A 243,793-nucleotide genomic window follows, 5' to 3' on the forward strand; every position below is an offset into this window, starting at 1 on the left:
GTCTCCAAAAACTATAAGTGAAATAACTCTCCAGCTAACTGGCTGGTGATTAAAAATCAATCTTTTCCCCAAGTTTGGCACAGGATTATCTTATTTATAGGAGTACAAACAACCTCCCTGCTCCACAGCTTTACTCTCTAATATCCTAGGTTTACCCAGTTGGAAAGCTTAGTGGTAAAGGTTTATTAGCTTGAGTTGAAGAAATCCCATCAAAAATGCACTCAGTCGAGTTTGGCTCAAATATAATTTGCAGTATTGGGTGTGGCAAGCTTGAGGGGAAAGGCATTTCCTCTAAAATACATAAGGACATAGAAAGCTGGCAGAAGGTTGGCTCACCTAGGATCGTTCTAACACCTTAGGGGTTTGTTCTGATTTTACACCATAGACTAAAACACACTTGTAATTCTCCATTGTTTGTGAGTGATCCACCCCATAGAAGTGGTATTTTCAGATCCTAGTATTATTTGCTCTTCTTTCTTGCCAGACGTCCGATCCCTATCTCTCCCTTTCCTGTCTCTGTGTTACTACAGTTTAGAAGACCAAACTGGACAATGGACTTTGCTCACTATGATGACATGATCTCCATTGACCTCCATTGTATGTACTTTAATGCATGATGATATATTTTGTATGATGAGTTGTAGCTGATGGCTGGTTTGTGAGTTAACTGGGGTCTCAGGTTTTGGTGACTCTGGGTCTAGAAGATGTAGAGAGGTGGTATAGGAGCTAGTGATAGAGGAGCTAGAGGGAATCGGAAGAACTAATAGTAAATGATTTGGACTGAAAAGGGAAAAGACTTTGATGATAGCCAGAAGACTTGAGGGCATAAAAACTTTTCAGATCAAATGATGAAATTAGTAAGAATGCCAATCTGGATTCTGCATATGATCTTTGGACCCTAATTGCCCAACTTAAATTTTCTCTATATTATTCTCATTGCCTCTAGTAAAATAGTTACATAGCACTCAAAGTTACTAAATTTAGTGTGTGACCATTCTAGTTGAGGGGTTCTCTCCCTCCACTGCCCTCCTGGAGCAATCAAATTGTATCACTTATTTTTGTGCATATCACAAACTACCTATGTTATCTGGCTCTTTGAAAACAATACTATAACTTGTTCAACTTGTATTTTGCACAGTGTCTTAGAATGCCTTAGGGTGCTAGTCCTAAATACACTTGCTAAATATTCAATGAATGTATTGACTTATTCTGGGGAAAGGGATAAGAGAAGCCACCACAAGCACAAGAAAATGCACATAAGCCCTTATCTAAGTGGCTAGAAGCTAAGTCATATGCTGGCAAGCTGGAATCTGCCCCATTCATTCATTCATTTTGAAATGGGTTCTAACTAAAATAAAGTACATTTATTATTTTATGATCCATGTATTGCATCTCAGAACCAGAATTTTGTTTTGTTTTGTTTTGTTTTTGCCCTGGTAGCCTGATCTAAGTTACTGCCAACAGTATCCCAAGCTAAGTGTGCCCCTCTTTTCAGATTTATCTAAGATGCCCAAAAAATTTATGTTTTTTGCTTGTGATATAAAGTTGTTTTTTGTTGTTTTTTTTTTTTTGCTTGCGATATAAAGTATTTTTTAGTAAAGCTGCTGATTCAGTAGTACTTCACTTTGAGGAAATATGTTTTGAGGTCAGCCTATTGAGAAAGATTTCCTTGTGTCCCTCTCACGCGGGTTGCCCATCCTCGAGGTTTTCATAGGTTTCCAGCTTCCTGTTCTCCTTAGCTCAATTGTTCACTATGACTGTGTGCTGGCATCTCGTCAGAGTCTTGCACATTTAAAGGAAGAGGAACTGTCTATGTGTTGACACCATATAAAGGTCTGCTGTATGGCAAGTTATTGTTTTTGTCTCTCTTGGACTAGATTGCCGGTTACTTTCAACTGTGCTTGTGGGTTGAGCATAGCATGACTCATGACTGTTTAGAAGCTTGAGGATTGCCCTTACCTGATGTGTTATTAAGTGTTCTCCAGAAAGCACCAATAGGATACATACATATGGATAGAGATGGGATTTATTCGGGGAATTGGCTCATGAGATTATGGAGGCTAAGTCCCACAGTATGCCATCTCAAGCTAGACAATGAGGAAAGTCCGTAACTGGTTCAGTTTAAGGCTGAAGGCCTGAGAACCCAAGGGGCTATTGGTGCACGTCCCAGAATCCCAAGGCAGGAGAACCTGGAGTTTCTGATGTCCAAGGGCAGGAAAAGAAGGGTGTCCCGGCTCCAGGAGGGAAGGAGGGGGAGAGACAGAGAGAGTTAGGGAGTCAGAGAAAGATTTATAATCCCTGAGAAGGAATTGTGATTACTCTTAGATAAAAAAGAACTGACACAAGATATCAAAGATATTTGTATATAGTGAATAGCCATGGATGATATAGTGTCTCCCTCAGGAGCAAAGTTATGTTTACTGCCCAATATAAAAGACTGGGGCTCCCTAAGCTTAAGTTTCCTCTCCCGGAATGCAACCCACTCCATGTGCAGATGTTACCTGGCCCTCCCTGCATTGCAATGTGGTTATTTGGGTTTGGGTGGGGCTTGGGTAACCAATGCAAGAAAATGCTAATATTCTGGCTACTGCTATTGCTATAACTAATAAAGTCCTTTGTATGGGGGTAGAGGTGGGGAGAGAACTAATAATTTACAGCATAGTGGAAATCTTTGGAAACTTTCTCCCTCTTTCCCTCTTTTTTTATTTGCATTTCCCTGAGGCCTGATTAAAGACTACTGTGAAAATCCAACCCAGGAAAACCTAAAGTGTCTGAGATTTTTCCTAGAAAATGGAATTCTGGGTTTTTCTGATTTTGTGTGTGCCTGTCTCTAGTTTCTGAAATACTCATTTGAGTGGGGCTTAGATTATGGGTTGTGGTGGTTGAAACAAGTTATTGTGGAGCTGGTTATTAGGTATGTGTGTGGCAAAGGGTAAATTGGGGCTGCCTCCTTGTCTTCACCTTCCTGCTTCCAGGTAAGTTCTTGCTTGCTTGCAGGACAGATTGTGATGACAGCTTGTTATCCCAGGGTTGAACTCAGGCTATAATCCTATAATAGAATTAGTAGACTTCGCAGAGAAATTAACCACTAGGCATCTGTCCCACAACCAAGTTCCTTTTGTATGTATGACACATTTATCAGAGCATTTGTAGATAAGGTCTAACTGAGTTCAGTTGGCATTTAATTCATTTCTAAGCCTGGATGATCTTGCAGTAATTGCAGCCAGATGTTGGCTTTATATTTTTGTTCCTCGGTCTCAGAGCTAGGCCTTTCTTGGGCAGAGTGAGCTTTGGGAGTGGTAGATGAGATTCTTCTCACTAAATGGTTCCATACCTGTGGGAGGGAGTTGAGGGTGGGTAGCTGTTTTTCTATGGTGACAGTTTGGTGCAGTAACCATAGATCATATGAAAGCAAGCAACTAGGTGTTACATTTTCAGCCTTACCTATAAGATTAGTGAGGTTCTGGGTAAAGGTTGACATTAAAGAGGGAGGACAGGAATAGATTTCATTTAAGCAATTAACTGGCCTTTAGAATTGGAGACAGGATATGAGTTGATTAGCTTCTTATTCAGTATTAGAGTATAGAAATGAAACTGTAAGAGGAATAAATTGTCAATCCTTCATGTTTGTGTTTGCTTTTAGTGTCTACCATCAGAGGGAGATCTCTGCCCCCTGGGGCTGAGAGACCCCAACCTTTCCCCAAGCTGAAGCTGCAGGGTATTGAGGTACCAGCCAGATGTCTTCCCACAAAGGATCTGTGGTGGCACAGGGGAATGGGGCTCCTGCCAGTAACAGGGAAGCTGACACGGTGGAACTGGCTGAACTGGGACCCCTGCTAGAAGAGAAGGGCAAACGGGTAATCGCCAACCCACCCAAAGTAAGTCATCTTCCCAGGAGTCATCCCCTTGTTCAGTTTCTCTCCTTAGAACTCTGTCATTTTCTCTTTTTTAAGAGCTCACCGTCCAAAAGGAGGAACATTGCATCCTGGAAATGTCTCTATCCAAGTCCCTATGATACTGTTATAAACATCTTGTTGTCTGCTTTCCCCATTGTAAGCTTTTGGGAATGCACTCACCTTTGTAACACCAGTGCTTAGCACAAGGCCTGCAGTCCAATAAATAATCAGTAAATATCTGAATGAATGAAGGAAGCAGTCAATTAGGATTAGGTTTGACTTCATATAACACACAAAAATCCTTACAGTTTTGACAGGACAGAAGTCTCTCAAGCAAAAGAATTTCAGAAGTAACCAATCCAGGGCTGATATGGAGGATCCATCACTGTCAGGCACCTGTGTTGCTCTCCCATCACTCTTAATATGTGCCCATCATACCCACATTCTACCCACCATGAAAGGGAAACGAGAAGAAAGGCCCTCTCTTTCCGTTTTATTTTTATTGAGATAAGATCTTGCCATGTTGCCTAGGCTGATCTTAAACTCCTAGGCTCAAGTGATCCTCCTGCCTCAACCTCCCAAAGTGTTGGAATTACAGGTATGAGCCACTGTGCCCGGCCAACTCTTTGCCTTTTAAAGGGACTATCAGGGCCGGGCACGGTGGCTCACACCTGTAATCCCAACACTTTGAGAGGCCGAGGCAGGTGGATCACCTGAGATCAGGAGTTCGAGACCAGCCTGGCCAACATAGTGAAGCCCCCTCTCTACTAAAAACACAAAAATTAGCTGGGTGTGGTGGCAGTCGCCTGTAATCCCAGCTACTCGGGAGGCTGAGGCAGGAGAATCGCTTGAATCTGGGAGGCAGAGGTTGCAGTGAGCCAAGATCGTGCCATTGCACTCCAGCCTGGGCAACGAGTGAAACCCCCTCTCAGAAAAACAAAAATAAATAAAGGGACTATCAGGAAGTACCTCATAAGACTTCGGCCAGAACTTACTTACATAACTATATTCAGCTGCAGTGGAGGTTAGAAAGTGCAGCCTGAGTAAAATTGCAGTAACATTGCCACCCTGAACAAAACCGTGGGCTTTGTTACTTAGGAAGAGAGAGAATGGACGTTGGGGTAGACTGGCTGGAAGCTGTAGCACAAAATCTAAGATGGACCATGTGTTTACTAGTGACCATCAACAACAGGAGAGAAATAGCCCAGAAAAGGAGTTGAACTGCCAGGCTTTCTATAGCCATGATTCGGAGCCTTGGGATAGAGAGAGAGAAAGTTCTCTCCCTTTCACAGGCAAGTGCTCTCCTGGGTGTGCTTTTTTTTTTTTTTGGAGACAGAGTCTCGCTGTCGCCCTGGCTGGAGTGCAGTGGCGCGTTCTCGGCTCACTGCAGGCTCCGCCCTCCGGGGTTCATGCCATTCTCCTGCTTCAGCCTCCTGAGTAGCTGGGACTACAGGTGCCCGCCACCTCGCCCGGCTAATTTTTTGTGTTTTTAGTAGAGACGGGGTTTCACCGTGTTAGCCAGGATGGTCTCGATCTCCTGACCTCGTGATCCGCCCGCCTCAGCCTCCCAAAGTGCTGGTATTACAGGCGTGAGCCACCGCGCCCGGCCCTCTGGGTGCACTTTTTTAGGCCCTGGAATCAGTACCGCTGTTTTCCATGGAACCACTTCTGAGGCCCTGGTACTCCTGGGAGCTGCTGTAGATACAAAGTTTCAATCATGACAGCATCCCTAGAGTCAGTGAACAGGGAACTCTGAACAGAATTATTGTTAATGGAACTCTCTGAGACTCTGTGTCTTTTTCGTTGTTTTGAAAATGTAGGCTGGGCATGGTGGCTCAGCCTGTAATCCCAGCACTTTGGGAGGCCGAGGCAGGAGGATCACGTGAGGTCAGGAGATTGAGAACAGCCTGGCCAACATGGTGAAACCCCATCTCTACTAAAAATACAAAAATTAGTCAGGCATGGTGGTGGGCGCCTGTAATCCCAGCTACTTGGAGGCCGAGGCATGAGAATTGCTTGAACCCGGGAGGCGGAGGTTGCAGTGAACAGAGATCGCACCACTGTACTCCAGCCTGGGTGACAGAGGGATATTCCATCTCAAAAAAAGAAAGAAAGAAAGAAAATGTAATGGCCTAGAAAAGAGAACCCTTTGGGAAACTGAGGAAAGTTAAGAACCACTATCCTAAAGAAAAGGATGTCATTCAGTACCTAGAGCTGGTGTATTCCCCCAATGCTAGTCTCTGTAACAGTCCTTCTTTTACGCACTGCATAGAATGTTCACTCCAGCATTTACGAAGTATTAATAAATTTCTAACTAGTGTTGTAAACTCAGTATGTATGCTTTTGGAGAAGAGACCACAAGACCCTCTGTAGGAAAGAGGCTGGGCAGAAGGCATTAGGTTTGGGTTTTTCTGGGTCTCTCTGCTCTGGAATAGTACAATTTATGAGATGACTCCCTGGATTGTTGTGGGTTTTTTCCCCCATAGGCTGAAGAAGAGCAAACATGCCCAGTGCCCCAGGAAGAAGAGGAGGAGGTGCGGGTACTGACACTTCCCCTGCAAGCCCACCACGCCATGGAGAAGATGGAAGAGTTTGTGTACAAGGTATGGCCTATGAGCTTCTGTCCTGGAAGGGGAAGGGCAGCAGGCCTGTCTGGGATGTCCCCAGGCAGCAAGCTTGCACTGGGTCGAAGAGCTTTTACTCCTGGGAAGGAGTGGATTTGTTTTTTGGTTAAGATGAGGTAAATCAATGTGAAGACTGGCTAAATTTTTACTGCCTACTCTGTGAGGCATTGTTCAAAATATATTCTTAAAACGGATTCTTTTCTATGCAAGGGGCGCCTTTGGAAGTCATCAAAATATTTCAATATGACAGTAATATGAATGCCTTTGTTAACACATTAAATATACATGAATGATGAGCACTAATGTATTTTATCAAAATTTGTAATTTCTAAGTAATGATGAATAGAAACAGTATTTTGAGATACCTGCAGAACTAATGTGTGAGAGTATCTGATTTCTGTTGGTGACAAAGCCACAAGTTGTACTAATACTGTGGTTTGTTGCCTATGCTTATAATTGAGGAAAATGCTCAATTTACTTAGAGGTAAATGGAAATACAATTTTTTCCATCTATTTCCTGGATCCTGTCCATAGTGCATGGATCCCAGATTAAGAACCCCTACTCTAAAAAGACGTGGTAAGAACTTAGAATCTAATTGGGGGAGGGATGAGACATGAGATAGAGTCTCCTGGAGAGGGGCAAAGGAGGGATCTGTATGTTTTTTAAAACAACGTTTATAATTTTTTTGTTTTTATTCAGTATATCAATTTTGAAATTTCAAGTAGCCTAAAGGAGGTTGCACCATATATATATTTTTTTTTTTTGAGACAGAGTTTTGCTCTTGTCTCCCAGGTGCAATGGCACGATCTCAGCTCACTGCAACCTCCGCCTCCCAGGTTCAAGCACTTCTCCTGCCTCAGCCTCCCGAGTAGCTGGGATTACAGGCATGTGCCACCACGCCTGGCTTATTTTTGTATTTTTAGTGGATACGGGGTTTCTCCATGTTGGTCAGGCTAGTCTCAAACTCCCGACCTCAGGTGATCCGCCCACCTCAGCCTCCCAAAGTGCTGGGATTACAGGCGTGAACCACTGCGCCCAGCCTGGTTGGACCATATTTTCTTAAAAGGTTGAGAAACACTTACCTAAAACTTCTCCAGATAAACTAACATGAAACAAAGACAAAGAGATTTTTTGTTTGTTTGTTTTTGTTTTTGTTTTTTTGTTTGTTTGTTTTGAATACAGAGTCTTGCTCAGTCGCCCAGGCTGGAGTGCAGTGGTGCAATCTCGGCTCACTGCAACCCCCGCCTGCCAGGTTCAAACCATTCTCCTGCCTCAGCCTCCTGAGTAGCTGGGATTACAGGTGCCCGCCACCATGCCCGGCCAATTTTTTGTATTTTTAGTAGAGACAGGGTTTCACCATGTTAGTCAGGCAGGTCTTGAACTCCTGACCTCAGGTAATCCACCTGCCTCAGCCTCCCAAAGTGCTAGGATTACAGGCATGAGCCGCCACACGCAGCCAGGATTTTTTTTTTTTTTTAATGGTCAAAATATGAGTCAGGACTCTGCTAGCCCCATTCATGCCGTGTCTTGGATATCTCCCAGTCCAGGCTGGTTCTCCACTATTACCTAGGACCATTCAGAGCCTGACTGACATCTTCCTAGACTAGTTCTCCATCACTGCTTGCCCTTGGGGAAGGTACTATGTAGTGCCCTACCCAGAGAAAGTGTATATGTTCTAGGTCTGGGAGGGACGTTGGAGGGTCATCCCATATGATGTGCTCCCTGACTGGCTAAAGGACAACGACTATCTGCTACATGGTCATAGACCACCCATGCCCTCCTTTCGGGCTTGCTTCAAGAGCATCTTCCGCATCCATACAGAAACTGGCAACATCTGGACCCATCTGCTTGGTGAGTGATTTGGATGGGGAAAGGTGGAATTTGTTGTCTCCCTAACTGCGAAGGGTTTATAGAGCCCAACAAAGTTGTTCAGATCGATTGACAGCTGGGATTCTACCTTTAAACTACTAATGACTTTAAGGTAATAACCTTGGTTGACCCTTGATCACTGATCTTTAAGACTGAGAGTAAAAGGCCTAGAAACCAAAGAAATTGGGACTAGATATTTTTTTGTGATCCCTGGCAGAACTGTTCTAGGTGGAGACAATTCCTTGTACTTCGTAATTTCCGGCTGTAAAAGTAAAATGCCAACATTTCAAAAAATGGTCTTTTCATCTGGGTTTCTGTGACTGGTGCCACTTTCTTTGAAACATTGGACTGCAATTACACAGCTAAACCTCATAGCTTTCTGATTTTTTTTTCTTATTTCAATAGCTCTTGGGGTACAAAGGGGTGGGGGGGGTTGGTTACATGGATGAATTATATACTGGTGAATTCTGAGATTTTAATGCACCCATCACCTTAGTAGTGTACATTGTACCCAATATGTAGTTTTTCTGTCCCACACCCCTATCTCCCCCTCCCGCTTCTGAGTCTCCATAGTCCATTGTATCACTCTATATGCCTTTGCGTACTCATAGCTTAGCTCCCACTTATAAGTGAGAACACATACAGTATTTGATTTTTCATTCCTAAGTTATTTCACTTAGAACAGTGGCCTTCAGCTTCATCCAGGTTGCTGCAAAAGACATTATTGCATTCCTTTTTATGGCTGAGTAGTATTCCATGGTGTACATACACCACATTTTCTTTATTCACTCATTGGTCAATGGACACTTAGGTTGGTTCCATATCTTTAGAGTTGTGAATTGTGCTACAGTAAACATACATGTGCGTGTGTTTTTTTCATATGACTGCTTTTCCTTTGGGTAGATACCTGGTAGTGGGATTGGTGGATCAAATAGTAGCTCTACTTTTAGTTCTTTAAGGAATCTCTATACCCTTTTCCATAGAGGTTATACTAATTTATAATTTACATTCCCACAAGGAGTGTATAAGCATTCCCCTTTTACCATATCCATGCCAACATCTGTTGTTTTTTGGCTTTTTAATAATGGCCTTTCTTGCAGGAGTAAGGTGGTATTTCATTGTGCTTTTAATTTGTATTTCCCTGATGATTAGTGATGTTGCCTGTAGCTCTCTGATTCAAAAACATCAACCGTCAAAGTGTACACATTCCCTTTTTTCTTACAGGTTTTTTTTATTTTACCCTCCTGCAGGTTTCGTGCTGTTTCTCTTTTTGGGAATCTTGACCATGCTCAGACCAAATATGTACTTCATGGCCCCTCTACAGGAGAAGGTGGTTTTTGGGATGTTCTTTTTGGGTGCAGTGCTCTGCCTCAGCTTCTCCTGGCTCTTTCACACCGTCTATTGTCATTCAGAGAAAGTCTCTCGGACTTTTTCCAAGTGAGTTAAAAGAACACCATAGGAAAATACTGTGCACTGTTGTCACATCTTGAGATCCCAGTGCTTACTGGGTGATAGTAAGCGTATCACTCCTAAAGGTTTCTTGATATGCCAGAGGAAAGGCTCTCTGTTCTGTGGCGATAGTGGGGTGATGAAGCTTTTCTCTTAAACACTTCATGAACAGACTTACTGCATCCTCTTCAACAGATGGAGAGACCAATTGTGGAATATATTTTCTACCTGAAAAGTACTATATTTTGTGAGGCTTAGAGTGCCAGTGCACTGGCTGCTTTCTAAGACCTTGTACAAGCGTAACTTACTATTAGCCCAAGCCAAAGTAGGGTGTGGTAAATAGTCTATGCTTCATTCTGCTGGTGCTCCTACCCAGCAGTCAAGTAAAGCTTATCTTTGCAGCCCATGCATTGCTGGAAGCTCCAGATGTCCATCATCGTGTGCTTTCTCTCTTGCCCAGCCGTGAGCCTGAGGTTCTATTTGTTTGCTTGTTTTTGTTGTTATTGTTGGTTTTGGTGGCGACAGTCATGTATTATTTTGTTTTTCCTAACAACACCAGTAAGAAGGTACATTTTCCTCATTTAAAAAGTCAACTAAGATAGAAAAAGCTAGAGTATCCCTTAATACTACTCCCAATTTAAGAATTTTGTTTTTAAAACTCATTCTATCAGAATAGGAGAATTTTCAAAGCCTTTCCTGAGTGTGATGCTGGGAACCAGCTGGATTGTGATGGAATTTCTAAATTCAAGTGTCTACTACGGGAGATACGGCTGTTCACTAGTAAGGGAAAGGGATAGAGTTCTTTGAATGGGGATTCTTAGAGATTTTTCCATCGTAAAATAGAAGTGACCTTGTGGAATTTTAATCCAGAATACAGGATAGATTGTATGGGAATCTACAATACAGGATAGATTGAGGGAATGGTTAAATCTGGGAGCAGGTGGAGAACAGAAAGAGCTAGTTAAATGAGCCATACAAATTCATTTCCCCCACTGATTTGTTTCATTTTTGTGGTTCTTTTTAGACTGGACTATTCAGGGATTGCTCTTCTAATTATGGGGAGCTTTGTCCCCTGGCTCTATTATTCCTTCTACTGCTCCCCACAGCCACGGCTCATCTACCTCTCCATCGTCTGTGTCCTGGGCATTTCTGCCATCATTGTGGCGCAGTGGGACCGGTTTGCCACTCCTAAGCACCGGCAGACAAGAGCAGGTAGGTCGGAAGATGTACGTACACCTCAGAGGTATTTAGACCTTAGGCCTGATAGGTTCAAACCTATTTGAGCCTTAAGGTTTGCAGCTTGAGAACCCCACCCAAACCCTGATTTGTGTTTCAGAACTTTCAAAACAGCATCAATTTCAAAGCTCAGTTCTCAACCCCAAGTGTCATACTGTTTCAGTAGAATGCCAGTAGGACAGATCATTACCCAGCTGGTCAATTAACTGCAAGCACAGATGTAGCTACTCTTATACTTGGTTTGTGACAGTTGAAAAATGTAGCAAGCACAGTAATTTTAGTGACCCGAGTCCCAAGCTCAGACCAAGGGATTAAAATTAAAACACTCAGAGGCATTTTACTAAGGGAATGGAATACCTGGTTTGGTGAATGAAAATACCTTGAGCATAAACAGGTAACAAAGTAATAGCTACAAGCGTAAACATCTTTGTGTTGTCTCATCTCCTCTGGACTCTTATTTTAAGCTTTTATTACTTGCAGCAACACCACCAATTACCACTAGTCTTTAGTCCCTTTACAATTAATATCTGCTATGTTTTAACCTTCAGTTAAAATAATTAAATATTGTCCGGGAGCAGTGGCTCACGCCTGTAATCCCAGCACTTTGGGGGGCCGAGGCAGGCGGATCACTTGAAGTCAGGAGTTTGAGACCAGCCTGGCCGACATGGTAAAACCCTGTTTTTATTTAAAATATAAAAATTAGTCAGCATTGTGGCAGGTGCCTGTAATTGCAGCTACTTGAGAGGCTGAGGCGGGAGAATCACTTGAACCTGGTCGGGGGCAGAGGTTGTAGTGAGCCAAGATCACGCCACTGCACTCCAGCCTGGGCAACAAAGCAAGACTGTATCTCAAAAAAAAAAAAAAAGAAAAGAAAGAAAAGAAAAAAATAATAATAATTAAATATTTATCAAGCACCAGCCACATGCCTTGCACTGTGCTTAAACAAAGGTATTTACAAAGATGGAGAGGTGGTCCCTGCCCTTCAGTTATGTGTAGTGTAATGATGAGACACGTACCCATTCTTCCCTTGCTCTTGCCTTACTTGTGTGTCCCAGCAGCTACAGGATAACTGCTAATCTGGGTATATCTGTCTACTCAGGAGGTCAGAGTTCTGGTTATGTAAGACTTTTATGATCTTAACAGGAAGCCTATCCTATGCTTCGCTGACTTGGGAGGCAACTGAAGCCTTGACATCTAAGTTCTGTACCCAAGTTAGCCATCAGAGAGTCTTGACATACCATTTTTACCTAAATTCGTTAACAGATAATGAAGAATATGAGATCTTTGTTCTTGGTGCTTAAAAGGTAGTAAGCACTTACACAGCTTCTTCCCATTCAGGACATAGAAGAAATATCTGTTGAGTGTTATCCATCTTGTAGCTAAGTTTCCTAAACATGTACTATTCATCCAAAAATAGCTAATTATCATAAACATTGAAATTCCAGAGTAAGACAGCAGTGCCTTCCATGCGGTGGCTGTTTCCTTGTTTGACAGTCTTATGTCTGTTCTGTTCAGGCGTGTTCCTGGGACTTGGCTTGAGTGGTGTCGTGCCCACCATGCACTTTACTATCGCTGAGGGCTTTGTCAAGGCCACCACAGTGGGCCAGATGGGCTGGTTCTTCCTCATGGCTGTGATGTACATCACTGGAGCTGGCCTTTATGCTGCTCGAATTCCTGAGCGCTTCTTTCCTGGAAAATTTGACATATGGGTAAGAAATGAATCTTCCAGCAGGTCTTATGATGGTGAGTGAACAGCCCAAAGTTAAAGGGCTGAGGGAAAGGTGGTAAGAGACTGGGTTCATATAGTGTTTGGAGGTACATATATGTGCATTGAAGGAAAATCATCAATATTAACATTTTGGTGTATCTCTGACAAGGACTGTGTTTTTAAAACTTTCTAAATATACCACTTTAATGATATTAACAAATTTGTTTAATTAAGGAGAAACTAGAAGAAGCAAATGCTTTCTCCTACTTGTTTCTTATTCTTCCTTGCATTATCCTAAAGGCTCTTTTCTTTTTATTCCTACAGTTCCAATCTCATCAGATTTTCCATGTCCTGGTGGTGGCAGCAGCCTTTGTCCACTTCTATGGAGTCTCCAACCTTCAGGAATTCCGTTACGGCCTAGAAGGCGGCTGTACTGATGACACCCTTCTCTGAGCCTTCCCACCTGCGGGGTGGAGGAGGAACTTCCCAAGTGCTTTTAAAAATAACTTCTTTGCTGAAGTGAGAGGAAGAGTCTGAGTTGTCTGTTTCTAGAAGAAACCTCTTAGAGAATTCAGTACCAACCAAGCTTCAGCCCACTTTCACACCCACTGGGCAATAAACTTTCCATTTCCATTCTCCTAGCTGGGGATGGGGCATGGTCAAACTTAGCCATCCCCTCCTCAGCAGTTACCCTCCTCAGCAAGGCATCTACCGGCCCCTCACAGAGACAGTACTTTGAAACTCATGTTGAGATTTTACCCTCTCCTCCAACCATTTTGGGAAAATTATGGACTGGGACTCTTCAGAAATTCTGTCTTTTCTTCTGGAAGAAAATGTCCCTCCCTTACCCCCACCCTTAACTTTGTATCCTGGCTTATAACAGGCCATCCGTTTTTGTAGCACACTTTTCAAAAACAATTATATACCCTGGTCCCATCTTTCTAGGGCCTGGATCTGCTTATAGAGCAGGAAGAATAAAGCCACCAACTTTTACCTAGCCCGGCTAATCATGGAAGTGTGTCCAGGCTTCAAGTAACTTGAGTTTTAATTTTTTTTTTTTTTCTTGGCAGAGTAATGTAAAATTTAAATGGGGAAAGATATTTAATATTTAATACTAAGCTTTAAAAAGAAACCTGCTATCATTGCTATGTATCTTGATGCAAAGACTATGATGTTAATAAAAGAAAGTACAGAAGACACTTGGCATTCAAAGATTTCACATGTATGGTCTTGATTATTTGCACACAACTCCAAAACATTAAGTAAGACCTGTGATAATTTCAGATTCTCCTGAGGCACAAATTTGAATCATAGGCATTGACAGGCTGGCACATGCAGGCCAATAAATGGACCTAATTGAATTCCTAGCATCCATTCCCCAATACAGCTTTACTTTTTTATGTAATTGTTGTATGGATTATCTTTTTACATTTTTAAATTTTTTTTTTTTTTCATAGAGCCATTTGAAAAGAACAGACCATCTTGTTAGAGAAATCAGTATGCTATAGTAGTGTTCAATAATTAGGAGATTCTCAGGGCTGGATGCAGTGGCTCACGCCTGTAATCCCAACGCTTTGGGAGTCCGAGCGGGTGGATTGCTTGAGGCCAAGAGTTCGAGACCAGCCTGGCCAACATGGTGAAACCCCCATCTCTACTAAAAATACAAACATTAGCCTCGTGTGGTGGTGGGTGCCTGTAATCCCAGCTACTCGGGAGGGTAAGGCACGAGAATCACTTGAACCCGGGAGGTGGAGGTTGCAGTGAGCTGAGATCACACCACTGCACTCTGGCCTGGGCAACAGAGCAAGACTGTCTCAAAAAATAATAGACTGGATGCGGTGGCTCACGCCTTTAATCCAAGCACTTTGGGAGGCTGAGGTGGGTGGATTATGAGGTCAGGAGTTCAAGACCAGCCTGGCCAAGATGGTGAAACCCCATCTCTACTAAAAATACAAAAATTAGCCAGGCATGGTGGCGGGCACGTATAATCCCAGCTACTTGTTGCTTGAACCCGGGAGGCGGACGTTGCAATGAGCCAAGATCATGCCGCTGCATTCCAGCCTGGGTGACAGAGCGATACTCTATCTCAAAAAAAAAAAAAAAAGTATAGTAATAATAATTAGAAGATTATCAAAAGTGTTGGAATACATCCCAAAGTTTAGGGATATATCCCATGTTGCTTAAGGTTGTCTCATCCAGGGGTCATTCCATGCTTTTCAGTGCTATTGTGAATTGTACTCAACCTGACATGAGTTCTGTTCATTATATAGCGCAAGATATCAGTAATCACTTCTCAGCTAATGCAGGCAGTTTAAGGGCAGTCTTTCTGAGTTAAAGTTGGGTTCATGTCAAGAGTCAAGTTTCTACAATGGAAGAACAAATTATCCTTTTAAAAAAAAATCCACCTACACCAACAGGAAAAGTTTCTCTGCCTCAAGTAACCAAGGAAATGTAAATTAAAACCAAAATGATAACCTGTCTTACTCCAACCAGACTGAAACCAAATTAGAAGCCTAATATTGAGTGTTGGTGCAGATGTGGAGCAGACCAGATGCTGCTGGTGGAAGTATACATTGGCAGGACCACTTTACGTGGACACACAAAGAGTGTATACATGTTGACAACATTCAAACATTTCGTGAAACGACACTATATAATATGAAATGCATCTGATATCCAACCTAGGTTACTTCACTTAAAAACAGTGCTAGCTGACCCACTAAATTGTTCTCATGACTCAGTAATGGGTCACTACTCACGCTTTGAAACACACCGCTCTTGAAAAACCTGGCTTGTACCAAAGGGTTCATTGCAGCTGTTTGTAGTAGCAAAATATTGCAAACAAGCCAAATGTCCAAAACTTGAATGGAAAACTATATCTTGGTGTATTCATATAATGAAACACTACTGGTGAAAATGAATTACAGTGACAAGCAACAACATGGTTGAGCCTCAGAAATAAGATCGGCAGGAAGGGAGGGAAGCAACAGAATACATTTGCATAATTGCATGTATGTAAAATTAAGAAACTTGCTAAATTAATGATAGATTTAAGGATACAAACATGGTAAAAACTTTAAAGAGGGAATGTTAATTTAGAATAATGTTTACCTCTGAAGGACTAAGAATCTTTAAAGTTTATGTTATTTTAAGTTAGGTGGTGAGCACCTATGTGATCCTCTTTCCTAAGATCATGTGATACTCACTGCCTTTATGCAATGAGTGTTTTATATGTTTAATCCAAAACCATTTTAAGTCTTAAAAAATGCTTAAGGAACTGTTGGCAGAAGTCACAAACTGATGACCTGTACATCAAAAACATCTGTAGACATGTTTGGCCTTGCACAGTGAGAGCAATCAACTGCTGCTCAAAAGCAGCTATGTATGTCCTTTATAGAAGGCTGGTGCGCTCCAGTTCATCATGGTCCCTACCTAGAGTGATGGTCTCAGTGCAGTCATCTGCTGGCCTCTGCAGGCATCTCAGTTTGCAGCCACTAGTATAAGAAATGGAAGGAAACCTAGGGATCATATCTGATCCAACTCCATTTTCTAGATAAGGAAATGAGATCCACAGCTGTTGAGAAGGCCTAGTGTGTGGGGGAGGATTGCTTGAGTCCAGGAGTTGGAGGCTGCAGTGAGCTATGATCACACCACTGCACTCCAGTCTGGGTGATAGAGCAAGAGCCTATCTCTTAAAAAAATAAAATAAAATAAAAAACAACCTAATGTGTGTTTCTTCATTTCTCCGTACTAGACAAGATCAGGGAAAGACGATCTAAGAGATAACATTATTGGGCACCTATTTGGTACTTTTGGTATGTCATTTTATATCATTGACTCTGTGGAATACATAGTAAATGTAGTTAGAAAATAAGTTAGTCTTTCCCCTAGTTCTTCATTCACTAATAGGAAAGGGATAGAATCAGATTCTCAGTTTTCATTCTTGGCCTCCTTTTTTTTTTTTTTTTTTTAATTGAGACAGAATCTCACTCTGTTGCCCAGGCTGGAGTGCCATGGAGCAATCTCGGCTCACTGCAACCTCCGCCTCTGGGGTTCAAGCGATTCTCCTGCCTCAGCCTCCCAAGTAGCTGGGATTACAGGCACATGCCACCATGCCCAGCTAATTTTTGTATTTTTAGTAGAGATGGGGTTTCACCATGTTGGCCAGGGCTCGTCTTGAACTCCTGACCTCAAGTGATCTGCCCGCATCGGCCTTTCTTTAATCACAGTTCATCAGTGTTTGTCATTTACTTATTCCACAGTGCCTAGCACCTAACAGATTTGAGGACCAAACAGGATTTCAGCTGCTATGAATCTGCTTATTGCCTCATCTAGAAAATGGATGGAGTTACATCAGGTGTGATCTCTAGGTTTCCTTCCAGTTCAATACTAGTGGCTGCAAATTCAGATCCCTCCAGGAAACTAATAATTTTTCCTAAGGTGATGGACAGGTTCGGAGCCAGTATCTGAATCCAGGTCATTCTCATTTAAAGCTCGTGTTCTAAAGACTCAGATCACTTAAAGATTCCTTTTGCTCCTGTTTTCAATATCTTCCCTTGCTTTTGTCAGAACTGCTAACTAGCAGCAAGTAACTATTACCTTCTTTCTCTAATTGCATACTTCTGGTTCATTCACTTACTTTCTAAATACTTGAGGACCTGTTATGTGCTAGGCATTACAGAACAAATGACAAAAACACTGATGAGCTTGGATTAAAGAAAGGCGAAGAATAAAAGCTAAGAATCTGATTTTACCCCTTTTCCTATCAGTAAATCAAAAAATAGGGGAGAGCCTAACTTATCTCTATAAGCCATCCATTTTCTTTTTAAAAAATATTTTCACAAAGGGCTAATATCCAGAATCTACAACGAACTCAAATAAATTTACAAGAAAAAAACAACCCCATCAAAAAGTGGGCGAAGGATATGAACATACACTTCTCAAAAGAAGACATTTATGCAGCCAAAAAACACATGAAAAATGCTTATCATCACTAGCCATCAGAGAAATGCAAATCAAAACCACAATGAGATACCATCTCACACCAGTTAGAATGGCGATCATTAAAAAGTCAGGAAACAACAGGTGCTGGAGAGGATGTGGAGAAATAGGAACACTTTTACACTGTTGGTGGGACTGTAAACTAGTTCAACCATTGTGGAAGTCAGTGTGACGATTCTTCAGGGATCTAGAACTAGAAATACCATTTGACCCAGCCATCCCATTACTGGGTATATACCCAAAGGATTATAAATCATGCTGCTATAAAGACACATGCACACGTATGTTTATAGTGGCACTATTCACAATAGCAAAGACTTGGAACCAACCCAAATGTCCAACAATGATAGACTGGATTAAGAAAATGTGGCACATATACACCATGGAATACTATGCAGCCATAAAAAATGATGAGTTCATGTCCTTTGTAGGGACGTGGATGAAACTGGAAACCATCATTCTCAGCAAACTATCGCAAGGACAAAAAATCAAACACCACATGTTCTCACTCATAGGTGGGAATTGAACAATGAGAACACATGGACACAGGAAGGGGAACATCACACTTCGGGGACTGTTGTGGGGTGGGGGGAGGGAGGAGGGATAGCATTAGGAGATATGCCTAATGCTAAATGACGAGTTAATGGGTACAGCACACCAACATGGCACATGTATACATATGTAACGAACCTGCATATTGTGCACATGTACCCTAAAACTTAAAGTATAATAATAATAAAATTTAAAAATATATATTTTCCTATATTTTTAAATTTGGGGTGTGTGTGTGTGTCTGTGTGTGTGTTCTATAAGCCATCTGATATGGTTTGGCTGTGTCCTCACCCAAATCTCATCTTGAATTATAGTTCGCATAGTCCCCATGTGTCCTGGGATGGATCCAGCAGGAGGTAATTTAATCATGGGGGTGGTTACACTCATGCTGTTCTCATGTGAGTGAATTCTCATGAGAGCTGATGGTTTTATAAGGGGTTTCCCCCCTTTTACTTGGCATTTCTTGCCATGTGAAGAAGGACATGTTTGCTTCCCCTTCCACCATGATTGTAAGTTTCCCTAGGCCTCCCCAGGCATGCTGAAATGTGAGCCAATTAAACCTCTTTCCTGGCTGGGCATGGTGGCTTATGCCTATAATCCCAGCACTTTGGGAGGCCAAGGCAGGCAGATCACTTGAGGTCAGGAGTTCAGTACCAGCCTGGCCAACATGCTGAAACCCCCTCTCTACTAAAAATACAAAAATCAGCGAGGCTGGCGGGGGCAGTGGCTCATGCCTGTAATCCCAGCACTTTGGGAGGCCAAGGCGGGTGGATCACTTGAGGTCAGGAGTTCAAGACCAGCCTGGCCAACATGGTGAAACCCCATCTCTACTAAAAACACAAAAAAATTAGCCGGGTGTGGTGGCAGAGACCTGTAATCCCAGCTACTCAGGAGGGTGAGTCACAAGAATCACTTGAACCTGGGAGTCAGAGGTTGCAGTGAGCCAAGATTACACCACTGCACTCCAACCTGGGCGACAGAGTGAGACTCCGTCTCAAACAAACAAACAAAAACCAGCCAGGCATGGTGGCTCATGCCTGTAATCCCAACTACTTGGGAGGATGAAGCAGGAGAATTGCTTGAACCTGGGAGGTGGAGGTTGCAGCAAGCTGAGATTGCACTACTGCACTCCAGCCTGGTCAACAGAGTAAGATTCCATCTCAAAAAAAAAAAAAGAAAAAAAAAAACACCTTTTTCCTTTATAAATTATCCAGTCTGGGATATATCTTTGTTAGCAGTGAGAGAACAGACTAATACAACACCCATTTTCAATTTTTAAAAAATGCAACTTTGGGAACTTTAGTAAACTTGGATTATTGCAAATGAATAGGACCCAAAGAAATTCTCAGATGTCCTGTGTGTTAGTCTAGTTCTCAGGAAAGCACTTGCTAAGATGAAATTATATGTGCAAAGATTTTATTAGGGGAAATGCTTATATGTAAAGGAAAATAGATTTTAAGACAAAAACAAGAAGAGACAAAGAAGATCATTATATAGTGATAAACGGGACAATTCAGCAAGAGGATATAACGCTTGTAAACATATATGCATCTAACACTGAAGCACCCAGGTATATAAAGCAAATATTATTAGAGCTACAGACAGAGATAGGCCCCAACACAATAATACCTTTAGACTTCAACACTCCGCTTTCAGCACTGGACAGATCTCCCAGACAGAATATCAACTATCAACAAAGAAACATTGCACTTAATCTGCACTATAGAATAAATTAACCTAATAGATATTTACAGAACATTTCATCCAGTGGCTGCAGAATACACATTCTTATCCTCAGCATATGGATCATTTTCAAGGACAGACTATATGTTAGGTCACAAAACAAGTCTTAAAACATTCAAAAAAATTGAAATAATATGAAGCATCTTCTCTGACCACAATGGAATAAAACTAGAAATCAATAACAAGAGGAGTTTTGGAAACTATATAAACACATGGAAATCAAACAACATGCTCCTGAATGACCAGTGGGTCAATGAAGAAATCAAGAAGGAAATTGAAAAATTTCTTAAAACAAATGATAATGGAAGGACAACATGCCAAAACCTATAGGATATGGTGAAAGCAGTACTAAGAAGGAAATTTATAGCTAAAAGTGTCTACATCAAAAAAGAAAAACTTCAAATAAAAAACCTAATGATGCATCTTAAAGAATTAGAAAAGCAAGAGCAAACAGAGCCCAAAATTAGTAGAAGAAACGAAATAATAAAGATCAGAGCAGAAATAACTGAATTTGAAATGAAGGAAACAATACAAAAGATCAACAAAACAAAAAAAAATGGCTACTATGGGCAACTATATGCCAATAAATTGGAAAACCTAGAAGAAATGGATAAATTCCTAGACACATAAAACTTACCAAGATTGAACCATGAAGAAATCCAAAACCTGGACAGACCAGTAAGAAGTAACAAGATCAAATCTGTAATAAAAAATCTCTCAGTAAAGAAAAGCCTGGGACCTGATGGCTTCACTGCTGAATTCTACCAAACATTTATAATGAGAGTAATACCAAGCCTACTCAAACTGTTCCAAACAATAGAGGAGAAGGGAATACTTCCAAACTCATTGTACAAGGCCAGTATTACACTGATACCAAAACCAGACAAAGACACATCAAAAAAAAAAAAAAAAAAAAAGAAAGAAAGAAAGAAAGAAAGAAAGAAAACTACAGGCCAACATATCTGATGAATATTGATGCAAACATTCTTAACAAAATACTTTCAAACCTAATTCAACAATACATTAAAAAGATCATTCATCATGACCAAGTGGGATTTTCCAAGGGATGCAAGGATGATTCAACATATGCAAATCAGTCAATGTGATACATCATGTCAACAGAATGAAATCATATGATCCTTCCAATTAATGCTGAAAAAGCATTTGATAAAGTTCAACATCCCTTCATGATAAAAACTGTCAAAAGACTAAGGATAGAAGGAACATACCTCAATATAATAAAAGCTGTATATGACAGACCTACAGCTTGTATCGAACTGACAGCCTTTCCTCTTAGATCTGGAACCTGAAAAGATGCCCACTTTCACCACTGTTATTCAATATAGTACTGGAAGTCCTAGTTAGAGCAATCAGACAAGAAAAAGAAATAAAGCCATACAAATTGGAAAGGAAAAAGTCAAATTATCTTTGTGTGCAGATGACATGATCTTACATTTGGAAAAACCTAAAGACTCCACCAAAAAACTATTAGAACTGATAAATTCAGTAAAGTCGCAGGATACAAAATCAACATACAAAAATCAGTAGCATTTCTATACGCCAACAGCAAGCAATCTGAAAAATAAATAAAAAAAAGTAATCCCATTTGCAATAACCACAAATTAAATACCAAGGAATTAACCAAAGAAATAAAAAATCTTGGCCGGGCACAGTGGCTCATGCCTGTAATCCCAGAACTTTGGGAGGCCGAGGCAGGTGGATCACAAGGTCAGGAGATTGAGACCACCCTGGCTAACACGGTGGTGGGCACCTGTAGTCCCAGCTACTTGGGAGGCTGAAGCAGGAGAATGGTGTGAACCTGGGAGGCGGAGCTTGTAGTCCGAGATCATGCCACTGCACTCCAGCCTGGGCGATAGAGTAAGACTCCAAAAAGAAAGAAAAAATCTCTACAATGAAAACTATAAAACACTGATGGAAGAAATTGAAGAAAACATCAAAAAATAAAAAGATATTCCATGTTCATGGATTAGGAGAATCAATATTGTTAAAATGTCCATATTACCCAAAGCAATCTACAGATTCAATGCAATCTCTAAAATACCAATAACATTCTTCACAGAAACATAAACAATCCTCAAATGTATATGAAAGCACAAAAGACCTAGAGTAGCCAAATCTATCCTGAGCAAAAAGAATAAAATGGGATGAATCACATTACCTGACTTCAAATCATACTACAGAGCTATAGTAACCAAAACAGCATGGTACTGTCATAAAAACACACAGAGAGAACAATGGAACACAACAGAGAATCCAGAAACAAATCCGCATACCTATGGTGAATTCATTTTCGACAAAGCTGCCAAAGAACATACACTGGGAAAAAGAGTCTCTTCAATAAATGGTACTGGGGGAACTGGATATCCACATGCAAAAGAATGAAACTAGACCCCTATCTCTCACCATATGCCAAAAATCAAATCAACATGGATTAAAGACTTAAATCTAAGACTTCAAACTATGAAACCACTATAAGAAAACTTTGGGGAAAATCTCCAGGACATTGGTCTGGGCAAAAATTTCTTTATTTTTTTTTTAAAGATTCTTGTTTCCAGTGGGGTTGGAAAAAATTTCTTGAGTAATACTGCATGAATACAAGAAACCAAAGCAAAAATGGGCAAATGGGATCCCATCAAGTTAACAAGATTCTGCACAGCAAAGGAAACCATCAATAAAGTGAAGAGACAATCCACAGAATGGGAGAAAATATTTTCAAATTACCCATCTGACAAGGGATGAATAACTAGAATATATAAGGGGCTCAAACAACTCTATAGAAAAAAATCTAATAATCTGATTATATCTGGTTAAGGCCAGGTGCAGTGGCTCACACCTGTAATCCCAACTTTGGGAGGCTGAGGCAGGTGGATTGCTTAGTCCAGAGTTCCAGACCAGTCTGGGCAATATAGTGAGACCTCTTCTCATAAAAAATAATTTTTTTTTAATTAATAGAGCATGGTGGCATGCATCCGCAATACTAGCTACTCAGGAGACTGAGGTGGGAGGATCGCTAGAGCCCAGCATAGAGGGGTAGCAGTTGCAGTGAGCCGAGATCGTACCACTGCACTCCAGTCTGGGTGACAGAATAACACCCTGTCTCAAAATAAATAAATAAATATTTAAAAAATAAAAGTGGGCAAAATATTTAGACATTTCTCAAAAAAAGACATAAAAATGGCAAACAGGCATAAGAAGAGGTGCTCAACATAATTAATCAGAGACACGCAAATCAAAATTACATGAGATATCATCTCATCCCAGTTAAAATGGCTTTTATGCAGAAGTCAGGCAATAACAAATGCTGGCAACAATGTGGAGAAAAGGGAACCCTTGTACACTATTGGTGGAAATGCAAATTAGTGCAACCACTATGGAGAACAGTTTGGAGGCTCCTCAAAAAACTAAACCTAGAACTACCATACAATCCAGCAATCCAACTACTGTGTAAATACCCAAAAGAAAGTAAATCAACTGTGTGTGGTGGCTCATGCCTGTAATCCCAGCACTTTGGGAGGCTGAGGTGGGCAGATCATGAGGTCAGGAGTTCGAGACCAGCCTGGCCAATATGTGAAACCTTGTCTCTACTAAAAATACAAAAATTAGCCAGGCATGGTGGCCTGCACCTGTAGTCCCAGCTACTCGGGAGGCTGAGGCAGAAAAATTGCTTGAACCTGGGAGGCGGAGGTTACAGTGAGCCGAGATCACACCACTGCACTCCAGCATGGGCAACAGAGTGAGACTCTGTCTCAAAAAAAAAAAAAAGAAAGTAAATCAGTGTATCGTAGAGATATCTGCACTCCCATGTTTGTTGCAGCAGTGTTCACAATAGATAAGATTTGGAAGCAACCTAAGTGTCCATCAACAGATGAATGGATAAAGAAAATGTGGTACTTATTCATGATGGAGTACTATTCAGTCATTAAAAATAATGAGATTCTGGCCGGGCGCGGTGGCTCACGCCTGTAATCCCAGCACTTTGGGAGGCCGAGGCGGGCGGATCACGAGGTCAGGAGATCGAGACCATCCTGGCTAACATGGTGAAACCCCGTCTCTACTAAAAATACAAAAAATTAGCCGGGCGTGGTGGCGGGCGCCTGTAGTCCCAGCTACTCGGGAGGCTGAGGCAGGAGAATGGCGTGAACCCGGGAGGCGGAGCTTGCAGTGAGCTGAGATTGCGCCACTGCACTCCAGCCTGGGCGACAGAGCCACACTCCGTCTCAAAAAAAAAAAAAAAAAAAAAAAAAATGAGATTCTGTCATTTGCAGCAACATGAATCAAACTGAAGGTCATTATGTCATTATGTTTATGAAATAAACCAGGCACAGAAAGACAAACATCGCATGTTCTCACTTATTTGTGGGATCTAAAAACCAACCAATTGAACTCACGGAGATAGAGAGTAGAAGGATGATTACCAGAGGCTGGGAAGGACAGTGGGGGTTGGGGGAAGGTGGGGAGGGTAACGGGTACCGAAAAACTAGAAAGAATGAATAAGACCTAGTATTTGATAGAACAGGGTAAGTATAGTCAATAATAATTGAATTGTACATTTTAAAATAACTAAAAGTATACTTGGATTGTTTGTAACACAAAGGATAAACGCTTGAGGGGATGGATACCCAACTTTCTATGATGTGATTAGTACACATTACATGCCTGTATCAAAATCCCTCTGTACCCCCTAAATATATACACCTACTATGTACCCACAAATATTAACAAAAAAGAGGAAATAAAAGAAGAAAAAAGTCAGAAGTCTGAACTAGTTCCTTTGGTGTGATAATCTTGCTAACAACTTCTCCATCTTTTATTTTGTGAATAAAAGGAGTAGGCATACTCTAAACAAAGCCTCTTTTATTATTAAGTTCCTTCTCATATTTGGAAAAATCCTTAATTTAACAGTCAGGAATTAGGCAATATCATTAAAGTACTATTTTACATCCTGAAAACAAGGAATTATTTTTACTTTTTATTTAATTTAATTAATTAATTTATTTAGTTGAGATGGAGCCTTGCTCTGTTGCCCAGGCTGGAGTGCAGTGGCGTGATCTCAGCTCACTGCAACCTCTGCTCCTTGGGTTCAAGCGACTCTCCGGCCTCAGCCTCCTGAGTAGCTGGGATTTCAGGCGCACGCCACCATGACTGGCTAATTTTTTTATTTTTAGTAGTGACGGGGTTTTGCCATGTTGGCCAGGTCAGTCTGGAACTCCTGACCTCAGGTGATCTGCCCACCTCGGCCTGTCAAAGTGTTAGGATTACAGGCGTGAGCCACTGTGCCCAGCCTATTTTTACTTTTTAAAACATATAAATATATTTTGAGGCGTGCTCTTGCTACGTTGCCCAGGCTGGTCACGAACTTCGGGGCTCAAGCAATCTTCCTGCTTCAGTCTCCAAAGCAGATAGGACAACAGGTGTACACCACCGCACCAGGCTCTGAACATTATTTCTAATTCATATGATGCAAAATTCAAAAGGCAAAATAAATTACAAAGGGCAAAAATCTCCTTCCCACCCTGTCTCACAAACAAACAGTTCCTTTCCCCAAAGAAACCAAGGTTACCACTTTATTTTGTCTTTTCAAATACATGTTACACATACACAAGCAAATATGAATATATCTTCCACCTTTTTACACCAATAATAGAGTATATAAATTGTTCACAGCTTCATGGTATTGGATTTTATGGATGTACTATACCTTATTGAATCAGTCCCCTATTAATGGACATTTAAGGTTGTTGTCGATCTAATCTACAAACAATGCTGCAGTTAACAATCTTGTACATACATCGTTTTACATGTGCACGAGTATATGTGAAGGAAAATTTTATTCAAATCGACGAATATTTCCAAAATGCCCCCAATAATATACCAATCTTGCATTCTTCTCTACAATGTGTGAGTCAGGGACAGTTTTAGATCAGGAAGGTATGATATGGAAGATGGGGACACATTGTAAATTTAGAATGCTACCCACTTGGCTATGGTTTTAGTACCCTTAAGAATCAAAGGACTAGGCGCTGTGGCTGACGCCTGTAATCCCAGCACTTTGGGAGGCCAAGGCGGGCGGATCACGAGGTCAGGAATTCGAGACCAGCCCGGCCAAGACGGCGAAACACCTTCTCTATTAAAAACACAAAAATTAGTCGGGAGTGGTGGTGTGCACCTGTACTCCCAGCTACTCGGAGAGGCTGAGGCAGGAGAATTGCTTGAACCCGGGAGGCGGAGGTTGCAGTGAGCTGAGATCGCGCCAGTGCACTCCAGCCTGGGCGACAGAGCAAGAGTCCGTCTCAAAAAAAAAAAAAAAGAATCAAAGGGCTCACAGAGGATAATAGTATTACCAAACACAATTTGTCTAGACATTCAGATAAGCTGAACTAATTAAGCTTTTTGCCTTTTCAGTCACTAAGATAAGTGCACCAAAATAAATTAGAATTTCCTTAGAATCAATTCAGTGGTGATGACAGGGCCCATTATGATGCAGAGTATATACTGAGGTTTGTGGATCCTAAGGCTCGGAGGATTCTCGCCGCAGCGTTGTTCGGCCCGAAAAGGCCATTGTGGACAATGGACGTGAATAAATTTGAGGCCTCTGTGGGTTTTCTCGATGTCAAAAAGTTCCTCAGTACCTGGAAGGTAAAACATACTTGCTGCAATCAGATGCTTGGCATATTAAGCGTTGGAATTCTCTCTGCCTGCCCTGCCTAGTGAGCGGTAGGGAGGAACTCAGGCTCAGCCAATCGCCGAGCTGTAGATACATTCCTCAGGCTCCCTGCGGGACCCCACAACATCCAGCCTTTTTTTTGTTTTTTCTTTTCTTTTTTTTTTTTTGAGACGGAGTCTTGCTCTGTCACCCAGGCTGGAGTACAGTGGCGCGATCTCGGCTCACTGCAACCTCCGCCTCCCGGGTTACGCCATTCTCCTGCCTCAGCTTCCCGAGTAGCTGGGACTACTGGCGCCCGCCACTACGCCCAGCTAATTTTTTTGTATTTTTAGTGGAGACGGGGTTTCACTGTGTTAGCCAGAATCGATCTCCTGACCTCGTGATCCGCCCGTCTCGGCCTCCCAAAGTGCTGGGATTACAGGCGTGAGCCACCTCGCCCGGCATTTTTTTTTTTTTTTTTAAGAGACAGAGTCTCAGTCGGTCGCCCAGCCCGGAAGCCAATGGCGCGATCTCGGCTCAGCAACCTCCGCCTCCCAGGTTCTAGCGATTCTCCTGCATTAGCCTCCTGAGTAGTTGGGGTTACAGGCGCGTGCCACAACGCCCGGCTAATTTTTTTGTATTTTCAGTAGAGATAGGGTTTCACCATGTTGGCCAGGCTGGTCTCGAACTCCTGACCTCAAGTAATACACCCGCCTCGGCCTCCCAAAATGCCGGGATTACAGACGTGAGCCACCACGCCCGGACATTTTTTTTTTTTTTTTTTTTTACAGGGTCTCATTCTGTGGCCCAGGCTGGAGTGCAGTGGCGATCCTGGCTCACTGCAACCTCTGCTGCCTGGCTCAAGTGATCCTCCTGTCAGCCTCTCGAGTAGCTGGGACTACAGGCGCGGTGCGGGCTAATTTTTTTTTTTTTTTTTGTAGAAACGGGGTTTTGCCGTGATCCCCAGGCGGGTCTGGAACTCCGGAGCTCAGGTAATTCGCTCGCCTCGGCCTCCCAAAGTGCCGGGATTATAGGCGTGAGCCACCATTCCCTGCCCACCCGACCTTTTTGTAATTCGGCTTCCTAGCAGCGTACAGAAGCCCCGCGCTAGGGTACAGACCGGTCACGTGACACCACCTCCTCACGTGACGCAGACTCTGGAGCGGGAGGAGGGCGGTGCTCCAGCTGCATTGCGTCATCACGTCGCGCGGCCGCAGGGACCAGACCCGGACGGCTCCAGAGCCTCCAGAGCCTCCGGGTCTGGGCGGCGGCGGCGGCGCTTCGGCTCCTCCTGAGCCGCCTGCTGGCCCCGCGCCCCACTCCATCCCCACAGGCTGGGGACGGGCCCGGTGCGGCTGTGTGGGTTCGGGAGCGGAGGTGAGTTGCGCGGAAGTGATGGCAGTCAGCCCTTCCCTTCCTGTCCGTCAACTCCGGGTTATGGCCCTACCCCCTATCCTTGGTCTCCCTGCAAGGCGGAATGGGAGACAAGCCCGACAGAGGAGGAAGGCTGGCAGTGGGGTGGGGCATCTGGCCTCGGTCGCCCTCTCAACTCTCCCCCTGAACTGCCCCTCTCCGATACCTCCACCTGGCGGTGGCGGCCATATGCCTGGTGGTATTAGGAGGAAGGACTTCTTTTCCTTCTCTAGAATTTAGTCTTTACCGAGTTTACTACCCATTCCCTGCCCCGAATCTCCCGAAGTGGAATCCCTCTATTCAGATGTTAACGAAAGTTCTAGAAAATAGGTCACTTCAGAAGGGTGAGGATGAAGGATATGCTGAGACTTGGGAGTGCTGAGGCAGGAATCCCCTAGAAGGAAGACCACTCTGCACCGGGGTACTGTCATTTTGACACGGAAACGATAAAACACCCCCCGGGCTGTCTTCACAGTAAATGGACATTTGTTCCAGACCTTTTTACACCCCTAGAGTTGCAACTAAGTTGACTTAAGTCTTTTTGAAAAACATATGCTTTGATGAATCACCCGCTTTTCTGTAAAATGGGTCTTGCAGAGTTGTTGGAGGGATTATCTATAGTGCTTATAGAGTAAAATGCCAACTACAAACAGAAGTAGATGAGAATTTAGGATCTAATTTTTCCTGTTGAAAGATTAATTGTGACTTGTGGACTTTTGGAGACCACAGTTTGATTTCCGTCCCCCCGGATCATTTCAGAAAGTTTTGGATTCCAATATCGATTCTTTAACAGTAATGGACATTTACAGATGTAGAGTAGGAATACCCTCTTGTTGAAGAGCTTCAATATCTTAAGCAAGTGTAAGTCCATCGATAACTTGCGTGGTTTCCATTATTCAGTGTAGGTAATGGGTCCTCAATTGAAGTTTCTTTTTTTTTTTTTTTTTTGAGACAGAGTCTTGCTCTGTTGCCCAGGCTGGAGTGCAGTGGTGTGATCTCGGCTCACTGCAACCTCCACCTCCTGGGTTCAAGTGATTCTCGGGCCTCAGCCTTCTTGGTAGCTAGGATTATAGGCGCGCATCACCACGCCTGGCTATTTTTTGTATTTTTAGTAGAGACTAGGTTTCACCATGTTGGCCAGGCTGGTCTCAAACTCCTGACCTCAACTGATCACCCACCTCAGCCTCCTAAAGTGCTCGGATTACAGGAGTGAGCTGTTGGGCCCGGCCTGAAGTTTCATTTTAAGAAGAAATCCAGATATGTTTGGAAGTCATCAGACATATCATTTGGATACTTCTTTAGAAAAAAGTTTATTTTTACTGACTGGCCTTTCTTGCTCTAAGGTGAAGTTGAATACACACTTTTTCTTACATTAAATTCTAAACATTTATTGTGCAACTTCTAGGATAGAAAGCATACATATAAAGCAGGATCCTCTTTATATGTATGCTCTAAATACTTATCTACTTAAGGACCTTAAATAGTAATGATATAACACCTTTAAGAAATTTTATATTTTCAGTTTATCATTTGAGACAAGAACCTTGTCAAGATTTACAAGACATATATTGTTTACTTACATTTCAGCATTGATCATAATAAATGTCAAGTGGTAGGGACACTCCGTGATAGAGGAATTCAGAGGAAGAAGAGAGAGCTTTTACATGGACTAGACAGTGGCTAGATAGTGGTTGGTGGTGATGCCAGGCATAGGAGTGCCCTCAACTTGTGTATGTTTGGGTCTGAGGAAGCCTCTTAGGTTCTTAATTTGTAAAGCTAATTAAATATGTTCAGTTTCCCTAGTTCTTTGAATATGCTCATTGTTTTTTTTTTTCCTCTTGTAGTTGCAGAATCCAAGGACCCATTTTGTTCTTTCTCCGCACTGCTTTATGGGAGGCATTATGGCCCCCAAAGACATAATGACAAATACTCATGCTAAATCCATCCTCAATTCAATGAACTCCCTCAGGAAGAGCAATACCCTCTGTGATGTGACATTGAGAGTAGAGCAGAAAGACTTCCCTGCCCATCGGATTGTGCTGGCTGCCTGTAGTGATTACTTCTGTGCCATGTTCACTAGTGAGGTAAGTGGTAAATTAGCCCCACACAAATGAAACTCCCATGGAACTCTAGTTGTCTAATTTCACTGAATAAAATAGTGGAAGTTTGATATAATTTTGAATTTTTACAGTGTGATGTTTTGGCAGATTCTGGATAAGATCTACCACTTAGATGACTATGCCTTAGTTTCCTCATCTTTAAATTAGGGATAATAGTAATATGTAACACATGGTTATTAAGGTTGTTGTGAAGATTATTTTATGAAATAACATACGAAGTGCTTAGAATAGTGTAATATGTAGTAAAACACACAAATGTCAGCTATTGGATTTTACTGTTTCTTAAATTTGTCTTCCAATTTTTCTCCTTTTTTTGTTTTTAATTTTATTTATTTATTTGTAGAGACAGGGTCTCACTATGTTGCCCACGCTGGTCTTGAACTCCTGGGCTCAAGCAATCCTCCTGCCTTGGCCTCCCAGAGTGGCCACACCTGGCATTACAGGTGTGAGCCACTGCATCCAGCCTTTTCTCCTTCTAAAGTTTAAAAATTTTTAAGTGAATACCAGAGGAATAAGGAGGAAGGAAGGAGAGAGGAGTAGGATTCAAACCGCATCCCACTCCTCCTAACAATATGTGAAGAAAATCAGTGTAAATTTTAGGATAACTTCAAATGAAAGGAAGAAGAGTTTTTAATGAATAGCTGTACAGGCGTAGAGTGTATAACCTGAAAAAGGATGTTAACTCATAAGCACTTAACAAAGGGAATTAGGAAAAGGTTGGCTTGAGAGAATACAGGTAGTGCTCACAAAGTATTAAGAAACACTACTTAGTAATTGCCTGACAAAATACTTGAAATGTAGAGTAAGGCTGTTGAATATATTGTGTTGAATATTCTTAGAAAGCTGAACAGAAAATAACATTGCAAATCTTTGTTTTTCAAGATCCCAAGTCTCATTTTAAGAGCAGATTTAAATAAATTATCTTGATTTATTTTTTCAAAGCTCAGTTGTGGGTGCACCACTGTTAATTATATAATTTATACTTACATGTATGCCTGAAATATTTCATTATGAAAACACTGTTTTAAAAGTCTTTTTAAGCACAAGTTTTTTGTTTGTTTGTTTGTTTTTTGTTTTTTTTTTTAGTTAGTTCTATCGTCTTAGTGTAGATATTGCTGCTGGATCAGAATGGGAGAGGCGTATTCTATGATGGTAATAACTACCTTTTATGGGCCAGGTACTGTGCTAGTGATTGTTGTGCATATCTGACTCACCCTAGGGGTAGGTATTACCATCTCATTTTACAAATGAAGGAATAGGGTTTCAGATATTAAATCACTTGCCCAAAGTCCCATGGCTTGTAAGTGCTAGAGGTGGGATTTCATTTTATATTTTCCAACTCTAAAGCCCGAACAGTTTGTAACTCTTGTGCCGCCTTAGCCTCCGAAGTATGAATTTTATATACTACAATCTAATTTTAAAACTGGTATAGTTAAAAATACTATGAGCCAATGCTCAGTCGCATGGCTAGTAGGGAAAACAGGAACCTGACAGGTCATTCCAGCTAATTCAGGCTAATTTTTAAATAAACTTGTGTGATATACCAAGGCAGATCCCTGTCCTATACTGTTCTCCATGAGATATACCCAAGATCATCAGAAGCATTTGGAATTTAACTGGGTAAAGAGTGTCACCCAGCAGCTGCTGAGCAAGAAATGAACTAGAACTGCTGATTGCTAATTATATATTGTGCATCCTGTTTTTTGTCAGCTTGAAAATAGTGTCTTTACTCTTTTGTTATTTGGAAATTAATTCTTTTTTTCTCATCAGTGATGATTTCTTTCTTTAAAAACTGACGTCAGGCAAGGAAATGCTAGATGGTTTTGTCTTTATTTTTGAGAGTAATTGTTTAAAGGAGAGAGTCCAGAGACCTGGATTCTAGGCTTAGTTCTCTTAGCAATTCTGTATAAACCCTGGGAACCATCTAACTTCACTGGGTTGATCTGTAAAATAAAGTAGTTGAACTAGATGGTTTCCTTGTTCTCTTCAGCCATGAAATGATCCTCAAATGTCTTCTGATTGAAAGATCACAAGACTGAGGCAAGAGGACCTGGGTTTTGCCTCTCTCTCTCTTTTTTTTTTTTTTCCTGAAATACTTTAATAAGAATGATATCTGTCTCTTACTAGCTAAGTGACTGGTTAAGTCTTGGATCTTCAGCCGGGCGTGGTGGCTCACGCCTGTAATCCCAGCACTTTGGGAGGCCGAAGCAGGTGGATCACGAGGTCAGGAGATCAAGACCATCCTGGCTAACACGGTGAAACCCCGTCTCTACTAAAAATACAAAAAATTAGCCGTGCGTGGTGGCGGGCGCCTGTAGTCCCAGCCACTCGGGAGGCTGAGGCAGGAGAATGGCGTGAACCCGGGAGGCGGAGCTGGCAGTGAGCCCAGATCACGCCACTGCACTGCAGCCTGGGCGACAGAGCGAGACTCTGTCTCAAAAAAAAAAAAAAGTCTTGGATCTTCTTTGATCTTTAGACCCTTTATCTCTCTCTTTTTTTTTTTTTTTCTTGACGCCTGGCTAATTTTTTGTATTTTTAGTGGAGACGGGGTTTCACCGTGTTAGCCAGGATTGTCTCGATCTCCTGACCTTGTGATCCACCCACCTTGGCCTCCCAAAGTGCTGGGATTACAGGCTTGAGCCACGTGCCCGGCCCCCCTTTATCTCTTAAATGGTAATAATATCAGACCTAACTACCTTACCAGGTTGCTGTGAGAATCAGATGAAATAGTAGTAAATGAGAAGCATGCTGAAAAATTCTAAAGCAAAATATAAATGTAAAATGTATAATTGCTCTAAGTTCTTACATAGTGAAATTGTTTCCATACGTAAACTATTTGATGGAAATGTAGTTTATTGAATGAGAAATTTCTGGAATACATGTACTTACATATTTCAGTATCATAATTATTAAATGCATTTAATGTGTTGGGATAGTAATTGTTTATGAATATTAGTACTGTATTAAATGTTAATAAAACCTAATATGTTTTTTCAAAATAATGTGCTAGTGACTTTTTTAGTGTTAGGATTGATTTTGTTCTTGGCTTTGGTAGAGAGTGCTTTTTGGTTATTCTCTGGCTGATGGAGAAATAAAAAACGTTAAAGCCATTTAGTTAATAATGGAGATGCACCAGAGTTTTTTAAGTAAAATGAATTTCTAAACTAAGATTAAGATCTAGTAAAATTTTCATAAGGTATTTTCAGATAGTTTCCTGTAAAATTGAAGATTTCTTCTCTTAGCTAAACAGTTTTCTATGATTATCTGGCCTCATCAATACTCATAGCTTCAAGAAGATATACTACTAACAATTTAGACTAAATATACTGCTAACAATTCAGTTAGCCTAACCCAATATTTTGAAAAAGTAACAAATAGTTTATTTGTATTCAGATGATGTTACATAAGAAAGTCCCTTAGGATGACCTGCATGTTCTTTTTCATCATTACTAAATGCAGTCTAAGGGCCGGGCATGGTGGCTCACGCCTGTAATCCCAGCATTTTGAGAGGCTGAGGTGGGAGGATCACTTGAGGTCAGGAGTTCAAGACCAGCCTGGCCAACATGGTGAAACCCCATCTCTACTAAAAACACAAAAATTAGCCAGGCATGGTGGCATGTGCCTGTAGTCCCAGCTACTCAGGCGGCTGAGGCAGGAGAATCGCTTGAACCTGGGAGGTGGAGCTTGAAGTGAGCCAAGATTACGCCACTGCACTCCAGCCTGGGCAACAGAGCAAGACTGTGTCAAAAAAAAAAAAAAAAAAAATTAGCTGGTTGTGGTGGTGTACTCCTGTAATCCCAGCTACTTGGGAGGCTGAGGCACGAGAAACACTTGAACCTGGGAGGCAGAGGTTGCAGTGAGCCGAGATCACACCACTGCACTCCAGCCTGGGGAACAGAGCAAGACCCTATCTCAAAAAAGGGAAAAAAAAAGTAGTCTAAGGACAGATGATAGGAACTAGGTAGTCGTGGAGAGACTGGAGTTATAACCCACAGGGTCCTCTACAAACATGAAATTTATTTGAAATATTGTGTCTTATCTTAAAAGTTCACAGACCAGTGTTATGTTCATGGAACTTTTGCATTCTATTCTGTAAATACATCTGTATTTTAATATGAAATAGATTTTTAAAGTTATTCCCTGGCAAAATTATTCCAGGAAGGTGTTACCTATTACTTATTCCTGGTGTATAGATAACTACCCACTTCATTTGGAAAGCTACAGATAATGTGCCATATTTGCTTTATTAAAATCCAACAAAATTGGCCGGGCGCGGTGGCTCACGCCTGTAATCCCAGCACTTTGGGAGGCTGAGGCAGGCGGATCACGAGGTGAGGAGATCGAGACCATCCTGGCTAACACGGTGAAACCCCGTCTCTACTAAAAGTACAAAAAATTAGCCGGGCGTGGTGGCGGGCGCCTGTAGTCCAAACTACTTGGGAAGCTGAGCCAGGAGAATGGCATGAACCCAGGAGGCGGAGCTTGCAGTGAGCCGAGATGGCGCCACTGCACTCCAGCCTGGGAAACAGTGCAAGATTCCGTCTCAAAAAAAAAAAAAAAAAAAAAAAATCCAACAAAATAGAGCATAATTTTATTTTTTTATTTTTTTGAAATGGAGTCTCACTCTGGTGCCCAGGCTGGAGTGCAGTGGCACAATCTTGGCTCTCTGCAACCTCCGCCTCCTGGGTTGAAGCAATTCTCCTGCCTCAGCCTCCTGAGTAGCTGGGACTACAGGCATGTGCCTCCATGCCCGACTAATTTTTGTATTTCCAGTGGAGATGGGGTTTCACTCTGATGGCCAGGCTGGTCTTGAATTCCTGACCTCAGGTGATTTGCCTGCCTTGGCCTCTCAAAGTGCTGGGATTACAGGCATGAGCCACCACTCCTGGCCTGTAATTTTTAAAGATAAATGTTCAATTAATATTATTAACATCTCTAAGCTCTTAGATATGAGATTCTGCCTTTATCTTGTGGAATTATAACCATCATTCTTTTATACCTTTTGAATTTTCAGCTCTCAGAGAAGGGGAAACCTTATGTTGACATCCAAGGTTTGACTGCCTCTACCATGGAAATTTTATTGGACTTTGTGTACACAGAAACAGTACATGTGACAGTGGAGAATGTACAAGAACTGCTTCCTGCAGCCTGTCTGCTTCAGTTGAAAGGTACAGACATTAAAACTTGCTATTGTTTATGTCAAAATAGCCCTGGAAAGGTTGAAAATTAATAGTGTAAACTTAATCATGAATGTTTTGGAGACAAACTATGGATGTTCACGTTTACTGGCCATGGCTTTTGTCTCATTGAGCAATAAGAGATCAGATGTCAATAGCACTATAAAGGAACTTCTCCAGATATGAGTATTTGGCTCTATAAAAGAGAGCATTTGCACCTTTTCTGTTTTTAAAAAAAAATGGAGGAAGGAGAAATTATGTGTTTTCTTACATACATGTATGTAACACACCTATAAGGAAATATAAAAAAGTGATACCATACATAGCCTACATGGATACTCTTTATCTATCTGGCCATTAAGTGGTAGTATTTCATTAAGATAAATGAAATTTAAGTTGATGCACAAAATATTAAAGTATGATGTTTTCACAGGATTACAGGTGGTTTGTTTTCCCTTAGAATTCCCAGGTTTTTTGTTTTGTTTTTGAGACAGAGTCTCACTCTGTCACCCAGATTAGAGCACAGTGGTGCAATCACAGCTCACTGTATCCTTGAATTCTTGGGCTCAAGCAATTCTCACACCTCAGCCTCCTGAGTAGCTGGGGCCACAGGCACATGCCACCACACCCAGCTAATTAAAACAAAATTTTTTGTGTGTGGAGATGAGTTCTCTCTGTGTTGCTCAGGCTGGTCTCAAGCTCGTGGGCTCGAGTGATCCTCCCACCTTGCCTCCCAGAGTGCTGGAGTTATAGGCACGAGCCACCGTTCCTGGTCCCCAGTTTTTCTTTTTTAACATTCAGTTATGTTTTCAGTTTTTATATATACATAATTGACACACTTTTAGTTTTTAATACATGATTTAAACAGTGTGAAGCTTTTGCATTAGTGCATAGCCATAACATTAAAATACTCTGAACTTTTCAATTAGATAAATATGAGATTTGTTATTACTATCTTCTTCTTTTCTTTCACTCTAGTCTTTTAGTAAGTTTTCATGTAGAGTAGAAAATGGATACATTATGCTGAATTCGTAATTGGTTTTATAGTTTGATTCCCAAGAGTTTTATAGGGATTTTTGTTGAATTGTGCCAGGTCTCTGGATGTGATTCATCTTGCAATACTCATTTTAAAGATTAAGCAGAGACAGGTGTAAAGGTCTTGCTGAAAGTGGCACAGTACATAAGCCAGAAATAAAGTTCCTTAAGCATAGAATTTCTAATCTGTTTCTTAGGTGTTGAAACAAGGGTTCATCTGATAACATGTAGAGAAGATGCTGAGATACAAGAATATAGCCTAGATCACACCTGTCCAACTATTCTAAAGTGTTTGCTGCCTGTGTCTGTCCTAGGTGTGAAACAAGCCTGCTGTGAGTTCTTAGAAAGTCAATTGGACCCTTCTAATTGCCTGGGTATTAGGGATTTTGCTGAAACCCACAATTGTGTTGACCTGATGCAAGCAGCTGAGGTTTTTAGCCAGAAGCATTTTCCTGAAGTGGTACAGCATGAAGAGTTCATTCTTCTGAGTCAAGGAGAGGTGGAAAAGCTAATCAAGTGCGACGAAATTCAGGTACGGATTTGTCTTGATGTTATGGTTTCTTCAAGATTGGGCAATTACAAAACTTGCAAATAGGATGCAGTTACTTACCATCAGGGCTTCATAATCAAGTGTGCATTTTGGCTCAAAGATTTCATTAACCCCTCCTGTACCAAATTTATTTGCATTTTTATGGAGAGGGAGTTTGCCACTTTCTTCAATTAGATATATGATCCCAGTGGATAAGAATCACTATTAAACAGAGTATAGAATAAGCAGAAATTGGAAGTAAAGTAGGTATCTGTAGACCACTTCTCTATTACCCATTCACTCATTTCACAAACATTTATTGAGAATATCTACTATGTAGCACTTACTATGCCAGGTGCTACAGATCCCCAAGTGGGTAAATATAGTTCTTGCTTTCAGAAAATTCACAACCTGCTAGTAGAGACAGAGATATAGACAAAAAAAATGTTATAAAGAGGATAATGAGAATAGTGAGCCTATACAAAGTAAGGACATTACATAGAAGAAAGAAGAATAAACCTTTGCTCAGGAGTGGATCAGAAATGAAGAGACAAAAGTTTGGAAGTGAGGATCTACAGAAGCAGGAGCCAAATCATAACTGTCTTGTAAGGATGCAGCGGATGGAAGGGAGGGACACATGAACTGGATGTTAAAGGAATAGTAAGCCAGGTGCAGTGGCCTATGCCTGTAATCCCAGCACTTTGGGAGGCTGAGGCAGGAGAACTGCTTGTGTCCAGGAGTTTGATACTAGCCTGGGCAACATGGCAAAACCCTGTCTCTACAAAAAAATAAAATTAGCCTGGCATGGTGGTGAGCACCTATGGTCCCAGCTACTTGAGAGGCTGAGGTGGGAGGATCTCTGGAGCCTGGGAGTTTGAGGCTGCAGTGAGCCATGATCGCACCACTGCACTCTAGCCTAGGCAACAGAGGGAGACCCTGTCTCTTGCGGGGGAAGAAGGAATAATACTTCACCTACCAGGGGGATACTACCTGTGCCAGGCAGGCATTCAGTGACTTAACCTACACAGAAGAAAAGTCAATCCTAATTCTAAATCAGAGTACCAGTAGCAGAGTTTTTATTGCATATAGGTTTGTAGTTAGGCTAAGAATTGGAGTGAGAAGTCCCATATAGTTATTAGATGTCTTTGAAGCCATAGTATTGATCTCCAGTGGCCCAATTCTTTAATTTTTTTTTTTTCTTTTGAGACGGTCTCGTTCTGTCACCCAGGCTGGAGTGCAGTGGTGCAATTATGGCTCACTGCAGCCTGGATGTCTGAGCTCAAGCAGCTCTCCCACCTCATCCTCCTGTGTAGCTGGAACTGCACATCACCACACCGAGCTAATTTTTTAAAATTTTTGTTGAGATGGGGTCTCGCTGTGTTGCCCAGGCTGGTCTTGAACTGCTAGGCTCAAGCAATGCTAGGCTCAGGCAATACCATTTAAAGAAAGCCTCTAATATACTTCCATAAACTAAATGATTACTCTCTCCTGATTTATTTTGTTAAAACTAGGATATTTGTGTAATATAATAACAGGTCTTAAGTATACTTCTTCCAGGCTGGAGTGCAGTGGTGTGATCTTAGCTCACTGTAACCTTCACCTTCTGGGTTCAAGTGATTCTCCTGCCTCGGCCTCCCAAGTAGCTGGGACTACAGGCGCCCACCACTACACCAGCTAATTTTTGTATTTTTAGCAGAGACGGAGTTTCACTATTGTGGCCAGGCTGCTCTGGAACTCCTGACATCAGGTGATCCACCCACTTCGGCCTCCTAAAATGCTGAGATTATAAGTGTGAGCCACTGCTCCTGGCCTTAAGTATATTTCTTATCAAATTTTAGCCAAGTGTTTCTTTACACCTTTCTCTAGTGACTGTTCTGAGGGAAAATGGATTAGAGCACATTGGTCACATTGGTTCCAACTGTAGAGGAATTATTTTCCAGCCTGACATACTGGGATCTGTATCAGCCCAGAGAAGCTGCTGTTGCAAATGCTATTGAGTCAAGAATTTGCTAAAATCTTAGTTCTCAGCCTCTTAGTGTGGGACATTGTATCCTTGTGCTGAAGTGGCAGGCATAGCCAAAAAACATATTCATCAGACTTGGAAACTGGCAATTCACTAGAATATCTTGATTTTTCTTGATTTGTACACATATTGGAAAATACAATGAATAGAATGAGCACTACAGATTTGACGTTCATTACATATAATAGCTAATACTTATTCAGCATTTACTGTTGGTTCACTTACTAAATACTTGTTGAACACTTACTGTCTGCCCAGAACATTTCCATGTGCTGCAGATCAAATTATGAACAAAACAAAAATCCCTGTCCACTGGAGCTTCCATTCTAGTGGCACCATTCTTGGTATTTTTATCTCATTTAATTCTCACATCTTCATTTTTCACAGGAGGAAAGTGAAGATTGGAGTTTAACCATCATACCACCACTAGTAAGTGGTAGAGCCAGGTTTCAAATTCGAGTAGTCTGGCTCCAGAGTCTCTTCTCTTAATCACTCAACTATGAGCTCGTCATGTTTTCAGTTTGTTTCTAATTGTCCAAGTCAGGAAATAATCATAGAAGTCATTTCTTTTGGAACTATACAGGCTTTGGAATAAAACTGGATGGGGCAGAGAGAACAAATAACTAACCTTATTTAGAAGCTTAAATGAAAAACAGCTTGAGAACTCTTATGTATAGTTTTTTTTTAAGTGTGTGTCAAGACTGCCCTTTGCTTTTTTTCTGGAAGGAAAGCAAGTGACATATATTTTTCTGTTCCCTATACCAGCCAGAAATAGGAACCAGATGTCTGACTCCCAGTTGCTATTGCTCCCTGTTATTAAATAAAATAATAGTACTTAAAACAATGGGAAGCAGGATGTCATATTGGTTAAAACAGCATGGGTTTTAGAGTCCAACTGGGATTTAGTCTTGGCTGGGTGGCATGTGTTACCTAACCACTAATTTTCAGTTTCCTCTTCTATAAAATGTAGATATTAGTGCTGAGTACACAGGACTGTTCTGAGCATAAAATAAGAATGCCAGTACCTAATACTCAAGAGAATTCTTTGTGAAAATCTATTGTGGAGAAAATCTATTTTTCTCTGTAGTGAGGCATTAATGTTTGGGTTTTTTCTTCCCTATTAGCTGTTTTCCTGCAATTCTAATTTATTCTGTCTTCTGCTCATGATTGTCTGCTCATGGCTGGTCTGAGGGCAGTGGTATTTACAACTGTTGACCACAATCAGTTACAGATTTCTTTGTTCTTGCTCCACACCTGCTGCTTCATTTGATTAGTCTTTTTTTTTTTAGACGGAGTTTCACTCTTGTCGCCCAGGCTGGAGTGCAATGGCACGATCTCGGCTCACCGCAATCTCTGCCTCCTGGGTTCAAACGATTCTCCTGCCTCAGCCTCCCAAGTAGCTGGGACTACAGGCGTGCGCACCACACCCGGCTAATTTTTGTATTTTTAGTAGAGACTGGGTTTCACCATCTTGGCCAGGCTCGTCTCAAACTCCTGACCTCGTGATCCACCCACCTCGGCCTCCCAAAGTGCTAAGATTACAGGCGTGAGCCACCACGCCCAGCCCATTTGATTAGTCTTAAAAAAACAAACTAAAAAACCTCTGCTCATGATTGAAAAACTCCATCTTTAAATTGATATACGTAATTTAACCTAGAATGTGTCAGAGTCTAGCATGTATCTGCTTAAAACTATTTGCCAGTCATATAAAAGTTTTAAGTTAAGATCAAGGACATCTTCTATACCCTCCCCTGCATCTTATCCAACAATTGCCTGGGTTAGTTTAACTTCCCAAGTATTTCTCCAGTGGCTCACCACTGCCACAACTATAGTCCAGTAAGCACCGTCACCTTTTGCCTAATGTACCAGAGCAGCATCTAACCTCTTCTAGCTCTTGGCCCTTTAAACTGTTCTACCCACAGTAGCCAGGATAATCTTTACAAAACATCAATATGATCATATCACTAGCCTGCTTGAAACCTTCGGATGATTTCAAGTTGCTCTGAGAGTCAAATCCAGTATTCTAATGCTCTCTGTATCTGGCCCTTGCTCAACTCTCCAGCTTCATATTTTACTCCTCTATCACCCTCATTCACTCTGCTACACTAGCCTTCTAGTCATTTCCTCAAGCTGCCAGTTCTTTTTTGCTGTAGAACAGAGCTGTTCAATAGTACATTCTATGAAGATGGAAGTACTCTATATCTATAGTGTCTGGTTTGCTCCCGCTAGCCCCGTGTTGCTGTTGGGCACTTGAAATGTGGCTAATGCAACTGAGAAGCTGATTTTTAATTTAGTTTTAATTACGGTGAATGTAAATAGCCACGCGTGGGTAGTGTATTGGACAATGCATTTCTAGTGCTTTTGAGTGTGCTCTTCTGTCTGCCTCGGAGTACTCTCTTACTCCCCCTGGCTAACTGCTACTCATCCATCAGATTTCAATTTGTTGCTTCTTCAGGGAGGCCTTCCCTGCCTCACCAATCTAAACTAGGAAATTTCATGTTGTTCTGTCTCATAGCCCCAGTACCTTTCCTATGTAGTATGCAATAATAGTGAGATTGTTCATTTTTCTGATTTAGCAGTTTGACTCCCCATTTAAGAGCAAGGATCATATCTGATTTGTTCACCATATCTGATTTGTTCACCATTGTGTAATCAGTTTCCAGGACAGTGCCTGGCAGTTAAGAGTGGGGTTCAGTAAAGCCCTCAAATGAATGAACTTTGTGAAACATCTGTGTTTTTAGAGTATCACAGTTCTTAGGAAAAGTTTTTTTTATCTATTCACAGTGACACTCTGAAAAGTATCTCCCAGAATATGTACTCTGTAGGGGCTGGTAGAAGGGGCACAGGACCTGTATTCAGGTGTCTGTCTTTGGGAAGTCCTAGGTATTATTATATACCTAGGTCCTTCCAGTGATGTAGTGTAGGTTTTTTTAGAGTGTATCTCACATTATCTAATTGGTCATATGTATGCTTAGACCTAAGTTCCCCAGATGATTAATTAAATATATCTTCTCAAATAGCATAGTGCCTAATACACAGTAGTTCCTTGAAGGCTAATTGATAATGCTTTTCTTTCTTGTTTTTTTTTTAAGACATTTATTCAGCATCACCATCAGACTATTACATTTAGCAATCAACAGCATGGGTGCCAAAAAAAAAAAAAAATCTGCATTAAAACCCTTTGTTGGAATGCTTTACGTTTTCCACAGAACAGAAACTAAAATAACCTGTTACAGAATTAGTCACAAATACAGTCCTCGAGTTTTTTGCCCATACACATGAGTATTTGTCTAAAACATGTCTCCTTTGTAGCAGTTAGGCCCTGCCACCACTGTGCTTGGCTGAGTTCACAAATCTGTTGTAACCTGTAGCTTCCCTGTCACTTCTCTGGCTCTCCTCTCCAGCTAAGCTTTGTTTCCTAATTAAAATCTTCTGCCACTGCTATAGCTGCTGCTGCTACTGAAACCACCATAGCCGCCTTGGTTTCGTGGTTTGGCAGAGTATTGGCCTCCACCACCATAGGGGCCCAGAGCTTCTGCCTCCAAAGTTTCCTCCCTTCATGGGTCCAAAATTTGAAGACTGATTATTGTAGTTGCCAAAATCACTGTAGCTTCCACCACCTCCAAAATTGCTTCCATCATTACCAAATCCATTATCGCCATCCTCACTGCCGCCATATCTACCACCACCAGAGCTGTCATCCCAACCGAAACCACCTCCACGACCAAACCAAAGTTTCCAGAACCACTTCGACTTCTTTGGCTGGATGAAGCACTAGCCATCTCTTACTTTGACAGGGCTTTCCTAACTTCACAGTTATGGCCATTCGTAGGATGGTATTTCTGAATGGCAGTCTTATTCACAGAGTCATGGTCATCAAAGGTTACAAAGGCAAAGCCCCTTTTCTTGCCACTGCCTCAGTCAGTCATGATTTCAATCACTTCCATTTTTCCAAACTGTTCAAATTATCTCTTAGGTGATGTTCTTCAGTGTCTTCTTTAATGCTGCCAACAAGTATCTTTTTCACAGTTAAGTGGGCACTGGTCTTTGAGAATCTTCTCTTGAAACAGCTCTCTTTGGTTCTCCAACTCTTCCATCCACCTTGTGTGGCCTTGCATTCATGGCTGCATCCACCTCCTCCACAGTGGCATATGTGACAAACCCAAAGCCCCTAGAGCACTTGGTGTTTGGGTCTCTCATTACCACACAGTCCGTGAACATTCCCCATTGCTCAAAATAGCTCCTCAGGCTTTCATTGGTTATTTCAAAGCTCAACCCTCCAATGAAGAGCTTCCTCAGCTGTTTGGGCTCTTTAGGAGACTCTGACTTAGTCATGACGGCAGGGAGGAGAGAGACTTTAAAGATGCTTCTTCGGCGGCGTCCACGGGCAGAAAGGCGATAATGCTTTTGAAAACTGCAACATAGTGATGTTAGAGAAGCTCCTGCTTCAGAGGCTTGGGTGAACAATTTGAGGGGTGAGCCTGGAGATCATTAGATAACAATTATGACTTAAAATTATTTCAAGAGCTGATTTCGAATAAGGCAACAGATTCCCCCACCTACCTTCCTTAAAGTTATAGAGAAGACCAGAAGCAATTCAGGAATGGGAAAAATTCTGAAACAAAGGCCAATATGTGACTGGTGATTTATTAGGTACTATCTATCTTAGAGAGAGAGAGAGAGAGATACATATATATATATATATGTATGTGTATATATATATATATATATTTTTTTTAACCCAAATTGACTATAATTCTTTTCCTGGTCTGTTAGCTGTGTCTGAAAAAAATTGTTTTCCCAAGAGCCTAGCTATTTCTGGAAGATGGGAAATAATGGTGGTGGGCAATGGGAAGCAGGAAGGAGAAAGTGAACGTGGTTACGTTTTGAGATGGTGAGCTAATTGGAAAAGTAGGATCCACGGTGTGTAATTATACATTTACAGGTGGATTCTGAAGAGCCAGTCTTTGAGGCTGTCATCAACTGGGTGAAGCATGCCAAGAAAGAGCGGGAAGAATCCTTGCCTAACCTGCTACAGTATGTGCGGATGCCCCTACTAACCCCCAGATATATCACAGATGTAATAGATGCTGAGGTAAGTAGTGCAACACTCTCAGGATCCAAAACCTTGACGGACTCTTACCTTAGTGTTATGTATTCAAAATTGAGTATTTTAATGTAGGCACAGAGTCTCCTGTTTTGCCTCTCTAGGAATGCCAGTGAGAGTGGTGCTGGGTAGTCCCCAAGCATATTTCTAAGAAAAGCGAATTTCTTGGCAAGTCAGGCTCTTGACACAAATGAAAATCTGTGGTTCAATTTTGTGTTTTGCTGTCTTTTTGTTTTACATGCCTCTGAGTGTTTTATATAAACACCTGATAATAAACTTTGTCCCCTTCTCCATTAAACATAAATTGTTCCAAATTGCCCTTATGCCACACTTAGCAAGCCTCTTCATTTTTGACTTCTGGTAAAGCCAGCATGAAAGGAGTTTGATGCATTTTAGTGTCAACTTTAGTCATATCATGTTGAGTTTATTTATAAAAGTGTTTCTCCAACTTAAGTTCTCTGTGATACTTTTTCATAATTTTTACCATATATACCACCTGTGTTGCCTGGACCATACTTCGAGGGAGCATTGATTTATAATATGTAGGTAACCCAGCAAGAAGAGTTCCTCTTGCTGGCCCAGCCCTAGATCTCTTAGTTAACTACAAACAATTTTTCAGTTGTTCACATTAGAAAAGTTGCAGCATGGTCAGTGTCACATCTCAAACTCTTTTTCTCCTGTTTGCGATTTCTGTCTTTCTTACAACCAATTCACATATCCCTTATATCTAGTTCTTTACATTGTGTTTAGGAGCACAGACTCTGGAACCAGACTCGGGCCTGAAATCCCAAATTCACCACCACTCTGTGAACTTAATATGTCTTAATATATTTGTGCCTTAGCTTTCTTATGTGTAAAACAGGGATGATAATAGTACCTTCCTCATAGGTTCTTGTTAGCATTGAGTAAGTTACTATGTGAAAACTTTTAAAACCAAGTCTTTGTACACAAGTGTTTACTACTATTTATTGTTTGTTTTCCTTTCCAGTTCGACAAAGAACTTCTTGGGTCAGGTTAATAGAGGTGCCATTTAATTAGAGCTGTGTCCTTTAGGGTCCCAACAGGAAACAGATGCTATACTCAAAACAGGACAATTTTAGAAGAGTTTTTTTTTTAATAAAGAAGCTGTTTACAAAGGTGCAAGTTCAGAGAAACAACAAAAGACAGTGAAATAACCTGGATCTAGGACATAAGCTATTAACAGCCCCTAAGCCTGAAGGGACAGGGTTGAGGAGTGGTTACTAGAACCTTAAAGGAAAGAGAATCGTGTAGAGTCACTGCCTTGAGAGAAACCTTGACCTTTGGTTGGGCTGATCCCAACCAGAAGCTAGAAGGCATAGGAAGCCCTATTGACACAGTTCATATAGGCCAGTCTTCTGAGCCAGAGAGCAGAGTGGAAAAGGGTACAGAGTGAGTTGGGAGGCAAATGAAAGATGTCCAGTACAGAGCTGTCAGAAATAGACAATGGTAATTACAACAGGACTGTGAACCTTGGGAGAGATATTTCAGACAAAATATGATTCTTCCTGTCACCCAGAAAATAACAGAATCTTTTTGGTTTTCCCCTTAAAATTCTTATTAGTTATTATGTACTTGTGTTTGCATAATCCCTGGAAGGGCATCCAAACTATGTAAAAACAGTTAAATGTAAGCGCTGAGATAGATGGGAAATACTGCTCAACATATCTGTTTATATCATTTGATTTTTGATCCATCTAGTATGTTATCTATTTTTCAAGTAAATTTTAAAAATCATTTCTGGAAACCCAGAGCATGGTTACTACCAGCAATACTCCTGGAATCACAGGGCTTTGCAAACTGGTTTTCTGTAGTCAGAAGTTAATTATTTGCATGTGCCCTTTGTACTCTTATAGTATTACAGGTATCCCCAGTGCCTAACTCTACTGTCTGCTGTATTTCAGCCTTTCATCCGCTGTAGTTTACAATGCAGGGATCTGGTTGATGAAGCAAAGAAGTTTCATCTGAGGCCTGAACTTCGGAGTCAGATGCAGGGACCCAGGACAAGGGCTCGCCTAGGTAAGCTGGTATCTCGGCAGAATGAGGGGATGCTTTTCAACTACTTCTTGCAGGTGACAACGTAGTTGAAAATAACACTCTATAAGAAGTACAGACACCTCGTTTCAGACCTTTCTTCCATCATCTCAGACAAGTCACTCTACCACTCTTTCTTTCCTATAAATCAAGGATGTCTTCTCTATCTACTTCACATAATTATTTGGAAATTAAATGAGATAAAATATAAAAGCACTTCATACATTGTCAGGCATTACATAATATGTTACAATTTTTTGTCAATATTATTTAGATTCTGTGAATTAGAGATAATTTTAGTGCCACATAGTGGCATGTAAGTAGTATATGCTTCCATCCACCTCTTCACTTCCCCTTATGTGGTTTTTCCATTCCGGAATGAAGAGAGGAAGAAAAGGAGCCCAGTGTGGTAGAAAGTACATGGGTTTTGGCAGTTACTGTTGGTGCAGGTACCAGTTTACCTCATACTAGATACATTAACATGGGCAGGAACCTTAACCTCTGTGTGCTTCAGTTGCCTCATCTGTAAATGGAATCATCATAGCACCTGCCTGTGACATTGTTATGAAGAGTAAATAAAGTTATTTATGTAAAGCCTTAGAACACTTCTTGGCACATAATAACTATGTGTATTAGCTATTATCTTAGCAAATAGACCTAGGTTCAAATCCAAGCCCCAGCAATGACTGGTTGGGCAAGGTATCAATTTATCTGAGCCTATACGTCTACCACTAAGATGAGAGTTAGTGTCTTATCTCAGTGTTGGGAGGATTGAATGAGATAATGTATATAAGATACCTAACACTATAGCTGGCACACACTAAATACTCAGATATCACCATACTTTCCATTTCCTATTCTCTTTGCTTCACTGTCCAAAAGCCTAGGTGTATAGTGTATAAAAACATTTTATAAGTTATGAATTACTCTATATGTATGGGGTGGTATTTTGTTTTATTGTTTCTTTTTATCTGACTGAGGACTCATGATGCATGCTAAGGTGTTAGTTGATAATTAAGCTGCTCACTGATGGGTTTAGGTAGAATGGTGATTTATCCGCTATATTTTATTTTTTTTAATAGAAATGAGGTCTCACTATGTTGCCCAGGGTGGAATGCAGTGGCGTGATCTCGGTTCACTGCAGCGTTAGCCTCCTGGACTCAAGCAGTCTTCCCACCTCAGCCTCCCAAGTAGCTGGGACCGCAGGCACGTGCCACCATCCCTGGCTAATTTTTGTATTTTTTTGTAGAGACAGAGCCTTCCTTTGTTGCCCAGGCTGGGTCTTGAACTCCTGGACTCAAGCAGTTCATCTGCCTTGGCCTCCCAAAGTGCTGGGATTACAGGCCTCCCACATATATATATATATATATATATAATTTTTTTTCCTTTTTTTTTTTTTTAAGACAGAGTCTTGCTCTGTCACCCAGACTGGAGTGCAGTGGTGCAATCTTGGCTCACTACAGCCTCTCCCAGGTTCAAGCAATTCTTGTGCCTCAGACTCCCGAGTAGCTGGGACAACAGGCGACTGCCACCATCCCCGGCTAATTTTTGTATTTTTGGTAGAGACAGGGTTTCTCCATGTTGACCAGGCTGGTCTCTAACTCCTGGCTGCAATTGATCCACCCACCTTGGCCTCCCAAAGTGCTGGGATTACAGGCATGAGCCACCATGCCTGGCTACCTCTCCTATATTTTTTAATGGCATAAGTACTGTATGTTCAATGTAGAACTTTTAGAAATACAGAGAAGCAAAAAATAAATAAAAATCATCCATAATCTTACCGCTCAAAGATACTGCATTTTTTTAAAAAGAGAACTTTTAGATAGGGCATTGTAGATGGTATTTTCTATTACTGCAAGATGACAAAATGTGATCTGTGTTTCATATGCATTATACACAGATACATATCAACACAAGATAGATTGAAGGACTGAATGTTGAAAAACTATGAGAATATTAGAAGAAATTATAGGAAAATATTTGTATATCTTCTGGATGGAAGTCTTTTTTTTCTTTTTTGTGAAATATATGTAACAGGCCGGGCACAGTGTCTCACACCTGTAATCCCAGCACTTTGGGAGGCCAAGGTGGGCAGATCACTTGAGGTCAGTAGTTCGAGACCAGCCTGGCCAACATGGCGAAACCCCATCTCTACTAAAAATACAAAAATTAGCTGAGTGTGGTGGTGCACACCTGTAATCCCAGCTACTCTGGAGGCTGAGGCAGGAGAATCACTTGAACCCGGGAGGCGGAGGTTGCAGTGAGCCAAGATTGTGCCATTGTACTCCAGCCTGGGCGACAGAGTGAGACTCCATCTCAAAAATAAATAAATAAATTAAATTAAATATATTTAGCATAAAATTTACCATCTTAACCATTTTTACATGTACAGTTGACTCATGTTAAATACATTGTTATACAATCAATCTCTGTAACTCTTTTTGTCTTAACAAGACTGAAACTCTACTGTACCCATTAAACAATAAACTCCCAATTTTGCCTTTCCTCCCAGGGTAGGAACTTTTTTTTTTTTTTTTTTTTTTTTTGAGACAAAGGGTTGCTCTTGTTGCCCAGGCTGGAGTGCTGTGGCATAATCTTCGCTCACTGCAACCTCTGTCTCCTGGGTTCAAGTGATTCTCCTGCCTCAGCCTCCCAAGTAGCTGGGATTACAGGTGTGTGCCACCACGCCTGGCTAATTTTTTTGTATTTTTTAGAAGAGACGGGGTTTCACCACGTTGGCCAGGCTGGTCTCGGACTCCTGGCGTCAGGTGATCCGCCCACCTCAGCCTCCTAAAGTGCTGGGATTACGGGCATGAGCCACCGCGCCTGGCCATTACTTTTGTTTTTTAAAAAATAATTATTAGTTTTAAAAAATGGGGTTGGGTGGCCGGGCGCGGTGGCTCATGCCTGTAATCCCAGCACTTTGGGAGGCCGAGGCGGGTGGATCACGAGGTCAGGAGATCGAGACCATCCAGGCTAACACAGTGAAACCCTGTATCTACTAAAAATACAAAAAAAAAAAAAAAAAAAAAAGCCAGGTGTGGTGGCGGGCACCTGTAGTTCAAGCTACTCGGGAGGCTGAGGCAGGAGAATGGCGTGAACCCAGGAGATGGAGCCTGCAGTAAGCTGAGATCACGCCACTGCACTCCAGCCTGGGTGACAGAGTCAGACTCTGTCTAAAAAAAAATCGGGTTGGGTATCCCTAATCTGAAAATCTTGAAATTCAAAATGCTCCAAGATATAAAACTTTGAGTGCCAACATAATACTCAAAGGAAATGCTCATTGAAGCATTTTGGATTTGGGGTTTCTGAATTAGGGATGCACAAATAGTTGTGCAAAGAAATAATGCAGATATTACAAAAATCCAAAAGTGTCTGAAATCTGAAGCACTTCTTGTCGTAAGCATTTCAGATAAGGGTTACTCAACCTATACCATGAAAGCCAGTGACGTAGTGGAAAGAACCTGGCACTAGGAGATAAGACATTTTGCTTACTTTGATTTTTACTCCAGTTTCCGACACTCACTCTAGTAACTTGCTGTTTGGACAAGTCCTTTAACTTCTCTGGGTTACCAGTTATTTATATCAACAGAGTTAATGTTCAGTCACTAAGGTACTTTCCAACACAGAAAAATGTTTCCTTTTTGCATGATAGCACTCATTATTTGCTTATTAAATTGAACTAAAAGCTAATGAAAATTTTTGTGAATCAGTAAACCCAGAAGATTCTTTGGAGGTACATTTCTTGCATATCTCTGAACAGGCAGCAGAAGGGGCTCCTGCTTGGTTAGAGAACTTGCTTATTGCCCTGACCTTAAGGGATTAAACTATAAATCTATATATCTTCATAGTCTTGAGGTTATTTTTCAGAAGTTCTAGAAGGGAAATGCTGAAGCAGTTTCCAATTAGATTCTTAGTATCGCTTTGTCAGTGCCTTAGAAGGTAGATTGTTCTTACCATCATGTCCTCTGCATATTGGCTGCTAAACCAGCTACCAGGATAATGACTCTTCTGCATACAGCAGAAGGAAATTAAATTGACAGCCAAGTTAAAATAGCCTGCCAAATAAGGGATTTTTAGTTATTAACCTTACCCATTACTGTCTCAAAGAAGATATAATGGAAATTACTTTTCTAATTTGTGGCTGTCTCCTTTTTTGAACTAAAGATCAGTGCAAATGGAAATGTGAGTCTCTGAACCCTGTTATTTTAGCAGTCCTGCATCTGCCTTATTTCTCTAACAATGTATCACAGCACACACACACTCCCCTTCCCCTCCTTCTAAAAATAATGACCATGCCACTGCCCGGTTCTTCAGTTTTAGAAATGTGCTTTTTCACACTGTTCTTGTAAGATGTGCTAGACAAGCTTTTCTCATTAAAAAGATAAAAATCTCACTTAACAAGTACTCCATCATTGGCAGAGAACAAACAGGCTTCTTTCAGGTTGACTCTTTCACTAGCTTTTTTTTACACGAGTCAGATTATTTGAGTATTGGTCTCCAACTTAGGGTTAAAACATTAAAACCTTAGGAGTTCTTCTGGGGAAGAAGGACTTTCTAGGTACAAAATAGTGGAAGAAATGACAAAGAATAAAAACATATTTGAATAAATTAAAAAATCATATACAAAATTATGATAAATTAGGAACATAGGTTTGGAACAACCCTTTAAAGGGTTAAAGGGTTGGCCTGGCGGGGTGGCTTACGCCTGTTATCCCAGTGCTTTAGGAGGCTGAGGCAGGTGGATCACCTGAGGTCGGGAGTTTGAGACCAGCCTGACCAACATGGAGAAATCCTGTCTCTACTAAAAATACAAAATTAGCCGGGCGTGGTGGCACATGCCTGTAATCCCAGCTACTCGGGAAATTGCTTGAACCTGGGAGGTGGAGATTGTGGTGAACCAAGATCGTGCCATTGCACTCCAGCCTGGGCAACAAGAGCAAAAACTCCATCTCATAGACAGACAGACAGACAGACAGACAGACAGACAGATAGATAAAGGGTTAAAGGGTTAAAACCATTTGTGTGTAAAGAGCTTATAAGAATGCATGAGACAGGGCCAAAAGCAGTGGCTCACACCTGTAATCCCAGCACTTTGAGAGGCTGAGGCAGGTGATGGAGCCCAGGAATTCGAGACCAGCCTGGCCAACAGGATGAAACCCTGTCTCTACTAAAAGTATAAAAATTAGCCAGGCATGGTGACGCATGCCTGTAATCCCAGCTATTGGGGAGGTTGAGGCAGGAGAATCATTTTAGCCCAGGAGGCAGAGGTTGCAGTGAGCCAAGATCACACCACTGCACTCCAGCCTGGGCCACAGAGCAAGACGCCGTCTCAAAAAAAAAAAAAAAAAAAGAAAAGAAAAAAATTAGTGGTCCCAGCTACTAGGGAAGCTGAAGTGGGAGGCTAGGAGGATGCTTGAGCCCAGGAGGTCGAGGCTGAGGCTGCAGTGAACCATAATTGCACCAGTGCACTCTAGCCTGGGCAACAGAGCAAGACCTTGTCTCAAAAAAGAAAAAAAAAACAAGAATGCATGAGAGAAACAATAAAGATTTGAGTGTACAGTTCGCAGAAGGGCAAGTAAAGCTGGCTACTAGATACAAGGGAGGGAGTTCAACCTAATTAATAATAGGGTCTTATTAGTAATAAAGAATTAAACATAATTTTTTGCCTACCAGAGTGTCAGAGATTTAAAAACTATCCAGTGCCTCAGAAAGTAGAATGAGTTGGCACCTTTATAGTGTTGGTGGGAGTATAATTGGTAACAGCTTCAAAAAGTCACCTTATGTCTCAAAAGTAATTTTTTTTTTTTTTTTTTTTTTGAGACAGGGTCTCACTCTGGCTCCTAGGCTAGAGTGCAGTGGCATGATCTTGGTTCACTGAAACTTCACTTTCTGGGCTCAAGCAATCCTCCCACCTCAGCCTCCTCAGTAGCTGGGACTACAGGCGTATGCCACCACGGTCATCTATTTTTGTTTGTTTGTTTGTTTTGATACCAGGCCTCACTCTGTCACTATAGTGCAATGGCATGATTTTGGCTCACTGCAGCGTCCACTTCCTGGACTCAAGTGATCCTCCCACCTCAGCCTCCCAGGTAGCTGGGACTTGGGACTACAGGTGTGCACCACCAGACCTGGCTAATTTTTTGTATTTTTAGTAGAGACAGGGTTTTGCCATGCTGCTCAGGCTGGTCTTGATCTCCTGGGTTCATGTGATCTGCCTGCTTTGGCCTCCCAAAGTGCTAGGGTTACAGGTGTGAGCCACCATGCCTGGCTCAAAAAATTTTTTTCTAATTCAGGTTCATTACTCAGCATTCTTCCCATTTCTTTAAGAAAACAACCAGGAAAAGTTTCATATTCAGGATATTTATCACAGGGTTATTTATGTGATTGTTTATAACCCAAAATTATAAACCCTGAAATGCCTAAGAATATTATAACCATGTACTAAAAGAGTTATTCATATATTTGGAAAATGAAAAACATCAGGATACAATATAATATGGTCACATTTATAGGTTTTTTTGTTTGTTTGTTTTTGGTTTTTTTTTTTTTTTTTTTTGGACGGAGTCTTGCTCTGTTACCCAGGCTGGAGGGCAATGGTGTGATCTCGGCTCACTGCAGGCTCCGCTTCCCAAGTTCAAGCGATTCTCCTGCCTCAGCCTCCCGAGTAGCTGAGATTACAGGCGTGTGCTACCATGTCTGGCTGATTTTTGTATTTTCACTAGAGATGGGGTTTCACCATGTTGGCCAGGCTGGTCTCGAACTTCTGACCTCGTGATCCACTCACCTCAGCCTCCCAAAGTGCTGGGATTACAGGCGCTAGCCACTGTGCCCGGCCCCCATTTGTGTTTTATAAATGTGCAGAAACAAGGCTGGAAGAAAATTATGTTACATTTTGGTGTGTCTTTGTATTGTGGAACTATGGGTAATTTTTTTTTCATAATACCTGTCTGTATTTTCCAAGTTTTTTAGCAGTAAAAATGTATATGTTTTATAATCACAAGGAAAATACTTTTCAACTCTTTTCAACAGGGAGGGGTAATACGTGAGTGGGGATGGTGATTATACTAGTCCTTGAGTTATTTTTAAATTTTCTAAAAGAAAATCATTTTTGTGCTAGAAAAAGCTGAACAGGCTAAATAAAGACTTCAGATTTAACTAAAATTATATCCATTCAGTGTGAAACACTGTTGCTCTCATAGTTATCAAAAGCTCTGTTGGCAGTTGTGGGGAAGTTAATTACTTAAACTCACTTTGGTAGACAGTCTGTCAAAACACAGGATCTGTCGGGAAAAATAATGAAGAGAGTCCTTCACAGCAAAGAAGTTTGGGAATCAGTGATCGAAGGATCCCAGCCATTTAGAGCCATAAAACCCCTGAGTGGCTGGTACAGTGGCTCACATCTGTAATCCCAGCACTTTGGGAGGCCAAAGCAGAAGCATCGCTTGAGTTCAGGAGTTAGAGACCAGCCTGAGCAACATAGTGAGACCTCCTCTCTTTAAAAAATTAAAAAAAAAAAAAAAGTAGCTGGGTTTGGTGGCACACACTGTGCTCCCAGCTGCTCAGGAGGCTGAGGTAGGAGGATTGCTTGAGCCTGGGAGGTCGATGCTGTGGTGAGCTGAGATTGTGCCACTGCACTCCAGCCTAGGTGACAGAGGAAGGCCTTGTCTTTTAAACAGAACAAAACAAACTCCTTTATACATCACACCAACACCTCTTACGAAGTTCCACTGTAGACATATAGTTACCAGAATGTTTATTGGGAAAATTTCAGCCAACAGAAGTACTGTCAGTTCTCTGCATTTTTAATATAATCTATTTCCTTTCTACTTCTTTTCTCCCACCCTTCAAAAGCTGCCTGAATGAAATCATATCAAGAAAGAGAGGGGTTTTTTCTTTATTTTATTTTTGAGACAGTCTTGCTTTGTCACCCAGGCTGGAGTGTAGCGGCATGATCTCTGCTCACTGCAACCTCCGCCTCCCAGGTTCAGGTGATTCTCCTGCCTCAGCCTCCGGAGTAGCTGGGACTACAAACGCACACCACCACACCTGGCTACTTTTTGTGTTTGTATTTGTGTTTAATTTTTTTGAGACAGAGTCTTGCTCTGTCACCTAGGCTGGAGTGCAGTGGTGCGATCTCTGCTCACTGCAACCTGCATCTCCCAGGTTCAAGCGATTCTCGTGCCTCACCCTCCCAAGTAGCTGGGACTACAGGTGTGTACCACCACACCTAGCTAATTTTTGTATTTTTAGTAGAGATGGGGTTTCACCATGTTGGCCAGGCTGGCCTTGAACTCCTGACCTCAAGTGATCCACCCGCCTCGGCCTCCCAAAGTGCTGTGATTACAGGCGTGAGCCACCACGCCCAGCCTTCTTTATTTTATGTTACTTTATTTTTTGAGACAAGTTCTCACTCTGTTCCCCAGGCTGGAGTGCAGGAACACAACCTTGTTCACTGCAGCCTTAACCTCCTGGACTTAAGTGATCCTCCCATGTCAGCCTCAGGAGTAGCTGGGACTACAGGCATTTGCCATCACACCTGGCTATTTTTTTTTATTATTTTTTTCTAGATATGAGAGTCTCACCATGTTACCCAAAGTGGCCTCAAACCCCTGGGCGCAAGCAATCTGCCCACTTTGGCCTCCCAAAGTGCTAGGATTATAGTCATGAGCCACTGTGCCTGACTTCTTTAGATATATATATTTATTTTTGGGGAGTTGGGGGGTGGGGCAGGGAGTTATATAAAGCAACAAATAAGAGCTGAAAAATCAATAGAAAACTTTAAAATTTGCATAGCACAGGAAGTACCTCTTGGTTGGTGTGGGAATTTTTATTCATACATACATCATCTGCTGGCATATTCATCTACATGGGAAATGTGTTTGGATAGAAGGATCACACTTACCTTGTCTATTCAAGTCAGGAAGAAAAGAGGTGGAGTAAGAAAAAGGAATAGGTAGGGGAATAGTGTTCCCAAAGAAGAAACAAATAACTTGTGGTCCTAGCTTCTCCCAACTTGAAGTAATTTTAGGGCAGACATAAAATTAGTTCAATCACTAAAGAACCCTTCATTCTTATGCTTTTATTTATTTATTTGTTATTATTATTATTATTTGTTTGAGATGGAGTCTTACTCTGTTGCCTGGTCTGGAGTGCAGTGGTGCAATCTCGGCTCACTGCAACCTCTTCCTCAGTTCAAGTGATTCTCCTGCCTCAGCCTCCCAAGTAGCTGAGACTACAGGTGCGCATCACCGCACCCGGCTAATTTTTGTATTTTTAGTAGAGACGGGGTTTTGCCATGTTAGAGAGGCTGGTCTTGAATTCCTGACCTCAGATGATGTACCTGCTTTGGCCTCCCAAAGTGCTAGGATTACAGGCGTGAGCCACACCTGGCCATGCTTTGATTTTCGAAGGAGCTGACTCCTGAGACCTACTTGCTGGCTCACTTTGGAGAGGGTCCACTTTATTTGGCAAATACATAAGACAAGTGCCCCCTTGGAAAAACTCCATGGTTTATGTGTGAGTGTATATGTTTTATTAAGAAAAATCTCAAACATAAAAATAGTAATATAATGATCCCCCATACCCATCACTCAATTTTAACAATTATCAACACATAGCTTTTTCTTTGAGATGGAGTTTTGCCTTATTGCCCAGGCTGGAGTGTAGTGGCGCTATCTCAGCTCACTACAACCTCCACTTCCTGGGTTCAAGCATTCTCATGCCTGAGCCACCCGAGTAGTTGGGATTTCAGGTGTGCGCCACCACACTCAGCTAATTTTTGTATTTTTAGTAGAGACGGGGTTTTGCCTTGTTGGCTAGGCTGGTCTCGAACTCCTTACCTCAAGTGATCTGCCAGCCTTGGCCTCCCAAAGTGTTGGGATTACAGGCATGAGCCACTGCACCCAGGCTATTTTGAAGCAAATTCCAGACTGGATATTATTCCATCCCTATGTGTCATACTTCCACGTGTGTCTCTAAAAGATAAGGAAAAAAAATTCTGACACATCTAGAATGCCATTATCACTGTTTAAAATCACACAATTCCTTATTCTCACGTGTTTGTATAATTTTTTTCCATAATTTTTTGTTGTTTGTTTTTGAGTACTTACATTGTTCAAATCAGAATCCAGACAAAGTCCACACGTTGCTCGTGATTTCATGTCTCTTTTCAGTCTCGTTTTAATCCAAAAGTTTCCATCCTGTTTTGGTTTTTCCCAGCCAGTTTATTTCTTGAAGAAGCCAAGCTGTTCGACCTGTAGAATTTCCCACATTCTAGACTCTGCTGTTGCATCTTTGTAGTGTCATTTAACATGTTCTTCTCCCATGTATTGCCTGTAAACTAGTGGTTGGATTAGAGGCTTGTTAAGAGTCAGGCTCAGTTTTTTGGAAAAAAGACAAGGTGGTAGTGTGGTCCTTCCTATTCATCACCATTAGGAAGCACACAATGTCTCATAGTAATATATTGGCTTTTGAAATAATGATTCTAGCCCAGCAATTGATGATAATTGTCAAATCCATTACTTCATTAGGGGTTTATCTGTGTTTCCTGTCAGCTTCAAGGTACTACATTTGCTCTTTCAAGTCTAGGTTACTTATAAGATCACTTTGGTCTCCTAGATGCTTCCTAGTGATTGAATTTTCCAAAGCTCCAGCTAACTATTCTCTCCATGAGTTCTAATGGAGCACATGCACAGGGGATTTTCTCAAAGAGACTTTGCTCTTTGAAAAAAGCCGAGCCAGGTGCTGTGGCTCATACCTGTAATCCCAGCTACTTGGGAGGCTAAGGCAGGAGTATCGCTTGAAGCCGGAAGTTTGAGACCAGCCTGGGCAATATAGCAAGACCCTGTCTCCAAGAGCCAAGGTAGGAAATATTTTATCAGAGTAAGACGTTAGGGGAAGGGGAAGATATAAAGGCTGTCAGAATAGCTTCTTTGGGAAAATAGAGAAAAAGACTTTTCCTTTAAGACTCTAGTCTTTTGTTGCCTGGTGGTTTTGATGAATTGGCAGGGAATGTGATCATATAGTTGACTAAATTGGAGAAGGAAGTGTTCATGGAAAAGAGATTTTAGGCCAGGCACAGTGGCTCATTCCTGTAATCCCAGCACTTTGGGAGGCTGAGGCAGGAGAATCACTTTAGGCTAGGAGTTTGAGATCAGCCTGGGCCATATAGCGAGACCCTTTCTCAATTCAGAAAAAGAAAAAGAGATTTTAAATCCATCACTTGGATCCTAAGTTTCAACATGTAGCTTTTTTTGTGACAAGGTTAGGAGAGTTCTTGCCCCATTACAACAAAAAACCTCCCAATTTGAGTTTTTCAGGCTAAGTGCAGAGAGTGCCTTTAGCCTCTCACCTGCACTTAAGACCTCAAGGATTATGTCAGCCAGTCATCTCAATAGGTTGAAATGGTGCAGTGTTGCCGGGCACAGTGACTCACACCTGTAATCCCAGCACTTTGGGAGGTCGAGGCTGGCGGATCACTTGAGGTTGGGAGTTCGGGACCAGCCTGACCAACCCCATCTCTACTAAAAATACAAAATTAGCCGGGCGTGGTGGCACAGCCTATAATCCCAGCTACTCGGGAGGCTGAGGCAGGAGAATCACTTGAGCCCAGGAGGCAGAGGTTGTGGTGAGCCGAGATCATGCCATTGCACTCTAGCCTGGTCAACAAGAGCGAAACTCTGTCTCCAAAAAAAAAGAAATGGTGCAGTGTCATGTTGAAGTTTGCTTTCTAGAGTTTTAATGTCCAGAAATTTAAGTTTCAGAGACTCGAGAGCTACAGCCTCAAGGAAAAATAACTCCCCATTCAACAGCCTTATGATTATCTCCTATTTCGGATTGCATCCCTCAGCCACATAAAACAAGACATCCTAGAAGTGTTTCTGTTGACACTTCCCTGTGACTAGTTACCCATCCAGGGATGCTGAACTAACCCATCTTTTTTCTGCCTTTGTCTTCAGGAGCCAATGAAGTGCTTTTGGTGGTTGGGGGTTTCGGAAGCCAGCAGTCTCCCATTGATGTGGTAGAGAAATATGACCCCAAGACTCAGGAGTGGAGCTTTTTGCCAGTAAATAGTGGTGAAACCATTTGTTGGGAGGGATGTTAAATGTCCTCAGTCTCTGCCTCCAGATCATAGCTAATCCAGCCTTAAGAGTAGAAAAGCCTAGTAACAGGATGTTTCTTACAACAGTCTTGTGCATATAGTAGGTACTTACTTAACAGTTTTTGACTGTTTAGATTAGAAGATTATGCCTTAGAAATGTCAGTGGCCCTGTGTCAAGGTAAACTCAGATGGCCACCACTAGTTAGGTGCCTTTCTAAGCTGTCTGTATAATTCCTAGCACATTTCATTGGTCGTGCTATGTTAAACTGAACTGAATGTTAAATTGTGTTGAATTGAACCCAGTGTTCAGTTGAGCTCAGAAGTTTGGGCTGGGCGTGGTAGCTCACACCTATAATCCCAGCCCTTTGGGAGGCTGAGATGGGAGGATCTCTTGAGGCCAGGAGTTCAAGACCAGCCTGGGCAATATGGTGAGACTCTGTCTCAAAAAAAAGTAAACAAAAAAATTAGCCAGGCATGGTGGTGCATGCCTGTAGTCCTAGCTACTTGGGAGGCTGTGGCAGAAGATTGCTTGAGCCCAGGAGTTCGAGGTTGCAGTGAACTGTGATTGTGCCACTGCACTCCAGCCTGGGTGATAGTGAGATCCCAACTCAGAAAAAAAAAAGTTTATATCTGTCTCCCTCAGCATGTCTCTCGGTGCTGAATGAACAATAGTAATTTCTGAGAAAACATGGAAATCCAACCCTCCTACCTTTTAAGGTTCTTATAATAAATCCTCATCCTTTGATTAGCAATGTGGGAATACTTTTCTACTTTATTGAAGGATATCAGTCTCTTAGCCCAGTGCCTTATGGAAAAGAAAGGAGTCAGATACTGGATAACAGAAAGCTGTTAAATCTTTTGGAAGCCTTGGAAAGAGGCAGAGATGCAGAAAGCTTGTATCTTTAAGAGCACCACAACAGGCATTTCGTTCAGTAGGTAGCTATTTGGGAGCCACTTGAGGATGAACCACTTAAGGAGGGTTCATGATGACAGGTGAAGAAGCAGAGAGGTGTGCAGATACAACAGGGAAGATAGCAAAAGGTAAGGCCCAAAACTTGCCTAACTGAAATGCTCTGTACCTCTTCTCTCCAAATCCATAGAGCATCACTCGTAAGAGACGTTATGTGGCCTCAGTGTCCCTTCATGACCGGATCTACGTCATTGGTGGCTATGATGGCCGTTCCCGCCTTAGTTCAGTGGAATGTCTAGACTACACAGCAGATGAGGATGGGGTCTGGTATTCTGTGGCCCCTATGAATGTCCGACGAGGCCTTGCTGGAGCCACCACCCTGGGAGGTAGGCTGGATGTGCAGGGCAATTATTTCCATCTTACTGTGGCTGGACCAGGGTTTTTAACCTCTCCTGTTGTCTGGCAGGAGCATGAAATACGGAGAAAAAATTAAGGTCAAATGTTATTATTATTATTATTTGAGACAGGGTCTCTCTCTGTTGCCCAGGCTGGAGTGCAGTGGTGTGATCACGGCTCACTGCAGCCTCAACCTCCCCAAGCTCAAGCGATCCTCCCACCTCAGCTTCCTGAGTAGCTGGGACTACAGGCATGCACCACCATGCCCAGCTATATTTTTGTATTTTTAGTAGAGACAGGGTTTCGCCATGTTGCCCAGGCTGATCTCTAACTCCTGAGCTCAAGTGATTCACCCGCCTCGGCCTCCCAAGGTGCTGGGATTACAGGTGTGAGCCACTGTGCCCAGCCGACAAATACTCCTTTTTGCTTTCAGAAATATCAGTGTAATAGAAGCTATTCAATATTCATGGATGTTTCAGTATTGACTACAAAGTTGGCAAATCAAGTTCCAATGTGCTGGGTGGGGAACTGGCACTAGTTGTGTTTTTGCAAACTCCTAGGTGGTCTTTGAATGCTTTTAAGGATTTTATTTTACTCCATTCTTTTTAGATGTCTTCCTTGTCTATAAAACTTAATTGACTTATCTCATTAAAAAATACTTTGTTTTTGCTCTCAGACTTTTAAAGGACCCTTGGAAAATTTGTAGAGGAAAGAGTTCTTAGAAATCTCTCATTCTCTACTTTGTTCACTTGTTTATCTGCTGACCTTCCCTCCACTATTGTCCTGTGACCCTGCCAAATCCCCCTCTGCGAGAAACACCCAAGAATGATCAATAAAAAATAAAAAATAAAAAAAATAAAATAAAATAAAAAAAGAAATCTCTCATTCTCTTAATAGTCTGTAATTTGTTTATTCTGAGCAGATATGATCTATGTCTCTGGAGGCTTTGATGGAAGCAGGCGTCACACCAGTATGGAGCGGTATGATCCAAACATTGACCAGTGGAGCATGCTGGGAGATATGCAGACAGCCCGGGAAGGTGCCGGACTCGTAGTGGCCAGTGGAGTGATCTACTGTCTAGGTATTGAGTCTGGGATGCAGGAATGGGAGGGAACTCAATGGGTAATGGACTGTAGGTAAGGATTCCTTTTTACCAGAATGATGTTCATAGACTTCCCTTCAACTAAAACCCTGGTGTGTCTTAATATATTTTCCATTAATTGGGATTATCTTTTTCTTATAAGCGTAATGTCAGATTTCTCTTAGAGTTATTGGAACTCTTGTGGGAAAATTGAAACTAAAATAATTAGTTGAAGCACTCAGAAAAAAACCGACCAGGAATGGGCATGAGGATTTACCACTCTTTCTGGAATGGTCTCTGTCTTCCAGGAGGATATGACGGCTTGAATATCTTAAATTCAGTTGAGAAATACGACCCTCATACAGGACATTGGACTAATGTTACACCAATGGCCACCAAGCGTTCTGGTAAGACCAGATCTGAGGGAGGGGACAATAGGCGATGCTGTCAGACCTTTACATATATAATGGTGGTGCATGGGACAAACCGTAGATTAATGTAAAAATGAGATTCTGCTCTCCTCCTTGTCTCTGTTTTCTCTAAATATTAGGATAAAGACAGTTGATACTTACAACTAGATTATAAATTTGAAAGCAAAAGCCTTCATGTCTTTGTTCTCTCCCTACGTTTTAGAATATCTAGTACAATTTTGCGTGTGTAGTACATGTTAAATAAATGTCTGTTAAATAAAGTCTCTAATGCATAAGGACAAAAGAGTAGCTACTTACCTTCACCGAGAGCTTTTTGAAGTGGAGCAGGCTGGGATATAGAAAAGGAGAGAGCACTGTGCTGTTCTAGTTTACTTACTCTGGGTAAAAATTGCTTCAGAACCATAATCACAACTCCTTTCCCTCCATCTACCTTTATTGCCGCCTTTTTTTCACTTCCTCCCTTTCTCCTAATTAGAAGGGTTGGGCTCTGAGTTAATGAAAGTAAAGAAGAGAACCATTTTTATTATTTATCTTTTATCATTTCAAGTCCAAGCCAAAGGGTTTATAGATGGAATAACTTGTGCTGGACTAGATGATTCTAGGCCCGTGTGGGCCCAGTCCATATCCCTCATCTACTGTAGAACTCAGCTGGTCATTAGTGACCATAGTTTATTTCTATAATTCAGATTCTAGGCTTAGTACCATACATTTGCTAATGCCTTCATTTTCCCCAGGTGCAGGAGTAGCCCTGCTGAATGACCATATTTATGTGGTGGGGGGATTTGATGGTACAGCCCACCTTTCTTCCGTTGAAGCATACAACATTCGCACTGATTCCTGGACAACTGTCACCAGTATGACCACTCCACGATGCTATGTAGGGGCCACAGTGCTTCGGGGGAGACTCTATGCAATTGCAGGGTGAGGATTTAGAAACGAATCCAGACTCAATATGTAGCCAGAGCAAGAGTCTATGTGATCTGATCCTCATTTTTGGACGGAGACAAGACTTGGGTAGGGGTAGACATCTCTCCAGTGGCATCTTGATTTTTTTTTATTAGATTTTTTTTATTTTTTAGAGACAGAGTCTTGGGGTAGACATCTCCAGTGGCATCTTGATTTTTTTTTATTAGATTTTTTTTATTTTTTAGAGACAGAGTCTTGCTCTGTCACCCAGGCTGGAGTCTGAGTAGAGTAGCTGGGACCACAGGTGCACGCCACTGTGCCAGACTAGTTTTTTATGTTGCCTAGGCTGGTCTCCAACTCCTGGGCTCAAGCAATCCTTCCACCTCAGTCTCCCAAAGTGCTAGGATTACAGGTGAGAGTCACCATGCCTGGCCTCCAGTGGCAGCCTTAATGAAGGACTTGTGTGGAAAGGAATAGAAGGCGAATTTCTTTCTTTCTTTCTTTAAATTTTATTGAGACAGGGTCTCACCATGTTGCCCAGGCTGGTCTCAAATTCCCTCCTGAGCTTAAGCAATCCTCTTACCTCAGCCTCCTGCATAGTTGGGATTACAGGCACATGCCACTGCACGCAGCTGACTCATTTCTTTCTTTTGCTTCTTTCCCACTCAGATATGATGGTAATTCCCTGCTAAGTAGCATTGAATGTTATGACCCTATCATCGACAGCTGGGAAGTCGTGACATCCATGGGAACCCAGCGCTGTGATGCTGGTGTTTGTGTTCTCCGCGAGAAGTGACCATTGTTGGAGCACCATCAAGAGCTAGTGACCAGTCCAGTGGACAGTTAGTGGGAGAATCAAAAATCCTTTCCAGAATGTCTGTTTCTCAGTACGTGCACCGGGTGATTACAGGCACCAGTGCAGTGATGATTGTACTTATTTGACACATACTCCCCATCATCCTGGTTCTTGTTCCTGAGAAGGGTGGGTAACAGATATTCCAGGAAAAAGAATGCACATTGAATGGATGTGAGAGACCACATTGCCTCTCCCACTGCTTTGGGGAGCACTTTCCTGTCATTTCTAACTTACCACATGCTTGGTGTACTATATGTATGTTGTGCCTCATATGTTGCAAAGAACTAAGGTGAGTATAGCCTACTAGATATGGGCAATATCCAGCCTAGATGATTGGAAAGATACCAGTTTAAGTAAACTTGGTAAAATCCAAGTCTTTTTTTTTTTTTTTTTTCCAGGAACAACTACATTTTCTCATCTACAGGTAGCTAGGGGCAACACAGTTCCATTCTAGAGGGAAACAAAAGGGAGAGCCCCACAAAACTTTGGGGACAAGGGAGAGAGAGACTTATCTGACACTTCTTTTGGAGGTCAGGATTTGTATATCAGAATTGAAGTTAGAATTAAGTGAATTAAGCTGAATTTGATTGTGAGTGAACCTAGAACAGCACTGAAGTATTACATAACCTGGAAGACTGAGAAGGGTATATTATTTGAAGGATCTTTTTATTTCCCCGAGGTCTTTCGCACTGGAGACAGCATAAAAGAGTGAACAAATGTTGGGATGAGAGAAGATGACATCAATGTGGGAGTTCAGTATAACTGGGGATAAACTAGAAGTACCTGTGATTTTACAGTCATCTTATTACCTGCCAGGGCTCATCTAGCCATGGCAATGTTTGCCTTGAATGGGGGTGAAAGCCTTTCTTTGTTGGATGAAATACTACTACACTATTACACTTCCACACTATTTATTTGGGGATGGGCTGGGAGTGACAGTAGCCTAGTAGTTCAGCTACCTGATTACTGCCCCATTCTTTTAGAAGCACATGTCTGCCAAGGAGTGGTTTGTACTGCTGTGTTTGGTACATTTAGTCTTTTTTCTGCTATAAGTTTTCCTTACCTGTCATTTAGTGTAGATTTTATTCATCACAGGACAGAATAATCAAGGACAACCAAAATCCTTTTGTTAGTTTCAGTACCTCAGCTATCAACATTTCTGAGCTATCATACAATGTTCCTCTGTGTCATGGAGTGAAATTCTTGTTTTGTGGGTATTATGAGTGTGGGAATGTGATAACCTAAACAACCTTTGCTCTGAAATTCCATTTTTCCCTCTTTCCCTGAGTTGTATTGACCTACAGAGTTAATTTCCTTTGTATTTTTTTAAGAAAATATTAAAAATCAGCGGTCTCAAATGCCGAGAGTTTGTGGCTAACCAACATTGCCTTTAGTAGATATTTGGGAGGGAAAGATGTAGGGATCAGCCGTAGCTCCTGTCTCTTCAAGCTGTTCATCTTGTGTGTTTGCCAACTAGTTCCGCTATTTCTCTGTTAGACACGGGTAAGAGGTAGCCACTTTACACTTTGGAGATTCTCATCAGTAAAATATTTACCTGATTTGCCATATTCATTAGCCCCTCTGACGCTTGGAGTTACTTGAAAAAGGAATACAGAAAAGACATCTTGAATTCACTTAGCACCCACTTGAATTTTAGGGTTTCAGTCACACCAGTCCTTTTTTCCATTTGCTTTGAATTGTGGCATGTGATATAAACAGCTATGCAGAAGGCTTGCAAAACTGAAACAATCCTGATGCTTCCAGAGCAAAAGGAAGGAGGAGCCACATGAGGAAGTTATTTTCCTTAAAAGATGCCTGCCAACTTTGGCAGATGGATTGCGCCTGCTAATTAAACCAAAGCCTATAAAACGTGACTTTTCCTATCTCAGGAAGAGATCCAGGGGAGGGTGAAGGACTGATGGCTCCTATGCTGTCTTCAGTGCTGACTGAGTTTCAGACCAACTTCACAAATAGTTCATACACTGAAGCCACAATGGTATGTTCTACAGAAAAATCAACACGTAAAACAGCTCCTTTTTCACTCTTCACAATCGTACACACTTTCATGTGCTCACATACATACACAGAGATACCCCTAATTTGGTGGTTCATCTTATTTTTTTAAGCTCCCATAACTGGCAACCAGCTACTTAGTTATCTAACCTGGGAAAACCAGCAGTTGCTTTGTGTCACCCCCATCACAATACAGACATCCAGCTAGTTTCTAAGTTCTGTACAATTTTAATTGTTCCAAGTCCATTCCCATATCTTTGTTCCCTCTGCTAGCTTCAGGGCCTTTCTGAGCTAGACTGATGAGGTAATAGCTACCTGATACCTTACCTCTACTCTTTTTCCTCTCTTCAACCTAGCCCCTCTATTTATTCATAGGTTATCTTTCTGAAGCACAGGATCATTACAGTACTTAACATACAGCAGACAGTAAATATCGAACAGTTATTTCTGGCCTAAAATTCCACAGATTCCCACTGTTCATGTTATTAATGTTAAATTCCTTAGCATGACATTAAAGCCATGGAGCTCTGGGCCCACTCTGCCTTACCTACCTCTACTACCACTTCTCCCCACGTGTAATGTGGGTCAGCCACAGTGGTCTACTAACCATTCCTAAATTTGTTCTCACCCTTGTTCATATATAATGCTGTTCTGTCTGAAATAATCTTGCTTTCCTGACAATCCTAGTTAATTAAGAGCAGTGGCTTTAGAGTTGTGCTGCAACCTTTCTGATCTTTACCTTTCTCATTTTGTGCACAAGCGTGCCGACCCCGTAAGGAAACTGATGATTTAGTAAGTTTCTAAAGGCGCTTTGACACATTTTGCCGCATAGTAAATGGTCACAATGAGTAGAAGAGACCAGCAATTAAAGTTTCCACGCATCTTTTTCCAATACCGAAAAGATACATGCCCCTCTAAGTAGTTTCCTATAGAAGAAGCTAATGTGGCTAAAACTTGATGGGAAGTCCGACCCAGATTCCCTAAACATTGCCCCCAATAATGTCCCCATTTATTCAGGAGACTAAATTCAGATCTCAGAAAACTAAACAGTAAGGTCAACCTAATGATTTGTCTAGGTTTTAATATTAAGTGAAGCCCAGTGACCAGGTGGGTATGGAGATGTGTCACTGGTGCCAAGAGGTGTCCCTGTCACAAAGCCTGCCGACACCTAGCCACTTAAGCAATGAATGAAGGCGCTTGCGCAGTAGAGGCCAGAGCGGGGAAGCGGGCGCCTGCGCAGAGACATAGTGACCGTCCGCTCGCCGCCCCGCCTCTGCCAAGCCGCGCCAGCGCAGTGAAGAACGAGCCAGCAGAGACAGCGTCTGCGCAGCCGTGGCTGAGGAGCCTGTGGCGGCAGCGGCAATGGAACCAGCGGAGCAGCTGAGCGAGTTAGTGTCAGACGAGGGCCGAAACCGGAAGGCGGTGCTGTGCCAGCGTTGCGGCTCCCGGGTGCTGCAGCCAGGGACCGCTCTCTTCTCTCGCCGACAGGTAGGGAGGCAGGTTGGAGGCCGTTTACACCCACAGTCTCCCCGACGAGCCGCCGCAGTCAGAATCTGAACCCCGGCTCCTCAATTTCCGGCGACCGCGCCCTCCTCGCGCGGCCTTAAGCCCCGCCCCTCCGGCCTCAGCTCGGCGAGGCTCCGCCCCTGGGGCCGTTGAAGGCTAGGGAGGGAACCGGGTCCCGCCCCGGCATCTTTTGCCGCGGGAACCCTTCTCTGGGCCACCCGGCCCAGCCAGCCCGGCCCTCTGCCCCCGGGGCCGCTTCGAGCGCGGGCCGTGCGCCCCGCCGCCGTCCAGGGCGGGTGCTCCGCGGGCGCGTGGAAGGGAGGCGCCCCATTCCGGCTCTCGGAGCTCCCGCCAGCTTGCAGGACCCGGCAGGTGCCTCTCGGCCGCCGCTCACCGCGGGTGTTGCTGGGTTCCTGTCCCACTTTAGACCTCACCCGCCAGTCCTGAATTCACCGTCTCATTTATGACGGACACCTATCTGCTCCACAGAGGATCCTCAGGAACAACTGGTGTTGGGGACGCGGCAAAATAACCCTGGTAACCTACCCACTTTACCGAGGCACTGGAAGCCTCTGGTTTTCCAGATGAATCATATTTCAAGTGCAGTAGATCCCTGACGTCCTGGAAGTAAATTTCGAAGAAAAACTTTTTTCTTCCCTTCAGTTTAGGGATTTTAATACCCTTCCTACCACCATCATCGCAAGTGAGAAAATTGAAAAAAAAAATTTATTTCGGTAAACTGTGTTGAAGTGCAAATATAATGTCATTTCAACCATAGACACATCCTATCATTCAAAATTATTTCTAAAAATATGCAGATCATTTTATTATTTCACGTGCTTGAACAGATGGTGAAGTGTAATGTCTAGTAGAAGAGCAAGAGGCACCCATTCCTCCAAAACAGCCTTTCATCAAAGGAGGAAAAAAGGGAATCTGTGTCTGTTGTTTTGTAGGTATTTTGATGACTTTTGATCTAGAGATTGGTGGAGGTCCCGGGGTTCTTTTAAGACTTCAAGGTTTAGGAGTAGAGTTCTCAATTAATTTTACGAAGTTAGTGGCATTATGGAGTCAGTGGAAAGAACATGGATCTTGGAATTGAAACATACATGGAATTGAGTCCTGACTATCATTCATTAACATTAAAAGAGTTAGGCTGGGCGCGGTGGCTCATGCCTGTAATCTCAGCACTTTGGGAGGCCGAGGCGGGCGGAACACCTGAGGTCAGGAGTGTGAGACCAGCCTGGCCAACATGGCAAAACCCCATCTCTACTAAAAAAAAAAATACAAAAATTAGTTGGGCGTGGTGGCACAAGCCTGTAATCCCAGCTACTCGGGAGGCTGAGGCAGGAGAATCGCTGGAACCTGGGAAGCCGAGGTTGCAGTGAGCGGAGATTGAGTCACTGCACTCCAGTGTGGGCAACAGAGCGAGACTCCATCTCAAAAAAAAAAAAAAAAAAAAAGTTATTTAACCTCCATGAGATGCAGGTTGCTTATTGTGTAAAACAGGGGTGTCCAGTCTTTTGGCTTCCCTGGGCCGTATTGGAAGACTTGTCTTGGGCCACACAAAATACACTAATGATGGCTGATGAGCTTAAAAAAAAAAAATTGCAAAAAAAAAAAAATTTCGTAATGTTTTAAGAAAGTTTCCGAATTTGTGTTGGGCCGCATTCAAAGCCTTTCTGAGCCATATGCCGGCCGCGGGTTGGACAAGCTTGTTGTAAAATGAAGATGATGATAGAGGGAAGAATTTGTATAAAAGCACTTAGCACTGTGCTGAGTATATAGCCCATAATATAGGTTAGTTCCCATACTCCTTTTCCATGGCAAGGTTTTGTCTAATTTTATAAACTGACATAAATTAAGAGACTTCTAAATGGAGTTTATAGTTTGTTTTAAAATTCTTAATTGTTTTTTCTTAAAAAAAAAAAAAAAAATCATAGCCCACACCTGTAATCCCAGCTCTTTTGGGAAGCTGAGTTGGGCAGATCACTTGAGGTCAGGAGTTCAACAACTGCCTGGCCGACATGGTGAAATCCCATCTCTACTAAAAATACAAAAATTATCTGGGCGTGTTGGTGGGCACCTGTAATCCCAGCTACTTGGGAGGCTGAGGGGCAAGAATCGCTTGAACCCGGGAGGCAGAAGTTCAAGATTGCACCACTGCACTCCAGCCTGGATGACAGAGCGAGACTCCGTCTCAAAAAAAAAAAAAAAAAAAGAAAAAGAAAAAAAAAAGAACAGAACATAGACGCGCTCACTGTATTGCTCAGGCTGGTCTCCAGCTCCTGGGCTCAAGTGATTCATCCACCTTGGCCTCCCAAAGTGGTGGGATTACAGGTATGAGCCACCGTGCCTGGCCAGGATCTTTCTTTTGTTTTGTTTTGTTTTTGAGATGGAGTCTCACTCTATTGTCGAGGCTGGAGTGTAGTGGCATGATCTCGGCTCACTGCAACCTCCGCCTCCCGGGTTCAAGTGATTCTCCTACCTCAGCTTCCCAAGTAGCTGGGATTACAGGTGCACGCCACCATGCCCAGCTAATTTTTGTATTTTTAGTAGAGATGGGGTTTCAGCATGTTGGCCAGGTGAGCCGCTCCGCCCGGCAGGACCTACCTTCTGCCCTGCCCTGCCCTCCCCTCCCTTCCCTTCCCACTCCCCTCCCATTCCCTCCCCCTCCCCTCCCTTCCCCCCTTTCCTTTCCCCCCTTCCCTTCCCCCCTCCACTCCCCTCCCCGTTCCCCGTTCCCCCTTGTGCTCTGTCAAAAGCATGACTCACTGCAGCTTCCAACCAGTCAAAATTCTTAATTCTTGTTTGATACTATTTTAAGCTGATTTTGCCAAAAATTATGTGAGCAAGTTAAATTATATATGTTAACATTTCTTTTCGTTTCTCAACGAACACAGTGGCCCCTATTCTAGAAAGGGGCCTAAGAATTTTTTTAATGCATTTTATGTGTTTTAAAATGTTTTCCCTCTTTTAAAAAGGCAAAAAGGTGGGTTTTTTTTGGGGGGGGTTGTGTTTTTTAACAATGGCTTCAATATTTCTGGAAATTTCCCATTTCTTGAGAAAGAACTGTTGGAAGAATCCTATCCCTTTTTCTGGACTGGAGCAACTCAGCTGTAATCCAACCCAGTGTTCTCCTTACTCTCAGTCCTAATTGTTTGGTCCTTTGTTTTCTCAAATACTAATTTCAGCAAAAATATAACTTCTAGGACATGATGTAAATAGAAGGTAGAAAATTTCATGGAAGATTCTAACCAGTTATTTATTAGTCCTTTCCCTGCTCTGTGTCACACATTTTAAGGTGGGGAAAAACAGTTCCATCCTTAGAGAGAACAAGCAGCTTCTGAGATGCTGAGCTCCTTAACTAAAGCTTTGGGGTAAACCCCGTAAAGGTTCGGGGTAGCTCTTTTTTGTCGTAACTGTGACATATTGCAGATAAACCACCATTAGGGCAATTACAGCAGGGCTGTTACTCATCTCTGCAGGTGTTAAAGGAGCGCTCCCAGCCGTTAAGCCTGCAGAAAGGTGTAAGGAGTCTGGCTTGAGGTGGCCTACAGCTTTCTCTCTCGCTCCACCCGGTGGAATAGCCTAGTAGTCTGCAGATGGGAACAATTGGAGAACTAGACTGCCAATCCTACCTTTGAGGTGATCCAGGGCCTAGCACTTACTGTATCTTATATTCCAGAGTTCTTTAGTCTAAAGTAGTGTGTTTCTGGATTCCTCCCGCATCCCCAGACCTCCAAAGGACATGTAGCAATATCTAGAGACATTTTTAGTTGTCAGAATGAGGGAGGTGTGCTACTGGCTTCTAGTGGGTAGAAGCCAGGGTTGCTGTTAAGCATCTTTTTCTTTCTTTTCTTTTTTTTCTTTTTTTTTGAGATAGAGTCTCACTCTGTTGCCCAGGCTGGAGTGCAGTGGCACGATCTCTGCTCACCTAACCTCCGCCTCCTGAGTTCAAGAGATTCTCCAGTCTCAGCCTCCCGAGTAGCTGGGATTACAGGTGCCCCAACCATGCCCAGCTAATTTTTTGCATTTTTTTAGTAGAGATGGGGGTTTCGCCATGTTGGCCAGGCTGGTCTTGAACTCCTGACCTCAGGTGATCCGGCCACCTCAGCCTCCCAAAGTGCTGGGATTACAGGCATGAGCCACTGTGCCCGGCCCGAACAATGATGTATTTTGCTCAGGAATTTAGGGGTCGACTGGGTTTAGCGAGGCATTTCTCACTGGGGGTCTCTGATGTGATGGCAGTCAGAAAGGTCATTCCGTCATGCGTCTGCCTGTGGGCTGGGAGGGCTCACACACCTGAGCACTGGAACAGGATTTGGGGCCACCTCCGTCCCTACATGGACCCCCCAGCCTGGTCTCCACATGGCACCCTCAGGATAGCCGGACTTCTAACACAGTGGCTGAAGGCTCCCCGCGCAAGTGTCCCATGAGAAATGGCAAAAGTTGCATGCCATTTTCTAACCAGCCTGTCACTTCCACTGCATATATTCGTCAAGCAATCACCATGGCCTGCCCAGACCAAAGGAGAGGGGTATGGACTCCACTCTTGGTGGAAGGATTATCAGAGAATTTTCGGATGTGTTTTGAAAACAACACAAGTAACTCCCAGAAGGGAAAAAATTACGAAAAAGTTAACAGAAGTGTACTCTGTATTGTAACAGTTTTTATTCTCATCTGTATTATAGCATGCTTGCCAAGTTTTCTATAATGAAAATGTATTTTTATAATGAGAAAGGTAGTATTTTATTTTTAAAAGGGTGCTGTTAGTAGTATATCAGCAGAGTCTCACTGAGTTGTGGTGTTCTGTCTATTTCTGAAGAGGCTGTCCAGGATTCGCTGGGGTCCTGACAGAACAAAGGTAACCAACCCATCTGGTCAGGGATCTCACTGGCAACTTCGCACCAAGTTGAGTTTGCCTCAAATTACATACTAATTTTTTTGTTGCCATCCCCAGTAGTCTATCCAGAAAGCCTCATTACATTCCGGATGTTATAGCTAATCTCCTGGCCCTAGCAATGGTCCTTGGCATTGCAGTGAATAGGTTGAGATCCAGGCAGAGATGCACATACATATGCATATATATAAGTATAGTCTTGTGGGCCTGACTTAGATGATCTAAGTTAAAATGGGAATGTTGAGGAATAGAGCAAACAGGACCCAATATGATGCCTTGAAGGGACCATTAATTATAGTAGTACCTTTAAATCACAAATCAAAGGAGAGACAACTGGACAGGTGATGCTTTGTGCTACAAATGGGAACCGAGAGAGGGAAGGTGGTGATCTTTTGTTGGGCACCTCCTGAACACTAATGCTTTAGTCAGTTTTCTGTTTTGTTGGACACACCGAATTCTTGGTTGATTGGTTAGATGTCTTAACTAGTCCACTGAAGTTTACTCCATCTATGTGAAGATATGTGAGATTTCACACCTACAGTATAGGGGATAAGCCAGAAATACATTTAGGAAAATTGAGGCCCACAGAAAGTTACAGATGCGACTGGAATTCAGGTTTCCTGGTTCGTTAATTTTGATTCCTAACTCTCTTTGCCTCTACTTGTTGCTGTTTTTGTTTAAGGTAGAACAAAGTGTTAAGGACACCTTTAACATGAGGCGAAAAGAATGACTGGAGTAACAGTATTACACAATGGCTTGTACTGTAACCCCAGTTACTTGGGAGACTGAGGCTGGAGGATTGCTTGAGCCCAGGAGTTCAAACCCAGCCTGGGCAACGTAGAGAGACCCCATCTCTAATTACAAGTATATCGTGGGGTGGGAAATGGGAAATAAGTGATATTACAGCAGCCATATGAGGAGCAGAGGGGTAACAAACTTGGCTGGCATGATATTTTGCGGTAGTCTGGGATAGCTAAGAGTGTATACACTATCCATATTGAAGAAATTAAAGCAATTGTGTGTGTGCGTGCCAGAGGCCTTCTCCTAATGATTGAGAAGTCATATAGGTTGGAGGGTACAAGCATCCTAGAGCTAATAATTCCAAATTGTAGAACTAGATTTTTCTTTTTATAAGATAAATCCAGTATATCCCTAATAGTGATGGAATAGATCAAAGCCAGATATTCTATGTTCATTCTCTTAACAAATAGTTGAGATCCTGCTCTATACCAGTTGCTATTCTAAGCACTAGAGATCTAGTAATGAACAAAGTAAGCTCCTTGCTTTCCAGGAGCTGATATTCTAGTTGAGGTAGACACGTGGTAAATAAGTAAGCCAATAAATTAATACGATAATTTCAGAAAATAAGCAATAAGGAAACAGGAGTGGCATGAAGAGACTTCCAGGGGAAATGAATGTGTTCATTATCTTGATTATGATAATGGTTTCACCAGTATACATGTGCTAAAGTGAAATAAGCTGTGCATTTTATTTTATTACTTTTTGAGACGATCTCACTCTGTCATCCAGGTTGGAGTACAGTGGCATGATCTTGGCTCACTGTAGTCTCAATCTCCCTGGCTCAAGTGATCCTCTCACCTCAGCCTCCTGAGTAGCTGGGACTACAGACACTTGCCACCATGCCCAGCTAATTTTTTTTTTTTTTTTTTTTTTTGAGACAGAGTCTCACTCTGTCGCCCAGGCTGGAGAGCAGTGGTGTGATCTCAGCTCACTGCAGCCTCAACCACCTCCTGGGCTCAAGTGATCCTCTTACCTCAGCCCCATGAGTGGCTGGGACTACAGGTGTGCACTACCACAGCCTGCTAATTTTTGTGTTTTTTGTAGAGATGGGGGTCTCACTATGTTGCCTAGGCTGGTCTTGAACTCCTGAGCTCAGGCGACCCTCCTGCTTCAGCCTCCCAAGTGCTGGGATTACAGGTGTGTGCCACCACGCCTAGCCCTGGCTAATTTTTTCAAACTACTTTTTGTAGAGACTAGGTCTCATTATGTTGCCCAAGCTGATGTGCATTTAAATATGTGCAGTTCATATGTCAATTATACCTCAATAAAACTATTTAAACAAATACAGTGGGCAGTAAGTAAAGCTAATTCAGGTGGTTTGGTTAGAGAAGACCTCCTGAGAAGGCTACGTTTGAGCTGACTACTGAGGAGGAGCTAGCCATGCCAAGATCTGAGGGCAGAACAGACTAATGCTGTTGAGGAAGGCAAGAAAGCCAGTGTGCCTGAAGCATAATGAGCCGGGGAAACTAGGACCGTGTGGGGCCCATGTTGAGGACAGCAGTGAAACCAAGTTCCCAGACCACCCAGCTGGTGCCCCTCTTTCATTTCTCTTAAGAATCAGGCTCACGCCTGTAATCCCAGCACTTTGGGAGGCTGAGGCAGGCAGATCACGAGGTCAAGAGATCGAGATCATCCTGGCTAACACGGTGAAACCCCATCTTTACTAAAGAAAAAATACAAAAAATTAGCCAGGCGTGGTGGCGGGCACCTGTAGTCCCAGCTACTCGGGAGGCTGAGGCAGAAGAATGGCGTGAACCCAGGAGGTGGAGGTTGCAGTGAGCTGAGATCGCGCAACTGCACTCCAGCCTGGGCGACAGTGGGAGAATCTGTCTCACAAAAAAAAAAAAAAGAATCAGGGCAGAGACCAGAGGCAAAGAAGAGCCACCCAGCATCATCGTCTACAGCTTAACGAGAGGGCTTTTCTTTTTTTGTCATTCCTGCTAGGGAGCAATGTGAAGTGTACCTAGAACGGGGGTGTTGATGGAACTGGGCCAGTTCAACTTCTGCGTTCTTTATGTTCTCTCCCACTGCAGCTTTTCCTTCCCTCCATGAGAAAGAAGCCAGCTCTGTCTGACGGCAGCAATCCTGATGGCGATCTCCTCCAGGAACACTGGCTGGTTGAGGACATGTTCATTTTTGAGAATGTGGGCTTCACCAAGGACGTGGGCAACATCAAGTTTCTGGTCTGCGCAGACTGTGAAATTGGACCAATTGGCTGGCATTGCCTAGATGACAAGAACAGTTTCTATGTGGCCTTGGAACGAGTTTCCCATGAGTAACTGAGGGGAGGGGTACTCAGCTCCACCTCCAAAGATAAACCTACTCCCCACAGGAACTGGCCTTTAACGTGGTATAACTGTTCCGCTGCCTTCTTGTCTGTGCTAATATAAATACTGAGTACCAGCATGTCCACTTGAACATGCAGAGGGTTAATCCTGTTTCCTAAAGCCTCAAGTACATGCCTCCTGCTTAGTTCACTTTGTATCACATTTCCTAAGCTCCCTTTTCCCCCAGTTTTGGGACACTGTGCTTACCTCCAAAAATCTCATCTCTTCCCTGGCATTCTCCCTAGACTCTGTTTTGCCCAGGGGCTCCCTCTTTTTCTTGCTCTAGAAGAGCAGTATTCAACCTTTTAGCTATGATGACACATAACAAAAGATGCTTATGTACTAATAGTTGAAAGTCTGCCTTTTTCTCATTCAAGAAGGCATACAAATATCTGAGAGTGACTTTGTTGTATGGCTACCCTTGTGATCTACAGTAATTTATTCTTTCTAAAAGTAAAGCATTTTCAAAACTCAGTATTCAAACCACTAACCAGAAACATTACTTTGGATGCATCTCTAATACCATGTTTGAGCACCTCTGCTCTAGGTTGAGAATGACATTTTATTGTGAAGATGGGTGTGGTCCCTCTTCCCTTGAAATCTTGTAGTTTCTTTTTATATTAGCTCCTCACTGCTGCAGCCTAGAAGGTGCGAAGCAGATTTTAACCCCATCTGGCAGCCATTCAAGGAAAACCCAGCCCTGGCTGTTTACTCAGGCTCTCTTAGAATGAGAGTGGAGGGTGTAGGATATTGAGGGTTAGGCCTTTGCCACATTATACAAAAGTTTATAATTTGCCTCATCTGGACAAGTAACTTTCTTCCTTTGTTCGTAGGCAAGACTTCTTTAATGGATAGTATCATTTACTGAACCTACTGGGCGTGGTCCTCATGGAGTTTTGGTTCAACTGGAATCTCTGTGCCAACCCAGGATACAAACTTCCATCCAGATGCATGGATACAAATTTCCATAGCTCCGGGGCTGCTCTAACAGTTTGATATCAGCAGACTTGTTTAAGCCTTCAACTTGATTTCCAATTATTCCATCATTTCTATTCTGAAATGACTCACTGTCGTAGAAGGAAGTTTATTATATAACCAAGGTTTCAGGTATCCTCCTGTCACCACCTCTGCTATTCAGGAGGCCTACAATTGAAATAAGTACTAAACAGAAACCTTACCATCTGAAGTCCCTTCCATTGTTTTCTAGTTGCTTCCTCATTCCTTTACCCCCAAACTTTCTAAGGGCTCCCCGACTGCAGTGCAAGCTGGCCTTGGGCACAGTTTTGCAACCAACCTACTCCCCTGGAAAGATGGCTTCCTTCTCCAATTAGCCTGAATGAGCTTTAGTAAGCAATTGAGAGAACTGTGTTTTTCCGACAAACGGTCACATGTCCATCGTTATGGCATGTGCAGAAAAACAGAGTTATCCACTCAAGTCAGGAGCAAAACCCAAGTAGATGCCTCTAGGGGCACATGGCCCCTCACATCACAAGCCAGAACCTAAGCTAAGCATTTTTTAAATTGAGTTTGAGACTAGCCTGGGCAACATAGTGAGACCCCATCTCTATTTAAAAAATGAACAAAATTACCTGGGCATGGTGGTGTATACCTGTAGTCCCTGCTACTTGCGAGGCTCAGGTGGGAGGATCACTTGAGCCCCGAAGATGGTGGCTGCAGTAAGCCAAGATCACACCACTGGCACTCCAGCCTGGGCAACAGAGTGAGACCCTGTCTCAAACAAACAACAACAGTAACAACAAAAAAATATATAGCGACTTGAATAGGAAACCATAGTATTTCATTGTTTTAATTTGCATTTATTTTATTTCTAGTGAAACTTTTATATACGTATCGGTCATTTCTATTTCCTTTTTCAAGAACTGCCAAATGTTGCCCTAGTAGCCAAAAATATCAGGTTGCTATTCTGCCTTTTCAGTTTGATCTGAAAGAAATAAAGGCATTTAAGCAATGGAAATTAGATTTCTGCATGTCCTTGGGAAGAATATATAAATTGAAAAAACAAAGGAGAGCTGAAACCTGAACCTTGGGGTTTAGCTTAAGGTCAACCAACTGATTATCTAGTCAGCTATAAAATGCAAATGTCATTTCTTCATTTCCCTCACACATAATAGGCTCTCAGTACATACTTGTGAATCAGCTGCTATTTGCTGTGGGTAGATAGAGGCAACGTGTGCTTTCTGCTGCGAGTATAGAAACTTCCGTTTTCTATTGGGGAGAGCAGTTGATTTTGTGAAAGCCTGATTGTTTCCACATAATTGTCTGTTGTTTTACAAAAACATGGAATCAAAGATGGGCAGTGGTGTACTGACATTTCACAAATTGTCACCGTGTTGTATATGAGGCTACACAGGTAACTGAGTAACTATGAGGACTTCTGCTTCTGATAATGGTGGATAGGTCCTTTGGACTACCCGGCTCACTGGTTAACTAGAAAGGCTGGACAAAATACTTTAGAAATCTGTGTGAACACACCAAGAGAGCCGACATGACTTTGAAGAATTGCTAAACCAGGACAGCAGAGGAGATGGGAACCCTGGGAGGTGGGCTTGGTGTGAGGGCCACCGTTCTCCTGGGAGCATTTGCCAAACTTGGAGGCGATTCAGAGGCTTAGCAGTGATTTTAGCAGCCTTTCAGAAGTAGGGGATGGGGCCTGTGAAAGGGCGATGGACTTGGTGGTGTTACTCACTTTTGGTTGAAGCCCTCAGTCTTTTGCACCCCAGGAATAAGGGTGAGGCGGTGTAGGAAACAGGCTCTCGGGACTGCAGCCCAGCCTCCGATTACGGATCTTAATCCTTGAAATTAGATTAAGGTGATCCCAGAGTGGTAGTTTGCCCAAACTCTTTGGATAAGCAAACAAAACCCCTCTCTAGAGGATGTTATTATCCTAAACCCAGATTATTTCTACAATTTTGCTAATACAATATCCTGAGTACAACAAGATGTAACCAGGCACGTGAGACGATAGCAGGCCCACAGTGGCTGGAGACATCGGCGCTATCAGACTAAAAACTGCTTACCATGTTCAAGGAGAGACACTAGTTTGGGAATTCAGCAGCTACATGAACATGTTTTTTAAAAAAGTGAATTCTAGAATTTGTAAGAATCCAATAATCAAAATTAAGAATTCAGTGGAAACTTGGTTGGGCATGGTGGCTCATGCCCATAATCCCAGCACTTTGGGAGGCCGAGGCCGGCGGATCACGAGGTCAGGAGTTCAAGACCAGCCTGGCCAATGTGAAACCCTGTCTCTACTAAAAATGCAAAAATTAGCCAGGCATGGTGGTGCATGCCTGCAATCCCAGCTACTCCAAAGGCTGAGGCAGGAAAATCGCTTGAACCCAGGAGGCGGAGGTTGCAGTGAGCCGAGATCGTGCCACTGCACTCCAGCCTGGGACAGGGAGAGATTCCGTCTCAACTAAAGAAAAAATACAGTGGAACCAGCATGGGCAACATAGTGAGACCCTGTCTCTACAAAAAACAAATAAAATAGCTGGGTGTGGTGGCACCTGCTTGTAGTCCCAGCTACTTTTGAGGCTGAGGTGAGAGGATCACTTGAGCCCAGGAGTAAGAAGCTTCAGTGAGCTATGATGATGCCACTATACTCAAGCCTGGGCAACAGTGAGCCCCTGTCTCTAAATTTAAAGTTCACTGGAATGCTTTAACGGCAGCTTAGGCACAACTGAGGAGAGAATTAGAAAACTAGGGGTTAGACATAACTAACAGTAGATAGGTAAGACCACAACACAAAACCTTATATGACATTACTGAGAGAAAGTAAAAGAAAACAAATTCATGGGGCCAGGAAACTATAGCCCACAGGCCAAATTCATTCAGCCAGTACCTATTGAGGCTCAGAAACTTTCAAGCTAAAAATAGTTTTTACTTTTTTTTTTTATGAGACAGGATCTTAACTCTGTTACTTAGCCTGGAGTGCAGTGGCACAATCACAGCTCACTGCAGCCTCAACCTCCCAGGCTCAGGTGAGCCTCCCACCTCGGCCTCCTGAGTAGCTGGGAACACGGGCATGTGCCAGTGCGCCCGGCTAATTTGTATTTTTAGTAGAGACAGGGTTTTGCCATGTTGTCCCGGCTGGTCTCAAACTCTTAGGCTCAAGTGATCCTCCCACCATGGACTCCCACAAGTGCTGGAATTACAGGTGTGAGCCACCGCACCTGGCCGGTTTTTATGTTTTGTAAATGGTTATGTAAGTATATAATATCTCCAATTCTGCCTCAGCCCACAGAGCTTAGAATACTTATCTAACCCTTTAAGAAAAAAGTTTGTTAACTCCTAATACTGTTAACAATCTCAACTTCAAACTGATGTATAAATTCAGTAAATCCCAGTCAAAAACTCAAGTTTGTGTGTGTGAAATTCAACAAACTGATTGTAAAAGTTAAATGAAAATGCAGAGGACGAGGAGTAGCCGAGACAGTCAAGGAGAAAAACAAGGTGGGAGAATTTTTCTATTGGACAGACAGTGTAGCTTGTCACAAGGATAGACAGACTAATGGAACAAAAGAGCTCAGAAACAGACCCATGCATATAGGACACTTGATTTATGATAAAGGTAGGAGTAATGATTTGGAGGGGGCATGAGGAGAGCTTCTGCAATGCTGGTAATGTTCTACATTTAAAGATCTTGATAGTTGCTCTGTAATAAAGTGAGCTGTACATCTTCTGTATACTTTTCTGAACATGTATTTTCACAATAAGCTTTTTATTTTTCTTGGGACAGGGCCTCACTCTGTCACCGAGGCTGGAGTGCAATGGCACGATGGCGGCTCACTGCAACCTCGAACTCCCAGGCTCAAATGATCCTCCTGCCTCTTAGCCTCGTGAGTAGCTGGGACTACAGGTGCATGCTGACGTGCCTGGCTATTTTTTTTTTTTTTTTTTTTTTTTTTTTTTGGAGAGATGGGGTCTCACTGTGTTCCCCAGGCTGGTCTGGAACTCCTGGCCTCAAGTGATCCTCCTGCTTCAACCTCCCAAAATGCTGGGATTACAGGATTACAGGTGTGAGCCACCATGCCTGGTGACAGTAAGATTTTTAAAAGAATGTAAGTAGCGGTTCTATATAAAGCCCACTTTTCTAAACATCAGTTCTTCCCTTCAAAATCAGATAGCATTTCATTTCCATTATCTCCTAAATGTATACATATTTAAAAGTTAATAGCAGGGTGTGGTGGCTCACGCCTGTAATCCCAGCACTTTGGGAGGCTGAGGCAGGCGGATCATGAGGTCAGGAGATGGAGAACACGGTGAAACCCCCGTCTCTAACTAAAAATACAAAAAATTAGCCGGGCACAGTGGCGGGCGCCTGTAGTCCCAGCTACTCAGGAGGCTGAGGCAGGAGAATGGCGTGAACCCGGGAAGTGGAGCTTGCAGCGAGCCGAGATCCCGCCACTGCACTCCAGCCTGGCTGACAGAGTGAGACTCCGTCCCAAAAAAAAAAAAAAAAAAAAAAAAAAAAAGTTAGTTAAATGCCTGACTCTACTTCCTCACTTCTAAGGATGATAAATTTCATAAGCATAAGGACTCAGAATATCCTATTTGCTCTTGGTGCATGGCCTAGTGTCTGACAAATTTCTAATAGTTCGCTCTCCCTCTCCCTCTCCCTCTCCCTCTCCCCACGGTCTCCCTCTCCCTCTCCCTCTCCCTCTCCCTCTCCCTCTCCCTCTCCCTCTCCCTCTCCCTCTCCCTCTCCCTCTCCCTCTCCCTCTCCCTCTCCCTCTCCCTCTCCCTCTCCCTCTCCCTCTCCCTCTCCCTCTCCCTCTCCCTCTCCCTCTCCCTCTCCCTCTCCCTCTCCCTCTCCCCCTCCCTCTCCCTCTCCCCAAGGTCTCCTTCTCCCTCTCTTTCCACGGTCTCCCTCTGATGCCGAGCCGAAGCTGGACGGTACTGCTGCCATCTCAGCTCACTGCAACCTCCCTGCCTGATTCTCCTGCCTCAGCCTGCCGAGCGCCTGCGATTGCAGGCGCGCGCCGCCACGCCTGACTGGTTTTCGTATTTTTTTGGTGGAGACGGGGCTTCGCTGTGTCGGCCGGGCTGGTCTCCAGCTCCTAACCACGAGTGATCTGCCAGCCTCAGCCTCCCGAGGTGCCGGGATTGCAGACGGAGTCTCATTAACTCGGTGCTCAATGGCGCCCATGCTGGAGTGCAGTGGCGTGATCTCGGCTCGCTACAACCACCTCCCAGCCGCCTGCCTTGGCCTCCCAAAGAGCCGAGATTGCAGCCTCTGCCCGGCGGACCCCCCGTCTGGGAAGCGTGGAGCGTCTCCACCTGGCCGCCCATTGTCTGGGATGTGAGGAGCCCCTCTGCCTGGCTGCCCAGTCTGGAAAGTGAGGAGCGTCTCTGCCCGGCCGCCATCCCATCTAGGAAGTGAGGAACGTCTCTGCCCGGCCGCCCATCGTCTGAGATGTGAGGAGCGTCTCTGCCCGGCTGCCCCGTCTGAGAAGTGAGGAGACCCTCTGCCTGGCAACCGCCCCGTCTGAGAAGTGAGCAGCCCCTCCGCCCCGCAGCCGCCCCGTCTGAGAAGTGAGGAGCCCCTCCGCCCAGCAGCCACCCCGTCTGGGAAGTGAGGAGCGTCTCCGCCCGGCAGCCACCCCGTCCGGGAGGGAGGTGGGGGGATCAGCCCCCCGCCCGGCCAGCCGCCCTGTCCGGGAGGTGAGGGGCGCCTCTGCCCGGCCACCCCTACTGGGAAGTGAGGATCCCCTCTGCCCGGCCAGCCGCTCCGTCCGGGAGGGAGGTGGGGGGGTCAGCCCCCCGCCCGGCCAGCCGCCCTGTCCGGGAGGGAGGTGGGGGGGTCAGCCCCCTGCCCGGCCAGCCGCCCCGTCCGGGAGGGAGGTGGGGGGGTTAGCCCCCCGCCTGGCCAGCCGCCCCCGTTCGGGAGGTGAGGGGCGCCTCTGCCTGGCCGCCCCTAATGGGAAGTGAGGAGCCACTCTGCCCGGCCAGCCGCCCCGTCCGGGAGGGAGGTGGGGGGGTCAGCCCCCCACCCGGCCAGCCACCCCGTCCGGGAGGGAGGTGGGGGTGTCAGCCCCCCGCCCGGCCAGCCGCCCCGTCCGGGAGGGAGGTGGGGGGGTCAGCCCCCTGCCCGGCCAGCCGCCCCGTCCGGGAGGGAGGTGGGGGGGTTACCCCCCCGCCTGGCCAGCCGCCCCCGTTCGGGAGGTGAGGGGCGCCTCTGCCCGGCCGCCCCTACTGGGAAGTGAGGAGCCACTCTGCCCGGCCAGCCGCCCCGTCCAGGAGGGAGGTGGGGGGGTCAGCCCCCCACCCAGCCAGCCGCCCCGTCCGGGAGGGAGGTGGGGGGGTCAGCCCCCTGCCCGGCCAGCCGCCCCATCCGGGAGGGAGGTGGGGGGGTTATCCCCCCGCCTGGCCAGCCGCCCCCGTCCGGGAGGTGAGGGGCGCCTCTGCCCGGCTGCCCCTACTGGGAAGTGAGGAGCCCCTCTGCCCGGCCAGCCGCCCCGTCCAGGAGGGAGGTGGGGGGGTCAGCCCCCCACCCGGCCAGCCGCCCCGTCCGGGAGGGAGGTGGGGGTGTCAGCCCCCCACCCGGCCAGCTGCCCCATCTGGGAGGGAGGTGGGGGGGTTAGCCCCCCGCCTGGCCAGCCGCCCCGTCCAGGAGGTGAGGGGCGCCTCTGCCCGGCCGCCCCTACTGGGAAGTGAGGAGCCCCTCTGCCCGGCCAGCCGACCCGTCCGGGAGGGAGGTGGGGGGTCAGCCCCCCGCCTGGCCAGCCGCCCTGTCCGGGAGGGAGGTGGGGAGGGTCAGCCCCCCGCCCGGCCAGCCACCCCGTCCGGGAGGTGAGGGGCGCCTCTGCCCGGCCGCCCCTACTGGGAAGTGAGGAGCCCCTCTGCCCGGCCAGCTGTCCCGTCCGGGAGGGAGGTGGGGGGGTCAGCCCCCCGCCTGGCCAGCCGCCCCCGTTCGGGAGGTGAGGGGCGCCTCTGCCCGGCCACCCCTACTGGGAAGTGAGGAGCCCCTCTGCCCGGCCAGCCGCCCCGTCCGGGAGGGAGGTGGGGGGTCAGCCCCCCGCCCGGCCAGCCGCCCCGTCTGGGTGGGAGGTGGGGGGGTCAGCCCTCCGCCCGGCCAGCCGCCCCGTCCGGGAGGGAGGTGGGGGAGTCAGCCCCCCGCCTGGCCAGCCGCCCCCGTTCGGGAGGTGAGGGGCGCCTCTGCCCGGCCACCCCTACTGGGAAGTGAGGAGCCCCTCTGCCCGGCCAGCCGCCCCGTCCGGGAGGGAGGTGGGGGGTCAGCCCCCCACCCGGCCAGCCGCCCCGTCTGGGTGGGAGGTGGGGGGGTCAGCCCTCCCGCCGGGCCAGCCGCCCTGTCCGGGAGGGAGGTGGGGGGGTCAGCCCCCCGCCCGGCCAGCCAACCCGTCCAGGAGGGAGGTGGGGGGGGTCAGCCCCCCGCCCGGCCAGCCACCCCATCCGGGAGGTGAGGGGCGCCTCTGCCCGGCCGCCCCTACTGGGAAGGGAGGAGCCCCTCTGCCCGGCCACCACCCCGTCTGGGAGGTGTACCCAACAGCTCATTGAGAACGGGCCATGAAGACAATGGCAGTTTTGTGGAATAGAAAGGGGAGAAAGGTGGGGAAAAGATTGGGAAATCGGATGGTTGCCGTGTCTGTGTAGAAAGAGGTAGACATGGGAGACTTCATTTTGTTCTGTACTAAGAAAAATTCTTCTGCCTTGGGATCCTGTTGATCTGTGACCTTACCCCCAACCCTGTGCTCTCTGAAACATGTGCTGTATCCACTCAGGGTTGAACGGATTAAGGGCGGTGCAAGATGTGCTTTGTTAACCAGATGCTTAAAGGCAGCATGCTCGTTAAGAGTCATCACCACTCCCTAATCTCAAGTACCCAGGGACACAAACACTGCGGAAGGCCGCAAGGTCCTCTGCCTAGGAAAACCAGAGAACTTTGTTCACTTGTTTATCTGCTGACCTTCCCTCCACTATTGTCCTGTGACCCTGCCAAATCCCCCTCTGCAAGAAACACCTAAGAATGATCAATAAAAAATAAAAAATAAAAAAAAAATAAAAAAAAAAAAAAAAATTTCTAATAGTTCAGTAAATAGTTTTGAAGACAATTTAAAATAAACTCTGCTGAGTAGTGTTATCATTTTAATGGGACTAATTTAAAGAAGTTCATGCAGACTTTTGAAAATGGAGCTAGAGGTTAGAGCGAATTATATTTATTTTTTGGTTTACTGCAGCACTTTATTTTTCCTTATGTAAATAACAGTGGAAAACCAAAATTTGTGGTCATCTCTTTAAAAATTGAGAATTATGTACAAAAAACTTACATAAATTAAAAGAATGAATAAATTTACAGGTGTAAATGTAAACCGCTTCTAGCTCAAGACTTAACACTAATAGACCAGCAAGACAGAAATGAAACTGGTTCAGGAGCTCTTGCCAGGCTCTAGAAAAATTCTGGAATGGCTGGGCGCAGTGCATCACCTAAGGTCGGGAGTTTGAGACTAGCCTGACCAACATGGAGAAACCCTGTCTCTACTAAAAATACAAAATTAGCCGGGTGTGGTGGCGCATGCCCGTAATCCCAGCTACTTGGGAGGCTGAAGCAGGAGAATCACTTGGACCCAGGAGGCGGAGGTTGTAGTGAACCGAGGTTGCGCCATTGCACTCCAGCGTGGGCAACTAGAGCGAAACTCTGTCTCAAAAAAAAAAAAAAAAAAAAAATCCTGGAACACTGAGCTCTCTGACACCTTAGTACCTGCACAGATAAGGAGACTGCAGGTCACACAGACCCACCAAGCCACAGACTTCCCTCCCACAAGCATGTCCTCACCTCAGCCATGAAGTTACTGAGCCACATGTACTAAGGGTATAAATCAAAGATATGTACAGGGTATTAAACAAATACCAAGGGAACGGTTAACGAAGTCAAAATCAGCACCAAGTTCTACAATCCGGTGCTGATATACAAGCTGCAAGGACCAGTTCTTTTGAAAGGCTTATTCTGGTTTATTGAGGCTCGCTAGCATGAGGTGTATGCATTTGCCAGGGGCAAATTTATACTTCTGCATTAATCCATGAAGCACATGACATGCGTCTGCTTGCAGTCCATTTAGAAGCATTTGCAGTGGGTGATGGAGGGGCTTGATTTCATCCTACTCCTGCTTGATGATCCACATCTGCTGGAAGGCGGCCAGGATGGAGCTGCCACACAAGGACTTGCGCTCAGGGAAGGTGATGATCTTCTTGGAGCTGGGCAGCAGGGTCGTGATCTTCTGCATCATGTAGGTGATGCCCAGGTACACGGGGGTGTCACCAGACAGCACCACGTTGGCAAACAGGTCCTTGCAGATGTGCACATCACACTTTATGGAGTTGAAGGTGGCCTGGTGGATGCCACAAGATTCCATACCCAGGAAGGAGGGCTGGAACAGCGCCTCCAGACACTGGAACCACTTGGACAGCTCCTAGATCTTCTCCAGGGAGGAGGAGGACGCTGTGGTGGCCATTTCCACAGCTTCTCCTTGATGTTATGCAAGATCTCCCGTTTGGCTGTGGTGGTGAAGCAGTAGCTGGGCTCCCTGAAGATCTCCATGGGGTGGTTGGTCAGGTGCCAGTCATCCAGACGCAGGATGGCATGGGGGAAGGCATAGCCCTTGTAGACGGGCACCATGTGGGTCTCAGCTGTGTATGATAATACCAGTGGTGTAACCAGAGGTGTACAGGGACAGCACAGCCTGGATGGCCATGTACCTTGCTGGGGTGTTGAAGGTCTCAATCCGAGTCATCTTCTTTCTGTTGGCCCTGGGGTTCAGAGGGGCCTCAGGCAGCAGCACTGGGTGCTCCTTGGGAGCCACGTGCAGCTAATCGTAGAAGGTGTGGTGCCAGATCTTCTCCATGTCATCCCAGTTGGTGATGATGCCGTGGTCCACGGGGCACTTTCAGGCTCAGGATGCTGCACTTGCTCTGGGCCTCATCACCCAGGTAGGAGTCCTTCTGGCCTATGCCCACCATCATGCCCTGGTGCCAGGGATACCCAGTGATGGAGGGGAACATGGCTGGGGAACTATACCCAGCAAAGCTAGCTTTGCATGTGCTGGAGCCATTGTCAATGACAAGTGCCATGATCTCTTCTTCCATTGTGATCAGCCGAGGAGCAGGCAGTGGAGTGATGGGAGAACCCAGAGTGTGGGCTGGTGGTGAGTGGGTGAGTTACATTTCTGATACAGGAATAGTCGGGGGGCCAGGTGTGGCAGTTCACACCTGCAATCCCAGTGCTTTGGGAGGCCAAGGCAGGAGAATTGCTTGAGTTCAGGAGCTTGAGGTTACAGTGAGCCAAGATCACACCAGTGCACTCCAGCCTGAATACCAGAGACTCTGTTTCAAAAAAAAAAAAAATAGAATAGGTACTGTACTTTTTTTCAATGCTGTTTGAAAAAGACAGTGAAAACAGTTATACAGGTTAGTGAGAGAGTATTTCAATGTCGTGACCATGGCTAAGTCTTCAGAGGGTAAGGGAATAAAGATGTTAACCTCAGCAGGTGCTAACCTTTTTTTTTTTTTCTTTTCTTTTCTTTTTTTTTTAGAAAGAGTCTCCCTCTGACGCCTAGGCTGAGTGCAGTGGCGTGATCTCCACTCACTGCAACCTCCACCTCCCAGATTCAAGAGATTCTCGTGCCTCAGCCTCCTGAGTAGCTGGGACTACAGGCATGTGCTGCCACGCCCAGCTAATGTGCTAACCAACCATTCAATTAAGACCAAGATTTTCTTGTGTTTGGAAAATTAAATTCCTGGAATCTGTAGGTGTCAGAATTTAGAGTTAAGTGGCAGGAGTGTCCATCAAATTCACCTGAAGTCAGTTGAAACTTAGAATGCATTTTGCCTTGGAGAGAAACAATGGATGTTGAGTAGTTTTTAACCTATGACACAAGCCCATATGTGTACCGGAAGCACAGCACCATAACAAACAATGCTAATGTTGAATGCCAGGAGCAAGGCCTCTGCTGCTGTGAGGGCAGGGTCCCTTCACAATCCAAACCTGGTGACCCCAGACAGTCTATTTCAAGTTGGGGATCAGGATAAACTCTGACTTACATAATGATAGGGAAACTACTGAGGAGATAGAATGTGGGCTGGGAACACTTACTGCCTCAAGGAGGTAAGAGGAGAGTGAGCAACTCCATGGGTTTATACATCATCCCTTCTCCCCTGTGTCCTGAATGGGCCCTGAAATGAGATGTAAAATAGGGATTGGCTGGAAACTGGGGGTTCTGTCCTAGGGAGCAGTTGCCTGAGTCAAAGGGGAAATAAATTTCAAGCTAAGACAATAAGAAAAGAAAGCTCATATCGACACTCAGCTTGGGCAACTGTTCTAAGGTATTTGTAAGAAATTCCAGGCCAAGCGCGGTAGCTCACACCTATAATCCCAGCACTTTGGGAGGCTGAGGTGGATGGATCACCTGAGGTCAGGAGTTCAAGACCAGCCTGGCCAACATGGTGAAACCCCGTCTCTACTAAAAATACAAAAAAATTAGCTGGGCATGGTGGTGGGTGCCTGTAATCCCAGCTACTTGGGAGGATGAGGCAGGAGAATCGCTTGAACCTGGGAGGCGGAGGTTGCAGTGAGCCGAGATCGCGCCATTGCACTCCAGCCTGGGTGGCAGAGCGAGACTCAGTCTCAAAAAAATAAAATAAAATAAAATTTAAAAAGAAAGAAAGAAATTCCACCACTTGAAAGCCAGGTACTGCCCGTACAGTCTTGGCACTGGCTCAAGAATAAATCCTGAAACATAGTCCTGGTGTATCACTGTTTACCTTGATTCTTCACCACTAGGTTAACAGGATATTCTTGTTCCCATAAAAGCCTCTCCATCGAACTTCTTTTATCCTTCCCTTGCCCAGACTGACGGGTGTTACTTCAATTCACAGTGTCACTTCATTACTATGTGGTGGAGGAGGATGGGGAGGATATATAGAGAGAAAGGATGCAGGTTTATCAGGATACTTTGGATTGCTTGAAAACTAGAGTTGACCATGGGGTTAAGGAAACAGGAGCATGGAAAGCCAGGGCGACACCATTTTAAAATCAACTCCAGCTTAAAACCAGCAAGGCACATTCCTTGCCAGTCACGACCCATGGCCATAAGATGTTTTGAAGCTGTTTTAGTAATGCCTGCAAGAACAAACTCCTATGACAGCAGAACGTCCAGCTGTCCCAATATTGCATAACAATATATGTTTTAAAAATAGTTATGCTTTGATGTACTTACTCAAATGCCAAGGATAACTTTCTTTTCTTTTATTTTTTGAGACGGAGTTTGGCTCTTGTCACCCAGGCTGGAGTTCAGTGGTGTGATCTTAGCTCACTGCCACCTCTGCCTCCCGGGTACAAGCGATTCTCCTGCCTCAGCCTCCCAAATAGCTCGGAATACAGGCGCACAAACTGCTGGCATTACAGGCATGAGCCACTGCACCTGGCTGAGATTTTGTTTTTCTTATACAATTCAGTGAGTTCTAGATAAAATTAAAACATTAGAGACTAATTTGACACTGAGAAAAAAAATGTGAAAAAGGCTTCTTAAAAACCAAACTTCCAGCCGGGTGTGGTGGCTACCACCTGTAATTCCAGCACTTTGGGAGGTCAAAGTGGGTGGATCACTTGAAACCAGGAGTTTGAGACCAACCTGGCCAACATGGTGAAACCGCATCACTACTGAAAATACAAAAATTAGCCGGACATGGTGGTGCATGTCTGTAATCCCAGCTACTCGGGAGGCTGAGGCAGGAGAATTGCTTAAGCCTGGGAGATGGAGGTTGCAGTGAGCCATGATCACACCACTGCACTCCAGCCTGGGCCACAGAGTGAGACTCCATCTCAGAAACAACAACAACAACAACAACAAACAAACAAACACAAACCCTAAAAAATCCAAACTTCCATAAAAACTTTAACAAAAATTTTGGTCCATAGCTTTCCTTGGATTACTTGATGGATGTCTGAGTTATATCCAATTAAGAAAAGTTTATGATATGGAAAAACATGTTTCTAGGATTGTGGAATGGTTTTCTCTATAAAATGCTTCTTAAGTTTTCAGATTCACAGACAAGTGAGTGCCCTTTGCGTTCCTTCCCTTCCCTGTGTTGTTCCTTTTCCTGCTGAGCCTTCTGAGCCCCAGGAGTCATGGGATGCTCATGTTTCTTTATATTCACTAGGAACTGGGGGTTAGAGGCCCCTACCCAGGGCTGTTGGATAAATTGAGGTTCAGAGGCATATTTGCCAGCACCTACTGGTTCTCAGTCCCCCTTGTCCCCTTTCTCAGCTGCATATTTGCTGTCTATGCCTCGCTAGTGACACACGCGACCCTCGGCTTGTATGCCCTAAGCTTACGCCTGTCATTTTCCTTCTGGTCATGATGGTTTTCATTCTTTGGGTTGTTTAATTCAGCATCTCTCTGGGTGGCATTGGAGGGCAAAAGCCTCCTGAGAACTAGTCTTATTGAGAAAAAGAATAATGTTGTCTAATTCAGAAGCCATCTAAGGGTCAATTCAAATTATGGACTTGAAAATGGTTACTTGGGCTGGGCGCGGTGGCTCACGCCTGTAACCCAGCAATTTGGGAGGCTGAGGTGAGCGGATCACCTGAGGTTAGAAGTTCAAGACCAGCCTGACCAACATGGTGAAACCCTGTCTCTACTAAAAATACAAAATTAGCTGGGCATGGCAGCGCATGCCTGCAATCCCAGCTACTCGGGAGGCTGAGGCAGGAGAATTGCTTGAACCCGGGAGGCGGAGTTTGCAGTAAGCCGAGATGGCACCATTGCACTCCAGCCTGGGCAACAAGAGCAAAACTCCGTCTCAAAAAAAAAAAAAAGAAAGAAAAAGAAAAAAGAAGAAAATGGTTACTTGGCTGGGTGTGGTGGCTCACACCTGTAATCCCAGCACTTTGGGAGGCCAAGGCGGGCAGATCACCTGAGGTCAGGGTTCAAGACCAGCCTGACCAACATGGAGAAACCCCCTCTCTACTAAAAATACAAAATTAGCTGGGCATGGTGGCGCATGCCTGTAATCCCAGCTACTCAGGAGGCTGAGGCAGGACAGACACTTGAACCCAGGAGGCGGAGGTTGTGGTGAGCCGAGATCGCACCATTGCACTCCAACTTGGGCAACAAGAGCGAAACTCTGACTCAAAAAAAAAAAAGGTTACTTATGGCTGGGCACGGTGGCTCATGCCTGTAATCCCAATACTTTGGGAGTCCGAGGCAGGAGGATCACCTGAGGTCACAAGTTGGAGACCAGCCTGGCCAACATAGTGAAACGCTGTCTCTACTAAAAACACAAAACTTAGCCGAGCATGGTGGCAGGCGCCTGTAATCCCAGCTACTCAGGAGGCTGAGGCAGGAGAATCGCTTGAACCCGGGAGGCAGAGGTTGCAGTGAGCCGAGATCATGCCACTGCACTACAGCCTAGGCGACAGAGCAAGACTCCATCTCGGGGAAAAAAAAAAAAAAAAGCTGGGTGTGGTGGCTCATGCCTGTAATCCCAGCACTTTGGGAGGCCGAGGTGGACGGATCACCTGAGGTTGGGAGTTCAAGACCAGCCTGATCAACATGGAGAAACCCCATCTCTACTAAAAATATAAAATTAGCTGGGTGTGGTGACGCATGCCTATAATCCCAGCTACTTGGGAGGCTGAGGCAGGAGAATCACGTGAACCCGGGAGGTGGAGGTTGTGGTGAGCCAAGATTGTGCCATTGCACTCCAGCCTGGGCAACAAGAGTGAAACACCATCTCAAGAAAAGAAAATGGTTACTTATGAAAAAAGGTAGAAAGGAACCAGTAAACAGGGGAGAGAGATGAGGAAAGTTTTGGAAATGAAGATGTATTTTTGGTAAGGCAAGTTATAAAGAGGATAATTTTATATAAAAAAAGGTAGCCGGGCATGGTGGCTCACACCTGTAATCCCAGCACTTTGGGAAGCCGAGGCAGGCAGATCACCTGAGGTCAGGAGTTCAAGACCAGCCTGGCCAACATGGTGAAACCCCATCTGCACTAAAAATACAAAAATTAGCCAGGAGTGATGGCACGTGCCTGTAGTCCCAGCTACTCGGGAGGCTGAGGCAGGAGAATAGCTTGAATCCAGGAGGCAGAGGTTGCAGTGAGCCGAGATCGTGCCATTGCATTCCAGCCTGGGGGACAGAGTGAGAGACTCTGTCAAAAAAAAAAAAAAAAAAAAAGCTTTAACCCTTTAAATCTCAGTTTTTTTAGTAACCAAAATCCTAATAAACATAGCGTAGGAATTATCTTGATAAAATGTAAACTCTTGGGGTTTTATTTTCTTGTTTTTTTGTTTTGTTTTGTTTTTTGTTTTTTTTGAGATGGAGTTTTGTTCTTGTTACCCAGGCTAGAGTGCAATGGTGTGATCTTGGCTCACTGAAACCTCCGCCTCCTGGGTTCAAGTGATTCTCCTGCTTCAGCCTCCCTAGTAGCTGGGCTTACAGGCATGTGCCACCACACCCAGCTAATTTTGTATTTTTAGTAGAGACGGGGTTTCACCATGTTGGTCAGGCTGGTTTCAAACTCCTGACCTCAGGTAATCCACCCGCCTCGGCCTCCCAAAATGCTGAGATTAGAGGCATGAGCCACTGTGCCCAGCCTGGTTCATTTTTTAATACTGCCTCTGGCATACCTTGACAAAAAAGGAGGAATATAAACTAAAAAATAAAAAAAACCCTAAGCCCCCCAACAGAGCAGACCCCCCTCTTGGCCAAAGAGAATTTTAAAAATACCCTGAAAAAGGCCAGGTGTGGTGGCTCACACGTCTAATCCCAGCACTTTGGGAGGCCGAGGCAGGCGGATCACGAGGTCAGGAGATCGAGACCACCCTGGTTAACATGGTGAAACCCGGTCTCTACTAAAAATACAAAAAATTAGCCGGGCGTGGTGGCGGACGCCTGTAGTCCCAGCTGTTCAGGAGGCTGAGGCAGGAGAATGGCATGAACCCAGGAGGCGGAGCTTGCAGTGAGCCGAGATCACACCACTGCACTCCAGCCTGGGTAACAGAGCAAGACTCCACCTCAAAGAAAAAAAAAATACCCTGAAAAACTAGTTCAGATTATGATGGGAAGCTGGGGGTCAGACATACCTCACTACACATTTCCCCTCTTGGGATTCAGATATAACTGGCCAGCATTAACATTAAAATAGAGACCATAAAACTTACAGAACAGATTATTTATGGCAATAAGATATCAAACTATAAACAGGATCTATGACCAGGTGTGGGGTTAAGTCTTCACCGCAACGTAAACAGAGTCATATGTTACATGCATGTTTGTTCTATATACCTGTGTCAGGCAGGCCACTGCCATAAATATTCGTATTTATGTCTCCCTATTCAACCAGGAGACTTAGTCTTATTAAAAACTTGGAAAGAAGGCTGGGCACAGTGGCTCACGCCTGTAATCCCAGCACTTTGGGAGGCTGAGGTGGGTGCATCACCTGAGGTCAGGAGTTCAAGACCAGCCTGGCCAACATGGCAAAACCCCGTCTCTACTCAAAATACAAAAATTAGCCAGGTGTGGTGGTGGGTGCCTGTCATCCCAGCTACTCAGGAGGCTGAGGCAGGAGAATCATTTGCACTGGGAGATGGAGGTGGCAGTGAACCAAGATCATGCCACTGTACTCCAGCCTGGGCGACAGAGGAAGACTCTGTTAAAAAAAAAAAAAGAAAAAAAAAAACCTTGGAAAGGAGGATCACCCCAAAATCAACTACAACTAAAATGAAAGGGCCCTTACTGGGGAATATTGTTAAGCACAGCACCCCCACTGCTGTTAAGCGTCGGGGACTCACTAGCTGAGTACACCTGTCCAAGATTAAACCTGTTTTTTACAAGTCCCCACAGGCACCTGAGAAAGACACCACAACCTACACTTGTGAACCCCTAGAAGATCTAAAGCTGTTGTTTTGCAAAGAAAGAGATAAGTAACATCCTCAGTCCCTCCTACAGGTACTCAACCTTCTTAACAACTCCCATCCCATACAGGTTTGCACCCCCAACGGATTATACCTGTGGCTATGTGGTCATCCATTCAATCAGCCTATAAATAACTTGTCTCTCATTTGGGATCATGGAAACCCATGGATACACAGTGTATTGATAATGTTTGGTTTGGGGGTCAATGTATAATAGAACAAGCAAAGCTCTTTAATATATAATTACATAACATCACTCACCTGAGAGCTAAGCAGGCAGCTGGCATTATATTGGCTGGGGTTGGGGCTGCCAATGGTTTATTGGCCCCATAGGGAAAATTTGCCTATCCCAAGACAACTCTTCAAAACTTTACTTCATTCTACAGACTGTCTTATAAAATGGGGGAGGTTTAGATAAATCAAAACTCTTCCTTGATTCCTTAGCAAATATAGCAATGGATAATAGATTAGCACTAGAATACTTATTGGTTGAACAAGGGGGAGTATTTGCACTATAATCAATAAACCCTGCTGCACTCGTGTAAACGCCTCCAGTCAAATAGAAGAAGATCTACAGAAAATATATGAACAAACTGCCTGGTTGCATAAATATAACCAAGACATCAATCCCTAGTTCATTACTAGGTAGCTTTATTTTAATCATTGATATGCCCACCTTCAGTTGGATGCAACATTTGAGTTGTTTTGCTAGGGGTAGTGACAGGCAATGAATAGTGACAGGCCATGTCTTAACTGGTCAACCATTAAAAGTGCCCTTGCGGCGAGGCATGGTGGCCCACGCTTGTAATCCCAACATTTTGGGAGGCCAATGCAGGTGGATCACCTGAGATCAGGAGTTCAAGACCAGCCTGGCCAACATGGTGAAACCCTGTCTCTACTAAAAATACAAAAAATCGGCCACCTCGTATCTCCTCATTCCCGACATGTCCTGGGCTCCGAACGTCTCCTGGGGAGTGGCATGATTGAATCAGGGATTCCCTAGCCCCAGGTCCCCTTCTCCATCATGCTCAGGACGAGGCTGCCCAGTTCTCAGGTGCAGGACAATGGACAGAACTCAAAGTCATCCCTCTGCTCACCTGAGACAAATGAATGTCTGATTGCTTCTTCTGCCCTATTATTTATGCAAAAATGCAGATCCACTGAGCCAGACTAAGGCATCAGCGTGACTATTCCTTTATTCCCCACTCCATGTAAATTGTGTATTCAGTAAAAGGCTGATCAAAGACCCAAAAGAATGCAGCCTTTTGTCTCTTATCTACCTATGACCTGGAAGCCCCCATTTCGAGTTGTCCCGCCTTTCCAGACTGAACCAGTATACACCTTACACATATTGATTGATGTCTCATGTCTCCCCAAAATGTATAAAACCAAGCTGTGCCCCGACTACCTTTAGCACGTGTTGTCAGAACCTCCTGAGGCTGTGTCATGTCACGAGTGTGTGCTCAACCTTGGCAAAATAAACTTTCTAAATTGATTGAAAAAAAAAAAATCAGCCAGGTGTGGTGCAGGCACCTGTGATCCCAGCTACTTGGGAGGCTGAGGCAGAGAACTGCTTGAACCCAGGAGGTGGAAGTTGCAGTGAGCTGAGATCATGCCATTGCACTCCAGCCTGGGCGACAGAGCAAGACTCCATCTCAAAAAGATGCTCCCTCCTGAGTCTCACTGTTTTTTTGCCCTTCTTAGGACCTTTGATAGCTGTCTGGTTATTACCAATCTTAGCCCCTTACTTGTTTAACTCCTAGTGAAGTTTGTGTCTTCTAGATTACAATTCTACATAATGCTGGCACAAGGCTTCCAGCCAATCCCATTTTCTGACCCAGGAAATAAAGACATCCACCTTTGGGCCCATAGATGGGGCAAACAGATAATTTTTACTTCTCCAATCTTATGCCCATAAAATCAGCAAGAAGAAGTTACAGAAGAATGACCTTCACACCTCATCTCTCCTTAAGATTAAGAGATCTCTTATAAATCGAGGATTATGTTAGGGAAATAGGAGCACAGGAGAGCCAGGTTGATACCATTTTAAAAAATCAATTCCATCTAGGGGCCGGGCACGGTGGCTCACGCCTGTAATCCCAGCACTTTGGGAGGCTGAGGCGGGCGGATCACGAGGTCAGGAGATCGAGGCCATCCTGGCTAACACAGTGAAACCCCGTCCCCACTAAAAATACAAAAAATTCTCTGGGTGTGGTGGCGGGCACCTGTAGTCTCAGCTGCTCAGGAGGCTGAGGCAGGAGAATGGCGTGAACCCGGGAGGCAGAGGTTGCAGTGAGCAGAGATCGCACCACTGCACTCCAGCCTGGGTGACAGAGCGAGACTCTGTCTCAAAAAAAAAAAAAAAAAACAACTCCATCTAAAACCAGCAAGGCATATTCCTTGCCAGTCACCACCCGTGGCCATAAGATGTTTTGGCTAAGGAAGCAGTTTAGTAATGCCTGCGAGGACAAACTCCTATGACAGCAGAATGTCCAGATGTCCTGACATTGAGTAACAATATATGGTTTTAAGATAGTTATAATCATGCTTTGAGGTACTTACACACTCAAATGCCAAGGATAACTTTCTTTCAATCAACAAACTCCTAAATTGTCATGCTGTCAGCCCACCAACATGTAGACATAACTTAGCTTTAACATGGTTAAGACCCCTACATAAGAAGAGTTTAAAACAGGGATGGCACGTTCCTCCTCTTGCTTTCTAAGGACACCTTACTCTGTAACTGAGTAGCTTTCAATAAACTACCTCTTACTGTGCACTCTGTGACTTGCCTTGAATTCCTTCCTGCGTGAGATCCAAGAACCCTCTCTTGGGGTCTGGATTGGATCCCTTTTTCCAGCAACAATGAGACTCTTTGAATTTTGGAATATTTTAAATTCCTGAAGAGGTGTGTGAAAATGGTGTGCCTGTAACGGCAAAGGAGTTAAGTAGGGTGATATAGAGTAGAGGAGGAGGAAAAGTTAGAAATAAAACTCTAAGTTAGAAGGCAGTCTGGATAATAGAAATAACCCCAAACAGCTTATAAGAGGATTAGTTTTAATCAGTTTGATGTAAAGAAGTACACTGCCAATGGTGGGGATGGGGGATTGTGCAGCTTCCATAAATAACACTGAATGTCACTGTTTCAAATGTATTTATAATCCCTGGGTTAGAGTCAACTCAGGAATGGAAAGACATTTTTAACTGGCTGACTCTACCAGCAGGTGGAATCAGTGCTTCATGAGGTGAGGCAAGCAAGAGATGATAGTATTGAGTTTATGATGTTTTGAGTTTATTACTAGGTAGCTTTATTTTAATCATTGATAGGCCTGCCTTCAGTCGAAGGCAACAACTCAAATGCAACATTTGAGTTGTTTTGCTAGGGGTAGTGACAGCCAATGAATAGCCGTGTCTTAACTCTATATACATGAGGTTTCAAAGCACTTATTTGGATGTTTGCCCACATTCTCTCACCTTATCCCCTAACCAGAGGCATCTACTTTAGAGCTGGCAGCCTCATGAAGCCCATTAACAAGGATTGAGACCAAAGAATACTTTACAGACTTTGAAGTTAACCTCTGCACTCTGGACTTAAACCTTCTTGAGTCACCTGACCAAGCATTTCGTTTCAAAACATTTCAGGACAGTTTTGAATGACATGGCTAGAGTCTTGTGTAAAAATGGGTGCAGGCATCCAGGGGACAGCTGGTCTGATGTCACACTGGCCAGTGACAGGGTCTTCCTGAGTTCTATCAGCAGAAAGTCATATCAGCTGCAGATTTTCCTCAGGTAATTCAAGTCTCCAAGCCTGATTCTATACAAACTGAATGCAATCACCTGTCCACTGGGAAGTGGGGATGAATAGGAGATGGCGATGCTTTGGGTTCCTCCGGAATGTGCCTCACAAATACTAAGGGTAATCACTGGGCGGGGTGGCCAATCATTTGATAAACCAAACACCAATTAACCCTCCCAAAAAGAAAGGAGCTAATTTGTTACACTCAGATATTTCGAAGTAAAACGTCTCAGCTAAGGAAAAGTTTGGAAAAAGGGAAAAGTATGTGAATGCTCTTTAGCATGGAACAATATGAAACCACCACTGGAAAAAAATAATGCACAAGTAACATCGAAGTACTGCTCAGAATGCTGCAGTGATCACATCACTCCTCTGCCCAAAACCCCTCGATGGTTTGAAATTACATGCCAGGGAAATTATATGCAAGCTCTCCAGCCTAGCATTGAAGGCCCCACGCCTCCTTTTCACCTCCACCCTATAGGTCCTCCTCAGTCTGCTTTGGCCAGCCCGGACCCCTTGCTCTTGCAGGAACCCGAGTCACCTGAACCTGAGCAGTTGCTCCGGTCAAAATGGAAGTAAACGTCAACTACCGGCGCCTGCAATGTCCTTTCCCATGCCTGTTTGCCTATCCTACCCACCCCAGCCGCATTTTGTCCCGCTCTGGAAACTCCCAGCAGTCGGTTCTCATCACAGCATCTTTCCTTCTGTAGTGGTTGCTGAACTTAAGTATGCACCCTTCTCCAAGGCCGACACACTTTTCGAATCAGGTCAGCGGTGTCACTGGTGCAAAGTCCTAAAACTAAAACAGAATGAGGGTGTTTCCCCTAAAGATTCCACCTCGTAGACCCAGCACTCACCCCAATAGAGAAGACGGTCGAGCTGGCCCGGAGGACGCGGACGCCCGACTCTGCCTCCCTTTGGCTTTACAAACTGCCCAATGACCGCTGCGGCAGGGATGTTTCGTAAGCGGCTGGCCAATAGCGGAGAGAGGGGCGGGCCTCGGTGGGGGCCTGGCCCAGTGAGAGTCGCGCGGGGGACGATCTCTGTCCAGCTGCGACCCAATAGGAGTCCCCGCCAAGAGTCACAACCGGCGGCTCTCCGGGGATTTATAAGGCCCCGCCAGCAACCGCGCGTTGGGATTCGTGGTGTTGCTGGAGACCCGTATGGTGTCTGCAGTCAGCGACCCTCCAACTTCAACTACTGGATCAACCATGGTGAAGGATGCTGTGCGGGGGAGTGTGTCGCACGATGGGGAGGATGCCGGGGGCGCACGGGGGTTCGGTGGGAAGGGCCCGCAGCGCAAAAAGGAAGGGCGCCCCGGCAGTCCAGGGTGTGGGGTGGGCTGCGCGGGGATGCCAGGGGTGTTTGGGCGTTCAGGGCGAAGGTGGGCTCTGCAGAAAGCCCAGTGACGCCCGAGGAGTCCCGGCACCACTTTTCTACCCTGCTTCCCCTACGGGAGGCGGTGCGAGCTAGAAACGTTCTGAGCGCCCGAGAAGCGCTGAGGGACTAGGGAGGCTGGCGAGCGGTAAAGCGTGAGCGAGAACGTGGTGGGGTTGCTTGTGCGCTGCGCGCAAGGTCGGGCAGCGGAGTCGGCTCTGCGGCAGAGCGCGCTCTGGAGCCTGGAGGGGATCTAGGGCCCGCCCCGTATTTCTCCCGCTGCGGTCCTGGACAAAGAGGTGCCCGCTTGTAGCTGCGGTCCCCGCCTCCCTCTGAGATCACACTGCCGCGCAGGAGGCAAGGTCCAGGATGATTGGGAAGCTCTAACAGGTTTCTCCAGTTCAAAACCTGTTCCCCTGAATGTCTTTGTCTTGGGCACCCGACTCTGGCCAGAGGTAGAGGTCCTCGCCCTTTGGCCCCATACTTGACTAGGGATTCCTGTAAGCTCTTGGGGCCTTGAAAAGAATGTTCTTGACTCCACTTTTCTCCTGTTTGGTGCCCAAGGACTTGAGGTCCCTCTGTTAAAACTGAGAACTTGACTGGCCAGGCGCGGTGGCTCACGCCTATAATCTCAGCACTTTGGGAGGCCGAAGCGGGCGGACCACCTGAGGTTGGGAGTTCGAGACCAGCCTGACCAACATGGAGAAACCCGTCTCTACTAAAAATACAAAATTGGCCAGGCGTGGTGGCGCATGCCTGTAGTCCCAGCTACTCGGGAGGCTGAGGCAGGAGAATCGCTTGAACCTGGGAGGCTGAGGTTGCGTTGAGCGGAAGTCCCGCCATTGCACTCCAGCCTGGGCAACAAGAGCGAAACTCCGTCTCAAAAAAATCAAAGCAAAAAAAAAAAAAAAAAATGAGAACTTGGGGTGGGTACACAGAGGTCCCTGTACCCCCCGGAAACCTCTTGATCCCCGCCTGTGCTCTGAGCCCCCTTAAAGGCTCTGAGGCTGTCTTAGAGGGTAGTTCCTAAGACTGTTAAACTGTTGCCTACTGTCACCCTAGAAGATCCCTTCTACATCTGGGAGGTGCTCGGCCCTTTTAAATTGACCCCCTAGACTGTGGGTTGGGTGAAGGACCAGAAGAAGGGAGGGAGGGTTTATCCATCATAGGAGTTACCTGAGTGAAAAGAGTCGAAAGGTAGGGTGGGTCTTCTGGTCTCCGCTGCGACGCTTAATTTAGGAGTACTGACTTGGATTAGCTTGCCTGTACTGCAGTTGGCAGGGACAGGTGTCTGGAGTAGGTGCCTGTCCCCCCAAAAGGGGAGTTTGTGGGTGAGCTTTCAGAAGGCTAGCTCTAACTCCAAGGCTGCTTCCTCAGTTGATCCACAGGTCTGAACTTAGTCTTCTGCCCTTTTGGGATGTGGGGGAGACAGTTGCTGCCCATGGGAGACCTCCTCTTCTAGGCCCCAGTGCTTGAATCTAGAAGCTCTTGGTGGGCCTGTCTTGGAATACAGGACTCTGAGCTTTCCCAAGGCACCCCAAACAGCAGGGAGGACACTGTGCAGTGGGATTTGGCTATTTGGTTTTGGCTTTCTCTAGTTCCTGCCCCAGAGACCTAGGCATAACCACCTTCTCAAGCTCTGAGTGAATGAAGGAAAATGAGGGCCTGAAGGTGGTTTGGCTTAAAGTATGGGAAGGCTTGGAAAGAGAACTGAGTCTTCTGGACTTTGGTTCTTTGGTTTGTTTTTTGGTTTGTTTTTTGAGATGGAGTCTTGCTCTCTCACCTAGGCTGTAGTGCAGTGTTGTGATCTCGGCTCACTGCAACCTCTGCCTCCCGGGTTCAAGTGATTCTCCTGCCTCAGCCTCCTGAGTAGCTGGGACTACAGGTGCCCACCACCACACCTGGCTAATTTTGTATTTTTAGTAGAGACGGGGTTTCACTGTGTTGGCCAGGATGATCTCGAACTCCTGACCTCAGGTGATCTGCCTGCCTTGGCCTCCCAGAATGCTGGGATTATAGGCATGAGCCACTGCACCTGGCCAGTCGTCTGAACTTTGGACTAGGTAACACTAAGCTTCAGCCTTTAGGGAGGAAAGACAAGGGGTGCTCCCAGGGAAGGCTTTTCAAGTCCCCACCTTTCACTCCACACCACTCATGCCCTGGCATATTCCTCTGCTCACCCTCGCAGTGTGAGTGCATCTCCATCCATGTGAGCCAGGCCGGAGTGCAGACGGGCAATGCCTGCTGGGAGCTTAACTGCCTGGAGCACGACAGCCAGCCCAGTGGCACCATGCCCAGCCACAAGGCCCTGGGGAGCAGTGATAACTCCTTCAACACCTTCTTCAGGGAGACCCAGCCTGGCAGGCATGTGTCCTGGGCTGTCTGTGGACCTGGAGCCTGCTGTCATAGGTGAGTGGACGGAGGAGTGGGGGCTCCTTCCCCCAGGCCATAGTTTTTGCTAGCGCCAATGTCAGATGGGAGCTCTGCTTAAGGGGAAAATACTGGAGATGGAAGCAGTCGCCTGCCATGAACAGCATTGAAGTCTGAAGTCTATTGCTTTTGTCTAGACTCTGTCCTCAGAAGAGGTCCTGGGGGCTTCCTATATTGAGAGGAAGATCATTCGCACAACTCTGCCAGGAAACTGCCAGATAGGAGTCAGGGATCAGGCCTAGAATGCAGACTGCAGAAAGGAGCAGATGTAAAAGCAGAAATTTAAAACTTGCTTTTCCCTGTCCTCAGACTCTTGAGGGTGGCCCATTGCGTAAGAAGCAGGGAGCCAAGAACATTCATACTGGCCTCCTGCTTAGCCTTAACTGAAATAGGCCCCTACGTAGGATGTGGGCCTATGTGAACTTGGCTGTTGCTGGCTTCCGGAGGCTTTCTTGCTTCCTCCCTTCTGCATCTGGATCTCCTGTTTCCTAATCGTGACAATTCCACCCCTCCTCCATTTTTTAAAGCTGTTATTTTAGATGTTAAATGGTGCACTGGGTTCTTCATTAGTCTGTATTATTTTTTTTTTCTTTTCTTTTTCCATGGTGAAAATTTACATTAGTCTGTATTCTTACCCTATTCGAAAGTGAAGTGAGATTCTCCTTAACACCACTCTGATTCCACACCTAGCACAATGAAGTGGCTGTGATCAGAGGGAAGGGACCACTGAAGGTGCCACCTGCTCTCCCCGTCTCAAGCCCAGGCAGGACCCGGCCTTAGAAGTGGGTCTCTGGTCGGGAGGCTGAGGCAGGAAAATCGCTTGAACCCGGGAGACGGAGGCTGTGGTAAGCCAAGATCACGTGATTGCACTCCAGCCTAGGCAACAAGAGTGAAACTCCATCTCAAAAAAAAAGAAAAAGAAGATGCCGTGCATCATCACTCTGTTGAGCAGTTGTACCTGGGGAGGCTTAGCAGCAAAGGTTCTGGTGTCTGGCGTTCCCTTGGGGAATGAACCAGCTTGTCTTACCTTTGTCCTTTCTTCCCCTCAAGATGGGGTAAGAACTGACATTTATAGGCAGCTCTTCCACCCTGAACAGCTGATATCTGGCGTGGAAGATGCTGCCAACAACTGTGCCCATGGCCACTACACTGCGGGGAAGGAGATCATCGATTTGGTGCTGGAGTGAATCTGAAAACTGGTGAGCAGGCCTCTGGCACCTACAGGAGGTCATTGCATCCTTAACCCTCTTCCTGGCTGGGAGGCAACCACAGCCTGTGCTGGTACCTGATATCATTCCTCCAGCCTGTCAGTCCACTCAGCTTCTCCTAAGGGGATATGTGTTTTCTGTCCTGGGTACGGATCTAGGGTTGGAAGCCTGAATAAACTGCTCTGCCTTGAGTTTGTGGACTCAAGCTTCTGCCCTGATGGTTCCTCACTTTGCCAGGTCTGTCTGATCCAAGGCTTCTTTGACCTTTGATCCATCTCTACAGCAGCTCAGCTTGTTGTTCTTCTTAGACTCCTATGCAGATCTGTCCAGGTGGGAGGGGCTCCTGTTTAGCACTTAACCATTTCACCAGTTCACCCTTCCCCTATCCGAGGCGTTGAGAACCACGAGTGAGGCTGCCTGTGAGCCAGGACTTTGGCCCTGTTGCTGTAGGGGGATTGCCTAGACATACTCTCTGCTGCTCGGTAGAGACTGAGGACTTGGAAGTGACCTGAGGAGTAGGATTCTGTGCTCCCTTCCTCAAGAATGAAAATAAAATACCTCCTAGGGTTAGACTTCTTTTATACTGTCACTACCATGTGTCTGGTATAGACTGATGATTTTCTTACCCAAGAAACAGCTATATCAGAATCACATGGGGTACTTGTTAAAGCTGCAGGTTCCTGGGTTCCAGTCTGAGGTGAGGCCTGGTAATCTGTATGTTCAACAGGATGCCACCACCACTCCCACTCTGCTGTAACTAGGGGGCAGGGCAACAAAACAGAGAGGGCCTGGCTCTCTGACTGCAAATCCTCCGTCCTTCCTCATCCCTACCATTGTGTATATACAACACTGCCTTTCCAAGTCATCTTTTCCCTAGGAACTCCAAACCTCCTGTAGGTGATCTTTTTTTTTTTTTCTTTTTTGAGAGAGTTGCTCTGTCGCCTAGGCTGGAATGCCACTAGTGGTGCAGTCACAGCTCACTGCAACCTCTACCTCCTGGGTTCAAGCGGTCCTCCCGCCTCAGCCTCCTGAGTAGCTGGGACTACAGGTGCACACCACAACACCCAGATACTTTTTGTATTTTTTTGTAGAGATGGGGTGTTGCCATCCCAGCACTTTGGTACGCCAAAGTGCTGGGATTACAGGCATGAACCACCACACCTGGACAGGTGATCTTTTTTCACCTCTATGGAGGCGAAGCAAAAGGACACAAGGGAACTTTCTCGGGGTGATGGGAATTTCTGTATCTCTGTTGGTTTGGTTATATAGGTGTCTACGCATGTCAAATCATTCATTGTATGTCCAAAAGATGCACACACTTAAGTATAAACTATACTTCAAAGTCTTTCTAAAATACAGAAGTGAATGCAAGTATAGTTAGATAATAGTAGCTTTCAACACAAAAGTTTCCTCAGGAGAAGAGGGTTGGGACGGGTGACATGCCATCTACATCCTTAATGATGTTATTGCCTACTCCAGACAGACCAGTGCACCAGGCTTCAGGGCTTCCTGATCTTCCATAGTTTTGGGGATGGCACTGGCTCAAGTTGGAATTTGCCATCTACCCAGTGCCCCAAGTGTCCATGACAGTTGTAGAACCCTATAACTCTATCTTGGCCACCCACACCACCCTGGAGCACTCAGACTGCCTTCATGGTAGACAACGAGGCCATCTATGATCTCTGCTGCCACAACCTGCGCCCTACCTATACCAACCCGAACTGGCTCATCAGCCAGATTGTGTCCTCCATCACTGCTTCCTTGTGTTTTGATGGTGCCCTCAACGTGGACCTCACAGAGTTCCAGACCAATCTGGTGCCCTACCCTCGCATCCACTTTCCTCTGGTGACCTACTCACCCATTATCTCAGCTAAGAAGGCCTACCATGAACAGCTCTCAGTGGCAGAGATCACCAGTGTCTACTTTGAGCCCTCCAATCAGATGGCCAAGTGTGACCCTCGCCACAGCAAGTACATGGCCTGCTGCCTGCTCTACTGTGGAGAAGTGGTGCCCAAGGATGAGAATGCCACCATTGCCACCATTAAAACCAAGCAAATATTTGTTTTGCGGACTGGTGTCCCACAGGTTTCAAGGCAAGTGGGGGTAAAGGGCAGTTAGCACATGGCCTGTGTACCTGCTAAGACGGGAGCTTCCTGCAGAGTAGGTGTGAGGAACAAATGCACAGGATCTCACTGTCACCCAGGCTGGAGTACACTGGCGTCATCTTGGCTCACTGCAGTCTCGACCTCCTGCACTCAAGCAGTCCTCCTGCCTCAGCCTCCTCAGTAGCTGGGACCACAGGTTTCTGCCACCACACCCTGCTAACTTTGTATTTTTTTGGAGAGGTGGGGCTTCACCATATTGCCCAGGCTGGTCTCAGACTCCTGCGCATGGGTGATCCACCTACAATGGCCTCCCAAAGTGTTACAGGTGTGAGCCACTGTGCCCCGCTAGAGGATGCCTTTAACTGGATAGATCTCAGCTGGTCTAGAAGCCAGGCCTTTGGACTGTAAGCCAGGGTGGGTTCTACTTGAAAGATTGCCTTGATGAAAGGAAAAGTATCAATTTCATTTTACTTAGCCTGGTAAAAAGGCGTTCCCTAGGGCTGCCAGTCACATGGGGAGAATGGCCTCCTTGTCACTTGTGCTAGGGACATAACCACGTGCTATAGGCTCCTGCTCAGAAGGGAAGGCTTTCAGAAGCCAGAGAGGCCCATTATCAGATGATGGGGAAAGTGCGGATCAGAAGGTTAGAGGCTTCTTGTGTTCTGCGTCTGTGGATGCGTTCTCTTCCTTTTGCAGTAATGAGGAAGAAGCACGCATTTATGCCCCACCCTGTTATCAGTTGACCTTCCCAGGGTGCTGGGCATATGACCTAGTTTGTTTTATGGGTTTTGTTGTGGGATGAGACTCCAGAAAGATTAAAGGTGGCAGCTGTGGCATTAGAAAACATATATAGCGGCTGGGCGCGGTGGCTCACTTTGGGAGGCCGAGGTGTGCGGATCACAAGGTCAGGAGATGATCGAGACCATCCTGGCTAACACGGTGAAACCCTGTCTCTACTAAAAATACAAAAAAAATTAGCTGGGCATGGCGGCATGCCCCTGTAGTCCCAGCTATTGGGGAGGCTGAGGCAGGAGAATGGTGTGAACCCGGGAGGCGGAGCTTGCAGTGAGCCAAGATCGCACCACTGCACTCCAGCCTGGGCAACAGAGCAAGACTCCGTCTCAAAAAAATAGAAGAAGAAAAAATATATATATAGCTTTCCTGCCCCATGACACTGCTGTGGACATGACCACAACAGGAGGAGAGGCAGGAATAATAGCTGCTTGCTAGTGTGGAAGAGTTGTCCTGTAGCTCAGAAATGGAAATGAGGGGTAGGCTATCTGGGAAACAGACTGTTTCTGCCTCCATATTAGGAAGATCTTTAGCTGCTTAAGGGAAGAATAGGCTGCCTTTAGGACATGGTCAGCTTGTTGTCCCTAGAGACACTAATGGGAAGTTGACTTTTTTTTTTTTTTTTGAGGATGAGAAACACTAAAATGTATTATATATTCTGGGCTGGGTGCAGTGATTCAGGCCTATAATCCAGCACTTTGGGAGGCAGAGGTGGGAGGATGGCTTGAGCCCAGGAGTTTAAGACCAGCCTGGGCAATGTGAGACTCCATCTGTACAAAATATTTTTAAAAATTAGCCAGTCTTGCTAGTATGTACTTATAGTTCTAGCTACTCAGAAGGCTGAGGTGGGAGGATCACCTGGGTCCAGGAGGTTTAGGCTGCAGTGAGCTATGATTGCACCCCCCTCTCCAGCCTCAGCAACAGAGCGAGACCCTGTTTTTTGTTTTGTTTTGTTGTTGTTGTTGTTTTGAGATGGAGCTTCACTCTGTCACCCAGGCTGGCGTGCAGTAGTGCGATCTCAGCTCACTGCAACCTCTGCCTCCTGGGTTTAAGCAATTCTCCTGCCCCAGCCTCCCGAGTAGCTGGGACTATAGGCGCCCGCCACCACGCCCGGCTATTTTTTGTATTTTTAGTAGAGACAGGGTTTCACCATGTTGGCTAGGCTGGTCTTGAACTCATGACCTCAGGTGATCCACCCGCCTCGGCCTCCCAAAGTGCTGGGATTACAGGCGTGAGCCACCGCGCCCGGCCTGAGAGACCCTGTTTTTTAAAAAATAAAACAACATATTCTGGGTAGGCAAATGGTTAAAGTAGGTCTAACTGGAGATCTTCCCTAAGTTTAACGCTTTTTAAACTTAGTTTTCTAAGCTACAGGAAAGTAGGGATACTAGTTCGTTTAACACCTGTGTAGCCACTCCCTTGATTTAACATCTAGGTCTGTTTCCTTTATTTTTGCTTTACTGACCCATTTAAATACACTACTTTTTTGGGGGGGTGGCAGTGGGGGAAGATGGAGTCTTGCTCTGTTGCCCAGAATGGAGTGCAGTGGCGCCATCTCGGCTCACTGCAACCTCCACCTCCAGGGTTCAGACGATTCTCTTGTCTCAGCCTCCCAAGTCACTGGGATTACAAGCATGCGCCACCATGCCCAGCTAATTTGTTGTATTTTTAGTAGAGATGGGGTTTCGCCGTGTTGTCCAGGATGGTCTCGAACTCCTGACCTCAAAGTGATCTGCCCGCCTCGGCCTCCCAAAGTGTTGGGATTACAGGTGTGAGCCACTGTGCCCGGCCCACAATGTTTTTTATTGTCAGTTTTTCAGTCATGATCTAATCAAGGAGCAGGCATTATGCTTATTTGTCTCTTAGCATAAGAGTCCACCCTTTTTCTTTTTTTTTTTTGAGACGAAGTCTCACTCTTATCCCCCAGGCTGGAGTGCAATGGTGCGATCTCGGTTCACTGCAAGCTCTGCCTCCTGGGTTCAAGCGATTCTCCTGCTTCAGCTTCCCGAGTAGCTGGGATTACAGGCGTCTGCCACCAGGCCGGCTAATTTTTTTATATTTTTAGTAGAGTTGGGGTTTCGCCATGTTGGCCAGGCTGGTCTCGAACTTCTGACCTCAGGTGATCCGCCTCGGCCTGCCAAAGTGCTGGGATTACAAGCGTGAGCCACCGCATCCGGCCCCCTTTTTCTTGACTGACTTTGAAGGCACTAGTCGTGTCTTGCAGAAGCTCCCTCATTCTAGACTTGTTTGTTTCCTTGTGGTGGTGATCATCTTCCTCTATCTTTGTTTCTTACAAGTTGACAAATGCCCCTTCCCTAGTTCCAGGGATCCCCGTACAGACCCTTCCAGGAAACACAGAACCAGGCGCTTATACTTCTTTGTTTTTTCTTAGGTTGGCATCAACTACCAGTCCCCCACAGTGGTGCCCGGGGGTGCTGTAGCCAAGGTGCGGCGGGCAGTCTGCATGCTAAACAATACCACAGCCATCACTGAGGCCTGGGCCTGCCTCAACCAAAAGTTTGACCTGATGTATGCCAAGCGGGCATTTATGCACTGTTATGTGGACGAGGGCATGGAGGAAGGTGAGCTCTCTGGGCCTGAGAGGACCTGGCTGCCCCGGAGAAGGATTATGAAGTAGGCACAGAATCTTTGGACAGCGAGGATGAACATGAGGAGTTCTAGGGGTCCTGGCACCTGTAACACCTGGTCTCTCGCACCACAGTTGTGTGTGTATCTCATTCCACTGTTCCCTGACCCCCTACAAATACAATGGATATTGCAAGCGATGTGGAACTCTGTGGAATTCTGCCCAGGCAGTGAGCCATCTTTAAGCTTCTCAGCTTCCTTTAATGTCTTTCTAAGTTAAAGGGCAAGGTGGCCTCTGCTGCTAGGGCCTCCAGCCAGGGCATGTCTAGTGGAGGATTGGCACTGCTTCCCTCCTGTGTGAGCGGACCACCCTGACACGTCTTCGCCGGTTCAGCACCCAGGCTGTAGTACTTCGACTTCACAGGGGTCCCTATGTGTACCCCCTTGTCTCCAGCCCAGTTCGAGGAAGAGTAAGCTTTCTAGAGATTCTGATGAAAGCTGCCAAAAGTTTATCTGCCCCCAGCATTCTGGGACAGAAACTGCAGGACTTCAGTGCCACAAGGAATCAAGCATGTCTAACCACTCCTCCCGCCTGATGGCCAAGAGAGGGCAGTAGAGGTTGCCTTCACAGGCCTCTCCGCAGCAGCCATCTTAGACTTGAGGGCTCTGTCCTGATGCCTTACAAACACAGGGTCCAAGAAATAGGACTCCAAAAAAAACAGTGGTCTCCAGCCTGGGACTATGAAGATACGAAACAACTTACTTTAAGGGACAGGGTCTCGCTGTGTTGCACGCGCTGGAATGTAGTAGTTATTCTCACAGATGTGGTCACAGCATGCTATAGCCTTGGACTCCTGGGTTCAAGCCATCCTCCGGCCTCAGCCTCCCCACGTGGTGGCCTACAGGCACTACCTCATGCCTGGCTATGAAGTAAATCTTAAAAGTGCCTATGAGACTTTTAGGCAAGAAGATCCATATCTCTTATTCTCAACGGAGTTCCTAATGAGGAAATTAGGAACTGTCGTTTTAGAGGCTTAGCCATATCTGCTCACATGTGGTGTCAGAGATCAATTTATTAGTAAAAGGTTCTGGCAGTAGCTAATGACTAAACAAATGGCCCCTTCTGGAACAGTCCAGGTTCAAGGAGGCTGCTTTTATTATTATTTTATTATTATTTATTTTTTTATTTTTTTGGAGACGGAGTCTCGCTGTGTCGCCCAGGCTGGAGTGCAGTGGCACGATCTCAGCTCACTGCAACCTCCGCCTTCTGGGTTCAAGCGATTCTCCTACCTCAGCCTCCCAAGTAGCTGGGACTATGGGTACACACTGCCACTCCTGGCTAATTTTTTGTATTTTAGTGGAGACAGGGTTTCACCATGTTGCCCAGGCTGGTCTCGAACTCCTGAGCTCAGGCAATCTGCCCTCCTCACCCTCCCAAAGTGCTAGGATTACAGGCGTGAGCCACCGCGCCCAGCTATTTTTTTTTTTTTTTTGAGACAGAGTCTCACTCTCTCTCCTGGGCTGGCATGCAGTGGCGTGATCTCAGCTCACTGCAACCTCTGCCTTCCAGGTTCAAGCAATTCTTCTGCCTCAGCCTCCTGAATAGCTGGGATTACAGGCATGCGCCACCATCCCTGGCTAATTTTTGTATTTGTAGTAGAGATGAGGTTTCACTATGTTGGCCAGGCTGGTCTCACACCCCTGATCTCAGGTGATCCGCCCACCTCAGCCTCCCAAAGTGCAGGGATCACAGGCATGAACCACATCACCTGGCCAGGCTGCTTTTAAATAATGTGCTTAAAGTCCCCTCAGCCAGGAGAGGTTGCAAGCTTATGTATTCTTAAACCACAGAGAATCTCCATGGAGCCAGGCTTTGTTCCTGGCAAGGCCACTGAGCAGAACCTAACCCAGCCCCTGCCAGAAGGGTGAGGGCCACCCATACTCTTGGCCTGGAACTACCTACTCTGGTTTTTGGACACTTAATTCTAGCACGTGTTTGCTCTCTTAAGCACCAGTGAGCCTTGGGGCTGCCTAAATGTCATCTGTGGCCTTGCTTTGGCTTCAGGAAACTGGTTACTAGTGTTAATCTAGAGACTTATTCCCAGCATCTGTGAGCCTTGCTCCTTGATCCCTGGGAGGGTATTTGCCAAAAGGAGGGAATCCCAGAGCCTACAGCATAGTGCCCAGGGTCACAGACTGCCCCTACCATGGAACTGCATGCTTAGGTCCAGAGGGGCTGTGGCCTTGTGTGCTGGTTGGTCCCCACGTGTTGGGCCTCTTCCTTTTTTTAGCATCTTCTTCTGTATTTGCATTTCTGAGCAGAGAGGTCTGACAGTCTTCTGCTTGGCTGTATTCCCCCTTTCCCTCAGTCCCCATAGTCCCCAAAAGACAAGGGCCTCAACCTACTGTGTTCATTTGTCTTAATTCGCTAATAGCGTGGCTCTGACATGGGTGTGTATCCTTACTTGTGCCCCCTTTCTTTCGTGTAAGCAAGACAAGTCTCCCTTGCTATAGCGGTTGATTTTTTCTATTTTACTCCAGAGTCTTTCTCCAAAGCTGTTCCTAGGAGACTGCTAACCTATTGGTTCCTCTAGTACTGGGTAGAGGTGGAATAAGGGCACAGAAGGAAGGGAAAGAGGTTGGAGAAACCTGCTCTATTAAAGTGCCTGTTGCCAGGCCTGGTGGCTCACGCCTGTAATCCCAGCACTTTGGGAGGCCGAGGCGGATGGATCACCTGAGGTCAGGAGTTCGAGACCAGCCTGACCAACATGGTGAAACCCTATCTCTACTAAAAATATGAAACATTAGCTGGGCGTGGTGGCGCATGCCTGTAATCTCAGCTACTCAGGAGGCTGAGGCAGGAGAATTGCTTGAACCCAGGAGGTGGAGGTTGCAGTGAGCCGAGATTGCACCATTGCACTCCAGCTTGGGCAACAAGAGCAAAACCCCATCTCCAAAAAATAAATAAATAAATTAATTAATTAATTAAAGTGCCTATTAACGGATCTGGATCTGTTGATGTTTGGCAGGTGCCCCTGGTCTGCTCTGCCGGTATCTTCACCCAGAAACCAGTGAGCTGATGTTTTCTTTCCTTCTCTTCCTCTCACTGGGCCCATGGATTCGTACATATTAGCAATTCAATCCATCATGCAGAGAGACCACCCCTCCCCGAGCATATACCCCAGGCCACAGGAAGGTGAACATCCAGTGAGGGTTGGACTCCTAGCCCTGAGCACTCTCCTGTGATGAGATACCAGATAGAATGAGTCAGTTAAAGCTGGGGGTAGCAAGCTCGATGATTTATTTGGATAACCTAGCAGCTGCCATACCCCTTCTCCTGGCCCCCAGGTAGAATGGAAGGTAAGTCATGTTCTCATCTATGACCCATCCCTCTTTTTGTACTTTTGAAATAAACAGGAAGGGTTTTTGTTCAGTCTCTGCCTGACCTTAACTCCCACCTCCCCACCTCCAAGCCCCAGATAGGGCCCAGTCCCTTGGGAGAGCCTTGCCTGGGTTCCTTTCAAACTATGGAACCTCTGATAGGGTGAGGATGGAGAAGATAAATTCTTGCCTTGGGGTTGTGACCTGCAACTGAGAGACTCCTGGAGTCTTAACAAGCACAGTTGACCCTTGAACAACACAGGGGTTGGGGTGCTGACCCTGTGCAGTCAGAAATCCACGTATAACTTTTGTCTGCCCCAAAACTTAATAACCTACCATTCACTGGAAGCCTTACCAATAATATAAACAACCAATTAACACATTATTAATGGATTATATATCACATTCTTACAAGAAAGTAAGCTAGAGAAAAATCATATGGAAGAGAAAGTGTATTTACTGTTCATTAAGTGGAAATGGATCATTATAAAGGTCTTCATCCTCATCTTTACCTTGAGGAAGAGGAGGAGTTGTTGCTATCTCAGGGGTGGCAGAGGCAAAAGAGGGTTGAAGAGGTAAAAGGGAAGGCAGGCACACTCAGTGCAATTTTTATTGAAAAAGCCACTTCTAAGTGGACCCATGCCTCTCAAACCCATATTGTGCAATGGTCAACTCTATTCTACTTGAAGCATGAGCATGGGTAAGCATTGCCTTTCCTGGGCTGGCTTTCTCACGGATGTTGTTACTGGAGGATGCGACAGATAGACTCTAGTCCCAGTCTTGGTCATAACAAGATCTAAACCTAGATGACCTCCTGCAGGTCCCATTGGCTTCCATTTATAACTGCCCTAAAACCCAGGTCCCCATGCTCAGCTGGCTCCATGGAGTCCTTGGAGGAGAGGGTGGTTACTTTGGTGATGCAGAACTGAAAACTAAGGGGAAGTGGCCTAAGAGAAGACAGGGCACCTCCAAAGTACCCGGTCCCTATTAGAAATCCAACAGTTTCTGACCCCCAAGAACGCATAGATGGGACAGGAGACCTTGACTGTTTCTTTTTCTCTGTAGTGCAGACTCTCAGTAAGTTCTGCCCGGCTTTCAGTCTGGTTCCTCGCCTACAGTCTGCGCTGTACCTGAGGCCAGAGTTTTAGATTTGACTGTCCCAGGGTGTAAACTTGTTTTCTGTTGGATGTATTCTGCTTGTGTAAAGTGAAAGACAGGGTCTTGGGCCCTAACTTTTCCCTCATGAAGACTTGTGCTATTCTCAGCTCTACCCTGTATCCCCACCTTCAGAACTGAGATTCTGTGATGTGACTCATCTTGCTGCTTCTAGGCGTTCAGTGTCCTGCACTAGTACACCCACCTGCAGTGAGGAAGCTGCTCTTTTTCTGTCTTCCCTCTGCTTAAAGCTCAGTAGAGTGGGTGAGACATATGCACAGTGTCTGGAGGCCACAGGAAGCCTCAGGCAAGACGAGGGGAGCTTTCCAGGAGGACTGGCACTTGCACCAGATGCTGACAATGAGTTGGGGTACAGGGCAGGGTTCAAGACAGAGACTGTTACAGGAAAAAATATGGAAAACGCAAGCACGTTATGTTTGGGTGATCTCGACTAGCTTGTAGCTGGACTTTGGAACAGAGGAAGGAACTAGAGAAAAAGGTACAGGGGTGAATGACCTTGGTTTGGGTTTCTTTTTCAAATGTTTATTGAGCACCTACTATGAGCCATGGATTATTCTAGATGTTAGGGGGCCGTTGTGGGGAGCAAAGAAATTTGAACTTTCTCCTGTATAAAATGTTTAGTGGTATTCAGGTGCCTGCATTCAGAGATAACCCATCCTTAAAGCAGTGGTTCTCAACCTGGGACACTTGCCCTCCAGCGGACATTTGGCAATGTTTAGAGACGTTTTTGACTGTTGCAACTGCGGGTAGGGGTGATCTCGCATGTCACATATAGAGACCAGGGATGTGGCTCAGTCCTACAAAGCACAGAACAGACATGCCCACACCACAAAGAATTATCCTGCCAGAAATGTCAATACTGCTGAGATTAAGAAACCTTAGGCTGGGCGCGGTGACTCATGCCTGTAATCCCAGCACTTTGGGAGGCCGAGGTGGGCAGATCACCTGAGGTCGGGAGTTCGAGACTGGCCTGACCAACATGGAGAAACCTCGTCTCTACTAAAAATATAAAAAAATTAACTAGCCATCGCTGGGCACAGTGGCTCATGCCTGTAATCCCAGCACTTTGGGAGGCCAAGGCAGGTGGATCACGAGGTCAGGAGATCGAGACCATCCTGGCTAACATGGTGAAACCCCGTCTCTACTAAAAATACAAAAAATTAGCCGGGCGTGGTGGCGGGCACCTGTAGTTCCAGCTACTGGGGAGGCTGAGGCAGGAGAATGGTGTGAACCCGGGAGGCGGAGCTCGCAGTCAGCCGAGATCGCGCCACTGCACTCCAGCCTGGGCGAGACAGCGAGACTCTGTCTCAAAAAAAAAAAAAAAAAAAAATTAGCTGGCCCTGTTGGGACATGCCTGTAATCCCAGCTACTCAGGAGGCTGAGGCAGGAGAATCACTTGAACCCAGGAGGCGGAGGTTACAGTGAGCTGAGATCGCGCCATTGCACTCCAGCCTGGGGAACAAGAGCGAAACTCCGTCTCAAAAAAAAAAAAAAAGGAAATCTTGCCTTAAAGGATTGCTTGACAGTTGCAAGAAGGATAGATTTCTGGGCACAGTACAGTAGAGGGATAGTGGCTGTTGTAGTTATCAAGGTGAAAAACCAATGCTTGGACCACAGCAGTGAGATGGGGGAGGGAAGAGTAAAAGGGTTGGGTCACAGCGCTTAGTGACCAGTTGATATGGCACACAGGGAGAAGGGTCATGGGTGACTTGCTGCTTGGACAGCATGAGATGTTCTCCCTCCCATGTTTCCCATTTAGGCTTGGAGAAGAATTCAGTTTTAGATGTTGTATTAGTCTGCTGGGGTTGCCATAACAAAGCACCACAGACGAGGTGTCTTAAACAACAGAAATGTGCCTCACATTTGGGAGGCTAGAAGTCCAAGGTCAAGATGTGTTGGCAGGTTAGTTTCTTCTGAGGCCTCTCTCCGTGGCTTGCAGATGGCCATCTCTGGCCTCTGTCCTTATTGCCTCCTCTTATAAGGCCATCTGTCCTATTGGATTAGAATCTACCCTTATGACCTCATTTTACCTTTTTTTTTTTTCTTTTTTGAGACTGAGGCTTGCTCTGTTGCCCAGGCTGGAGTGCAATGGCACGATCTTAGCTTACTGCTGCCTCAGCCTCCCAGGTTCAAGCTATTCTCCTGCCTCAGCCTCCCAAGTAGCTGGGATTTTAGGCGCCTGCCACCATGCCCAGCTAATTTTTGTATTTTTAGTAGAGACAGGGTTTCGCCATGTTGGCCAGGCTGGTCTCGAACTCCTGACCTCAGGTGATCCACCCGCCTCGGCCTCCCAAAGTGCTGGGATTACGAGCCTGAGCCACTGCACCCAGCCAAAATAAGGTCTTCTAAAACAAGATCTTCCAAACACACTGAAGGCCTTTTCATTTCCCTGAAAAGACAATGTACCAATAAGTAGTAAGATAAAGCAGGTGAAGGCTAGCCCGCAGTTCCATCAGGAGCATGCACTTTCCCACCTGCTTCCGAGCCCTGATGGGGCCGAGAGTCCCCAGCACACGGAGCATGAAACCTACTTGCCCTCTGAGTCTAAGCTTGGAAGAGGGCAAAGTTAGGAAGGGGAAGCTCTAAATAAATCACAATATAACATGACAAATATGTGTAGAAATGTGACTAAAGTCCAGAAGCAGGGCAAACCTGCAGTAAATGGCAGTGGATTTTGGAGGCTGAGTTAGTTGGCCAGACAGACCAGGAAGGAACAAGGCGGGGGGAACAGCATACCATCTCAGAACTGTAACAGGCTCCCTAATGCTGGGGCTTAAGGTGAAAGGCAGAGTGGTGGAAAAGAGATGAAAACTCAACACGGGTAGGCTGTGTGTCCATGGAACAGGAATCTTCTGACCAAAGTGAAAAGTTCGTGCCAAAGAGTGAGAGGAAGGGACTCCCCCAGCGCGTAAGCCTTTGAGGGCAGGGTGTGTGTTCATCACATGCCGTGCAGTCCTGGTTCCCCATCCCATGCATACTTGGGTACTGAGCTAGGTTGAACCCAGTGGGAGGCAGGAAGATAGGAGTTGGAGCCCCAACTTATGGTGGGAGAAAGACGGTGACCACTTAAAGCCTTAGATGTCTGGGAATTAGAATCCAAGGGATGGTAATAAATGTAGATGATTCTCATATCCCTGGCATCTTCACAGTGAAGCTGGCTCATTGGCCAGGGAGAGAGGGAACAAAGTTAGAAACCAAATCCTAGTGAAAGTTCAGGGTGTCGAGCTGGGACTGTCTCTGCGTACTTCCTGGGGCACTCTGGGCAGCCTGAGGAGCAGGCTGGGGGGCTGTTGATGCTGGCTTCACCAGGGACTTGAACACCTGCTCAAAAGGAATGTGGCAGGACTCAGCTAAGGAGGCTGTATGGAATTCCCTTGCGGACAGGAGGAATGCGGAAGCTGACAGCACGTGCTTCCTTTCCCCACCCCTCCCCAGTCCTCAGTCTTCGGGAAGAAAGACAGTGTGGTCTATCAGCCCTGGGAAAAGAGATGACCCTCTCTCTCACTTGAGGGAGGGGTAGAGACCTTGTCAAGTAATTCTTCTGGATGCTGTCTTTGTCTATAAATTCAGGGACTTGGACTAAACCTCCAGTTAAGAACACCCTCGGCCAGGCACTGTGGCTCACGCCTGTAATCCCAGCACTTTGGGAGGCCGAGGTGGGCAGATCACCTGAGGTCGGGAGTTCGAGACCAGCCTGACCAACATGGAGGAACCCTGTCTCTACTGAAAATACAAAATTAGGCGTGGTGGTGGCACATGCCTGAAATCCCAGCTACTCAGGAGCCTGAGGCAGGAGAATTGCTTGAACCTGGGAGGCAGAGGTTGTGGGGAGCCGAGATCACGCCATTGCACTCCAGCCTGGGCAACAAGAATGAAACTCTGTCTCAAAAAAAAGAACACCCTCCACCCCCACCCCGACCACCACATGTCTCTATGTGGAACCCAGCAACTGGGAAGAAATGGAAAAAAGATAAGGGTGTCTTAGGTGTAGGCATCCCTCCCACACCCTATCCTGTCTTGCTGATCTGGAGCCTGATTTTTTTTTATCCCTCATCAAGTCTGGGCAGGTTCTTAAAGGGTTGTGAGTGACTATTCTGGGAGGAGCTGCATCCAGGCTGTCAGAAAAGTAGCGGACGGGCCCATGGAGGATTTTCTGCGGCAGCGCCTCGCGCGTGTGGTCATCTTGTTCCAGAGCATCACACTACAAAATAGTCGCCACCCCTGAGGGCTGGGCCCCTTGGAATGGATTTTACTAGCCCCAGCACAAGCCATGTCTAATTGCTGAGATTAAGGCTCTGTAGAGGTGTGATGAGACAGTGCTCTGGCCTTAGAAAGGACAGAGCAGGCCGGGCACGGTGGCTCACACCTGTAATCCCAGCACTTTGGGAGGCCGAGGTGGACAGATCACCTGAGGAGTTCGATACCAGCCTGGTCCAACATGGTGAAACCCCATCTCTACTAAAAATACAAAAATTAGCTGACATGGTGGCAGGCACCTGTAATCCCAGCTACCTGGGAGGCTGAGGCAGGAGAATCACTTGAACCCAGGAGATGGAGGTTGCAGTGAGCCAAGATCGTGCCACCTCACTCCAGCCTGGGTGACAGAGCAAGACTGTGTCTCAAAAAAAAAGAAAGAAAAAGAGCAGCACAGGTGATGAAGAACACAGACTCTGAAGCCAGAATACCTGGATTTGAATCCCAGCTTTGCCACCTCATAACTCTGTGGCCTTGGTCGTGTTACTGGCCTGTTTCCTGATCTATAAAATGAGACTAGAACAGTAGTACCTCCCTCAGGGTCATCTTGAGGATTAAATAGACAGTGCTTAGAATAGTACCTGGGACACAGTAAGTGGTCATCAGTGTTCGCTGTTATCAATATGATTGGGACCATAACCCATCATGGGGGAGGAAAAGGGGCTTTATGTATTTAAGCACTTTCTCTTCCATCTCTATTCTCCATATAATAATCCTCTGTTCCTATTCTAAGTAATCACTTCTTTGTGCTTCTCTTTAGCTCTTCATTTCCCCAAAATTAAGCTCTTTTGAAGACGCTCGTTCTCAATGGTTAATTATTCCAATTTTCCCCTAGCCAAGGCCTCTTGCTACTTGTATTCCTCCTCTTACCCCCCGAGGTTCCAGTGTCCTGGAGCCCACACAATTGGCTCTGTGCGCCCGAGCTCTGGCTGTAAGCCCACCCGCACAAAGCGCCCCTCAGTACCTCTCTGCTCCCTCCCCTGCTCACGCCAGGGGCCCAGCTTCTCACCCGCGCTCTCAGAAGCTTTTAGGTAGGTCAGAGGGTGCCATTCATTAAATACAAGCACAACTTTGTCCTCATTCCCAGCCACTCCGCTAGCAGTGAGACCCAAATATTTTATCTGAGTGATAGGCAGGCATTGGCCTCTGACAGAAGGGCTTCCAACAGAAGGAATCGAGCATAAATTACGAAGGCCCTGTGCTGTGTGAGGCGTGTCGCAGTTATGTCTTGCTATGTAACAGACTACCCCAAAACTTAGTGGCTTCAAACAACCGCCATTGATTCACTCACATTTCTGTAGTTTGTGGGAGGGCTTGGTGGCAGTGCACCCTCTCTGTGGAGTTGACTGGGGCCACTCAAGAACTCAATATGGCCACACTCGCACATCTTACGTCTCAGCCGGCACGGCCGGGGGCCTTCCTTGCTTTCTCCTTAGCCCTTATCCTGCAGGGCTTTTTTCTCCAGCAGTGTAGCTGGACTTCTTTACATGGCAGTTGGCTTCCAGAGAGAAGAAACAAGCTGTGAGGCCTCTTAAGATCTGAGCCTTGGCTAGAAGCAGCAGCTCACGACTGTAATCTCAGCACTTTTGGAGGCTGAGGCACGCGGATTGCTTGAGCTCAGGAGTTTGAGACCAGCCTGGCCAACATGGCGAAACATTGTCTCTACAAAACATTAGCCAGGTGTAGTGGTGCATGCCTGTAATCCCAGCTACTCGGGAGGCTGAGGTGGGAGGATCACTTGAGCCCGGGAGGCAGAGGTTGCAGTGAGCTGAGATCATGCCACTGCAGTCCAGCCCGGGTGACAAAATGAGACCCTGTCTCAAGAAAAAGACTTAGGCCTTAAGGTCCACATTCAATGGGAGACACAATATTGTGTCTTCTCAACACTGAATTTTGAACTCCTAACCCCCAATATCTCAGAATGTGACCTTAACTGGAAATAAAGTAATTGCAGATTTGATTAATGAAGATGAGGTCTTACTGGAGTAGGGTGGCCCCTCATCCAATATGACTGGGGTCCTTTATAATGGAGAAATTTCAACATATACACACACAGGCAGGCAGGAGGCTGTGTGAAGATTGGCATTATGCTGCCACAGCTAGCAGGTGCTAGGAAAGAAGCCCGGAACAGATCCTTCCCTAGTGCCTTTAGAGGAAACACAGCCCTGCCCACACCTTGATCTCAGACTTCTGGCCTCCAGAACCATGAGACAATACATTTTGGCTGTTTTTTTTGTTTTGTTTTGTTTTGAGACGGAGTCTCACTTTATGGCCCAGGCTGGAGTGCAGTGGCGCAATCTCGACTCACTGCAAGCTCCGCCTCCCGGGTTCACACTATTCTCCTGCCTCAGCCTCCCGAGTAGCTGGAACTACAGGCACCCGCCACCATGCCCGGCTAATTTTTGTATTTTTAGTAGAGACGGGGTTTCACTTTGTTAACCAGGATGGTCTCGATCTCCTGACTTCGTGATCTGCCTACCTTGGCCTCAAAGTGCTGGGATTACAGGCGTGAGCCACTGCTCCCGGCCCATTTTGGTTGTTTTAAGCTGCCCAGTCTGTGGCACTTTGCTGCAGCCACCCTAGTGAACTAACAGGGAGAAATCAAGTCTGCCTCTTGATGGGAAAGGTAACAGGCATGTACAGGGTGGTAGGAATTGTATCCTTTGTGGACTGTCTGACACAAGGCTGTGCAAGAGTGGACAGGACAACGGAGGAGGGGACTGCATGTGGGGAGCAAAACCCAGCCTCTAGGTCTGACTCTGCCAAGAACATGTTGGGAAGCTGTTTAACTCTCCCTCCTTTTCCCAGAGAACAAAAGGACAGACTTAGGTAAGACACCCTTTTTGATTATTTTCTGCTTTAAAATTGAGTGACTCCATAAGAGTTCTTTAGCCTATACTAGAACCCCCTAGAGGAGTTGTAAACTCAGATTACCGGTCCTACCCCTTGAGTTTCAGGAGATCTAGGGTGAGGCCTGATTATTTTCATTTCTAACAAGTTCCCAGGCAATGCTAATGCTGGCTGAGACCACACTGAGAATACTGGTTCTAGGTCAGCGCTTCTCCGTTCTGCCTGCATATTAGAATAACATGGGAAGCTCTTAACAAATACAATTGCTCCTCGACTTATGATGGGTTTGCATCCTAATAAACTGATCATAAGTCAATTTAATATACCCAGTGAACATTAGAGTTTAGCCTTCTTTAAACATGTTCAGAACATTTCCATTAGCCTAGGCTGGTGCAGTTGCTCACACCTGTAATCCCAACACTGAGAGGCCAAGGCGGGAGAATCACTTGGGCCCAGGAGTTCGAGACCAGCCTGGGCCACATAGTGAGATACCATCTCTACACAAAATAGAAAAAATTAGCTGGGCATGGTGATGCTTACCTGTAGTCCTAGGTACTCAAGAGGCTGAGGCGGGAGGATCGATTGAGGCTGGGAAGTTGAGGCTGCAGTGATCAGTGATCAGACCATTGCCCTCCAGCCTGGGTGACAGAGCGAGACTCTGTCTCAAAAAAAAAAATTAATTAATAAATAAGTAAGTAAAAATCTTCCTACGTGAGGCGAATGTGTGGCCAGAGTTGAGAACCACTGCCCTAGGAGCCTCAGACATTTAAGGAAACAAGAATGCAGTAAAACTGTGTTGGTGCATGTTTTAAGAAAGGTTCCTCAATCTGACATTCATGGCCCAAACAAAATATAGCTTTAAAAAAGGTTGCTTGGCTGGGCACAGTGGCTCATGCCTATAATCCCAGCACTTTGGGAAGCCGAGGCGGGTGGATTACCTGAGGTCAGGAGTTCGAGGCCAGCCTGACCAACACAGAGAAACCCCATCTCTACTGAAAATACCAAAATAGCCGGACGTGGTGGCACATGCCTGTAATCCCAGCCAGCTACTCGGGAGGCTGAGGCAAGAGAATCGCTTGAACCCGGGAGGCCGAGGTTGCAGTGAGCCGAGATCATGCCATTGCACTCCAGCCTGGGCAACAAGAGCGAAACTCCGTCTCAAAAAAAAAAAAAAAAAGGTTTCTCATTCTGACATTCATAGCCCAAACAAAATATAACTTTAAAAAATGAAGAAATGACCAGGCACAGTGGCTCACAGCTGTAATCCCAGCACTCTGGGAGGCCAAGGCAGGCAGATTATCAGAGGTCAGGAATTCGAAACCAGCCTGGCCAATATGGCAAAACCCCGTCTCTACTAAAAATAGAAAATTAGCTGGGCGTGGTGGCACATGCCTGTAACCCCAGCTACTTGGGAGGCTGAGGCAGGAGAGTAGCTTGAATCCGGGAGGTGGAGGTTGCAATGAGCCAAGATTGGGCCACTGCACTCCAGCCTGGGCGACAAGAGTGAAACTATGTCTCAAAAGAAAAAAAAAGAAAAAAATTGTTTGCTAACTTGCCGAGGTTAAGAAATTTGAAATCAGGCCAGGTGCGGTGGCTCACGCCTGTAATCCCTGCACTTTGGGAGGCCGAGGCGGGTGGATCATGAGGTCCGGAGATTGAGACCATCCTGGCTAACACAGTGAAACCCCGTCACTACTAAAAATACAAAAAATAGCTGGGCGTGGTGGCAGGCACCTGTAGTCCCAGCTACTCGGGAGGCTGAGGCAGGAGAATGGCGTGAACCCGGGAGGCGGAGCTTGCAGTGAGCGTAGATAGCGCCACTGCACTCCAGCCTGGGCGACAGAGCGAGACTCTGTCTCAAAAAGAAAAAAAAAGAAATTTGAAATAGTGAAATAGTGTTAGGGACTCAAGTTCCTTCACCTCTTTTGAACATAGTGATTTCTTCTTGTCTCATCATTACACTGTAATTTCTTGTCCTCCCTTGCAAGAACAAGGTGGGAGTTCATTTGTTTTATTTTATTTTATTATTATTATTTTTTAGGAGTCTCACTCTGTTACCCAGGCTGGAGTGCAGTGGTACGATCTCAGCTCACTGCAACCTCTACCTCCCGGGTTCAAGCGATTCTCCTGCCTCAGCCTCCCAAGTAGCTGGGATTACAGGTGCCCGCCACCACGCCCAGCTGATTTTCATATTTTTAGTAGAGACAGGGTTTCACCATATTGGCCAGGGTGGTCTTGAACTCCTGACCTTGTGATCCGCCTGCCTCGGCCACCCAAAGTGCTGGGATTACAGGCATGAGCCACTGCGCCCAGCTAGTTCACTTGTTAATACAGGAGGGAGAAGGGGAATCTCTAAAGTTTCTACATCCCTGTTAGTGACATCAGCACGTACTTCTACAAGCTCCAAGTGAGCTCCAGGAAACAAACCTCCCTAGCTGCCTTGGTGAATTTGTTTTTGTTTGTTTGTTTGTTTGTTTTTGAGACGGAGTCTCGCTCTGTCGCCCAGGCTGGAGTGCAGTGGTGCGATCTTGGCTCACTGCAAGCTCCGCCTCCCGGGTTCACGCCATTCTCCTGCCTCAGCCTCCTGAGTAGCCGGGACTACAGGCACCCGCCACCACGACCAGCTAATTTTTTGTATTTTTAGCAGAGGCGGGGTTTCATCTTGTTAGCCAGGATGGTCTCAATCTCCTGACCTTGTGATCCACCCACCTCTGCCTCCCAAAGTGCTGGGATTACAGGCATCAGCCACCACACCCTGCCAAATTTGAATCAAAATAACCTGAAATTACTGAGCACCTTTTCTGCCCCTGACTTTAAGGGAACAGAGCAAGTCTGGCAGTTAGGAAAGGGCTTGGGTCTCCTGGGGGAGCTTGCCCGAGTTGAGACTACTTTAATGGTGGTGTGAGCGAGCCGCGTGTGTAACCCCTCCATGCCTCAGTTACCCTACATGGAAAATGAAGTAGAGTCTATCACATTGAGCTGCACAGATAGAGTGCTTAGCAGTGTCGAACACCGTAATTTGTGTACCTCCTGATTTCCACCCTTCTGTGAAGTGGTATTCTATTTTACTGTTGAGGAAACTGGTTCAGTAATTGATCTGTCCAAAGCCTTAACAACTGGGACAGTGCTGGACTTGGACCTGTGCTCAAGCCTTTGGATTCGAGAGGCTCTGCTCTTTGCCTAACAGGGAGGGATGGGAGCCATCCTCAGGAGGTTTACTAATAGGCAAGTGATCCATCTACACAACAGCCCCAAACTAGAAACTGAGGTGACATGGTAAACAGGCCATGCGTTCTCTGGTCTCATGAAAGGGAGTCAAGAAGGAAGTTGCAAGTGACCAGAATTTTGAGTTTTGATAGGGAGGAGCAAGGAGGAAAGTCAACTCCTGATTCCTCTGCTGGACTAAGAGCAGTTGCTGAGTCGAGTGGAGTTGGGGAGGACTGTGAATGCCACAGACTTCAGGCTAAGGAGAGTGGATGAAGAGCCTGGGGGCGGAGCTGCCTCTGAGTCAGTAGCCTTTTTCTTTTTTTTTTTTTTCCTTTTTCTTTGAGACAGAGTCTTGCTCTGTCCCCCAGGCTGGAGTGCAGTGGCATGATCTCTGCTCACTGCAACCTCTGTCTTCCGGGTTCAAGCTATTCCCCTGCCTCAGCCTCCTGAGTAGCTGGGATTACAGGCGTGCCCCACCATGCCCGCTAATTTTTGTATTTTTAGTAGAGATGGGGTTTCACCATGTTGGTCAGGCTGGTCTCAAACTCCTGACCTCATGATCCACCCACCTCAACCTCCCAAAGTGCTGGGATTACAGGCATGAGCCACCGCGCCCGGCTGCTTTTTTCTTTCAACAAATAAAATGCCTACCGTGTGCTAAATGCCCTGCAAAGCCTGGAGATACTGTCGGCATGCTGCTCAGTACCTATCCTCAGGAAGCCCACATTCAGGGAACAGAGGTGGGCGGATGCAGACCTCGGACAGTCACACAACTCATGGTAAGTGTGCAAAAATGAAGGTCCGAAGAGGGCAAGTAACAAGCAGCCCTGGCCTTGTGTGAAGAGTCGGGGAAGGCTTCTCTGAGAAAGATTAAAAAGCTGATGACGAGTAGTTGGTTAGATGGAGGAAGTCCGGACCAGGAAGTAGCGCATGCAGGAGACCCAGAGCAGGCAGGAGCTCAGCTGCAAGAACCATGTGGGTCAGATGGTGAGAGATGAGGTTAGTGAGCTGGGTGGAGGCTGTGGTAAACATGTTTGTACCCCAAAAGCTATGGGGAAGCCATGGAAGGACTTTAAATTGGGCAATGTCCTGTGATGGATTTCTTGCCTTACAGTTCTGAACCCTCCCACACATTAGTCTCATTTGATTGCCACAGTAACCTTGTGAAGATATTACCTCCGTTTTACAGATAAAGACAGTTGGAATCCTTATTCCAATTGAAGGTCAGATGTCTGAAATTACATATCCAGACCACACCTCTGCCCCACCTCTTGCTCTTTCTCCTACCAGAGAGACACCACCACACCCAAGGGAGGTGATGATGCCTGTAGGGGACCCAGAGAGCCTGGATGGTCTCTCTGCCCCATTTCTTAGCCCTCATGGATAACAATATTGCTCCTTGCATGCACAGGGCTCCTAAAGTAGCCTAACCAGAAAAGGGAGAACTATGCCCTGAGGCCACTGGGTGGGAGAAATCTGCCCCTCCCCACCCACCTGGGGCAGGGCTGGCAACAGTGGAAATGTCCTGCCTGCCTGAGCCTGTCTGAAGCTTCCTAACAAAGAAGGAGCCCAGACCTGGTTGAGGGGCAGCCCAAAGACCAGGGCTGAGTGTGCAGTTACCCTGGAGCCCCTAGGGATACGTCGGCAGGAACAACAGAGGCCCTTGGAATGGGCTGAAGCCTGTGGTCCCCCATGGAAGGATGTGATGGGGTGAAAGAGGGTGCCAGGCTTGACAAATGCTGAAGGCTAGGCACCTCCATCTCCTGGAGAGGGAGAGTTGAGCTGATGCCCTCCAAGTGTCTCTCATTTGCCTTACATGGAGAACTCCCTTTAGCCCCAGTGCCAACCCTGTGTGCTAGCTGGAATCCCTGTTTCATAGGTGGGGAGACTGGCTCAGAGAGGTTAAACAACATAAAACCTCTCAGCTAGTAAATAGCGCTGGAATTAAAACCCAAGTTTGAGTGGCACCACCGTCTGTGCACCTTCCTTTGAACCATAATAACCAGAGAAGAGCTTACTTATTCCCAGGGAGAGCTCCAAAGCTTCGTGGAGGAGGTGACGCTGACACTGAGACCCTCCTCTCAGGGGCTTAGCACTCAGGAGCTCAGTAAATGTTTGGATGAATGAGAAACCTGGAGTAAAAAGGGTTGCTGCTGGGTCCTGGAGGTGGAGAGAGGGGAAGGGAGTGGAGGGGAGGGGAGGGGAGGGGAGGGGACGGGGTCTCAATTGCCCCAGTGGTGTGGGCTCCTCCCCAGCTCTCCAGGAGTGAAGGATTGCCTTGGCCTCTCCAGTCTCACCTGGGAAGCCAGAGCCTGTCCCACCTTACTCAGCAGGAACCAGCTACCGAGAAACACAAATGCCTTTCACCTAAAAGGCAATTCAGGAGAACCCAAAGCAGCTGCTTTTGATAAAGGAAGGATGTGGCCAGCACAGAGGGAGGAAAAGAGGTCAGTGGGGAAGACAGCTGCCAGACAGACCTGAGGGGAACCCCAGAGGCTGCAAAGAGGATGGGGGCGGGCTGTGCTCCCACTTCATTTCCTCCTCCCACACCCCCGTCAGAGCCCCACTCTTCACACTGGCCAAAGTCAAATTGCTGGTCACCAAGAAAGGAGGACACCCACGTCCCCCACAGCAGCCTGAGGCCCCCTCAGCCTTTTCCCTGGGTGAGGGAAAGCCACATCCCTGGAAGGGCAGGTCTGATGGGGTAAGAGGAGCAGGATGTTTGGGTTTCCCAGATTCATTGCATTGAGAGAGCTGGGACAGTCAGGGAAAGGCCTGGGCCCTGCTGGCAATTTGGTGGAGACTTCAGTGAGGTTGCTCAGAAGCCACCTCCCTGCGCTGCTGGGAACCTCCCCGAGACGCCCACCTTTGGCTGCGTGAGGTGACCCAGGAGCTGTACCTCAGGCAGGGTCTAGGTTGTCACAATCTGCATGAACCATGCAGACTCCAGGTAACCGGTCTCTCATATATGTATATTTTTAATCCATAAAACAGGATCTTCCCTGCAGTGTGCTTCTGAAGATTAAATCAGATAATGTATTCCTATGAGCTTTATGAACTGAAGTGACATACAAAAGCAAGGGATTATTCACTAATTCAACAAACATCCACTGAGCTCTAGCAGTGGATTTGGAGGTAAAACAGGAACCCAATGTCCAGACAAATCCAACTCAAGGTGCCCTGGGAGCTCAGAGGAGGGGCCGCTGAGCTGGCTCCTGCAGAGGAGGCAGGGATTACTAATGCAGACAAGGAGGGAGGAGGTTCCGGGCAGGGTGCGGAGAATGTGGGTGTCAGGGAGCCACCGAACACCTGCCAGGAACCACATCATCTTTTCTCCTTTTTTCTTTGGTAAAACTAGCGATGGCTAACATTTTTCAGTGCTAAGTACCAAGCAATGTTTTAAGTATTCATTGTACTTCTCACCTCTTAATCCTCAGAGCCTGTATTCGTAACCCGGTTTTACCAGATGAGAAAATGGGGTCCAGAAGTTAAAGTAACTTCCCAAAGTCACTCAGCTAGTAAATGACAGGTAAACTTTGAACCCTTTCAGACTCCAAAAGCCATGGTTTTAACCTCCTTGTTAGAAAGCCCCTTCACTTTTATTCAACTCTCCAAAAATCCTCTTAAGCAACATTTCCTTAACTTGAGGATGTCACCCTTCCTCTTTCCCAAAAACAGAATCTTAATTCCTTGAGCTTTTTGTAAGACGGTGTCCAGCTTGTGAGAGGCCAGAATGAGGTCGGCAGGGCATGGAAAGAAGATTTGGAGGAAAGTGTTTATGAAGGGACCAGGGCCTAGAGTGAACCAGAAATCAGACCGAAGCCCAAGGCCCCTTAACCTCCGCATCTCACCTGTCCCAAAAAATCCAAGCAAGGAGTTGGAGGAGGACAACAGCAGCATTTATGCTCAGAGAAGCATCTTGCTTTCTGGTAACCAAGGCTGATCTCCTTGTAGAGTTCACTTCCCCCAAGGAAAATTAAGCCATGTTGTGTTTTATTTTTGTTTATTTTTGTTTTTGTTTTTGCTTTTTTTGAGAGAGAGTTTTGCTCCTGTCACCCATGCTGGAGTGTAATGGCGTGATCTCAGCTCACTGCAACCTCCGCCTCCTGGGTTCAAGTGATTCTCCTGCCTCAGCCTCCCGAGTAGCTGGGATTACAGTTGCCCACCACCATGCCCAGCTAATTTATTTGGTATTTTTAGTAGAGATGGGGTTTCGCCCTGTTGGCCAGGCTGGTCTCAAACTCCTGACCTCAGGTGATCCACCCACCTCGGCCTCCCAAAGTGCTGGGATTACAGGCATGAGCCACCATGCCTGGCCAGCAAATTTTATCAAGCTGACTTTCTTGTCTTCCCCTGCCCTAACCCTCACCTGAAACAGAAGTCAAGGCCTCCACTTTAGGGAAAAAAGAATGTCCCAGAGAAGAAGGTTTGGGGGATGGGAGGCCAGTAAGGCTCAGTCAGGCAATAAATCCCCTCCCTTCCTGGCGTTACCTTTAAGGAGAAGAGGGCCCAGGAAGGGTGGCATTCTCAGAACTTATCACCAGAGCCCCTGGGACTATGCGGTGACCTATGTTCCTTTCTTTCCTAACTGCATTTCCCCTGCCAACCCCATAATAACTTCCCTCATTGTCTATGCTCACCATTCACCTTCTTCAAGGTGAAACCCACGACCCAGCGCACAAAAAGGAGGCCTATCTCAGGGACATGGCATGCCCACTTGGTTGTGTATGACTTGAACTCACATTGCCCTCATGTGAGGGCTTGGCCAGGACCTGGCCCGAACTCCACCCTAAACTCCAGGCCCCTCCAACCTTTGATACCTCACCCCAGTCTGTAGCAAATATAGGACTAGCTTTTGAATAATAACACTCATTGTAAATCATCTGCTGGCTCGTCCTAAACAATATTAAGCCTCAAATAGGGTGGGTGGGTCAGTACGAGGAAAATGCCAGCCTCTGAAATTGGAGTTAATAGAATCAACAACAGATCGATTCGGCCATCTGCAGAGTAATCCACGCTCAGAGGGGCTTAGTGTTACTGACAGAGATAGGGGTATGTCCCAGGAATCCGTTTAGGGGACCAGTGCTTCTGAAGCTAAAAATGATTTCCAGGAAGTTGTAACCCAATCAAGTACTGGTAACCTGAGGCAAAACTGTTAACTCGAGAAAGCCTCCCCGGAACAGAGCAAAACAGTGGCTCGTAGTGTTTTTTGTTGTTTTGTTGTTGATGATGATTCTGTTTTGTTTTTGTTTTTATTTTGTAGAGGTGGGGGCCTCACTCTGTTGCCCAGGCTACTCTTGAACTCCGGGCTCAAGCAATCCTCCCACCTCAGCCTCCCAAAGCACTGGGATTTAAAGGTGTGAGCCACTGCACCTGGCCATTGTGTTAAAACCATCTGTTGATAACATTCTGAATTAGTTGCCAGCATTCAGAAAATTGAGAGGTCTAACATAAAAATTGAAATTTCCAACTTCTCTTGACAAATGACCAGATCTGCAATGCTGGACCCACCTTCCCCCAGGGCACCTGTCCAGTAACGCTGAGCTTCAGAGACGGCATGCAGACCTGAGTTTGCCATGAGCCTACCACTCTCCACCATCCCCCAGACATGGAGGCTGAGCCTCAGCTGTCAGTTACAATGACACTTTTGCTACTGGATTCCTTTTTTTTTTTTTTTGAGACAGAATTTCACTCTCGTTGCCCAGGATGGAGTGCAAAGGCGTGATCTCGGCTTACTGCAACCTCCGCCTCCCGGGTTCAAGAGATTCTCCTGCCTTAGCCTCCCAAGTAGCTGGGATTACAGGCATGCACCACCATGCCTGACTAATTTTGTACTTTTAGTAGAGACAGGGTTTCTCTGTGTTCGTCAGGTTGGTCTCAAATTCCTGACCTCAGGTGATCCGCCTGCCTTGGCCTCCCAAAGTGCTGGGATTAGAGGCATGAGCCACCATGCCTGGCTGCTACTGGATTCTTACACCAGGCCTACTTTACCCAGCTATGTTGTCTTGCAGCCCCTGTAGACATGAGAATAAGGCCTCAGTCACTGTCTAAGGCAGAGTGCCCTGATATGATCTCAGTCCATGGAGAAAGAAAAGGAAGTGCCATTTATCAAATATCTATTATATGCCAGGCACTGAAATCGGCACCTTATACATATTTTCTTCTTCTTCTTCTTCTTTTTTTTTTTTTTTTAGGTATGGTCTGGCTCTATCACCCAGGCTGGAGTACAGTGGTGGGATCTCAGCTCACTGCAACCTCTGCCTCCTGGAGTGAAGCCATCCTCCCACCTCAACCTCCCAAGTAGCTGGGACTACAGGCATGTACCACCTCACCCAGCCGATTTTTGTATTTTTTTTGGAGAGACAGGGTTTCACTATGTTGGTCAAGCTGGTCTTGAACTCATGAGCTCAAGCTATCTGCCCGCCTTGGCCTCCCAAAGTGTTGGAATTACAGGCATGAGCCACCGTGCCTGGCCCATATTTTCTTCTTTAATTGTTTTCCTCATCATGACCTCTTTTCATCTAGTCCTCACATGATGCCCATAGTGATCTTTCCAAAGCACAACTCGGATCATTTTGTTGTCCTTCCGAAAACTGTTTGATGATTCCCTATTACCATCAAGATAGCCTAAACCCTTTCATTTGCTTCTACAGCCTTTTGTTTTTGTTTTTGAGACAGAGTCTCGCTCTGTTGCCCAGGCTGGAGTATAGTGGCGTGATTTTAGCTCACTGCAGCCTTGAACTCCTGGGCTCGAGTGATCCTCCCACCTCAGCCTCCTGAGTTGCTGAGACTACAAGTGTGAGGCACTGTTCCTGGCTGGTTTGTTTTTTTAAATAACTTTTTTTGAGATATAATTCACATACCACAAAATTCATTCTTTTCCAAGTTCAAATTTAGTGGTTTTTAGCATATTAACAGAGTAGTGCAACAATCACCACAGTCAATTTCAGAACATTATCATCATTCCAAAAAGAAACCCCACACCTGTTAGCAGTCATTTCCCATTCCCCTTTCCCCAGCCCCTGGCCACCAATCTACTTCCTGTTTCTATGGATTTGTGTATTCTGGATACTTCATATCAATGAATCATACAATATGTAGCCTATTGTGACTCACTTATTTCATGTAGCAGATATGTGTATGTATCTGTGCTTCATTCTTTTTTATTGCTGAATAATATTTCACTGTATGAAGGTACTACATTTTCCTTACCCATCCATCAGTTGGTGGACATGTTCATTGTTACCATGCTTTGTTTATAATAATGCTGGTATGAACATTCATGTATAAGCCTTTGTGTGAATATATGTTTTCATTCTCTTGAGTATGTACCTGGGAGTGGAATTGCTTGATAATATGGCAATTCTAATATTTTGAAGAACTGCTAAATGCTTTTCCAAAGTGGTTGTACCATTTTACAACCCCAGCAGCATGTATGAGGGTTCTAATTTCTCCACATCCTAGACAACATTTATTTTCCTTTAAAAAAAAAAGTATAGCCACCCAGGCATGGTGGCTCACACCTGTAATCCCAGCACTTTGGGATGCCAAGGTGGAAGGATTGCCTGAGCCCAGGAATTCGAGACCAGCCTGGGCAACATGACAAGACCTAGTCTCAAAAAAAAAAAAAAAAAGGAGGCCAGGCACGGTGGTTCACGGCTGTAATCCCAGCACTTTGGGAGGCCGAGGTGGGCGGATCACCTGAGGTCAGGAGTTCTAGACCAGCCTCAACATGGAGAAACCCCATCTCTACTGAAAATACAAAATTAGCCAGGCACAGTGGTGCATACTTGGGAGGCTGAGGCAGGAGAATAGCTTGAACCTAGGAGGCAGAGGTTGTGGTGAGCCGAGATCGCGCCATTGCACTCCAGCCTGGGCAACAAGAGCGAAACTCCGTCTCAAAAAAAAAAAAAAAAAAGGAAAAGAAAAATTAAATTAAAAAAAAAAAGAATGAATTTGGACCCCCAGCACTTTGGGAGACCAAGGCAGGTGGATCATGAGGTCAGGAGTTTGAGACCAGCCTGGCCAACATAGTGAAACCCCATCTCTACTAAAAATACAAAAAATTAGCTGGGCGTGGTGGCGAGTGCCTATATTCCCAGCTACTCAGGCAGCTGAGGCAGGAGAATTGCTTGAACCCGGGAGGCAGAGGTTGTAGTGAGCCAAGATCATGCCATTGCACTCCAGCCTGGGTGACAGAGCAAGACTCTGTCTCAAAAAGAAAAAAAAAAAAAATAGCCATCCTGGTGGGTGTGAAGTGGTATTTCATTTGTGGTTTTGATTTGCATTTCCCTAATGACTGATGATGAAATCTTTTCATGTGCTTATTGGCCACTGGTATGTTGTCTTTGGAGAAATCCCTTAGCCCATTTTTACAGTGGGTTATTTGTCTTTGTATCATTGAGTTGTAAGAATTCTTTCTGTGGCTGGACGCGGTGGCTCACACCTGTAATCCCAGCACTTTGGGAGGCCGAGGCGGGCGGATCACGAGGTCAAGAGATTGAGACCATCCTGGCCAACATGGTGAAACCCTGTTTCTACTAAAAATACAAAAATTAGCTGAGCGTAGTGGTGCGCGCCTGTAGTCCCAGCTACTCAGGAAGCTGAGGTAGGAGAATCGCTTGAAACTGGGAGGCAGAGGTTGCAGTGAGCAGAGATCGCGCGACTGCACTCCAGCCTGGCAACAGAGCAAGACTCTATCTCAAAAACAAACAAATAAATAAATAATTCTTTCTATATTCTGGATACCAGTCTCTTATCAGATATATGATTTGCAAATTTTTTTTCCATGCTGTTTGTTGTCTTTTCACTTTAATAGTTGCTTTGAAGCACACAAAAAATTTTAATTTGTTGAAGTTTAATTTATCTATTCTTTGAGTGCTTGTGTTCTCGTGTCATAACTAAGAAACTTGCCTAATCCAAGATCACGACTGATATTTTTGTTTTCATCTAAGAATTTTATAGTTTTAGTTCTTACATTTAGGTCTATAATGCTTTTTTATGTTAATTTTTTTGGGGGGGGGATGGAGTCTTGCTCTGTCTCCCAGGCTGGAGTGCAGTGGCCTGATCTCGGCGCACTTCAACCTCCACCTTCTGGGTTCAAGGGCTCCTCCTACCCCAGCCTCCTGAGTAGCTAGGATTACAGGCACATGCCACCATACCTGGCTAATTTTTGTATTTTTAGTAGAGACAGGGTTTTACCATGTTGGCCAGGCTGGTCTTGAACTCCTGACCTCAGGTGATCCACCCGCCTCAGCCTCCCAGAGTGCTGGGATTACAGGCGTGAGCCACCATGTCCAGCCTTATTTTTTATATGATGTGAGTTAGGGGTCCAAATTCATTCTTTTTTTTTTAATTTAATTTTTCTTTTTCTTTCTTTTTTTTTTTTTTAATTGATCATTCTTGGGTGTTTCTCGCAGAGGGGGATTTGGCAGGGTCATAGGACAATAGTGGAGGGAAGGTCGGCAGATAAACAAGTGAAAAAAGGTCTCTGGTTTTCCTAGGCAGAGGACCCTGTGGCCTTCCGCAGTGTTTGTGTCCCTGGGTACTTGAGATTAGGGAGTGGTGTTGACTCTTAAGGAGCATGCTGTCTTCAAGCATCTGTTTAACAAAGCACATCTTGCACCGCCCTTAATCCATTTAACCCTGAGTGGACACAGCACATGTTTCAGAGAGCACAGGGTTGGGGGTAAGGTCATAGATCAACGGGATCCCAAGGCAGAAGAATTTTTCTTAGTACAGAACAAAATGAAAAGTCTCCCATGTCTACTTCTTTCTACACAGACACAGCAACCATCCGATTTCTCAATCTTTTCCCCACCTTTCCCCCTTTTCTATTCCACAAAACCGCCATTGTCATCATGGCCCGTTCTCAATGAGCTGTTGGGTACACCTCCCAGACGGGGTGGTGGCCGGGCAGAGGGGCTCCTCACTTCCCAGAAGGGGGCGGCCGGGCAGAGGCGCCCCCCACCTCCCGGACGGGGCAGCTGGCCGGGCGGAGGCGCCCCCCACCTCCCTCCCGGACGGGGCGGCTGGCCGGGCGGGGGCTGACCCCCTGCCTCCCTCCCGGACGGGGCGGCTGGCCGGGCGGGGGCTGACCCCCACCTCCCTCCCAGACGGGGTGGCTGCTGGGAGGAGATGCTCCTCACTTCCCAGACGGGGTGGCTGCCGGGCGGAGGGGCTCCTCACTCCTCAGACTTGGCGGCCGGGCAGAGACGCTCCTCACCTCCCAGACGGGGTCGCGGCCGGGCAGAGGTGCTCCCCACATCCCAGACGGGGCGGTGGGGCAGAGGCACTCCCCACATCTCAGACGATGGGCTGCCGGGCAGAGACGCTCCTCACTTCCTAGATGGGATGGCGGCCGGGAAGAGGCGCTCCTCACTTCCCAGACTGGGCAGCCAGGCAGAGGGGCTCCTCACATCCCAGACGATGGGCGGCCAGGCAGAGACGCTCCTCACTTCCCAGACGGGGTGGCAGCCGGGCAGAGGCTGCAATCTCAGCACTTTGGGAGGCCAAGGCAGGCTGCTGGGAGGTGGAGGTTGTAGCGAGCCGAGATCACGCCAGTGCACTCCAGCCTGGGCACCATTGAGCACTCAGTGAACGAGACTCCGTCTGCAATCCCGGCACCTCGGGAGGCCGAGGCTGGCGGATCACTCACGGTTAGGAGCTGGAGACCAGCCTAGCCAACACAGCAAAACCCCGTCTCCACCAAAAAAATACGAAAACCAGTCAGGCGTGGCGGCGCACGCCTGCAATCGCAGGCACTCGGCAGGCTGAGGCAGGAGAATCAGGCAGGGAGGTTGCAGTGAGCCGAGATGGCAGCAGTACAGTCCAGCTTCGGCTTGGCATCAGAGGGAGACCGTGGAAAGAGAGGGAGAGGGAGACCGTGGGGAGAGGGAGAGGGAGAGGCTAATTTAATTTTTCTTTTTCTTTTTTTTTTTTTGAGATGGAGTTTCGCTCTTTTTGCCCAGGCTGGAGTGCAATGGCGAGATTTCGGCTCACCACAACCTCTGCCTCCCAGGTTCAAGCTATTCTCCTGCCTCAGCCTCCCAAGTATGCACCACCACGCCTGGCTAATTTTGTATTTTTAGTAGAGACGGGGTTTCTCCATGTTGAGGCTGGTCTAGAACTCCTGACCTCAGGTGATCCGCCTGCCTTGGCCTCCCAAAGTGCTGGGATTACAGGCGTGAGCCACCACGCCCGGCCTTTTTTTTTTTTTCCGAGACTAGGTCTTGTCATGTTGCCCAGGCTGGTCTCAAACTCCTGGGCTCAGGCAATCCTTCCACCTTGGCATCCCAAAGTGCTGGGATTACAGGTGTGAGCCACCAGGCCTAGCCCAACTTCATTCTTTTGCATGTAGATATTCAGTTGTTCCAACACCATTTGTTGAAAAGACAATTCTTTCCGCCACTTGATTATCTATGGCCCTTCTTTTTACTTATTTATTTTTTTAGACAGGGTCTCACTCTATCACCCAGGCTAGAGTACAGTGGCGCAATCTTGGCTCACAGCAAGATGTGGCCTTCTGCTTGTGATCAAAGGTGGTGTAGGAGACCCTGCGGTAGAAGAGGAAATGTCTGCAGAGGATTGGGCTCTGCAGACCTCCACCTCCCATGCTTAAGCGATTCTCCCGCCTCAGCCTCCTGAGTAGCGGGGATTACAGGTACATGACATCATGCCTGGCTAATTTTTTTTTTTTTTTTTTTTTTGTAGAGACAGGTTTTCACTATGTTGTCCAGGCTGGTCTTGAACTCCTGGACTCAAGCAATCCACCCACCTCGGCCTCCCAAGTGCTGGGATTACAGGCATGAGCTACTGCGCCTGACCTCCTTTGACCTTCTTAAGCTGGCCCTTTCTTAGTCCTGTGGCTTCATCTTCTGCGTTACCCTCACCCAGGCTTGCCCTCCATCTCCAGATTCACTAAATGATTTACTCTGTCTCACCTTTGGCCCACTTCACCGCATGCTGCTTCTTCTACTGGAAAGTCTCCCTGCCTCTCTTCCCATATCACTTGGCTATTTTCTCTAATGATCTGGCAGGTCTAGGCTTAGATGTTACATCTTCCAAAAAGCCTTTCCTAAATCCTCAAGAATGTTTTGGGAACAGCAATTCTGTGCTCCCAAGGACCCTGTACTTAACCTCAATGTGATGCTTAACACACCTGTGTATATCTTACTCCCATAAAAACCCTCTTCACAGATAGGAGCTTTTTTTTGTGCCTGGCATGTAGTAGGCACTCAATAAATATCTCATGAATCCCAGAAGTAAAGGAAAAGGACAATTTTGAGAAGGAAGACATAATTAGAACTGTGTATTGCTGCAGAAAGTTAGGGAGAATGAGATCTGAAAAAGCCACTGGGTTTTGACTATTCTCGTCATGACAAATAGGGAAGAGTTTCAGTAGCATTGTGGATGCAGAGGCCAGTGTGGACACAGAAACCAGAGTTAAGGAATGAATTGCTGATGAGTAAAGCTTTAGTTACAAACTTTTTTTTTTTTTTTTTTTTGGAGACAGGGTCTTACTCTGTTGCCCAGGCTGGAGTGTAATGGCATAATCATGGCTCACTGCAGCCTCAACCTCCTGGGCTCAAGTGATCCTCCTGCCTCAGCCTCCTGAGTAGCTAGGACCACAGGCGCATGCCACCACAACCTGGCTAACTTTTTAATTTTTTGTGGAGACAGGGTCTTGCCGTGTTGCCTAGGTTGGTCTTGAACTGCTGGCCTCAAGAGATCCTCCCACCTCAGCCTCCTAAGGGAGGCTGCAATTACTGGCATAAGCCACCATACCCAGCCTAGTTAAAACCTATTTGTGCCCAAGTTTGTTGGTGAGGAAAGGAGGGAACTAGATTGGCACTGTGAAACAGCTTCAATAATAGAGCTAAGGGATTCGTTTTATTGCTATTTGTCCATCTGCTACTTTCCTGCACTTCGGAGATTTTAACTTCTAATGAGAGCCCTTTCATGGCTTTTTATGATGTCAATTCTAGGGATTCAGCCGTGATTTTCCTGCCTGCCCTCCTATGACCACATACCTCATCCCCACCTCTGCCTCCGTGTGAACATAGAAGTGCATACATGCACACGCATGTATACACAGGGACACCTTGATTTGGGCTGATCTCAGCATCCCAGGTATCTAAAGATTTTGGGAGTGACCAAAACTCTCCCCAAATTCGGATAAGCTATATATGCCACAGCAAAAGATATCCTATGAGAGTTGTTTGGATAGAAAGGAAGCAACAAGTCTCCTGACATCTTGGCGGCACCAACAGACTGATAGTCTTCTCTGTCTGCCCTTCATTCCATTGTGTCTCCCCTATGTCACTCATATAGACTAGAATGAAATGGCTTGAAGATTTTAATTTTTCATACCCCTACTGATTTATCTTCAGCATTGATCCACTTGCTGCTATTTGTCATTTTTCTCCCAGAGGTAGATATGCCTGATCATGAGCCCCCCAGCCTGACCAGCTTTCACCACCAGCCTCACACAGCTCACGTGGTACCCCATACCTTTCAGAAGTATCTTCTGATCCATCTGCCCCTCCGAAAGATGTCCCAGCAAGGCGAAGCTGGTGCAGTGCTGCGGCACCCCCTCAGGTTGGTAGCCCAGCTCCACCTGCCCCTTCTCCAGGGCGTACCTCCCATCCACAATGGAGCCCGTCATCACTTGCACCCTGCTCAGGTTTGCTGGATGGTTCAGAATCACTATCAGGTGGTTTCCTATACTAATGTTGTGTGTCCAAAAGAATGACTCATCCAGAGTGTAGGCCTCCCAGGGGAAATGCACATCGGAAACCTGCATATCAGTGAAGACAGCTCCAGGCGGGTTGTTGGGACCATCGGCATTCTTTTTCTGAAGTGCTGTGGCCTTCTGCTTGTGATCAAAGGCAGTGTAGGAGACCCTGCGGTAGAATAGGAAAGGTCTGCAGAGGATTGGGCTTTCCTGGACCAGGAGCGTATGGAAATGAGAAATCAGGCTGTCAAGGGGTTTCTCCTTGTAGAAGAGGAGGAGGAAATGGGCCAGGAGTGGGAGGTCCCTGCTGTGGAAGAGTTTGCCAAGGAAGCCCATACTGGAGAACTCCAGTAGCACCCATGAGTTGGACTTCATGATGGTCACCCTTGAATGAATGTGGGTGACAAACTTGGGGGCAAAAAAGACATTGTCCTCTATTAACAGGAAGTAATCAGAGAGCTTTGTGGCAAAGCTCATGAGGAAGGCATGATCTACATTCTGCTTGGAGTAGAATTCGCCACGAAAGGCCTCATCCCTGATGCTCTCCACAGTGGGGTAGGCATCGGATGAAGCATGGATCAGTGGCAACTGCCCTTTCAAGATTTGTGGGCTGAAGAGGCTTGAAATATGGGCAAGAGTTTCTCTGAGCCAGGTGAGGTCAGAATCTGCCAGGTGGACCAGCACCGTGAGACGTTTCTGCTCAGCCTTAGAAGAAACATGGAACAGGGAGACCGATGTGTACAAGAGGCTGCTTCCATCCCCTTGCTGCACTGATGAGATCCCCACTGTCAGCCATGCTGAGGAGAGGTAAAAATAGGGACAACTGTCAGTGCACAGTAATAGTGACGGTTGTCAGAAGGGTTAGGGGTTGGGATCCTATGTGGGACCTTCACTCTTCCTTCCTCCCTCTTATTTCCCACCTGTTTTTCCCTTGGCGGAGGGGATGTTTACATCCTTGCTGCTCGAAGTGTGGTCCTTAGTCCAGCAACATCAGGCTGCTCTGTAAGCTCATTTCAAATACAGGATCTCGATCCCTACCTCAGATTTAATCAGAAGCTGCATTTTCACAGTATCACCAGGTAACTTGTATGCACAGTAAAGTTTGAGAAGTACTAAGCTAGGTGATGCTGAGTGTCTGTGGGTTCTGCTCAGTCTTCTTTGAGCCTAGAACTTTGTGGCGTATGGTTTAGGGGCTCAATAAATATTAGCTATTATAATAGTTATAATTGTTGTCAATTATATTATTATATTGTTGTCAATTGTTGTCATCTTCCCAAAGCTGCCCTTTGAAGGAGGTATATTAGGAAAAGGACTTCCCCTGGAAGTCAGGAGCCTGGAGTTTTTGTCCCAGTTCTGCCACTGATTGTGTGATCTTGAGCAAGTCCCTTCAGCCCTGAGTTTAGTTCCTGATCCATAAACTGGGGGAGTTGGACTATGCGACCCTAAGACCCCCTCTAATCCAAATGTTCTCTAATCTAGTGAGTCCACCTTCTTATAGCAATTAACTTTAGTAACTGGCCAAGAAGGGAAAAAAAGAAAAGTAGTAGCCAACTTTATCTTTTTCCTCCTTCCTCCTCATACTGCTGATATATAAATATTTGCCTTGGGGAAGGAGGAGAGAATTAACTGCCAGATTCTTTTTTTTTTTTTTTTTTTTGAGAAGGAGTCTCACTCTGTTGCCCAGGCTGGAGTGCAATGGTGTGATCTTGGCTTACTGCTACCACCGCCTCCCAGGTTCAAGCGATTCTCCTGCCTCAGCTTCCTGAGTAGCTGGGATTACAGGTGTCCCCCACTGTGCCCAGCTAATTTTTGTATTTTTAGTAGAGATGGGATTTCACCATCTTGGCCAGGCTGGTCTCGAACTCCTGACTTCGTGATCCACCCACCTAGGCCTCCCAAAGTGCTGGGATTACAGGCATGAGCCACCACACTTGGCCATTGTCTGCCGGATTCTAATATTCCTGGGCACAGTCTGTTTTTCTCCTTCCCTCTTCTGCTTTCCTTCCTATCTGCCTGATCTCTCTGGCTGTCCCTACTTCCCCTGGGATACTGAATTCCTCCCTCTTGTTGGTACTCACTCTTTCTTCTCTTCTGGATTTTTTCCATATATTTGAAGGTGAGGTTCTGCCAGTCTTCTAGTGATCTTGGGTCCTTCCGGCTGTTATAACTGGCCTCCGGGGGCATTGACAAGGGCAAACATATATATCCTTTCATAAAAAGAACAAATTTTACACCCCAGTGGCTTCCCATAAGCTTTTCTAGGGAAAGAGGTGGAGTGAACCATTCCTCCTAGAGTGAGCCTGGCACATTCTCAGGATGCCTGGCCATTGGCTAAAATATCCAGGGCTCAAGCAGTATTTGCTGTCTTCTTTACCTTAACGAATAAGGAAAATAAAAACAGCTTCTTCATGGACTAATAGGCCCAGGTCCATACCCCCATTCCCTTTGGAGCTTCCTGCTCTCAGGAGAAAAGGTCAGGAAGGAAGAAAGCCCAGGGGCTTTCCAGAATCTGCCTGTCCACACCATTTCCACCCTATATTCCCAGTTCCCAAACTGAGCAAGGCTCAAGGCTTGCTACTTGGCCTTTGACAGTCATCACATTTTGATCATCTTCAGTTTCCTTGGGGATTTTCAAAGTGATGAAGAACCACAGGAATACAATGCCCACTGAGAGTATGAAGCATTTCCTGATGGAACACCACATCACGTCTGCGTCAGGATACGGTTCCTATAGCAAGAAGTCAAAGTGTACAGCTGGAGGACTCTCTCCCTCCAGTCCATGCCTAGAACTTCCCTTCTGCCCTCTGGAAGGCTTCTCCACTTGTATTAACCACCCCATGTCTGCCCCCATATTCTGTCTTTCCTCATTGTTAACTTATTTCCAAGATCTCAGCTCCCTATGACCTCCGCCTCCTGGGTTCAAGCGATTCTCCTGCCTCAGCCTCCCGAGTAGCTGGGATTACAGGCACGCACCACTGCGCCTGGCTAATTTTTGTATTTTTAGTAGAGACGGGGTTTTACCATGTTGGCCAGGCTGGTCTCGAACTCCTGACCTCAAGTGATCTGCCCGCCTCAGCCTCCCAAAGTGCTGGGATTACAGGCATGAGCCACTGTGCCTGCCATCCAAGCACACCCTTTTATCTAATCTAGGAACCTGATACAATAGAGCCTTATTCCCTGCTAAAGAAGGAAGGTCACATGTCCCGTGATTATATTTGCTGCATTCATTTCATATGCTTGGAGATTCAACTTCCCCAAAGTCTCCCCTCCTCAAAATGATGAAGGTTGGCTGAAGCTTTAGTGATACAGTCAATTTTTTTTTTTTGAGACGGAATCTCACTCTGTTGCCCAGGCTGGAGTGCAGTGGCACAGCATCATCAGCTCACTGCAAGCTCCACCTCCCGGGTTCACGCCATTCTCCTGCCTCAGCCTCCCGAGTAGCTGGGACTACAGGTGCCCACCACCATGCCTGGCTAATTTTTGTATTTTCAGTAGAGACAGGGTTTCACCTTGTTAGCCAGGATGGTCTCGATCTCCTGACCTCATGATCCGCCCGCCTTGGCCTCCCAAAGTGCTGGGTTTACAGACGTGAGCCACCGTGCCTGGCCGATACAGTCAATTTATCTGAGTAAACAGATGGCCATTGTACTTTCCTTACCCCTGCTTTTTTACTTTATTTTTTGAGACAAGGCCTCGTTCTGTTGCTGAGAGTGGAGTGCAGTGGCGTGATCATGGCTCACGGCAGCCTTGACCTTTCGGGCTCAAACAATCCTCCCACCTCAGCCTCCCAAGTAGCGGGGACGACAGATGCACACCACCACCCCCAGCTAATTAAAAAAAAAAAATTTTTTTTTGTAGAGTTAGGCTCTCCCTTTGTTGCCCAGGGTCATCTTGAACTCCTGGGGTCACGTGATCTTCCTGTATCAGCCTCTGAAAGTGCTGGGATTACCGGCGTGAGCCACCACACCCTGCCTCCCACATTTTTAAAAACCAAATCAAACTATTAAAACAACTAAACCTGAAGTGTTGCCAAATGCTATGCCAAATTGGTGTCTTTGTCACTTTTTTTCATAAAGCGTATCCTTAATTTATTCCCATCTTTAATCTTATTCACAGACCTTGATTAGAACATGATTCTGTTAACTTAGAGTAAAAAAAAAAAAAATCCTTTCCTGCATGTTGGGTTATTGGAATTCAGGCTGGCTCAGCCTCAGAAGTGCTTGTATGCTGCTCTCTTCCTCTGTGAGTGTTTTTTCTCTAGTGAGATGTATTTCTCTGATTGCTTCAAGATTATCAGAGGAAAGGCTTTAATATGCCTTCTCACCCCTTCTTGATTCTTTCCCTGTGTGATCAGTACACAAAAGAAAAGCTGTAGTCAGTGATTTCTCTGCTCCTGAGGCCATACTGTTCTCTAATCTTCCCCATTCCAGGGATGCCTTCCAGTTTAGTATTTTGGTAGAGGTTAACATGCTTTTCTCCCTTAGCCACTTCGCTTTTTGATGAGTTATAAAAGTAGGCTGGGCACAGTGGCTCACGTCTGGAATCCCAGCTCTCTGGGAGGCTGAGGCAGGAGGATTGCTTGAGCCCAGTAGTACTGAGACCAGCCTGGGCAACATAGGGAGAGCTCCACCTCTGTTTAAGAAAAAAAAAAATAACGGTAATACTTATATCTCCAGGTAATCACAGGGATGAGGGAAAAAAAAATCTTATAGTAGTAAGGCTTTACAGATTAAACTTTTCTTACTTGGCTTCCTTTAGGAAAGACTTTTAGGCCCATAGGTGATTCACATACAAACCTCTTCATGTAAAAGAAATAGGCCTCTCTTCTCTAGACCATAAATGTGCTCTGTGTGTGTGTGTGTGTGTGTGTGTGTGTGTATGTATACACCGTTGGGCATGGGAGCTTATGCCTGTAATCCCAGCACTTTGGGAGGTCGAGGCGGGTGGATCACCTGAGGTCAGGAGTTCGAGACCAGCCTGGCCAACATCGCGAAACCCCTTCTCTACTAAAAATACAAGAATTAGCCAGGCATGGTGCCACGTGCCTGTAATCCCAGCTATTCAGGAGGCTGAGGCAGGAGAATCACTTGAACCTGGGAGGCGGAGGTTGCAGTGAGCCGAGATTGTGTTACTGTACTCCAGCCTGGGCAACAGAGCAAGACTCCACCTCAGGGGGAAAAAAAAAGGGGTGGGAGCTTTTGGGCCAGGCAAGGTGGGACTTGGATAAAGATCACCCAGTGAAAGTGTGTGGGCACTCAGGCCTTCAATCCCAGCATTTCAGGAGGCCAAAGCAGGAGGATCACTTGAGGCCAGGAGTTGGAGACCAGCCTGGGCAACATAGTGAGACCCCGTCTCTACAAAAAGTAAAATTAGCCAGGTGTAGTGGCACATGCCTGAAGTCCCAGCTACTCGGGAGGCTGAGGTGGGAGGATCGCCTTAGCCTAGTAGGTCGAGGCTGCAGTGAGCTGAGATTGTGCCACTGCACTCCATCCAACCTAGGGGAGAGTGAGACCCTCTCTGTCTCTCTCTCTCAAAAAAAAAAAAAAGGCTTTAGGCAGGGAATAAGGCTCTAATTGCAGTTAAAGGGTTTCACCACCACAGGCATAGCTCTGTTCCCCTTTGGTACCTCCCATGTAGTTTCCCAGTCATGGAGGGAAGACTGCTGTCATTCAGCCCTCTGAGTTCAACAGACTTCTGGAAAAGGCAGGAGACAGAAAAAAAAAAAGGAGCTGGGGTGATAAGGACCAGTCACTCTAGGAGTAATGAACAGAGGGTGAGGCCAGGCACAGCAAACAAAGGTCTCCCCAGTTTTCTATCCTTGAGTTAAGCTCCCTCTGTGATGTTACTGTTGTGTCCTAGCCACCTACTCCCCATTGTCAGAGGAATGCACATGTAGGACTTACATGTGACCTGTTTGTGCTTCATCACTGGGAGCTATGACTTTGCATTCACCCTAAAGACCAGCATCAGTATCTTTTTAGATACTGAGCACTCACCTCCCCACCCGCACCGTGTCCCCTACTTCCTTACGTATCTCCTACATTCTCTCCTTCCCTCCTGTTGGTTCCACTGACGCTTAGGCTCGGACTCCTACTCCCTCTCGCCTTCCCAAGTTCTTCACCCCTGCAGTTATCCTCTTTCTCTTCTGCATGATCCACTTCTCCCTTTCTACTGGACGATTCTCATCACTAGGAAAAGGAGGTTTATTATCTTCCAGCGGGAAGAAGGCAAAAAGCAAAATGCCTCCCTGAATTCGTGTTCTTTTCCAGTTCTGTGCCATTTCTGTACAACTGCACACAGCAAAGCCCCTTGAAAGTGTTGTCTTTGTTAATTAGCCCCACTTCATTTCACATTCTCCCTTCTCATCTTACTCAACCTTTCTGCAACTTTGACTCGGTTGACCGCTACTGCCTCCTTGAAAGACTTTCTGGGGGTGCAGCCTGGTGCGGCGGCTCACACCTGTAATCCCAGCACTTTGGGAGGCCGAGGCAGGCAGATCACGAGGTCAGGAGTTTCAGACCAGCCTGGCCAACATGGTGAAACCTCGTCTCGAAAAAAAATACAAAAATTAGCTGGGTGCAGTGGTGCGCGCCTGTAGTCCCAGCTACTGTAGAATCGTTTAAACCTGGGAAGTGGAGGTTGCAGTGAGCCGAGATTGCACCACTGCACTCCAGCCTGGGTGACAGATCGAGACTCCATCTTAAAAAAAAAAAAAAAGACTTTCTGCTCTGGCATCTCTCTTGCCACGCTGATTGGTCCCTCTCAGTTTCCTTTCTTGGCTCACTCTCCTCCCACCTTGTATATGTAGCAGTCTTATAGGGCTCTCTTCTCTTCCTACACAGTTTCCCTGGGTGATTTTATCCGAGTCCCATGGCTGTAAGTAATATAGATACACACACACACATATACATGAATGTGTGTATGTATGTTATCAGGTAACTCCCAAATCTTATCTCCAGCCCCGACTCTTATCTTTTTTTTTTTTTTTTTTTTTTTATTGATCATTCTTAGGTGTTTCTTGCAGAGGGGGATTTGGCAGGGTCACAGGACAATAGTGGAGGGAAGGTCAGCAGATAAACAAGTGAACAAAGTTCTCTGGTTTTCCTAGGCAGAGGACCTTGCGGCCTTCCGCAGTGTTTGTGTCCCTGGGTACTTGAGATTAGGGAGTGGTGATGACTCTTAACGAGCATGCTGCCTTTAAGCATCTGGTTAACAAAGCACATCTTGCACCGCCCTTAATCCGTTCAACCCTGAGTGGATACAGCACATGTTTCAGAGAGCACAGGGTTGGGGGTAAGGTCACAGATCAACAGGATCCCAAGGCAGAAGAATTTTTCTTAGTACAGAACAAAATGAAGTCTCCCATGTCTACCTCTTTCTACACAGACACGGCAACCATCCGATTTCCCAATCTTTTCCCCACCTTTCTCCCCTTTCTATTCCACAAAACTGCCATTGTCTTCATGGCCCGTTCTCAATGAGCTGTTGGGTACACCTCCCAGACGGGGTGGTGGCCGGGCAGAGGGGCTCCTCCCTTCCCAGTAGGGGCGGCCGGGCAGAGGCGCCCCTCACCTCCCGGACGGGGTGGCTGGCCGGGCGGGGGGCTGACCCCCCCCACCTCCCTCCTGGACGGGTTGGCTGGCCGGGCGGGGGGCTGACCCCCCCACCTCCCTCCCGGACAGGGCGGCTGGCCCGGCGGGAGGGCTGACCCCCCCACCTCCCACCCAGACGGGGCGGCTGGCCGGGTGGGGGGCTGACCCCCCACCTCCCTCCCGGACGGGGCGGCTGGCCGGGCAGAGGGGCTCCTCACTTCCCAGTAGGGGTGGCCGGGCAGAGGCGCCCCTCACCTCCCGAACGGGGGCGGCTGGCCAGGCGGGGGGCTGACTCCCCCACCTCCCTCCCGGACGGGGCGGCTGGCCGGGCGGAGGGCTGACCCCCCCACCTCCCACCCAGACGGGGCGGCTGGCCGGGCGGGGGGCTGACCCCCCACCTCCCTCCCGGACGGGGCGGCTGGCCGGGCAGAGGGGCTCCTCACTTCCCAGTAGGGGTGGCCGGGCAGAGGCGCCCCTCACCTCCCGAACGGGGGCGGCTGGCCAGGCGGGGGGCTGACCCCCCCACCTCCCTCCCGGACGGGACAGCTGGCCGGGCAGAGGGGCTCCTCACTTCCCAGTAGGGGCGGCCGGGCAGAGGCGCCCCTCACCTCCCGGACGGGGTGGCTGGCCGGGCGGGGGGCTGACCCTCCCCACCTCCCTCCCGGACAGGGCGGCTGGCCAGGCGGGGGGCTGACCCCCCACCTCCCTCCCGGACGGGTCGGCTGGCCGGGCAGAGGGGCTCCTCACTTCCCAGTAGGGGCGGCCGGGCAGAGGCGCCCCTCACCTCCTGGACGGGGCGGCTGGCCAGGCGGGGGGCTAACCCCCCCACCTCCCTCCCAGATGGGGCAGCTGGCCGGGTGGGGGGCTGACACCCCCACCTCCCTCCCGGACGGGGCGGCTGGCCGGGTGGGGGGCTGACCCCCCCACCTCCCTCCTGGACGGGGCGGCTGGCCGGGCAGAGGGGCTCCTCACTTCCCAGTAGGGGCGGCCGGGCAGAGGCGCCCCTCACCTCCCGGACGGGGCGGCTGGCCAGGCGGGGGGCTAACCCCCCCACCTCCCTCCCAGATGGGGCAGCTGGCCGGGCGGGGGGCTGACACCCCCACCTCCCTCCCGGACGGGGCGGCTGGCCGGGTGGGGGGCTGACCCCCCCACCTCCCTCCCGGACGGGGCGGCTGGCCGGGCAGAGGGGCTCCTCACTTCCCAGTAGGGGCGGCCGGGCAGAGGCGCCCCTCACCTCCCGGACGGGGGCGGCTGGCCAGGCGGGGGGGTAACCCCCCCACCTCCCTCCCGGATGCGGCGGCTGGCCGGGCAGGGGGCTGACCCCCCCACCTCCCTCCCGGACGGGGCGGCTGGCCGGGCGGGGGGCTGACCCCCCCCACCTCCCTCCCGGACGGGGCGGCTGGCCGGGTGGGGGGCTGACCCCCCCACCTCCCTCCCGGACGGGGCGGCTGGCCGGGCAGAGTGGCTCCTCACTTCCCAGTAGGGGCGGCCGGGCAGAGGCGCCCCTCACCTCCCGAATGGGGGCGGCTGGCCAGGCGGGGGGGTAACCCCCCCACCTACCTCCCGGACGGGGCGGCTGGCCGGGCAGGGGGCTGACCCCCCCACCTCCCTCCCGGACGGGGCGGCTGGCCGGGCGGGGGGCTGACCCCCCCACCTCCCTCCCGGACGGAGCGGCTGGCCGGGCAGAGGGGCTCCTCACTTCCCAGTAGGGGTGGCCGGGCAGAGGCGCCCCTCACCTCCCGGACAGGGCGGCTGGCCGGGCGGGGGGCTGATCCCCCCACCTCCCTCCCGGACGGGGTGGCTGCCGGGCGGAGACGCTCCTCACTTCCCAGACGGGGTGGCTGCTGGGCGGAGGGGCTCCTCACTTCTCAGACGGGGCGGCTGCGGGGCGGAGGGGCTGCTCACTTCTCAGACGGGGCGGTTGCCAGGCAGAGGGTCTCCTCACTTCTCAGACGGGGCGGCCGGGCAGAGAAGCTCCTCACATCTCAGACGATGGGCGGCCGGGCAGAGACGTTCCTCACTTCCTAGATGGGATGGCGGCCGGGAAGAGGCACTCCTCACTTCCCAGATGGGATGGCGGCCGGGCAGAGACGCTCCTCACTTTCCAGACTGGGCAGCCAGGCAGAGGGGCTCCTCACATCCCAGACAATGGGCGGCCAGGCGGAGACGCTCCACGCTTCCCAGACGGGGGGTCGGCCGGGCAGAGGCTGCAATCTCGGCTCTTTGGGAGGCCAAGGCAGGCGGCTGGGAGGTGGTTGCAGCGAGCCGAGATCACGCCACTGCACTCCAGCATGGGCGCCATTGAGCACCGAGTTAATGAGACTCCGTCTGCAATCCCGGCACCTCGGGAGGCCGAGGCTGGCAGATCACTCGTGGTTAGGAGCTGGAGACCAGCCCGGCCGACACAGCGAAGCCCCGTCTCCACCAAAAAAATACGAAAACCAGTCAGGCGTGGCGGCGCGCGCCTGCAATCGCAGGCACTCGGCAGGCTGAGGCAGGAGAATCAGGCAGGGAGGTTGCAGTGAGCTGAGATGGCAGCAGTACCGTCCAGCTTCGGCTCGGCATCAGAGGGAGACCGTGGAAAGAGAGGGAGAGGGAGACCGTGGGGAGAGGGAGAGGGAGAGGGAGAGGGAGAGGGAGAGGGAGAGGGAGAGGGAGAGGGAGCCCGACTCTTATCTTGATCCCTATCCTGAGCTCCAGATTACCTGACTATTCAACATCTTCAATTGGATGATAAGATATCTCAACTTTAACAGAACCAAAATAAAACTACGGATTCCTCCTACCTCCCAAATCATTTCCTCCCCAAGCTTTTTCTACCCCAGTATATAGCACCACCATTCACCCAGTTAGAGAAAAAAAAAAAAAATCAGGGAGTTATACTTGGTGCCTCTCCCCTTGTTTTTTCTTTTACTCTTGATTTTTATATAGAGACAGGGTCTCGCTATGTTGGACAGGCTTGTCTTGAACTCCTGGCCTCAAGTGATCCTCCTGCCTTGGCCCCCAAAGTGCTGGAATTATAGGTGTGAGCCACCACACCCAGCCTTCTTTCTCCTTAATACTCCACAGTCTATTTAATCCTGCTACCTTTTCCTCCAAAATTTACCCAGAATATGACCACTTTTCAAAATCACCTTCTGAACTACTGCAACCACCTCCTAATTGATCTCTCACCTCTACCTTGATTCTTCTGCAATCTGTTGTCCACATGGCAGTCAGACAGACCTTTTCAAATTGTAAATCAAGTGGTACCCACTCCCTGCCTATAATTCCCCAGTGCTTTCCCACTGCAAATAAGATGAAACCCAAATTCCTACCCATGGTGTGCAGGCTTTCACCTGATCTAGTGTTTGGTTTTTTTGCTGTTGTTTGTTTTTTTGTTGTTGCTTTTTTTTTTTTTTTTTTGAGAGAGAGTCTCGCTCTGTCTCCCAGGCTGGAGTGCAGTGGCATGATCTCCGCTCACTGCAAGCTCTGCCTCCCGGGTTCACGCCATTCTCCTGCCTCAGCCTCCTGAGTAGCTGGGACTACAGGTGCCCGCCACCACTCCCAGCTAATTTTTTTGTATTTTTAGTAGAGACGGGGTTTCTTTTTTTTTATTTTATTTTTTATTTTTTTATTGATCATTCTTGGGTGTTTCTCGCAGAGGGGGATTTGGCAGGGTCATAGGACAGTAGTGGAGGGAAGGTCAGCAGACAAACAAGTGAACAAAGGTCTCTGGTTTTCCTAGGTAGAGTGTTTGTGTCCCTGGGTACTTGAGATTAGGGAGTGGTGATGACTCTTAATGAGCATGCTGCCTTCAAGCATCTGTTTAACAAAGCACATCTTGCACCGCCCTTAATCCATTTAACCCTGAGTGGACACAGCACATGTTTCAGAGAGCACAGGGTTGGGGGTAAGGTCACAGATCAACAGGATCCCAAGGCAGAAGAATTTTTCTTAGTACAGAACAAAATGAAAAGTCTCCCATGTCTACTTCTTTCTACACAGACACAGCAACCCTCCGATTTCTCAATCTTTTCCCCACCTTGCCCACTTTTCTATTCCACAAAACCACCATTGTCATCATGGCCCGTTCTCAATGAGCTGTTGGGTACACCTCCCAGACCGGGTGGTGGCCGGGCAGAGGGGCTCCTCACTTCCCAGTGGGGGCGGCCGGGCAGAGGCGCCCCTCACCTCCCGGACGGGGCGGCTGGCCGAGCGGGGGGCTGACCCCCCACCTCCCTCCTGGACGGGGCGGCTGGCCTGGCGGGAGCTGACCCCCACCTCCCTCCCAGACGGGGTGGCTGCCGGGCGGAGGGGCTCCTCACTGCTCAGACGCGGTGGTTGCCAGGCGGAGGGTCTCCTCACTTCTCAGACGGGGCGGCCGGGCAGAGACGCTCCTCACCTCCCAGACGGGGTGGCGGCTGGGCCGAGGCGCTCCTCACATCCCAGACGGGGCGGCGGGGCAGAGGCGCTCCCCACATCCCAGACGGGGCGGCGGGGCAGAGGCGCTCCCCACATCTCAGACGATGGGCGGCCGGGCAGAGACGCTCCTCACCTCCTAGATGGGATGGCGGCCGGGCAGAGATGCTCCTCACTTTCCAGACTGGGCAGCCAGGCAGAGGGGCTCCTCACATCCCAGACGATGGGCAGCCAGGCGGAGACGCTCCTCACTGCCCAGACGGGGTGGCAGCCGGGCAGAGGCTGCAATCTCCGCACTTTGGGGGGCCAAGGCAGGCGGCTGGGAGGTGGAGGCTGTAGCCAGCCGAGATCACGCCACTGCACTCCAGCCTGGGCGCCATTGAGCACTGAGTTAACGAGAATCCGTCTGCAATCCCGGCACCTCGGGAGGCCGAGGCTGGCGGATCACTCGCAGTCAGGAGCTGGAGACCAGCCCGGCCAACACAGCGAAACCCCGTCTCCACCAAAAAAATTCGAAAACCAGTCAGGCGTGGCGGCGCGCGCCTGCAATCACAGGCACTCGGTAGGCTGAGGCAGGAGAATCAGGCAGGGAGGTTGCAGTGAGCCGAGATGGCAGCAGCACAGTCCAGCTTTGGCTCGGCGTGAGAGGGAGACCGTGGAAAGGGGAGAGGGAGAGGGAGACCGTGGAAAGGGGAGAGGGAGAGGGAGACCGTGGAAAGGGGAGAGGGAGAGGGAGACCATGGAAACAGAGAGGGAGAGGGAGAGGGAGAGGGAGAGGGAGAGGGAGAGGGAGGGGGAGAGATGGGGTTTCACCATGTTAGTCAGGGTGGTCTCGATTTCCTGACCTTGTGATCCGCCCGCCTCGGACTCCCAAAGTGCTGGAATTACAGGCGTGAGCCATCGCTCCCGGCCGCTGTTTGTTTGTTTTTTGAGACAGTCTCACTCTGTCGCCCAGCCTGGAGTGCAGTGGTGCGATCTCAGCTCACTGCAACCTCCAGCCTCCTGGATTCAAGTGATTCTTCTGTCTCAGTTTCCTGGGTAGCTGGGATTACAGGCCCCTGCCACCACACCCGGCTAATTTTTGTATTTTTAGTAGAAACGGAGTTTTGCCATGTTAGCCAGGCTGGTCTTGAACTCTTGACCTCAAGTGACCCATCCGCCTCAGCCTCCCAAAGTGCTGGGATTACAGGCGTAAGCCACCATGCCGACCTCTGATCTAGCATTTTGCCTGCTGCTTTGACCTCATCTCCCTCCCCACTCTCCAGACTCAGGGACTTTCTTTTTCTTTTGTTTTTCTTGGTATGTCCATTGGACATACCAAGCTGTTTCGTGACTCAGGGTCTTTGCACATGCTGTTCGTCTTTAAAATTTTTTTCTATTTTTTTTTTATTTTACAATATCTTCATGACATTCAATGTTCTTCTTAGAACTCTCTACTATAGATTTTCCAATAGCTGCTTTCTTCCTAACATTCAGATCTGAGCTCTGATGTTCTCTTTGCTGCCTTAGATCATTGTGGCTAACAGCGCTTGCCACCCCTCCCATTCCAGCCTCCCAGTACTTTTATCATGTATTCTGTTTTTCTTATCATTTATTTCATTGTTTTGTTTTGTTTTTGAGACAGAGCCTCGCTCTGTTGCCCAGGCTGGAGTGCAATGGCACGATCTTGGCTCACTGCAACCTCTGCCTCCAAGGTTCAAGAGATTCTCCTGCCCCAGCCTTCTGAGTAGCTGGGATTACAGGCATGCGCCACCACACCTGGCTAATTTGTGTATTTTTAGTAGAGACAGGGTTTTGCCATGTTGGCTGGGCTGGTCTCGAACTCCTGACCTCAAGTGATCCGCCCGCCTTGGCCTCCCAAAGTGCTGGAATTACAGGCGTGAGCCACTGCGCTTGGCCTCTCAGCATTTATTTCTACCAGAAGCTAACTTACTTCTTTGTGTGTGTGTTTATTGTCTGTCTCCATCCACTAGATTAGAAGATAAGCCCTTAAAGGGCAGGGACTTTGTTTGATTCAGTGCTGTATCCATAGCACTCTGCATAAAACCTGATCCAGAGAACATGCTAAACAAGTATTTATTAACTTGCCAATTATAGGGACTACATGATAATGGTGAATGGTCATCTTTCTTCAACAAACACTATGCTAGGTGCTAGGGGCACAGCGGTGTCAGGGGGACTGGGCAGTACTCCAGAGAAGGGCAGTATATGGGTGATGGTTAAGCGCTCAGATTCGGGACTCAGACAGCCAGAGCTGGAATCTGGTTCTGCAAGACTTGTTGTCCATGTGACCTTGGCCAAATGACTCAGCCTCTCTGAACCCCAGTTCCTCATCTATAAAATGGAGATAAAAACGATGACTACCCAGGACAGGGCTGGGCTAACAAAAAATAAATAAAAATAAAAATAAACGATGGCTACTTTCAAGAGTTCTTACGAGGATCAAAAGAGATCATCCTATATAAATAGTTATTATTTTAAAAAACAAATAAAAGAGAGTATCCACATAAACATTCTTGGCTTATAGCAAGCACTCAATAAATGTTAGCTCTTTTCTGTAAGGAATGATTACCATCTTCAACCATGGAGACCAGCACTGGTTGCTTTCCCATTATACCTGAGAGGTCCATCTTCCCTTATTCCTAAATCCTCATCCCAATTTTTTTTTTTTTAGATTTTCACACAGATGCACAACACTCTGAGAACCTTTCTATATCTTGCCATCTGATTCCCACTTTTCTAAGGGATTTAGAGGAGGCAAAAAATAGAGAAGGAGAAATAAATACTAAAAAGCCCTGACACCCCACCCAGGTTCCTCATCCACATTGCAGTTAGGGGTGGCCATCCATGACAGTGTGCCTGTTGCCAGTGTGTGTTCCAGGAGTGGGCTCTGCACTTTGCTGGAAGCCAGAGTTCTCCTTTAAGCCTAAGAGCATGAACTAGACCCATAGGGTAGGGATAGGCCAGGAGCTCACCTCCATTGAGCTCCATTCCACATTTATCTCTGGGTACCGTAGCTAATGCTCCCTTGGCAACCATTGTTTTTTCTGAAGGGCAAGAATCTCATCATCCCACTACTCTCTTCTGGCAGGTGGAGAAGGGGCGTGGCCACAGGCATGTGTGATTGGCCCACACACTGTTTCTTAAAAATCTGATGAAAGATTGAACATTTAAGAATTGGAGGCTGAGTGCAGTGGCTCACGCCTGTAATCCCAGCACTCTGGGAGGCCGAGGTGGGTGGATCACGAGGTCAGGAGTTCGAGACCAGCCTGGCCAATATGGTGAAACGCTGTCTCTAATAAAAATATAAAAAATTAGCTGGGTGCGGTGGCACGTGCCTGTAGTCCCAGTTACTCGGGAGGCTGAGGCAGGAGAATAGCTTGAACCTGGGAGGCAGAGGTCGCAGTGAGCTGAGATCGTGTCACCGCACTCCAGCCAAGGGGATAAAAAAAAAGAATTAGGAGAGCTGAACAGGAGTGGCTCACGCCTGTAATCCCAGCACTTTGGGAGGCCGAGGTGGTCGGATCACTTGAGGCCAGGAGTTTGAGACCAGCCTGGTCGACATGGCAAAACCCTGACTCTACTAAAAACGAAAAATTAGTCAGGTGTGGTAGCACATGCCTGTAATCCCATCTGCTTGGAAAGACAAGGCAGGAGAATTGTTTGAGCCCGGAAGGTGGAGTTTATAGTGACATGAGATCATGCCACTGCAATCCAGTCTGGGTGACAGAGGGAGACTCTGTCTCAAACAAAAATCAAACAAACAAACAAAAACTGGGAGAGCTTTTACATAAAAGCCTAAATAACTGGCTTCTCTTGAAAAATAGAAACGTGGTGCAACCCTGGTCTGAGTAGTGATGGCCCCCAGTAGCTGGACTTGCATTCTCACCTCTCCACAGACTTCACTTTGTTCACCTCCCCCATGTACCTGTCTGGCTTCTACACAGGCATTTGAGTTTTTAACTCTTGCTCTCACTCAGGTCTTGAGAGGTTCGAAGACTCTATGCTAGCTCTTGGTCTTAGATGTGGCACCTGTTTAGCATAGGGTGCTATAAAGATAAGGCACAAAGTGATCCCTGGGGTTGAAGGGCTGTGGGTAGAGATAGAAGGAAAATGTGGCTAGGCAGGGTGGCAGATTACACACCTGTGATCCCAGTACTTTGGGCGGCTGAGTCAGGCAGATCACCTGAGGTCAGGAGTTCAAGACCAGACTGGCCAATGTGGTGAAACCCCATCTCTACCAAAAATACAAAAATTAGCTGGGCGTTTTGGCCTGTGCTTGTAGTCCCAGTTACTCGGGAGGCTGATGCAGGAGGATCTCTTGAACCCAAGAAGTAGAGGTTGCAGTGAGATCGTGCCACTGCACTCCAGCCTGGGTGACAGAGGGAGACTCTGTCTCAAAAATAAATAAATAAATAAATGCAGACCAGTGAAAAAAATAAATGGTGAAAAATAAATGGAAGAGAAAAGATATAATTATTGATTTTGTATATGATGTAGACGATATTCTGGGAGAATTCCATTGTTCATGGGGAATATAGAGGGAGTGACTGAAATTAAGATTATTGGTTTTTTTAAAATTATTTTATTTTTGAGACAGAGTCTCTCTCTGTCACCCAGGCTGGAGTGCAGTGGCGCAATCTCGGCTCACTGTGAGATCCACCTCCCGGGTTCACGCCATTCTCCTGCCTCAGCCTCCACAGCAGCTGGGACTACAGGCACTGGCCACCATGGCCGGCTAATTTTTTGTATTTTTAGTAGAGACGGGGTTTCACTGTGTGAGCCAGGATGGTCTCAATCTCCTGACCTTGTGATCTGCCTGCCTCGGCCTCCCAAAGTGCTGGGATTACAGGCATGAGCCACGGTGCCGGCCGATTATTGTTACTTTTTAGAGACAGGGTCTTGCTTTGTCACCCAGGCTGGAGTGCAGTGGCACAATCATAGCTCACTGCAGCCTCAAACTCCTGGGCTCAAGGGATCCTCCCACCTCAGCCTCCCAAGTAGCTAGAACCACAGGTGTATGCCACCACACCTGGCTATTTTTTTTCTTTTGGAGACGGAGTCTTGCTCTGTTGCCCAGGTTGGAATGCAGTGGCGTGATCTCAGCTCACTGCAGCTCTGCCTCCTGGGTTCAAGCAATTCTCCTGCCTCAGCCTCCTGGGTAACTGGGACTCCAGGCACACGCCACCACACCAGGCTAATTTTTGTATTTTTTTTTTTTTTCATTTTAAACAAGAAGTTTATTTAAACAACAAAACGCTTGACTTGAAGGGAAAACTATCTAGGATTCTTTTTTGTTTTAGAGTAATTTATCCCTGCTTAAAGACAGATTGCCCTACATGTAACAGCTACGTACAAAAAAGTTATAAAATTGTCCTTGGTTTTACAATGATAAATGAAAAACATTAAAATCCTCCAATTGAACAAGGTATGCAAGGATTTTTATGTTGTTGTTTTTTTTTTGTTGTTAAAACAGTGAGAGCAAAATAACTTACTGGAATATAAAGATAAGAGCTGAATGAGCATGCCACTAATGGAGAAAGGGGGTATTTTCACAGAATCAGTATTTTTCCCCATCCCGTCTCCACTTGATGTCAATCAAAACATACCATTGGCTGTTTAGTTAAAAAAAAAATGCAATATGCTTGTGCACATATACCAGTTACTTTATGTACAATAAAGGAATGGGGAAGGGGGAAATGAAAGAATAGAGAAAACTATACGGTAGTAGTCAGGATGTGGTGGAACCAAATTGCAGTTTTCTAATTGAGAATGTAATCTTGGTCTTTAAAGAACAGAGTTCTGGAGTAAAGAAGCAGGTTCCCTTTTCAGTAGACACCTCCCGTCTGCTGTTGGAACACATCAATTGTATCTTCATCCTCCATTTCCAACTGTGCAGGTGTGTCTGTTTCATTGATTGGTTGCCCGTCGAATCGGAATCTGATCTGCCTCATTGACAATCCCTGTCGTTCACAATAGGCTTTCATGAGTTTACTAAGTGGTGTATGCCTCTTAATCTTAAACTGCACCACAGAACCATCCTGCCCCGCCACCTTCAAATTAATATGATCGTTGTTCTCAGTCTTGACTCCTTCCTTGGGCTTTTCGTCGGCCATGGCGAGCGCCGGAGTCTCCTCAGCTGCCGCTTCACAAAAGAGGTACCAGGTCCGCACCAAACGAGCACACAAGCAGCACCAGGAGCGGCAGAAGAAGGAGGCGGCAGCGGTGGACGAGGCTTTTTGTATTTTTAGTAGAGACGGGGTTTCACCATGTTGGCCAGGATGGTCTTGATCTCCTGACCTCATGATGTGCCCGCCTCGGCCTCCCAAAATGTTGGGATTACATGCATGAGCCACCGTGCCTGGCCATACAAAGGTAATATTGTTTTGTGAAACTTTTGTTGCTATTGCTATGTACAAAAAAATACTGGAGATAAGTCAAAGTTTGAAGCCACTGTAGTCTAGAGGGGAGAGAATGGTTCGATGTTGGCAGATTAAGGGGCAGCTGGTGGTGAGATCTGAGATGAAGCTTCTGTGTCCTCTTTCTTCAGCTTTAGAAGTCAGTTTGGTGTTTTGGGAAGATCAAAGGTAGGTACTAGGATGAACATTCTTTTCCTAGCTCTGCTATTACTGTCTCTGTGATTTTTGGCTAATTAACCTTTCTGAGTCTCAATTTCTCCATCTGAAAAATGGTAACACTAATACCACTCATTTCACAGGGCTGATGTTCTATGATTTACTCACGGCTAATGGCCTTGTTTTATTCATGTTATTACAGTATTTCTAGTGGTTCCCATATCCCCGCTTCCTGCCAGGAAAGAGGAAAAAGGGAATTCACCTGTAGCATTTAGTGTGTCAGACGCTGTGCTGGGCACTCAGCATGATTTGGTTGAACATGGAATTCCAAATTCCCAGTTTCAACTGGGAATTTACAGTGGTGGTCTGTGAAGTGCTGACACAGTGTTGCAGCAGTTTTCATTCTATTGTTAAGACTTCCATCCAAGATGCAGGCAATTCCAAACATTCCAGCTATCCAAGGCCATTGAGCATGCTGCCAGGGGCCCCTCAGCCCAGAGACCCAAATTAGGGGTGCTGGTGGTGCCACTGCGGGATGAACAGGGAACATGAGTTTCCCTCTAATCCTCACAGCTTCTCTAAGCAGCTCACAGGATTGCTCCTTGGGAGTCCATCCAGGGCTTCTCAAGTTGCCCAACTGGAATGGGAAGAAACACGCCCTGAAGCCCTGGTGTGGCTAAGTTTGCCCCTCCCAATCCCTGTGGGCAGGGCTGGCAGCACCGTGGGAATGTTCCACTTGTCAGCGCCTGACCCCCACAAGGGTCTAGCCCTTTGAGCCCCACACCCAGGTAAACCAAAGCCCAGGACTGAGGGTGCAGTTACCCTGGATCTCAGTTGGGCTGAGTCATCAGAGAGGGATTCCAGGACAGGAGAGGAAGAGCAGATGGGAGGAGGAAGAGGTATTTATTAGTTACCAGGTGGCTCCCAGGACCCAGACCCAGCTTCCCAAGAACAGAAACCCAGAAATGAGCGCCTGGTCAAGGTGTAAGCTGTTCCCCAAGGCCAGCCCCGACAGCTGGGGCTAAAGCAGAACAGTGAGCACAGAAGTCCACCATAAGGGACCAGCTCAGCAGTAGACGATAGCATAGGAGGGGTTGCTGGTTCCTGGGAATTAAGCAGGGCAGGGAATGGGGGAGGATGGGTTTATCTCACCTGTGGTGCCCACCCATTGTGGAGGCTCCCTCAACACCGTTCTGAGCCTCCTTCCTGCTTCATGTGGTCAACCAGATTCTTCTTTGTCCAGCCCAAAGCTCCATCCTCAGCCAATGGTAGCCACAGAAACTCAAGGCCATTTACCCTCCCTTTCAACAAATATTTGTGGAGCGTGTGCCACGTGCCTGGTGCCAAGGAGAGAGACATTACTCCTTCCCTCTAGAGGCTTACAATCTGGCAGGAGAGGAACATGTATGGGGAGAGTGCAGGGACACCGCGGAAAAAAGACAAATACTGAGGTATAAGTGTTGTAATGGGGGTAGTAACAAGACGTTGTAGGACTACACAAAATAAAACAAGAAGGCCAAATCGCAAGCGTTTGTGGGTTTCACAGGGGACATCTGACAGCAAACATTCCAGGGCACCGAGAGATGGTGAGGAGAGATGATGGCATTGAATTGGAGAGATGAGCTGAGATGGACTGCGCAGAGGACGAGGGAAAGCCGGTGCACTGGAGACTGGGGGAGACGAGAGGATCCACAGGGTTGGGAGGGGAAGGGTGGTGGTAGAAGCACGAGCAAGGCAGAGACCGGAGGCCAGGGCGGAAGGGAGGCTCACGGACGACACCGGGAGCCCTGGAAAGTTGTCAGAGGCGGCGAGGGGGTGGGGAGCGGGCCCTACACGTGCGCTACGTGCTGCGCCGGCCGCTGGGGAGCCCGGTCTGCCCCCCTCATCCCTGAACCCGGTCCCAGGGCAGTTGCACGGCGCCCAGGGGGAGGGGAGGGAGGAAGTCCCCCCAAGTTTGCAACCCGGCAGCGTGGTCTTCGCAACGCGGCTACCGGAAGGAACGCGAGGAGCGTCTCATCACCAGGCGGGTGTATCTAGGGGCGAAGGCTGCAGATCTGGGGCGCAGGCTGGAAAGTGGGGTGCAGCCGGTTGACGTGAGGTCTGGGAGTTGGATGGACCGAATGAGGATGGAGACACCTAAGGATGTGTCCGAAGGATCTGGCGCTGCACAAATGAGGGCGGTTTGGGGGACGGAGGCCCCGGCGGGGGCGGAGTGTTGTCCAAGAGTAAGGAGGGGGTTCCTGGAGACGTGGCACTCGGAGCGGGGCTGGGTTCCGCTCCGGTCGCCTGGGCTGCAGCTCCGCTATGGCCTAGGAACCCGAACCTGACCCCGCCTAGGCCTCGCACCCAGCCCTCTGGGAGCTCCGGCCCCGGCACCTCCAGGCTGGGGTTGCCCAGGTCCGGCCTCTGGGGTGTCCAGCCGGCCCTAGACGAGACAATGCGGCCCGGGCCCCGCCCCCGGAGGATGACGCGCCCGGCTGCCGGCCAATCAGCGCCCGTGGCTAGGCTCTTTAAAAAAAGAAGGGCCGGCGCGGTGTGGCTGTCAGCTGGGAGGGATCCCTCCGCCCATGTAAACATCATAAAGGGCAAGGGGAGCGTCTGTTGTGGGCGGGGGAGCGGCTGCCTTCCCGGAGAGTCCTCTCGGTCCCTAGGTTCCCCTCAAGACGCCGGCAACCGCCCCGTCCCTTAACGTCACACCGGGTCTGCTGGGAGCCAAACAGCTGCGGCCTGATCTGGGAGCGGTAGAATCTCATCACTTAGGGTCACTACCGGAAATGGAGGAAGCCGGACTGGGAGACCTTGAGAGTTGGGAGCGAGAGGGAATCGTAGGACGCAGCTGAGAATTGGGAAAGATTTTCTTAGGCTTGTTCTTCCTGTCCATCTCAGTTAAATAATAATCATAACTCATATAAGTCTAGAATTTGTCTCTAAGTTATGCCTACCTGGCTGGTAGGATGCCAACGTTAGGAGTGAAAATAGTCAACGCTCTCGTGAGAGAGCACATGACACTACATAATCTTCATCAAGACCCTCAGAGGCCCAGAATGCGCACCAAAGAGCCATCGACGATAATTCTTCTACCCAACTTTTATTTAGTATTATTAAATATTCAGTAAAGTTAAAAGAAATTTGCATCAAATTCCTCTATACTCACTACCTAGATTCTATTATAACTTGCCACATCGCATATCTATCTTGCACTGATAATTCTTTTAATAGTGTATTAGCTGTCCCCTGGGCTTGACTCTCCATTGCAGTAGGGATCAGGAAAAGGCTCCAGGTCCCAAAGCCCTGGAGAGCTAAGAAAAGGAATACGTTCTCCCAGGACCACTGTGAACTCTTTCCTGGGCCCGGTACCTCTGGGAAAAATTTGTTGAAGGGAAGGCGGTTTTCTTCTGCCCCCACGCCCATCCCCCTTTTTAATTGAAGACTTCTTAAGCATAAGAGATTTCCTTCCACTAGGTGAATCTGAAAGCGAACTAAGATCTTGACAAACATTCCTTGCATACGTTTGGCAGCTTTCTGGATGAAAGAGGTCATTTCAATGTTGACGTTCTACTTTTTGAGTTTCCTCCTTTTTTCTGAGGCTGCTGGACACTAGCCCCCCCCACCCCCGTCCCCCGTCTCCCGCCAGAAGAAAAAAGGCGCCTCAAAAGTGTTCGTATCTCTTAAAGTTCGTTAACCTCTCTTTGCCTCCGTTGCCTGCTCTGCAAAATGAGGATAATATCGTACCTACTCAATATGGTGGTTGTGAAGACTCAGTGAGCTAATACATGCAGAGCGTTTAGAACAGTGCTTTACACACAGTAGCATTAAATAGCGGCTATCACCCGTAAGCACATAACTCCCAGATTTATATCTCCAATTCTGATCTCGCCCCTTCAGATTTATACCCTTCAGTCTGTTGAAGGATACCCCGTTGTGTATTTCTACCTGTATGTACCAGAGACACCTCAAATTCAAAATGTCCAGAAATGAACACAGTATCTTCTTCCCTTGAATAACTCGCCTTCTGTATATAATTGGGGTGAATGTCCCAGCAATGCCAACGGGCTAGCATCTACTCAGGCAGGTACGCCAGACATCTGAATCTTAATACCTCATCGTCCCCCCTCAATCTGTCACTATGTCCTAATTTTATTTCCTACCTTTGCATCCCTTCCTCATAATTATCAGCACCACTGCCTTAATTTAGGTCCTATCATTCCTTGTCTGGATTATTTCAAGTCTTTTGCCCCTCTCAAGTCTGACCTCGTCATAGATTGTTTGTGGATGATTATTTTCCCTGCAACATCTCCACCTCCCAATAGTCTCCATCACTTATTAGCCATGTGAATTATGGCAAATTGCTTAACCTACCTATGCCTCACTTTCCTTATTGTAAAGTGGAAATAAGAGTACCTATCACATAGGGTTGTGTGATTAATCATGCAATGCAATTAGAACAGTGCCTAGGATATGAAAGTGCCCAAAAGTGTTACGTTATTATTATCATTACTACTATTGCCTTCTCATGAACATGCTATGTGTATGTTCAAGCTGTTATCTCTACTGGAATATCCTTCTCCGTTTCCAATACTCTTTCCAAAACCCCCTCCTGGGTTTTACTGCACCTACCATTGTGTACTGACATGATTGAATGATTGGCTTATGGGACTGATCCTTTCTACCAGACTTAACTTCTTCAGGGCAGAAACTCTGATACATAGTAAAAGGTCAGTAAAAGTTGGCTCAACTGAAACCCTGAGGATAAACTCCATCCACAGCGGAAGGCGCGGCCCCGCCCGATTCGGGGGCGGGGCGGGGAGCCGCGCGCGGAGGGTGGGTCGGTGGGGGTGGGGTGGGACTCTTTTTCCTCGCCGTGGCGGCGGAGGCGCACGGCGTGGGTTTGCGGCGAGACGTCGTCGTCGGAGGCTGAAAAAGCCCAAGGTGCTGCCGTTGCCCGTACAACTCGGACTTGCTGTTGCTTGAGCCGCGTCTGCACGGGTCTCGGACCGAGCAGAGCTCGCAGCCTCGGTCCCGGAGCCCACCCTCGCCTCGCCCTTGCCCAGCCTGCGGTGATGGAGGCGGCCACCGCGCTGCACCCAGGCCCGCGCCCGGCGCTGCCTCTCGGGGGCCCGGGCCCGCTGGGCGAGTTCCTGCCTCCACCCGAGTGCCCGGTCTTCGAACCCAGCTGGGAAGAGTTCGCGGACCCCTTCGCTTTCATCCACAAGATCCGGCCCATAGCCGAGCAGACTGGGATCTGTAAGGTGCGGCCGCCGCCGGTGAGTCACGCCAGCACCCCGGATCCAGCTCGTGGCTGGGGGAGGGAGCGGGGACGCGCGGGTCCGGGGAGGCCCGAGGCGCGGGGGGCGGGGAGCCGGTCGCCCCGCCGGCCTCGTCAAGTTTGGGGCTGCCTGGAAGGTCGGAGTTGAGGCCGGGGGAGGAAGACGGGGGCTTCTCCAGGGTGGGAGATGAGAAGCGTGGGAGAACCGGGGGCTTCGGCGGTGCCATGGGAGGGCCGGGTCGCCGCGGGGCTCGGGCGGCCGGGTCCGGAGGTTCGGGTTCGGTTCCGGATGGAGTGATGGCAGGAGCCGGGGGTGGTCGCGGGGGAGTTTCCTTACGGAGCCTGGCGGAGGCGCGGGCTGGAGGGAGGACTGTGGGCCCGGCGAGGCTCGGCAGGCTGGTCCTCGCCTCCGCTCCCGGGGTGCGGGGGTGTGTGATGGGGTGGGGTGGGGGTGGGGGACTTGCGAGTTGTCGTGCGAGGAGGAAAGTTTTCAATATGGCGGCGGGAGCCCCTGGTCCTTTGTGTGGTGGCGGCGTCGGCCCGGAGCGGCCCTCACCTGGGCGCCCCACCCTCCAGACCAGGGCACCCCTCCACCGCCTGGTCCCCGGGCCTCCAGGTGTCCCCCGGGCCGGGGTCAAGAAGGGGGCGGCCAGCGCTGGCTGGGGGCGGGGAGGAGCCGCGGGTCCAGCCCCGGAGCGGATGTTTGTGGGGGGCGTTAGTGTCGGGGGGACACTTTTGGGGCGGCGGGGGCAAGACGGGCGGCGGTGGGCCTCGATGTCCGCCCGCGCTCCCGAACGCGCACACTCCCGGCTTCTTCTGGCTCAGCCGCTCGGCTCCCCGGGGAGGCCTGGGCTGTGCTGGTGGGGATGGGGTCCGGGCGAGGCCGTGTTTGTAGGGGAATGTCAGACGGAGAGACCTCCGAAGATTTCGTGCTCGTTTCCCCCGGCCCTCAGGCTCCGGGCACTGAAAGGCAGTCACCCACCGCAGCCCTTGCAGCCCTTGCAGCCCTTCCAGCCCTGTCTAGAGCGCCTCGGGCCTGGGGGCAGTGAGTGAGGGATGGGTGTTGCTGAAACCATCCGTAACGGCTCCAACGTTCGCTGAGGAGAGCCCGGCCAACTCCTTCCTCCGTGGCCGGAACTGGGTGCGCTCCTACACCCCTGTTTTTTTGCCCACCTTTCGGGAGGGTCTGAGTCCGAGTTGGCCTAAGCGGCGGTTGGACGGGCTGGGACCGTTGGGAAGGGGGTTTAACTGCCTTTCCTACTGTTTAAGAATCTTCTCCCCACTCTCTTCCCCCATCCCCACTCCTAAGTGGAGGAAGACCCCTTCCCACCCCTTTCTCCCTTAAGCTTGCTTTTTGTAATGACATTTTGAGTTGTAGGGATTCTGTTTGTAATCGTTATGTTTTGGAAAGCTGTTTTCAGGGAGATTCCTGAAAATAAGGCTTCTTAACCCTTCCCTGCCCCAAATTAAAACACGGACACCTACTTTAGTTTTTCTTAAGCAAGTTTGAAAATGGAGATGAAATACATGCTTCAGAAAATAACTGGCCAGCGAATATGAGGGAAATGTTTGAAAATAGATCCATTTCTTACAGCGAAGTGGGCAAGGTTGATTCTTGCTGCTTAAGGGAAGTACGTTTCTCTTAGTGCAAAGAGGCCTGCAGAAGTTATAACAGGGCTGGTTAGAGCCAAGGTTTTAATTCTTGAATAATAGGTCATGTTTCACAGTGTAGTAATGTAGCTTTATGTCACATGCTAGGAAGGGTGAATATGAATATTGCACATTTGCATAATGGGATTTTATTCAGAAATTGGGTAACTTGACTAAGTTCTTAGTAACCAAAATGTGGGGAGTCAGGTTCCTGGGAGGTGTCCTCCATGTTGGTATTGTGGTATACCAGGGCTGGGGTAAATCCTTTATCTTGTTTTCTTGTTCTTTGCCTTTTAGAGGGCCCTTTTCCTGAGAAGATAGTGTTGCTCTGGTTAGGCTTGGCTACCCATTTCCTCATCTTGGCTAGAATATTAATGGTAATCTTTGCAAAATGTGTGATCGAATTGCCTTTTTCTCACTCTGAATGTCAGACAGACATGATGGCCACCATTTTGTATTGAGAGTGCTACATAGTACAGCCTGAGGAAAGGGGTTAAAGAGGCACCAATAATCTACAAATACAACCAGTACTCTGTTTGGAGACCTCCTTTGTGTGGAGGGGACTTGCTTCCTCCTTTGTTTAACAAACTCCTTTGCCAAATGGAAAGAGTTTGAGAGTATTTGTTGTTGATATAACCACAAAAAGGGAAATCTTTCCAGAAGTTGTAGCTCTTGAAGAGGGGTCTTGTTGGAACAAAGGCTTCTTAAGAGATGTAAACAGTCTTTGTTTTAGAAACTGTTTTGTTTTTGGGAAAGCTAACTGTGAACAAGTGGTTTCATATAGTTGATATATAGCAACAAAAAAACCCTTCAAGAAGTGTGAAATATTTTCCATGGTGATATATATAATGTCTGTATTTCTGGATGATTTTTGTTCACCGAGTTTTTGGAACACAAATGATTATATTAGAAGGGGAATTGGAACTATTGGTATTTTACTTGTTAGAAGGTAAGGAGAAGTATAAAACATTCCTGTCTCCTTTTGTTCTTACCTTTGTATCTTTACCAATGGTACTTAATATAGTTTCAGTTTATAGCTGCTTTCTCAGTGAGACTCCCAGACTGCTTGGCTTCTGAAAACTTAGAGTGCTTACATTATTTTGTATATGGCAGCTTAGGGGTTCTCAGAAATTTGAAAATATAGTAAGATAAATGTGAGAAAACGTGATTAAGTCAAGAAGACTATACTTCAAATCTGAGTTTGAAGTTTAATACAAACCTTTGTTTCAAATTATATCAACTATGTAGGATAACCAGGCTTGTTTTCTGGACCAGAACCTTCTTAAATTTACAATTCATCTGGCTTCTGGTTTTGTCACCTTTAAAATGCAAATTTTTAATTTCCTCCATGATACTGTACTTAGATGTCTGTTTAAGGACAAATGATATTTTTCCATATCACTTTGTGGTATTTGGAGATGAGTAATTTTAAGGGTGTAACTATTAGGCAGAAAAATAGTTGGCTGCTCAGTAAATACTTTTTTGTCTCCCAAATTTTGATAGGAATATATTTATGGCTTTAGTAACTTATTTTCTTGCTTTCAAATGTCTCACATTTGGCCATAGATAAGATTCCACAAATTTCTTTTTTTTTTTTTGAGACGGAATTTTGCTCTTGTTGCCCAGGCCTGGAGTGCAGTGGCTCATCACAACCTCTGCCTCCCGACCTCAGGTGATCCACGCGCCTCGGCCTCCCAAAGTGCTGGGATTACAGGCGTGAGCCACCGCGCCCGGCCTAGATTCCACAGATTTCTTCTTTGTGTCCGGAGAAGGTTTAAATCAAACCCCAGAGGGCACAAGAGACAAAAATTTTTCAGCTTTAACTTCTTGTGGTTACTAGTTTGATTCCTTCATCTTTATAGCCAAGTGTAAAACTGCCCTTAAATGTTTTAATACAGTCACCATCTTTGAGTGAGCCTATTGGTTCCACTCCTAGAGAAGAGGGAGGAACTTATACACTTCTTTGTATGGTAGAAGTGTTAATGATATGGAGCTCATTTACTCCCTTTCCAGCGTATCATTCTCCCTAATTTGGGGTTTGATTGACTTAGGCCTAACCCTCTCTCTGTTTTCCCTATTTCTTTGGTGTCATGAAATCTTTCCCTACTTGTATCTTTGGCCACTTTAAGCCTTTAATGTTTAGAGAAGAGGCTTATTAGTAGAAACATCCTTGAGCAAAGGAAGAACTTATAACTACTTAAAAAAAAAACCCTTTTATTGAAATATACCATACAATTCACCAATTTATGATGTGTAATTCAGTGGTTTTTGATATTTTCACAGAGTTGTACAACCATCACCACAATCAATTGTAGAACATTTTCATCTCCCTCAAAAGAAACCCTGAACTCACTTGTAACTACTTTTTTTTTCTTTTTTTTTATTATACTTTAAGTTCTAGGGTACATGTGTACAACGTGCAGGTTTGTTACATATGTACACATGTGCCATGTTGGTGTGCTGCACCCATTAACTCATCATTTACATTAGGTATATCTCCTAATGCTTTCCCTCCCCCCTCCCCCGACCCCTAACTACCTTTTAAGACAAATTTAGGACTATAATGCCCAGGAGAAAAACCTGGTAGGAGGTTGGATTAAGTCCTACAGTTCTAGGCCACAAATGTCTACTTTTTTTTTTTGAGATGGAGTTTTGCTGTTGTTGCCCAGGCTGGAGTGCCATGGCGCATCTTCATGTTGCTCACTGCAACATCCGCCTCCCGTGTTCAAGCGATTCTCCTGCCTCAGCCTCCTGAGTAGCTGGGTGGGCATGCGCCGCCACGCCCGGCTAACTTTGTATTTTTAGTAGAGACGGGGTTTCACCATGTTGGTTAGGCTGGTCTTGAACTCCTGACCTCAGGTGATCCACCCACCTCGGCCTCCCAAAGTGCTGGGATTACAGGCGTGAGCCACTGCACCTAGGCCACAAATGTCTACCTTAAAGCTAAAACAAACTTCATTTGTTGTAGTTATCGAATGGGTGTTTAGCTAAATTTGACTTTGCCGGTGGTAAATTGGGCACGTTAGTAGCCACAAACATATCTACCCAGTTGTAATTCTTAGTGAACTAATAAACAAAACTTGTAGACTTTAAGAATGTAATGTGAATGATATTGCAAATATGAGTCAGCTAAAGATTTGAGTCCCCACCCCCACTGGAAAAATTTCCTTCCCTTCCTATGGTTATAGGGTATGGTTTTAAACATGCAATCTAAACTTTTAAAGGAGCGAAATGAGTAGAGAATTACCTTTGAAAAACATTAATAAACATTCTCTATTAAAAGCCAGGGCCTGAAATTTCCTTTTTTTTTAAATCTCACTCTGTCATCCAGGCTGGCGTGCAGTGTTGCAATCAAGGCTCCCTGCAGCTTCCACTTCTTGGGCTCAAGTGCTCCTCCCTCCTCAGCCTCTAATAAATTGTAGGGATGCGGTTTCTCAGTATGTCGCCCAGGCTGGTCTTGAACTCCTGGCTTCAAGCAATTCTCCCGCTTTGGCCTCCCAAAGTGCTGGGATTACAGGCATGGGCCAGTGCACCTGGCCTGAATTATTTTGTTGAGACACTGATAAGAAAAATTAAGAGAAAATTATTAAACCTTAATTTTATTCTTTCTCTGTTTCTAGGGTAATTTTCTTTATGACCTGTTGGCCTAGACTTAGAGTATTTCAGGTTGATAGATTAGTGAAAAATGTGTTCACTGGTTTACATTTGTAAGTGGGTAGAAATCTGCCAGTGGGGGAATTTTCTCTTGGGTAAAAAAATACAGGGCTGGGCATAGTGGCTCGTGCCTGTAATCCCAGCACTTTTGGGAGGCCTAGGTGGGCGGATCGCTTGAGGTCAGGAGTTCAAGAGCAGCCTGGCCAACATAGGGAAACCCTGTCTCTACTAAAAATATAAAAATTAGCTGGGCGTGGTGGCAGGCGCCTGCAATCCCAGCTACTCGGGAGGCTGAGGCAGGAGAATTGCTTGAACCCAGGAGGCAGAGGTTGCAGTGAGCCGAGATCACTCCATTGCACTCTAGCCTGGGCAACAGGCTCAAAAAAGAAAACAAACACAACAACAACAACAAAAAACAGCAACAACAAAAAACAGTGTAAACTATTCGATTAAAAAAAACGAACCCTGTTTAAATGCTGTAATGGGACCTTTTTGTAGACTTTTGTAACCTTTCATTGTTGCCTTAATTGGACCCCATTAAGGTTGGCTGTAGAAAAGGATAAGGGAAAGCCCGTGCCCCTAAAATGGAAGTGCTAATTAGGTTTCTGGTGTTCAGGGTTTTTTGAAGCCTATGCATGTACTTCTTTCCAAATGCCATCTACAGGTTTGAAAAACTACTAACCTAGGAGTACCTTGCTTTCATCCTTGGACAGTCCTCTCAGAGTTGAGATTGTTGTGCAATTTTTTTTTCTCTAAGAGAATTTGGTATTTTCTAATATACCTGTTATAGTACAGATCATTGGCAGCCTCAAAAAAAAAAAGATGGAATGAAGTTTGGGAACTGGAGGGCTACACATTCTCAAATTTAAGTTTGGGTCTCTTGAAGGGGACTCACCAGAGGGCGTACCGACAAGTCTCTTTGGGGTGAGTGGGTGGGTGAGTTGATACCTTGGGAAAGCCATATTCTTGGGCTGCTGCCATTGACTTTTGATTATTTAAAGTTTGAGATACTAATAACTGGATTTATAAAATCCAGATTGTGAGAAACTTGTTTTAGACATAAGAATGGTATGCAATTGAGAAGTATTTCTTAAGTATTTATTAACTGCTGTGTCCTTGCATGGGATTAAAGAGGAAAAATTAATATGAAAATTACATGAAAATTTAATTTTAAATAAAATTGTAAATAAAAATTAAATGAAAAATTAAATTGTACACTTCCACAAATTCATTCAGAAATGTTTCTTTTTCTGTCATTATTAGATGAATTCTTTGAATTTGCTTTTTACAACCAAGTTTATGAACCAGATTAATGAAGAAAAGATGTCTCTAGGACAGTGAGGCATTTCAGTTCCATAATTGTAGGATGTTTGGAACAAAGATGCAGAATTTGACTGAATGCATTCTTTTAAGTCCTCTACCCCCCACCATGATTTAAGACACTCAGACCTTTAACTGTAGACCATCCTTCTTAAAGCACCATCAGCATATATCTTTACACATGGTCTTAGAGTCATCCCATATGTGCTGCTGCTGCTTTTTTTTTTAAGCATGTAAGCTTTCTTTCGGATATAAAAACTAATCATTTTGTTCTGCCAGACCCATCACTTCAGGGAGTAAATTAAAAAATTTTATTACGAAAAATGTCAAGCATACACGTAAAGAATAGTTACTTTAGCTATTTTCCTGGATAGAAGAGCAGAAAGTGGAGTAGCAGCATTGGAGTTGAGACAAAACTAGGGATCTTCATTTGTAAAGAACAGCTTAGCTTAGCTTTTGTCCTATTCAGGTTATAAGTGACATTTGGGCAATTATGAGGTGAGCTTTCTAGCCTTCAGTCAGTGATGGTCATTTTGCCCAATTAGGTTGGGGATAGTATTTCTCAGTTTTAGTCAATGGCTTTGTTGCTTTGTTACACATTTGTTGGGACATGTCAAGTAACTTGACCAGCTGCAGGTCTGTTGGCACATGGAGGTGTTGGAGTCGGTTGGTGGGTGGAGGTTAGTCTCTGCTAACATCACTTCATTTCTTTATCTGTTCATTTTTGTATTGGCCAGACTTTATCTGAACTTTCTTTTCTTAGGAAGGGGCCTTCTGGTCAGAGTGGGTATTTAGCCTGACAAAACAGAGCTGACATCAGTAGTAACCAAGAAACAGAATGATGTTCTAGCCAGGCATGGTGGCTCTCACCTGTAATTCCAGCACTTTGGGAGGCTCCAGGCAGGAGGATCGCTTGAGGTCAGGAGTTTGAGATCAGCCTGGGAAACATAGTGAGACCCTATCTCTACAAAAGACAAAAAATTAGCTGGGAATGGTGGCGTGCACCTGTAGTCCCAGCTGCTCGGGAGGCCAAGGTGGGAGGATGGCTTGAGCTCAGAAGTTCCGGGTTGCCGTGAGCCCTGATCACGCAACTGCACTCCAGCCTGGGCAACAGAGCAAGACGTTGTTTCAAAAACAAACAAAACAAAATGGCTGGGTGCGGTGGCTCACACCTGTAATCTCAGCACTTTGGGAGGCCGAGGCAGGTGGATCGTGAGGTCAAGAGATTGAGACCATCCTGGCCAACATGGTGAAACCCTGTCTCTACTAAAAGTACAAAATTAGCTGGGCTTGGTGGTGTGCACCTGTAGTCCCAAGCTACTCGGGAGGCTGAGGCATGAGAATCACTTGAACCCGGGAGGTGGAGATTGCAGTGAGCCGATATCGCACCACTGCACTCCAGCCTGGTGACAGAGCAAGACTCCGTCTCAAAAAACAAAAACAAAACAAAAGTCCCTTTCTGGAAAAGAAGTTTTAGGGAAATGAGAATTTGAAGAGTCTGATGAATTACTTGTTAGATTGTTAGGTTCAATTTAAAAATTAGGTCATTGGAAAATATTTTCTATTAATGTCCCTTAAAAGCTAAAGACTTCTCCCTGCTTCCCTGAAATAATAACTTCATTTCTGAGATAGGAGATGCCACCAGGCAGGTGGTCACATAATGACCTTTTAGAACTTGTTGATTTCATTTCACATGGTAATCTCTTGTAAAATGCTGTGAAATTTAACTATTATTTTGCAGGGATAAAAATGAGGTTTATCAAGGGGACTGTGTGTATGTATATTTTATTTATCACGTTTTTTTCTTTTTTAAAAATTACTTTTTTTTTTTTTTTGAGATGGAGTTTCACGCTTGTCGCCCAGGCTGGAGTGCATGCAGTGGCGTGATCTCGGCTCACCGCAACCTCCGCCTCCCAGGTTCAAGTAATTCTCCTGCCTCAGCATTCCTAGTAGCTGGGATTACAGGCACCTGCCACCACACCCGGCTAATTTTGTATTTTTAGTAGAGATGGGGTTTCTCCATCTTGGTCAGGCTGGTCTCGAACTCCCGACCTCAGGTGACCCGCCCACTTCGGCCTCCCAAAGTGCTGGGATTACAGGCGTGAGCCACCGCGCCCGGCTTAAAATTACTTTTCAAAAGCCAGTTCCTCTATTATGTAAAAGAGGACAGGAGGGGTATTTTCTAGATTTTAAAAAATAGGTGGGTAGAGTCTTCAATCTAATTGCATCATGACCTTGGACAAAGTCATTTTTCTGCAACGTATGTTTGTCATCTGCTCTAAGGGGATCTGACACTGACCTAGGGCTGCTGTCCAGACTAATTAATTGATGGATTGCAAGGAGCTTAAATCCCAAAGCTTTATTTGCTCATTGCTAAGAAGAGTCTGGGGACAGATTTAGTGAGACAAGGGTTAGTGCCAAGTACACATCCCTCATTTTCCCATATAGTGAAGGGATTTCCCCTTGTCCCCCGGGGACAGAGTCTTGCTCTGTTGCCCAGGCTGGAGTGCAGTGGTGCAATCATAGTTCATTGCAGCCTTGACCTCATGAGCTCAAGCCATCCTCTCACCTCGGCCTCCTGAATAGCTGGGACCACAGGTATACATGCCACCACACCCAGAATTATTTTTTTTTTTTTTTAGGGACAGGGTCTTGCTGTGTTGCCAAGGCTGGTTCGAACTCCTGGCCTTAAGCCATCCTCCCACCTCAGCTTCCCAAAGTGCTGGGACTACAGGCATGAGCCACTGCACCTGGCTGTGAAGGGATTGTTTTCTTTTTTTCTTGTTTTGTTGCCCAAACTGTAATGCAGTGGCACAATCACAGCTCCCTGGAGCCTCGAACTCCTGAGCTCAAATGATCCCACCTCAGCCCCCCATTTAGTTGAGATTACAGGCACACACCACCATGCCTGGCTAATTTTTCAAATTTTTTTGTAGAGATGGTGTCTCACTATGTTAGCCAGACTGGCCATGAAGGGATGTTTTAAAAGTGAAACTTGAAAAGGCAAACCGTACCCCCCAACCCCAAAAAAAGGCAAAAACCCATCATCAAAACAGAGTATAGCCAGCATAGTGGCTCACACCTGTAATCCCAGCACTTGGGGAGGCGCAGGTGGGAGGATTGCTTGAGCACAGGAATTTGAAACCAGCCTGGGCAACATAGCAGACCCTATCTGTACAAAAAAAAAAAAAAAAGACAAAAACCAATCGAACAAAAAAAACCCTAGAATATATAGACTATAATCCTTCAATTGGTTTAGACAAAGCTTTTCTGTCCCTGAATCTTTATTTATTTTTTTTGAGACAGGGTCTCACTATGTTGCCAGGCTGGAGTGCAGCATGATGTGATCTTGGCTCACTGCAACCTCCGCCTTCTGGGCTCAAGCCATCCTTCCACCTCAGCCTCCCTAGTAGCTGGGACTGGGACTACAGGTGCATACCATTATGCCCAGCTAGTTTTTGTATTTATTTTGATAGAGACTGGGTTCACAATGTTGCCTAGGCTGGTCTTGAACTCCTGAGCTCAAGCAGTCCGCCTGCCTAGGCCTCTCAAAGTGCTGGGATTACAGGCACAAGCCACCATGCCTGGCCTGTCCCTAAACAGATTAGTGAGATTAACATTTTTTAAAAGGTAGAGCTGTTAAAAATTATTTCAGAAAATTTGCAGGTGCATTTGTGTGTCTTATGTAGTGCGTGTATATAGGCAGGAGTTTAGTCTGGTGAGATTTGTATTAAGGAGGGTTTACAGTGATTTAAATTTCCCCTAATATGGGATGACTGTGACATTGTGGAAGCCATGCAAATAGAAGGATATTGTACTTACTAACATAATTTAAATAATCTCAATTCATGTCTGACAGGAGGGGTCAATAGTTGAAGTCTAGTAATTTTGCAATTATCCTACTTGTAAAGTGGGGAGAAAAGTAGAAGTGGCAGGAAAAATGTTTACCTAGATCTTTTAAGAAAATATTTTAGGACAAGAGCCACCATCATATTTTATTCTTTTATTTATTTATTTATTGAAGTTAATTATATTTAGACTTAAGGAATTAACAAAGGAGCGGGGAGACTAGACCAGGTCCCAGGATTTCTTGACTCCTTGGGGCAGGCCCAGCTACAGCAAGCACAGAGGGAAACATAGGGGAGGGGCAGATAGCAGATTTGGTCTTGAACTTGGAGGGTAGGAAATCGATGATCCCCAGGATGGAAGCAGCAGGAAGAAGCTGTGTCTGAGGAAGGCCTGGGCTGCCCAGAGGGGCAGCCTACCCCTGGACCCCTGAGGCTGTTGCACAGCGGGAGTGGAAACAAGGATCCTCCCCTCAGGGCTGAGGAAAAGGCACTTGGTTCAGTCCCTCCTCCCCTCTTTCCCCATCCGTTGGAGAGATGGGGGTCCTTGCCTCCTTGCCCCTTTGAATGGCCCAGGTGCTGGTCCTGATTGAGTCTCTTTAAGAGACTTTTGCTGAACTCATAAGTGGTGATCGTGATAGCATAGGAGGGGATAGACTTGATGATCCAAGGGAGGAAGCCTGCAAAGAGCCCTCTGATGCCCGACTTGGCACAGATCCACCTCTGAGCAACCAGGTAGAGTCCGCATCCAGGGATGTCACTTCCACAGCTTCCATCACTCCGAGTGTGGCCTGGTGTTGAGTCTTCATCACGACAAAGGTTAGGGTCAGCACTGTAGCCAGCATCATGGTGATGCTGCCAGCTGCAAAGCTGACTCCTATGGTTGTCATGGGACCATGGAGGTCCTTTGGCCTGAGCCCATTCAGCCAGCTCTTCACTAGCTCGTAGTTGAACCAGTACAGGGCTGAGAAGGGCACATCTCTAAGGAGAGTGGGGCCCCGGCACAGCCGCAGTGAGCACCAACCACTCTAAGCCACCGGAGCTCAAACACAGGTACCAGCACATAGTATAACATATGCTGAACCTGCAGCTTTGTCTGCATAAGCTCCAGGGCACTGATGATTGCAGTGATAGTGCCAGGGTGGGCCAGCACACCAGCTACCAAGGTTATGTAGAGGTAAGGGCTCAGCCACACAAGCAGGCTTTGAGTTGGTTGTAGGCAGTGAAGTAGTTGGTGGTAGCTGGCACAGTCATCACCAGGGTGGCTGGGAGGCCACTCCACAGGGTCCTGGTGCCCTTGTGCCTCAGAATCTTCACAGAGGCATCCAAGGTGCCAGTAAAGCTGGTAGGGTCTTAAAACCAGGTGGCACAGCGGGGACCATTTGGTCATAGGTACAGAGGCTCCAGGACACCATTGTAGTACAGGATTGGAGAGAGGAGGGCAGCTTGGCATAAGAGAGGCTCTGAAGTCTGGAGGAAGGTGTCAGCTCACTGGCCACCAGCGGGCACTGAGACTGCAAATGGACCTTCCACCATGTCCAGGGGTGTCATGAGGAAGGAGGTGACCACAGCCCTTGAAACCTGAGACCACCATTTGTTGGAGGGAGCTAATGCCCCCAGAGTCCTGTCAGTCATCTTGCAGCTTCAGTCCTAGCTCTAGATTGGTGCTTGTACAGTGCGAGGCTGGTCAGGCCCATTCCAGCTCTGTGGCCTCACCTTGCACCAAGACTGACTCCCTGTATTTTACTCCCTATATTTTATTATTTACCAACAATTAGACAATCTTCACCTTGCACCAAGACTGACTCCCTGTATTTTACTCCCTATATTTTATTATTTACCAACAATTAGACAATCTTATGTGTAAAAAAAAAAAAAGCTAATTAGGACCCCTATGTAATCATATATACTTAAATTTCCTAGTTTTTTATTCAAATATATCTTCTGTTATTGGACCTCATAACATTGCCTCTTAGGTAAACCCATGTAGAGAGTAGTCCCCTCTTTTTTTTTTTGAGATGGAGTCTTGCTCTGTTGCCTAGGTTTGAGTGCAATGGTGCAATCTCAGCTCACTGCAACCTCTGCCTCTGGGTTCAAGTGATTCTCCTGCCTCAGCCTCCTGAGTAGGTGGGATTACAGCGACGTGCCACCACGCCCAACTAATTTTTGTATTTTTAATAGAGATGGGGTTTCACTATGTTAGCCAGGCTGGTCTCAAACTCCTGACCTCGGATGATCTGTCTGCCTCAGCCTCCCAAAGTGCTGAGATTGCAGGTGTGAGCCACTGCGCCCAGCTTCTAGTAGTCTCTTATCTGCAGAAAGGAAAACCACGGATAGAATTTGTCAACCGCTGTCCAAAAATAGGTGAGGATAGTACAATAAGATATTTTGAGAGAAAGAGAGACTACATTCATGTAACTTTTATTATTATTATTTTTTATTATTTATTTTTTGGAGACAGAGACTTACTCTGTCCCCCAGGCTGGAGTGCAGTAGTGTGTCTCGGCTCACTGCAATCTCCGCCTCCTGGGCTCAAGCGGTTCTCATGCCTCAGCCTCTTGAGTAGCTGAGACTACAGGCACCTGCTACCACGCCCGGCTAATTTTTGTATTTTTAGTAGAGTTGGGGGTTTTACCATGTTGGTCAGGCTGGTCTTGAACTCCTGACCTCAAGTGATCTGCCCGCCTCAGCCTTCCAAAGTTCTGGGATTACAGGTGTGAGCCACCACACCCGGCCCCATGTAACTTTTATTACAGTGTATTGTTTAATTGTTATTGTTAATCTCTTACTGTGCCTAATTTATAAGTTAAATTTTATCATAGGTATGTATGTATAGGAAAAAAACATAGTACATATAGGGTTTAGTATTTGCTATCCATGGTTTCAGGCATCCACTGGGGGTCTTGGAATGTATCCCTCCAGATAAGGGTGGGGACTACCATATACTACATTTCTATTGTGACTTTAATGTGGATTTTTTGGTCTTGAATCAGTCACTTAATACTGCTTTCTAAATGTATTAAGACACTCCCCAATGGTATATGTACCATTTAAAATTGTCAAATGCTTAGGTATTTTTGTTAGGAGTAGATAGCTAGGCTAAGATTTCTTTTCCCAGCTATGTACTTTATGTGCCCTTAGGCAGATTGTTGTGCATTCTTGAGTTAATTTTTGCCATCTCACTGGCTTGACCAAATTGTAATGTTCAGAGAACTAAAGCCTAAACTTAGTGTGTTTCAAGCACTTGATTGGAACTTTTCATTAAGCACATATTCTTATGGGGCATACATACTACAGGCTACAGATACTGAAACATTTTAATACTACTCTAATCACATAACCCCAGAAACAAAGAACAAACCCCTATCAAGCCCACATAATTACAAGGTCTTTAAGGCAGGATCCTCCCAGTTTTCTGTGGTTATACCAACTCATCATTTGGTGATATTTAAACCAGATGGTAATATCTCATCCTTGCCAGGCTTTAACTTGGAAGAGATGGGAGGTAGGAGCCCTTAGGATTTGTATTCTGTTATCTTTATAGGACAGTGGGGAAAGGGGTGGGTATAAGAGAGGTTTATACAGTGAAATTTGAGTATTACCTCCACTTTGTAAAATTCCAGGTCTTTAGACTTTTCCCTGTCTCAGAGAGGCTTTCATCCAATATGATGTATTTTGGACAAATTGAGAACAGCCACCAAATTTTCCAGTGGGAGGCTGGCTTCAGGGATTTGTGGTAGTGTATGGGTTTGGGGTTTTTAAAAATTGTGCTTGGTAGCAGCCCACTCTTCTGGGTTCCTCTATAACTACTGTTTTTCTCTGGTAACCTTGTGGCTTTTCCCATCTTCCATTTCTAAAATATATTTTTGATTTATAGAATATATAGTTGCTCATCAAGATTTTTTTGACAAGAACAAAGTTTAGAATTTGATTTAGGATTCTAAGATAATTTGGTTTTGAGGGGTAACATTAGCCAGCTAGGAAATGAAAACTTCAAGAGAATAGAGATTTTGTGGAAAGAATAGAGTAGGAATCAAAATGTTGGGTTTCTGGCATGTGTTCCATTATTTCCATGTTATCCTTGAGCTCCTAACCTTAAGGAGGGTCATGACTATTTTCAGAGCTTTATTCTATTAACCTGTCTGTAAAATGGGCAGCTTAAAATATCAGCCCTTCTTTACATAGTGAGGCCCAAAGAGGGAAGGGATCTTGCCCAAATCCTGGTGGAGCCAGATTTGAACTTAGGCTGTGCAGGTCCTCAGTTACTGCTCTGAACTACTGCATTGCCTTTTATATAACCATAGGAATGATACAATTGTGATTTCATGAGATGATTAATGGGAAATTATGAATCTATTATTTTTGCATATATACTTTGTATCCTGGTAGGTTCAGCAAAACAAAAACAAAAGCAACATATTTGTTGGTTTTTGCTGCTAAGGCAGATCCATTTTATAGAAAAGGAAACGAACTGAGCTTGAGAGACTTGACTTGCCTAAGGTGACACAGCCTTGAAAGGACAAATTGGATGTTGCAAACCATGGCTCTTTATTCCCAAGTTCAGTGTTCTTCTAATTTAATATATAATGGCTCCCTTCATAGATCCCAGAAATTAGCCTGCTTCTCTCTTTCATCTCCACTTACAGTCTTTTTTTTTTTTTTTTTTTTTTTTTTTTGAGAGGGAGTCTCGCTGTGTGGCCCAGGCTGGAATTGGAGTGCAATGGCACGGTCTTGGCTCACTGCAACCTCTGCCTCCTGGGTTCAAGCGATTCTCCTGCCTCAGCCTCCGGAGCAGCTGGGATTACAGGCACCCACCACCATGCCCGGCTAATTTTTTTTGTATTTTTGGTAGAAACGGGGTTTCACCATGTTGGCCAGGCTGGTCTCAAACTCCTGACCTCGTGATGCACCCACCTCGGCCTCCCAAAGTGCTGGGATTACAGGCGTGGGCCACTGTGCCCGGCCTACAGTCTTTTTTTGACTGTGGTCTTCTCTCTCTTCCTTCTGGCCACCCAGACTTGCATTCATTAATAACAATAGTAAGCTGCATGTATACAGTTATCAAAGTACCATTTAGATTTGTGTGTTTTATCTACTTATCAGTATTTATGAACTTAGCCCATTCATATACTGTTAGTTTGTTGGCTCATTTATATGTAAACTCCTGGCTCATCAACTCCAGTGACCACTCAGCTTCACATTGGAAGAGTATTTAGGACTCGGGGCTCCCTATATAAATGTACCACTGCCTCCCATTAAAGTCATTCTGGGATTCATCCCAGAATAACTGAATTAGAATCTCATGTGGGCCTAAGTGTTTGAATTTTAAAAAGCTCCTCCGGAAGCTCTGCTAGGTTTGAGACCCACTGGTTTAGGTAATTTCATGACAGGTTTAGGCAGCTAATATAAGGAATTCTCAAAAAAAAAAAAAAATCTAAACACCAAAATCCCTCAAAATATAGAAAACAATAAAAATAAAAAAGAAATAAAAAATAAGGAATTATCTTACCTGTTGACTTCAAATTAATCAGAAATTTCTCAGTTCTACTACAGAAAACTGGGCAATTCTTTTTATCAACTCTGTTGAATGAAGAAATGAATTGAGTCCTTGGAGTTGGTTGTGGTCTCAATTCAGTACTTATTATTGATATGTCAGTAAGTGCATTGTGTTAAAGTCCTAGGTGGCTCATGCCTGTAATCCCAGCACTTTGGGAGGCTGAGACGAGGTCAGTAGTTCAAGACCAGCATGGCCAATATGGTGAAGCTCCGTCTCTACTAAAAATATAAAAATTAGCTGGGCATGGTGGCATGCACCTGTAGTCCCAGCTACTCCAGAGGCTGAGGCAGAAGAATCGCTTGAACCTGGGAGGCAGAGGTTGCAGTGAGCCGAGATCGCGCCACTGCACTCCAGCCTGGGTGACAGAGCAAGACTCCACCTCAAATAAATAAATTAAAAAAATAAATAAAGGAACTCATAATTGACTGGTGAGAAAGATTAGCAAGTATGACGTATGCAAGGAATAGAAGTTATGTACCGAGTGGTTAAAGGTTGGGGGGATATGGAGATGGATGAGAGGGAGCTGTCTGGGAAGGCTTTGCTTCACTTGGATTAGAGTAGGGTTGCGGGAGGAAATAGGTGTGTAGAATGAGAATGAGGGTCATGACATCCTCCTACAAAACAACAATATTCAAGGAAGGAAGAGAATTTGGTTGGAGGTACCAGGAAATGTGTTGTTAGGAAGCTAAGGAGAAAATAGTAAGTTCATTGTTAGTATTTCAGACTTAGGTGGCTTAATGGTGATATTTCTGAAGTCTCAACTCTAGACACAGCTGTAAAACCCTGGAAAAGTAGATAATTACAGTTTTTAGAGAGTATATCCCATTGATACCAGGCAGCCATTCAAAAGAAAACCAGTTTTATCAGACTGCAACTTCCTCATATTTTAGGCTAAAGTGGGTTATCTTTCAAATCAAATTTACTTTGGACTATGGCAATAAATTTGAAAGAAATAAAGCGTTTGATAATACCAGCGCTGCTACAGTCACACAGCATAGTCTGAAATATATCATAGGGTAAGTTTCTTTTAAGATCTTTAGACATACTTTTATCTACCATCCTAAATTGAGCATGCCTATGTATTATTAGTACATCCTTATCTCTTTAGGAGGTCTAGCCTTGAAGCTTGGTCAGTATCTTAGTTCATTTGTGTTGATATAACTGTATCTGAGACTGGGTAATTTATAAATAATAGAAATTTATTTCTTGCAGTACTGGAGACTGGGAACTCTAAGATCAAGGCACTGTCAGGTTTGATGTCTTGTGCTGGCCTGGTCTCCACTTTCAAGATGGTGCCTTGAATGCTATGTGGAAGGGCAAAAGGGGCCTAGGGTGTAGGTTCGTGCAACTCTTTTATTTATTTTTATTTTTATATTTATTTATTATTATTTTTTCTTTGAGACAGAGTCTCACTCTGTCACCCAGGCTGGAGTTCAGTGGTGCAGTCTGAGCTCACTGCAATCTCTGCCTCCCAGGTTCAAGCAGTTCTCCTGCCTCAGCCTCCTGAGTAGCTGGAATCACAGGCGTGTGCCACCACGCCCAGCTAATTTTTGTATTTTTAGTAGAGATGGGGTTTTGCCACGTTGACCACGCTGGTCTCGAACTCCAGACCTCAAGTGATCTGCCCACCTCAGCCTCCCAAAGTGCTGGGATTACAGGAGTGAGCCATGGTGCCTGGCCTAATTTTTGTGTTAAATATGTTTTGTAGAGATGAGATTTTGCCACCTTGCCCAGGCTGGTCTCAAACTTCCAGGCTCAAGCAATCCACTTGGTTAGCCTCCCAAAGTGCTGAGGTTACAAGCGTGAGCCACTGCCCTTGGCCTGCCATTCATTCATTCATTCATTCATTCATTTATGAGACAGAGTTTCACTCTTGTTGCCAAGGCTTGGGTGCAGTGGCGTGATCTCGGCTTACCGCAACCTTTACCTCCCGAGTTTGAGATTCTCCTGCCTCAGCCTCCTGAGTAGCTGGGAATACAGGTGTGTGCCACCACGCCCAGCTAATTTTTTGTATTTTTAGTAGAAACAGAGTTTCTCCATGTTGGTCAGGCTGGTCTCGAACCCTCAACCTCAGGTGATCCGCCCGCCTCGCTGGTCTCGAACTCCAGACCTCAAGTGATCTGCCCACCTCGGCCTCCCAAAGTGCTGGGATTACAGGCGTGAGCCACTGCACTCAGCCTTATTATTATTTTTTAGAGATGAGGTCTTGTGTTTCCCAGGCTGGAATGCAGCAGCGCCACTGTAGCTCACTGCAGTAGATGGGACTACAGGCACGTGCCAATATGTCTGGATAATGTTTTAACATTTTGTAGAGATGGTATCTCACTGTGTTGCTCAGTCTTGCTTCTCTTGCTCTCTCTCTCTGTCTGTCTTAAGCCTCCCAGGTAGGTGGAACTACAGGTGCATGCTACCATGCCTAGCTAATTAAAAAAAAATTTTTTTTTATAGGGTCCCGCCATGGTGCTGTGGCTGGTCTTGAATTTGTTTTAATTCCTTTCCTTTCCTTTCCATTCCCCTTTCCCCTCCCCTACCCTTCCCCCTTCCCTTCCCCCTTTCTCTCCCCCTCCCCTTCCCTTCCCCTTCCCCTACCCTCCCCCTTGCCCTCCCCTCCCTCTCCTCTTCCCTTTCCCTTTCCCTTTCCCTTCCCCTAACCTTCTCATTACCCCTTCCCCTCCCCTCCCTCTCACCTTCCCTTCCCCTTTCCTTAACTTTCCCATTACCCTCTCCGTTGCCTTCCTTTCCTCCTCCTCTACCTTCCGCCTCCCCTCCCCCCTTCCCCTCCCATCCCTTCTCCCTTCCCTCTCCCTTCCCCCTTCCCCTTCCCCTCTTCCCTTCTCGTCCCCTCCCCTGCCTTCCCTCCCCTTCCCCTCTTCCCTTCCCCTCCCCTCACCTCCCCCATTTCTCTTCCCTTCCCTTTCTCTTTTTCTTTCTCTTCACTTCCCCTTTCCCCTTCCCTTTCCTCCTTTCCTTTCCTTTCCCCTTTTCCTTTCTCCTTTCCTTTTCCCTTTGCCTTTCCCTTTCCCTTTCCTGTGGAGTCTCGCTCTGTCACCCAGGCTGGAGTTCAGTGGCGCCATCTCAGTTCACTTGTCTCGGCTCACTTTGCAACCTCTGCCTCCTGGGCTCAAGTGATTATCGTGTCTCAGCCTCCCCAGTAGCTGGGATTATAGGCGCCCACCACCGCGTCCTGCTAGTTTTTGTATTTTCAGTAGAGATGGGGTTTCACCATGTTGGTCAGGCTGGTCTCGAACTCCTGACCTCAAGTGATCCACCCGCCTTGGCCTCCCAAAGTGCTGGGCTTACAGACATGATGAGCCACTGTGCCCGGCCCTTCTTTCTTTAATACTATTGCAAATGTGTCATCTTTAGATGGGATATTGACACAACAAAGGTTTTGCCATCTCGTAGTATTTTTTGAGGCTCAAACTGATTTTTAGTCTCACTTCTGTTCGTTTCTTGACCCTGATGTTGAATCTCCAGGCGTGTGTTTACAGATCTAATGAGGCCTTAAAGTTAGGGTGTGGGATGTTTAAGCTTCCCCTGCCCTTAGTGCCCAGGTAGGTTTGGGTGTTGCTTAGGCAAGGTTGGGGTCAGAGTCCAACCTCTTTCCTAAATCCCTTCCCCCTGACAGACAGATCATTTTTGGAATCTCTTTAAAGTATATAATCCTTTCTTAACCTTGGCAGCCTCAGTTTTCTGCCAGAAATTTTTTCTTCCCTGGATTCTAGGTATGGAAAAAACACAATGAAAACTAGTTACTAGAGAACCTCCTTGGAAAAGCTGTGAAATTATATATACTTGATTACAGCATGGCTTGATATAGGCACGCTGAAGTAATATGTGCACCAATTATAATTGATGTAGGGGGAAGGCTCTGAAATTTCTTCTCATCCCATTCAGTGATTGAAGTATCATAAAATGTCTGTGAATGACATGAAAGAAATAATGCTTTCCTGTTTAGAGGACCTACCAATACCAATACCAATACCAATACAATACAGATCATTATTATTGCCAAGTTTTATTAAAAGTGGTGAAAGAGGAATTTAATGTGACTAATGCTTAAAAAGTAAATACCATGGTATATCCCTTTATTACTACTATATTTTTATTTACTAATATTCCATAGAAACAGTGCTTTGCATTCCCAAGTATTTAATATTCAGAAGCTAAAATAATCTTTGAAACAAGTTCTTTAAAACTGATAGCTTTCACCATGGCCTATCTGTAAAAGTTATAATACAAGTTCTCATTCCTTGGTACTTATTTTTAATAATGACTATTAAAAGTCTACATGATTGTGTTGGTATTTTCAGGGTCTTTTTGGTGATAGGACTTTAGGGAAGACTGGGTTGACCCAGGTATAACTTTTCTAAAAATGTTGACATTGTAAAAATAGATGGTCAATAAATCACTATTAGTGAATGGAGAATACACTTGAAAGGGCTGTGTTTTAAATCTGGATGAAAAGAGTTCTTTGGAAGGACAGATTGTATGGGGTGATCTGCAGGGCGTTCAATAGGGCAGTTACTTCCAGGGTGTGGGCTGAGAACCCTTGGAGGGTTCCCAAGACCCTTTCAGTGGATCCAAGAAAACTCCCCCCTTTCAACTAAATATCTGTGAGAGGCCAGATTTACTTCACATAATTTTTTTTTTTTTGAGACAGAGTCTCACACTGTTGCCCAGGCTGGAGTACAATGGTGGTGTGATCTTGGCTCACTGCAACCTCCACCTCCGGGGTTCAAGCGATTCTGCCTCAGCCTCCCAAGTAGCTGGGATTACAGGCGCCCGCCACCATGCCCAGCTAATTTTTTGTATATTTTTTTTTTTTTTTTTAGTAGAGACAGGGTTTCACTACGTTGGCCAGGATGGTCTCGAACTGACCTCGTGATCCGCCTGCCTTGGCCTCCCAAAGTGCTGGGATTACAGGTGTGAGCCACCGCACCCGGCCTACTTCACATACTTTTAACCAAAACAATATACCACACCTGATTGGAGAAGAAATTAAAACCCAGTTTATTTATATTAAACCAGACATTAAAGAGATTTGCAAAATAATACAATGCATTACAGATTAAAGAGATTAACTCATTTTTTTTTTTTTTTTTTGAGACGGAGTCTCACTCTGTCGCCCAGGCTAGAGTGCAGGGGCGCGATCTCGGCTCACTGCAACCCCCGCCTCCCGGGTTCAAGCGATTCTCCTGTCTCAGCCTCCCCTGAGTAGCTGGGACTACAGGCGTGCGCCACCACCCCCGGCTAATTTTTTGTATTTTTAGTAGAGACGGGGTTTCACCATGTTGGCCAGGATGGTCTCGATCTCCTGACCTCGTGATCCGCCTGCCTCGGCCTCCCAAAGTGTTGGGATTACAGGCGTGAGCCACCGCACCCGGCCGAGATTAACTCATTTTTAAAATGTTTCAGTTTTAATTTCTAATGTGATAAAAAATCTATAGATACAATCCATGTAAATTAACATTCTTTGAGGTCCTCAATTTTTAAGATTTTAAAGGACTCCTAAGGACAAAACATTGAGTTATTGCAGTATTAAAAAGGGAAACTTGGTCGGATGGGTGGCTCACACCTGTAATGTCAGCACTTTGGGAGGCCAAAGGTTGGAGTATCCCTTGAACCCAAAAGTTTGAGACCAACTTAGTCAACATAGCAAGACTGACTCTACAAAAAATTTCTTTAAAAAATTAGCCTGATGTGGTGGCATGCATGTATACTCGGGAGACTGAGGTGGGAGAATTGCATGAGCCCGGGAGTTTGAGGCTGCAGTGAGCTATGATTGTGCCACTGCATTCCAGCCTAGGGACAGAGCAAAATCCTGTCTCAAAAAGAAAAAAAAAAAAAAAAAAAAAAGGGAAACTTGATTCTGCAAAGACATGACTCAGTAGTAATAAAGCTAAGATCTTAGCTTTTTGTATATTTAGTAGAGACGGGGTTTCTGCATGTTGGTCAGGCTGGTCTCGAACTCCTGACCTCAGGTGATCCACCCACTTCAACCTCCCAAAGTGCTGGGATTACAGGTGTGAGCCACCACGCCCGGCCAATATGTGTATTTTCTAAAACTTTGGTAATAAGCCTTACATTTGTATTAAAATTATTTTAAATCTATTCTGTTGCCTAGCTTTTGCCCCAATAAAAGAACATGCAGTCAAGAAGTTTTGTATAGTGGGCACACAGGAAATGGCATGGTATTAGGTTGGTGCAAAAGAAATCGTGGTTTTTGCCATTTTTGCATTTTTGCTTTAATGGCAGAACTGTGATTACTTTTGCACCAACCTAATAAATGTGAAATACTGCTATCATGGAACCATACCTAGGTTTGCTGGCTACAGTGTTAACTTTTACAGTATACAAGTTCAATTCCATTGCCATCCCAACAGATCTACTCTCAGTGTGTTGTCTGCCTTTACCCTTGAACTATATATCTAAAAAATCTTAGAAGCTCTTTAAGCATGAAAATCTAACAATATGTGCTCTTATTTTAAAAAGCAAGGTTGGATTGGGTGTGGTGGCTCACACCTGTAATCCCAGCACTTTGGGAGGCCAAAGTGGAAGGATCGCTTGTGGCCAGGAGTTTGAGACCAACCTGTGCAACATAATGAGACCCCCCCCCCCCCACCCCCCGTCTCTTAAAAAAAAAAAATTAGCTGGTCATGGTGGTGTGCACCTGTAGTCCCAGGTACTCTGGAGGCTGAGGTGGGAGGATCACTTGAGCCCAGGAGATCGAGGCTATAACGAGCCAAGTTCATGCCATTGCACTCCAGCCTGGATGACCTTGTCTCTTAAAAAACAGAAACAAAAACAAACAAAAAACAAGCCTGCATTAAGCCACTTGGAAATGAAAGCTTTGCAACATGAATATTTTCCTGAGAAAAACCGGCACTTTTTTTTTTTTTTTTAATTGGGAGTCTTGCTCTGTTTGCCCAGGCTGGAATGCAGTGGTGTAATCTCTGCTCGCCGCATCATCTGCCTCCTGGGTTCAAGCAATTCTCGTGCTCTGCCTTCTGAGTAGCTGAGACTACAGGTGTGCACCACCACACCGAGCTAACTTTTGTGTTTTTAATAGAGACTGGGTTTTGCCATGTTGGCCAGGCTGCTCTCGAACTCCTGACCTCATGATCTGCCTGCCTTGGCTTCCCAAAGTGCTGAGATTACAGGCGTGAGCCACCACACCTTCCCAAAACTAATATTTTTTGACCATTTACTTAAATAAAGTAAAGTAAATGTTGTCTGAGGGTTCTACCTGTATTATTTTACTTAACCCTCACAACTATCCCTTTATTCACATACGTAAAGTACAAGGAACTTAACCTAGTACAAAGCCACACAGTAGTACCAGGATTTGAACCCAGGCAGTGTGACTTGAGAATCTGTCCTCTTTGACATCTATTTTGATGTACAAGGTAAAGGTAAATGGCCTCACTGTGTTTTAAAAAAAAAATGACCATCAGAGAAATAACAATGGGAAAATATAGAGGAGGTTAAAATGGAGAAATACAGAGGAGGCCTTTAACCTGTGTTAAAGTGGCTATGATAAAATGTGCTAGTTGACAGTTACATGCCAACTAGGGTTAGGCTGGAAGGATAAGGTCCTTAAAGGTAAGTAAGGTTTAGAGGTCAGATGCTCCTTGAAAGTTGTTGCAGCGCTTTTTGTATAGGAAGATTCATATTTCAGTGGTCAGAACTTAACATAATTATAATTGTTACTTTTACTTTACAATTTAATGAAAAAACCTTTATATTTGTAAAATCAGTTCTCACCATAGTCCTAAAAGGTAGTCTGTAGTTTTTTTTTTTTTTTGAGACAGGCTCTCACTTTGTCATCTAGGCTGGAGTGCAGTCTTTGCCTCCCAGGTTCAAGCAATTATCATGCCTCAACCTCCTGAGTAGCTAGGATGACAGGTGTGCGCCACAATGCCCGGCCAATTTTTGTATTTTTTGTAGAGACTTGGTTTTGCCACATTGGCCTGGCTGGTCTTGAACTCCTGGCCTCAAGGCCTGTCTGGGCCTCCCAAAGTGCTGGGATTACTGGCGTGAGCCACCATTCCTGGCCCTGTTTGGAAGACCTTGAATGCAATTCTTTGTCGTACAAAACTTTTCTGATAGACACCTATCAGTGAGTGGCAATTAGACTCCATCAGGGGCTCATAAATAGTTAACTCTGCTTGTCTTTTATAGGAGTTTATAATGGTTGTGATAGACCTAGTTCTACCTTTTGCATTTGTGCAGGTGTTTTAAGGGCATATTACTGACCTAAAACCATTCACTTGATGAGAAAGTGGTCTTTTATGTTTCATATATCTGTTATTCTGATCTTTATATTAAAGTTAAATTTTGTCATCCTCACCTGGAAGATTTGCTAACTTGCAAGTGCATTTATTCTATGATGACTGGGTTTCGTAGAACATATACAATTAAAACAATGCTTTGGTCCTTAGTTGATGTTATTCTTGGTAAACTAACAAGAATGTGCTTTTGTGACACTGATTTCTAATTGGTTTTGTCTGCAGGGAGTTAGAGCCAACTTTCGTAGCCTCTGTAGAGCATATACTTTTTCATTTTGCTAATTATCAGATCTCAAAATGACAGCCTTTCTATAATTAGAAGGATAAAAACAGTATTCTAATATATTAAATATGTGGATGTTAATAGCAGCGCCTCTACAGAGTGAATTTTCCTGGCATTTTTTGGAAAAATCTTCAGCATCTTTTGAAAGTTGTTCTCACAGTGGTTGACTTTATTTTTTAAACATTTCTCTCAGTTAAATCTGCTTTTAGTTGTTGTTAAGTTAATGCTGGCACTGAGGAAAATGTTTACCTGATGTTTCTCAGGCCTCTGAGGATTTTGAAGCTTCAACTTTCTACTTAATTGCCTTCCTGAGGAATACATTTTTGAGTCCTAAGGAAACTAATTGAACTTCTTTTTTTTTTTTTGAGACAGAGTCTCGCTCTGTCCCCAGTCTGGAGTGCAGTGGTGTGATCTTGGCTCACTGCAAGCTCCGCCTCCCGGGTTCACACCATTCTCCTACCTCAGTCTCCTGAGTAGCTGGGACTACAGGCGCCCGCCACCACGCCTGGCTAATTTTTTGTATTTTTTTAGTAGAGATGGGGTTTCACCGTGTTAGCCAGGATGGTCTTGATCTCCTGACCTCATGATCCGCCTGCCTCGGCCTCCCGAAGTGCTGGGATTACAGGTGTGAGCCACTGCACCCGGCCTGAACTTTTAAATAATAAGGTTCTTGTACTTTATCTTGTAAGGGTTAAAATAAAACCATTTTCAAGTTTTTTTGTTTGTTTTTGTCTTTTTTTTGAGACAGTCTTGCTCTGTCGCCCAGGCTGCAGTGCAGTAGCATGATCGTGGCTCACTACAGGATTGACCTCCTGGATTCAATTAATCCTCCCACCCCAGCCTCCTGATTAGCTGGGACTACAGCTGCATGCCACCATGCCTGGCTAACTTAATTTTTTTTTTTGTAGAGACAGAGCCTCAATATGTTTCTGAGTCTGGGCTGTTCTCTTCTCTTTTCTCTTCTCTTCTTTTCTTGTCAGACAGAGTCTTGCTCTGTCACCCAGGCTGGAGTGCAATGGCGCAATCTCCACTCACTGCCACCTCCGCCTCCTGGGTTCAAGTGCTTCTTCTGTCTCAGCCTCCTGAGTAGTAGCTGGTTATAAAGAATGAGAGAGGTATTTTATCAGGCATGCACCACCACGTCCGGCTAATTTTTATATTTTTATTAGAGATGGGATTTCACCATGTTGGCCAGGCTGGATTCAAACTCCTGACATCAGGTGATCCGCCCGCCTTGGCCTCCGAAAGTGCTGTGATTACAGGAATGAGCCATCACGCCCAGCCCCCAGGTTGGTCTTGAGCTCCCAGGCTCAAGCAGTCCTCTCCCTTTTGGCCTCGCAAAGTGTGAACCCCACTACACCTGGCTTACTTTCAAGTTTTGAAAGTAAAGGAAATTAAAATAATCTCAGCGAGGAATTTATATGGAACTGCATGTAATCTACAAATTCTTATTACATCTAGTTAGTATGAAAAGGCTGTTTTATGTTAGAAAAAGTGATTTATGATCAGTTTTATTGATAGGGAGTACAAGTTTTACTTTTTGGCCAGCTTACATTATATTCCTTTTAGACACTTAAGCATCAAGTTAAACATTATCACAATGTTTCTAAGTGGGGATTTGGATTATTTATTTGGCTACATAATTTGAGGATTATTTTTCAAATTTTTCACCTTAGAAGCTTTATTATGATCTGTTGTATTTACCTTTCATAATGGCTTCCCCAACCCCCCATTTAAAAGTCATGGCTTGGCTTCTGCCATGCCTCACACCTGTAATCCTGGCACTTTGGGAGGCCTAGGTGTGAGGATTGCTTGAGCCCAGGAGTTCCAGACCAGCCTGGGCAACATAGCGAGACCTCATCTCTACTTAAAATGAAAAGAAAAAAAAATTTGTGTCCCATTGAGGTCAGACTTTGCCAAAGGTATTTTAGTTCCGTATGATAGTGAACATTACAAATAAATTTAATTTTTTTACTGGAGTCTAGTTTTGCAGCTGACAGTGAATGTCCCAAAACTGAATGACATTTATCTCTTCTCTCATTCTTTATAACCAGAAGAGATGACCTTCTCAAACTATTTCTTTAGTTTTAAACATATTTATACCCACTGTATGAGCATCCTTATTGACAGATATGTACTAATTTCTGTTTGATGAATCATTTTCAGGATTCATTTTAGCTTTAGGCTAAAATAAGTATACTGTGTATATATTCGTACATAGATAGAAGCTCATTTTAATTTGTAAAACTTTAATATACAGGCTTTTGAGAACATCAAATATCTTTATAATTGTGTTTTGGGATTAGAAGGTATATTATCTGATCAATCAGGGAATAACATTATATATCACCTGTAAGTCTTAGTTGTTAAAATTTTCAGGCCATTTTGAAAGTATGTTAAGACTAAATATTTGAACATTTACTTCTATATTCTGACACATTATTTTTCATATGCTTTTGATCTCACCTTAACCCAGATCAATTCATTTCTGAAAACCAACAGCTTTTATAACACACTGGAAGCAAAGCTCTGAGCAATATAAAGGCTTCCTGTTAGCCTACCATAGAATATCAAGAAGCAGTGTGATTTCCTTTTGCTAGGATGTGTTCTGTATAAATTAAACACATTACTTTGGCTTTTAGTTATTGAGCTAAACAAAAATAAATCAGACTTTAATCTTTTTCACTTGGGATGGAGGTATTTTTTAACTTTAACAAAGTATAGTATTTTTTAACTGACATTTAAAACATTAACCATAAAAAGGCAGTACAACTATGTTAAACGTTTGAAGGCCTTACCGATAATTACCTTTGCTTTTTAGCTTAACATTTTATCATGCATCACCGGCGGGCATTTTTACTGAAGTCTTTGTTATCACTAAAACAAAACAAAATTTCATCTATGTATTTATTTTAGAGCTAGGTTCGTGCTCTGTTGCCCAAGCAGGAGTGCAGTGGCACAATCATAGCTCACTGTAAACTTAAGCCCCCTGGGCTTAAGTCATCCTCCTGCCTTAGCCTCCTGAGTAGGTAGGACTACAGGTTTGCACCACTATGCCTAATTTTTACATTTTTTGGTAGAGACGGGTAGAGACTGGTCTCAAACTGCTAGCTTCAAGTGATCCTCCTGCTGCTGCAGCCCAAAGTGCTGAGATTATAGGCATGAGCCACTGTGCCTGGCCGTCATTTTTATTCTAAACTAAAAGCAGTCTATAATGATAAGTTCCAACAGCACAAATTTGAAATGTTAAAAAAGCCTCTTTTCTCCTTATTATTGTGATATTATTTAAAATCTGCATATGTAAAATTCAACACAATGTTATTAGGTTGGCACAAACGTAATTGTGGTTTTTGTCATATGTATATGTAGGTAATGGCAAAATTACAGCTTTTGCCACATATATATGTATTTTTTTTTTTTTTTTTTTTTAGTAATGGCAAAAGCTGCAATTACATTTGCACCAACCTAATACATGTTTTTGTTCTAGTTTTTTACTCATTGATGCTTGGGTATCTTTCCATATTTAGAATATCTAGATTTTTTTATTATAGCTGAGTGGTATTTTATTGTTGGTTGTAGATATACCAACATTTATTTAGCTTTTTCTCTACTGATAGATGCTTACATTTTAACTTGAAGGAATTTTGCAGTGAATTTCCTTTTGCCTATATCGAGGTGTTGTGAGTGGTAATAGATATTTGTAAATTCCTATCAGAAAATTGCTGGGTCACGGCCAGGCGCAGTGGCTCACGCCTGTAATCCCAGCACTTTGGGAGGCTTAGGCAGGTGGATCATTTGAGGTCAGGTGTTCGAGACCAGCCTGGCCAACATGGTGAAACCCCGTCTCTACTAAAAATACAAAAGTTAGCCAGGCATGGTGGTACATGCCTGTAATCCCAGCTACTTGGGAGACTGAGGCAGGAGAATTGCTTGAACCCGGGATGTTCAATTCTTGCTTGCAGTGAGTGAAGACCGTGCCATTGCACTCCAGCCTGGGTGACAGCATGAGACTCCATCTCAAAAAATAATAATAAAATAAAAATAAACAAAACTGCTGGGTCACAAGGCATGCGCTGTTAATCTGATAGGTAAAAACAATGAGAGTTTGTATATTTCTTGAATTTTGAGTGAAGTTGGGTGCCAGTCTTATGACTGGCCATTTTTCCCTTTTGGCTGTTGATACAATTTGCCCATTTTTCTGTAAGTTATTATTTTGTCTTATTGATTGTTATGAACTCTTTATAAATCTAGCACTTTTAAATGCTATATAATATTCAATGTTATTGTAATACCATAATAATCGTACATTCCTAATGTAATGCTGCAGTTAATTTCATTCATGTATTTTGTTTTTTCTTCCTTTATTTTTTATTTTATATTTATTTATTTATTTATTTTTGAGACGGAGTCTGACTCTGTCGCTCAGGCTGGAGTGCAAAGGCATGATCTCGGCTCACTGCGACCTCCACCTCCTGGGTTCAAGCGATTCTCCTGCCTCAGACTCCTGAGTAGCTGGGACTACAGGCATGTGTCACCACACCCGGCTAATTTTTTTTGTATTTTTAGTAGAGACGGGGTTTTGCCATGTTGGCCAGGCTGGTCTCCTGACCTCAGGTGATCTGCTTGCCTCGGACTCCCAGAGTGCTGGGATTACTGGTGTGAGCCAGTGAGCTTGGCCATTCAACTCTGGTTGAATTGTTTTCTTTCTTTTCTTTTTTTTTTTGAGACGGAGTCTCGCTCTGTCACCCAGGCTGTAGTGCAGTGGCGGGGTCTCAGCTCACTGCAAACTCCGCCTCCTGGGTTCACGCCATTTTCCTGCCTCAGCCTCCCGAGTAGCTGGGACTACAGCCGCGTGCCACCACGCCTGGCTAATTTTTTGTGTTAGCCAGGATGGTCTTGATCTCCTGACCTCATGATCCTCCCAAAGTGATGTGATTACAGGCGTGAGTCACGGCGCCTGGCCGGTTGAATTGTTCTCTTAGGATAAACTTGGTATAAAATTGAGTTTAAAGGCTGTGAATTTCCTCATTAATATATTCACACAATCTGAAATAATACATTTATTATTTAATAAATATTTAATGTATTTTGGATTATATTTAAAACAAACAAGGATGTAAAATTACCTATAACCCTACCAGTAAGGACAACCACTGTTGTGAGCCTTTTTGCTCTAGATAGCTTTCCAGTGTTTTATTTTTCTACTGTAAAGCCTGTTCCGCCCCCCTGACCCCTTAACATATATAGGGAAAATCTTCCCACATTAGTAAATAGAGATCTAGGCTGGGTGCGGTGGCTCACGCCTGTAATCCCGGCACTTTGGGAGGCCAAGGCAGGTGGATCATCTGAGGTCAGGAGTTTGAGACCAGCCTGACCAACATGGTGAAACCCCGCCTCTACTAAAAATACAAAATTAGCTGGGTGTGGTGGCACATGCCTGTAATCCCAGCTACTCGGGAGGCCGAGGCAGGAGAATCGCTTGAACCCGGGAGGCAGAGGCTGCAGCGAGCTGAGGTCACATCATTGTACTCCAGCCTGGGTGACAGAGCGAAACTCTGTCTCCAAAAAGTGAATAAATAAGTAAATAAATAAATAAAAGATCTATGCTACAGGGTACATTTTTCCTTTTTTGCTTTTTTCATTGTATTAAAATATTAAAATGTACATAACATTAAATTTTTGCCTTTGTAACCATTTTTAAGGATACAGTTCAGTGGCATTGGGTACATTTACATTGCTGTACAGCCATCACCATTGTCTACCTCCAGACCCTTTCATCATTATCCCAGACTGAAACCTATTAACACATTTTTATACCTTTAGCTGTTCTCTTGTTGTAGACATTCATTTCCAGTTTTCTCCCTTCGTAGGTAACAATTCATACATACATATGTGTGTGTGTGTGTGTGTATATATATATATATATTTTTTTTTTTTAATTGTCTGATTACTTCCTCATGATGGCAGTTCTTCCATGATAGGAAAATTCTCCTCTAGAGAACAGTTGTCTATACGAGTATACATATTAAGGACAATTTTTTTTTTTTGAGATGAAGTCTTGCTCTGTTGCCCAGGTTGGAGTGCAATGGCGCGATCTTGGCTCACTGCAACCTCTGCCTCTTGTGTTCAAGCGATTCTCCTGTCTCAGCCTCCTGGGTAGCTGGGACTACAGGCGCCTGCCACCCCATCTGGCTAATTTTTGTAGTTTTAGTAGAGACAGGGTTTCACCATGTTGGTCAGGCTGGTCTTGAACTCCTGACCTCAGGTGATCCACCCTCCTTGGCCTCCCAAAGTGCTAGGATTACAGGTTGAGCCACCTTGCCCGGCCAAGGATGACTTTTAAAATTGGATTTGGATGTCAGTTTTTCTCCCCCTGACACCACTGTAGAATTTACCCTCAATTTAATAAGAAAAGTTAATGTGGGCCAGGCTCAGTGGCTCACACTTGTAATCTCAGCACTTTGGGAGGCCAAGGTGGGAGGATCATTGGAGCTGTAGAGTTCGAGATTGATCTGGGCAATACATGTACCTACAACTCGTCTCTAAAAAAAACCTTAAACAATTAGCTGAGTGTGGTAGTGTTCACCTGTGGTCCCAGATACTTGGGAGGCTGAGGTGGAAGATCGCTTGAGCTCAGGAGGCAGAGGTTTCCACGAGCTGTGATCACACCACTGCACTTAAGCCTGGGCAACAGAGTGAAACCTTATCTCAAAAAAAAAAAAAAAAATTAAAAAAGTTAATGTGACTGGAAGGTTAAATGTGTTTTTTAAAGTTATAGACATATAGCTGTTATATAAAAAATGAGATACTTCTGTGGTAATACAGAAGTCAAAGTGTCTTTTGCCTAAATGAGTGTTTTTTTTTTTTTTTTTTTTACAGGCTCAGTGACATTGCTCAGTGGGAAGGTTTGTGGGGAGAGGTGTATATGTGATATATCATTTATTTGGGAAAGGGTGTTCATACATATTTTGCTGCTCTCATGGACAAAAGGTTGAGAAACCACTACTCTGTGTTCTATTTTGTTTGATTGGTTAGAATAAGATTTACCTAACCTGGGTTTTAATTTTAAAACAAATTTTTAAATGTCAAATGCTTATAAGTTATTCTAATAAGAGCCTTTGCTTTCTCCTAGGATTGGCAGCCACCATTTGCATGTGATGTTGATAAACTTCATTTTACGCCACGTATCCAGAGACTGAATGAATTGGAGGTAATGTCTTCACTATTGTTCTGTTTGCCTGTATTCCAGGGGGACCGTCTTTGAAATTATTACGACATATTAAAATTGTTACAGAATCACCATTGTAAATCTGTTTTTAGATTTGTATTTGAGCAAATAAGAACATTTCTTTCTGTAGAGAACAGGTCTTTAAAATATCGAATTGGCTAGGCATGGTGGCTCACACTTGTAATCTCAGCACTTTGGGAGGCTGGGGCAGGAGGGTTGGCCTGGGCAACATAGCAGGACCCTGTCTCTGCTAAAACATAATTTAAAAAATTAGCCACGTGTGATGGTGTGTGCCTGTAGTTTCAGCTACTCGGGAGGCTGAGGTGGGTGGATTGCTTCAGCCTGGGAGGTCAAGACTATAGTGAGCCATGGTTGTGCCACTGCACTCTGCACTCCAGCCTGGGCGACAGAGCAAGACCCTGTATTTTATATATGTGTATATTTACATATGTGAAGATACACACACATAGAATTGTGTTTTTGTTGTAGGGATGAGGTCTCCCTATGTTGCCCAGGCTGGTCTCAAACTCCTGGGCTGAAGCGATCCTCCTGCCTCTGCCTCCCAAAGCTGGGCATATAAAAGCATATTTACTTGCCATATAATTTTAAACAATAATATGGAATTGTGCTTACAGTACTACTTAAGTTCCTTTCAGAGTGCCTACTTACGTCACAGGAAGGTTTACTGAGTGTTTAATTCTTTGTCTGTCACGTGGTAGGGGCTGAATTAAATTTTTTTAAAAAGTCAATTAAAATTTTTACTTTTTTTGTTATGGAGTCCCGCTCTGTCGCCCAGGCTGGAGTGCAGCAGCATTATCCTGGTTCACTGCAACCTCTGCCTCCTGGGTTCAAGTCATTCTCCTGCCTCAGCCTCCCAAGTAGCTGGGATTACAGGTGTGTGCCACCAAGCCTGGCTAATTTTGGTATTTTTAGTAGAGATGGGGTTTCACCATTTTGGCCAGGCTGGTCTTGAAATCCTGACCTCAGGTGATCCGCCTGCCTTGGCCTCCCAAAGTGTTGGGATTACAGGCATGAGCCACCATGCCCAGCCTGAATTAAATTTTTGTTGAGTTAATGTATTTGTGTGTATATATAATATATATATATATATATATATATTTTTTTTTTTTTTTTTTTTTTTTGAGACAAGAGTCTTGGTCTGTCACCAAGGCTGGAGTGCAGTGGCACAATCTCAGCTCACTGCAACCTCTGCCTCTTAGGTTCAAGTGATTCTCCTGCCTCGACCTCCTGAGTAGTTGGCATTACAGACGTATACCACCACATCCAGCTAATTTTTGTATTTTTAGTAGAGATGGGGTTTCACCATGTTGGCCAGGCTGGTCTCAAACTCCTGGCCTCAAGTGATCTGCCCATTTTGGCCTCCCAAAGTGCTGGGATTACAGGTGTGAGCTACCACACCCGACCATGTATAATTATTTTTTTTTATTTTTCTTTTTTATTGAGACAGAGTCTTGCACTGTCACCTGGGCTGGAGTGCAGTGGCGTGATCTTGGCTCACTGCAACCTCCACCTCCCAGGTTCAAGCGATTTTCCTGCCTCAGCCTCCTGAGTAGCTGGGATTACAGGCCCCTGCCACTACGCCCAGCTAATTTTTTGTATTTTTAGTAGAGACGGAGTTTCACCATGTCGCCCAGGCTGGTCTCGAACTCCTGACCTCGTGATTCACGCGTCTCGGCCTCCCAAAGTGCTGGGATTACAGCCATGAGCCACTGCACCCAGTCGTATAATTACTATTATTTTGAGACGGAGTCTTACTGTCTCATCCAGGCTGGAGTACAGTGGTGTGATCTCAGCTTACTGCAACCTCTGCCTCCTGAGTTCAAGCAATTCTCCTGCCTCAGCCTCCTGAGTAGCTGGGATTACAGGCACGCGCCACCACACTCGGCTGATTTTTGTTAATAGAGATGGGAGTTTCATCATGTTGGCCAGGCTGGTCTCAAACTCCCGACCTTGTGATTCGCTCACCTCAGCCTCCCAAAGTGCTGGGATTACAGACATGAGCCACCGTGCCCGGCCGGCCATGTATAATTATTTAACCAGCTTTATTTTGTGTATTTTTGGCCGTTTCTCACTGAATTTAGAAAGTGGTATTATATGATTTTGCTGAAAGAGCATTAAATTAAAAAAATTTTTTTTAAGTGGTATTGTACTTAAATATTCTGTGAAAGAAAATAATGGCAGGAAATAGGAGCTTTAAAATAAGCTAAATGAGATGAAAACTCAATTCTTTGTCTTTTAGGCCCAAACTCGTGTAAAATTGAATTTCTTGGACCAGATTGCAAAGTACTGGGAGTTACAGGGAAGTACTCTGAAAATTCCACATGTGGAGAGGAAGATCTTGGACTTATTTCAGCTTAATAAGGTAAAGAGCTAATGACCATCTTACTTATTTTATAATCTTACTGACAGAATGAATTTGATCTTCTTTGCCTTAAAAAGGAACTTATTGCTCAGCCAGGTGGCTCACACCTGTAATCTCAGCACTTTGGGAGGTCAAGGGAGGAGGATTGCTTGAGACCAGCCTGGGTAACATAAGGAAATCCTGTCTTTACAAAAAATTTGGAAATTAGACAGGCATGGTGGCATGGGCCTGTAGTACCAGCTATTTGGGTGGCTAAGGAGGGAGGATCACTTGAGCCCAGGAGGTGGAGGCTGCAGTGAGCCGTGATTGCACCACTGCACTCCAGCCTGGGTAACTGAGCAAGACCCTGTCTCAAAAAAGAAAGAACAAATAAACTTATTTTTTGAGATGTGTGAAATGAGATTCTCAAGTCAGTTGAGTGATGAGGATCATCAGGTCTTGAAGCCTTGTGGAATATTTTGCTGCCACCTGTTTTTCTCATTTTCACACTTTACAAAAATTCTGCAAGCTATTTCTTTTTATTACAGATAAGGAAACTGAGGCTCAGGGTGATAAAAAGGTAAAAAAAGCTGAGCCATGGCTGGGCGTGGTGGCTCATGCCTGTAATCCCAGCATTTTGGGAGGTCGAGGTGGGTGGATCACCTGACGTCAGGAGTTCAAGACCAGCCTGACCAACATGTCGAAACCCCGTCTCTACTAAAAATACAAAATTAGCTGGGTGTGGTGGCACATGCCTGTAATCCCAGCTACTCGGGAGGCTGAGGCAGGAAAATCGCCTGAATCCAGGAGGCGGAGGTTGCAGTGAGCCGAGATTGCGCCATTGCACTGCAGGCTGGGCAACAAGAGAGAAACTCCATCTCAGAAAAAAAAAAAAAAAAGAAGCTGAGCCATAATTCAATACCAGGCCCATTTGATTCTGAAATTTACATTCTTTCCATCAAACATGCTGGCATGCATCCTAGTCTTTAGTTTTTGGAGGCTTATTTAAGAGCCCAGAGTAAGACCAAGTATTACAGTCCCTTCTTTGGTAGAGATTTAGTTTTAGGTAACCTGGTTCTTTCCACATGATTGCTTTGGGGATGTGAAAAGTAGCTGAGAGGGGACAAAATGTTTATGGACCATGTTGTCAAGAGAGATGTTTAAAATTTCTAACTTAAAATTAATAGTGTGTGTATATATATATATGTGTGTGTGTGTGTGTGTGTATATATATTTGATTGGCAAAACATGTTTTTAAAAGATAACCATAGCCAAGAACATTTTCCCCTTGGAGTCATACTTAGATGTGATTAGAAGTGACTTCTATATAGTTGTTTCTAATTTTGCTATTTTAACAGTTAGTTGCAGAAGAAGGTGGATTTGCAGTTGTTTGCAAGGATAGAAAATGGACCAAAATTGCTACCAAGATGGGGTTTGCTCCTGGCAAAGCAGTGGGCTCACATATCAGAGGGCATTATGAACGAATCCTCAACCCCTACAACTTATTCCTGTCCGGAGACAGCCTAAGGGTAAGTTTGGGGGCTAGCCTTAACCTGTTTTATCTTACTACTTATTGGTACATTGTCTTTTCAGGGAAATGGAAAAGCCTTGATTGTGTTTGGAAGACCTTGTTTTAGAAGACCTTATTTTGGTGGGGCGCGGTGGCTCACTCCTGTAATCCCAACACTTTGGGAGGCCAAGGCAGGTGAATCACCTGAGGACAGGAGTTTGAGACCAGCCTGGCCAACATGGTGAAACCTCGTCTCTACTAAAAATACAAAAATTAGCTGGGCATGGTGGCGTGTGCCTGTAATCCCAGCTACTAGGGAGGCTGAGGCAGGAGAACCGCTTGAACCCGGAAGGTGGAGGTTGCAGTGAGCCGAGATGGTGCCACTTCACTCAAGCCTGGGCAAAGAGCGAGACTCTGAGACTCCGTCTGAAAAAAAAAAAAAAAAAGACCTTGTTTTGTGTTTTTTCCTCTAGTGTTTTTGTTCTGCTTTGAGAGCAGCTATACTTAGAAGTTTGTTTCTGGAATGAGTAAGATTGTGGAGGAAATTTTTTTACTGTGCAAAGTTGAAGAGTTGATTATTATCTACTTGTTACAACTTTGCATTCTCTTTAAATTTAAAGTAGCTAAAGTATTCCTGGCTGTCATATGAAGGTATAAGCTGTGAAATAACTTGCCTACCTATTCTCTTTTGCCAGCTGAGATTTTTGAGGAGATTGTCAGAATGTTGATATGGTAAAAGGGGATTTTATAATGCAACATAGCTAACGGGTTCCTCTTCTAGTAATTCCTATGTAGCCATGTTCATTTCTGACAAAATGGTATTTGTGAAATTATTCACTTAAAAACTTTTAGGTAAAACAGTACTGTAAAAGCTTCCCATTTATTTCCAGGCCTTGGTAGAAAGAAGAGGGGTGTCATTATCCATTCACACCCTTTGAGTTATTTTAGGACTACAGCAGTGAGTCCTATAACTTTAAGAATTGTTTTCTGTGCTGTAGAGAGGTAGGAAGAGAATAACATAGTTTTTGAGGGGTAAATCACTAACCAAAGTCCTGTCCTAATACTATACACACACAAACACACCATCTGTAATGCTTAAATCCAGTAGATTTTGTTTTTCTTCCCTCTCTCCCTTATTGATTCCAGGTGAACACTTTTTAGCCTAGAAGAAAGTAGCCAATCTGACATTCAAAACTTTTTTTTTAATACATTATATGAATGTTTAGTGAGCCCATGGATGAAATTGTTTAGAATGTTGAATGTGAGCCGGGCGCGATGGCTCACGCCTGTAATCCCAGCACTTTGGGAGGCCAAGGTGGGTGGATCATGAGGTCAAGAGATGGAGACCATCCTGGCCAACATGGTGAAACCCTGTCTCCGCTAAAAATATGTAAATTAGCTGAGCGTGGTGGTGCGTGCCTGTAGTACCAGCTACTTGGGAGGCTGGGGCAGGAGAATCACTTGAACCCAGGAGGCGGAGGTTGCAGTGAGCTGAGATTGTGCCACTGCACTCCAGCCTGGGTGACAGAGCAAGACTCTGTCTCAAAAAAAAAAAAAATAAAATAAACAAAAACTTAAAAAAATAAAAAATAGGCTGGGTGCGGTGGCTCATGCCTATAATCCCAGCACTTTGGGAGGCTGAGGCAGGTGGATCCCCAGAGGTCAGGAGTTCGAGGTCAGGAGTTCGAGATCTGGCTGGCCAACGTGGCAAAACCCCGCATTTACTAAAAATACAAAAAAAAAAAAATTAGCTGGATGTGGTGGCAGGCGCTTGTAATCTTAGCTACTTGGGAGGCTGAGGCAGGAGAATTGCTTGAACCCGGGAGGCAGAGGTTGCAGTGAGCCGAGATCGTGCCATTGCACTCCAGCCTGGGTGACAGAATGAGACTCAGAATGAGACTGTCTCAAAAAATAAATAAATAAACAAACATAAAAAATAAAAAATAGAATGTTGAATGTGGAACCTTTTTGCCTCTTATAGTCAGATCTAGATACAGTTGCCCATAGTAGATTAATTTTCTCTTCTTGAACTCTTCCTAAGTACGGAAGTTATAGTGAATAAAGGGAGAGAGAGTCCCTTTAATGATGCTTTGTGGGTTGTAACATTTTAGAAACATGTCACTTATATACTTAAAAAGGCAATGTAGTTTTATGGTTAAAAAGCACTTAAGTATTTATACAATCAAGGAGTCTGAAAGGAATAAGCATTTAAAGGTACCCTTTTGTAAACATTGCATCTACAGTATAGGTAGATATTTGTGAGGGACTTACTCTGTGCCAAGTATGTTTTAGGAAGTGATACACATTCTTCGTAGAAAGTTTAAAAACATAGGAGGAAAGTATGGCAAAAATAAAATCACTCCTGATCCTTCCACCTGTTATTTCTCTCACGGCTATTTTTATGCATACATTCACAAATTGGAAGTGTACTCTTCATATACATCATTGCATCTTAGGTTTTTTTACTAATCATATGAGCATTTGCCGTATCATTGAATAGTTTTTGAAAATGCAATTTCTAATGACTGCGGCAATCCATTTTTTATAGCCAGACTTTATTTTGATGTCTTCTATTGTAGAATGTTTAGGTCAATTCTAGTTTTTTATTATAATACTATGATGAATATTCCTTGTATGTAAATTTTTACACCTATTTCTGATTTTTGAAATAGTTATTAGGGAGAGAAGAATTGAAGAACATATACTTAAGAAAAACAGAGGTGTACAGTAAAGGAATTATTGCAAAAGGGTGAAGTAGGGTGTAAGTTAAATTTCAGGAAGCTTGAGAAAAGTTGATGCACTGTTCCAGTGGAACAGAGGCCTCAATCTTGCATCATCATGTTTTCTAAATATTTTAAGGGATTGCTCTGTCTTTGGGATGATGTGATTATGGCATGATGATGATACTAATCACCTTAAGTCCTAGTTTCTCAAGTAAAGGTTAAAATTAGCATCTGTATGTTAATAACATTAGATATAAAACCATATCATGTGTATTTTTAATTGTGGTTTGGAACAAAATAATAAAGCTCTTCATATTTATTCTAAAAAACTACAGGGCATGATTTTCTTAGATCTGCAAAGTCCTTACAGAACCAAGCTGACCATAGATGATGGAACCATTGAGACTAACTAGTAGGAGATAGGAACCACGTATATAGCATCTGAATTTGTGATCATCCACTTAATACAATTTATGTCATTCAGCTCAATTAGTATTTTCCTAATCACTCATACTTTTGTGTCTCAAATAGAAAGTACATTGGATACATAAAGGGGATTAATTTAGATGATGAACAGGTTTTATTCCCCTCTGCATGCTTTCATTAAACATACTCTAAATGCTCAACCGAGGACTTGTTATAGAATAGAAGGCAATGTTCTATACAAATTTTTTCAAAAAACAGAACATTTGTTTCTCTCAATTGTTGGGTGTTTAATTTGTCTCATAATTTTTTTTTTTTTTTTTTTGAGACAGAGTCTTGCTGTGTCGCCCAGGCTGGAGTGCAGTGGCATGATCTTGGCTCTTTGCAACATCCGCCTCCCTTGTTCAAGCGATTCTCCTGCCTCAGTGTCCCGAGTAGGTGGGATTACAGGCATGCATCACCACATTGGCTAATTTTTGTATTTTTAGTAAGGACGGGGTTTCAGTATGTTGGCCAAGCTGGTTTCGAACTCCTGACCTCAAGTGATCTACCTGCCTCGGCCTCCCAAAGTGCTGGGATTACAGGCTTGAGCCACTGTGCCTGACCAACTTTTTTCAGAATGTAAGTGCTTAACTGTTAAGAATATAATAGGCCAGGCGGCCGGGCGCAGTGGCTCACGCCTGTAATCCCAGCACTTTGGGAGGCTGAGGCAGGTGGATCACGAGGTCAGGAGATTGAGGCCATCCTGGATAACACAGTGAAACCCTGTCTCTACTAAAAATACAAAAAAATAGCTGGGCGTGGTGGCAGGTGCCTGTAGTCCCAGCTACTTGGGAGGCTGAGGCAGGAGAATGGCGTGAACCCAGGAGGTGGAGCTTGCAGTGAGCCAAGATGGCGCCACTGCACTGCAGCCTGGGCGACAAAGCGAGACTCTGTCTCAAAAAAAAAAAGAAAAAAAAAGAATATAATAGGCCGTAGGCCAGGCGCGGCGGCTCACACCTGTAATCCCAGCACTTTGGGAGGCTGAGGCGGGCTGATCACCTGAGGTCAGGAGTTTGAGACCAGCCTCAACATGGAGAAACCCCGTCTCTACTAAAAATACAAAATCAGCTGGGCGTGGTGGTGCATGCCTGTAATCCCAGCTACTCGGGAGGCTGAGGCAGGAGAATTGCTTGAACCTGGGAGGTGGAGGTTGCAGTGAGCCGAGATTGCACCATTGCACTCCAGCCTGGGCAACAAGAGCGAAACTCCATCTCAAAGAAAAAAAAAAAGAATATAATAGTTAACTTTTCTGGATCAAATCAAAACGTAGAATGAGCAGAATGTTTAATATTTATAGGGCGCTATTACCAGTGGTAGATTTATTACTTGTTAACAAGTAATGAGTCAGTTTTTAATAGTATATCATATTTCTTAACTATTAGAAATAAATTTTATCATTGTGTTGCTTTGTACTTTATTTTGTTCTTCGCCTAGTCTCTGTATTTCTGCAAATGTGCGGGGGAAAGGGGCGAATCTCACTAGTGAGATTCTATGGTAGTAACTGTGCCCATAGTGTCAGTGCTTCAGGAAGGTTGTTATTTCCACGTATCTCATTCCAGATATAGCTGCTATAACACACCCTAGAGGGTTACTTTTGGAACTTACTTTTACAAAGGTTTTTCGTGATGTTCGTGGGTCCTGTTATGAAAAAGTAGTGCTTACCTGAAATTCATATTAGCTTCGGTGGCAATATTTTGTCGTGTTAATGTTATATTGGCATTAAATATCCTCCTTTAGCCAGCTTAGAATAAAACTAAAAAGAAAAACCAAAGCAAGAAGAGATGCATTTCTGATCAGAACCAAAGTTATTGCTGTGGGCTACCCGTTGATCTTTGCCTTGCGAGTTAGACTTTGTAGGGATATACTGTGGTAAATGGAAACCCTAGTGAGGAAGACTACTTTAGTCAAATGACCTGTTTTCTCAATTCAGGTGATATCTTTGGATGATAACTTTGCTAGTTATATCTGAAACTATACAGTTGTAAAATCTAGAAAGCATATTGGATTCCTTATTTTTTTTTATTACAAACACTTGTTAAAAATGAGATATTTTTAATATGGAAAATTGTTTTGGGAGCTTATAAGGGGCCTTTCTAAGAATATGGACCTTCCATTAACTGACAGTCGCAAGCACAAAGAATTCCAAGTGGTTCATTGGGAATGCCTTGAGACTGCTATGGCCTGTTGTAACCTGATGATGTCAGCAATGAAAAATCAAAGCAACACCACCTGTTAAAATTTTTTTTTAATGTTTTAAACCTGTATAGATGTATGTATGTGGTTGGTAACTGCAGACTTGTCTTTATTTTTATTTAGATTTTTAAAAATTGTAGGCCTGTTGTCTACATAAATAGTTGTAAAATGTACCTTACAAAAATCCAGTGAAACTCTCTAAGATTAAAAAAGGAGGGAATCCTTTCAGTCCTTGCACACCGGGGAACAAGATCGTGAAAAAAAGGTTTTGGTGAGGTGCCGCCATTTCATCCGTCCTCGGTCTCTGCACCTTTCGCAGAGCTTCCAGCAGCGCTATGTTGGGCCAGAGCATCCGGAGGTTCACAGCCTCTGTGGTCCGTAGGAGCCACTATGAGGAGGGCCCTGGGAAGAATTTGCCATTTTCAGTGGAAAACAAGTGGTCGTTACTAGCTAAGATGTGTTTGTACTTTGGATCTGCGTTTGCTACACCCTTCCTTGTAGTAAGACACCAACTGCTTAAAACATAAGGGTGTTTCAGTTCCTCCATTTAACAGATATGAAGAGTATTTTAAGAGGTGCAGCCTCTGGAAGTAGATCAAACTCGAACTCATGTGGCATACTAGATATGTTTGTCAATAAACTTATGATGTGAAAAAAAAAAAGGAGGGAATTTATCAGTACAGTTGTTATTTCTAGTGTTTGCAGAAGCCAAACCTGACCACAGACACTAAGGACAAGGAGTACAAACCCCATGATATTCCCCAGAGGCAGTCTGTGCAGCCTTCGGAAACGTGCCCCCCAGCCCGACGAGCAAAACGCATGAGAGCAGAGGTAAGAGCCTCATGAGGTTAATTTAAAAGGAATTCTCAAGCCCTAATACCAATGGCTATCTGGCACTGGATTTCTCTCATGTGTATGCTCTTTGTAGTTTTGAACCTTGTTAATATCACAAAGGGATGCTGTTTGTATTCCAGCTTTTACACTTGGGTGAATTGTACCATCAAAGGGGTAAGGAATCGAATAAGTCTTTCTAAGTTTATGCTGCCTGGACAGACAGCCTCTTGTTACCAGTCAAGGCCTTAGAAGAATTGGTGTTCCTGTGTTCCTACTTGGATTGCCCATTACCCTCACAAAGTTGGGCGTTGTTTAATGGAGATTAAGGCTAGAAAACATGAAGATTAGGAGTTTTTTTAAACAGAGTGGTTAGAAGACAGTTAAAGCCACTTTTCTCAGACTTCTTTTTTTTTTTTAGAGACAGAGTCTTGCTGTGTTGCCCAGGCTGGAGTGCAGTGGCACGATCTTGGCTCACTGCAACCTCCGCCTCCTAGATTCCAGCAATTCTCCTGCCTCAGCCTCCCAAGTAGGTGGGACTACAGGCGTGTGCCACCACGCCCGGCTAATTTGGTTTGTATTTTTAGTAGAGACGGATTTCACCGTGTTAGCCAGGATGGTCTTGATCTCCTGACCTTGTGATCCACCCATCTTGGCCTCCCAAAGTGCTGGGATTACAGGCGTGAGCCACCTCACCCAGCCTCTTCCTTTTATAGGTGGTCTCGCTCTTTCACCTAGACTGGAGTGCAGTGGCATGATCATAGCTTACTGCAACTTTGAACTCCCAGGCTCAGGTGATAGCTGCCACCTCAGCCTCCCAAGTAGCTGGAACTACAGATGCATGCCACGCATGCCTAGCTAATTAAAAAAAATTTTTAATAAAGACAAGGTCTCACTGTGTTGTCCAGGCTAGAGAAGGATTATTTGCTTTAAGATTTTTCTGCTCTGAGAAGCTTTCCCTGGGAAAGGAAGAAGAGTATTTTTCTAGTGATCTTGTTCCCATACCAGAGGTGTGAAGGTTTTGGATTCCTGCCTAGCCTGATGGATATGTGAGTTTTAGGACTCAGAGATAATATATAGGGAACTGTTTAGAGCTGGGAAGCCTCATATTGCATTAATCATACTAAATCAGTAACTGGTTTTCAATAATTATCAAAAATGAAAAAAATCAGCCATTTTGTTTTCTGAAGAAATAGATAAATAAGAGAATAGTTTTTCACTTTGGTAAGTTGGAGATAGGAAAAAAATTTAGTGATTCACTTTTTCTGAATGAAGGAGACTGCCCAGAATAGGAAAATATGGTTATTTGAAGCCCATAAGCATGTTTAAAGTAAATTAATCTATGCATCAGTTCTTTCTTGAGCATATTCTTGATCTTATACATGTGTATATAAGAAATGCCCCAGTGTTGTGGATGCCTACATCTGCTTTGATGACACCTGATAGTAATGATATTGCCCATGGAATAAACTCTTTTAGCAGTGGACATCATTAAAATGTATGAATAAACACAGGCAAAGTGAGAAAGCACAGTTCCACAGATACTTCAGTATTACCACAAAAAATGGTTTTATTTGCTTTACCAATAAGTATCAGCACTTTAAGAAATAATAGAAACTGAGATTGGCTTCTATACCCTCAATGAGGAAGGAGCCCTTAATAGTTTAGTGATGTTAGAAGTGTAGTTTATAATAATAGTTTATTAAAATAATTTATGGAAAATTATTGTGGAAGCAAAATTTTCTGTAAATACTGACAGACCTTGGAAGAGGTCAGCAAACTCTTAGAGGCTAATGGAATTATGACATTTATATAACTACTTAGGATTTGGCTTATTGCAATGATTGAATAAAGCATAAAGCAAATAGATAAGAACCAAGAACCTTCTAGGAGGAAAATAAGAGTTGTTCTTCCGAATTTGAATAGAAACACTTCTCTTTGTTTTGAGACAGAGATTGGCTGGAGTTGCCCAGGCTGGAGTATAGTGGTGTGGTCTTGGCTCACTGCAACCTCTGCCTCCTGGGTTCAAGCAAATCTCATGCCTCAGCCTCCTGAGTAGCTGGGACCACAGGTGTGCACAACACCTGGCTAATTTTTGTATTTTTAGTTAGAGATGGGGTTTTGCCATTATGGCAGGCTGATCTCAAACTCCTGGCCTCAAGTGATCCACCTGCCTTGGCCCCCCCCCAAAATGCTGGGATTACAGGTGTGAGGCACCTCGCCCAGCCACAATTTGTTCTTGATCCTTTGACTTTTCCCTATTTGTTTGTTTTTTTTTTGAGATAGAGTCTTGCTCTGTCACCCAGGCTGGAGTGCAATGGCACCATTTCAGCTCACTGCAGCCTCCATCTCCCAGGTTCAAGCGATTCTCCTGCCTCAGCCTCCCAAGTAGCTGGGACTACAGGTGCGTGCCACCATGCCCGGCTACTTTTTGTACTTTTAGTAGAGACAGGGTTTCACTGTTAGCCAGGCTGGTCTTGAACTCCTGACCTTAAGTGATCTGCCTGCCTCGGCCTCCCAAAGTGCTGCGATTACAGGTGTGAACCACTGTGCCTGGCCAAATTTTCCCTATTTTTAAATTTCTCATTCATGCTTTAATAGTAGTTTCAAAGGTGAGCTCTCTTCCTTAGGAAGAGAGAGAAGTATGTTTTGAATGCCCCGTTAATAGAGGCAATTGGTAGGATATAGTCACCTTGAGATTCCAGTTGGATTTTTAAAGATTATTTCTTCTTAAAGGAAATATTCATGTATATGACAATTTTTTTAAGGCCATGAATATTAAAATAGAACCCGAGGAGACAACAGAAGCCAGAACTCATAATCTGAGACGTCGAATGGGTTGTCCAACTCCAAAATGTGAAAATGGTAAGAAAATTTGTCAATGAATAGGAAAGAAAAAGTAAATAAGTAAAAATAACTATTCATAAGTAAACATAAGCTGAAAAAGTCAATAGAAAAAAATTAAAAAGTAAAATTTAGAGCAGCCAGTACATAGTAGTCACTGGGTTGGGCTTTGAGAAAATCTTAATATATCAACAATGTCCTTGTTCTCATAATTAACTGACTAGTGGGAGAGAGAAACAGAAACTATATGTATGCATATTAGGAGTGTGGATGAGTTTCTCAGCTGTAGCGAGCTGCTACTTTGAAATTTGATTCAATGCAGTTACTTAAGTAATTTGTGAAAAACATAGGTGCCTTTGACCGAATGTCTGATAGATTTATTTCAGGCAAGGCAAACAGACATGCTTCCTAAATATGAACTGTGGTTAATTGCTTGCCTGGGTATCACTTGTTGTAAGTCACCGAGAGGATTTGAGATTCTTTTAAGAGAAATCTTATATCCTATATAGGAGGCACATACAAATTAAGAAGTTACTAAAATTTGTTCAACCTAGGGATTAGTGAACTAGTGGAAAGGCAGCACAATGCAGTGGAAAGTAATAGAGATACAATATAAAGTAATACAGTAATCTTGGCACAACCGCTAACTAGTTATGTAACCTTAGAGATGTTTCTTGATTTACTTTAACATCAGTTTTCTTACCTTTGAAATGGGTTTGTTGTGAAGGATTAAATACTTTATGGAAAGCATTGAGCACAATGCCTACCACATGATAGTTCAGTAATTGATAGCCAGTGTTTTCGCCAAACTTCTCAGTCTTCAGAACCAGGAATTTGGAGACCAGGATGATGACCAGGAAGTCATCTTAGATCATGGAGAGATAATGTGTTATGTGGAGGAGGTATAGTTGGTGAACTGTTGGTCTCTTGTAGTCATGGCCAACAGGAATTTGATTTCATCGGTATATGTTATGTCTTGGTCTTGAGAAAACTCTAATTCCTATTTTGAAAGCATACAAACCTGAGGGACATCTCCAGAAGTAACCTACATCTTGAAATTTAAATGGCACAAGAGTTTGCCTTTTATCATAAAGTAATCAGCATTTGAGCCCTTGAATAAAGTATACTGGGTGCTATTGCTACTAAAATGTGAAAACACACATGAAATTATGTTTGTGTACAGTATGTGCTTTGGGAGGGAGATGATGAGTTGAGGAAGTGGAGAAAAGCATCATAAAGAGCTAATTTTGGATTGCCTCCTACAGAGAAAGAAATGAAGAGTAGCATCAAGCAAGAACCTATTGAGAGGAAAGATTATATTGTAGAAAATGAAAAGGAAAAGCCCAAGAGTCGATCTAAAAAAGCCACCAATGCTGTGAGTGACATCTCCCTTTCTCCTTTTTCTTTCCTGTTTTCCTTCTTCCCTTCCTTTCTTTAATCCCCTTTACCCCCAAGTTTAAACTTAAATTTGTGCCTTAAATAAGATTGTTTAACTTAGTGTCTGACAATAAAAATATCTTCTGAAGTCAGTTTATAGTGTTAGTTAATAAATGAGGAAATACATGATCATACTATAAAGATGGTAGTAACATCCGGGGCGGCATTGACTGCGATTTTCTGGAATACATTCAGTTTAGCACTGACTAATAATGAACTGTAATCTAGCTCATTATACATAGAATTGCTCATAAATCACTAGCTCACTTCTACATGAGCTGAAGGCTAGCTCAAAAATCCAAGTTAGTATTTTCCAACTTCCCAGCTAGCAAAGGGAAGGAAGGAAATGGAAAGAGGGAACAAAAAAGAGAAAGGAAGAAGGAAGAGGAAGGAAGGAAGGAATGAAAAGGAAGTAGAGAAGAAAGGAAGAAAAGGAAAAGGAACAAAGGAAAGCAGTTAGGAATAGGGAAGAGGACATGGCAGAGTTAGAGGGCTGGGAGCTGTTTATTCTGTGGAAAACTTTTATTAAAAGTAAAGCCTGATGGCATTAGAAAGGATCTGGTTCTTCTCTGCCCCCTTCTGAGAGCCTGAAACGGTGCTTTTTTTTCTTGGAACTAGAAATTATTCTAATTGAATGTTCTCTCCATAAATGTCACCTTCTGCCCCACCCCCTCTCCCCAATACAATCAGAAAACTGACAGAGCTAGATTTTTATTTGCTACAATAAATAGACTTCAGCAGACTCCCCATTTAGTTGAATTCTCAGCTTTCTAGTATTGAGTAATGTATCAGTTTGCTGTGGCTGCCATAAGGATGTGCCGCAGACTGAGTGGCTTAAACAACAGAAATTTATTTTTTCACAGTTGTATAGGCTGGGAAATTTGAGATCAAGGTGTTGGCAGGGTTGATTTCTTCTGAGCCCTCTTTCCTTGGCTGTGGATGGCTGTCTTTCACATGGTCTTTCCTCTGTACATATCTTTGTCCTTATAAGGACACCAGTCATATTGGATGATTACCTCCGTAAGGACTCATTTCCAAATATAGTCACATTCTGAGGTACTGAGGGTTAGGACTTCAACATGTGAGTTTTTGGGGGGAATACAGTATACCCCATAAAAAGTAATAACTATGCTTTATCACTGGGCATTAGGGGAACTTCTTAACCATGTCCCCTTAATTAGAATTAAAAGTGGTAGTTTATTTTTATTTTTTTAGAGATGGCTGGAGTACAGTGACACAATCATAGCTACTGCTGCCTTGAACTCCTGGGCTCAAGGGATCCTCTTGCCCCAGCCTCTTAAGTAGCTGGGACCACAGGTGTGCACCACCATGCCCGGCTAATTTTTCTTTTTTAAATTTCTTGTAGAGACAGTGTCTCGCCATGTTGCCCAGGCTGGTCTCAAACTCCTGGCTTCAAGCAGTCCTGCCAGGGTCCCCAAAAGTGTTGGGATTACAGGCTTAAGCCACCGTGCCAGGCCTAAATTGGTAGTTTAATGTGGTTAACTTTAAGACAGTTTTGTTTTAAATATGGAAAACTTGTATTTTTCCTTCATAAATTCTACTTTTGGTTAGGTTGGTAATGTATTACCTGGTATCTTTTTTTTTTTCTCCTGAGACAGGGTCTCTGTCACCCAGGCTAGAGCGCAGTGGTGCAATAAGGGCTCACTCCAACTTTGACCTACCAGGCTCAAGAAATCCTCCTGTCTCAACTCCCCAAGTGGTTGGAACTACAGACACATGCCACCACTCTTGGCCTATAACCTTAGCATCTTGTTGTTTTGGAACCTACTAAAAACTAGGTCTTTAAATAACAAACTTTAAACACATGACAATTGAGAAAGCTAGGAGATTCCACTTTAGGTTTGGTATGCATGAGGTATTGTGAAAAAGCCTTCATAGAAAGTGAAACATTTTTATTTAAAATATCCTTTATAGAGGTTGAAGCGTTTGTAGCAGGATGTAGAGACTAGATTATGTCTCAGATCCATTTCATTTCTAGAATTTTAGAAAATCAAATAATAGCTCATGTTCCTTTGTTCCGTACCCACTTTTATTGCTACAGGTGGACCTGTATGTCTGTCTTTTATGTGGCAGTGGCAATGATGAAGACCGGCTACTGTTGTGTGATGGCTGTGATGACAGTTACCATACCTTTTGCTTGATCCCACCTCTCCATGATGTTCCCAAGGGAGACTGGAGGTGTCCTAAGTGTTTGGCTCAGGTAATAATTAATGGTAGAGGTAACACTAGAAAATTTTTTTTAGGGCATTTTTCTTTGTCTTTGAGTTTTATTTTTTATTTTATTTTATTTTTTTTAGACAAGGACTCACTTTGTTGCCCAGGCTGGAGTGCAGTGGCACAAACATGGCTCATTGCAGCATCAACCTCCCTGGCTCAAGCAGTTCTCCCACCTCAGCCCCCCAAGTAGCTGGGACTACAGGCCCATGCCATGATGCCTGGCTAATTTTTGTATTCTTTGTACAGAGGGGGTTTCACCATGTTGCCCAGGGCTGGTCTCGAACTCCTGAGCTCAAATAGTCCTCCTACCTCGGCCTTCCAAATTGCTGGGATTACAGGTCTGAGCCACCTCACTTGGCCTGCCTTTGGGTTTTAGATTTGGCAGTCGACAGTAATGAGGCCCATGAAGAAAACTGGGATGGACCTGAATAGGAAAGAGGTCTTAGAAGTGAGTTCCACAATGTATGTGGGTAGTTAAGAGGCAGAAAATAATTTGTAATAAGTATCTTATTATTTTTTTTAAATTCTTATAAAAAGCATTACATGCTCTTTGCAAGAATTATTAAAACATTGAACAACTTAAAAAGTAGAGCTATGCTTTCACAATGCATACATAACCACTGTTAATGTCTTGGTGTATATTCATCCAGACTTTTTTCTATTTTGAACAAATGGAGCTACATTATATAAGTAATTTTAGTAATCTGCTTTTTTCATTTATAGAGACATTTTCATGTAGCACTGTGATTACTGATGTTTTTAATAGTGCATGCTGTCATTGGTAAAATCTAAAAAGGATCTACGATTATCTTCATGAGGATTTTTTTTTTTTTTTTTTTTGAGACAGGATCTCACTCTATCACCCAGGCTGGAGTACAGTGGAGTGCAGTGGCGTGATCTCAGCTCACTGCAACCTCCGCCTCCCCAGCTCAAGTGATCCTCCCGTCTCAGCCTCCCAAGTAGCTGGGACTACAGGCTTGCACCACCATGCCCAGCTAATTTTTGTATTTTTTAGTAGAGACAGGGTTTTGCCACGTTGTCCATGCTGGTCTCAGAACTCCAGAGCTCAGGTGATCCTCCTGCCCCAGCCTCCCAAAGTGCCGGATTACAGGTGTGAGCCACCGCACCCAGCCATTAGGATTATTTTGCATTAATATTATGTAGCAGTCAGTCTATTACCCTTCTTAGGGTTGAATTATAATAGTAAGGAGGTTTATTTTAAGTATAGCATGGCTATAAAGGTTTGAGTGCTTTTCCATGTAGCTATGTTACAACATAAGGATATCTCCATCAATGGGAGGTTATTAGGCATGGGACAGGGATAAATTATTTAATACCTCATAATAGGGATGACCTTATCAATGGATCTGGAATATTCAAGTCTATTGGCTCACAAAGATCTAAGGCAGCTTATACTGCCCCTGTTAACCCCCAGTATTAGGTTATAATCAAATATTGCTGGCCTGAGAGCCATTCTGTTTCCATCAAGCGGTTTATCTCTATTTTGATCTATTGTATGTTGATTTTATAGTTTTAACTCCCAGGAGGACATTATTGCTGTCATTTTCAGTATTGAAAACATTATTTGATTTTGAAGGAAGTCGAGTCTTTAGCCTGCCTTTTATAAATATATAAATTTATCCAAGTTGTGGTTGTTAAAATTGACATTTTATTTGCTCATTAGCAAATAAATAAAATGTATTTCACTTGCTTATTAAAATAACCACATTTTTCAGGCAGGTTTATTTTTATAATGTAGACCTAGCATAGAAGTAAAATAAACAAATTAAAGCCTTGTTTTTTATCTGCCAGCTTGATGATTGACCAAGTATACTTGATGTTTTCAGTGTCACCTAGAACGTAATTTTCTTTATTTTCAGGAATGTAGTAAGCCACAAGAAGCATTTGGCTTTGAACAAGCAGCTAGGGACTATACCCTCCGTACTTTTGGGGAAATGGCAGATGCGTTCAAATCTGATTACTTCAACATGCCAGTCCATGTATGTATATATATACTGCTTTGATTTAGGATTTTAATAGCTTTTGGAGAAAAGTGTGCCTGAAGACCCATTTTTAGTTGAGGCCTCACTCTAGTAGGCATTGTCACACAGAAAGCAGAATGAAACCGTTAATTTGTTTTGTGGTATTTAAAATTTCACAATACTTTAAAAAGCATTCTAATTTTTTATTTTAGAATTTCTCTAAAGATACCTCTTCCACACAGATTATACAGCACCATTGTAATAGAACACTAATAAAGAAAATCACCAGCAATCATTTTGGCCCAACAAATATAAAGAATACTTCACAAAATGTATTAAATGACTGCTGTGTGCCAAGGTGTACTATGCATTGGGAACACATTTGTTGTATATTGTTATGTAATCATAAGTTAGTATTATAAATTTCAGGATGAGTCCATTTTTAATTCCCCTTTATGCACTTTGAAGCATAAGCATTTTCCATTCAGCATTTACTACTCCATCAAATGAGTACACCAAAATGTAATGCTTTAATTCTGGATATTTAAGCTATGATTTTTGTCACTACTAATAAAGCACTGCAGCAAACCCTTTATGCATGTAGTACTCTTTAATTGGATGATTTTCTTGGGATGGTTATTGAGGTCAGATGAGAGTCATTCTCCCTCATTCCATCCCAGTTGCTGTATCAATATATGGATCCCAGCAATATATGAGTGAATTTGTTTTTCCCCAGCACCTCTAACATCAGCTATTAGTTACTTAAAATGTTTGCTTATTTAATGGACTTAAATTTATCCTCCATTTGAATTTTCAGTTCTCTTGACTTCCTTATGTGTTATAATATTTGCCAATATGTTTGCTTAACCAATCCTGATGACTTGCATGTAACCTCTTCTATTTGTGGTTAACTGTATATTTTGACGGAATATTAGACGAGGACATTGAGGGATAGACATTTAAATGTTACCTGCCTCTAGATTTACACCAGATTAACAACAGATTGACATTTAGTCTGGTGACTCTTTATTCTAAGGGCGTGCTGCTACAAATTGCTCCTTTTGTCATATCATATATACTGGAGGTCCCCAACCACCCTTTCCCAACCTGGCCATTGACCAATACCAGTCGGTGGCCTGTTAGGAACAGGGCCACACAGCAGGAGGTGATCAGTGGGCAAACATTACACCCGAGCTCTGCGTCCTGTCAGATCAGTGGCTGCATTAGAGTCTCATAGGAGGGCAAACCCTATTGTGAACTGCCTATGCAAAGGATCTAGGTTGCATGTTCCTTATGAGAATCTAATCCCCCCACCTCCCAGCCCTTGCGCCCTGCCCTTCCCCATCCGTGGAAAAATTGCCTTCCATGAAACCCATCCCTGGTGCCAAAAACACAGGGACACTGGCGACCACTGCTATATACTGTCTTTTTTGTGTTGGTTGCCTACATTGCTCTCAGACAGGTCCAGTGAAAAGAATGAAAGGATGGACTCAGGTAATGTATTTGAAAGCATCTCAATGTATAAAGCATCATTGAAACAACAAACCTTATTACTGTGCTATTGTCAACTGTACAGTGCTATACGTCATTCAGACACAACTAACCATTATTACTATACAGTTTATGTTACATTTTTTGAAACACAGAAATATCTCCTGGTCATAAATAATTGCTTTCCTTGGCTCCCTTTTGCAGTTGTGGCCTGGCTGGTGATAGAGGAACATAAATTCCTTTTAGACAGTAGAGGTTTCCTGAATTGCCTAAGATCAATTATAGAACATTATAGACACAATTTTTCCTTAGGATGCTGTTCTTTGATTCCCATCACTGAGCTTAATTGGTCACAGACAGTTTGTGAGGAAACTCATTTTTTCTATTCCTTGTATTTCCAGATGGTCCCCACAGAGCTTGTTGAGAAAGAATTTTGGAGACTGGTAAGCACTATTGAGGAGGATGTCACAGTGGAATATGGAGCTGACATTGCCTCAAAGGAATTTGGCAGTGGCTTTCCTGTCCGAGATGGGAAAATCAAACTCTCACCCGAGGAAGAGGTAGGCATATAAGTGGCTTGGAAATTGAGGTATTTATTGAAATTCTGTTTGGTTGGCTTGAAGTAACTTATGATTACTTTTAGCAAATCCTTAATTACCAGATTTTTAATGATTTCAAGAAAAGTAGAAAGAGCCTACAGAAGAATTCTAGTCCTAACTATGTCACTATATTGTGGTCATAGGGGAAAATTACTTATCACCCTTTGCCTTTAGATTTTATAACCTTGGTTTCTCCTTCTGAAGAAAACCTGAAGGCCTGAGACCAGGTCTATTTATTTTTGAACTTTAATATTTTTGAGTATTTTTTTCCATACTAGCGAACTCTTAGGAAGAGTTCTGTTTCTATCTTGGTAGGAAAGTGTGATTTTTTTTTTTTTTTTTTGGTAGTTTTCTTTGAAAGTATTACATATGATCAGAAAAGTACATAGTTATATGTATACAGACTGATGAATTTCCACAAACTGAACACACCCATGTAACCAGCACTAACTAAAACAAGAAATAGGATATTCCCAGCACCCCAGAAGTTCCCTTTTTGCCCGCTCTCCTTCACTACTTTTCCTCTTTCAGGACAAGCACTATGCCCTCAGGATAATCACTATCCTGACTTCTAACACTATAGATTAGTTTGCCTGATTTTGAACTTTGTTAAAGTGGACTCATGGCTTATGTTCCTCTATATATATTTAAAAAGAGACAGATACAGAAGTATGTGCTGTGTGAGTCCATTTATACAAAGCTCAAAACTGGGCAAAACGAATCTCTGGGCATCCTAGAAGGTCAGCATGGTGGCCCCTCCTCTTCCACATTTCTTTTTTTATTTTGAAGGAGAATATTTTTAGCTGGCCTTCTAAAATGTTAGCATTGTATAGCTAAACCTTTATCCTCTTTTGTCTTCTTATTTTTAGGAGTATCTTGATAGTGGCTGGAATTTGAACAACATGCCAGTGATGGAGCAGTCTGTCCTTGCACATATTACTGCTGATATATGTGGCATGAAACTTCCTTGGTTGTATGTGGGAATGTGCTTTTCTTCATTCTGTTGGCATATTGAAGACCACTGGAGCTATTCAATTAACTACTTGCACTGGTGAGAAGTTCCAAAAAGAACCCATGAGTAGTATGCATGCTGGATAGGAAAACTTTCCTTTTCAGTGCAGATGTGTCTTAACTGTGTCTGAAGAGCATTGAACTACTTTTTTCCCTAAGGTTTTTCACTTCTGTTAGAACAGGCATCCTGACAAGTTAAGACAGTGGTTCTTAAGATTCCTAGAGCATCCATGAATTCCCTGAAATTGCACACACACTACTTTGCAAGAACAACGTATTTCTGGGGGAAGGGTAGTTTTTATCTGAAGTAAGGAAGTCTTTGTCTAGGCCGGGTGCAGTGGCTCACGCCTGTAATCCCAGCACTTTGGGAGGCCAAGATGGGCAGATCACCTGAGGTCAGGAGTTCGAGACCAGCCTGGCCAACATGGAGAAACCCCGTCTCTACTAAAAATATAAAAATTAGCTGGGTGTGGTGGTGAGCACCTATAATCCCAGCTACTTGGGAGGTGGAGGGAGGAGAATCACTTGATCTTGGGAGGCAGAGGTTGCAGTGAGCCAAGAGACCTCACCATTGCACTCCTGCCTGGGCAACAGAGCGAAACTCTGCCTCAAAACAAAAAGAAGTCTTTACCTATAGAAAAAGCATATTCTAAATAAAAGTTACTTTTACTATAGAAAATCCCATTTGGTGGCAGTGGTAGCCTGGATACCCCTTTGGGAGAAGCGTGAATTATAGTAGGTACCACAGTGTCCTCCAGGTCTGTGTAATGACTAGCCTCTCTTTTGTTGTGCTGAATTCAGGTATCACTACGCACAGTAGAGTGAGCCTTATCTTGGTGTGCACATTGAGGGGGCAAGGCGGGAGGGATGTGCAGATATTTGGGCTTCTTTACTTTTTAAACTCTTCAAGCCATTTCTTCACATCTGTTTTCTTCTCTATTTTTCTTCTAAATATAAAAATATTTGAAAATCTATAACTCACTCAAATCCTCACACAAGGAATTTGAGGATGTACCACAAGAAAGAGAATTGGCATATATATGTATAGAATTAATTCTGCTTCCCTAGGCAGTTTCTCCCAGCTGTAAAATGAATATTATATTTACCATACCTCACAGGGATGATACAGATAAATTGTTTGATAATTTAAAGTCCTTTGAAGAATAAGAATTCCTTAGAAATGCTAATTGCCTTATTAGTGTTTGATTTAACCTCGTCTGCCAGAATGGGCAAGGGAAAAGAAAAATGGAGAGTTGCCTTACCCTTGTCGGTTGCTTTAGGAAACTGTGATAACAACATATCCTGAAGTGAATACGATACCTTATATTCTTAGAAATTCTGGATATTGGCTGGGCATGGTGGCTCACACCTGTAATCTCAGCACTAAGCTGAGGTGGGCAGTTCACCTGAGGTCAGGAGTTCGAGACCAGCCTGGCAACATGGTGAAACCCCGTGTCCACTAAAAATACAAAAATTAGCTGGGCATGGTGGTGCACGCCTGTAATACTAGCTACTCGGGAGGCTGAGGCAGGAGAATTGCTTGAACCTGGGAGGCGGAGGTTGCAGTGAGCCAAGATTGCATCATTGCACTTCAGCATGGACAACACAGCAAGACTCAGTCTCAAAAACAAAAAAAAAACAAAAAAAACAACAACAACAAAAGAGAAATTCTAGGTGTCTGCATTTTCTAAAGAGTCAGATAAAAATGAGAGTGGGGAGAGGGACTTCAGATGGGAAATCTTCTGTTCATTCATACTTGAAGGGGGAAAATGCATTACATATGTTCACATCACATTCCTTTTTTTTTTTTTTTGAGATGGAGTCTTGCTCTTGTCGCCCAGGCAGGAATGCAATGGTGCGATCTCTGCTCACTGGATCCTCCACCTCCTGGGGTCAAGTGAATCTTCTGCCTCAGCCTCCCAACTAGCTGGGATTACAGGTGCCTGCCACCATGCCTGGCTAATTTTGTATTTTTAATAGAGATGGGGTTTCACCATGTTGGCCAGGCTGGTCTTGAACTCCTGACCTCGTGATCTACCTGCCTCAGTCTCCCAAAGTGCTGGGATTACAGACGTGAGCCACAGCACCCAGCTCACATTCACATTTCTAATGATATTTCATCAGTTTGCGGATTCCTTTTTTGCGTAGTCTTACAAAGCCGAGTCTGAAAAATATGAACTGGTAACCCATTTTGTTTGTGTTGGTGTTGCAGATTGATTTATTTTTATAATCTATTTCCAGGGGTGAGCCAAAAACCTGGTATGGAGTCCCAGGGTATGCTGCTGAGCAGCTAGAAAATGTAATGAAGAAACTAGCTCCAGAACTCTTTGTGTCCCAGCCGGATCTCCTCCATCAGCTTGTGACCATCATGAACCCCAATACCCTGATGACTCATGAAGTGCCTGTATGTTCTGGGTTAATCCTCCTGCCACTCAAGCTTAATTCACCACTTCTCTTTTTCCTTTTTATTCACTTTTTTATGATGTTGATTTAGTTCTGTGTTTTCCATAGCATGACTTGATAGCAGAAACAGCTGTTTTGCTGCAGTACTGTACATTTACTCAGTAGGACTGGATCCTTAGATACCATAAAAACTAATTTGTTGCAGCTGATAACTAGATTGCTAAACAGCCTTCCTTTGCAAGTAATAATTGCAATTCATTGGTTTTAATATATTTGTAAGTGAAAATTTATTTCAAGGTCTTGAGCTTGTATTTTAGGGTGCGCCAGTCTGACTGAAAAGTCTAGAGGTTGCTAAATGAAGTGACAACTATACAGTTATGGGAAACCTAACAACAGGGATATGTTCTGAGAAATGCGTTGCTAGGTGATTTTGTTGTCATGTGAACTTCATGGAGTGTACTTACACAAACCTAGATGGTATAGCCAACTACACACCTAGGCTGTATGGTGTAGGCTATTGCTGCTGGGCTACAAATTTGTACAGCATGTTACTGTACTGAATACCTTAGATAGCTGTAACACAATAGTAAGGATTTGTATATTTACATGTATCTAAACAGAAAAGATACAGTGAAAATATGGTATTATAATCTTACAGACCACCATTGATATGTGGTCTGTGACCAAAATGTTGTTACATGGTGCACAACTATACTGGCTTCCTTTTGGAGAATACTCTGAAGACATTTGGGAGGCCATATTGAAATGTATGAAGAGTCCATCTTAGCTAAATAAAATGTAAATGATACATTTACAGTGTTAAAGTGAACTTGTTGTGACCTAAAGTTTATGCTTTTGGGTTCATAGGCTAGTCAATGGAGACAACAGAAAGGACTTTCATTTGAGGCATTATAAATTATGCATGGACCATAGCTTAGAAAGTAATCACCAGTAAGCACCACAGTCTCACCATCTCCTCATAGTTGGTATTTTTTGTCATAATATTTTTCTTTCCTCATGTTGACTGTTTTTTCCAATTTGTTAAGAGTAGATTGCTTTAATTAAGACCTGACCCTGGTTCTTTAATAATTGAGCAAACTTTCTGGGGTTAGATTCTGGACCTACAGAGATAGATGAATGAACTCCTTGAGCATTTAGGGATTCATAATCTGAAGTAAAAGATAATGTTTTTACAGATAATACAAGGGTGGTGTGGTTTGACAGTGGTGACAACTATGAGACTGATCTAATAACTCTATTGAGAATCAGAAAGGGCTCATAAATGAGATGACATCTGTAGTAGGAGCTGGAACTCTGATAAATTATCACATGTTTGGCAGAGTCAGGGAAGGAGGAAGTATTCCAAGTAGAAGATATGGTGTTCCTGTGATGGGTAGTAGTCTTTACACAGAACCCTGAAGGCCGTATTACTACACAGATGGCTGGTCTCCACCCCTAGAATTTCTGATCCTGTTATTTTGTTAGTCTGAGTGGGGCTTCAGGATTTGCATTTCCATCAAGCTCCTAGTGGATGTTGATGCTTTTGTTCTGGGGGACCGTACACTAGGTAAGCATTGGTGTAGAAATGTAGACGCTTGAAAAGGAATCTAATATTATTATATAATAATAAGCTCAGTATAAGGATTTGTGTGCCTAGAGCAATATAGGTACTTTTGGGGTGAGGGTGGTGGTAGGAAGAAGGGAATGATGGGAGGTAAGTTTGAGTTCCAAATGAGGAGGACCTCTGTATGTTATGAGATTCTTGAAATAGAGTGGGATTGCTTTAATTGGTGGTAGAAGATGCTACTTGAGGGGTAATAATAATATATTAGGATATTCTTAATTGCAGCTGTTTTTAAAAGTTATACCTTGAACCTTAATATGGCCACATTTTTGTTTTGTGTTCAGATACTAATCAACTTTGGTAGTCTGGGATACTGCTCCATCTTGTGACATAAATTAGTATCTCTAGGTGATATTCTACTATAGTAATTTGTTTTTTCTGGCTCAATTTCAGAAAGCTGCCTTTTTTTGAAAATTATCTAATAGACTGTGTCCAGATTGTCTTTAGTAACAATGTCACTCTTTAAGAAACTCAAAAATCTTCAATTTCTGTCTCTTTAGGTTTACCGAACTAATCAGTGTGCCGGGGAGTTTGTGATTACATTTCCAAGAGCCTACCACAGTGGTTTTAACCAGGGTTTTAATTTTGCTGAGGCTGTTAACTTCTGCACTGTTGATTGGGTATGTAATTACAATGTAGTTAACCTTTTCAAATTTATTGTTTTTCCTGAGGAAATGGAATATAATGTTTTAAAGTGTCATGTGGGCTGGGTGCGGTGGCTCATGCCTATAATCCCAGCACTTTCGGAAGCCAAGGTGGGCAGATCACCTGAGGTCAGGAGTTCGAGACCAGCCTGGCCAACATGGTGAAGCCCCATCTCTACTAAAAATACAAAAATTAGGCGTGGCGGTGGGCGCCTGTAATCCCAATTACTTGGGAGGCTGAGGCAGGAGAATCACTTGAACCCAGGAGGTGGAGGTCGCAGTGAGCCAAGATCACGCCATTGCACTCCAGCCTGGGCAACAGACTGAAACTCTGTCTCAAAAAAATAAATAAATGTCACACGGATAGTTGCCTTGACCCATTACTGCTCAGCTGGTCAGTCTGCAAATTGTTTACCAGTCCACAATGAGATAAAGCACTTGTACCACAGTGTAAATCAAGCATGAATTACCTAAGCATACTGCTTAGTTTGGCTGATGTTTTTTCTTTTGTAGCAAGACTTTGTTGATGAAGAATGGAGTCTATTGATTTACATTCTGGCTGAAGCTCAGTATCTCATTGCAAACTGATAAATAATTCCAGTCTAAAGGCTTTGTGTAGTACTAGCTTACATTATCTGCAGTACAGCAATTTAAGGACACATTTGGTTTCATTAGTTGTAAAGTTTAATTTTTATATTTGTATTAATACTTTTCATTTACCTAAAAAGTTCTAGATTAAGTGGTGTTAAAGCTAATGAATTATAACTTTGTTATAATGGCACTTGCTATATCTATACTTATTTCCCATTAAGTAGTTTTTCAGAGTATTATTCCCTGAAGTAGGTTGATCATACCAGTTCAGCACAATTATTTCAGGAAATATATAAGCTCATACTTCTAATTAGATTCTACATTGTTGTAGATACTAATACATTGTTAATATGCTGGGTCTTTTTTTTTTTTAAAACACTTTTTAATTAAGATATGTAAGATTACAGATCTTTGGGATGCAAAGATAACTAAGGCCTAGGGCCTAGGCTAGGAATTTTATGAGTCTGGTGTTTTGTTTGTTTTTTAAATTTTTTTGAGACAGTCTCGCTCTGTCACCCAGGCTGGAGTGCAGTGGTGCAATCATGGCTCATTGCAGCCTCGACCTCCCAGGCTCACGCAATCCTTCCACGTCAGCCTCCAGAGTAGATGGGACTACAGGCGTGCACCACCACACCCGACTAATGTTTATATTTGTTTGTAGAGATGGGATTTCACCATACTGCATAGGATGGTCTCCAATTCTTAGACTCAAGCAAGGCTTGGCCTCCCAAAGTGTTGGAATTACAGGTGTGAGCCATCTGCCTGGCCCAGAGTCTGGTTTTAGGGTTGGTAAATGATACGTGTTAAGACCCATAGTGTGATGTTTGGTAATTTGATAATAATGGGTCAGAGGTGTTTGGAAATAGAAGAAAGATGAATGTTATTTTTTTCTTTCCATCTTTTGATACAGCTGCCATTAGGCCGACAGTGTGTGGAGCATTATCGCTTGCTTCATCGTTATTGTGTGTTTTCCCACGATGAGATGATCTGCAAGATGGCTTCCAAGGCTGATGTACTAGATGTTGTAGTGGCTTCAACTGTTCAGAAAGACATGGCCATTATGATTGAGGATGAGAAAACTTTAAGAGAAACTGTCCGTAAATTGGTAAGGCTTATGGAAATCCAACTGCATGTTGTCATTGGGTATTATTTAGTAAAATTTTTACGCACTTTAATATCATTTTAAGCAGTCTTTTTAAAGCCTATTTTCTTTGAGGCCATTGTAATAGATGTATAGTAGTATCTCGTGGTTTTAATTTTTATTCACTATCTTATTTGCCACATGTACATATGTCTCTTTGAAGTAGCTGTTCAAATGTCTTGCCCCTTTAAAAAAAATGTTTTGTAGAAACAGGGTCTCACTATGTCGCCCAGGCTGGTCTCAAACTCCTGGGTTCAAGCTATCCACCCAACTCAACCTCCCAATGTGCTGGGATTACAGGCTTGAGCCACCACACCCGGCTTGCCCTTTATTTTTTTAAAACATTTGATTTTTGTAATAATTCTTTATGTATTCTGCATACCAGTTGTTTTTTTTTTAATCAGATAGGTGTTTTGCTAATGTTTTCTCCCAGTCTGTGGCTTGTCTTTGATTTTCCTACCAGTGTCTTTCAGCAAGCAGGAGTTTTTCATTTTGATGAAGTCCAGTTTGTTAATTATTTTCTTGTGTGAATCATGTTTTTTTGGTTTCCTATTTAATAAATCTTGCCTAATCCAAAGTTACAAAGATTTTCTCCTACAAAGTCATCTAGAATTTCATAGTTTCAAGTTTTACATTTAGGTCTTTCATCTATTTCAAGTAATTTTTGTTTTTCAAAAATATGAGTCAAGGTTCATTTTTTTGCATGTGGATATCTAGTTCTTCCAGCAGCATTTCTTGAAAAGACTATCTTCATTAAATTGCTTTGGCACCTTTGTTGAAAATCAATTCACCACATAAGTATGGGTCTATTTCTGGACTCTTGTGTTCTGGTGATCTATGCATCTATTCTGTTGCTAATAATACTAAATGGTCTTGATTATTGTAGCTTTCTAAGAAGTCTTGAAATCAGGTAGTATGAGTCTTCTAACTTTGTTTTTTTAAAAAAATTGTTTTATCTCTTTTACTTTTTTTAATGTACATTTTAGAATCAGCTTATTGATTTCTACCAAATCAATTCCTGTTGGAATTTTGATTGAGACTGCATGAAACTATGGATAGTTTGGGGGAGAATTGATATCTTAATAATATTGAGTCTTCCAATTCATGAACATAGTATAATTTTATATTGCATGTTTTTTGGCACTATTATAAATTGTACTTTTAAAAACTTTGAATTTCTAATCGTTTATTGCTAGTATTTAGAGAGACAATTGACTTGTATATTGACCTTGTCTCCTGAGACCTTGCTAAAGTCACTTAATTCCCAGTAGCTTTTTCATGGATTCTTTTGGAATAATAATATCTGCAAATAGTAATACTGTTTTTTTTTTTGTTTTTTTTTTTTAAATGTGCCTTTTTGGGTAGAATCCTGGAATATTGGCTCTCTGCAGCCCATTACATTTTAACAGCAGGTCACCTACCTTACCCTCTTAAATTTTACAGTTGGGGGAAAATAGTGCCCAGAGGGTTTAAGTAACTTACCAAAGTCTTACATCAAAAATGGTAGCTCATTTTTAGAACTCTGAGACTTTTTCCATATATGGAATTTACAAATTAAAATTAGGTATGAACTACATGATTGATTCTCAATTAAAAATCCATAGAGTTGGTCCTTAATCTTATTTTAAACAAAAATGTTAACTTTCTCCATCTCATGAAGTCCTTTTTAATGACCAATTCAAGAATAAAACCAAAATCTAATTAGCATTTTCCTTACCTTCCTCATCTTTGTTGGCCCATATAATTGGCAGATATGAAATAGTTAAAAGGTTAAAATACAGGATAACAGAATAAAAGAAAGAAGCCCAGTAGTTCATAAACTGACTGGCATTCTCAAGGCTGGATTAGGATCCAGTTTTAGATAGGGAAAAAAGGTGATAGAAGTTTGGTCTTTAAATGACAAAAGGTATATCCAAGAAGGGTTCTCTAGATGTTCGGTGGTACAGATTATGTTGAAATTTACTGGTTCAAGACCTTATTTTTCCTGACAGTCTTTTAGGAGGAAATGTTTAATTATGACTTTAGTCTTTCCTATTGCACAAATTTTCTAACTATTCAGTTAATGATATCCTTTCATATAACTTCCTGTAAAAGGCTGAGAGACCACTCAGCATCTTCCCAAACTCAATTTCTGCATGATAGTCTTTCCCACTCGTCCCATCTTCTTTCCTTTTATTTTTGTCCTTTTAATAGATTCTCCATATTTCCTCAGAAGTAGGAAACATATTCCTTTCTTTTACTCTTATCTGTACCTCTTATCTATACCCAAAATGTGGACAAGGCTAATTTGTAGTAGAACAGATAACTAATCTCAGTAGTTTTACAGTCCTATGGTGTTCATACTCAGATCAAAATGACCAAACATAAGGACCTGCCTTGTCTGAAAAAGGAGATCTCCCTAGACAAATGAACTTGCCTATATTTGCTAGGTCATTTGTTTCTTTGTATGCCACACATTTTTAATCATGCATCCCTATTTTGGTAAAGCTTTTTTTTTTTTTTTCAGACTCAAGTACTACTGCATGTTTGTCTTGGGCTGGTGGATTATATTATCCTTTGGAGGTCTCTCTAAAGTATACTTTATTCTAGGGAGTGATTGATTCGGAAAGAATGGATTTTGAGCTGTTGCCAGATGATGAACGTCAGTGTGTAAAATGCAAAACTACATGCTTCATGTCTGCCATCTCCTGTTCTTGTAAACCTGGCCTTCTTGTTTGCCTGCATCATGTAAAAGAATTGTGTTCCTGTCCTCCTTATAAATATAAATTGCGGTAAGTAGGAAGAACGATTTTTTTTTTCCTATGGAAAACAGTTGATCCTTACTAAAAGCTCAATGATACCGCAGTTCTAGGGCTGAAATGTTAAGTATAAAACATCTAGTTTTCTCCAAAGCTACACGTCTGAAAGCTAAGTGTGGTGGTATTATTTCCAGGTATAGATACACGCTGGATGATCTCTACCCTATGATGAATGCATTGAAGCTTCGAGCAGAATCTTATAACGAATGGGCCTTGAATGTGAATGAAGCTTTGGAGGCAAAGATCAACAAGAAGAAAAGTATGTGATACAGAAAGTGACTTGGTGATTGGCAAATTGGGGCTTATTGTGATGTAGCCAAATTAAAGTCAACAAAACATTTCTTGAAACAGCCTGACCTCATCCTTGGTTAGCCCCTCTACATAGCCCGGTTTACAGAGCACCGGCAGAGAAGGTTTTAAAACCAAGAGTGGATAAGGCAGTTGCCCTTACATCACAGTGAAATTTTGTTATATGAGTTGTGCAACATCACTTACTTAACAAAAACGATATTGTTAGGAAACCTTTATTTTTGTCTCAGAAATAAAAATTTCACATTTCTTACAAAGATGTTGAAATCTTTAAAAAAACAAAAACAAAAACAAAGCATCTTGTGACAAAGGCAGCATGACACTAAATCAGGAGTCTCTGAAATGGTAGTTTATCACTTCTTAGTTCTAATTAAAGTTAAGGTCCCTGGCACTTGTCATTACCTTTGAAAGTCACTGCTACCCTTTTTATCTCTCTCTCTCTTTTTTCTTATGAAAATATAGTTTGTTTTTTGTTTTTTACTTTTCACCTCAGGGGTATATGTGCAAGTTTGTTACATAGATAAACTTGTGTCATGGGTGTTTGTTGTACAGATTATTTCATCATCCAGGTATTAAGCTTAGTACCCATTAGTTATTTTTCTGGAGCCTCTCCCTCCTCCTGCCCTCCACCCTCCAATAGGCTCCATTGTGTGTTGTTCCCCTGTATGTGTTCATGTGTTACTCCCCTCTATGCATCCATGTGTTTTCATCATTTAGCTCCCACTTAATAAGTGAGAATATGCAGTATTTGCTTTCCTGTTCCTAGTGTTAGTTTGCTAACTAATTGCCTCCAGTTCCATCCATGTTCCTGCAAAGGACACAAGCTCATTCTTTTTTATGGCTGCATAGTATTCCATGGTGTATATGTACCACATTTTTCTTTATCCAGTCTATCATTGATGGGTATTTAGGTTGATTCTATGTCTTTGCTATTGTGAATAGTGTTGCAGTGAACATACACATGCATGTGTCTTTATAAATGGAATGATTTATATTCCTTTGGGTATATACCCAGTAATGGCATTGCTCGGTCAAATGGTATTTCAGTCTTTAGATCTTTGAAGAATCACCACACTGTCTTCCACAATCGTTGAACTAATTTACACTTCAACCAACAGTGTATATGCATTCCTTTTTCTCCACAACCTTGCCAGCATGTTACTTTTTGACTTTTTAATAATAGCCATTCTGACTGGTATGAGGTGATATCTCATTGTGGCGTTTTTTTTTGTTTGTTTTTGTTTTTGTTTTTGTTTTGAGACGGAGTCTTGCTCTGTCACCCAGACTGGAGTGCAGTGGCGCGATCTCGGCTCACTGCAACCTCCACCTCCTGGGTTCAAGCAATTCTCCTGCCTCAGCCTCCTGTGTAGCTGGGACTACAGGCACGCGCCAACATGCCCAGCTAATTTTTGTATTTTTAGTAGAGACAGGGTTTCACCATGTTAGTCAGTCTGGCCTTGAACTCCTGACCTTGTGATCTGCCTGCCTCGGCCTCCCAAAGTACTGGGATTACAGGCGTGAGCCACTGTGCCCGGCCTTTCATTGTAGTTTTGATTTGCATTTCTCTAATGATCAGTGATGTTGAGCTTTTTTTCATATGATTGTTGGCCATATGTATGTCTTCTTTTGAAAAGTATCTTTTCATATCCTTTGCCTACTTTTTAATGTTTTTTTCTTGTAAATTTGTTTTAAGTTCCTTATATATGCTGGATATTAGACCTTTGTCAGATGCACAGTTTGCAAGTATTTCCTCTCATTCTGTAGGTTGTCTATTCACTCTGATGATAGTTTCTTTTGCTGTGCAGAAGCTCTTTAATTAGATCCCATTTGTCAGTTTTTGCTTTTGTTGAAGTTGCTTTTGGCATCTTCATGAAATCTTTGCCTGTGCCTATGTCCTGACAGGTATTGCCTAGGTTGTCATCCAGGGTTTTTATAGCTTTGGGTTTTACATTTAAGTCTTTCATTCCTCTTGAGTTAATTTTTGTATATGGTGTAAGGAAGGGGTCCAGTTTTAATCTTCTGCATATGGCTAGCTGTTATTCCAGCACCATTTATTGAATAGGGAATCCTTTCTCCATTGCTTGTTTTTGTTAGATTAGTTGAAGATCAGATAGTTGTAGGTGTGCCTTTTTATTTCTGGGTTCTCTATTCTGTTCTGTTAGTCTGTGTGTCTGTTTTTGTACCAGTCCATTTCTCTTTCAGAGTGTTTTCACTTGCTTCCATTTCTGTAGCCCAACACGTAACTCCACCCGCTTTTATTTAGGGGAAAGGAGCAATATCATTGTCTCTGAGTCTACTGTGCTCTAGTAACTGAGCACACTAGTTACTCACTAACTGCAGAATAAAATGCAGGAGGAAGAAGTGGTTCAAGCCACAATAAGATTTATATTTACTTTGCTTTCATAAGTCAGTTGTTTTCTTCTTTTTGTCTCTTTTAAACATGCCAGGTTTTTTTTTTTGTTTTGTTTTGTTTTGAGACAGGGTCTTGCTCTGTCATCTCGACTGGAGTGCAGGGGCATGGTCGTGGCTCACCGCAGCCTTGAAGTCCTGGGTTTAAGTAATCCTCCTGCTTTAGTTTGTCAAATAGTTGGGACTACAGTTGTGTGCCACCGTGGCTGGCTAAGTTCTTTAATTTTGTAGAGAGGAGATCTTGCTGTGTTGACCAGGCTGGTGGTAAACTCCTGGCCTCAAGTGATCTTCCTGCCTTGGCCTTGCAAATTGCTGGGATTTACAGGCGTGAGCCACTGTACCTACCCTAAAACATGTCAGGTCTTAGCATTTTTATATTTAAGTTCAACTCTAGGCACTTGTTTAAAAAACTCCGTGTTCAGCCACCACCCTGCAAAAATCAAATCAACAAATTTGTTAATAATTTAAGGTATTGCAAAAATTTGTAAGTTACATTTCTAGACAAGAACTGACAAAATCAGTCTCCTCTGAATTTCATACCAGTAGTAATAAACATAATGATTACAGAAAATATGACTTTTTTCTTCATTCCTAGGCCTTGTCAGCTTCAAGGCTTTAATTGAAGAATCTGAAATGAAGAAATTCCCAGACAATGATCTTTTGCGACACCTTCGCCTAGTCACACAGGATGCAGAGAAGTGTGCCTCTGTTGCGCAGCAATTGCTTAATGGCAAAAGGCAAACTAGGTATGTGCTTCTGACTGCGTGAGTTTGGATTCTTTGGCACCTATGTTTGGAAACCTGTTGTGACTCCTGTCTTGAATTTCTGTGACCACCTGGGTGTGGTGGACATGTATGTATTCTTATATGGCTTCCTTGGGCCTTTGTCTTTACAGATATCGATCTGGTGGAGGGAAATCCCAAAATCAGTTGACAGTGAATGAGCTCCGGCAGTTTGTAACACAGCTGTATGCTCTTCCATGTGTCCTCAGTCAGACACCATTACTAAAGGTAACCATAGAGGGATGTGTGGGAGAATACTTTGGTAATCCTGTATTTTGTATATAAACTCGATTGATATTACTAAGTAATCTTCTTTGATGATTAATATGTACATTTATTTGCAGATGCTTTTAATAACCCATTGAGTGGTATATGTATATAAAGAGATTATAGTAGGTCCACAGAGGGGAAATAAAGTTGGAAATTTTTACTTTGAAAGTGACCTTGGCTGGGCATGGTGGCTCACACCTGTAACCCCAGCACTTTGGGAGGCTGAGGAGGTGGATCACGAGGTCAGGAGTTCAAGACCAGCCTGACCAATATGGTGAAACCCCATCTCTACTAAAAATAGAAAAATTAGCCGGGCATGGTGGTGCATGCCTGTAGTCCCAGCTACTTGGGAGGCTGAAGCAGGAGAATCGCTTGAACCCAAGAGGCGGAGGTTGCAGAAAAAAAAAAAAGAGAAAGTGACCTCAGCTAGTTTAAGCTGGGATAAGGTGTCTGTTGTAGTCACTTAGTATTTGCTGTCAGTTGGCTTGTGTGTTATCTTATTTACCTATATTATTACTAAAATTAAATGGGATCTCATTGAATATGAATTTAAGATTCTAAGTTTGAAAGAAGCCAATTACTGAAATTACTGTTTTAATGCAACAACCTGTGTATTTTTTTTAGGATCTCTTGAATCGTGTAGAAGATTTTCAACAGCATAGTCAGAAACTACTCTCTGAGGAAATGCCTAGTGCTGCGGAGCTGCAGGACTTGCTAGATGTCAGCTTTGAATTTGATGTTGAACTTCCACAGCTTGCTGAGATGCGTATCCGTTTGGAACAAGCCCGTTGGCTAGAAGAGGTGCAGCAAGCTTGCCTAGACCCCAGCTCCCTTACTTTAGATGATATGAGACGTCTCATAGACCTAGGGGTAGGGCTGGCCCCGTATTCAGCAGTGGAGAAAGCTATGGCCCGGCTGCAGGAACTGCTCACAGTGTCAGAGCACTGGGACGACAAAGCCAAGAGTCTCCTCAAGGCCAGGTGAAAAAGCAGACTTCTCTTTCTTTGGGAAGGTTGGACAGTTATCTCCAGCTTAAACACAGAGCACAATGATTGGTCTATGGCAAGTGCTCAGTAGCTGCGGTTATTATGCATGTGGAAGACATGTAGAAATAGCTGAGATATTTGGAGCTGCTTTGGGACCTGAGTAAAAGAATGTTAATTTTTTCTTATTTTACTGATTAAAAATGAATAATTCAATTGGACACACCTTTTCTAGAGTTGGTTTAATGAAATTTCCCTGGATCCTGTTAATATCCTGTCTTTGAGAGAGGAAAATATTTACAAATAGGTGAAGCTGTTTAAACTCACAGTTAATACGGTTCCAAGGAGTCTTAAAGAGAAGTGTGTGAGAGTTAATAGGCACTGTTCTGCAAGAAAACAGTGCAGACAATTTTCTTTTTTTTTTTGAGACGGAGTCTTGCTCTGTCGCCCAGGCTGGAGTGCAGTGGCGTGATCTCGGCTCACTGCAAGCTCCGCCTCCTGGGTTCACGCCATTCTCCTGCCTCAGTCTCCCGAGTAGCTGGGACTACAGGCGCCCTCCACCACGCCCGGCTAATTTTTTATATTTTTAGTAGAGATGGGGTTTCACCATGTTAGCCAGGATGGTCTCAATCTCCTGACCTCGTGATCCGCCCGCCTCGGCCTCCCAAAGTGCTGGAATTACAGGCTTGAGCCACCGCGCCCGGCCCCAGTGCAGATAATTTTCAACAGGAATAGACAATGTCATTTGAAAAAAATTATTTGCCATACTGAATTTCCTTTGAAATGCTAGTTTTTTTGGTAACCATAAGAAAAATGAACCATCATATAAAATGCTAAGAAGTCTTTGTTTGCATTTTGTAGGCCACGACATTCATTGAATAGCCTTTCTACGGCAGTAAAGGAAATCGAAGAGATCCCTGCATATCTGCCCAATGGTGCGGCTCTGAAAGACTCAGTGCAGAGAGCCAGAGACTGGCTTCAGGATGTAGAGGCCCTGCAGGTTGGTTTTAAAAAGTATATACAGAATGTGTAAGTGCATCCATAAAGAGCAATATTGGAAAGTTGTGAAGAATAATACGTTGGATCTTGCTGCACAGTTTCAGTATTTTAGGGGTTGACCAGAAGACTAATTCTATTCATACTTATTTGGATGTACTTACCAGCTATTATCCTGAGCAGTTGTCTCAAATATTTAAAGCTTAGACAGTGTCACCAACTTTTTCTGGGAGCTGGGGAGTCTTTCATAACAAACCTGAGTACTTGACTGCAGATTGAAGGAAAAGAGCTAACAATGAAGTAGTGAGAGAAAGTAGTTTTCTACTCTTTGATAAGTATGATTACCTCTTGTTGGCTTGTCCACAACTTTGAAGTTCAGACAATCAGTAATAGCAAATTCAGTGAATCTAGTTATATGACTAAATGCCCAACTAAGCCCCAAGGCCCAGAATTTTCATGAAGTAGTGACTTAAAAGTACCCTCCCAACCCTACAAAAGAAATAAAACCTACCCAGTTCCAAAGTAATTATCCAAAGTATCCAAAGTCATTTCCACCAAGTATTTGTGGTTTTATGCTAGATGTTATACTTATTGACCTGTATATAAGTTTAAAAAAAGAGTTAAATTCACTTGTAGCATTGTTAAGGTACAAAAAGAATGCATTCTTTAATATGATTTTCCCAGTTTTCAGACGACTGGCTGAATGACTTAATTTGAAACGTGTTTGATGGGGGATGTCTTCCCTTATCTCTTATCATCATAAACCAGTAGGTGTTACTGACCTATTGAGAAAAAAAAAGTCTCAAGTTCTATTTTGTTGAAGTCCTCAAATTCTAGAAATAAAAATACGATCTGGCTTTCTGAATATTTGTGTAATTTTAAGTGGTGTTAATTGGCTAGTTGCTAACAAGAAATACCAAACAGGACAATTCCAGACAAATGTTTGCATCTGGGCATCTGTTCTTGTTAATAGGGAAAAGAAGATATATTGTTTGAGGAGATTACATAATTAAGGACTGACTCCAGCAAGCCAAAAACAAAAACAAAAGTATTTACTATGGACATAAACTTTGTTAATGAGAGTTTTAGATGCAGGCACTTGTCAATGATAGTTGGTATTGTAGTAATTAGTTTTAGTTATGGTCCTCCTTTTTACTCCATGATTGCTAGCAGCCAGAAGGTGAAGTCATGGCAATAAGTAGAGGCTGACATATAAAATCAGAAAGCAAGGGCATGCTTCTGGATGAGTTTATTTCCTTCATATTTTATATGTATATGCTACTTACTATGTTTGCAACAGTGCCATTAAGGGCAAAAGGCAAGTTTTGCTTCATTCCTGAAAAAGTAGCCTACCTTTTTTTTGCATCATATATTTAAGGACTAATACACATGACTAACAACAAGGAACTACTTCCTATTTAGTGGATTATTTAAATGTTATGCAGTATTCTGCTTTACACATAGGAAGCACTCGGATTTCTAAATTAAATATCATAGGAATAGCATTAATTTATGAGTCACATTCTTAAGTGTCCATCAGAACATTTATGCCCTAACAGATTTAATTCTGTAAGAATAAATATCAAAGGCAGCAAAATATCAACCTACCCAGTCTTCCCTAGTTGTCCCAAAAATGTCCCTTATGGCTGTTTGTCTAACCCAGAAACACATGTTGCACCTAATTGTCATCTCTTTAAGTTTCTTTTAATCTTGTAGCGTTTTCCTCCCCACCCCACTTTTTCTCATGTCACTGACTAGACAGTTATCCCATGGTATGCTCCACCTTCTGGATTTGTTTGATTGTTTCTTTGTGGAGTGTTCTGTTCTCTGTATTTCCTATAAATTGGAAGTTAGTTTTAAAGCCCTGGTGCATCCAAGTTAAGCATTTTTTTAATATAATGCATTAAAATGTCAGGTAATACTGTATATTCTATATTGCATCACAACAGGAGACATATCTGGATGACCTACCATTAGTGATGCTAAGTTTTACATTGTATTGGAGCAACACCAATGCATTTCATCCTCCATAACCTTAATGCTTTTACTCTCCTAGTTTGGCTATCTCTTTCTAAAAATACAGTTCCCAGACCAGCAGTATTAGCATCGGCAACAGCAGCTTCACCTGGGAACTTGTTAGAAGTGCAAATTTATGGACCTTCCTCTGACCCACTGAATTAGAATATTTGGGGATAGGACTAAGGAAACTGTGTTTAAACAAGCCTTCCAGATGATTCTTATGCATGCTAAAGTTAGAGAACCTCTGGGCTGTCTCAACTTATATTTTAGTTTCCTGAATAATTTATATTGAGTTGCTTTAATTAATCATTGGTGAGTGGATTGGGGTAAAATATTGTTTTGTTGCTTTTTATTTGTGTAATTCAGTATGAAAGTCTTGAGTTACTACAAACCTTCATTTCTGTTGAAATTTTTTTCAAACTGTTAATAGGAACCAATGAGATGAGTGAATTTAGAAGGGTATAAATAGAACAAAGGGACCACAGTATATGCCATGTTCACATTTGTATCCTTAGAGCCTAGCACAAACTAGGTTCTCTAGGCCCAGCACAGTGGCTCACTGTAATCCCAGCACTTTGGGAGGCCAAGGTGGGAGGATTGCTTGAGGCCAGGAGTTTGAGACCAGCCTGGCCAACATGGTGAAACACCATCTCTACTAAAAATACAAAAATTAGTTGGGCGTGGTGATGGGTGCCTGTAATCCCAGCTACCCGGGAGGCTGAGGCAGGAGAATTGCTTGAACCCAGGAGGTAGAGGTTGCAGTGAGCTGAGATTGCACCACTGCATTGCAGCCCAGGCAAGAGTGATACTCCATCTTAAAAAAAGAAAGAAAAAAAAAAACGCTACTACCACCACCAACAAAAGACCCAAACTAGGCTCTCTGTTTGTGTAATGAAGGAACAAATGTCACTTCTACCCCCAATATCATTGGTCAGCTGGCAGGTTAGTCAGCGTTTGTGAATTTAGCATGTTGAGATCATGGAGTAATCTGAAGTACTCAATGGACCAATCTGAATTAAGCTTTTCCTGTTTTTCATAGAAGTGTTCTTTTCTCTAAATTGCTGTAATTTTTCTTGATTTATTAGGCTGGAGGACGTGTGCCAGTGTTAGACACACTCATAGAACTTGTTACACGAGGCCGATCTATCCCGGTACATCTGAATTCTTTGCCAAGACTGGAAACCCTAGTAGCTGAGGTTCAGGCTTGGAAAGAATGTGCTGTTAATACATTCTTGACTGAGAATTCTCCATATTCTCTCTTAGAGGTAAGTTTACAACCAGCTCATCTGCAAGACCTTAGATCTCCTAGTTTGGTAAAACATGCAGTTCATCACATACAAAGATGACATCACAGATTAATCTATATTCTGTGAGTTGTTCTTCCCGTAAAGCCAGGGAGACTCTTCTAATTTTCTGGTGAAGCAACCTTTAAATGTTTTCTTGGTTGATTTAGCATAACAGTATCTAAAGAAGAAAATTTTTTCCTATTGGGTGAAATTCCTCTGTGTTGAAATTGGACTCTTAAACTTGGCCGTGCTTTGCCCACCTGAATTTAGTAAGCCTGATAAATGATCTCCCCCATCTTTTAAAAGTGCTTTAACTGCACTTTTTGTATTTTCTGTAAACTTGCTTGTGCATCATGACTGGGATCAGCCAGTATATATCACATTTTTAACTTGTTACTTAATTGAATAAGGAATCAGTCTGTCTTTTATGAGTCTTCCTCCTCCTTTTGTAAAGGAGAGTCTCAGGGTTGCATGTTCCAAAGAAAATCTTCAATACTAAGAAATGCACATCCTTTTTACTGCTTAGGCTTTTATTTTGGGACTTCCTACATAATGCTTTATCTGAAATTTATTTTACCATTGGTTGTGCCTTGTCCCACATTAGGTGCTGTGTCCTCGATGTGATACTGGCCTTTTGGGATTGAAAAGGAAGCAGAGAAAGTTAAAGGAGCCCTTGCCAAATGGAAAGAAAAAAAGCACCAAATTAGAGAGTCTGAGTGACCTGGAGAGAGCTTTAACTGAAAGCAAGGAGACTGCTTCAGCTGTATGTAGGGGTTTTTTCTTCTCCTTTCTATGTTATTGGGAAGAATAATTTCTAACCCTTTCTGTTTTATAGGAATTTGGAGAAGGCAAGTAGAGTAACTTGAAAGCGTTCAGTTTTACTAGAAAGACTTTTTGAAAACTGTCAAGTGTTAAGAGTTTTGAATGGTAAGATGCATAGAGGTGGGAAAGATTCAGGGTAGGCTTCCCAGTCTCAGGGTCTTGCAGACACAGAAACAGTCTTGTTTAGTGCCTGTGGGTTGATCCAGGAATGCTAACTAAAGATATTGAGACTAATATTAATAAATGTATGAAAATGCAATGCTAATTTATTAGTTTATAGTTAAGAAGTACATTTAAAAATTTACTGGATACTTTGATACTCATCTGGAATACCTTACATCTCTGACCTGCATTTAGTAAATACTGTTGATTCAAAGATGATAGTTTAAGGAAGATGAAGCAATGTATAACTAATGTTACACATTAAGCACCTTATCAGGATAAAGAAGGGATAGCCATGCGATGCTTTTAATGGCACGAAGCATTGCCCGTTCTAGAGTGGGAATGTATACCTGCTACTGGGACTAGATTGAATGGGTTCATCTGTGGATCTGGACACCTTCTCCCATTGATTTCTTTGTAGCTGCCAGACCTCTTGTGATAGACATGGGTTGCCTTGATTTATTTAGGTATTTTGACACAGATGTTCTTAGTGTATATTTGTATATTCAGTCAGGTTCTAGACAGAATTCTGCCATCAGAGGTCCTCCATTCCATCTGTGGTTTGTTTTTATAAAGACTAACTGAAAGTTACAGTCCCCCTCTCCTGAGGTGTATATATGTTGGTTTGAAACTTTATATGCAGTATCTTTCGTAGATTTTAGTCTGTCCATCTGTCTGTAGACCCCTGGTTTTAAGAATTCTCCCTACGTATTATCTGTTAATTTATGGTAGAACTCAAAGGTTAGTCATTTGCTTTCCATCTCTAAGCTGTCAGAAGTTACCTTGTTATCATATAACCCACACATATTACCTGTGTATTATATTTACAAAAGAAGTGGATTTTTTTTTTTTTTTTTAATATACCAAAGGTCTTTACCTGATTTGCTTTTAGGCTTTTTTTTTTTTTTTAAATAGAGATAATGGAGAGTTTATTCTGGCCTTGTAAGAGTGCTTCATCTGGTGAATCGTGATGGATCTGAAAGGGGATAGATGTGGTGATTGGAAATGGTTTTTTAACTGTGACAGATTTTTTGAGAACTTGTTTACTGCGTGCCAGGCAAAGAGTGTCCTATCCCACATCTCTTACTTGTCATCTCAGCCCTGTGAGGTGGGCGCTATTATCACCTCCATTTTACACATGCAGAAATTTAGCCACAATGGAATACATGGCACCAGGTCACTCACACAGCTTAGTATGAGGCAGTCAGGATTTGAATACAGATGATCTACTCAGGATCCCATGCTCTTAACCACTAGGACTCTGAGTTTAGGGGAAGGCCAAGCTATCTAGGACATCATCCTTGATTGTTAACTCTTTTTCAGATGGCAACTCTCGGGGAAGCTCGCCTAAGGGAAATGGAAGCCTTGCAGTCTCTCAGACTCGCCAATGAAGGGAAATTGCTGTCGCCTGTCCAAGATGTGGATATAAAAATCTGCCTATGTCAGAAGGCCCCAGCTGCCCCTATGATTCAATGTGAACTCTGCAGGGATGCTTTCCACACCAGTTGTGTGGCGGTACCCAGTATTTCACAGGGCCCCCGAATCTGGCTTTGTCCCCATTGTCGGAGGTCAGAGAAACCTCCATTAGAGAAAATTCTGCCCCTGCTCGCCTCCCTTCAGCGTATCCGAGTTCGCCTTCCTGAGGGAGATGCACTTCGATATATGATTGAAAGAACCGTGAACTGGCAGCACAGAGCCCAGCAACTGCTTTCGTCAGGGAATCTTAAATTTGTGCAAGATCGAGTGGGCTCAGGACTGTTATATAGCAGATGGCAAGCCTCAGCAGGACAGGTGTCAGACACAAACAAGGTGAATCTGGACTTTCCTTGTTGGGTTATTGGAATTTGCAAAGCTCTGTACCTTTCTCTCGAACCTGTAGCTTTGGTGTTGCTATTCCCTTGGTGTGATCACTTTACTGTTAACAGCACCCACTTTACCTATAGCTTCCCACTTCAAGACCATGCAGGTATAACATATTCTTTTAGTAGTTTCCTCTGCTCCTATTAGAAGTTGTTTCCCAGGCACTCTTTCTATAGAGCACATATTTAGCTTTTCACAGATACAAATAATTTTTTCATTTATATGTGTGCTGACCCATTTATATTTTACATATACGTATATGATGTATCTTTAAGTCTTTGCTTGACTAAAAAGTTTTTTACCCTGCTTCTTCTCATGTAAGTCAATTAGTAGAAAGGGGAAAGCACTTCCTGCCTTTTATTGCTTTTTGCCCTTTAAGGGAAAATATTTTTTGGAAGAAGTGTTTGAGCACTATGTTATTTCAGAGGAAAGCTCCTGGGTTACACACCATTTGCGATCTTTCTGCCAAAAGCTGGATTCTTTTGACATCACTGGGTGGGCAGAGTTTTCTGTCATCTTCCATAGGTGGCTGCAGTAAAAGAATGTGAAGACAATAGAAAAGTACAATCAGGAAGACAGTATTCAATCTTTATGAGGTTAATCTGATGGTTTTTAAAGTTGGTAAACATCTCTGTACCAGAGATACCACAACTCTCTTGTGCCATATGAGCACAGACACATGGATTATATGAGTTAAATTGTTGATAAGATGAAGACCAAAAAAAAAAAAAAAAATAGTCTGTCATATTTGTTTCCTTGGTTTTTTATTTCTTTGCAGGCTTCTGAAATACAGTGCCTGACACATAGATGATGAATTAAATATTTGTTGCATAGATGAGTTGTGGCATTTGTGCACACTCCCAAAGTGGAGTCATTGGTGTTCTAGGAGTTTACCTTTCTTAGTAAAGGGAAAGGACACAACTCTTATATTAATTCATGGTCAAAGGAGTGTTTCCCCTAGCTCCTTTAATAAAACACTAAGGAAGATAGGAAAGTGGTTATGGATGATTTCTGACAGGTCCTTATTTGATTTACTCAAAGGGGTACATATGTGTTCATCATATTTTAATCTTCAATAAGGAGAATTAGAAAAGGATTAAAAGGCTGTATGATCTGTTCTCACACTGAGAAAGTGGCTTATTTCCCAGTGGCCTTCTTTCCATCTCTGAAATCAGTCCAAGTAAAACTGGAAAGATTAAAGGCTTGGTCTTTGGGAAGATATGAGTTGATTTGGCCAGTTCTGAAATGCCAGGAGACTCTTCAGTAGGGGAAAATCAAGTTGTTGTTTTTTTTTTTCCCTGGTTGCCTGCCTGGGTAATGCAAGCTACTGTCATTGGACTAATGGGAGTATTTTTAATCCTGAAGAGATTTTATTATAAAACGTTTTCCCTCCATTAGGTATCTCAACCTCCTGGCACAACATCATTTTCTTTGCCTGATGACTGGGACAACAGAACCTCATATTTGCACTCTCCCTTCTCAACTGGACGAAGTTGTATCCCCCTCCATGGTTTGTATTTTGTTATTACATTGAGGGCTGGATAGTAATGAGTGATCTTGTATTACTAGGTTTTTATTATAGATGATCAAGTACCATAAAAAGGACTTTATGCTGAAATGTAGGATATAGGCTATTATGTATTTGCAAAATAGGGAAGGGATCCTATTTGAAGGCTTATAAATGCAAAGGAACAGAGAGGAAGACTTTATATCCATTGTCCTCAGGGATGAAAGGGTTCATGCCACACCAGCTGATAAACACCAAGCTTTTAAGTCAGATGCTAAGTCATGGGCTCTCTTGTTGCTTCATTACTTAGGAGACTTGTGGAGAATCTTAGGGATAATCCACATTTGCTAGAGTCCTGATCCTTATTCATAGCATCTCAGTGTATGTCTAGTAATGTGGTTAGAGCTCCTTGATCTACTCAGACTGTTGACACTGTGGCCATCAGTCTGTTTCTGTGCCTTCTGTTAGAAGTCATCAAGGCAGAAGTACAATCTTTTCTGCATTAGCAATAAGGTAAATGAGAAGGGGATTCAGTGTATAATTAATACTAGTAATCAGAAGACTTAGGAAATCTAGTTTTGGCTCTGTTTATTATATTGTGGCTTTAGGCACATTAAACCTCACTTCAACTGAAGGTAATTTGTAATTTAAGAAGGAGAGGGTAGTAGTGGTATTAGGGGCAGTCCTTCTATTTGTCTCATAAACCCAAATGTGAATGTGAAACACCCTTTGTTGTTATCATTTTGATTTGGTCTGGTCTTTTACAGGCGTTAGTCCAGAAGTGAATGAACTATTGATGGAAGCCCAGCTGCTCCAGGTATCCCTTCCTGAAATTCAGGAACTTTACCAGACTTTACTTGCAATGCCAAGCCCTGCTCAGCAGACTGACCGAAGCTCACCAGTGAGACCCAGCAGTGAGAAGGTGAGTGTCTGAGAGGCTTCTGGGGCAAGGCACAGTCTGGGGTGGGGGTATGCTTTATTTTACTCCTCGAAACATAACCAGACAGCTGGTGTGAGGACTGGGTGATTAGACTGAGGATAACCCATTTTGAATGCTGACTTAGTTGAAGGATACTCCTTAATGTCCTGTTTCTTAACATAGTTAAGGATACTGCGGCTGCTGCCACTTCCTTCTAGTGAACTAACTGACCCATCACATTTAAGGCCCCTGAGAATATAGTTAGGATAGAAATCTACTAGGAAGCCTGAAGCCAAATTAGGGAAGAACTTCACTAAAGATAGCATGAGGGCTGATGTTGGCATTGAGAATTTCATTTTTCGTGGCAAATTTCATTTGCCATACCAAGTAGTATGGCACAATCATTGAATGTGTTCAGTTAATGCGGCTTACACCTATAAGGTGTGGGGGTGTACATCCTTCAAGAAGGAAGATTATTAGTGTGGTTCCTCAGGAGCCTATAGGTCAAAGGATAGACATAAACACCTAGACAGAAACTATTACAGTAGTTAGTCATTCAGGGATTTGGTGAAAGGAAGACTCTTAGTGGGCACCTCTCCATCTTCTGGTACTGGTTGGTTAATTGGAAGGGTAATCACGTCTTTAACATTCCTTTTTCCAGTGATCCTTTGGTAGCACTAACAGTGACAGGGGAAGGAAGTATGTTAAACCCAAACTGGTTGTCTTATATAAGACTGGGAGGGGAGTGGTTAAGATGCAGTATTTTTTTTCCGTGTAGATTGGGGGATCATCTGATTTCTAATTTACATGTTCTCTTTAGCTTCATTAGTTTTAGTAATAGGTGACCCATAGGCGAAAATTGAACTTTCCTATCTTCCACCCAGAATGACTGTTGCCGAGGGAAGCGAGATGGAATTAACAGTCTTGAGAGAAAACTGAAGAGACGCCTGGAAAGAGAGGGCCTCTCCAGTGAGCGGTGGGAACGAGTTAAGAAAATGCGGACCCCCAAAAAGAAGAAAATCAAACTGAGCCACCCCAAGGACATGAACAATTTCAAGTTAGAGAGAGAGCGTAGCTATGAATTAGTTCGTTCTGCTGAAACTCATTCCCTGCCCTCAGACACATCCTATTCCGAACAGGAAGACTCTGAGGATGAAGATGCCATCTGCCCAGCTGTGAGCTGCCTGCAGCCAGAAGGAGATGAGGTCAGTGAGGTTTGGGCCATAGAGGACGTGCTTTCCCTTAACTCAGAAACCCTGTAAGCTAGACCTCATCTCGCTGGGTCTTTCTCCTCTGCTTATCTGCTTTGAGCTGATCTGAATGGATTGCTCAGCCCTTCCCCCACTGATATCTGTGCTCTTACCATCGTTCCTGGGTCTCCTCCCTTTTCTTGAAGAAACTCTTGTTCTTCCCTTTTTCCTTTTCTTGCTCTTCCAGCTTTCACCTTCCCGGCGCTAAGAAGGTGGGAGGGATGCTGATGTGATGCCCTTTGGCTTACTTATCACAGGGCAGCGCTGTCTTAACCCCAAAGCAGACACGACTTGAAGAATGACTTTGACTCGGTTGCTTTGGCTAGGGGGCCAGCTACACTCATTTGGCTTAGCTGTTGTGCCAGAGGTCCCAGTGGTGGGACAGTGGCCGTTACTGGCAAACGGCCTGAATTTCTTGAGGCTGGCCTGCCCAATTTTGAATCCATTTTTTCCTCTGAAAACCCCATCTTCCTGCTCTTTGTAACCAGGTGGACTGGGTCCAGTGTGATGGCAGCTGCAATCAGTGGTTTCATCAGGTCTGTGTTGGTGTCTCCCCAGAGATGGCAGAGAAAGAAGACTACATCTGTGTGCGCTGTACTGTGAAGGACGCACCAAGCCGAAAGTAAAAACACAAAAACAGATACCCCCCTACTTAATGTAATTCAGGACTCCAACCAAGAGGATTTCTTCAAATCTCAGCAAAGCTACAGGACTGGTACTCAAGCCAGCCTGTAAACGGTGCTATTTCTATTCCTTATGGGATCATTTTTCCAGGACTCTTTGAAGAAAAGAAAAAACAACTAAAAAAATTTTTGACACTTTTTGTATTTTTTCCTTAAGAGCTATTTGTGGTTGTTGAGGTTTGAAAAGCTGACTTTTTTTTGCAGGGGTTCCCACCAATTTGGAAGGCATTGAAGCTTGCACCTTTTCATGTACAGCATTAAAATTTTACCTCTCTCTGGGATTTACCAGCTTAAGAGTCCAACTCACTTCCAGTGCCCAAAAGGGCACCCACCAGAAATTCCAGTAAATCCTCATTTGAGGAAGCTCTCCCTTGTTTACTCTGTTACCACATTGGGGAAATTTTTAAGTTTTTCACTTTGGGAGTTTTTGTTTGTTTCTTCTTTTCCTTTATCCACTTTTCTTTTTCCTGGTAGACTAGGTTTATTTATCTGAGCAATAACTTCTATGTTGGTTTCAGTGGCTGGAATTAAAACAAAACAAAACAAACTTCCAAACAGTGTGTTGGTGCTTTAGCGATTGATTGATGTACAGAACACAAATGTCTAGTTTCTAGTGTCACTGATGAACTAGTGATGTAGAAAAGAGACTTCTCTGTAAGTAATTGCCACAGCTGTATTTTGGCTTTCTCCCTGTCCCTTCCTTTCTCCCATATTTTTTGGTAGCTTGTATCAAATGTTACAGTTTATATTGTGGAATAAACCCTTCGTCCTAACATAACACTAAATGCTGATTATTTAGAGCCATTAGAGCACAGCTTCTTCTGCCCCTCTACTGTTGCACAGCCAGAGGGGCTGCTTGCTTTTGCCTCTGCCCAACCAGGTTGCAGTAGCAGTGGATGTTAGCCTGCAAACAACATTAGGGGATTCTTCTTTTGTGTCCTGCTCTGTTTGGTGGGCTATATGCCTACAGCCCTCACTAACAAAGAACCCCTCTGTCTTCAAGGACTAGAACCTATCTTTAAAGCCGTGCTCTTTTAAAATAAGCTTTCTCAGAATGTTGGCAAATCACTTCAATCCTCAAATCAGTCCTCCTTGTGGAATGCTGCCTTTATTATATTTGAATTGACAGGGGAACTTGGTTTAGGGTTAAGACGTTGGAAGGAAATCTAAGGAAAATTAATCCTCACAGAGGTCCGGGTTTAGTATATGTCTTGAGAGGAGACTTGTGAATTCCCAGACTCTGCCTCCTGGTTTCCTTTCTCATTTCTTTCTAACTGTAGCTATCATTACTGGCTGTGGATAGCCCATAGCTATTTTCCTTGCTTTTGTTTTTTAAAGGGGTCTGTTCTGCAGTGGAGAAGACATTCTGGTGATCAGACTTTTGCTTACTTTTTCCTATTCTGTTGCCAATTTTTGTTTTCCCCACATTCTACAGCCATAAACCTGAAGATGAGTAAAACTGGTGGGTCTTTAATAAAACAACAACAAAAACAGCAGTTTGTGATATAGCAGAGGTTTAAATGTACCCTCCCCTTTTATGCACTTCAAATAATTAAATCTCTTTAAGAATGACTTCTAGTTGTCTGCAGTTTTCTGCAGTTGTTGTGATGTTTCTCCTCGTCTGATGGTGGTTCTGGGGCCAATAGAGAAGAATAGTCTCCAGAGTACAATTTGGAATCATCGTGGTTTGGCCTTGTTAGTATTCAAATTCTTAGAATCCCCTCCATCACCCCCGACATTGAGATAGGATGCCAACTGTCCCAGTCCTCACCTTCCATTGAGAAATTAAGCTTAAAAGGAGACCCTGCTGCTAATATAAAGCCACTGCCTTTAGAGAGCTTTTGCCATCTTAGTAAGCACAACCCCTACCCCCATCCCCACTAGTTTTTCTTCTTCACCTGTGGGTGGTACACAGTCCCTGACAATAGCATCTTTGAGGAAGTCAGATCTTTGTATCTCTGAGTGAGTTAGAAAAGGTAGGCATGTGTGTATTTGAACCACTCCCTCCCTGGATGAGAACCACTGATCATTTTATGTGTGATGATGCTGAATTTAAAGAGAATGTCAGTTGCCCAAAGCTACACTGTACTACTAGTAAATAACAAAGCCTGGGTTTTATCTTCCAGTTTTCCTACAGTATTCCTCCTACCTTGTACACCATCACACTACTAATGAACACAGATAACCTTTACTTTCCAATTTATGCCTTTGTTGTATCCCTAAAATGACTACAGACTGATGTGATCTAAAAACCATGTTTCATTGTGTGTTAGCTGTGAAGCTGGCCTGTACCAGAGAAACCTCTGAACTTGAAGGGGAAAATGATAAAATGCACATGGAAACTGACACTTCAGTTTCCATCTCAGTAGTCCTGCAGCTTTGTGAGGTGGGAGAGGGGAAGGGACTGTGTTAAGTTAGAGCCTGAGCCAGAAGGAGGGTCAGTGGGTAAAGAGAAAGGGTAGATGAGGTGTGCCTTCCACCTCACCTAAATGAATACTGTTTGTTTTTTGTTTTTCCTTCCAGATTAGACTTTGGGGGATTTCTTATATAGAATAAAGGGCTTGATTATATGTAGCCTCTATCCTGGAGAAAGGTTATGTAATTTGGACTAGCTGTAAAGGAAGTTGACTTCTTTACAGCTTCGTTTCAGTATCCTAGGAGGTGGGATTCATTTTTCTATCTTAAGTTAACCTAAAGGAGAGATGCCACTTGTGGTGATGGAGGTTGTTAAAAACCTGAATTTCCCTGCTTCATTCTCCAGTGAAGAGCTTAAGAAAATGAGGCTTTGGATATTTTGGCAGAAGTGTCTGAAATGCACCTGATTTGCCATTATACCCACCATCAAAAGCAACATGGCCCTTTGGGTGTTAGTGCAAGATTAGCCTAAGAATAGAGTAGATCTCTACCTGGAAGAGGGTGAAACATGGCTCTCTACCGATTTGGGTTGTACTCTGAAGGCCCTTTGTAATGGGTTTCTGCCTCTTTGTATTTCACTTAAAAAATCTTGATGGATATTTGGCAGTCTGTTAAGACCTGCTTCTGGCTTGGAGCAGGCATTGATTGGTATTTAGTACCCATGGGTGTTTTTCTGGGCTCAGTCTTGCCTATGTTTCTTGCTATATAGCACATACCGGAATGGATTCCAGATGCTATATACCTGTAACAGGAGACAGAATTGGACAACAAGGATTTTAAGAGTCATTGCCCATTGTAAAGCATTAAGCCAGAGCTGGTTATTCATTATCAGACTAACTACATACTAGTCCATGCTAGTGTCAGCCTATATTAAAATAGTCTTTCCTTGCCATAATGCTGGCGAAAACCCAATCCCTTCTGATGAAACATTGCTTCTTGGGAAGACGAGCTGAGGAAAGCAATGAAGATCCCAGTGTCGGCCTTTATTGAGCTATGTATGAGGGTCAGGGTCCCTCAACTCCTAGTGACTATGAAGCAGCAGTGTGATGGCTTCGCCCTCTTTGCCCCTCTGTCACCAATCCTTTGCATGTGGCTATTTTAAGCTTCTCAGCTTTCTTTTGGGAGGCTTCATGTGTAACTTATTATAGAAATGTTACTGAAAAGCTGCCTAAACAAAAAATTGTATAAAGTAGGAATTTGTATAAAGTAATACTGTTGTAAATCCATCTTCAAGATGTAAAGAATCAATTTGTAAAGTGTATATTTTCACTTCTCCCTTCAAATTTATGTGAACAAGTTTTTCATGTTTCAATATTGCTTACATAGGAATACACCTTACGTTTTTATCAGTATAAATGGAACATTTAAAACCAGTCAACAACAGAACAGATAATCCAGCTCCCTGTTTGTGTTCTGGGTTAATTTTGCAAGGACGAAGGGCTAGAAAGTGGTGAGTTTGGGTGTGTTTCTTATTTTCAGGATAACCGGCTGCATTGCAGTAGAGGAATGGAATGGTGAGGTCATTTGACCTGTTCCAGGTGAGTGGAGGCCAAAGAACATTCTTTCTGCCTCCCCTTGGATGGGAAAATTGAGAAATTAAAAAGTTGCCTTTCCGAGGGAACAAAAGTTATTTTCTCTATTTAAAATAAATGTCCAAAGGCACCCCTCTAAACACCAAAACTTTTAGCTCCTGGCAAACTTACCTAGCTAGAAGTTGGAGAAGAGTGCGGTTTCAAACCATGCTTCCTTTCTGCCCTTGCCAATACGTTCTCACTGACTGTGATTCTGCTGCGAACACACACACACACAAACACACACACACAAGCCCCTTCTGTGTATGATCAGGACAAGTAGTTCAACAGTTAATAAAAAAGTTAAATTATTGGATGAGAAAGATATATTTAACCTAAATCATAAATATGTATATCCATTTAATAAACACTAAAATTGAGAAAAATTAGTTTGGGGATGAGGGCCTTCATTCATAATAGCCATAATGCATTATCTATGATGTCAGCTTGATTGAGCTTCTTTAAAATGCATAAAGAATTTGAACAACAAAAGAAATTTGATTTTTTTTTTTTTTTTTTTTGAGACAGTGTTTCACTCTTGTTGTCCAGGCTGTGGTGCAATGGCACAATCTCGACTCACTGCAACCTCCACTTCCCAGGTTCAAGTGATTCTCCTGCCTCAGCCTCCCAAGTAGGTGGGATTACAGGCATGTACCACCACACTTGGCTAATTTTGTATTTTTAGTACAGACAGGGTTTCACCATTGTGGCCAGGCTGATTTCGAACTCCTGACCTCAAGCGATCCACCCGCCTCAGCCTCCCAACATGAGCCACCACACCTGGCCTAGGAATTTGATTTTAGAATTCTAAATACTTACTCATTTTCTCCAATCTTTTGTAAGAATTTTACCCACCTAAATAGACAGTTTTACAACTAACTCAATCTGGTTTTTATAAAAACTCTTTTCACACTCATTTCATTGGTTTATGTAATAGTCAAAACATAGTTACTATAACAATTTGACTAGTATATGATTAGGAACAGATACTACTTGGTGAGAGCAGGCCACAGGTGCTCAGCAGGCCGAGACCATGAGTATATTTTACAGAAGGAATGTAGAGGGAGAGCACAGGTTGGTCGAAGTTGCTTAAGAGTGTATTAGTACCTGGTTGTGTGTGTGTGTGTGTGTGGTTTTTGGTTTTGTTTTTGTTTTTTTGAGACAAGGTCTTGCTCTTTCACATAGTTTGGAGTACAGTGGCGTGATCATAGCTCAATGTAGCTTCCACCTCCCATGCTTCAAGTGGTCCTCCCACCTCAGCCTTCCAGGTAGCTGGGACTATAGGTGTGGGCCATCAAGCCTGGCTAATTTTTAAAAAAGTTTTTTTGTAGAGATGGGGTCTCACTATGTTGTCCAGGCCGGTCTCAAACTCCTGTGCTCAGTGGGGGATCATCCTGCCTTGGCCTCCCAAAGTGCTGGCATTACGTGCAAGAGAGTGTCTGTTTTTAAATCACTTGGTCTGCCTCTTGCAAGACTTTCTTCTTTTTTTTTTTTTTTTTTTTTTTTGAGATGAGGTCTCTGTCACCGAGGCTGGAGTGCAGTGGTGCAATCTCGGCTCACTGCGACTTCCACCTCCTGGGTTCAAGTGATTCTCCTGCCTCAGCCTCCCAAGTAGTTGGGATTACAGGTGCCCACCACCATGCCCAGCTAATTTTTGTACTTTTAGTAGAAACAGGGTCTCACCGTGTTGGCCAGGCTGGTTTCGAGCTCCTGACCACAAGT

The 243,793-nt window shown here is 44.6% G+C and overlaps 7 protein-coding genes and 4 pseudogenes across 23 annotated transcripts in view; 6 read left to right on the forward strand and 5 right to left on the reverse strand.

Annotated features, from left to right (window-relative positions):
• The window catches only part of ADIPOR1 (adiponectin receptor 1), a 17,601-nt gene extending 3,606 nt beyond the window's left edge, over positions 1-13,995 (forward strand). For 2 of the 4 annotated variants that reach the window (XM_019028945.4, XM_063709439.1), the window contains exons 2-9: positions 531-597; positions 3,644-3,878; positions 6,383-6,499; positions 8,201-8,372; positions 9,641-9,827; positions 10,864-11,051; positions 12,591-12,784; positions 13,108-13,995. In XM_019028945.4, the coding sequence (XP_018884490.1) occupies positions 3,738-3,878; positions 6,383-6,499; positions 8,201-8,372; positions 9,641-9,827; positions 10,864-11,051; positions 12,591-12,784; positions 13,108-13,236 (1,128 nt within the window). In that variant the 5' untranslated portion in view covers positions 531-597; positions 3,644-3,737 and the 3' untranslated portion in view covers positions 13,237-13,995. The remainder of the gene's footprint in view (positions 1-530; positions 598-3,643; positions 3,879-6,382; positions 6,500-8,200; positions 8,373-9,640; positions 9,828-10,863; positions 11,052-12,590; positions 12,785-13,107) is intronic. The other 2 variants (XM_004028177.5, XM_055368521.2) reach the window with 1 other exon arrangement.
• A 13,536-nt stretch (positions 13,996-27,531) lies between these two features.
• On the forward strand, positions 27,532-64,240 carry KLHL12 (kelch like family member 12). 6 transcript variants are annotated; one of them, XM_019028935.4, is made up of 12 exons: positions 27,532-27,735; positions 30,001-30,240; positions 35,291-35,444; positions 36,803-37,020; positions 43,986-44,135; positions 46,070-46,184; positions 58,160-58,266; positions 59,403-59,598; positions 60,531-60,689; positions 60,998-61,096; positions 61,855-62,041; positions 62,696-64,240. In XM_019028935.4, exons 2-12 carry the CDS (start codon positions 30,046-30,048, stop codon positions 62,820-62,822), a joined length of 1,707 nt encoding a protein of 568 aa, XP_018884480.3. In that variant the 5' UTR covers positions 27,532-27,735; positions 30,001-30,045; the 3' UTR covers positions 62,823-64,240. The 6 variants fall into 6 exon arrangements, with proteins under 6 accessions (XP_018884480.3, XP_055224418.1, XP_055224426.1 ...); XM_004028174.4 differs by lacking the exon at positions 27,532-27,735 and adding an exon at positions 27,892-28,120; XM_055368443.2 differs by lacking the exon at positions 61,855-62,041 and having other exon boundaries at positions 27,716-27,735.
• Positions 37,528-43,375, reverse strand: LOC129528341 (heterogeneous nuclear ribonucleoprotein A1-like; annotated as a pseudogene).
• A 1,833-nt stretch (positions 64,241-66,073) lies between the features above and the next one.
• On the forward strand, positions 66,074-76,404 carry RABIF (RAB interacting factor). Of its 2 annotated transcripts, XR_008673603.2 has the most exons (3): positions 66,074-66,383; positions 74,136-74,452; positions 75,263-76,404. XR_008673603.2 is itself a non-coding variant. In XM_055368500.2 (2 exons), exons 1-2 carry the CDS (start codon positions 66,258-66,260, stop codon positions 74,379-74,381), a joined length of 372 nt encoding a protein of 123 aa, XP_055224475.1. In that variant the 5' UTR covers positions 66,075-66,257; the 3' UTR covers positions 74,382-76,404. The 2 variants fall into 2 exon arrangements, 1 of the variants encoding a protein (XP_055224475.1); XM_055368500.2 differs by having other exon boundaries at positions 66,075-66,383; positions 74,136-76,404.
• A 7,991-nt stretch (positions 76,405-84,395) lies between these two features.
• On the reverse strand, positions 84,396-97,101 carry LOC129528340 (uncharacterized; annotated as a pseudogene).
• Positions 97,102-99,830: 2,729 nt separating this feature from the next.
• Positions 99,831-106,876, forward strand: LOC129528348 (tubulin alpha-8 chain-like; annotated as a pseudogene).
• A 27,160-nt stretch (positions 106,877-134,036) lies between these two features.
• On the reverse strand, positions 134,037-141,034 carry LOC101137510 (alpha-1,3-mannosyl-glycoprotein 4-beta-N-acetylglucosaminyltransferase-like protein MGAT4E). Of its 2 annotated transcripts, none has more exons than XM_019039499.3 (3): positions 140,906-141,034; positions 137,358-138,007; positions 134,037-136,076 (listed from the first exon to the last, which is right to left on the reverse strand). In XM_019039499.3, exons 2-3 carry the CDS (start codon positions 137,527-137,529, stop codon positions 134,953-134,955), a joined length of 1,296 nt encoding a protein of 431 aa, XP_018895044.1. In that variant the 5' UTR covers positions 137,530-138,007; positions 140,906-141,034; the 3' UTR covers positions 134,037-134,952. The 2 variants fall into 2 exon arrangements, with proteins under 2 accessions (XP_018895044.1, XP_063561525.1); XM_063705455.1 differs by lacking the exon at positions 140,906-141,034 and having other exon boundaries at positions 134,953-136,076; positions 137,358-137,455; positions 137,880-137,983.
• Positions 141,035-152,473: 11,439 nt separating this feature from the next.
• On the reverse strand, positions 152,474-153,523 carry LOC129528333 (small ubiquitin-related modifier 2). The gene has a single exon (XM_055368420.2). The coding sequence runs from the start codon at positions 153,386-153,388 to the stop codon at positions 153,101-153,103; it is 288 nt and encodes a 95-aa protein (XP_055224395.1). The 5' UTR covers positions 153,389-153,523; the 3' UTR covers positions 152,474-153,100.
• Positions 153,524-158,662: 5,139 nt separating this feature from the next.
• Positions 158,663-239,657, forward strand: KDM5B (lysine demethylase 5B). 7 transcript variants are annotated; one of them, XM_031013907.3, is made up of 27 exons: positions 158,663-159,111; positions 190,846-190,923; positions 193,202-193,324; positions 194,662-194,832; positions 200,891-201,025; positions 203,794-203,890; positions 205,135-205,244; positions 207,369-207,527; positions 209,425-209,544; positions 211,419-211,577; positions 212,486-212,667; positions 214,869-215,031; positions 217,155-217,274; positions 218,800-218,994; positions 221,620-221,801; positions 221,963-222,087; positions 225,142-225,292; positions 225,442-225,556; positions 226,223-226,578; positions 227,443-227,581; positions 230,682-230,861; positions 231,487-231,645; positions 233,190-233,675; positions 235,125-235,236; positions 236,001-236,155; positions 237,037-237,357; positions 237,891-239,657. In XM_031013907.3, exons 1-27 carry the CDS (start codon positions 158,908-158,910, stop codon positions 238,026-238,028), a joined length of 4,635 nt encoding a protein of 1,544 aa, XP_030869767.2. In that variant the 5' UTR covers positions 158,663-158,907; the 3' UTR covers positions 238,029-239,657. The 7 variants fall into 7 exon arrangements, with proteins under 7 accessions (XP_030869767.2, XP_055224362.1, XP_030869774.2 ...); XM_031013914.3 differs by lacking the exon at positions 158,663-159,111 and adding an exon at positions 159,193-159,250; XM_031013910.3 differs by lacking the exon at positions 158,663-159,111 and adding an exon at positions 159,923-160,254.
• On the reverse strand, positions 169,806-173,691 carry LOC109028259 (probable mitochondrial glutathione transporter SLC25A39; annotated as a pseudogene).
• Positions 200,320-200,848, forward strand: LOC101137162 (cytochrome c oxidase subunit 7C, mitochondrial-like). The gene has a single exon (XM_055368415.2). It carries the CDS (start codon positions 200,530-200,532, stop codon positions 200,719-200,721), a length of 192 nt encoding a protein of 63 aa, XP_055224390.1. The 5' UTR covers positions 200,320-200,529; the 3' UTR covers positions 200,722-200,848.
• Positions 239,658-243,793: the final 4,136 nt, after the last annotated feature.

The sequence above is a fragment of the Gorilla gorilla genome, chromosome 1 (genome assembly GCF_029281585.2).
Source record: "Gorilla gorilla gorilla isolate KB3781 chromosome 1, NHGRI_mGorGor1-v2.1_pri, whole genome shotgun sequence".
NCBI classification, from domain to species: domain Eukaryota; kingdom Metazoa; phylum Chordata; class Mammalia; order Primates; family Hominidae; genus Gorilla; species Gorilla gorilla.

Coding starts and splice junctions, on each gene's coding strand:
- KLHL12 (XM_019028935.4), top strand. CDS start 30,046: ATGGGAGGCATTATGGCCCCCAAAGACATAATGACAAATACTCATGCT. Junction 60,690..60,997: donor TGGAGTGATCTACTGTCTAG/GTATTGAGTCTG, acceptor TCTGTCTTCCAG/GAGGATATGACGGCTTGAAT. Junction 61,097..61,854: donor AATGGCCACCAAGCGTTCTG/GTAAGACCAGAT, acceptor CATTTTCCCCAG/GTGCAGGAGTAGCCCTGCTG.
- LOC129528333 (XM_055368420.2), bottom strand. CDS start 153,388: ATGGCCGACGAAAAGCCCAAGGAAGGAGTCAAGACTGAGAACAACGAT.
- RABIF (XM_055368500.2), top strand. CDS start 66,258: ATGGAACCAGCGGAGCAGCTGAGCGAGTTAGTGTCAGACGAGGGCCGA. Junction 66,384..74,135: donor CTCTCTTCTCTCGCCGACAG/GTAGGGAGGCAG, acceptor CTCCCACTGCAG/CTTTTCCTTCCCTCCATGAG.
- LOC101137162 (XM_055368415.2), top strand. CDS start 200,530: ATGTTGGGCCAGAGCATCCGGAGGTTCACAGCCTCTGTGGTCCGTAGG.
- KDM5B (XM_031013907.3), top strand. CDS start 158,908: ATGGAGGCGGCCACCGCGCTGCACCCAGGCCCGCGCCCGGCGCTGCCT. Junction 209,545..211,418: donor ACTTCAACATGCCAGTCCAT/GTATGTATATAT, acceptor TTGTATTTCCAG/ATGGTCCCCACAGAGCTTGT. Junction 217,275..218,799: donor ACTTCTGCACTGTTGATTGG/GTATGTAATTAC, acceptor CTTTTGATACAG/CTGCCATTAGGCCGACAGTG.
- LOC101137510 (XM_063705455.1), bottom strand. CDS start 137,983: ATGTGGTGTTCCATCAGGAAATGCTTCATACTCTCAGTGGGCATTGTA. Junction 137,456..137,879: donor GAAACTGAAGATGATCAAAA/TGTGATGACTGT, acceptor GTCAATGCCCCC/GGAGGCCAGTTATAACAGCC. Junction 136,077..137,357: donor AATCCAGAAGAGAAGAAAGA/GTGAGTACCAAC, acceptor ACCTCTCCTCAG/CATGGCTGACAGTGGGGATC.